The following is a 283592-nucleotide window of genomic DNA, read 5'->3' on the forward strand; positions in this document are numbered from 1 at the left end:
CAATATGGCCTTTTTCCTGAGTCAAATCCACCTACCCGTTAGCTCTTCAGCTCCTTTAGCACGAAAGATGTGGGTGATAATCAAAGATGAGACACTCGTGCGTCCATCCAGTCACTGCAGAACTCCCATTGAGACCTCCGGTGCCGTTTTAAAGCACACTCCGTGGAAATATGCGCCACCCGTTGTGAATATCCCATTGGCTACTTTCTTATCTGATGCTTATCTCCCGCTGGGTTTTTCCAAATCAAACTTTTTATAATCCTTGCCCAATCTCTCAAATCAACTTTGGTCTGAAAGCGACCTCTTCACAAAGGTGGCAGACAAAGGTCAACTCATACGACATCATGTTGTCATACAGCAAAGACAAGCGTGTCTTGATCCAGCAACCAATGGCTGTGGCTTTTATGCCTTTTTTTATTTTTTTATAAACGATTGGTCTTTACAGGCAAAGCTTTGGTGAACAAATATATTCTCAAATGTTCATCTTTAGTAACGTTTTGCCAGAAGCATGGACAAGTCAGACATCAAGATGTCAGTAATCTGCCAGAGCTGACAGGTTCAATTTTTTTTAGAAAAAAAAGTTCATTTCCCTCTTTACCTGCCGATCTTGGCACTCAGTATTTTGAACACAAACATGAATAGTCAACCAAAATGTAACAGAGCATCCTATCTTCAAGCCAAGGCCGCCGAGTTGCAACATATGACCTCACATACACGGTGGTAACCCCTCAGAAATAAATCTTGCCTCTTCTACTGTACCCTCGTGATGTTATGACCTCTGGTGAACTGGAATGAATAGGATGACATGATTAAATCATTGTGAAACATGTGCTTTTTAGGTCAGCGCTGTCTTCAACAGACTGGGCGTGGCAAAATAGCGGTGGCACCACCTACTGTACAAATTCGGGTACTGCAGGGACACTTTTAACAGCAGACTTTTTGTCACGTCAAAGCAGGAAAAGGACAGATGTGAAATAACGTTACTGGGTGCTGAATTGCATTTAAGTGAGCAGTACCGGTTTTTGCTTCGTAGAACCTCACTGTAAAGGTTTATTGGACAATAAGGAGTCAGAAAGTCTGCTGTGCTAAAGGTCACTGAATTAATAAATCTAATCAAATTCATGACATAAAAATTTGAGGCTAATTTTATTTTTGGGATGCTTAAAACTGATTACAACCGATGCATCAATTCTAAGGACATTCGAAACAAAGGGTTTTCATGATATTGCATTCAGTTGTATGTGTTGTTTAGTTGCACCTGGATATATTTATGGTCTCCTAGATAATCCTCAAATCCAAGTGATCTTTGTTTTTTTATCTTGATTTTTTTCTTCGTTTGTCTGTTTGTTTTCTGTGGTTTTGACCGCAAACCTTGATTTAATCTTTTTTTTTTTTTTTCTTTCTATTCCCTCTCATTCCCTTGATTAGTTGTGAATAATTTGCATTAAAGTAACTGTTGCCGAATGTTTACTCGAATGAAGAATGTGGACAAAAAATGATATATCTCTCCTCTTTGCTTTCCGGAGTTTGCCACCTAATTCTTAAACTGTGTGGTGTAAAAAAAAAAAAAAAAAAAGTCACTACGCATCTACAAGTTATATGGTTCTGCGTGAAAAAGGAAACAAAGATGACCACAGATCCTGAGTAATCTAGTCTTGTAGCTTAAAACTAATTTTTAACAGTTATTTGATTGTGTGTTTTTCCAACAAGGATTACAGTAAAATCAGTCCTCTGCCAGTGCCAACAGGAGGTTTAAAAAAAAAAGTTCCTTTCTGCTGATCCTGGCACTCGATATTTTGAAGTGTCAGTCCAAAGGTAGCAACATCCCTCCTTCAAGCCAAGGACACCAGCTTGCAAAAAAATGACTCAGATAAACTATGATAACCTCTCTGAAATTAATCTAGCCTCTTCTAGTGTAAATCTGCGATGTTATGAACTTTAGTAAACTGGAATGACATAATAAAACCATTTTGAAGCAGATGGTTCAGGTCAGGGATGTCTCCAAAGGAACGGTGCTGTTAAAAGAAAGCAGTGGCACCACCTATTGTAGAAATCCGGGTACTGCCGGGACAAGTTTCACAGTTCAAAGTTTCACTTTTTGTCAAGTCAAAGCAGGAAAAAGCACCTGTGGAAATACCAATCTAAACAATTTTAGGAAATAAAAATCAAACTTCATGAACATAATGACTAAGAATGATATATCCTAATGAATAGGAGAGGGAAATCTCTGTCCCCAGAACATAGAGTGAGTAGTTGGACACTGGTTTCAATAAGGTGATTTGCCCCATAAAAGTGTGACATATTCCAGAAAGGTCTTATCCCTGAGATAATCTTTTTTTTTTAAATGTGGGTGTAAGCATACTTTATGTAATCACAAAGATTTTAATCAGATTTTATCAGCAACGATACAGTACACTATTTTTCAATTGCATTATAGCTGTCAGAAGAAAACAATGTTGTTCGCTGGTTAAAACCCACCTTAAGATAAATCCAAACAACCTGCCGTATATGCTACCGCTCAAAAAGCAGCACCAGTTCACAATGAGGAGTATGTGGGAACATGTCCACGGGCGCAGCCAAAGTGGGAGAAAAGGCCTCTCCTGTGAGTTTCTTCTGTGGGTCGGGAGCACAGCAAAACTCCCTGAAGTTCCTCATCGCTTCTCCATCCGGTTTACAGGAAACATAGACCAGCCTACGGATGGCGGGTTGATTCCGTAAAGCTCGGACCACTCTGTGGTGGAGGCCAGCTCGAGCTGGGTTTACCACAGCTGTAAGGCCTCCACCTGCGGAGCTCAACTGAGACATAAGACCAGGAAGCACCACCTCTGCCTTTCCAGGGATAAACTCACAGTTCAGTACATTGTTCAAAGCTGCATTGCACATGGCATCTTCTACTGCCTGTTCTATGAGCTCTATGCCGATAATTCTGTCCACTCTGGGAGAAGTAGTGATGCCAATGGCTCCTGTGCCACAGCAAACGTCCAGAAGAGTACCACCAGTTTTTCTTTGCCCTCCTGCGTCTTCAGTTTTAGGGACACACAGGTCTCTCACTGTGCCATACAGCACCTCAGCAGCCGCCTGGTTCACCTGGAAAAACGCATCAGCGGAGATGCGGAACTTGAAGCCCAGCACCTGCGAATTACACAACAGTACAAGTAAAGCAATCATATAGCAACATAATGCAGACATAAGCGATATTAGAGCTCCTCTTATTTTCCTAAATTGAACACTTATAAGGACATTGGACTGAATTTGGATGACAAAAGTCAACAAAGAACTTCTCTACTGCAGATGAAGGATCTAACAGAAATGTGCCATCCCACTGCATTGCTCTACGATCCACAACCAAGTCAGGATGTATTTCAGTTTTGTGTCATTTGCTTCTTTGGTCAATGAGTGACAAAAGTTGCAAGACACTTTTTTTCAGCTTTTAAAGTGAAGCCTGAAAGACGCAACACTATCTTAAAGGGACACTATGTAATAAATTAAGTCATTTATTAGCTCAAATCAACATATTCTTTCATAAATTAGTCCTCATTGGTGTAAAATTATCTCTGTCAAAAATATCAATTATCCTCCTGAGTGAAGAATAACTTGTCTGTATCTACATAGAGCGGGCAAGCTCTATGGAGGCTGCCATGTCCGTCCGGTCTATGAAAAACGACAAAGTGCCGAGAGGGACATAAAGCACTTCGAATCGCGTTTTCCCCACCAGGCCTACAAGCGGAAATGACGTCATTTTGACATCACGTCCGCCGAATGGCTTATAACTGCCACTAATGGTAAATAGATTTTATCTCGTAAATTATCCCACTAATAATGCATTGATTGTTACCAAACTTCTGCCGTAGTACACATAGGCTCTTAACTCACAAAACGAGGCATTAGAAAGTTTGTAAGTTTACCGGGAGTTTATTCAAAAGAACACTTTCCAGATAGCAACTACACACTGCTGCTAACGCTACCGCTGCGTCACTTCCGGTAACTCCCGGAATATGACTAATTGCATTGTTTGCACACCAAAGGCTATGTCAACTTATGTTATCTGACATGTTATCTGTCATCTGTATTTATAGTGTTGTTGTATGTGTGTTATGTAATCCTTTGTACTGTGTGTCTTGATGTATTTTTGTTTGTATGGACCTTGAGTCTGAAGCCATAGCTTCTTGAATCTTGACACATACCGCCTGCCGTAGTTCAAGAAGTTGCAACGCACATTTGAAAACGGGAGGCGCCAGACAGCAAATTCATTCGACTTTGCAAAATAAAATTGCACCACTAGATGGGGGAAGAAATGACAAAGTGTCCCTTTAAGGTATTATAGCAGTATTTCTGATATTGTTTCATCTGAACTATTCATTTAATGATTTGCCATGTACATAATTCCACATCTAAAACCTTTACAGGAGCATTAAAAGTGCTTTTTATACATCTTCCGATTTCTCTAATATTAACTCCCCTAATGCAGCTGATAACTACTAGCAACACAATATGCACATCACTTATCAAACATACTTAATATGCGTGGGAATGGCAAGCATTCAAAGGTACTCTTAGATGGCACCTACGTTTGTGTGTAAACTAAAACTGGAAATGATTTTTATGAACCAAGCCTGGTGTAGCTGGACAAGAGAATATAAACACACAGCTCGGGAGATGTTATCCCAGAAAGATTTTCTGCACTTTTAGCATTTTTTTACCTCCTCGTATATGTGTGGCCGACCATGCAGAAGCTGGTAGGGGGATTCCTCGTGGGTGCAGCGAGTCATGGAGCTTTCCTGGAAGAGCAGGGAGTCCAGCTGACAGACGGACCCAGGACCCCGTGTGAAATAATCAGCCAGCTCAGCCTTGTGAACAGCCAACTCCTCCTGGGTGAGAGCCTGTGGGTGAAAGTAGACTATGGCCATTGTGTGGCCCGCTGCATTGGTACGTATTGTGACTTCTCTCCAGTGACCCCCAGTGTGGAAAAGCAGGCAGGGCTCCAGCGGGGAAAGGCGGATGAAGTCCTGATAGCATCTGGCCACCAGTTTGTGCTTCTCTGGCATGTTAACTAGGTGGTCTGCATTGACACAGACAATGTTTCCCTTCCTGCCTGTGCCCACATAAAAACCAACTGTTTTGGGGTTTCCATCCACTCCTCTGTTGACAGAAAATGTAGACTTGTTGCGGTAGCCATCTCTGACTGGGGATGGGAGAATGGAAAGGACAGGGAAGGTGGGTCTTCCTGCCGCAGGTGATGACAAATGTGATTGGAAGTCACCTGAAAGTTGCCCTGTGAGCTGAGTTAATATCCTTTCCTGATTAATTTGCTTCAGCTCAAGCTGCTCATCATAGCTAAGCCTCCACAGAGGAGTGACCACATCAGCCAGCCTCTCCTCCCAGGACAGATTATCAGTCCAGGGACGTTTCTTCTGACTTTTTCTCCACCGTTTCTTTGACAGTTCCCCCTGGCTAGCTAAAACGCTGTTATTTGTTGAAAAAAATCGGCAGGATTTCCTCACAATAGACATACTGTTGCGTTTGACTGACACAATTGACCTGCTGCTGCATGCCGCTGTCAAAGGCATTCTGACTTTCAAACGAGATCAATTCTGTCTGAGGGAACTACAGATGTTGGCTAGGACCACGGAAACAGATGAGAGCAGCCAAAACATACGGTAAACACCAGTCTTTTTTAAACAACGGCTTAAAGTCAATGTTCTACCTTCATGCCGGAGGTTCAAGCCGACTGTCAATGACGTCTTATTCACTAGACAGACAGCGAACTAACGTCATCCCCGTGCGTCCCGGGGCAAGTAAACATTTCCGCTGTATCGCCATGGACTCAAACAAGGACGAGGCAGAGCGGTGCATCAAAATTGCTATAAATGCAATCAGTAACAACCAGCCAGACAAATCCAGGAAGTTTCTAGAGAAGGCACAGCGCTTGTTTCCGACAGACCGGGCCAAAGGTACGTCGAATAAATGTCTATTTGAGCTGCAATTTTATCTCAGGTGGAAGGCCAGGGCTGTGAAATCGAGAATGCTAACGTTAGCATAATTGTCTTAACGTTACAACATCTGCTCCTAGCTGTAACTGGTAGTTGTAGTTTTTTTTTAGTCACCACTTGCAATCCTTCTAACATATTTGCTTACTTATTGTCTTAAATTCGGGCTCACATACTTGGTGTAGATGTTAATGTTCTTTCTAGTTGCTGCAATGCTAACCGTTTGCTAACTATGTCAACGGATTAACTGATCAGGAGCCAAACTCATGTGGCAGCCTGTAATAATATGGCACCTGTCTCTTTACAGACCTGTTGGAGTCGTTAGGGCAGAATGGAAAGCCTCCAGCAGAGAATGATCACCCTGCTAACGGAGATGGACCTAGTATGAGGCACAGAGGCGGCGACAGGGAAGGGGCTAATGTGTCACAGAGGCCCTCAGACTCGGCTAAACCTTATACAACAGAGCAGCTAGAGGCGGTCAGAAAGTCAGTGCACTTAAACGTTTTCTTTTGTTTTTGATGTAACGTTATTACGGTAACCACAAACACGCTGGTGATCTTTTTTCTGATGTTCAGAGACTTGACTAGTGTGGTTCAGTTTGTTAATGGGTGCAGGATGTGTTATAAGCAATCATTATTACCACTGAACAATGTTTGTTCACGTTCACTTGGAGCAGGCAGATGTTTAAAGTTAAATGCAAAGAAATGTCAGGCAAACATAATAACAAATCTAGTTTTTATCAAATGGGTCCAGAGCAGTGTTATTAATTCAACTTTGTGTACACATGCCTTCGTGAATTTTAATAATAATGATCAATGAAGCCAGATTTCTTTTTAGATTATTTCCATCTGTCCACTGTGTAACCCCTAGTTTTTCAGTGTGATAGAAAAGAAACATGATTCTCCGAAAACTGAAAATAATGCACCATGCATGTAAGAATCAGAGCTTCATAACGTGATTGTGTCCGAGAATTTCAGATATTGAGCTGTCAGACCACATGACAGATTTCCACATCGTTCCTTTGCATCTTCAATGAGCTCAGGCCCACAGGAGGTTGCTGTGTTTCTGGAGCTTGTGCTCTTTCTTTTTCTCTTTGCCTTGTCGCATCTTAATTTGCATTTGTGGATACAGGATAAACTCCCTTTGTCGTGATTTTAATCGCTCCAGCTTGTGATGCAGGTGGAGTAGGTGAGGAAAAGAAAAGTCTAGGGAAATGTGTTTTACCAAATGAGGCATCCTTCCTCTAATCTGCCATTTTAGAATAACAATTATATAAATAGTGACAGTGTTTTGCTATATTATGCTGCTGTATTTCATGATCTGATGTCAGATTAACATCAACAGTGTTGGTGACAAAATACGTGTTTTCATTAAGTTCAATTTACTAATGCGTATCACACTGTTTTTAAGTACCACACACGCGAAACATCATTATTCAAAGCTCGTCTGGCAAGCCTTGACTCTCTGCTGTCAGTTTGTGAATCTACCTACGGTTTGTTTTCCATTCACAAAAGTGGTCTGACGTATCAAAATTCGAATGCAACTTTAGAAGTCATGTATCAGGCTAAAGGGGAGAGCAACCATCTAATTAGCTATTAGTGCAGAGTTCCAGACAACGTCAGAGGAAATCTTTTACGTCTTTTATGTGGTCTTATCAGTTCCCGAAGGCATGATGCGGCATAAAGGCTTCAACACAGTTTTGCATGACATCAATAGAAGTAATATGATATCTCAGTTTCAATATTTGAAAGGTTGACTTTTTGCTATCTTTCTATCTTCAGTTGTAATATAGGGGATAAAATAATTTGTACATATCGCATTCTTGTTTTAACTGTATTCTACAAATCAACTGTGCTTAGCCTTGTAGTTTAATTAGCATATTAGATGTTCAATGTCAGATTAATATTGTTGGGGGAATGGTAATCTGTGGGTTTGCCCACACAATATGCTCACCATATCTGGTTGGGGTTTTTTTTTTCTATTTTACCACAGGATTAAGAGCTGTAAAGATTATTACCAAATTCTGGGAGTGGAAAAGACAGCCTCAGAGGAGGATCTTAAAAAGGCTTACAGAAAGCTGGCTCTGAAATTCCATCCAGATAAAAATCATGCACCTGGAGCCACAGAGGCATTTAAAGGTAGGGGCTCCCCTTTTGCATGTGAAGAACATGGAACTTTATGGTTGCTAAGTGCATATTTGTTTGTCTTTCAGCTATCGGTAATGCCTACGCTGTTCTGAGTAACACTGAAAAACGAAGGCAGTATGACCAGTATGGAGAGGAGAGAACACACCCGAGCAGACACAGAGAACATCGCGATTTTGAAGCAGATATCTCACCCGAAGACCTCTTTAACATGTTCTTTGGTGGAGGCTTCCCAACAAGTGAGTGGAGGCCAGATGAATGTTGTGATGGCTGCTGTTAAAATTTGATACAGTGTTATTGAGGCTCAGGAGTTTTTTTTTTTTTTTTTTTTTTTTTTTATTCTGGCATAAAAACAAGCCAGATGTGTTGTTCTATCTGAGCTCACTTAACTTTTCTTCTCACAGTTTAAACATTTCCAAAGCATACCAGATGTTTTCAGATTTACAGTCTGCTCATCATGCTGGGATGAGAGCCATCCTGTTTAGCTATTTTGATATTCAAATTAGTAACCACCCTATGAATTTACAAAGAGGGACAGATTAGAAGCTTCAATAAAGCGCAAACATTTGTAGACTTTCTGGTTTGTTTGTTTGTTGTCCACTGCTTGATGTGTGCGACGTCACCTTTATGTTAACTATCCACTTGTGATATAATCGCCCATGAGACATGTTAATGCAGAGTGTAAACAACCTCAAGCTACAGCAGTCATTCATGTCATCACTGCCATTGGCCTGAGTGAGGTATAACCATCTGACTAGCTGTTCAACCTTTTGAATTTACTTGCTTTTTTACTCTACATTTTAATCGTTAGTTTTGCTTGTGACTCGTATATGTTCATCAGATGCACGCAAAATTTTGCGTGGGTTGGCTGAAACCAAAGTATGATCTAACTGGTCGAACCAATCTTGCATGTTCGCTTGATTCCTGTATGCACCCTTCAGTCTGGTTGAACGTGTGGTAATCAGTGAAATCCTCATTTTGTAAGTGAACGGACTGAAAACCTGCGTACTCTGAGCTTTAATGCAACACGGCTCAGAGACACGTAACTGCTGAGTCCCTCATTATGTTTTCTTCTCTTCAGGTAATGTTCATGTTTACAGAAATGGAAGAATGCACTTTGCACACCATAATAGGCATGAAAGACGAGAACAACAGAGAGAAGTAAGTCCAGGCTCTAATACTTAAATTGCTATTGATTTTATCACAAGCTGATGTATGATCTGTGATCAAGTGTTTTGGTTTTTTTAATCGTCCCAACAGGGAGGTCTGGCTCTGTTTGTCCAGCTGTTGCCCATCTTAATCCTCATCATAGTTTCTGCTCTCAGCCAGTTGATGGTCACGCAGCCTCCATACAGCCTTAGCTATCGGCCGTAAGTGTTTCATTGATAAGAGAGCTTTCTGGGGCTGTGCGGAAGCGTCTCAACACGTCTTATCTCACTTTTTCTGTTTTCTGTTTACCAGGTCAGCTGGACATATTCACAAAAGGCATACGTCACACCTGAAGGTGTCTTTCTTTGTGGGGGAGCGTTTCAATGAAGAATTTTCTGGGAACAACCTGAAGAATGTTGAGAGAAGTGTAGAGGAAGACTACATCTCTAACCTAAGAAACAACTGTTGGAAGGAGAAGCAGCAGAGTGAGTTGGCAGTAGCGTCAACAGCTGAGTTAATGCAGATTACTTTTACATCACTCGGGTTACACATATTGCCAATCCTGTTTCCTAAAGAAATTGAGATGTTGTGTAAAACGTGAATAAAGAAACTAATCAGATGTGTGACAAACCCTATATTTAAATGAAGACTTCAAACATTTCATTTTTATCTACATTTGAGATAGAATCTATAGTGTTTTGGAACTAGGGTTGTAAATTCTTCTTGTCCAACTAAAACCACACAGTTTACTGTTAGAATTGTTCACACTGTAATAGCTAATTATTCACATTTTGTTCAAAAACTGGTTCACATGACAAATTACTACCATTTCGATTCAATGTTCCTTTATTTTATTAATGCAATCACAGTAGCTCAAGATGCCATCTGGACCTCAGTTGATTTTCTTTAATGAGTCCTTCACACCCATAACTGGACGTTTTCCATGTTTGAAAAGTGCTTAAAAATACAGTGCTTGAACCTGCTCTGGAACTGTGGAACTGTGTCACGCGGAGAGGCTTCAGCCGAACCCAAAACCCCATCCACACCATACAAACTGAAGTACTCTGACTTTATTTTAGGTTTATAAGATGGCTGAATGAAGTTTACATCTCTGACACGCTGTTTTTGTTCTTTCAGAGGAAGGCTTGCTGTATCGTGCTCGTTACTTTGGGGATTCTGAGTTGTACAAAAGAGCACAGAGAATGGGGACTCCCAGCTGCTCCAGACTATCTGAGATCCAGGTTATACTGGATGGCTAGAGACCACCTGCACAAACAGGGGTATGTTTCCACAAACATGAGTGGCATTACTGTTTAATTGTTTACTTTATCTTTGAAAGACTACTTTTTGCATGTTTTATAGAAACACACACACACACACTCTCCATGACTTGAATGAGCTTTCCTTGCTGCTGTATACAGAGAGCATTTAGCCAGCTTTATTTTTTGTTTGTTAGCTTTCAGCAGCATATTAATGCAGTTGCAAGAAGGGACTTACACCAACTACAAACGTCAGCTGTTTTTTGGTGTTTTTTTTCAGATGATCTATAAAGACAACTGATTGGTCACTGTCATGGATTACCTCTCACGAGCAAGGCTTTGGTTTCAGAAAGTAATGGGAGAAACAACTATAAGGCTATCTTAGAAGTAGAAAATAAGCTCACAAACACGTTGCATGATTTTAGAAATAACAAACGTGTATGTGAAATGTAAAATAACTGTTGTTATCCATATGACCAAAGTCTTCCTGTCGCTGTCTCACAGATAGTGAGCATTGCACAAGTGGCTGTGATAATAAATTGTTTGAAAAGGTGTAGCTACTTCTTAGGAGCTTTAAAAAGTCACATCTGTAACTGTCTTTCATCCTATCTTTCAAAATAACTGATTCATTGATCTATTTTTCTTGTGATAGGTTCATCAGTACTTGAATCTAATGAGAAGAAATTGGCCGGAGCCCACTCAAATTGGAGCACATTTCTGCAGCAACTGAGAGAATGGGGAAAAAAAATAAAAATGCCTTACGTGCAGTGGGCGGCAGGCCTCATCAGGGAACCTCTCTGCAGCTCGATGTAGATTGACTTCCTGTAGAATTGTGAGAAGCTTTGAGTCGCTATTATCTTGCTCTAGTGTCTTGACGAAGGTGAGAGACCACTGGAAATTAGGATACGTTGTGGTCTGTTTGAACGGTAAACAAAGCTGCTGAGATTAGCGTCCTCTTTCCTGATCGTTCTGTTTTTTTCTTAGATAAACCTCAAGGCCTTCTCATAGACAGACAGTCTGAGCCACTCACAGGGAAAGTGTGTAATTTTTATAGTTCTTCCCAATGTAAATACCCATTTTACTTTTAACAGTGCGGGGGTTATTAGTCATTTATTATGTTTTGTGGATTTGCTTGTAGCCTGTTGGATCATAATTATTGACAATTGTTGCACAAATTAAAGTAAACCATATTTATTAAATTAACAAGCTAAAATTGTATAAAAGTTTCTTTGAATTAAAATTGTCTTATGATTGATCGGTGCTTTGTTGCTCTTTGAAAACACACCCCTGCCCTCATGTGTTCCAAATCGAAGTATCGTACTTTTTCACTAGGTTCTGTATATTCACGCTAGCAATGGACATGAAGTGTAGATTTTTGTGTGCATAAATGGCATGAACTGCGTTAGTATAGATTATGATAAAAAAATTCTAATTATTATTATATAGCAGTGTATAGAAAAGGATGCAATGGGGAAATAGAGGAAAACACACAGCAAATAAATAGAAAATTATTTATTCTTACAGTAAAAAATAATATAAAACATATCATTCTCTGTGGTAATATTTGACCGTCAAATACATTCCCTCACATTCCTGGGAAAGAAATGGATTCATGTTGAAAACATGAGTCTTCACTTTTGAGTCACCTGTAACCAGGTGAGTAGCTGCCGTGGGACATAAGCTGATCCCTAGAATAAAATCATAATGGACATAGACTGGTAATTCAGGATCACAGCGTCAGTGCATTGTGTTTGTATCAATGGTATCCTAAAAACTACAAACAACCCCTCGTCTTTTTCACAATTCATAAAAATTCTGTTACTCTTATCAGGCACTTGGGCACTTCTCGGTTAGCAGCACTCCTCAATCAGTAGCTCTCCAGAACAGTACAGTTTCCTCTTGATGGCCCTGAAGCTGGAGCTCAGTCTCAGAGTCTTGTGGTGCCTCGGACACCTCGCAGGCAGATGTTTGCCCCTTTTGAACAGCTTCTGAACCTTTGGCCACAGTCCACTGGACTCCAGCCTCAGCACCAGAGTCACATGGAAGGTTGGGACCAGAGTTGGATCAACTGCTATTTGATCCACGGTACATAGTGAGCCCTGGTCCTCCCTGTCCACACACAGGTCAATGAGCGCCCCCCTGAGGCCACAAGGCTCGTTGACAGCCAAATGGAGCAACTCCTCACTGATACTGCGTATTAGACAGTCAGGTAAGATGAGTTTGGAGCAGCACAGGATATGCGTTGCATTGTTGAGGCTTTGTGTGATGGTGGCCACCACCTCTGCAGCCAGAGTCTCCTCCAGGGGGTAACAGAAGATACTGCTGTCTGAGTCAGACAGGGACAAGTCTGCCACAGATCCTGAAACAAAGAAGGACGGGTTAAAACATTGTCTAGTAGAGCAGGGTTCACTGTGTAAGTAAGCCACGCAGAAATTCCCTCTCCCTAAATTATAAACAACATATCTTCCTAAGACACATACCTGTTTCACTCCTGCAGTAGTGCTCTGCTGTGGCCGTCTGATGGATTCCCTTCAGCTCAGCCAGACTCTGCAGCAGACTGCCCCAGGACAGCCGCTGTGAGCCCCTGTCTTCCGCTGGAGACGGAGGGAAACTCTCATCCAGAGATTCGTTGCAAGACATTTAAAAAAATAAAAATACTTGGATTGCAAAGCAAAGAAAAAGTGCAGTGGTATCCTCTCGCAGGTGGCTGCGCTCCTGTCCCTGAGTCAGACCAGCTGAAAGACACACTGGGCAACAATGGAACAAAGCTTTAAATACCCACACAAAAGCGCTCCGCCCACAGGGTTTCTTAGCCAATGAGGTTTCAGCTCACGTCTTAAGCGCACAGCCCTGCCTGGTTTGTTTTTGCTTCTGATGGTGAGGCAATGGTCAGATCCCCCCACCGGTGCAGATATCCAACGACCCCCATTCATACACAGGCTGCATGAATGTAAAGGAAACTTCGACACTCAAGCAAATGTTTTACCTTCAGTAATGTGACAGTTTGATGTGGGGAAAAAAGACCAAATGAAACACAAAGACAAACACGCTACAGAATTGGGCAAGAAAGGCGTGATGAAAGACCCGATGAGACACCAGTTTTCGTGAATTCTCAGCAGCTCCCAAGTCTGACACGTCTCACACGTAGACCTCATCTTTTTGTTAATGACGAGAAGGACCGCTGAACGTGCTTTTTGGCACAATTTGACCTGTACGTGCAAAGAAGCCTGAGATTTATTTAAACGTTTACAAAGCACCCTTTTACGACCCTCAAATCAACATACATGTTTCAGTAGTTACTATAATTACAGTTTCCTTGTGTGATTATAGCAGATTCAAAACTGGTTATTCTATAAATGCTAACCAACGTCTTGAAGTCTAGGTAATAAGGTCAGTCAAAATGGGTCTGTCTAATTGTTTCAGTCCGATTCAAAGTTAGTTATTGATAAAGGCTTAAATATTTGCTTTGAAAGAACATAATAATTTCAATCTAATTTCAGAACCAAACTTTATAGCTCTCCAGACTCCTGATTTCCAACACGTACGCACGCGCAAACCATCCCCCCATCCAAAGCAAAGTGAGGAAACTCCACTTGTTTGGATAGTTGTTCGCCCCACCTTTCTACAGTTTTGTTTAGTCTTTTCAAGAATATTTAGACCTGCATGGATTTTATTTCTTGTGGGGGCATATTTGTCGCAATCCACACATTTTCGACTAAACATGAGACTTTAAGGAAGCTTTAGGATACTTCACTTCAATAAAAGTTGAGGTAAAGATATGTTTGGATTTCTAATTATCAGTAAATGTCCTGTGAGGAAAATGCTTCAGTGGAGAAAGCACACGAGACAGCGGAAACTTTTTGTCAAACAAAGATTGCTTGTTTATTCCTTCAAATTTTGACATCCGATGATTCTCAAGTAGCATGCAAGCATATTTTCTCATTTTCTTACACACATTGTTATAATAAATTGAGCTACTTTTAACCAACTTATTGTCTCAGATTTTCTAGACATGGATCCTTAGATATTTGATAGGAGTGGAGAGAAGGAAAAAACGAAAAATCATATGGATCATATCATCAACCGAGGGAGCAAAGTGACAGATCGGTGTTCGCTTTTAACAAATCTGAAATGTGGTGCTGTTGTTCAGACGTCAGAACCTTGGAAAGCACTGGTTAAATCTTTAACAGTGTGTTAAAAAAGTTGCTACATTGTTTGTTGATTGTCTAATATTTTATTCTTATGCCTAACTTGCAACTAAAGCTGTCAAATGAGTGTTGCGAAAATTGGTAATTCCCTCTAAAATGTAGGAGTGACGGTGTCGAGTGGCATGAAATGCAAGTTCTTCTTCTTCAGCCAGTGTACACATACCTGAAAAGTGCACTTAAACAAATTTGTGAAAAAAAATTAAGTGAGTATATTTAGTTACTTTTCACCACTCTCCTTATTTTCTATTCATTCCAGTATGAGTGTAGATTTTAATCTCTTCTACGTGTTGTTATACTCTTTATCCACGCGATGGCGCTACCGTCAAAGCTTTGCAATACAGACAAGGAGGACGCTTTAACCTCTGTGGTGTGAATGCATATGCTTATTGTTTTGAGTTTTTTGTGCCCTTGAACACTCAGTGTTTGACTACATGTGCAATGGTCAGTGTCGCGTTCTGCCCTCTGCACATGTAGCTGAGTCTACGCTTCGTCATCTACCCTTTTTATGGGAAAGCATTATTTCCACTATGTCGTGAGACAAAGAAAAAAAAACTGAATGGAAAAGGGAAACAAAGCGTGACAGGCACTGTGTTTTACAATTCAAACAGGCCTGAGAGAGCTGTTAGGCCGCTCAGCCTCGGGCTATGTAATTAATTTACAACAGATCTACCATCAAATGGATTGTCAAAGACTTTTTTTTTTCTGGAACAATTTACTTTCATCAAATGAGCATCCTATGATACATTTAACTCACTATTTGTTTCTGTAATTGGTGCTGAAATGACTGGAGCAATTTTAATGCAGAGAAGTGGAGAATGAAATAGATTTACACCAGGATTAGCTCAAATACTACCCACTTTCTCTGCATGCTTTGCTTTTTTTTGGAATATGCTTATGTTAATTAAGAGGTAAAAGGGTCTTTGGATTGGGATTTTTGCAGGCTGTGGCTATGGCAACAACAACCTATTGTGACAGAGAAGATTGTTTTAACAAAAGGAGACAGAAAGAACCTTTCCACCTGAGCGTTTGACGTCTCATCTTGTAGCCTATCACTCCTCTGTGATATGAGCTCCTTGTTTATCAGGAGACCCTTCAGCACTGAATGTAGGACTCTCCATTGGTTTTGTGAGTTTGGGTCACGTGAAGCATGAGTTGGGACTGCATTTCACATAGGTTTTGATTTATTGCTGGAAGAAGCAGAAATAGACCCACACTCTCAGGGGAGGAGAAAGTGTGACGTTTGGTAAGTTTTGCTGAGACACGCTCTTCTTTATCAAAGCTTTAACACGGTGCACAACATTTACAAATAGCTGGTACCTAAATTTTTAGCTTAACGAAGAGTCGACCTTTGTTTTGCTTGATTTTGTTTTAAAAGCTCTTGGGGTTTCTTTAAGTGTTTTTTAGGATGTTTGGTACATTGGACAATAAGTTGAACACTGTTTCCCAGAGAATCCAACACAAATAAAACACAGTTTACAAATGTAATATAATTACTAGCACGTCTACTGTTCTTTAGACATTAGTGTTGATAGCCTGACAACTGTAGAGTGCAACAGTGTGCAGTTTTTCTTCTCAGATCATATCTCAATGAGTGCAATGAATACAAAGACGGAACTTTTGTTTGCAATAGAAGCACAAACATATACAAACACAAGCAAAAAAATCTGGACATGACATCTTTATTAGTCTATATGGACTGTGTGGATTAATTATGAATTTAGGTTCCTAAGCACAAAACAGAACAGCCTTCATTTAAGAAAAAAAAAGGAGGATTTTGATTTGCCAGATATATAGCTGGCATATATCTGTTGTTATTTGCTAATGAGCATCATTTGATCCTTTCGTGCCTCCATCCTACAGTCATTGCAGCCATCACAATTACACCCCCGTCTGAGTCACAGATCATCAGACCCTGGGAAACCTTAGTCACAGTGTGTTCATATTTCTTTCATAATAAGATTACCTGAAACCCCCTGTGGCTATCTGACTCTAGGATTGCTCAGTCATTTTTTCTTAAACTGTGTCCCACAAATGAGATGAAGATTGTCCAATGATCCTACCTCCTCTCTCTGCACCCCTGCTCTGTGAATGTCACAGCTTTCTGGATCAGGGCTCAGCTTGACTCAAAGCGGAGCGGCTTCAAGGTTTTCACCTCGTATTTGCCTTGAAATGCATTAGTTAATCACACGGCCATTTTTTGCTCTATTCGATTCACTATTCTTAGTTTGATTAATGTCTGGGTGTGAAGCAGGCAAATTGCAGCAGCTGCAGAGGTACAGTCTTAAAATGGGTCAGTGTGACCACACTTAGCAGTAGTTTATAGAAAGGAAACAGCACAGCACCAAGCAGTTGCACATTTGCTCTTTGCACACATGAATATTTCATTTTCAAACTGACTCTAGCATTGAAAATTAGCACATGTGTATCATGCTCATGCGTGGCTCACTACATTAAGACATGCTCAATTGCTTTCTGACAGTGATTTAATCCTAATTTCTCATGTTGGACAAATGCATGTTCAGTTTGAGCAACTTCCTGCCTCATTATCTTTCCCCATGAATTTGATTGCGTTCAAACTGAGAGATTAGATGAGGCCTTGTCTTGTGCTTGCCATTATTAAGAAAGGCTCAAAGACATTGCTCTAAGGATCAAACAAAGGTGGCATCAGTTAATCCAGCATTTCAATTACAAGCTGTCATTCAGTGTGGATCTCTAGGGCTGAGAGTGCAGCAGGGTGAGATACTGCAGCGGTGCAGTATGCTCAGTTTCAAAGGAATACATCAGAAAACAAGCACGTCATCTGAACATTGAACAAAGATCTAAAGTGAACTTAATCAGACCCACAAACATCCTTGTGTTGTTTCCAGCCCCACTCCTCGACCTTTTACAAGGAATAGGTAAAGCATGAGCAAAAGGGAAAGTTTTCCAGGTTATTCTTTCTGGGGGTGAAGCTATTTTAATCAAATTAAAACTTGTGCAGTTGATTGCATTGAATTGTTTTTCTTCTGCACAGGCAAACACAGCAGCACTGCAGTGCTTTTTTTTAATCATTAAAGGCTGTTTTTATTAAAGACCATGCCACAGAGGACTTTATTCAGCTCCATTATAATAGGCCTCTGGCTCCAGAAATAGCGCACATGCAATTAATACCTTTAATTGTGGCTGCTGATGTCACTAGAGATTTAAGCAAAAATGGGTGAAGGCCAACAAGGAGTAACCTGACACGGAGTCACCATCACTAATTCAACCTGAGCTTCTAGGTCATATGCAAAGTTCAACTACATTAGCGGTCAAGTTACCCAGAATCCCTTTTTTTGTTTGAAGTTACATTTTTTACAGTTTAACAGCAAGTAGGCTGCAACGTTATACAGAATGATGACCCCCATCAGAATAACGCACTGTATCATTTGGGACTATAACCGACACTTCAGTTTAATGTTGGTAAAGGTGGGGCTATCTTATACAATTCTAGAAAGTTTTATTTATCTCAAAAGACACAAATCAGCCTCTGAAATGTAGTGGAGTGTAGCGCTACAAGTGAAACTTCAGGTGGATTAAGTCCCTGCACCTTAAAATTGTGCTTAAGTTTATTATTTGCTTACCATCTGTCACTCTTTGTTTAGTCTGCCTGATTGATTTATGAATGAGAACAAGAAGGTAAAGTAGAAAAATGTAATCTTACTTTACCAGTCCTTAACCTCACGGTAAAGAAACTGAAATCCACAAATAACCTCAATAGAAAGCTTAAATATGATTTCTTTATTTGCGTCGTTATATTTTGATCAACGCTTAGGAACTCTTACTACTGATTCATCTCCATGACAACTGTGACATCTCCATCCACTAACGATGTGAGAACACCACTTGTGTTAAATCAAGTGGGTGTTCAGTTGGCTTTGCATAAGAAAACATTGTGAAAATGAGCAAATTCAATTTATTGATGAAATAAACTTATTGCAAAACTGATTTTAAATCCTGTGGTGATGCTGTAGAATTGATTATTTTAGTCCTGCAAGATTTATTGGTGCCTCTACATTTTGATAACAGAATCTAGAATATCAGTAGAAATAAATGGAAATGAACCAATTTTGTATAATGAGAATATTTTACTTAAATGTCAATGGTTACAGGGCAAAATCAAAACAAAAACAGCACATGTTGTGCCCTGGATACAATCATTGCCACACTTTACAATCTTTCGTTTGCTGAACCTTTGTCAACAATCACATTCTCTGGGGCGGTCTGTGGCGTAGTGGGTACAGCAGACGCTCCATGTACAGAGGCTATAGTCCTCGTGCAGCTGGCCCCGGTTCGAGTCCCACATCAGATGGCCCTTTGCTGTGTGTTATTTCCCTCTCTCTGCCCCTTGCTTCCTGTCTCTCTTCACTGTCCTATAATAAAGGCATAAAAAAAACAATCACATCCTCTTTCTTGTAGGCATATAGAGGCTTCTTTGACCTGTTGGCCAGTTGTCTGGCAGAATTTAGTTTCATACACTGAAGCTTTTTCAAGTTTGTAGCCCATACCCCGCGATTGCAGATTTCAGCTTTCAGCTTTCTCTAATGTTTTCTGTGGGATTGGGGTCAAGATGACCTGTTGGACAGTTTAAACAACCCATCTTTTCCTCATTTTTTTAAAAAAAACATTATGTGTTGTTGAATGTGTACTTTGTCCTGCTGAGAAACCTTCCAATTCAATTATAGTGAAACATTAAATATCTCCTGTGCCAAAACAGCCTCAAAGTGTGACAAACCTCCACCACATTTAGGATGTTCTATTCCTTATGGTACTTTCCCCCCTATAATTTTCCCAAAGAGCTCAACTACTGGCATAGAAAGACAATGACTTGTCTAATTAATTCAATTCAATTCAATTCAATTCAATTCAATTTAATTCAATTCATTTTTATTTATATAGCGCCAAATACAACAAATGTCATCTCAAGGCACTTAGATAATAAAGTCCAATTCAAGCCAATTGGAATTCAATTAATTGTAATCATAATTATTTATAAAATAATCCAATATAGCTAATTAACATATAGTGTTAATTAAAGCTTTGTTTTTAATGCCTTCTTTTCAAATGTTGTGTCTCTTTGGTCTTCACCCATGGAGCCCTTCTTGATGCAACATATAGCTTGAGCGTCCACTGATCCAGATTGCTGCAGGTATGCTGATGCTTATTGTAATGTTGGGGGGTTTTTTTCTTGTTTTTTCACGAACTGCTCCCACCTTGACCTTTCTCGTGGAATTTCATTCTAATGATTATTTGTTGCAGTCTTTCTTCAGCCCGCTCCACATACAAACTGTCCCACCTGAACAAGCCAGGAGTGGGATTGATGAAGTGAGTGAATCACGTGAGTTTGGATTTTGCAGCTTTTAAACAACCACAGCACTCTGGAAAAATGCGGATAAATCAGAGGCTTACTCGCAGGAACATACCAAAAGGTGTCCCACAGCAGCGTCAGCGGGACTCACTCTCAATACCTCCATCAAACCTCTCCCTCCCTCTCCCTCCCAGCAGAAAGAGCATCCTATAGGCTAAGCAGGTGGTAGTTTCAATCCAGCCTCAGCATCCGCCGCCTCCCAGAAGTGGAAAGCCTACACACGGTGTACGTACGAGGTGATTTCGTCCGCTGCCATGGTGGAAATTTCGGATATCGTGTGCCTTCTCGTCCCGCTGGTGATGCTTGCGGGGTCTACCCTCCAGACGGACGTGAAGAGCGTCAAAGAGGCGGAAAAAACGGGGAATTTCATGGAAGACGAGCAGTGGCTGTCCACCATTTCACAGTACAGCCGCAAGATCAAGCACTGGAATCGCTTCAGAGATGTAAGTGTTGACTGAGAGAATGCGGTACATGTCAGATGCGCTGGTGGAGAACAAGCTCTGCCATCTTTGCACAATAATTCACACAAACTTGGTGCTGTGGTTCGAATATATAACAGACTGTAGAAACACACTTAAATGAAATGTTTCAACATTAGAGGATATCCAACAAGAGTATACGTAAGGTCCTTATTTGGCTGGTAAATATACTTAAGACATTTACAATTTATTGGAATTGGAAAATATGAGCGGTCATTGAGGGAGTGTTATCGTCACGTTTTACCTATACAACCTGTTTTTATGTTTGTTTGAATTGTTTTTGTTGTTGTTCTTTAAATATATAAAATCAAGACTAAGATCAATAGTTTCAGGGGATTTTTTACAATTTATTCCTAAAAATTCAGCGTTACCACAATTTGACAAAAACTTCAATGAGATGAAACTAGTGCACAAATGTTAGGCTAAAGTAAAGCTACAATTACAAACACAAACCATATATCACAGACAACTAATCCAACCACTTTTATAAAGATCCATTACTAATTACAAGCAAATAATATTTGAGCCCCACTTGCACAGCGGTGTGGGTCTAATCCATCATTCCGCCATTAATCTGATTTACCTAGGAAGTGTCTCAAGAGATTTTACAAACAATAGAATTTAGCAATTAGGACAGAGGGGTATTGATTGATTGATGTACATATGCACCTATTGAGCAGACTGAGCTGGGTTGCTTGGATTTATTAAAACCTGCAGGGTATGCCTTGTGATATATTGCTTTGTCTGTGAATATATATGGACCCAGTTCTGCCTCCAGCTCTGTGAAATGATTACTAATGATTCCAACAGGGTTTGGACTGTATAGTGCACTTGGGTTGAGTTCCATATGACTGCTGTTAATTTGATTTTAATTGATCCTGTGAGGTTACCACACTGATATATCATTATTAGATCAGAAAATTGAGCAGCTGGCTTCAGCTTGAGCATCTGTAGAGGAATAGTAGCATATCTCGTTAGGAGGAGAGGATGAGCCTTTCTGAATAGCAGCCTTACCAGAGAGACAGGTGTTTTGATCTGCGTTCCTAGACTTCCTTAAAGCGTGGGTTGTTGACATCCCTGAAGACAAGCCGAACGTGCGTGAAAATTGGCAGCCACTGCTCCTGGAGACGGATTAGTTTGGCTGTGATTACTTAAAGAGTACAGTATGTCCTCTGGAACTGTACTTAGGGAAGTAATGAAATTGTAGGCATGAAAAGATTGAGTCAGAATTATTGTGGGATTATAACTCACTTGGTGCCGCTCTATATCTACACAGCTTTGTTCTAAAATGTTCGTTTTAGCAGCAATGACCTTCTGCGGTCAGCACATCATGGTTGGCTGTGCAAAAAAAAAAAAAGAAGAAGAAGAAAAAAAACTTTCAAGAGAAGATAAAAACACAAACTCTACTGGGATATTTCGCACATCCTAAGATACTCTCTCCCTAAGGGTTTGCCTTTTTAGTTTTAAGATGTCACCTGCATTGCTTTGCCAGTTTCCTCAATTTCACAGCAAACCTGCTGTGCAATAAAAACCCTACAGTTACTGCTTTCATCATCATTACTCCTTCGGGTGATTGTCTCTGTGTGTATGCGTATGTCGATGCATAGAGAAATTAGCATGTCTATAATTTTCCAAGTGCACACAAGTGATTTCATCACGGCTGTTGCTGAGTGCATTAAAGAGTGGCGTCTCTGGTGATGATGAAGATGATAGGGAAAACATCAGAGATGTGAACCTCTAAACCTCCCGAGGGAATCGCCAATAGGAACCGCTTTGATTTCAGCTTGCTGCCGTAGCAACAACAGTCTCTGTGTTATGGTGTTGAGCCAAAGCCTGTATCACTGGGAGTTTGATGACTCTATCCCCTCACAAGTCCTGCTCCAGGGTAGAAAGTGGAAGCATCCTTTACTGAGGTCTCTCAACATCATTAAAACTGTGAACTTCCACAGCTGCATTACCACTACTAGTATTTTTCTCATTATTCTTAATGAGAGTTGCCTCACATTAATTGGTTGTGCTTCATTTTGGCCTTTGAGCGAAAAACAACAGGAGCTGCAAACATCATAGGTATTCAGAGTACATAAACTGATGTTGACTCGCACAGTCCTCTGAGAGTTTAATGCTGAATATCATTAATGCTACTCTGAAAAACAGTAATCAAAGCCCCACAACGTGCAATCCTTCACATGCACAAACACTCACCACAAACTGTAAGCTGCAGCCAGTGCACTGTAAATATCTCATATCTATTCTTCAACAGAATGTAAAAAGCAGACATTGGATTAGAGGTTCTTTCCCTTATGATAAAAACAGCTCCCACACTTCAATTCAATCTATTTCACAGGAAGACAAGGCGATTAGATTTAACAGAAACAGTCAACAAATAATAGAATGGAATACCTCCAATCCTTTAATCTGACAGGTGCACTCAACATTTCATTCCACTAATGCACCAAATCCTCAGGGGAAAAAAAAGATAAACTCAGGAACAGGAAAAACTGCCATGGGAACTGAACGCAGATTTATTACTTTTAACAAAAGAGTAACACCCTCGGTGGCCGTAGTTATACAGTTCTAACAATAAGCATGCATTTATTTATTTTTTTTCCCTGCATGATAGGCCGAGAAACAAAAATCGTTTTAGAAAAAGATTTTTTTAAAATCCATGAAATGACCACACCACTAAACTGGTCTGATGGTTCATTCTGTTTATTTAAGATAAGCTACAGTATGTGTTGCTACACATGGATACTCATTAGGACATCCCAGTGCAAGCTGCCTTTACTGTTTGCCTGCATCACACATGCCAGCAACGACAAAGGGTTCGGCGTTTATCAGGTCATTTCCCCTCCTATCCTGCACTGTGCTTGGTAAATCCTTATCTTAAAAATGCACGCATCGACAGTCAGGCGGCTCTCCACCATTCAGTGCCAATCCTGCCTGCACCTGTTCTCCATTCACTTTATTTTTAATGAACAGAAAACACTCTGCGCCTGCACAAAAAAAACATCAGATCCCTTGTCGATGTCAGTGGATTAAATATGCAGATGGCGGAAATAGGTTCTGACAGTCTTTATCCATGAAGTGATGTGGTGTTTTTTGTTCTCTCTTTTTCCTCTCCGCCTTAGCCAGCTTTAGATAAGATTTTGACATGAGATTTACAGTTGTTTATTTTTGATAATATTGCCTCTGATGCGCTTTTACTCGCTTCAGCCCGGCACAATTTGAAATTTTTCTGCTTTTAGTCCAGCCTTGTCTTTTATCATTATACCATGGCATGCACAGAATAATTGTGGATAATGGCATATGTAACTGGAGCCAAATACTCCATTAAAAACTATCCAGGCAAGCAGTAAATTATCACCACCAGCCCTGTGCCCAGTCTGGCTCAGCCACTCCATGCTCCCTGATGTTCAAATAGACTTCTACAGATGCATTAAAAGCTAAGAATGATGATAACAGCTTATCATATATTCATTAGCCTAGTCTATCTAGTCATGCTTTGCACAGCTATGAGTCATTCCTTATCATTCTCCAGATTCTTTTTGTGGCTGCAAACATCCAGAGCTCTGTGGCAAGGCAGATGGACTGCATCTTAATCACCTCCAACTGTTCTGGGATGGGTGTTCTGGTTGCTCAGGTTTTGGATGGACTACCATTGTTCCATGGGGTGTCTTGGCTGGCTTTCAGAGACGTAGGTGGGCTGTAATTGCGTAAAAGACGAAAAGAAGAAGACTTTCATCTTGCTCGGCTACAGTTGCTTCCCGCAACTGTGCAGCAGCCACGGCTGAAGGGCACAGGTGTCGTAGAGAAGAATGATGAGTTTCACATTTATTAGAGATTTACTAAACTGAATCTTCATCCAGAATTGTTCATACAGGTAAAATGATATGTCATCTCCTCACGATGGAGACCTGTGATTGACTTGATGGCGTGAAGAGATGGCGACAAGCAGAAAGATTTAAATGTGCTGACGTTTGTGAAATGTTCCTAAAAAGCAGAAGTTTGAATGCAGTCCCAACACGTTGCATGAAAGGAAAAACATGTTTCTATGCAACTGTTTTCCATACAGATGCCAGAAATCCCTGCCTACAAGCATTTCACATTCATGACTTCTATTTTGGCTACACCTTGGACTCTCTTTATATCAAATACATGGTGGTTGTTTGCTGCATAGAGCCCCTGACATTGTTTGTATGCATATGCAAAGCCTATTTATCATTCAAATAAAAACCCTGGAGTTGTCTGAATGGCATATCAGTGTGATGTGAGTTTATGTGAAATATGCGCAAAACTGGACTTATAGGCAGGTTCAATAAAACTAAGTGGCAGTAGCTGTTTCTACTGTGAATGCTGTTGGGCTTGAGCCAGAATGCATCACAGCCGGTGGGAGATCAGGTCCTGTCAGTGCAGAAGAATTTGATAAGCGCCAGGAAGAAAAAGGTAGAGGCTGAAAATAACAGGGCAAATCCAGTTGTTAAAGCCTTTGAGAGAGGGCTTGCTGGGAAGATGTTAGTTGTGATCAAACTCAGAAAAACACAGGCTGCACACATAGGAATATGTTCATTTAGTGCTAGGAACATAGATGCTTGTTTTTTTTTTCAGGATTTAGCTGAGAGGTTGTCTTGGTAAGAATCAAGCCCAGACACACTGAAGAATTTGATTTATCATTCTATCATAATATCATATCATATCTATAAGCACAGCACCTTTGTCAAGTTAACCATTTAATGTTTGAGGAGCTGTATTAGCAATACTCCATTAAAGAGTTTAGAGGCTGATTTCTCATCTTATTCCCTCCAAAACCAGAAAATACAAGTGTAAAAGAGTAAGAAATTATTTAACAGTGTTTGTCTGCTCAAACATAAAGCTGCAGCATGTCACGGGCTAACACGCTTATCAAAAACAATTTATTTTGTGATTTATTGGATTTTGTATAATCCATGGCGTGAAAAGAAAAGTAGTACAAGAAAAAATGAATGCAGAATCTGATCAGGAGTCATTGCCGATTGTCCAGAATTAAGGCAGGAAACAGAGCCGGAGGGCCCCAGAGTCTGGAAGCTGAATGTGGTGGAGCAGTTATCAGATGAGTGATGACACTGAGACAGGCTGAGACACTCTTGACTAACAGAATAAGGTGGAGGAAGATGGGGGTTACTCCAAAGATAATTCGAATGACAGAAGGGGAATGTAATAGAAAAAAAAAATGGAGCTGGAAGTGACTGGATCAGAAAATGTGGGCAAGAAGATCATAAGATCACGGTAGTGATGGCAAAACTTAGAATACTGTAAGAAACAGGAAGTAATAAAGAAAGTACAGCAGCAATCCATACATCTAGGAAATAAAGCAAATTGTTTGTGTGAGCTTATTTATTTTTCTAATCGATATTCAAGGAATTTTTTCAGTATAATTTGTCAAACCCCACTGTATCACTAAACTTGTAAGGCACCAGGAATGGCAGGAAGTCTGCCTTTTACTCAGAGGGTTTCAGTCCCATTGCTGCTGCTCTGCTTGTGACTCTTATTTGATTAGGTTGTTTTAGACTCTCCTGCCTCAAATCACTGGCTGATTCTCATCCTTCTTGTAGCCCTCACCTAGGCAACTTCATTGATTTTCCATTGTTGTACAAGTCTGTTTTTCAGTTGAGCTTGGTGTCTCCAGTGAAGTGTGAAGGTTCTCACTGTTTGTACCAGATTCTCCTGTGAGTTGCTGACTGTTTTTTTATCCCCTACGGGGCTCAGTATGACACAAGGGTCGGTTTTATTTATAGTCAGCGAGTGCAGGGCTGGCATGAGAGCACAGATATGTTGTGGACTAAGTGTGATTTTTAAAGCTCTGTGTGTGCGTGCGTGGTGGTTGTTTTGCAAAAAGGTTTAAGCATGAAAGTTTAAGAAAACTCAAAACGATATCCATTTTTGGCCCATACATTTGTTTCAAGAAAATAAGTGCAATTTCTAGTCAGTATTTGACCTTGCTGTGAAATGCTAAAAGAAAGCAGTTAGTCTGCTGGACTGTTTGTTGTTAACCTGGAGATTTAAAGACCTGACAGTCAACACCTTCTCCCTTCTAACTCATCACATATTTACACTTGGTCTGAGGATCCTGGTGGCACATTGTAACACACTAGTTACCCTTTTGCTTCATTTTAAAAAGAAATCTTCATCAGAACTGGAGGGATTGTGGACCATGTTGGATGGTTTGATGGAGTTGAAATATGTGTGAGATATTGACTGCAGTCAGACACATCAATTGATGGTAGTGGCTGATAGTCATCTGGGGTCCGTTTCACAAAGCAGGTTCAACCAACTCTGAGTCTATTCCTGATCTCTGAGTTGATCTACTCTGAGATAGAAAACTCTAAGTTTTCGGTTCCAGAAACGCTGATTTGAGTGAGTTTAATCAACTCTGAGTAGGTTCACCTTGAGTTTAGCGCGTGCGCCACAACTTTAAAAAGCCAGCATCATGGAGCCCCGATTCGACGAGTCACCATGGCAACGGGGAAGAGGAGGGGCTACGTTTTTCACCAACCTCGAATTGGAAATCTTAATGCGCTCATACGGTGAGTTTCAATACGTTTTTAGAAATAAGTGCAACACCGCTGCTGCTGCAAAAGTGTAAGTTTAAATGTAGTCCTTTGCAATCACAATAATATTACAGGGAAACTGCTTGAATGGTAGCCCATTCATTTATTTCATTTAGGTGCAATCTCGCGGGGGAGAAGCGCACTTGGCAGCAGTTTAAGATGAAATATAAAAACATTGTTCAAACAGGTGAGACCTCGGCATGGAGGCTCATTTTGATCATGTTTTACACTGTAAAATAAATATTAAGTGGCTATTTGACTGTGCAGTTATTTTATTCCCAACATAATGCTGTTTTCACACACATAAACTATGCCTTCTCATCTATATCATGTTCTGTTGAATACTTATGCCTATTTAAACTAACACAGACTTCTACTGAGCCAACAGAAAGAAGGCAGATGCCCGTAAAACGGTTGGTGCCCAGCAGTGCACCGCCACCTCTAACGGAAGGCCAGCGGCTGAGGGAATCCATCCCCAAGACACAAGTGCCTTTATAAAATATAATAGGCCTATATATATATATCTTTTTTAAGCCTATTCATACAAATATTTATTTGTCTTTTATGTCTTTTTTTTCTTTTGTCCCAACAAAATTCTGATGGTGCCGCTCAAAAAGATAATTGTCTGTAAATGCAAAAATCTATGCGCGGTCTGATAACCATCTCCGACGAATATTTATTTCTCTGCGCAGTAATGCTGCACCTTCATCCACGGGATCGTTGTCAAAAGGCCATGTTGGTGAAAAAAGTCGCCTCCTACTGTGCCTAATGGACTTCTAGAAGTAGAAGAACTCGCTCTGCTGACTGAATGAATGAGGAAATCAAATGTTGTGTGTGGCTGAAAGAGGGCGGAGACGGAGATAAACTCGAGGTTTCTTGAATAAAACCTGGTCCCGACCAGGTTAGGTTAAAGGATAAGATCGGTTTTTTGACATTGGGCCCTTGATTTCACATTATAACATGATGTTCTACTCACCCCTGCTTGTTGTTGAACATTTGGAGCTGTTCCGAAGATATTCGCGAGGCGTCTGGCTGCTCTCTTGAGATATTCGGCCATGAAACGGTTTCCTATGGGCAAGCTTATACAGGCACAAACTATGCTGTTTATAATTTATTAATTACTGTACATTAGCACTGATAACATGGAGGTGCGTCGCTTACTTAAAAAAATCCGGGTTACGGTAATTTTGATTTTTTTTGTCGTAAAGTGGGTGTTACTGACGTCCTCGTGGTGCTACTGCCACAGACAGCCCACAGACCTGCTGCCTATTTATTCATTCGGCTAAAATTCAAAATTAGTAACCCGGATTTTTTTAAGTAAGCGACGCACCTCCACGTTATCAGTGCTAGTGTAGAGTAATTAATAAATTATAAACAGCATAGTTTGTGCCTGTATAAGCTTGCCCATAGGAAACCGTTTCATGGCCGAATATCTCAAGAGAGCAGCCAGACGCCTCGCGAATATCTTCGGAACAGCTCCAAATGACCAACAACAAGCAGGGGTGAGTAGAACATCATGTTATAATGTGAAATCAAGGGCCCAATGTCAAAAAACCGGTCTTATCCTTTAAGAGAGTCTGTTACTACGGTAACTGACCGAGAGGTTAAGTTACCTCTCTTTGTGAAACAGGCTAGAGTTACCCCTCTTTCTCGGGGTTGAGTTACCTCCCTTTGTGAAACGGAAAACTCAGGGTTTCCCTCATTTCAGGGTTAATCAACTCAGAGTTTTCACTAAACCTGTTTCGTGAAACGGACCTCTGGTGTGTCCAGGCTGTGTCACACTGACTTTGCCCTGAACGTGACGAGTTTTATTTCCATTTCATTTGTTGGGTACAAAAATGTTGTTAAGCCATTTAAGCACTGAAAAGTAATTTAAAACCTTTTCTTTTCATCCTTTACAGAAAGGATCTTTTTATCTAAAAAGTTAAAAGGCTTTTCGTACGTTCTTAACACCAAGGATTTCACACCGTGTGCATGTGAAAAGTGAGAAAAATTGCTCGAGCTTTAGAACACAGAAAATTGAAAACATTGAAGCTATATTGAAATGATCTTAGTAGAGATTTAAGATATGTAATTATCCAGTATTTCCCTTTGGATCAAACCAAAAAAAAGAAGAAAAATATGAAGAATTATGGGAAGAGGGAATATACTATTTTCTCTCTTTTAAGTAATTTAATTGCATCTCAGATTTAACAGAAACAGCTGTTCCTTGTCCTTGCTCTTATTTGAACACATTGATCATGTTCCTAAAAACCTCTCACCTCAGATTCCTCTTTCACTTACCCAGTGCGCAAAGCTCCATTGCATAAGCCTTTCTCCGTGCCATAAGCAGACGAGCCCCGCTGCATTTGATGCTCTGCCTTTGCAATCCTCGGGCATCAGCTCAGCGACCCGCTGCGTGCATGCAGAAATACGAATAAGAAGGCTTGCGTCTTGCAGCAGCCTGCTGTGGATTAAAGACAGGAGAAAGTATAGAATGAGAACATTGTTTGGCAGGGGGGTGGGGTGTTGTTTCTTTCCAGGCATGTTGCATGTGGCACCAAAGCTGAAAAGCTGTGAACAGAAAGAGAGCCCTTATGTGAGATTTTTGGTGGGAGGAAGTGATACGATTCTGTATGTAGCATCTTATATTAAAGTGCAGACAACCTCAAGGCGGATTAATTTTTTTAATCTTTAGCTGTATTTTATGAGGCTTGAAGGTCCTATTATGCGCTACAGGATCCAACCATACAGATCCATATTTTTTTTTACTGATGTAGAATAAAATATCACAGCATGAATGTATCTTGTAAAGATGGCACATGTCTCCCTTTTCACTGTTTTAAGCTGTTTTGCTGCTGACTGATCAGCTAATTGATGTTTCCATATCTGAAAGAAATTGATACTGCACACAGTTATCCTCTTTGTGCCCTCATCTCTCAGTTACTCATCTCTGAAGAGGTTCTTGTTTTTGCTCAAGAACCTCTCTTTGTTGTCAGAGATGACTGCTAAGGGGATGAAATTGGAGGCTTTAGCAATAAAAACAGTGAGTCTTATGACTATTATTACTATGACTATTATATCATGATGCATTAGCAACACTCCACACTGAAGGTCCAGGAGGGCAGTGTAACTGTCTGCCTAAACCCTTACTACCCTCCTCCTTTTCTAGATGAAAATAATATTTTAAGTGCTAAAACCCTACATGTGCTTACATCAATAAAAAACCCTGACTTTACTTTCTGTTTTGCCCTTTGCACCATTATCTGTCCCAGCGAAGGACAAAATATATATAGACAATTTAGAGGTTGTTATTTTCAGGAAAACTATTCCAAACTGTTTTTGTCTTGAACTGCACCTGGACGAATGTACTAACATAACGTTCAATGAAAATCTTTTTTGAAATTCAAATTTTAGCAGTGTGGGTGCAAAACAGATAGGAGCTTCAATGCTTTAATGCATAAATATGTGTAAGTAACTAGCTTGACTCTGAAAGCTGCTTCATGCAAATTTGATATCACTATTTGTTCACTTTATGCCAATATAATTTAAATACGGAAGCGTATTGCTGCCTCTCTTCGAAAAAAAAGAGGCTCAGTATCACGTAATAACGTGAAAAGTTTATTATTATAACAATATCTTTTTCACGTTTTAACAATATATTTATCACATTATTTCAAGATACAACATTTTCACTTTATATTGTGATATTATTACGTTTTTCAAGACATGATCTTTTCACGTTATAACGTGAAAATGTCGTATCTTGAAATAACGTGATAATATCACGTTATAACATGAACATTTTGTATGTTGAAATAATGTGATAGTTTCACGTTAAACGTGATAAATATATTGTTAAAATGTGAAGAAGATATTGTTATAACAATAAACGTTTCACGTAATTACGTGATACTGAGCCTCTTTCTTTTTCGTAGAGTGACAGCAATACGCTTCCGTAAATGGAAACCTTTCTATGTGAAAGAAACTTTAACTCATGCACAAACAAGCTAGATACTTGCTTAAGGTGTTTTTGACACACATTCCTGGGAATGGAAACAACTTTACGAACTGTGTCTGACCAGGCAAAGATTAAAATGACATGACTCACCAGCTGTTTTTTCCAATCTGAGTGGGGAAAAACAATGACCTGAAGTGACTTATGAAGCTCTGTCTCCCCTCATAGTTTAATATCTCGGATAAATCCAGAGATTAAAACCATTTCTGGGGAGGAGCTCTCTTTATTTTCCTCTTGTGAAAGTCCATTGCAATTCACATTTCTCTCCACAAGGTAAGAGTTCTAGGGTCCGGTCGAATAGTCAAAAAAAGATTACTCCCATCATCATTTTCCCATCAACCTTTTTTCAATCAAATCTAAACTAAGTCTTTTTTTTATAAATGCTGGTGCCATCCTGTCAAGATGAACAGTTGATTGTGTCAGTTTAGTGGGGCATGGATTAACGATGTGGTTTATTTTTTCGATGGAGGATTTGTTGTTTTGATTGCTTCTATTCTTCAGTTATTTTTTGCACCACTTAGAATAGTGTATTTGGAATTAGCTCATGTTCACAGACTGGAAACTCCTTATATGGTTGTGTTTTCACCCCGCTGTCATACCTTTAACGAAAAAATAACAGCGAATTAGAAATGATATGATTGCTTGATTGTGTAAATTGCACCACCTTTGGTGCTTCTCTGATACACTGTGTACACCTTGCAGCTCTGTGAGGTTATGCATGTGTTTGATTAATCCACAGAAGAACCAAATTAGCAGCAATTTCGGAAAAAAAAAGGTTGACTAATAGCCTCCATTCGGCCCCTTGAGATCTCCACAGGAGAGTGTTATGACTGTGTCCTTTGTTAGTGATGAGGCCGTGATGCACTCTGCAGTCACCATGAACAAACCCTTCTGGATAACCACAGAGAGCACAGGGTGCAGCTGACAGCTGACATTTGCTCAAAAAATGACTGTCAGTGTCGTGGAAGTTTTTCTTACCTTCCTATTACCTCTAATGAGAAATGAAATATAGACCTTTCTATTTCTGCCGGTCAAGTGTTTATTTTCTTCTGCAGGAGAGGTCAATCTTACACCGCTCAGCAGTTATGGTGCAGAAAGACCCAGGACACAGGGAAGCTACAACATTTATACCTGAGGAAGGGGCTTTGCTCTTTGAGGGGGGGGGGGGTCTCACACTCGGAAACACAATTATTGTTTCTCGGTGAGGCAAATGATTGGAAAGCCTGTTGTGGGGGTTTCTAAAGCAGCTCTAAGAGACATAGAATTTACCATTACATCTGTCACACGTATGATTTGCCAGGTAGACACACACAGACACATACGCATTTCAGCCACTTTCCTGTTTGTTCATGCACAAGCACACTTTCTTTCTGCCACACTTTTTTTTTACGCCACAGTGCAGTTCCTCCTGAGTTGAACCCAATTTTTCAGTGGACAGGCAATGATTTTCCTCCAGATAGAAGGAACTGGGATCTGTCAGTCAGTATTGTGGAGCATGGGTCAACACCCTGCCATCTTTGTTGCTGAGGCTAAGCTTCCCTGCTCAGTTTAAAGAGATGAGATCCTTCTGATTTTATCAGTGTGATCACAGAGTTCCTGGATTCAGCTGAGTGTTTTCATCTCTCAGCCTGCTTCCCTTAATCACTCCTGTGTAAAAAAAAAAAATTAGAGAAAAAAGAAAAAAAACAACCTTCTTGTCACCAGAATTTTGATTTGTGAACATATTTGAGTGAAGTAAGCTCTCTGTGGTATGCCAACCTTTTCGCCTTGCTTCACGTTTCGTGCTCACTTTCATTGTACGCTCAGGAGAAATTTATTTTCCCGGAATACATTTTCTGCAGCCTCTCTTTTATAAAATCATTGATTTCCAGTCTTGTCAGCGCAGCAGGACAGTTCCCTTATCGGCACAGGCAGGAGCACAAATACAGAAAAGCTGCTAAATAATGCAGGAGCCTCAACATCAATACAGGAGACACGGGAGGCATCAGATTAACGGCCAGGTCGTAAACTCTTTGAGGTCTCACTCAGCTAATGCGTGACTCCATCAGGCCCAACAAGATTGAGCTACATAACCGACAATCATTCATTATGCTCAACTAGCAAGGCAGCTTACTAAAGGTGTATTCTTTCATCACTGAGGTGCTGCAGTGAGCAAAGGACAAGCAAACCAACAGTGGAGTCCTTACCTGAGATGAAAATATTTATCTCTGTGAAATAAAGCCATGAGGGTCAAAGACGAAGGTCCCAGCTTTCACGAGGGCTGCTTATTTAATTTTATCACCTTCTGGGGAACCATTTGGCACTCACTTCCAGTACAGTAAATGTTTACAATGATGAGTAAGTCATAAGGAGGAATGGAGGCCAATTGTAAATATCTTGAAATAACTCATGTTTATTATATCAGGCATAGCGATATGCTCCAAAAGCTTTACATCTGCATTATCTTTTGTGTGATAAACTCACATCTGAAGCCTTATCATATCCTATCATAAACGTTTCTGCTTTAATGCATTCAGCCTGAATTTGCTTTTCAGGCCCAAGCTGTCAGTGTATAATTGTTCTCCAGTTTTTCTACTTTTTTCCCCCCTGATTAAAGGAAATTCTGATATAAATTCTTAATTAGCTTCTTACTTTCAGCAATAGAGCACAATTAAAACATGACATGTTCTGACAGAGTAAGTGCAATGTATTTGTTTGGCTGGATAAATGCCCTCTCCTTTCCTCTCTTAAAGCCTTGAATTAAGCAGAAAACTTAAATTGCGTGTTTCCATATCAAAGATGACAAAAATGCATATTTTACCTTCGATATTCAGTGCTACAAAGGAAAACTCGTTCCTTTCTCGTGGCACTATAATATCACTGAATACAGCTTTAAATCTGCATCTAAAATTGCACTTTTTCTTTTCACTAATATTGACTCTTTTTCTCTCTTTGGGCTGTCATTTCATCAGGAGGTAGAGGTCAGTTCTCTTCACTTTCTCTATAACTCTCCCTCAGCTGCTTTTGTACGATGCCTTTTCCATTTGTGACTCATTTCCTTGTCTTTTTGTGAGTTTTTATCTTTGCTTCTCCATCCATCTCCTCCTACGGAATGATTTTAATTAGAACGATTAATGCTCTAATTAAAATGGGGAAAAAAGCAGAGCACTTAAAAGGCACCTCACCACCGACGCCATACGTCTCATGTATACACAGAGGCTGCATATTTGTTGAGCTCATTTCCATTAAAAAATGTACAGGTCCCTCTGTACTTGTCTGTCCCTGCTGTAACTCACTTATCAAGCCAGCGTTCATATTCTTGTCAGCATGCAGTGAAAATAAAACTGATATCACTTCTCCTCTTTGATTATGCTCCTATGTTATGCTGTCTGTAATACCACCACCAACACTGGGTTCTCTTTATTCTCTGCAGCTGCTAATAAAAGATTTTCTTCATGTCTGCAGGATGATTATGTGCGTACCTGGGACGAAAATCAGGGCTCTAATGACAGTAAGTCTCACACCGTCTTACGTATTGCTCCCCGTGGTGTTATTTAGGTCTGTGAAAGGTCTGTTTAATATAAATGGTCGTGTCAAAAAAGGAAGTAGACCTTCTTTTATTTCTAATGTTTTTTTTATATGAACTAAAAATAATCAGGTCCTTACCAGGTGTTAAATTAAATCAATACAAACTCAGATGAACGACAGCACACGACAAATTAAACGACAACTAAGCCAAAATGCAGAGGCAGTGTGAAAAACTTCATTTTCATTTTCTGTATGACATTATCGGTCTCTCTCATCATTATGGAGAAATTTTGGCCCACTCTCCTTTACAGCGTAGCTTCAGTTCATTGAGGTTTGCCCCGATTATTTTATTTACAGCTCTCTTAAGGTTTCACCCCAATGTTTTAATCAGGTTAAGGTCTGGACTTTGACTGGACCATAACAACACCTTGATTCTTTTCTCACTCAGTCATTCTGTTGTAGATTTGCAGCTGTGTTTAGGATCATTTTCCTGTATTCCATGACCAAATTTCTGCCGAGCTTGAGCTGTCAGACTCCACACTTGACTCTAGAATACTTTGGGATGCAGAGAATGCTGGTTAGTTGTAGAAGATGTTGCGTTTAGTTTTTTTTATCAAATGAGGTGCTGTGCATTATGACCAAATTATCTCTATTTTGGTTTTGCATGTCCAAAGGATATTGTTCCAGAAGTCATGGGGGATTAGATGGATAGATAAGATAGATAAGTACTTTATTCATCCCAATTTGGGAAATTGTTGAGATGTAGTTCTTGAGTTTTTTTGCGGCTTCTTTGAGCATTGCACTGTCTGACCTTGGGGAGATCTTGCCAAGATGTTCACTCCTGGGAAGATTCACAGCTGTCTTGATTATTTTCCACTTGTAAATAATCTTTCTCAATGTAGAATGATAGACTCTAAATTGTTTAGAAATGCATTATAACCCTTCCCAGATTGATGGCAGCAACAATTTCTTTTAGCTTTTAGGTGGTATGTTAGAAAATTAGTGCTTCTATTTTCAATTTATAAAGTTTTATGGGCTTTAATGCATCTGTTTCCCTTCCTCTCCTTTCAACACAAATGTTCCATCTCCTGTCATTGTTAACTGATTCTTTTATTTATTTATTTATTTATCTATCTATCCATCCCTCCATCCATCCCTTGTATGATGATACAATATTGATCAGCCAAAATCCAAGGTACTGCAATATGCATAGAATTCAAAAGACAGATGCATGCATTAGAATTTGCAATCACATACAAGACAAGGTCAAGTTGTAGTGAACCCGGAGCAGGATTTCCTAATTTGAGAACACAAATTACTCAGTTGTGAGCAAGAAATTTGTAAATGACACCGTCTGTGCTCGGTGTAGAATGGTAACTTTTGCATTTGCAAAAAGTCTCCTCTAAAAAGTACTGGAGTCATGCGATGACCCTGAATGTCTGAGGTCTCTTCCTCGACTTGTGCAGCAACTGCAGACGTAATTGAGCCAGTGTAAGATGAAGTCATGACAGAGCCGTGTCCTCAACCATTGTCTCTTGATTTGCAGCTTAAATTAACTCAGCTGAGTGGCAGAGTACATTAGCGCAATTTCCAAGGGGCTTAGTGATGGACTAATTGTGATTTCCAATGAAAGGCCAGAGAGAGTTAAAAGCCTGAGAAGAGAGGCTGGAAGCCAATATGCCTTGATTTAGTGTTACACGGCTGGTATTAACATTATTCCTGCCAAGTTTAAGTCAGCTTGGACATTAGAAAAACTGTTGATTGGTGAGGGAGTCAGAATCAAGATAGAATGCAGATAAAATTTAAGATATGTCTTATTCTTAGTCCATCCATAAAGAGGCAGCTGAGGGCATTTAGGCTGCAAAATTAACCAAAACAAAAACACACAAAACTGTAATCATGTATGCTGAGAAATAAGGTGAGCAGTTCCATGCTAATCTTTAGTGTTAGCTCTATTTCTTGACAGATTGATAAAAACATACAGTACCTATCCCAATTATCTAATTAGTCCAAAATATCTAAAAGTGCTCAAAGGGTCTTTTGACTTGACTGTCAAGGCCATAGTACGAATCAACTTCTTTTATACTCATCCTATCATTCAGTGATCCTTTGTGCAGCATCATTTGAGATTTTCTTCTCATCCAGTGTTTTGTCAATTCTTGAGAGGATTGCGTAACATGAATCTATAATGCATGATGTCACAAACATAATGTAACAACACAAATTTTAAGTTTTGCAGATTTTATAACCAAGTAACTTAAAGTCGTCCATACAGTGAATTTGGCTACACTTCCACAGAGAAAGTTAGAAGCAGCAGAATGTGTTCAACATTTTTTTCATGCTTCATTTAACAACTCGATTCCACTCAACTGTGTGTAAACCGTTTCATGCACGGTTAAATAGCCCAGTCAAGCTGTATCCGTAGATCGGGCCAAAAATGCACGAAACCGTGTTGAGTGAAACGTATCACCATTCAAATCCTTCAAACAGCTCACAGATCTCTCTGCCTCCAAAAGAAAAGAAAAAGAACAGAAACAGATTATATGCACTCTGATCTTATCCCTCTCTTTGTTGGAAAGAAAAACCTACAACTTTGTTTGAGCCGACAAACACTCACATGCCCAAACATCGGTTTGGGCTTTCAGTAGAACGAGTTTTGGAAAACCCACTCTCAGCATATTCTCCAGGAAAATACGTTGCCACTTTATGTATCTGAAAAACACGAACGATGTGCAATTTATCTATTCCATAGATTCCGTAGGTACTATGCATTTTTTAAACTCATGTGGACAGTGTTAACATAGCAGTCAGATAGAGCACATTTAATAGAAGATGCTGGTAATGACCCCAAAGTTAGTTGTGACCACGTCAAACTTAAAACACGCATAAAGCATTCAAGTATCTAAACACTGCACAGACTCAGTTGCTAACTTTGGTCTTACAATTGTGGAATTGTTACTTAAATTTTATTCAATTAAATTTAATTGTTACTGACTGAATTTTATTACTTCTTTGACGCAAAGGTTTCAAAATGTAGTCTAGGGACCATGGCTGTCTCTTCATGAAAAGAATATGATGGTGTGAAATGACTTGTGAAAAGCTTTAAATGTGTTTACATGACACACAATGTGTAAGTGCGAGGTGTGATTTAAAAGGCTTGTTTGGTCTTGGTTTAATTATTCAGAAACAAAATCTCAGGCCGAACAAAGGCGCACAGGTCTAAAATGCATGTTTTCTGTTGTGTTGTAATTATTTTCATTTGACTTGTTGCCATGTCAGAAAATGGCAAAATTTGGGTGATAAACACTTTTGTCATTAAGCCTAATCCTGGCTTTGCTGAGTCAGACATTATGTGTGCTGATGTGCTTGTCTGGCATTGGAGATTGAATTATTAAACTAGTCGCAGTCTGGTTTCACAGGCAATCGTTGTCATTAATCAGAATTCATCTTGCAAAGCTTTTAGGTGGTATGTTAGAAAATTAGTGCTTCTATTTTCAATTTATAAAGTTTTAAGGGCTTTAATGCATCTGTTTCCCTTCCTCTCCTTTCAACACGAATGTTCCATCTCCTGTCATTGATCTGCTCTCCTTTATGAGTAGCCTAATGAAGCGAAGGAGTGAAAAGAGGAGATTTGTCCCTCTGAGACGTCACTAAATCAGTGTGATGTCTTTACTCTGGAGCTGTGAGCCTGCAGGCATCATTTCTCAGCCAGGCAGCTCTCACCGTTGCACTCCCATGCAGAGGAAGACAGAGCTTTGGAACTGTCAGCACTGCCAACACACAGCGTTAGACAGTGAACACCGACAACAGACCGACATGTAAATTTGCATTCAGGGACTGCAGAGGCTGACTCCACTTAAGTCAGCTCCGTGTTGAGTGAGGGAGAGGTCAAGGTAATTTGCAGTCGATTTCTGCAGTCGATTCATCAAACTAGTTACTGATTGAATCGCCCTGCTCTTAAGACAGTAAACACTGCAGGCGGACACTTGTAATTTGGTTTTGTAAGAGCAAACAAGTGTAGTCACTCTTGCACATACACACGCCGCCACTCAAATGCTTGCGTATAGCAACAGAAAGCATCTTAAAAGACAGCCTCCTTTTACACTTTTTTTCCAAGTGAACATTGGATTCTCAGAAGCCAATATCAGCCTGAAAGGCCAGGTGAATGGTTAATAGACACTCTTTGGCAAGTCACTGCTTTCAGATCAATGTCAGATAGTAGGAGATAAGAGAGCATGCTGAGTCCACACTCTGCAAGGTTTAGAATTGAACACCTCTAGAGGTTATTGATAGATAACCTTAATATATGCTGACCAGCTCAAGATGATCCAGCACCATGAGTATTTTTATTGGAAAAATTCAGTGACAAAACTAAAAAATTCAAGTGTAAGATATCTCCAACATAATTAACATGTTTTAGCGTAAGAATAGTCAGGAAATCATACACATCCTCTGTCAGGGGAATTGTCAGCTCTTTATGTACAATGTGTATCTGCCCTGTTAAAAAATTTCAGCTTCCAGAAACAGAAACTACAATCCTTGATGGACTGCACCTGCAATTCTCACTCTACACTCTACATAAATTTGACCAGCATTGCCCCAAAGTTGCTACAAAGTTGTATCATCATGTTAGTCCAGATCTCCTTTGCATCAAAGTCAATCCTCACTTTAACTTGAATTTTTAGTAATTTGGCTCATTTTGGGAGACTAGCTTATTCTCTCACTTTTACTTGAAGTGTATAAACGGAGACAAGCCATGCTTCATTGGTACCTAGAAGAACACACCGCACTGATGACATTAGAGCTTGAGTGTGTAAATAGTAGATAAGAAGGCTGATGATGACGATGTGGCCTGAGCTCTGCTTCCGTTATCCTCGATCTGCAGGGATAAACCTCATGCAAATCTGGATTGGATTAGACTGAAGCACTGGCGGGCCTAATTAGAAGAGGTTTCCTGCCACAGGCATTAGTTAAATACCAAAGGGGAGATTCTCAAAAAGTAAAAATGGAAGTAGTGCTTTGGGAATTGAATGGAGAAAGGGTGGATGCAAGGGTGCAATAGGGGGGGTAATAGCGCAAGTTAAGACTGAGAGCTCACAGTGAGAATATCTAAGAATATCTAATATGTGGAGAAGATGAAGGAATGTGAAAATATGGACGAAATGTTGACTTGTAAATGTTATTGGACAGCAGGGTTTTCACATACAGTGAGGGAGAGAGTTCTCAGAAACAGCAGATTGAGCTGCAAATCACAGTCAACCCAGAAATGATTCCCAGACCACGGAGAGCCTGTTGCTATGGAAACGTCATCATTGCAGGCACTGCTTTAATCCGTGGAAGCTTGTTAAGTTAACATGAGGCTCAGGCAGCCACCTTATGCTTCTGTACTCACAACACAACGCTGTGCCAGCATTGTAGCTGCTTGCTGCAGAAAAAAATTTATCCACAAATATTTTGCTGTTAGAAGGCAGAATTATCCTCTCAATATCTGTGTGCTGTGCTGCTTCTTTTCATTTATTTGGCATAGCTCCTGGTTAAATTGATTTCAGACTGTGTAGTTTTGTGTCTGTGCCACGTAAACCTCTGTGCTGTATGTCTATCACTACCTTAATCGCCGTGTTCAGAAATTGTCTTCATTTCTAACATTTAGTGGTAGTTAATTCTGATTCTTACTTCGATGCAGTTTTGTAAAGAAGACGAGAGTGAGACACCAAACCTTTAAGGAAAAAAAAGGCAGGCAGAGTCAAAAGAGTAGGGAGCAGGGAGATGTGTGCAATACTATACACTATACACAGTCAGTGCCATCTGAGATAAGGGAAGACCAGAGAATAAGGCTCCACTGTTGACAGTCTAAATGGATGAGAAGTCTGCTTCTGGGCATTCATGCCTCCAAGCTTTACTGTTTCTGCCCAGCAGCAGAGCAGTCAGTCTGTCAGTTACACAACCAGCTCCATCCTGACAGTGGCATGTATTGTTTTGGATTTGCTTCTCAAATCAGATATCTGTTTGCCTAAATAATCCTGTGAAATCGGCAGCATTAATGTACTCAGCCTCTAGGAAAGGACAAGAGAGGAGATAATAAGCTTGCCTGATTACTGCTAATAGCACCATAAAACAGGATAGAGTAAGAGCAGGAGATGAATGCAAGCAGCTCTGTCATACAGATGAAACCTGCTGTCAAGCTGTATTTCTGCATACTGTACTGATGGATAGTGTAGATTAATACAGAGCCAGGGAAATTAAAGAGAATAGAGGGTGACATCCAGGTCAGGCTCCAGTAAGCCTGCTTGGACCAGACATTTGTGACATATGAGTGTGTGTGTGTGAGGCGTTGACACATAGTCCGGTATTTGCGGCTAGAAGACATTGTGATGGATGGGGCAGAGTAAGCAAGCCATCCAGGTTTTAGCCTGCATTGTTCGGAGCATTTGTCTCACCAACTTAGCTAAAGTGTTGTATTGAATTTATATACAAAAAAGTCTTCCTGTGAGGTGAAATGAGGACCCAAATCAGCTGTTTGGTATATGGAATATACCAAACAGCTACGAAGTAGCTCTACGAAGTAGCACTACGAAGTTAACACTACGAAGTACATTTCACTAATAAATTCAACAATCTCTGTAGAGGTGTGCATGTGTTTGTTCTTTGCTTTTCTCAACTTGATCTAATCTATTTCAAAACTCCCATTTGCAAACAGTGAGGAAATGGCTAAAACGTGCACGCTTCGTATCAGTTGGTGCTAGATGGGATCAGATAGAGGGAGGATCGTCTCTGTCGTGATTGGCCGATTTGCTGGAAGCTTTATCATAAAGTTTCACAACTGTTTTTTCAACGCTTAACTCTGAAACAGTAACATATGTATTTGTGTGCAAATGCGTTTGCTCTGGACCTCAGACTTCACTTTAGACTTTCTTTTTTCTTTTTTTTTTCTTTTACCGTTGCATTACACACACACAGCATTGTGAAACTGCTCCACCTCCTCGTGTTCAAATTGCTGCATGTCAGAGCTTAGCCCCATTCCTCAGTGTCAAAGCCTGACTGAATCACATACAAATCTGAAAATCTGCTTTCTGCATGCCCCACTCTGAACATACAGCACATCAGACAGGCCATATATCACCCACAGTAGACGTATTGCTGGGGAAAACAGTCCAGCGAACTGTTCAAATGCCGCATTGACGACAACAGCATGAAAATTCAACAAACAGAAAGAAATTAAAAACACAATGATAATGAGCTGCTGGGTCGCAGCAGCTATGAATCTATAAATTCCACTCTCTGATTTGTTTCCCCCGTGCCATGTCCTAAAAAAGTTCTGATCAAAAGCCTATACATCTCCTTCATAGATGAATGTGTGAGGTGAAGAGTTTAACAAAATCTGAAGGAGAAAGTAGGCAATAATGAAAATTAAAGAGGTGCTCTAATGGCTTTGGACACATTTGTGATTAAATGATTGGCAAGAAGGTTTTCAGGTGTGGACTGATAAGAGGTTTGCAGGTCCCTGTAGTCCACAATAGCTTTTACTAAAAGCTATTGCTTGGTGTTTTGAGTATGTCTGTCAGATAAGTTATACCAAAGTGGATCATCAGAGCATGATGTTATTGCTAGTGAGCATACTAGTAATAGAATGCTTCAACAGGAATTAGCTCAGCTGGAGAGAGACATGTGCGGGTAGGAAACTATCATTATCACAGCTTACTGATGCATCTTGAGTGTCCGGTCAGAAGCTGAATGGACAGAGAATTGCTTTGTTTTTCATGTCTGTTTTACACTGAGTTCTGTCGCAAGTGTCACTTATTTTCCCTATAAAAGGATTCCCAGATGTGCCACTTCTTCTTTTTTTTTTCAATAAACAGCTGTAGCATCACACAAAAACCAATGTTCTCCACGATATATGGCCAAAGAGAATCGTTGTGGGAAAAGGAGTCATACTGACTCCAGTAGTTTTTTACTTTCAGGAAAGTCCAGATACTGCCTTCCTCTGGAAAATCACAATCATTTTTATTGGGTGTGTCGAGCTGATTATTGCCGAGTTATCAGTTTTGCTGCAGTAGTTGCATTACTGTATTCATGCTTATCTAATCAATAGAGTAAAAGCAAAGGAAGGAAACAGACATTCAGCATATCAATAAAAACAGAGTTTATTATGCAGAGCCACTTAGTTACTGCAGAACCTGTTCTGAATTAGTCTGTGACACTGTTCATGTTACAACAAGCACAACATTTAGACAGTGTTGCAGTTTGATACTATGGATAATCCACATCTGCCGAACACAAAAGTTCCCAAAATAGTTCCGAATTCTACTGTTTTATGTGTGTGTTTGTCTCACCTCTGCTCCTTGTGCTCACTTCAGGCAATACATAGCGGTAAAGTCACAGTCGCTCGACTCTGATAAGCACGTGCACATGAACGGGCAGTGCACTAATCACCAGAAGGATTGTTGTAGAAAAAGCAAAACAGATTAGAAACAAATTCATCTGCTTCACTCTGTTAGAAGATCATTTCTATGTTCAATATTAAGATTTTGTTGTCCCTCAGTTCATCACAACATGCTTACTTTTCTTTAGAGAAGACCAACAGCTCTGCGCTGCTCTAATGTTTTCAAATGACTCTCAGCTAATGCTGAGCAAGTCAAGAGGAGATATGTGGGGTTTTACAACAGGAGTGAAATGTGCAGTGATTAGCAGAGGAACATGGAGAGAAGGGCAAAAAGTGAAGCAGTCTATGTCTATTGTTTCCCAGATGTAGACACCACCAAGGACCCTTGTCAAAAGGTTAAATGCAGCCGACACAAAGTGTGTATCGCCCAGGGCTACCAGAGAGCTGTGTGCGTCAATCGCAAGAAGCTTGAACACAGGTGAGTGTGTGTGGCCTGTGAGCAAGAACTGACTAATTCCCCCAACCCACAAATAGTCATAAATCCTACTAACACACACTGACATGAGGTCAACACAACTACTTTACTCAGAGTGAAAGTTGAATGGATTTTGCTTCTGGCCAGAGTTGGAATAATGAAGCTTGTTTGTGCATCACTGCGGTACAACTTCCTGCTGTTTAATGATAAGCTAATACATTCAGACAACTTGGAGGAGGCTGTTTGCGTCATGCTCTCATGCTCAGACTGGAGCTGCACCATCTACTCTGAATTAACACAGCGGTGGCTGTCTCAGCTGGACATAGTGAGGCTGAAGTGTTTATGTGTCCCCTGTCCTGCAGACTGAAGCAGCCTGCTCTCCGGTCTCCTAATGGAAACTGTCAGCCCTGTCCCATCTCTTCCACCGGACCTGTGTGTGGTTCAGATGGACACAACTATGCCTCGAAGGTACACTGAAACAAGTAGATACCAGTGTTGTTGTGATAGAATGTAGTATTATTGCATTTTGATTGAGTCTGTACTGTGGCTCTGGGGATACAAAACACAATAACACAATCAAAAACGCTCCAACATTTCAACAAACACAACAACCTAATTAAAAACACATTTCAGAAAACAAAAAAGCCCACACATTTAGCAGATATCATATAAATCACAACACTGCAGAATACACAGCAGCATTGTAGATAGCATAACATAACTATGGACACAAAGACAAAGTTTTTTTTAAATCTGACATGGTGCCTGGGTCCTGATGATCCACTTGGATATGATCATTTTCCAAAACTTGCGGTCCAAATTGAATGACTTCAAGTAAACTGTATATGACCGCAAAACAGCAAGACAAAGCTCATTGCACTACACATCAGTTCATTTTTTTTCTCCATGAATTCATGTACATTTATGCTATTACTTTGCATTGTTATAAAAAAATCTCCAAAATTCAAATGTCCCATTTTTGTAGAGATTATTTGATGGGTTATGGTCCTGCAGGCTGTAGTTTGTGCTCCTGTTATACTGAATCATATGATGTTCCTCTACACTCTTCTAGATGTGAAACTGTTTACTATCAATTCTATGAGGTAATAATGTATCCGTGTTATATTCACAGCTTGTTTCTGTCCCTTCCAGATGGCCAAAACACTCAGTGCAGGTTTTTTTATTTTCTCAGTATTAAACTGTGAATTGAACAGAAGTTATCACTGGATGTACAGTAGTTGAAGGGGGAAATTCAGCTTCACGTATGATATAATGATTACATAATATATGTCGTGTTGAAAATTGAAAAGCAGAACAGAAATACGTTTGCTAACAGCTTTAGTTGTATATTTACTTATGTGTTGTCCTCTTTTTGGGGTGAAGCTAACATACACCTTGCACACTCAAAGCTAAGCAGCGTAAGGAGACTCTTAAGGGAAAACCTGAGACAAAAAGCCATGATATGTGGCCTCAGAGGGACCAATTGGTGGCTTGTGGTGACAAAGTCCTATGTGTTTATTGATTAATGCTTTGTCTTTTGGATCTCTATTCCTGACCTTGTGTGCTAACTGAGGTTGAAAGGTACATTTAGGAGCAAGTTATAGATTTGAATCAAGACTTACAGTCACTCACCTCATGAATATTTGATCTGAGGTGCGGCAATAACTCATCTTACTTCACCTTTGTGTCCCCTTGTCGATGTTCCCTTGTGCTTGAATGTGTTTGTGTGTGTTCCAGTGCAAGCTGGAGCAGCAGGCATGTCTTATAGGGAAGGATCTCACCCTGAAGTGTTCAGGTCTGTGTCCTTGTCCTACTTCAGCTCCTACACTCAAGGAGAGTAAACATGGTAAGATCAACAACTACTGTATGACAAAAGAAATGTGCAACTAGATAGCTGCTATATCAGTTTCCAAATTCACATGTGCTCTCCTACACAACATTTGTAATGGCAAAAATTGCTGAAGAGAATTATCACATGCATCTTTCCCTTTGGCCTACACAGAAACCTGTACTGGGCAGGATCTGTCTGATCTCGGCGAGCGTCTGAGGGATTGGTTCCAGCTACTGCAGACCAATGCCAAGCAGAACAACAACAGCAAGCCAGGGGACAGAGCCACTGCAGCCAGCAGCACATCAGGTTGCAGCTTCTACTAAATGTATCCCAACTATACTCAAAGGGCATGTTACTACTTGAGTTTCTTGTAGTAAACTTTAAACATATTAAAAAAGTAACTGAATCTAACTGTATATCTCAATTAACAGAGGGATTGTTGCTAAGCAAGTGCCACTGCAAAGATAACAGTGGAGCGGTTTGTTGTCACATTTTTTTAATTCAAGGGCGTTTGTAGTCACAATCTTTAATCAGAAAAGAAGGCAATCAGGAAATTAATTCTGCCATCTGTGAAAGATTACTTTAATGTCCAATTTGTGACATTTAGTGGGATTTATTGGTAGATAAGCAGTATTTGTAAGTATGTTTTTAGCAGTGTTTTGTGAATCACAAGAAAATGAGAATCGTTGTCTTTTCATTACATTAAAATGAGCAATTTATGTGGAAACAACATAACTGGTCATCTTCCTCCATGTCACACCAACATGATGCACCTGTGTAAGGTGCAGCATCAGTATGTTTCCACTGTACCACACAATGGATCCAGAGAGGTTTCTTTTTTTTTCAAATCTTTTTATATTTCTGTGCTGTTAGCAGCCACTGTTTTTTTCACCTCCGTATGCTTGGTTTGCAGTCTGCTACTTCAGTGGTCCAGTTAGACCAAAAAAAAGTCACACCGGAACAGTACAATCTCAGTCTAAAGTAAAAAGATCCTAAACCAAAAGCTAACCTTAATCTGAAACCTCCTCAACCAACTTTTAGAGCTTATATCTCAGGAAAAGCAGATCAGTGTAGACTCTGGTCTTAGTTTTCTTTTTTTGAGAGGTTTATTAGCTGATGAAAATGGTTTATTCATTGTAGTAAAACATCACTGACACTGGACTGTACAGCAGGGACTCTCAAGCACTATATTTGGACCCTGACCAACTACCACAACATGTAATTTATCAGCAGGGATTATGTGATGATCAGAATGACAATATTACACTGGTTTATCTTCACACAGCAAATAGTTTACAGGCCCTGCATTAAGTAATAAGGAATTGAATATTGAAGTATAATACGAACAGAATGTGAAAGCCTTGAAAATGTGGGGAAATATTTTAAAGAAACCTTTCAAACAAGACTCAAGGGTCTTTTGTGCAACTTGAGACAGGATCAATGTATGAAGTTAAAATTCTAGGTCTGTGGTGATAATGATGAGATTAGATTTTCAAAATTTTATGATTGAAAAACAAAGTAAAATTTGCAGATATTTTTCAGTGGGCTGGCATGGATTTGATTTCCATTTGTGCAGCTGTATCCTGGTATAAATGAATGTGTCTCTGTGTTGGCAGTGCTGGACAGGAGTCTGGTGGCCAGCTGTAAAGATTCCATAGGCTGGATGTTCTCCAAGCTCGACACCAATAACGACCTGTACTTGGATCAGGCTGAGCTGGCTGCCATCAACCTGGACAAGTACGAGGTCTGCATTCGGCCCTTTTTCAACTCCTGTGACTCCTACAGGGACGGCAAAGTCTCCACTGCCGAATGGTGCCTCTGTTTCTGGAGAGAGAGTAAGTGGTTTAGGGATGATGTGAGGGTTTCGTTTTGTGTCAGGTCAGTTTTTTATTCTTGCGAAAAGTACTTGAAAATTATTTTGAAATTGCAGGGAAGCATTGATAACATTTACAGGAGATTCTCATTTTGTCTTTTTCTTTTTCTCTGTCCTGGGACGACCTGCGGCTTTACGTTCTCATGTTAAAATATTCCTTTTCTTTCAAGAGCCTCCCTGCCTGGCCGAACTAGAGAGGATCCAAGTACTAGACGGCGGGAGGAGAAGGTTTGGTAGGTATTTGACTTTCAATAAGATCATTTGAACCCAGTGGGATGTGTTCCTCTTGTTTGAGCATTTTATCAAGCAGGTGACAAGCGGGAGGTGGGGATTAATCCCTGATCAGCCTTATGGATTATAGCTTGATACTGACAGACGGCAAAGAAAGGAGGCACAGGTCTGTCCCTCCATGTATGTGTCAGAAGGTGAATATGTTAGCGTGTGTGCAGATTTGGACATGAGTGTGTGCGCACTGCAGATTTTGCCTGGCTGACTGGGCTCTGAGTCAGGACTCTCCAAGGACACAGAGCGGCGGGAGGCGGAGAAGCCTGCCAGCGAGACACTTAGATCTCCCACTGAAAGACTGGATGGCCGTTATCTTTTGGCCTTTTAAACTGTTTTAATGTTACTATATTATGAAAATAGAAGCTTCTGGGATATCTAACGTCATGACAAATTCATCCATCTCTAAAGAGCATGATGGGAAAAGTTCAATTTGGCCTAACAGATAAGCACAGCTATGTTTTGAGTTATTTCAGTGGCTTACATGTGAACATTGTAGTTCAATAAATACAAGAATAAGAAGTACAAATTTAAAACTTTGTGTCCTTTCCACAATTTGCAAGCCACCTCCACACTAACCCAATGTCCTGCAGTGTGCTGACCTTATTCCAAAGAATCTATCTAATAGATAGATATAGCCACCATCAAATCACCCATTGATTTTTAAGCTTATCCTCAGCCTATTTACCTTTTGTGTCTTGACCTACTGAAACCAAAATTTAGGAGCATGAGTGAACAGCGGAAACAACGTACTCCCATTTGGAAGCAGCCCTTTCAATCATACGTTTGCCCCACCGTAATGCATTTTACTCTCATTAAGACTTAACAAAATGAACATCATTCTCTATTGAATAAGACTTGAAACTGACGATTGAGACTATAAGAGAAAATTTTACAAATACACAGTCACAGTAAACACACCCTGCTGGTTAATATATAAACTGCGAGTTAAAGTCACAGAAAATTGGCTTCAATTTGTGGAGAATGGAGGCTTCTTTTATCTTTTTCATACAATGTATGTGCTACACCTGTGTATCATTCTCCATGCACACATTTCTGCTCATGGAAAAGTACATGGAATTGGCCGCCACATTCTTTACATATACACTCAGTGCTATGGGTGATGACACAAACATGAAAATCTGTGAGATGTCTGTTGTTTCCCAAATGGATTTTGGAGAAACGATGTGGTATCCAAAGTAAGGTCCCTTTACCCCTCCTGAATTTTAAATATTTACATGTATTTATGTGTGATTTCCAGGTCGATTCATTCCCAGCTGCAATGAAGACGGCTACTACAGGAAGCAGCAGTGTGACAGGGGCGAGTGCTGGTGTGTTGACCAAAATGGAGGAGAAGTAGCCGGATCTAGGATTCGTGGCAAGCCGGATTGTGGTAAGTCCCGCAAATCTCAGCAGCTGCCTTTGAGAATTTGAACTTAAAGGGTGAATGCTGTTTGAAAAACCAACACAAAATATCCAATGCTTATCGTCCCCTTTCTTCGCTGCTGCCCCACATGCATTCTGCACAAGGCTCCTTTATGTTAAATGACTGAGGCCCACTGCCATATAGCTCACTTCAGGGACCAGTGCCACATTCATGTGTCCAGAGTCATTTGCATTCTAAAGCGGTGCTTGTCGCTGTGAGAAAAGTCTTTCAAGATAAATGGGGGCTGGTTGGAGTGAACCTGCGCCTGATAAGAATGGTTCCCCTGGCAAGGTTTAGAAATAGCTATTAAAATCCAGACAAAGTCAAACACATGCCCCCTTTTCTTGCCGTTGCAGTCAATGTTTTTAAATAGATCTCAGTATTTCTCATTGGAATAGAAAGGACTCAATAGAACAGAGTTTAGAGCAAGATGGCCACAGTGGATAATTCAATTTCCCTGCCCACCCCTGCCCCTGCATGTTTTATTTCCCTTTTTCTTTCAGATTCTGATATGTCTTATTCAGGAGATTTTGGCAGCGGGGTTGGATGGGAGGATGAGGAAGAGAAAGAAGCTGAGGAGACTGCAGAAGAGGCTGAAGAGGAAGAGGGAGAGGTGGGAGAGGTGGATGATGGTGGATATATCTGGTAAAGGGCAGTCGTGTAATCCAGCCTCTCAACAGAAGCATCTCAATGGTCCCAAATGCACACCAACATAGACACACACACACAGGTCCTGCAGGCAGATGGACGGTGAAGAAGCTCTTACACTCAGAACAACACTGGTTTAGGAAATGTTGAGGGATACATTTGAATGGGAGGGTGAAAACCATTACTGGAGTATTAAATGTAACGGGATGTTCTTAAATTGGACGGGGGTGGGGGGATATCACTTATAAGAAATTATGGATCTCGAGTTGAGATTTTTGTCCTTCATATTTGTGAATCTTTGTTCTCATTTGTTGTGTGTTCTTTCAACTATCTTTGAGCAGTTTTTATCTGCATAATGGAGACTTGAAGAAGCTGCAGGTAAATGTCATGTGCATTGCGTAAAAAACTGAGCTAGTTTGGGTGCATCTCAATACTGACATGTTTATCTTTAATGTTTGCAGAACAGCAAAATTTCAGTATCCAGTTTTGGTTTAAGGCAGGAAACTGACAATAAAGAGAGGAAGCCCCCATAGTATGTTGAAATGCACCCTTTGACTTTATTGTTTCATGTCATATGCTTCGGCTCATATGTGACAGTAGTGCTCTGTCTCATTCATGGCGTATTAGGAAGACGTTTCTCACGCATCACTCTTTAGCTTGTATATAATGTGTGTATCAGAAGACAGAATGTCACCAACTAGTCAATGCCTTGAAGAGTAGCAGATTATACTGCTTAGCTGGCAAGTGTACATCAAATCATAATGTGGATCAATTATTGTGTTTAATAAAAAAATAAGCAAAATAAACTTATCTTTGTGGCCCAGTTGGCCACTCTTCATCTGCATCTGTGCTCTTTTTCTTTGAATTGCATGTCAGGTTTCAGCGCCGTCATGGTCATCAAGCAGTGGTGTTAGCTGAGTGTGGCCAACTATATCCCTTATTTCCGTTGCATTGTACACCAAATAAATAAAAGGGAAATGAAGGTTTACACATGAGTGTGCACCTTTGAAGCCCCACAGATTTGAACTCAAACTTGAGGCTGATCCATGCTGGCTGCTTTGTTAGGCTCTAACTGTGAAATTGGCTGACCTAACTGCCGGCTGCCATTTATTAAAGAGTGATGAAACATGACAGAAAAAAGAAAAAAAAACATTATTATGATTGAAAAATCATCCCCAAATTCAATTTTGAACAACATTCATTCTTCTTACCCTTGCTGACGAACCAGACTGAGATTGAAACTTTCTGGAACAAAGGTTTGCTAAACTTTGTCAAAAATTCACAACTCCAACAAAAATACATCATAACAAATACTGCGTCTATTTCAGTCATAGCAGGACCAGTCAGCCTCTTCAGTGAATCCTCCTGATTGTCTGAATTGGCTGCAACCGTAAAGGTGTGATTAGAAGGCCAGTGTGGTGTCCCTTGCGTTTATTACTTTAGTTCCCTCTTTAAAGAATAATTCAGATACAATGGGTTGCAACCCATGAGCCAGGTGGCTTTTTGATTTTGGCTTTTTGCTCAGATGACATTAATTTGGTAACAAAGTAACCTCCCATTTTTAGCTAACAACCTGAAAATCGAGGACAAACATTCTGTGCTACAGTGTACGTTTTTGCAGCTCTATTTAAGAAGCTATTATTTCCAACACATGTCCTCACTGTGACTTGTTCTCAGAGGAGCAGATTTTTTTGTCACAGATCATATTGTCAGCTCCCTTCTCCTCTTGCCTTACCTCATTCTGTAGTGAAGTGTATCTTATAGCTATGGAAAACTGGCAGAAATAAGATACAGACACTGGTCTGTATGTTAACACGTCCAGAAGCACAATACATATAGAACTCAATCTCCTCAGGACAATGCTCAAACCTCTCCACTGTGAATTACTCAAGTCTGGGAACAGTGAAATAGAAACTTTCAACCATATTTCAGCTTATGGGACATCTCCAGGCGTTAAGGCCAAGAGAGCTTGTCTTTGCATTGTTTAAACTGACAGTAAGCCAATCCTCCAAAATGTAATTTCTCAGTTTCACATTTCTGTGATAATGGAAATCAGAACCACTAATGTCCCATTGGGTGAAACCTCAAAATCTGTTTGCTGTGAGTAGGTATGCCTGCCAGATGTCTGAATACCTGATATAGACAGCAGACCTCTCTTGCTACCCAGAGGGACCAATCATTTTCAGCATCATGTCAGCTTGTTATGATGAATATTCGTCCTGCTTGGTAAAACAAACCCTATGCACCAGAACCAGGTGTAGCTCCTCACACATGCTTCCAGAAATAGTGTCTTTGATCCTGTGACTGTAAAATAAGCAAGAATCAGATCCAATTAATTCTACCTAATTTCCACTAATGCTAAATGACTTTTTATAGTTGGAGATGTAAGTAATTAATGTCTTTAGTCAGTCCTTTCTCTATTTATACTTCTTGTGTGTTTTACTTGTCATAATCATAGCCAGGCTACAGTCATAATAACTGTTATTTGTGAAAATGTGAGCAGAAATACACCCAGCATAAGGAATGTTACAAGGATAAACATTTATTCCAATTAAATTAAAGTGCATTAAAACAATTAAAACCGGTATACATGTAATTTTTTGCCTACCAGTGAGAGTAAAAATCTACCACGTGATTCTGGCGGTATTTAGTTACATTAAGCCCGTAAGACGTGGCTTTGTGCTCGTCTGTCACAAATTTTGTGTCTCTCAAAAAGCAGTTTAAAGCAGTGTTACAGTTTACTTTGTGAACCCTGTAGCCTCCACACACGTCTAACTTCTTTTTCGGTGGTGTTCAGCGCCCTGAACACATTGACATCCCCTATCTGGTGAAATTTCTGTAGCAGTCTCTGGAAAACAGTCACTGGGATGCTAAAGTTGAGGTGCGGGTAAGTCACTCTTGCAGCCAAGTCCCTTGTGTTGCTGGACACAATTCCTGCAACACAGCAAATACATAACGCTTCCTCAAAACCGCATATACAGCAGTAAATACTGAGCAATCTGATGCGTGTAAGAGCTTTTTTTCCCTCTACACATGCTGTGTAGACTTCCTGTGGTCATCATGTGCCCCCTCCTGTTCAAGAGGAGTATATGGTTTTGTAGGCGCAGCGCTCCTTACCCATCAGCTCTCCTGAATTTCTCTGCACCACAGCGCCCCCACTGGTCCCTGCTTGTACTGCACATGTGGTCTGAAGCATGACAGGCTGATAATTCAAGCTAATGGCTTTGGAAAGGATGCCGCAGGTCAGGGATGGACCACAGGTCCGACCCAAACCACCATATCCCACTACAACCACAGGTTCACCTGGAGGCATAGAAACCACGCTGAAAATGAATCTCACTATACTTTCATTAGTATGAAGAGACAGAGTTCTCCTCTGAAACTGAATCTGGATTCAAACCTGGATGGAAACTCTGCGACATTCGAGGGACCACAACTTCTGGGACAGGTACTCTAAGCTCTACCAAAGCCAGATCGTAAGATGAAGATGCTTTCGTGGAGAACAGCACATCTCCCACGATGTCATGGACTCTGTGAGACGAAGAGCAGACATCAGGCCAATTTGTTCTGCATTCCTTCAACACACATTACAATGTGAGATATTACAACTAGCTTAATAGGCTCTCTGATTAGTCTTTAAGACAAGACCTCTGCTCAGGTCGGCGTAGTTTCTGGTAATAACATTGCAGTGACACATTTATGATTTCACACGGTGTGGCCGCACACAGATAACACTTTATGGTCGGTCTGGGTCTGACGACTGCATCCTAGGTGTGCCACACTTAGAAGAGACTTAGGATGGAGATGCCTAATTTCATGCATTCTAGTATGTTTCACCATTTGGTTAATCTTGGTCATTTTCACCCTTAATTTGGCAGAATTTCATGTATTTTGGTAATTAATTTCTTTATTCATCAAAACGTTTTATTCTGTTTCATGATGTGCTCTGTCAATTATTTTGCGTAGCATTGTATTAAATCTCATCTGTTGTATTCTGTTTTTTTCCTGTGTTTGATTTTTTTATTTTAGTCCAATTTTTACTATTTGAAAATAACTTTTATCTGGTCTATGATATACTCATATATCAAAAAAAAAATGTAGCAAACACTTCAATGGAATCTTAAATAATAAGTGTGCTGTCACCTGTCCCCGTGATGGAACTTCAGGGTGACTGTAGACTTCCCACTGATGACGTGCCGGCAAGTCACAACCAGCTTTGTTGTGATGACAACCCCTGAGCCCCAGACCTGTCCACTGTCCACAAAGCACACAGTGGGGTATTTAACAGCTTCTGACCCATGAGCTGTGGTGGACATGTGGAGGTCTGCCTCTCCCGGGTGGAGCCGAGCATCACTGAGAGGATCTTGAATGCTTGTATAACGGATGACATTCCTGAAGATCGAGTGAAAAGAGCACACTAGAGTGAGGCCTATCCACTCATTGGCCTTCCAGCCAAATGGAGACACAATCATCCCAATGAGACGCATGCTCTCTGCGCCGCTCATCACGAACAATCCTCCACCTTCTGTCCCTGGCAAGCAGCGAGCATCAGTGAGTATGACTGCATTGTCCTCTCCAGCAAGGTTACTGATGATCCCTTTGCTGAGGGTGCTGATAAAGAGATCTAAGCAGAGGGAGCCAAAAGGAGAACCACATGCGACAACTGGGCAGCCTTTCTGGAGAGATGAGCTGCTCTGCCAGGGTATGGCCCCTGAATCCGCACTGCTGTCGACCAACACGCCCGCTTTGAGTACTGCAAACCAGCTGAGGAACTGGGTGTCTCTGACCAGCTCCTCATCCTCTTCATTACCATGGAAACGCCATTGGTCTGCCTCTTGGAAAAGTGCCAGGAAAGCCTGTCTGAACTCCACACAGTTCACCAGCATTAGCAGCTCAGCTGAAACCTCCTGTTGCCGTGTTGTTTTGCTCCTGGGGCCGGTGAACGCCTCTCTCCGTGCTTTCTGGTTGAAGTCCAGCTCTCTCCGAGTAGATAAACAAACACGGATTTTAAGTTTGTCACTGAAGCTGTGCGGAAAAAGTAATCCAAGGTCCGATGAGAGATGCTCTCTGTCGGTAATAAACCGTGAAAACGGAAGCCCAATGCATATGATTGTTCCAGTTTGAGGATTGACGACAACTCCGCTGCAACTAAAGGGCTTCTTTACTGTTAAGGCCCCAGAAACTTTGACTACACAGCAGCATTTCTCCACATCCTTTAACTCCATACCGCTATAGCAGTGCAACTCTACCAAAGTCCACTAAAGTCAAGCCAGGCGAAAACAGTCGAAAAAGCAGCGCAATAAACCCGGTGGTGAAATAAGAAGACAAACCGCCACACTGTTGAGATCTAACCAAGTGACTTCAAGTTCAAACTGTTATCTAAACGCAAATATTCTCCAAAGGAACCGCTTGATAACTTTAAGTTATTACTCTGACTTCCGGGTTTCGTCTCGTTGTTCCACGTTATTGGTCAGAATGCATGCATGTCTAGCCAATAGGAGACAAGAAGGAGAGAACGTCGGCGCCTGTTTTGCTGCACAGTGCTCCCAAAAAAATGCCACCTCTATAATGTTTGGTACACTAATAATAATGTGTACGCATGCATTTAATTCAGTGTACATTAGAAAACGTGGAATTGTGTGTCTGTTAACAGTTTTCATTTAGTTTAGTTATTTAGTTTGAGCAATACAATGCAAAAGTACCACCATGTAGTTTGACTTGTTTACACAGTTTATGTATAATAGCTTACATTTCAAATGATTTAATTACAGATGTAATAACGTGATACAATTGTGATCAAATCCTTTGACATTTAAAAAAAAATGGAGCGGTCTCTGTAAAATGAGTGAGACGTGGACTGCCAGATTCAGTGGCAAACTATTATTATTATGTGGTTCAAATTTTGTAAAATAAACTAAAAAAAGAAAAAGGACAGAAAGGATGGATCAACTAGTTGGTTTGATTTGTATTAGCCCTCAGCTGAAGCAGCACATAATTACTCATTTGAATTGTAAGAACCAATACCAGGTCTATAATGTGAATCCTTTTTATATACTGTTGTTGCGCTGTGAGATAAAGGCTATCCAGCTCACCTCCCAACAGGTGTCGAGAACCACTGTCCCTTTACGAGTCAGTGTTCAAAATATCACAGTCCCCTGGTGATGAACTCAAGAGATAGATCCCTCATGGCAGATCTGCTGGTTGCATGTAGAAAATAAGCCATAACTTGTCAGTGTCTCAACCCCTTCGCTTCTGTGACTAAAGTTAATTTCTTTAATCAAATATATACGCTGGGGAAAATTAAATTAGTGTGGGAGAAATGTACTAAATTGTGGTAAAAGTAGTTTAACTTTATTAGCCCCAAACACAAGAGTTTATTTTTCTCTTTCTTCTTCTAGAAAAGTGACTGTTACTTGTGTTTGCTTTGCCCGAATCCCTCCAGACAAGTAAAACCTCTTATACTTTGTTTCATTTCATCAAATCCTTTTCTTCTTTGTGACGAAGCTGATCAAAATGTGTCTCTAAAGCAGCGACAGAAACATACAAAATGATTCACTCACACTGTTGGGTTCACTGTACTGACGGATGGGGATTTAAATCCGATTGCTAAAAATAATTACAAAATGACTCAAAAAAAAAAAGGTTAAAGGATTGTCAAAAATATTTATTCTAAAGTGTCACACATGTCAAATAAGAATGATCTACCTTTCGGAACAGATCGTTTACTTCATATCTCAATCCTTTACATAACATAAGGCAAGCTTATTCTCATTGAAAAATATAAATAATATCTTATACACAAAATAATGTATAATATAGTATTGCACTGTAATTTTCTGCTAATGTTTTGCATACCCTACTTTTAAGCACCCCCCAAAGTACTCTCATAATATCACCGCATGTTGTAAGCAGCAACTAGTCACAAAGTACTCAGGTTATGTCACAGTAGTTACCCGTCGGGATAACGGGTATTTTGGTATCCTCTCCACAATAAAAGAGTTTGTTTTCTTCAATTTTTCTAACATGGTTTAGCGTGAAATACAGCTCCTCGTGGGAAAAGCCAGTAACTGCGTTTGTGGTCACATTCATACAATCGGCTGCAGTCATAAACCTTACAGTACAACACAATCAATAGAACTGTCAGTATCCAAGAAAGGTAGCAGGCTACTGTTTTAACTTTTTTTAAAATGGCACAGAATTTTTGTGGCATTTTCCAGATTGAAACTACTTTGTTGTTGGCAACATTTAATGGTACATTAAGGTTCCCATTAGTGTGAAAGAAAAGTAATAACAAAAGAAAAGCTACACTGTGCCTCTGTGCCAGCAACAATCTTTTATCTTCAAGCCAGTGGGAGTAGATGCAAGCCTCAAATGTTAACTTGTTAAACTGTAAGTCAACACCAGCAGCCAAATATAAACCCAACTTGGAAACTGCCTCATAGCAACAACATGCTCTACTGTATATGGCAGACAGGATTCCCTACAGGCGTTACTGTAAGTAAAATATGGAACCAAGGCACAGAAATTTGTCTCCGCTCTCAGTCTGAATTACACAAACTCATAATTAGTAACTTATCTTGACCTATTGTGGTATGATGCACAGATTTCTGTGAACATGCAAAAAATACAGGGTATATCAAAACAAAACACTATTCAAGATCTAAGGCTTCTAAGTACAACAAATAGTATATTCAATGAAATGTATCTCTACTGCAGGTAGTTTTGTGTGGAACATGTCTTTGTATGGACAGGCAGCAAGGTAAGTCTGATTATGAGAACGTCAGTCAGTCAATATACTGGGACAGCCAGCGGAAACCTTCTCCATATCCCTGTCTTTTCAGCACGCTACACATGAAAACCTCCATTGGCCTCAAATTCATCTCCTTCAGTGATACTGTGCCCTGAAAAAAAAGCAAAATAGACATCTAAAACAACTGATTTCAATTCACAACCCACACTTTTTAACATAATTCTCCACAGACTCTTAACATGAACAACTAATATCTTAAACCTGGAATTTTCTGCATATATAACAGCAAAAAGGCTCAATGTGATATCTGTAGCTGTGGTCATTCGAATTGATATGGATGACAAAAACACAACCTTCAGTTGCACCCTGCACTCCTTTTTTGTTTTTTTTCTCAAGACACATGCTAATGATGAAAAATTTGCATTAGCCAGGTGATGAGCCAAAATATCTTTGCCCCCAATTAACACCATATTCAACAACACCAGAGACAATTAGTGCACAGTTATTCCTGCCTTTGGCAATAACACTTTTCCTCTTTCACTACCTCATACATGGATGCAACAACGGCATACTAAGACACAAACATATCCCCTGATAAACCTCTGGCCTATAAAGAAAAAATAAATAAATCCCAAGTGTGTCCTCTACCTTTCCAGTTGTTTGTCCATGAAGACCAAATATTCCTCTGAGTGCGTCCTCGCTGATGGCCTCTGGGCGGTCTATCTTATTCCCCAGGATGAGAAGCGGGATGTTGGCGATGGTTTCATCTGTTAGCATGGCCTAAACACAAAAAGTGTGGATCAAACAGATCAGTCCTGACAGAGACAGGTATAAGCAACTGTGTTGATTTAACAGTCGACTTGATTAACTCACATCTAGTTCCGTTTTCGCTTCTGCTAGTCTCTCATGATCAGCACAATCCACCAAGTATACTATACCGTTTATTGCTGGGAAGTAATTCTTCCAGATCCTTCGTGCTGTTGGAGCATTTCACATTTTTGTGACACGCTGAAAATGCATCAGTTCAACTCTACACGGTATGCAAGAAAGAGTCAGCAGCACCATCTTTACTCACACCTTGTGTATGACCTCCAAGGTCAAATGTGGTGAATGTCATTCCAGCTATGGTCAGCTCCTCAGATGCTGGGGGCAGAGAGGAAACACTGACTTTAGATGAGCGACAAAGCCAAGAAACATGAGGCTGACTGCTGACTGTGTTGAACTCCTGAGCGTACTTGGGTATAGTGTTGGCATGTGCTGTCCTAGCCTGTCATCTCTGAGCATCTGCAAGAGTGTCGTTTTTCCAGCATTGTCTAATCCGAGGAAAACCAGCTTCCCAGTCTTCCTGTATAACCCTGAAGACAAGAGGGAAAAAAGAAAAAACAAAGGACGTTCACTGAACACACAGCAAAGGCAACAGACGAGGTAGGGGAGAGTTTCCACTGCTACTTTTATGTCTGTCTGTCTGCTTATTAGCAAGACTATGCAAAAACCACAAGGAGGAATTTCAGTAAACTTAACGTAGAGGCGAGACTTGAAATTAGACTGAAATCTTTTTTTCAAAACTTTCTGGGCAAGTGGTTTAGTTTTAGTAAATTTTTGATAAAAGATTTCAATCTTCAGTCATTTAAAACTAGAAATGAAGAGGATAACAAGACAATTTAATGTGTTGATTTAAGGAGCATAAATGCTACAAAAGATTCAAGAGAAATATGTGCAGTTGGTAAGAAATTCTTAACGACATCTAAGGAAATATAGCTGAAGCTAAATATAACTTGGTTACCCAATCAATTAATTTGCTATCCTTTTTGGGGGGGGGTTCTGTCTAATTTTAAGCAACATTGTATAAATGTCCCAAATAGTGCCATTTGCTTTTAGTCTGGTTTGGGTATTCATTTGTATTTTCTATACGAAGTAACTGAGCCACAGACATTTATTAAGACTGGGGAAAAAAAGGCAGACAGAATATTTCACAGTTTGAAATTTTCCTCACAGGTGTGCTTGTTCTGTTTGTGTCGCACAAACAAGTGTCGAGATGCAGGGCAAACGGTGATCCAAAGTGTGTGACAAAAACATTTCAAAAGGGTTTTCAAAGTCTGAGACATGCCGAGAAATATTATTTAGTTACAGAGTTGATGAAAAACCATCAAATTCCCCCAGAACTAATATGTCCGATCTCTTTAACCACATCACAAACATTTAAGATGTTCTTTTGATAATCGATGTAATATTTCCTCACCTCACACTTTAAGGACCTGTGTGCTATACTTTACCTAATAGTTGCAGGACGTTGCTGAAGCTCTTGTAGATCCAGTTGAATATAAAAGACATTTCTCTTAACTACCTGAAATACGACATAAGAAAACAGTTACATCCAGTGAAGTATAGGGCATTGTCAAGTAAACACGTCATAAACAACAATAAATAGGACCAGAACTCTAAAACATCATTGCTAAATGATGCTGTTGTTACTTACAGAGTCCAGGACTGAGGCTCATTGTGAACCATTCTTCCTGACCCTGGTTTAATCTGCTGGTATGTAAAAGCTCTGTGTAATCACACAAGTTTTAACGCGTCAAAGGAAAGGAGCTAAGCAAGGCAACAAACGGGCCTCAGTGGGTTTTGGATGCTTGTTTGTTCTGAGAGCCGTCTCACGCAAGTCACACTGATCTTCCTCTGACTATTTTTATGACAAGTTGTGCGTAGGACACCTGATCTGGGTTGTCACCCCTGCCTCTCCCTCATGGACACACAAACACCTGTCCCTCTCTGTGAACTTCATGTTCTGTCTATAGTGAATAGTGACGCTTCTACTGATTTCAGGCTTCGAGAAATTACTCAGTTGTTGATTACTACAAAACATGTGAGTGGGCTGAGTCCTAAACTCCACAAATTATACAAGACATTCAAGTGCAACATCAGTGGATTGAAACTGGGACAAATTGGGCACCGCTGCTCACTAAAACCCTTAAAAAAAAACTTCGGTAGCCATGTCAGAAATAGCTAAATATTCATCAAAACTCTTGAACAAATGTACACGAATAAAACTAAAAAGCACAACAAGCCACTAAAATTGAAACTAAGCTCTGCTCAAAAAAAGTTTGTTCCAGTTAATTCACGATCAGTGCCACAGTTCGACTCGTCACACATCGCTAGTGGCAACAACATCATGTGTCACAGAGAGATAAACAACGAGAAATTTCGTAAGACGAGCGCAAAAAAGGCTGTCCAGAAAGGCCAAAATAAAGTAACAATTCAGTCATGTCAGGAGAGGGCTTCAACAGGCACACTTGAATGGAAATGTGGGAACTTCACGAAAGTAAAGTTATTACATAATTTGGGTATTACCTTGGTCTGCCGAGTTCGTGAACTCCTTGTCCGTTAGTTTTTGGTCCAAGCCTGTCCCGTCGACTTACGTGAAGGCAGCGAGTTTGACAGTTAACCGGAAGTGCGTCACTAGGAAGGCTAATTAGGTGAGTGTGACAGCGTCAAAAAGTTGTAAATATCAAAAGGTTTATAGTATTTGATACGTGACTGTAGCTCTTCCTCTACGAATAGACATGATGAGACGTCTGTTTGTTCCTTCTGAGATTAAAGTTTAAAGTGGCGTTTTTTGCTTTGTAATGCTTTCACATATTTACTTTGCTCTCTCGATGATGTAGGCTGGGTTTTCATTCTTCATCCCCACTTGAGACTCAAGTCGAACCACTTAAGTTTTTGGCCTCTGATATTCTCGTTTATATAAAAAAGCATCAAGTTAATAAAAATACATTTGATGAAACACTTTAAAATTATGAATTTTGATGATTCTTTAACTTACTTGCCAATATATTTAATTTTTCAAACATTGGTCTCCAATTTTGACTGCTTACAGTATTATTCTCAGCCAGTCTGTATTGTGTTGTAAGCTCAAGTCATTACTCTCTAATACGCCAAATTTTGAGAGCAATTTTATATATTCAATATCAGATTTTTACACAATCCCAAAAATACAACTAAGAATAAATTAAACACACAATAAAATAATTAACATCTAATAAAAATGTATAACATGCTTTAAACCTAGACATAACACATTATCCCCAATACGAATATCCTTAGATTTTGTAAACAAAGATTTTTAACATTAAATATTTTTTGCTGAAACAGTCATGTGTCAGAAAGATCTTCACGATGTTGCATTTCAGTTCTCTTAAAAGACGAGTATCGATCAAACCGATTTATAAGACCCAACATAGATCAGAAACACTACACCACAGCACAATATTCTTAATTTAAAAAGAAAAATGACCAGCAGCGAGCACTAGGTGGCAGCATTATAAAAACGAGAGTTCAGTTTTGAAAAAAAGAAGAGAAAACTTTTTCTTTTTTTAACCCACATACTAATGGCTGCACTAACTGAACACACACTTGGATGTTAATTTACCCAGAGAAGCTTTATTAAAGCAATTCAATGTCACAGTGCAGAAATATCTACTAGGCACAGTACTTGTACTTCAAAGACAGCACATCTCTTAAGAGATCCTTGTTAAATAAGTAATAATACAATTGGACAAGGATATTGAGACTCCGCTATCTAACCGCTATCCTTCCATCTACATGAGGTCCATCTTCAAGTGTCCAAGTCACTGATAAGCTGTTCTTTTTTCCTCCAACTCTTTCAGCTACTGGATCACTTCTTCTCACCGTAGAACCATTTATCAACTGCAAATAAAATAAAATAAAAAACACATTAATCAGTGGAACTCAGCAGGAATTCAAAATTTTACAGACAGTAATATTTATAAAACGCTACCTGATGAGGGGATAGGCTCTTCTTTTCCACAAGGACATGTCTGGAAGGAGAGGGAAAGGTCAGTCGCAGAGGCCTTAGTGTTGAAATGTCTGATGTTATGTTGCAAAATGGTAGAAAATCCAAAATCTTACCCCACCAACCGCAGCCTTGGCCTCATCTGCTGAGCAGCAGTAAGGGCTGTCACCAGCTGAGAAACATGTGTTTTTGCTGTTTTGTAGAAATGCACAGTTATAATCAAGACATTACTAAGTGTGAGAGTAGATCTGTTTTTAAAGCAAATGTGCTTCAGCTAAAGTCAAGACAGCTGCTGTGTTTACCAGTTGAGTTCACCAGCTTTGGTTTGTTGGGAAATGAGGGCTTTCCAGAAGTTGTGAGTGTTCTTGATTACCTCGATGGCAAAGTCCTGAAAAATAAAACCACGATTGCTCAACTAGGAATAAGGGTTATGCTTTCAAATGAACTTGAATAGTTTGACGAATCTCCTTAAAACCCTATTTTCCTTCAGTATAACAGCTTAACTGGTTGAAAGAAATAACACAAACTGAATACAGAGGGTTAATCTCAATCCATTCACAACAAACAAAGTAAAGGAGTTGCATTAGAAGCAGACCTTGTCTTTGAACTCCTCATTGAAAGCAAAGCGGTTCTCTGGTTTCCCATCTGGTACTTTGTACCTCCTGAACCAGTCGACCGTTGCCTCCAGATACCCAGGCTTCAGGCGCTGGACATCACCGATGTCTGAAATCCACAAGGACGACCAAACAGATAATGATGTCGCTGATGCTGCACTCAGATACGCTCTAAGAGAGTTAACCGAGATGCTTACTGTTATAGTCACTAGCTTCAGGGTCCTCTACGTTGATTGCAATCACTTTCCAATCAGTCTCTCCCTCATCAATCATGGCCAGGACCCCAAGTATCTTCACTTTGATTACCTCACCACGAGAGCACACCTAGAGGGGTCATTTCAGTGGTTGGCTATGATAATTTATCAGTCACATAGGGAGTTCATAGGCTCAGAGAGCATCAACAGTACTACAGACTGAACTGAATGGTAAGAATGTGTATAAACGTGTGAAACAGGGCTTCTGTACCTTACTGCCAATTTCACAGACATCAATGGGATCGTTGTCGCCGCAGCAGCCAGTGTCTCCATCTTTATGTGCTGGATCTTCCCACGTCTAAAAAACCGAGAGCAGACTCAAAACCTCTGAATGTTTGCCGTTGTTAATCTCGAACGCACTCAATGGCACAGATTTTAGGAGAGCACATAGGCATCCCGCTTACGCAAAACCATACACACAAAACACTGACCTGAGGAATGGCTCCATAGTTCCAGATGTAGCCTTTGTGTGGGAAAACATTGGCAACGTATCGCAACTTGCCCTTCTTCACATCTTGCTTTATTGGGTTTAGCACGTCTTTTGTAGCAATCTGAAATAACAAATTGCACTGCTGTCACTATTGAAGATAAAAATCACTGAAAAATAAATAAATCTTTCATTTTGAACGACGTGTATGATCAAGTATACTTTACGTTCACAGTATTTAAATCACACTAAAGTTAGAAATATTCATTGTCAACATATATTTCACTATTCCAGGTGATTTTGCAGCATGAAGACGTAAGAGGCATGTTATTGGGAAAAAGCACCCAGACCTTTGACTGAGATAAAGTAGCAGCACCAGAGCGTAGACATACAGTGGTCCTGGTAGTCATTTTTTAAAATGTTTTACTGAGTGAAAGTCAGAAATATTAGCATAAAATGTACATTTAAAGTATCAAAAATAATCATTTATTTTCCCCAGCCCTTGGGGGTACAGCGTTTGGGGACTGGCATAGAGCTGGGGTAGAATGTGTTAAAAATCTTTTCAAAGATGGGGTATTCATGTCTGCTGCTCAATTGGAGAAGGAGTATGGAATCCCCCTAAAAACGAACTACCTCAGATACTTCCAAATTCGAGAATTTGTGAGGAAAACATTCTCTTCACCCCTCATGCTATTGCAGAATGTATGGATAGATGAGCTACTGGATACATGAGCTACTGGATACAAATCCAACTGCTAAAGGGGTGGTCTCCAGGATTTATGTGGATATTCAGAAGGTGGCGTCCCCGTCTCTTGAATACATGAAGAGGAAATGGGAGGAAGAGTTAGGGTTGACATATCAGAGGCTGACTGGGGACGGGCAGTCGAACTAATACACTCGTCTTCTGTATGTGTTAGACACGGTTTGATACAGTTCAAGGTGTTACACAGACTTCATTTTTCAAGGGAGAAACTGGCGAGAATTTATCAGGGGGCTGATCCGACTTGCCCTAGATGTAAACAGGTGCCAGCTAACATATGCCATATGTTCTGGACCTGTCCCAGACTGAAAGACTTCTGGACTGAAATTTTCAGAACTTACTCATCCATTTATAAGAAAAATGTAGAGCCTGACCCTCTGGCAGCCATCTTTGGTGTGGCACCAGGAGAAGCACAACTAACGATCACTCAAGGGAAAGCAGTTGCATTCTCTTCATTGTTGGCCAGGAGATTGATCTTATTTAATTGGATAAAGGCAACACCACCATCCCACAAACGCTGGATGGAGGAGGTGATGGCACACCTTAAATTAGAACACCTTAGATCAGGGATGTCCAAATTCGGTCCTCGAGGGCCGCTGTCCTGCAGGTTTTCGGTGTCTCCCTGCTTCAACGTACCTGATTCAGATGAAATGGATCTCTTCAAAAGATTGTTAAGTTCTGCAGCAGCCTACTAATGATGCACTGATCTGAATCAGGTGTGTTGAAGCAGGGAAACATCTAAAACCTGCAGGACAGCGGCCCTCGCGGACCGGATGTGGACATCCCTGCCTTAGATATACGCTGCAGGGCAATACAAACTGATTCTCTAAGATCTGGCAGCCTTTTATTTCTCATTTTGAACAGGAGCTCTCCTCTGCTCCAACATACCTTCCCCCCCTTTTTTTTATTATTCTTTTTTTGCTTTAAAATCCATGTTTTTATTTTTATTATTATTGTATTATTGTTGTTATTTTCTATTTGTTTATTTATTTTAGAGTGTCTGGGCCACATGGGTGGTGGTATGTTTGATGTTTTGTATGAGGTGATTTGTCTTATTGTTCTCTGTCTGTAGTTGCGACAGATATTTGTGTGTGTATCTTGGGTCCTGTTGTTTGTATGGAAAAATCAATAAAAACACTTTGATTATTATTATTAAAGTATCAAAAATAAAAGCAGTCCTTATGCAGAATGGGATATTTAAGAATTATTTGTATCACATTGTTAAATTATAATTATCCACGCATTAATGTGTTCATTACTTAAAACCAATAAGGGTGAAGGAGCAACTTTCCATAGAACCAAATCTCCAAAGGAACTTGTAGCAACTTTTGTCAAGTAGAGTTAAAAAGTACAAGATGGGCGACACAATTTTAAAGTAGGAGAAAATAGAAAAATAATGTACATAATGCACCTCATAATGTTCATTTTTAAGTGGAGTACTTGAGTAAATGTACAAGGTGCTTTTTTTTTTTTACCTATAGTTTTGCACCTGGGTAGGTTTGGGTGGGGCACGAGCGTCATGTCTTAATAGTCCCCACCTGATAAGGTACTGATAGAGGTTTGCACTGGGTCACCACATGAACTCTCATGACTGCTTATTGTTTTGCACTTTATCCTATTAAAAAAAAAAAAACTTAATACACTTTGGTCAAACAGAAGTCAAACCTGCTAAAGTCCGATCCAAAACCAAACAGTAAATGGAGGAGGAGAGCCTCACCTCCATCTTTGCATTTGTCCAGCGCGGTACTTCAACCACCACGTGAAAGATGTTCTATAAGAGAGAGAAATCAGTCAAAGCAAACTTCTAACAGTCCTTTATTCTGTACCTAATGCATTTCTAAACACTTCCTGACATTTTCCAAATGGAAGCAGGATTAACCGTTTAAAAAAAAAATAAGAAAAAAGAAGATATTCCACTGCAATCATGACACATATTGACAGAGCACTGAGAGAGTAAAGTGCAAAGGTCACTGCCTCTCAAACGGACTGTGACCTTGCGTTTCTGCAGAGTATCAACTGGAAAAAAAAAAATTACAAATCTAAATGGTAACTGAGATAGCGAAGCTACAAAACTGCCTCTGGCTGTACAGCAGGTGGAACTTAATCAGAGAACAGATTTAAAAGGATACACACATATTCACTTAACCATTGGGGTATAGAAAAAATGCTTTCTTACTTGACTCTCATCGGCATATACTGGTATGTCATGGAATGGTGAGATGTACTTTCCCTCAGCATTCTCTGGAAAACAATCACATGAGAAACTATATGAGTACGAGAGGCAGATAAGAGCTGCAGTTGACCTCTCTTGTGTCATCCACACAGGGGATATCCCACTAGGAACATCTTTCACTTTTGACCAAATTAACCCCACAGATTACAGTTGATGTAGTTTGATCTCATTGCTCAATGACCAAGAACAATAACATAAAAGGCAATGAGAGTTTAGATTAAAAGCCAACACTTCACAAAGGCTACTGTTGCACTTATTACTAATGGAATGAGCTAAAATTGTATTCATTTTCATTTTGATGGTGATGCAACGACCTATTCTGACAGACCTGACACTTAAATACCTCATAGTTTAAAGCTACTGACTGGAGCAATAGATACTGAGAGAGCAACAACGTTAAACACTGAAAAATGGTACATGATTATAGAAAAACAAGTGTACCAAGTTAGTAAGAGCACTTTGTCCCGGGGCAATGTATCAATAGTTTTATTATGCAGAAGGCGTTGACTCACCGCTCTAGGCGTCTGGGTGACGTGTTTTAGCACCGTGAGATACTTTCAGAATAAAAAAGATTAACTTTCTTTGGCCAAGTTCAATCAAAGACGAGGATGAGACACGTTTAAAACAAAACCGACACCACCCGACTTGGTGTAACACGACAATAACCGAAGATCTATTCCCTACAACTTAAAAGAACGAAGGAAAACCCCAGTGAAAAATCCAACCAATGTGGGGACCCGGGTTTTTATTTCAAATTCAAAGTATGCACGTCCACGTTGTAATTCACATAACGAAACGCACCAGCTGGAATTAATTCATTGATAAGAATAAATGAATTAGTGACACGTGGGAGGCTACGTCTGGCCTGTTGTGTATAGCAGTCACGGCAGCAGGTAAATACAAAACTTTATTTCTACTCATTCTCTACTTACTGAAGAACAAGCGGTAGCTCAGGGAGTTCGGGTTTCCCCTCTCTTCAACGGTGAAACTCATGTTTCAAGTGCAGGTTTCTGTCACCGCTCAGTTCGGAAAGGAGGATGGCGACGGAAGCACAGGTCGAAGCCGGGGTGGTAGTCACAGAAGCCAGTGCGCATGCGCACATTCTAAATGTTACCTTCATGAACTATCGGAAATATAGCTGTTGGAGAGATTAAAACTGTGACGCCATCGCAAATACGCCAAAATTGGAGTTGAGTATGTGTGAACGTCCGCCCATCCAGTATTTATTATTTAAATAAAATGACGTAGTAATGTACATAGAGTTCAAAAGCTGTGATATGTCTGGTCAAGCACACTATCTTGCCATATACTAACCTGTTTTTTTCTTTTCTTTTTACACAAGTAATTAATGTCTTAAAAGACCATTTTAATACAATGTGAGGAAAGTAATATTTTCTGGTAGAGTAATAAATAGCATGGGTCTATACACAACCTGAACAATAGCTACATTGACTAAATCACATGTTCCATTTCCCCCAAAATTAAGTGCTGATTGTGGCTCATTATTCATTAGAACAGATGTAAATTATACTGATAATAACAACCCTCAGAGGGCTCAGGAATATTTGCTTAAAGACCTTTTGCAAGATGTCTTACCAGGATACACACCAACCCCAGTCACACCTCAACACTTTGTCAAATGCTGCCATTGCAGGACTGAGTCGTGGCTTGTGCTGTTGCACCAAGTAAGATAAGCAAGATAAAAGCAGGTTGCAAGGTGTTGGAGCATGTCAGAGACATTGGAGAATGGTAGTGTGAGCCTCAGTCAAATAAAAAAAATGACCTCATAAATATGACAAGACAAAGACTACAGATTTCTGTCAAGTATTTTCTGTTTTACTGCGGCAGATTTCATGAACTTAATTGAGTTCGGTCTATATTCTACCGCGCTGCCATTATGTGAACTTTACCTGGTGGTAACTTACAAACTTTGTAACGTTGTTATTTCTAATAATTGCTGTTGTAAGGTGCTGCCATCTATTGCACGGAAGGGATGTGCCAAAGGGAGCAGAGTCCTAATGGGCTCATAAAAGCTGAGTAATCCAGAGATTAATTTCGGCTTTTATTAATGTGTAGGGTATTTTACGAGGGGTATTAGAATGCACCACTTCAGTGAAGTTAGTTTTAAGTTGGATATTCGACAGACATTCGCAAAACACTCCAACATTTCAAGTGCACTCGTATTGCAGACTTTACAGTAAACACACGGAGAGGACGACTGCAGCGTTATATGCAGATATAAAACGTAAAAATAAAAGGTGTATCTCATGCAGCCAGTGTAGTTACATTATCCCACATTGATTTGGAGTCAATTGATCACGTTATCGAGAAGCTATTGAGCAAAAATGCTAATATTTACATTTAAATATTAATAAAAAATATGAACAGAACTAAAATGTAAAAACAAGAGGTGTATCTCATGCAGCCAGTGTAGTTACATGATCCCAAACTGATTTGGAGTCAATTGATCACATGACCTGGAAGTTATTGAGCAAAAAGGCTAATATTTACATATAATAAAAATTATGAACAGAACTAAATTGTAAAAATAAAAGGTGTATCTCATGCAGCCAGTGTAGTTACATGATCCCACACTGATTTAGAGTGAATTGATCGCATGACCTGGAAGCTATTGAGCAAAAATGCTAATATTTACATATAAATATTAATAAAAAATATGAACAGATCAAAAATATAAAAATAAAAGGTTTACCTCATGCATCCAGTGTAGTTACATGGTCCCAAACTGATTTGGAGTCAATTGATCACATGACCTGGAAGTTATTGAGCAAAAAAGCTAAAATTTACATATAATAAAAATTATGAACAGAACTAAATTGTAAAAATAAAAGGTGTATCTCATGCAGCCAGTGAAGTTACATGATCCCACACTGATTTGGAGTCAATTGATCACGTTATCTTGAAGCTATTGAGCTAAAATGCTAATATTTACATATAAATATTAATAAAAATTATGAACAGAACTAAATTGTAAAAATAAAAGGTGTATCTCATGCAGCCAGTGTAGTTACATGATCCCACACTGATTTAGAGTGAATTGATCGCATGACCTGGAAGCTATTGAGCAAAAATGCTAATATTTACATATAAATATTAATAAAAAATATGAACAGATCAAAAATATAAAAATAAAAGGTTTACCTCATGCATCCAGTGTAGTTACATGGTCCCAAACTGATTTGGAGTCAATTGATCACATGACCTGGAAGCTATTGAGCAAAAATGCTAATATTTACATATACATATTAATAAAAATATGAACAGATCTAAAATATAAAAATAAAAGGTTTACCTCATGCAGCCAGTGTAGTTACATGATCCCAAACTGATTTGGAGTCAATTGATCACATGACCTGGAAGTTATTGAGCAAAAAGGCTAAAATTTACATATAATAAAAATTATGAACAGAACTAAATTGTAAAAATAAAAGGTGTATCTCATGCAGCCAGTGAAGTTACATGATCCCACACTGATTTGGAGTCAATTGATCACGTTATCTTGAAGCTATTGAGCTAAAATGCTAATATTTACATATAAATATTAATAAAAATTATGAACAGAACTAAATTGTAAAAATAAAAGGCGTATCTCATGCAGCCAGTGTAGTTACATGATCCCACACTGATTTAGAGTGAATTGATCGCATGACCTGGAAGCTATTGAGCAAAAATGCTAATATTTACATATACATATTAATAAAAATATGAACAGATCTAAAATATAAAAATAAAAGGTTTACCTCATGCAGCCAGTGTAGTTACATGATCCCAAACTGATTTGGAGTCAATTGATCACATGACCTGGAAGCTATTGAGCAAAAATGCTAATATTTACATATAAATATGAATGAAAATTATGAACAGATGTAAAATGTAAAAACGTAGAAATAAAATAAATAAAATAAAAGGGGAAACCCTCGGTAAACCCCCAAAATAACATAGCAAAGGACACACGGACAAAACATGATAAAAAAACACAAAAACTTCGGCTTTCTCGGAGCTGCTTTAAAGGGATAGTTCGCCTCTTTTGACATGAAGCTGTATGACATCCCATACTAGCAATATCGTGCATGAACTATAGGTTAAGAAATTAACCCCGGTTCTCTGAAACACGAGTGAGGTATCTCACTATGGGACATGCCCCCTGCGCTTCTCTCTCTCTATTTGTAACTTGGCTGCGCCGAGAACGACAAACCGGATGGATCAATCTGAGACCAGGCTCAGTCAAGAGGTGCGTTTGTACAGGCACCTGTACGAAACTGCAGTGAAAGAGCACAGTCCCAAAACTGGTGCACAGAGATTGGCAGAACTTTGGGGAAAGAAGGAGAGTTCTGTAAGAATGTGTGGAAGAAGCTATGGGACAGATACGTGAAGGCAAAGAAGAGGGCAGCGACTCCAAGTGGTGATGCCGGGGGCTTCAGACCTTCACTCTATTGACTGAATTGTCTTGGCTCACGAACTTCGTGAAACACAGAAATACACGAAGCATTTCATCTTCCAGATACTGCAGCAGCATCATTGATGACAGTGTTCCTGATCTTGACAGTGGCGTTGTTTTCTTTTTGACTTTCTTCATTGTAGAACACTGTAAAATAATCATTTTAATCATCAATACGAACTGAAGGCTTCAAATTGCGGAGACCGCGACCCGAGTCATTGAATTAGAACTAGAGAAAAATAAAAATGATTATGAAAAAAAAATACAGTAGGACAAATAGTGACTCACGTGTATTTCACTGCTCTTCTGACTGAGGTGCTGTTTACACATACCCGGGTATTTTGATAAACGAAGACCTTTCCCTTCGTTTGTGCCTTTCGTTTATACACAAATGGAGTTTTTTCCTCCGAAAATGAAGCTGAAAAAAAACTCCGGCAAAAGTGGAGATTTTTTAAAAACTCCGTTTAGCGTTTGTGTGTAAACTGGTTGAAAGAGACAAAAACGGAGTTTTGGAATGGAATGAGGAGTTGTCGTCATAGTACAGAGCCCCGCCCCTATCCGCCATGTTGCCAGGATGCTAGCGTGAAAACGCCATTCTCTCCGTCCATTGTTTATCTGGCAAGCATGGAGGTACTAGCAGCATTTCTGTTGTTGAGAGCTATACTCGCCTGTGTAATTTTGAAAATTACAGTCATACAATGTATTGAACAACAAAGACATTTTTCACGGCTTTAGCAGTTTTATTGTCCAGCGCAACGTGTAAAAGTAGCTCAGTCTCGCTATCAGTCTACACACATGAGCCTGGCGCCATATTTTCTTCTTGAAAAGGATCCGGAAGTTCTTCCTGTCAGCGGTTCTCTATTAGGCTTCTGATTGGCTTGTGTGGAATTCTCATTGTTCTAACACTGCCACCATCAGGCTTGGCGTAATTTAACAGCTCTTGATAGCGTATTTATGCGGATCAATGTAGACGTGTTTTTTTTTTAAACGGGGCTGTGTGCACCTAATTTTTTTTGCAAACGAAGGTTAGAAAATATGCGTTTATCAAAATACCCGGGTTTGTGTAAACAGCACCTGAGCCGCTGCATCCTGACTCCGCTCTATAAAGTTTTTTTCTTCTAAAGCCTATGGTGCAGGTTTGTTTTTTCGAGAAAGAAACTTGAAATTGCAAACATAAATTTGGCAAGCTGTTTTACGTACGTGTACATATTAAACCGCAACGTTATTGACACACAGGTAGAGAACAAGCGGAGAGACTGTTTAGCCAATCAGAATGCAAATCCGTGAAGCAGCGAGACCGTGAAAGGTGAACTGCGTTATAGCGAGGGTTCACTTTAATTCCTATTTACCAGTTCACTTTCCTACCATTGGCTGTGTTTCCCTCTTGACAAACACCCACAATTCATAGTAGTCTTTGCCAAAACCCCAGATTGAACCAGGGACCTTCAGATCTTCAGTCTGACGCTCTCCCAACTGAGCTATTTCGGCTAAAAATGGCTAAAATGGCCGTTTTCATTTGGAAAATATAACCAGGAATTCGCTGCGTGGAGCATAGACGACAAAGCTGAGGAGCCAGATAAAGGCCACAAAAATGCAATAATTGATTGTTGTAGCTGAGGAAGAAGCCTGCGGTGTTTTCATTAATCTAGGTTTTTTTGAGATAATTCCTTTTTACCCATTCATTTTCCTACCAAAGGCTGTGTTTCTCTCTCGACAATCTAGGTTTTTTGAGATAATTCCTTTTTACCAGTTCACTTTCCTACCAAGGGCTGTGTTTCTCTCTCAACAAACATCCACAGTTCATAGTATTCTTTGCCGAAACCCGGGATTGAACCAGGGACCTTCATATCTTCAGTCTGACGCTCTCCCAACTGAGCTATTTTGGCTACGGAGGCCTAAAATGGCCGTTTTCATTTGGAAAGGAAAACCAGGAACTCGCTCCGTGGAGCGTAGACGACAAAGCTGTGGAGCCAGATAAAGGCCACAAAAGCGCAATAATTGACTGTTGTAGCTGAGGAAGAAGCCTCCTGTGCTTTCATTAATCTAGTTTTTTTGAGATAATTCCTTTTTACCTATTCACTTTCCTACCATGGGCTGTGTTTCTCTCTTGACAATCTAGCTTTTTTGAGATAATTCCTTTTTACCAGTTCACTTTCCTACCAAGGACTGTGTTTCTCTCTCGACAAACATCCACAATTCATAGTAGTCTTTGCCGAAACCCGGGATTGAACCAGGGACCTTCAGATCTTCAGTCTGACGCTCTCCCAACTGAGCTATTTCGGCTACGAAGGCCTACAATGGCCGTTTTCATTAGGAAAGTAAAACCAGGAACTCGCTCCGTGGAGCGTAGATGACAAAGCTGTGGAGCCAGATAAAGGCCACAAAAGCGCAATAATTGACTGTTGTAGCTGAGGAAGAAGCCTCCTGTGCTTTCATTAATCTAGGTTTTTTGAGATAATTCCTTTTTACCAGTTCACTTTCCTACCATGGGCTGTGTTTCTCTCTTGATATTCTAGGTTTTTTTAGATAATTCCTTTTTACCCGTTCACTTTGCTACCAAGGGCTGTGTTTCTCTCTTGACAATCTAGGTTTTTTGAGATAATTCCTTTTTACCCGTTCATTTTCCTACCAAGGGCTGTGTTTCTCTCTCGACAATCTAGATTTTTTGAGATAATTCCTTTTTACCAGTTCACTTTCCTACCAAGGACTGTGTTTCTCTCTCGACAAACATCCACAATTCATAGTAGTCTTTGCCGGAACCCGGGATTGTCCTTCTGATCTTCAGTCTGACGCTCTCCCAACTGAGCTATTTCGGCTACAAAGGGCCAAAATGGCCGTTTTCATTTGGAAAGTAAAACCAGGAACTCGCTACGTGGAACGTAGACGACAAAGCTGTGGAGCCAGATAAAGGCCACCAAAAAAATGCAATAATTGATTGTTGTAGCCTCCTGTATTTTCTTTAATCTAGGTTTTTTGAGATAATTCCTTTTTACCCGTTCACTTTGCTACCATGGGCTGTGTTTCTCTCTTGACAATCTAGGTTTTTTGAGATAATTCCTTTTTACCAGTTCACTTTCCTACCAAGGACTGTGTTTCTCTCTCGACAAACATCCACAATTCATAGTATTCTTTGCCGAAACCCGGGATTGAAACAGGGACCTTCAGATCTTCAGTCTGACGCTTTCCCAACTGAGCTATTTCGGCTACAAAGGGCTAAAATGGCCTTTTTCATTTGGAAAGTAAAACCAGGAACTCGCTCCGTGGAAAAAAAAGATGACAAAGCTGTGGAGCCAGATAAAGGCCACAAAAGTGCAATATTTGACTGTTGTAACTGAGGAAGAAGTCTCCTGTGCTTTCATTAATCTAGGATTTTTGAGATAATTCCTTTTTAACAGTTCACTTTCCTACAAAGGACTGTGTTTCTCTCTCGACAAACATCCACAATTCATAGTAGTCTTTGCCGAAACCCGGGATTTAACCAGGGACCTTCAGATCTTCAGTCTGACGCTCTCCCAACTGAGCTATTTCGGCTACAAAGGCCTAAAATGGCCGTTTTCATTAGGAAAGTAAAACCAGGAACTCGCTCCGTGGAGCATAGACGACAAAGCTGTGGAGCCAGATAAAGGCCACAAAAGCGCAATAATTGACTGTTGTAGCTGAGGAAGAAGCCTCCTGTGCTTTCATTAATCTAGGTTTTTTGAGATAATTCCTTTTTACCAGTTCACTTTCCTACCATGGGCTGTGTTTCTCTCTTGACAATCTAGGTTTTTTGAGATAATTCCTTTTTACCCGTTCACTTTGCTATCATGGGCTGTGTTTCTCTCTTGACAATCTAGGTTTTTTTAGATAATTCCTTTTTACCCGTTCACTTTGCTACCAAGGGCTGTGTTTCTCTCTTGACAATCTAGGTTTTATTAGATAATTCCTTTTTACCCGTTCCTTTTCCTACCAAGGGCTGTGTTTCTCTCTCGACAATCTAGATTTTTTGAGATAATTCCTTTTTACCCGTTCACTTTCCTACCATGGGCTGTGTTTCTCTCTTGACAATCTAGGTTTTTTGAGATAATTCCTTTTTACCCGTTCACTTTCCTACAAAGGGCTGTGTTTCTCTCTCGACAAACATCCACAATTCATAGTAGTCTTTGCCGGAACCCGGGATTGTCCTTCTGATCTTCAGTCTGACGCTCTCCCAACTGAGCTATTTCGGCTACAAAGGGCCAAAATGGCCGTTTTCATTTGGAAAGTAAAACCAGGAACTCGCTACGTGGAACGTAGACGACAAAGCTGTGGAGCCAGATAAAGGCCACCAAAAAAATGCAATAATTGATTGTTGTAGCCTCCTGTATTTTCTTTAATCTAGGTTTTTTGAGATAATTCCTTTTTACCCGTTCACTTTGCTACCATGGGCTGTGTTTCTCTCTTGACAATCTAGGTTTTTTGAGATAATTCCTTTTTACCAGTTCACTTTCCTACCAAGGACTGTGTTTCTCTCTCGACAAACATCCACAATTCATAGTATTCTTTGCCGAAACCCGGGATTGAAACAGGGACCTTCAGATCTTCAGTCTGACGCTTTCCCAACTGAGCTATTTCGGCTACAAAGGGCTAAAATGGCCTTTTTCATTTGGAAAGTAAAACCAGGAACTCGCTCCGTGGAAAAAAAAGATGACAAAGCTGTGGAGCCAGATAAAGGCCACAAAAGTGCAATATTTGACTGTTGTAACTGAGGAAGAAGTCTCCTGTGCTTTCATTAATCTAGGATTTTTGAGATAATTCCTTTTTAACAGTTCACTTTCCTACAAAGGACTGTGTTTCTCTCTCGACAAACATCCACAATTCATAGTAGTCTTTGCCGAAACCCGGGATTTAACCAGGGACCTTCAGATCTTCAGTCTGACGCTCTCCCAACTGAGCTATTTCGGCTACAAAGGCCTAAAATGGCCGTTTTCATTAGGAAAGTAAAACCAGGAACTCGCTCCGTGGAGCATAGACGACAAAGCTGTGGAGCCAGATAAAGGCCACAAAAGCGCAATAATTGACTGTTGTAGCTGAGGAAGAAGCCTCCTGTGCTTTCATTAATCTAGGTTTTTTGAGATAATTCCTTTTTACCAGTTCACTTTCCTACCATGGGCTGTGTTTCTCTCTTGACAATCTAGGTTTTTTGAGATAATTCCTTTTTACCCGTTCACTTTGCTATCATGGGCTGTGTTTCTCTCTTGACAATCTAGGTTTTTTTAGATAATTCCTTTTTACCCGTTCACTTTGCTACCAAGGGCTGTGTTTCTCTCTTGACAATCTAGGTTTTATTAGATAATTCCTTTTTACCCGTTCCTTTTCCTACCAAGGGCTGTGTTTCTCTCTCGACAATCTAGATTTTTTGAGATAATTCCTTTTTACCCGTTCACTTTCCTACCATGGGCTGTGTTTCTCTCTTGACAATCTAGGTTTTTTGAGATAATTCCTTTTTACCCGTTCACTTTCCTACAAAGGGCTGTGTTTCTCTCTCGACAAACATCCACAATTCATAGTAGTCTTTGCCGAAACCCGGGATTGAACCAGGGACCTTCAGATCTTCAGTCTGACGCTCTCCCAACTGAGCTATTTCGGCTACAAAAGGCTAAAATGGCCGTTTTCATTTGGAAAGTAAAACCAGGAACTCGCTCCGTGGAACGTAGACGACAAAGTTGTGGAGCCAGATAAAGGCAACAAAAGCGCAATAATTGACTGTTGTAGCTGAGGAAGAAGCCTCCTGTGCTTTCATTGATCTAGGTTTTTTGAGATAATTCCTTTTTACCAGTTCACTTTCCTACCATGGGCTGTGTTTCTCTCTTGATATTCTAGGTTTTTTGAGATAATTCCTTTTTACCAGTTCACTTTCCTACAAAGGGCTGTGTTTCTCTCTCGACAAACATCCACAATTCATAGTAGTCTTTGCCGAAACTCGGGATTGAACCAGGGACCTTCATATCTTCAGTCTGACGCTCTCCCAACTGAGCTACTTCGGCTACAAAGGGCTAAAATGGCCGTTTTCATTTGGAAAGTAAAACCAGGAACTCGCTACGTAGAACGTAGACGACAAAGCTTTGGAGCCAGATAAAGGCCACAAAAAAATGCAATAATTGACTGTTGTAGCCTCCTGTATTTTCATTAATCTAGGTTTTTTGAGATAATTCCTTTTTACCCGTTCACTTTCCTACCATGGGCTGTGTTTCTCTCTTGACAATCTAGCTTTTTTGAGATAATTCTGTTTTACCAGTTCACTTTCCTACCATGGGCTGTGTTTCTCTCTTGACAATCTAGCTTTTTTGAGATAATTCCTTTTTACCAGTTCACTTTCCTACCAAGGACTGTGTTTCTCTCTCGACAAACATCCACAATTCATAGTATTCTTTGCCGAAACCCGGGATTGAACCAGGGACCTTCATATCTTCAGTCTGACGCTCTCCCAACTGAGCTATTTTGGATACGGAGGCCTAAAATGGCCGTTTTCATTTGGAAAGTAAAACCAGGAACTCGCTCCGTGGAGCGTAGACGACAAAGCTGTGGAGCCAGATAAAGGCCACAAAAGCGCAATAATTGACTGTTGTAGCTGAGGAAGAAGCCTCCTGTGTTTTCATTAATCTAGGTTTTTTGAGATAATTCCTTTTTACCCATTCACTTTCCTACCATGGGCTGTGTTTCTCTCTTGACAATCTAGGTTTTTTGAGATAATTTCTTTTTACCAGTTTGCTTTCCTACCAAGGGCTGTGTTTCTCTCTCGACAAACATCCACAATTCATAGTATTCTTTGCCGAAACCTGGGATTGAACCAGGAACCTTCAGATCTTCAGTCTGACGCTCTCCCAACTGAGCTATTTCGGCTACAAAGGCCTACAATGGCCGTTTTCATTAGGAAAGTAAAACCAGGAACTCGCTCCGTGGAGCGTAGACGAAAAAGCTGTGGAGCCAGATAAAGGCCACAAAAGCGCAATAATTGACTGTTGTAGCTGAGGAAGAAGCCTCCTGTGCTTTCATTAATCTAGGTTTTTTGAGATAATTCCTTTTTACCAGTTCACTTTCCTACCATGGGCTGTGTTTCTCTCTTGATATTCTAGGTTTTTTTAGATAATTCCTTTTTACCCGTTCACTTTGCTACCAAGGGCTGTGTTTCTCTCTTGACAATCTAGGTTTTTTGAGATAATTCCTTTTTACCCGTTCATTTTCCTACCAAGGGCTGTGTTTCTCTCTCGACAATCTAGATTTTTTGAGATAATTCCTTTTTACCCGTTCACTTTCCTACCATGGGCTGTGTTTCTCTCTTGACAATCTAGCTTTTTTGAGATAACTCCTTTTTACCAGTTCACTTTCCTACCATGGGCTGTGTTTCTCTCTTGACAATCTAGGTTTTTTGAGATAATTCCTTTTTACCAGTTCACTTTCCTACCAAGGGCTGTGTTTCTCTCTCGACAAACATCCACAATTCATAGTAGTCTTTGCCGAAACCCGGGATTCAACCAGGGACCTTCAGATCTTCAGTCTGACGCTCTCCCAACTGAGCTATTTCGGCTACAAAGGGCTAAAATGGCCATTTTCATTAGGAAAGTAAAACCAGGAACTCGCTACGTAGAACGTAGACGACAAAGCTTTGGAGCCAGATAAAGGCCACCAAAAAAATGCAATAATTGACTGTTGTAGCCTCCTGTATTTTCATTAATCTAGGTTTTTTGAGATAATTCCTTTTTACCCGTTCACTTTCCTACCATGGGCTGTGTTTCTCTCTTGACAATCTAGGTTTTTTGAGATAATTCTGTTTTACCAGTTCACTTTCCTACCATGGGCTGTGTTTCTCTCTTGACAATCTAGCTTTTTTGAGATAATTCCTTTTTACCAGTTCACTTTCCTACCATGGGCTGTGTTTCTCTCTTGATATTCTAGGTTTTTTGAGATAATTCTGTTTTACCAGTTCACTTTCCTACCATGGGCTGTGTTTCTCTCTTGACAATCTAGCTTTTTTGAGATAATTCCTTTTTACCAGTTCACTTTCCTACAAAGGGCTGTGTTTCTCTCTCGACAAACATCCCCAATTCATAGTAGTCTTTGCCGAAACCCGGGATTGAGCCAGGGACCTTCAGATCTTCAGTCTGACGCTCTCCCAACTGAGCTATTTTGGCTACGGAGGCCTAAAATGGCCGTTTTCATTTGGAAAGTAAAACCAGGAACTCGCTCCGTGGAGCGTAGACGACAAAGCTGTGGAGCCAGATAAAGGCCACAAAAGCGCAATAATTGACTGTTGTAGCTGAGGAAAAGCCTCCTGTGCTTTCATTAATCTAGTTTTTTTGAGATAATTCCTTTTTACCAGTTCACTTTCCTACCATGGGCTGTGTTTCTCTCTTGACAATCTAGCTTTTTTGAGATAATTCCTTTTTACCAGTTCACTTTCCTACCAAGGACTGTGTTTCTCTCTCGACAAACATCCACAATTCATAGTAGTCTTTGCCGAAACCCGGGATTGAACCAGGGACCTTCAGATCTTCAGTCTGACGCTCTCCCAACTGAGCTATTTCGGCTACAAAGGCCTACAATGGCCGTTTTCATTAGGAAAGTAAAACCAGGAACTCGCTCCGTGGAGCGTAGACGACAAAGCTGTGGAGCCAGATAAAGGCCACAAAAGCGCAATAATTGACTGTTGTAGCTGAGGAAGAAGCCTCCTGTGCTTTCATTAATCTAGGTTTTTTGAGATAATTCCTTTTTACCAGTTTACTTTCCTACCATGGGCTGTGTTTCTCTCTTGATATTCTAGGTTTTTTGAGATAATTCCTTTTTACCAGTTCACTTTCCTACAAAGGGCTGTGTTTCTCTCTCGACAAACATCCACAATTCATAGTAGTCTTTGCCGAAACCCGGGATTGAACCAGGGACCTTCATATCTTCAGTCTGACGCTCTCCCAACTGAGCTACTTCGGCTACAAAGGGCTAAAATGGCCGTTTTCATTTGGAAAGTAAAACCAGGAACTCGCTCCGTAGAACGTAGACGACAAAGCTTTGGAGCCAGATAAAGGCCACCAAAAAAATGCAATAATTGACTGTTGTAGCCTCCTGTATTTTCATTAATCTAGGTTTTTTGAGATAATTCCTTTTTACCCGTTCACTTTCCTACCATGGGCTGTGTTTCTCTCTTGACAATCTAGGTTTTTTGAGATAATTCTGTTTTACCAGTTCACTTTCCTACCAAGGACTGTGTTTCTCTCTCGACAAACATCCACAATTCATAGTATTCTTTGCCGAAACCCGGGATTGAACCAGGGACCTTCATATCTTCAGTCTGACGCTCTCGCTGGGGAACAATAGTCTGTTTGGGGGGGGGAAGAAGAAGGAAAGAGGGGGAAGAAGGGGGAAGAAGGGAGAAGGAAAAAAATGAAGGAAAAGAGAGGAAATTTTGAGAAAATGAGAAAAAATGAAAGGAACTTGTAGTTATTTGTGTCTCTGCTGTCCATCACAAGTAAAAGAACACATATTCTGGTCTATTCATTTGAGAAAACTAACCAAACATGACACTTTACTGTACAATAGCATAGGAGGCTCTTGATCCAAAGGTCGCTGGTTCGATTCCACCATTGGAACATGACGCCTGTAACACAAACTACTACCAAGTGTGATCAAATGTAACTAAATGTACTTTTAAAGTGATTTCTGAATTAAGTACTGCAACAATCGTCTTCTATGAATGAGTTTGCATGTTTGCAGAAAAAACTGAAGACACTCACTGAAATGTAACAAATTTATTACTAATTTCACACACACAAACACTCACAAACAAGTGTGTGAAATTAAACCAGAAAACCTGAAGCAATAAAAACAGGAATAAATTAAACAATTAAAAGTAGAAAAAAAAGATAAATAACCTAAATAAAATAAAAGCAATATATAAAATGTTTAAATTTAGGAAATATTAGAACAATAGTAACAACTTGAAATAGAATAAATAAATGATAAATACCAAAATAAAATAAATACAATAAATAAACAAAAATGGAAAATATTTAAACTTAGAAAATTTAGAACAAGAAACAATTTAAAATAGAATAAAAAAAGATAAATAACCAAAACAAAATAAGTAAAATAAATACAATAAATTAACAGAAGAAGAAAATAAATTTTAAAAAAATTAGAACAGATTTTTTAGATACACCGATCAGCCTGGCCACTGACAGGTGAAGTAATTAACAGATTGCCTCATAAAAGGTGCATATATTAGGCCGCCAGTGAACCTCAAAGTTGACGTGTTTGACGCAGAAAAAATATAGGCAAGCACCAGGATGCACCCCCAGCAGAGGCAGTGGGATGCAGCAGGATAATACGCCCTGCCATGAATGATTCAAGAACAGTTTGAGGAACACAACAAGTTAAAGGTGTTGACATGGCCTCCAAATTACATCCAACCAGCCATTTTGGAGCTGGAGCCTGTCCCAGCTGACTTAAGGCGAGTGGCTGGTTACACTCTGGACAAGACAGCTCATCACAGGGTACACTGAGACAAACAACTATTCACATGAACATTTTAGTCATCTATTAAGTGCATGTCTTTAGACTGTGGGAGGAAGCCCCTGCAGACATGCAAAGAATAAACAGCCCCCACATAGAAAGGCCCCAAATTTCCTAGATCTCAATCCAATCGTGGGATGTGTTGGACAAACAAGTCCGATCCAAAGAGTAAGTATAAGTAAAATAAATACAATATATTAACAAAAGAAGAAAATAAAAGAAGTTAGAAAAATTAGAACAGGAGTAAATGAAGACATTTCTTTTCTTTTGAAACTATTTACATTATATTATATACATATTGACAAAGAATGTCACACCATTTTTTTTTCTTCCCTCTTTCTCCTCATCTCCTCCATCCATTCTTCCAGTGGCATTCTGTTATTTTTGGGACAGTATATACTCCCATAATACTGCCCATGACCATTTTCCTTTATGCGCGGCAGGTGGCACTGACGGCATTTGTTTTTTTCAACCGTTCGGGTGTAAGCTCTCCGGGTCGGCGGTGGTGAGGGCAGGGGGCCAGACGGCACAATCTGTTTGTTTCCAGCAACAAACGCAACTGGCACAAAGAATGGGCTGGCGTTTGAAAGAACAGGAGCTGGAGGTGGTGGCTGAATGAATAACTGCCTTTGAGCTGCTGACCTCCGCTTATCCACTGCCTGTCCAACTGTACTGCGGGGCAAGTGGTACTGATGGTGGGGACCAGGCCGTGGAGGTACAGCAGGAGGGCGCACTTGCGCAAGTGGCAGAGGCCTCGCAGCAATGGGGACAGAGTCAGGCAGGTTGACCCCTTGCAGCAGAATGCCACTGTCCTGCCTCTTCAGTCTCTTATTGTGCCACTGAGTCAGTGTTGTTTGATTAATATCAAACAACTGCAGAGTAGTGCTCTGCATCACTGTGGCATTCCCCAGAACCAGCTGCCTGATCTTGCTGTAGTCAGTCAAAATCAAAGTCCATCTTGTCAGGCTGGAAGTGCCCTGTTTTTTGGGGCTCTTGTGAATGTTACACAGCTTGACACATATGGACTCTACAAGGCGACTACAGTCTGGCCACTGGGCAGGAGATCCTGAGGATGCTAAAACGCAGCGTGTTGTGCTCTCCACACCAGGTGTAAATTCAGGTCTCTTTTTAGAGCACCTGAAACGTCCTGTGGTAAGGCGCACCTGATGACGTGCAGCATATGCCACCCGTTGCTGGTCGTACGGCAGAAGGTTCTGCCACAGTGCTACTATTGTACTGGCCTGCTGATTGCTCATTGTTTGACCAGTTTCTGTCCTCAGACCCACCAAATATTCTGCCAGGCTATCCACTCTGTCCATCCCTGGGATGCCACGCTCATCAACAGCCTGGAAAAGAGGTAGGAGTATACATCAAAATTAAAACACAATAACACAACTAGAAAAGTACAGCTGTCACAGTCCAACAGTCACAAAACACTTACCAACTACTGTAGGATGTTCTTCTAATCAGACATATGGATATGGATCAGTGTTTTTGTGTTACCTTGACATGTTTTGACTGCATCTGATGTCTTCCTCAGAAGAGTCACCTGATGTTGCTGTGATGTGTCTTCTCAGCTGATTTTCTGTGTAACATCAGCTGGTGTGACACATCACAGCAACATCAGGTGACTCTTCTGAGGAAGACATCAGATGCAGTCAAAACATGTCAAGGTAACACAAAAACACTGATCCATATCCATATGTCTGATTAGAAGAACATTGGTGATTATTAAATTAAGTCTTAATGAACTTCACTGAACTAAGACTTACCGCCTGTTCCACAGGTGCTGCTGGAGCCAAGGTATGTGCCCCAGAGGGACCAACAGTTGCTGTGGGGAGAGTGGCTGGTTGGATGTTAAGGGGGGGGGCAGAGGCTGTTCTGGAGGTGACAGCTGTTGGTCCAGAGGACAGGATGTGCTCAATCTGTTAAATGTAATAAGACAATTATTAATATCAGTGATATATAATACATTGACAAGCAGGACATTAAGACCACTGACACCTTTTTGATGCAAAAAGACTAACCAGTTGTTTCTCAGGGGCTGCTGGGGTGGCGGTGGCCATTTTTGACCCAGCTGTAGCTGCAGCTGCAGCAGCAGAGGTAGTCATTCTGAAGGCGGTGGAGAGAGGAAGGGCAGAGGCTGCACTGGTGATAGTGGCTGACTGGCCAGAGGACAGCTGAAAAAAAAAATAGAAATAAAAAATAAGAAAAAACATATTACATCATATTACAAGTGCAACAAATGATATGTCACATAATAAGAACACTTACCAGCTGTGACAGTTCGGCAGGCGTACTTGCTGGGAGGCTGGTGGAAGTGTGGAGAGCAGGAGCAGAGCAGGTAGCTGATGGATCAGAGAGTGTGGACTCATGCACAGGCTGTAAAATGTAATACAAAAAGGTGATTATAAAAATGCATTCAATTGGACTTCATCTTTTTGCATAATTACTTTATTAGTATGTATTTATTTACTATAATTATAATTCTATAATTATTACCAGTTGTTGCTCAGGTGCTGTCAAGGTGGAAACAGCCGGACTAGGGGAGGGCTGGAGAGAGGTGGGAGTTGGAGTCGAGCTGGTGGTGACAGGGGCTGGATCAGACAGGTCCAGCAGCTCTACGGTGGGGTCTAACCCACTTTCTTCAAACCCCTCATCTTCCAGCTCCTCCTCAGTGCCTACATCTTCCAGCAGGGCCTCAGTTTCCTCTGAGTCAGGATGTACATCCTGCAAGGCCTTTCCGGTCTGGCTGTACAGGTAGTCCATGCCAAGAAGCTCACCTGGGACAGGTGAGAGAACAATAGAGGGTGGAAAATTCACTTTCAGAAAATGCATTAAAAAGATGAATATATAGTAAATATAGCAAATAGCTTCATCAGGATGAAAAGCTTAAACTTACCAGTGTAAACAGCAGGTGGCTGAAAGGACGGGACAAGGTGCCTTCCAAAGACCTTGACACTGAGGGTGTTGACGCAGTGAACAAGGTCTCCAGAATAACTCAGCAGGGGGGCAGGCTTGACTGCTAGAGATGCAGCTTCTCGGTCCTGGTTCCACCTGTTCAGTCCTTCCAGGAGGTACAGCTGGAAATTTAAACTGTTGGCACTCGTTCCTTAAGATAGTAGAAAGGTAAACACGATGATACATTTATTTGTTGTGTTTGGTCATCTGAAAATTATTAATTGTGCCACTGTTTCCAGGGTAATGGTAATGACAAACAACAGAATTGCGATGTTAAAGAATCTTACTGATGAATAATGATTCATACTGACCTGGAATGAACCTGTTCACATGGAGGTGAAAGGATTCCAACGATGTGGACCCTCTGGCACACCTGTAGTTTGGCAGGACAATGCCTGCCTTGGTGGTGGTACCAGTCTTGGTGTAAAGCAGCACACCTGGTTCGTCCTGTATGCACTTCACGTGCCTCTGTTGGACTTGCCAGATGTGCTGCATCCTTTCGTGGTCCAAAAGAGGGACACCAAGAAAATCCCTGCCCTTTGCCCCCATCAGTTCATTGAGGAGCTGCTCAATCATCCCCAATGTCTGCCGCTCTCCTCTTGTCTGCCTCCTGCAGTGCAGTGCCAGCTCGTCTTTGCTGATGCGCTGATCGACGAGAGTGTCAGTGATGCCAGGGATGCCTTCCTGTCTCAGCTGCTCCCGCTTGGCCTGACGCAGCAAGGCAACATCTCCTCTGTCCCACTCGAAGATGCAGCTCGACAGCTTCGCCATGAAGACAGGGTACAAAGGATGAGCATCCTTTGTACACCCTGATGCCAGTCGGCGCATAAAATGGTAAATGTCCAGCTTGATTATGAGGTCTGGCCACCCACCAAATCTCTCCTTCAGTTTGGTCTGTCCTCTGCCCTCCCGACAACAGTCACAATCGACGTACAGCAGCTGAGGTGGAGCCACTCCGGCATTACTGTACCTGGAGATGAGGCCAGTTGCCATTCTGTCCAGGGCAGGACCCTCCTGAGCAGACAGGACACTGATCAGGATTTGCCCTCTCTCATTGCTTACAGAAGTAAGCCACAAGGCTGTCCCCTTAGCAGTGCCTGAGAGCTTCTTGGTGATCTGCAATAGCACAGAAAACACAGTGAATGCCTAAATAAATTGTTGAATTTGTATCTGAACATCAGGGTTATAATTATGTATTTATTTTACATGTATTTACTGAATTTCACAGCATTAGCAGTTAAAATACTTACCTTCTTTGTGGAGTCCATTTTTAGGATACTGCCAAAGGTGGACGTTATGCTGGCTTTGATGTGGTCCAGCCTGCACAAAATGTCCCGCCCATACACAGCCAGCATCCATCGGTGCGATGGAACATCCACAGGCTCAGGGGGATCCTGGAATGTTACGGGAAAAAGGCTTGGCCTGGCAGCAAAGTCAGAGCAAGCTCCAAGGTAACGGCAGAGGCGCTTAAGCCATTCCTCGCTGTGGTTCTCCCTCAGCTGTCTGACCAAGCGGGTGGGACTGTTTCCAAGGGCCCTCTCCCTCAGGAAACGGATCACCCGCACATCACAAGCGAATCTGTATAAAACAAAGGAAACGAGAGACCGAATGAGACAAACATCAAAACCTTCTAATTTCTTGATAACAAACTAAGGCAAAATTATCTACGTATACTTACTTTCGAGTCAGAATCAATCTGAACTCCAGCCTGTGAGCCAAGTCCAGCTGGTCCAAGACTGTCTTGCTGGAGGAAAGATATGTTGTCTTGCAACCAGCTGAACTGCACCAGAGAGTCTCGGTGATCATCAGGTAATACCTGTCCACATCCAGAATGTGTCGGGCTCTCTTGTGAGCTCCATAGCTTGTGAGCTGTGTGCCACAAGCAGGACAGGACAGCCTGACCTTCCACAGATGGTATGGCATCCACAAGAGAAGCCGGTGATGGAAAAAGCGCTCTGGAGTGGGGACTTGATGATAAATAAGGGACGGCTCTGGTGGATCATACCACAGTTTTAGGTCTGTGCGCAGACGCTGGTTCTTCCACAGGGCTGCTGAAATCCACTTCTGGTCTTGCGGTGGTATTGTCTTCAGCAGCTTTGTGGGCAGCCAGGCAGCATCTGAAACGTGTGGAATCTCCATATTTTCAGGAAATGGCGAGGTGAGAGGAGCAGAGGGGGTTCCAGAGGATACACAGGAGGAGGTGGCAGATGACACTTCCTATTTTATGAAAAATAAAATAAAATAAAATAAGGTAAATACATAGATATGATAACAATCTACTTAAGAGCAGTTCCTGTTTCAAGTGTAGTAGAATATCTTCTTACAACTGTAGCAGTGGAGGGCAGAATGGAAGGAGCTGGTGATACAGGAACAGGAGAGGGAGGAAGAGACAGAGGAGAGACAGTTTGCAGGAACAACTTGGAACTGCGGCCAGGCGGTGACAATGTTCTTTTGGGTGGGCTGATGATGAGGCTGGATATGTCAGAGGTCTGAGGGAATAAAGGCACAGTTCACAATATAGGATAACCTTAGATGATAACGAATGAATGAATGAATCTATCCATTATTGGTATAGCAGTCAATAAAACCAGATCATTTCAACATGAAACGGATGCATGAAAGTCCCACTATAGTTACTGCTACATGAAAACAATAACAGTGTATGTTTTTTAAAATCAAAGTCAGTCTATGTATCATTCTCTTTACATTACCTTAGATGAACGCTTCCCAGCCGAACTTAGGTTTGGCTTCAACATGGCACCATGAGAGCCACCAAACCGTGGCTTTGTAAACTGACAAAAAGAAAAAAATGACCTTCACTGGGGCTTTGTACATTTTTTATAGTTGAGTATATTAATAACATCAAGATAAATATCAGCATAAGTAAATCCTCATTACTTACTGATGCCAAAGTCAAAAGGGGCCTTCTAGGTTCACCAGCAAGTGAGGGTCCTGACTGTACGGTCCCAGCAGATGACAGCCCTGGCTGCTGTGCCACCGTACATGAAGGTCCAGCAGATGAAGGCCCTGGCTGCTGTGCCACCGTACATGAAGGTCCAGCAGATGAAGGCCCTGGCTGCTGTGCCACCGTGCATGAAGGTCCAGCAGATGAAGGCCCTGGCTGCTGTGCCACTGTACATGAGGGTCCTGAGTCAGGGAGCGAACTGGAAGGCTACAGGTTCACAGAGAAGATGAAAAAATTGTAATACTACAGAATTCAACACCAGCACGTCATAATTATATGAGAAACTTCTGATACCTTCTTTGCATGGAAACCACAGTTACAGCTCTGTGCACCTCCAAACAGTGACATTTGTCCCCTCGTCTGCATTGGGCATTTCTCAATCTGTATTAATGTTTGACAGCGAATAAGAAGGTGTTCCGTTTAAATATGTCATAGCTTTACATTTAATATGATACACATATCACTCTGTCCAGGTTTACCTTCAGATACAGATCATGCCACTTTTTCTGCCGAGGTGCTGGTCTGTTTCCTGCCTCAGAGGGCCAAACGCCTGAGGCAGCAAATCTACGAAGGCGGCGTATCCACTCCTCCTCTCCCATGGCCCTGTGCTTTTTTTGTTTGCAAGCCATCTGCCATTAACAGGGAAAGAATATTTATACCAAAACGGCTAATATTTATTCATAAATATGAACAATGTGCAATATTTTTAACTTACTAATATACATATATTTATGCACACACACAAGTTCTTACAGTCACACAAGCACACAGCTAATTATTAACAAAGAGCAGTAGTCTACATATTATATATTTATTACAACAGAAGTGAATACTACACAGATTTCATTCATCATACCGTAGCTTATTATCAACTAGTACTAATAGAAGCAGTGCATATTGAAGACTTTGGTGAAGTGAATACTACCAGTAGACAGATTTAATTCGTACTGTAGCTTATTATCAACTGGTAGCAGTGCATAGTCAAGACTTTTGTGACAATAGAAATGAATACTATACAGGTTTAACATACTGCTATACGTTACGAATACGTTCGTTATACGTTATACCGATGCCGGTAACCGGGGAGGGGGCCAGCATTACCGTTAGTCGTTGCTCTTGGAGGAAACTCGCACATAGAAAAAGTCCAAAAGTGGTCAAAATAAGTTTCACAACGGTGACTGCAACAGTATGTGACGATGATGGAGACGATACTGAAAAGCCAAAACAAAATGGCTCTAAAAGTCACGTTTGGACACGTCGACGGCGATGCGACGTCAACGTCGTTTCTTTTTAACCGTAATTTCTCTTTTTAATATATCATTAATATTTGCCTAGCTACCTAGCTAACTTAATACAATATTATAACGAGTGTCTGAGTATTATAACGAGTGTGTTTCCTTTTGGCGGCGAATGAAAAATCAATTTAATGTTAACGTCTGGGGAGGCAACGGCAGTCGTTTCTGTTATCGTATTTTTTTATTTATTTTTTTCTCTCTATAATACATATTTCACACCGACCAAGTTAGATAGTTGACAGAATACAATGATATTAGCGATATATTTACCTTTTTCCACAGCTTTCGGTAAAGACATTTGAAGTTCGGCGGGATGAATTTTTGGAGAAGCGGCATCGTGATTGGCTGTCAGAAAGATGGAACTTCTGGGCTGCGATTGGTCCGTCCCAGCAATGTTGGAGAAGGACTACTGTGATTGGCTGACAGCAAAGATGGAGAAAGATGGAAATGGGCCAACGTGATTGGAGGAGATTATACAGACGCTCGGTCCCCCGCTACCGCTATTTTGGCTACGGAGGCCTAAAATGGCCGTTTTCATTTGGAAAGTAAAACCAGGAACTCGCTCCGTGGAGCGTAGACGACAAAGCTGTGGAGCCAGATAAAGGCCACAAAAGCGCAATAATTGACTGTTGTAGCTGAGGAAGAAGCCTCCTGTGTTTTCATTAATCTAGGTTTTTTGAGATAATTCCTTTTTACCCATTCACTTTCCTACCATGGGCTGTGTTTCTCTCTTGACAATCTAGGTTTTTTGAGATAATTTCTTTTTACCAGTTTGCTTTCCTACCAAGGGCTGTGTTTCTCTCTCGACAAACATCCACAATTCATAGTATTCTTTGCCGAAACCTGGGATTGAACCAGGGACCTTCAGATCTTCAGTCTGACGCTCTCCCAACTGAGCTATTTCGGCTACAAAGGCCTACAATGGCCGTTTTCATTAGGAAAGTAAAACCAGGAACTCGCTCCGTGGAGCGTAGACGAAAAAGCTGTGGAGCCAGATAAAGGCCACAAAAGCGCAATAATTGACTGTTGTAGCTGAGGAAGAAGCCTCCTGTGCTTTCATTAATCTAGGTTTTTTGAGATAATTCCTTTTTACCAGTTCACTTTCCTACCATGGGCTGTGTTTCTCTCTTGATATTCTAGGTTTTTTTAGATAATTCCTTTTTACCCGTTCATTTTCCTACCAAGGGCTGTGTTTCTCTCTCGACAATCTAGATTTTTTGAGATAATTCCTTTTTACCCGTTCACTTTCCTACCATGGGCTGTGTTTCTCTCTTGACAATCTAGGTTTTTTGAGATAATTCCTTTTTACCAGTTCACTTTCCTACCAAGGGCTGTGTTTCTCTCTCGACAAACATCCACAATTCATAGTAGTCTTTGCCGAAACCCGGGATTCAACCAGGGACCTTCAGATCTTCAGTCTGACGCTCTCCCAACTGAGCTATTTCGGCTACAAAGGGCTAAAATGGCCATTTTCATTAGGAAAGTAAAACCAGGAACTCGCTACGTAGAACGTAGACGACAAAGCTTTGGAGCCAGATAAAGGCCACCAAAAAAATGCAATAATTGACTGTTGTAGCCTCCTGTATTTTCATTAATCTAGGTTTTTTGAGATAATTCCTTTTTACCCGTTCACTTTCCTACCATGGGCTGTGTTTCTCTCTTGACAATCTAGGTTTTTTGAGATAATTCTGTTTTACCAGTTCACTTTCCTACCATGGGCTGTGTTTCTCTCTTGACAATCTAGCTTTTTTGAGATAATTCCTTTTTACCAGTTCACTTTCCTACCATGGGCTGTGTTTCTCTCTTGATATTCTAGGTTTTTTGAGATAATTCTGTTTTACCAGTTCACTTTCCTACCATGGGCTGTGTTTCTCTCTTGACAATCTAGCTTTTTTGAGATAATTTCTTTTTACCAGTTCACTTTCCTACAAAGGGCTGTGTTTCTCTCTCGACAAACATCCACAATTCATAGTAGTCTTTGCCGAAACCCGGGATTGAACCAGGGACCTTCAGATCTTCAGTCTGACGCTCTCCCAACTGAGCTATTTTGGCTACGGAGGCCTAAAATGGCCGTTTTCATTTGGAAAGTAAAACCAGGAACTCGCTCCGTGGAGCGTAGACGACAAAGCTGTGGAGCCAGATAAAGGCCACAAAAGCGCAATAATTGACTGTTGTAGCTGAGGAAAAAGCCTCCTGTGCTTTCATTAATCTAGTTTTTTTGAGATAATTCCTTTTTACCTATTCACTTTCCTACCATGGGCTGTGTTGCTCTCTTGACAATCTAGGTTTTTTGAGATAATTACTTTTTACCAGTTCACTTTCCTACCAAGGACTGTGTTTCTCTCTCGACAAACATCCACAATTCATAGTAGTCTTTGCCGAAACCCGGGATTGAACCAAGGACCTTCAGATCTTCAGTCTGACGCTCTCCCAACTGAGCTATTTCGGCTACAAAGGCCTACAATGGCCGTTTTCATTAGGAAAGTAAAACCAGGAACTCGCTCCGTGGAGCGTAGACGACAAAGCTGTGGAGCCAGATAAAGTCCACAAAAGCGCAATAATTGACTGTTGAAGCTGAGGAAGAAGCCTCCTGTGCTTTCATTAATCTAGGTTTTTTGAGATAATTACTTTTTACCAGTTCACTTTCCTACCAAGGACTGTGTTTCTCTCTCGACAAACATCCACAATTCATAGTAGCCTTTGCTGAAACCCGGGATTGAACCAGGGACCTTCAGATCTTCAGTCTGACGCTCTCCCAACTGAGCTATTTTGGCTACAGAGGCCTAAAATGGCCGTTTTCATTTGGAAAGTAAAACCAGGAACTCGCTCCGTGGAGCGTAGACGACAAAGCTGTGGAGCCAGATAAAGGCCACAAAAGCGCAATAATTGACTGTTGTAGCTGAGGAAGAAGCCTCCTGTGTTTTCATTAATCTAGGTTTTTTGAGATAATTCCTTTTTACCCATTCACTTTCCTACCATGGGCTGTGTTTCTCTCTTGACAATCTAGGTTTTTTGAGATAATTTCTTTTTACCAGTTTGCTTTCCTACCAAGGGCTGTGTTTCTCTCTCGACAAACATCCACAATTCATAGTATTCTTTGCCGAAACCTGGGATTGAACCAGGGACCTTCAGATCTTCAGTCTGACGCTCTCCCAACTGAGCTATTTTGGCTGCAAAGGCCTAAAACGGCCGTTTTCATTAGGAAAGTAAAACCAGGAACTCGCTCCGTGGAGCGTAGACGACAAAGCTGTGGAGCCAGATAAAGGCCACAAAAGCCCAATAATTGACTGTTGTAGCTGAGGAAGAAGCCTCCTGTGCTTTCATTAATCTAGGTTTTTTGAGATAATTCCTTTTTACCAGTTCACTTTCCTACCATGGGCTGTGTTTCTCTCTTGACAATCTAGGTTTTTTGAGATAATTCCTTTTTACCCGTTCACTTTGCTATCATGGGCTGTGTTTCTCTCTTGACAATCTAGGTTTTTTTAGATAATTCCTTTTTACCCGTTCACTTTGCTACCAAGGGCTGTGTTTCTCTCTTGACAATCTAGGTTTTTTGAGATAATTCCTTTTTACCCGTTCATTTTCCTACCAAGGGCTGTGTTTCTCTCTTGACAATCTAGGTTTTTTGAGATAATTCCTTTTTACCAGTTCACTTTCCTACCATGGGCTGTGTTTCTCTCTTGACAATCTAGGTTTTTTGAGATAATTCCTTTTTACCAGTTCACTTTCCTACCAAGGGCTGTGTTTCTCTCTCGACAAACATCCACAATTCATAGTAGTCTTTGCCGAAACCCGGGATTCAACCAGGGACCTTCAGATCTTCAGTCTGACGCTTTCCCAACTGAGCTATTTCGGCTACAAAGGGCTAAAATGGCCGTTTTCATTTGGAAAGTAAAACCAGGAGCTCACTACGTGGAACGTAGACGACAAAGTTGTGGAGCCAGATAAAGGCCACAAAAGCGCAATAATTGACTGTTGTAGCTGAGGAAAAAACCTCCTGTGTTTTCATTAATCTAGGTTTTTTGAGATAATTCCTTTTTACCAGTTCACTTTCCTACCAAGGGCTGTGTTTCTCTCTCAAAAAACATCCACAATTCATAGTAGTCTTTGTGGAGGGATTGAACCAGGGACCTTCAGATCTTCAGTCTGACGCTCTCCCAACTGAGCTATTTCGGCTACAAAGGGCTAAAATGGCCTTTTTCATTTGGAAAGTAAAACCAGGAACTCGCTCCGTGGAAAAAAAAGATGACAAAGCTGTGGAGCCAGATAAAGGCCACAAAAGTGCAATATTTGACTTTTGTAGCTGAGGAAGAAGTCTCCTGTGCTTTCATTAATCTAGGATTTTTTAAATAATTCCTTTTTACCAGTTCACTTTCCTACCAAGGACTGTGTTTCTCTCTCGACAAACATCCACAATTCATAGTAGTCTTTGCCGGAACCCGGGATTGTCCTTCTGATCTTAAGTCTGACGCTCTCCCAACTGAGCTATTTCGGCTACAAAGGGCCAAAATGGCCGTTTTCATTTGGAAAGTAAAACCAGGAACTCGCTACGTGGAACGTAGACGACAAAGCTGTGGAGCCAGATAAAGGCCACCAAAAAAATGCAATAATTGATTGTTGTAGCCTCCTGTATTTTCATTAATCTAGGTTTTTTGAGATAATTCCTTTATACCCGTTCACTTTCCTACCAAGGACTGTGTTTCTCTCTCGACAAACATCCACAATTCATAGTATTCTTTGCCGAAACCCGGGATTGAACCAGGGACCTTCAGATCTTCAGTCTGACGCTTTCCCAACTGAGCTATTTTGGCTACAAAGGCCTAAAATGGCCGTTTTCATTTGGAAAGTAAAACCAGGAACTCGCTACGTGGAACGTAGACGACAAAGTTGTGGAGCCAGATAAAGGCCACAAAAGCGCAATAATTGACTGTTGTAGCTGAGGAAAAAGCCTCCTGTGTTTTCATTAATCTAGGTTTTTTGAGATAATTCCTTTTTACCCGTTCACTTTGCTACCAAGGGCTGTGTTCCTCTCTTGACAATCTAGGTTTTTTGAGATAATTCCTTTTTACCGGTTCACTTTGCTACCAAGGGCTGTGTTTCTCTCTTGACAATCTAGGTTTTTTGAGATAATTCCTTTTTACCAGTTCACTTTCCTACCAAGGGCTGTGTTTCTCTCTCTCAACAAACATCCACAATTCATAGTAGTCTTTGTGGAGGGATTGAACCAGGGACCTTCAGATCTTCAGTCTGACGCTCTCCTAACTGAGCTATTTCGGCTACAAAGGGCTAAAGTGGCCTTTTTCATTTGGAAAGTAAAACCAGGAACTCGCTCCGTGGAAAAAAAAGATGACAAAGCTGTGGAGCAAGATGAAGGCCACAAAAGTGCAATATTTGACTGTTGTAGCTGAGGAAGAAGCCTCCTGTGCTTTCATTAATCTAGGTTTTTTGAGATAATTCCTTTTTACCCGTTCACTTTCCTACCATGGGCTGTGTTTCTCTCTTGACAATCTAGGTTTTTTGAGATAATTCCTTTTTACCCGTTCACTTTCCTACAAAGGGCTGTGTTTCTCTCTCGACAAACATCCACAATTCATAGTAGTCTTTGCCGAAACCCGGGATTCAACCAGGGACCTTCAGATCTTCAGTCTGACGCTCTCCCAACTGAGCTATTTCGGCTACAAAAGGCTAAAATGGCCGTTTTCATTTGGAAAGTAAAACCAGGAACTCGCTCCGTGGAACGTAGACGACAAAGTTGTGGAGCCAGATAAAGGCAACAAAAGCGCAATAATTGACTGTTGTAGCTGAGGAAGAAGCCTCCTGTGCTTTCATTGATCTAGGTTTTTTGAGATAATTCCTTTTTACCAGTTCACTTTCCTACCAAGGGCTGTGTTTCTCTCTCAAAAAACATCCACAATTCATAGTAGTCTTTGTGGAGGGATTGAACCAGGGACCTTCAGATCTTCAGTCTGACGCTCTCCCAAATGAGCTATTTCGGCTACAAAGGGCTAAAATGGCCTTTTTCATTTGGAAAGTAAAACCAGGAACTCGCTACGTAGAACGTAGACGACAAAGCTTTGGAGCCAGATAAAGGCCACCAAAAAAATGCAATAATTGACTGTTGTAGCCTCCTGTATTTTCATTAATCTAGGTTTTTTGAGATAATTCCTTTTTACCCGTTCACTTTCCTACCATGGGCTGTGTTTCTCTCTTGACAATCTAGCTTTTTTGAGATAATTCCTTTTTACCAGTTCACTTTCCTACCAAGGACTGTGTTTCTCTCTCGACAAACATCCACAATTCATAGTATTCTTTGCCGAAACCCGGGATTGAACCAGGGACCTTCATATCTTCAGTCTGACGCTCTCCCAACTGAGCTATTTTGGCTACGGAGGCCTAAAATGGCCGTTTTCATTTGGAAAGTAAAACCAGGAATTCGCTCCGTGGAGCGTAGACGACAAAGCTGTGGAGCCAGATAAAGGCCACAAAAGCGCAATAATTGACTGTTGTAGCTGAGGAAGAAGCCTCCTGTGTTTTCATTAATCTAGGTTTTTTGAGATAATTCCTTTTTACCCATTCACTTTCCTACCATGGGCTGTGTTTCTCTCTTGACAATCTAGGTTTTTTGAGATAATTTCTTTTTACCAGTTTGCTTTCCTACCAAGGGCTGTGTTTCTCTCTCGACAAACATCCACAATTCATAGTATTCTTTGCCGAAACCTGGGATTGAACCAGGAACCTTCAGATCTTCAGTCTGACGCTCTCCCAACTGAGCTATTTCGGCTACAAAGGCCTACAATGGCCGTTTTCATTAGGAAAGTAAAACCAGGAACTCGCTCCGTGGAGCGTAGACGAAAAAGCTGTGGAGCCAGATAAAGGCCACAAAAGCGCAATAATTGACTGTTGTAGCTGAGGAAGAAGCCTCCTGTGCTTTCATTAATCTAGGTTTTTTGAGATAATTCCTTTTTACCAGTTCACTTTCCTACCATGGGCTGTGTTTCTCTCTTGATATTCTAGGTTTTTTTAGATAATTCCTTTTTACCCGTTCACTTTGCTACCAAGGGCTGTGTTTCTCTCTTGACAATCTAGGTTTTTTGAGATAATTCCTTTTTACCCGTTCATTTTCCTACCAAGGGCTGTGTTTCTCTCTCGACAATCTAGATTTTTTGAGATAATTCCTTTTTACCCGTTCACTTTCCTACCATGGGCTGTGTTTCTCTCTTGACAATCTAGCTTTTTTGAGATAACTCCTTTTTACCAGTTCACTTTCCTACCATGGGCTGTGTTTCTCTCTTGACAATCTAGGTTTTTTGAGATAATTCCTTTTTACCAGTTCACTTTCCTACCAAGGGCTGTGTTTCTCTCTCGACAAACATCCACAATTCATAGTAGTCTTTGCCGAAACCCGGGATTCAACCAGGGACCTTCAGATCTTCAGTCTGACGCTCTCCCAACTGAGCTATTTCGGCTACAAAGGGCTAAAATGGCCATTTTCATTAGGAAAGTAAAACCAGGAACTCGCTACGTAGAACGTAGACGACAAAGCTTTGGAGCCAGATAAAGGCCACCAAAAAAATGCAATAATTGACTGTTGTAGCCTCCTGTATTTTCATTAATCTAGGTTTTTTGAGATAATTCCTTTTTACCCGTTCACTTTCCTACCATGGGCTGTGTTTCTCTCTTGACAATCTAGGTTTTTTGAGATAATTCTGTTTTACCAGTTCACTTTCCTACCATGGGCTGTGTTTCTCTCTTGACAATCTAGCTTTTTTGAGATAATTCCTTTTTACCAGTTCACTTTCCTACCATGGGCTGTGTTTCTCTCTTGATATTCTAGGTTTTTTGAGATAATTCTGTTTTACCAGTTCACTTTCCTACCATGGGCTGTGTTTCTCTCTTGACAATCTAGCTTTTTTGAGATAATTCCTTTTTACCAGTTCACTTTCCTACAAAGGGCTGTGTTTCTCTCTCGACAAACATCCACAATTCATAGTAGTCTTTGCCGAAACCCGGGATTGAACCAGGGACCTTCAGATCTTCAGTCTGACGCTCTCCCAACTGAGCTATTTTGGCTACGGAGGCCTAAAATGGCCGTTTTCATTTGGAAAGTAAAACCAGGAACTCGCTCCGTGGAGCGTAGACGACAAAGCTGTGGAGCCAGATAAAGGCCACAAAAGCGCAATAATTGACTGTTGTAGCTGAGGAAAAGACTCCTGTGCTTTCATTAATCTAGTTTTTTTGAGATAATTCCTTTTTACCAGTTCACTTTCCTACCATGGGCTGTGTTTCTCTCTTGACAATCTAGCTTTTTTGAGATAATTCCTTTTTACCAGTTCACTTTCCTACCAAGGACTGTGTTTCTCTCTCGACAAACATCCACAATTCATAGTAGTCTTTGCCGAAACCCGGGATTGAACCAGGGACCTTCAGATCTTCAGTCTGACGCTCTCCCAACTGAGCTATTTCGGCTACAAAGGCCTACAATGGCCGTTTTCATTAGGAAAGTAAAACCAGGAACTCGCTCCGTGGAGCGTAGAAGACAAAGCTGTGGAGCCAGATAAAGGCCACAAAAGCGCAATAATTGACTGTTGTAGCTGAGGAAGAAGCCTCCTGTGCTTTCATTAATCTAGGTTTTTTGAGATAATTCCTTTTTACCAGTTTACTTTCCTACCATGGGCTGTGTTTCTCTCTTGATATTCTAGGTTTTTTGAGATAATTCCTTTTTACCAGTTCACTTTCCTACAAAGGGCTGTGTTTCTCTCTCGACAAACATCCACAATTCATAGTAGTCTTTGCCGAAACCCGGGATTGAACCAGGGACCTTCATATCTTCAGTCTGACGCTCTCCCAACTGAGCTACTTCGGCTACAAAGGGCTAAAATGGCCGTTTTCATTTGGAAAGTAAAACCAGGAACTCGCTACGTAGAACGTAGACGACAAAGCTTTGGAGCCAGATAAAGGCCACCAAAAAAATGCAATAATTGACTGTTGTAGCCTCCTGTATTTTCATTAATCTAGGTTTTTTGAGATAATTCCTTTTTACCCGTTCACTTTCCTACCATGGGCTGTGTTTCTCTCTTGACAATCTAGGTTTTTTGAGATAATTCTGTTTTACCAGTTCACTTTCCTACCAAGGACTGTGTTTCTCTCTCGACAAACATCCACAATTCATAGTATTCTTTGCCGAAACCCGGGATTGAACCAGGGACCTTCATATCTTCAGTCTGACGCTCTCCCAACTGAGCTATTTTGGCTACGGAGGCCTAAAATGGCCGTTTTCATTTGGAAAGTAAAACCAGGAACTCGCTCCGTGGAGCGTAGACGACAAAGCTGTGGAGCCAGATAAAGGCCACAAAAGCGCAATAATTGACTGTTGTAGCTGAGGAAGAAGCCTCCTGTGTTTTCATTAATCTAGGTTTTTTGAGATAATTCCTTTTTACCCATTCACTTTCCTACCATGGGCTGTGTTTCTCTCTTGACAATCTAGGTTTTTTGAGATAATTTCTTTTTACCAGTTTGCTTTCCTACCAAGGGCTGTGTTTCTCTCTCGACAAACATCCACAATTCATAGTATTCTTTGCCGAAACCTGGGATTGAACCAGGGACCTTCAGATCTTCAGTCTGACGCTCTCCCAACTGAGCTATTTCGGCTACAAAGGCCTACAATGGCCGTTTTCATTAGGAAAGTAAAACCAGGAACTCGCTCCGTGGAGCGTAGACGAAAAAGCTGTGGAGCCAGATAAAGGCCACAAAAGCGCAATAATTGACTGTTGTAGCTGAGGAAGAAGCCTCCTGTGCTTTCATTAATCTAGGTTTTTTGAGATAATTCCTTTTTACCAGTTCACTTTCCTACCATGGGCTGTGTTTCTCTCTTGATATTCTAGGTTTTTTTAGATAATTCCTTTTTACCCGTTCACTTTGCTACCAAGGGCTGTGTTTCTCTCTTGACAATCTAGGTTTTTTGAGATAATTCCTTTTTACCCGTTCATTTTCCTACCAAGGGCTGTGTTTCTCTCTCGACAATCTAGATTTTTTGAGATAATTCCTTTTTACCCGTTCACTTTCCTACCATGGGCTGTGTTTCTCTCTTGACAATCTAGGTTTTTTGAGATAATTCCTTTTTACCAGTTCACTTTCCTACCAAGGGCTGTGTTTCTCTCTCGACAAACATCCACAATTCATAGTAGTCTTTGCCGAAACCCGGGATTCAACCAGGGACCTTCAGATCTTCAGTCTGACGCTCTCCCAACTGAGCTATTTCGGCTACAAAGGGCTAAAATGGCCATTTTCATTAGGAAAGTAAAACCAGGAACTCGCTACGTAGAACGTAGACGACAAAGCTTTGGAGCCAGATAAAGGCCACCAAAAAAATGCAATAATTGACTGTTGTAGCCTCCTGTATTTTCATTAATCTAGGTTTTTTGAGATAATTCCTTTTTACCCGTTCACTTTCCTACCATGGGCTGTGTTTCTCTCTTGACAATCTAGGTTTTTTGAGATAATTCTGTTTTACCAGTTCACTTTCCTACCATGGGCTGTGTTTCTCTCTTGACAATCTAGCTTTTTTGAGATAATTCCTTTTTACCAGTTCACTTTCCTACCATGGGCTGTGTTTCTCTCTTGATATTCTAGGTTTTTTGAGATAATTCTGTTTTACCAGTTCACTTTCCTACCATGGGCTGTGTTTCTCTCTTGACAATCTAGCTTTTTTGAGATAATTTCTTTTTACCAGTTCACTTTCCTACAAAGGGCTGTGTTTCTCTCTCGACAAACATCCACAATTCATAGTAGTCTTTGCCGAAACCCTGGATTGAACCAGGGACCTTCAGATCTTCAGTCTGACGCTCTCCCAACTGAGCTATTTTGGCTACGGAGGCCTAAAATGGCCGTTTTCATTTGGAAAGTAAAACCAGGAACTCGCTCCGTGGAGCGTAGACGACAAAGCTGTGGAGCCAGATAAAGGCCACAAAAGCGCAATAATTGACTGTTGTAGCTGAGGAAAAAGCCTCCTGTGCTTTCATTAATCTAGTTTTTTTGAGATAATTCCTTTTTACCTATTCACTTTCCTACCATGGGCTGTGTTGCTCTCTTGACAATCTAGGTTTTTTGAGATAATTCCTTTTTACCCGTTCACTTTGCTACCAAGGGCTGTGTTTCTCTCTTGACAATCTAGGTTTTTTGAGATAATTCCTTTTTACCCGTTCATTTTCCTACCAAGGGCTGTGTTTCTCTCTCGACAATCTAGATTTTTTGAGATAATTCCTTTTTACCCGTTCACTTTCCTACCATGGGCTGTGTTTCTCTCTTGACAATCTAGCTTTTTTGAGATAACTCCTTTTTACCAGTTCACTTTCCTACCATGGGCTGTGTTTCTCTCTTGACAATCTAGGTTTTTTGAGATAATTCCTTTTTACCAGTTCACTTTCCTACCAAGGGCTGTGTTTCTCTCTCGACAAACATCCACAATTCATAGTAGTCTTTGCCGAAACCCGGGATTCAACCAGGGACCTTCAGATCTTCAGTCTGACGCTCTCCCAACTGAGCTATTTCGGCTACAAAGGGCTAAAATGGCCATTTTCATTAGGAAAGTAAAACCAGGAACTCGCTACGTAGAACGTAGACGACAAAGCTTTGGAGCCAGATAAAGGCCACCAAAAAAATGCAATAATTGACTGTTGTAGCCTCCTGTATTTTCATTAATCTAGGTTTTTTGAGATAATTCCTTTTTACCCGTTCACTTTCCTACCATGGGCTGTGTTTCTCTCTTGACAATCTAGGTTTTTTGAGATAATTCTGTTTTACCAGTTCACTTTCCTACCATGGGCTGTGTTTCTCTCTTGACAATCTAGCTTTTTTGAGATAATTCCTTTTTACCAGTTCACTTTCCTACCATGGGCTGTGTTTCTCTCTTGATATTCTAGGTTTTTTGAGATAATTCTGTTTTACCAGTTCACTTTCCTACCATGGGCTGTGTTTCTCTCTTGACAATCTAGCTTTTTTGAGATAATTCCTTTTTACCAGTTCACTTTCCTACAAAGGGCTGTGTTTCTCTCTCGACAAACATCCACAATTCATAGTAGTCTTTGCCGAAACCCGGGATTGAACCAGGGACCTTCAGATCTTCAGTCTGACGCTCTCCCAACTGAGCTATTTTGGCTACGGAGGCCTAAAATGGCCGTTTTCATTTGGAAAGTAAAACCAGGAACTCGCTCCGTGGAGCGTAGACGACAAAGCTGTGGAGCCAGATAAAGGCCACAAAAGCGCAATAATTGACTGTTGTAGCTGAGGAAAAGACTCCTGTGCTTTCATTAATCTAGTTTTTTTGAGATAATTCCTTTTTACCAGTTCACTTTCCTACCATGGGCTGTGTTTCTCTCTTGACAATCTAGCTTTTTTGAGATAATTCCTTTTTACCAGTTCACTTTCCTACCAAGGACTGTGTTTCTCTCTCGACAAACATCCACAATTCATAGTAGTCTTTGCCGAAACCCGGGATTGAACCAGGGACCTTCAGATCTTCAGTCTGACGCTCTCCCAACTGAGCTATTTCGGCTACAAAGGCCTACAATGGCCGTTTTCATTAGGAAAGTAAAACCAGGAACTCGCTCCGTGGAGCGTAGAAGACAAAGCTGTGGAGCCAGATAAAGGCCACAAAAGCGCAATAATTGACTGTTGTAGCTGAGGAAGAAGCCTCCTGTGCTTTCATTAATCTAGGTTTTTTGAGATAATTCCTTTTTACCAGTTTACTTTCCTACCATGGGCTGTGTTTCTCTCTTGATATTCTAGGTTTTTTGAGATAATTCCTTTTTACCAGTTCACTTTCCTACAAAGGGCTGTGTTTCTCTCTCGACAAACATCCACAATTCATAGTAGTCTTTGCCGAAACCCGGGATTGAACCAGGGACCTTCATATCTTCAGTCTGACGCTCTCCCAACTGAGCTACTTCGGCTACAAAGGGCTAAAATGGCCGTTTTCATTTGGAAAGTAAAACCAGGAACTCGCTACGTAGAACGTAGACGACAAAGCTTTGGAGCCAGATAAAGGCCACCAAAAAAATGCAATAATTGACTGTTGTAGCCTCCTGTATTTTCATTAATCTAGGTTTTTTGAGATAATTCCTTTTTACCCGTTCACTTTCCTACCATGGGCTGTGTTTCTCTCTTGACAATCTAGGTTTTTTGAGATAATTCTGTTTTACCAGTTCACTTTCCTACCAAGGACTGTGTTTCTCTCTCGACAAACATCCACAATTCATAGTATTCTTTGCCGAAACCCGGGATTGAACCAGGGACCTTCATATCTTCAGTCTGACGCTCTCCCAACTGAGCTATTTTGGCTACGGAGGCCTAAAATGGCCGTTTTCATTTGGAAAGGAAAACCAGGAACTCGCTCCGTGGAGCGTAGACGACAAAGCTGTGGAGCCAGATAAAGGCCACAAAAGCGCAATAATTGACTGTTGTAGCTGAGGAAGAAGCCTCCTGTGTTTTCATTAATCTAGGTTTTTTGAGATAATTCCTTTTTACCCATTCACTTTCCTACCATGGGCTGTGTTTCTCTCTTGACAATCTAGGTTTTTTGAGATAATTTCTTTTTACCAGTTTGCTTTCCTACCAAGGGCTGTGTTTCTCTCTCGACAAACATCCACAATTCATAGTATTCTTTGCCGAAACCTGGGATTGAACCAGGGACCTTCAGATCTTCAGTCTGACGCTCTCCCAACTGAGCTATTTCGGCTACAAAGGCCTACAATGGCCGTTTTCATTAGGAAAGTAAAACCAGGAACTCGCTCCGTGGAGCGTAGACGAAAAAGCTGTGGAGCCAGATAAAGGCCACAAAAGCGCAATAATTGACTGTTGTAGCTGAGGAAGAAGCCTCCTGTGCTTTCATTAATCTAGGTTTTTTGAGATAATTCCTTTTTACCAGTTCACTTTCCTACCATGGGCTGTGTTTCTCTCTTGATATTCTAGGTTTTTTTAGATAATTCCTTTTTACCCGTTCACTTTGCTACCAAGGGCTGTGTTTCTCTCTTGACAATCTAGGTTTTTTGAGATAATTCCTTTTTACCCGTTCATTTTCCTACCAAGGGCTGTGTTTCTCTCTCGACAATCTAGATTTTTTGAGATAATTCCTTTTTACCCGTTCACTTTCCTACCATGGGCTGTGTTTCTCTCTTGACAATCTAGGTTTTTTGAGATAATTCCTTTTTACCAGTTCACTTTCCTACCAAGGGCTGTGTTTCTCTCTCGACAAACATCCACAATTCATAGTAGTCTTTGCCGAAACCCGGGATTCAACCAGGGACCTTCAGATCTTCAGTCTGACGCTCTCCCAACTGAGCTATTTCGGCTACAAAGGGCTAAAATGGCCATTTTCATTAGGAAAGTAAAACCAGGAACTCGCTACGTAGAACGTAGACGACAAAGCTTTGGAGCCAGATAAAGGCCACCAAAAAAATGCAATAATTGACTGTTGTAGCCTCCTGTATTTTCATTAATCTAGGTTTTTTGAGATAATTCCTTTTTACCCGTTCACTTTCCTACCATGGGCTGTGTTTCTCTCTTGACAATCTAGGTTTTTTGAGATAATTCTGTTTTACCAGTTCACTTTCCTACCATGGGCTGTGTTTCTCTCTTGACAATCTAGCTTTTTTGAGATAATTCCTTTTTACCAGTTCACTTTCCTACCATGGGCTGTGTTTCTCTCTTGATATTCTAGGTTTTTTGAGATAATTCTGTTTTACCAGTTCACTTTCCTACCAAGGACTGTGTTTCTCTCTCGACAAACATCCACAATTCATAGTATTCTTTGCCGAAACCCGGGATTGAACCAGGGACCTTCATATCTTCAGTCTGACGCTCTCCCAACTGAGCTATTTTGGCTACGGAGGCCTAAAATGGCCGTTTTCATTTGGAAAGTAAAACCAGGAACTCGCTCCGTGGAGCGTAGACGACAAAGCTGTGGAGCCAGATAAAGGCCACAAAAGCGCAATAATTGACTGTTGTAGCTGAGGAAGAAGCCTCCTGTGTTTTCATTAATCTAGGTTTTTTGAGATAATTCCTTTTTACCCATTCACTTTCCTACCATGGGCTGTGTTTCTCTCTTGACAATCTAGGTTTTTTGAGATAATTTCTTTTTACCAGTTTGCTTTCCTACCAAGGGCTGTGTTTCTCTCTCGACAAACATCCACAATTCATAGTATTCTTTGCCGAAACCTGGGATTGAACCAGGGACCTTCAGATCTTCAGTCTGACGCTCTCCCAACTGAGCTATTTCGGCTACAAAGGCCTACAATGGCCGTTTTCATTAGGAAAGTAAAACCAGGAACTCGCTCCGTGGAGCGTAGACGAAAAAGCTGTGGAGCCAGATAAAGGCCACAAAAGCGCAATAATTGACTGTTGTAGCTGAGGAAGAAGCCTCCTGTGCTTTCATTAATCTAGGTTTTTTGAGATAATTCCTTTTTACCAGTTCACTTTCCTACCATGGGCTGTGTTTCTCTCTTGATATTCTAGGTTTTTTTAGATAATTCCTTTTTACCCGTTCACTTTGCTACCAAGGGCTGTGTTTCTCTCTTGACAATCTAGGTTTTTTGAGATAATTCCTTTTTACCCGTTCATTTTCCTACCAAGGGCTGTGTTTCTCTCTCGACAATCTAGATTTTTTGAGATAATTCCTTTTTACCCGTTCACTTTCCTACCATGGGCTGTGTTTCTCTCTTGACAATCTAGGTTTTTTGAGATAATTCCTTTTTACCAGTTCACTTTCCTACCAAGGGCTGTGTTTCTCTCTCGACAAACATCCACAATTCATAGTAGTCTTTGCCGAAACCCGGGATTCAACCAGGGACCTTCAGATCTTCAGTCTGACGCTCTCCCAACTGAGCTATTTCGGCTACAAAGGGCTAAAATGGCCATTTTCATTAGGAAAGTAAAACCAGGAACTCGCTACGTAGAACGTAGACGACAAAGCTTTGGAGCCAGATAAAGGCCACCAAAAAAATGCAATAATTGACTGTTGTAGCCTCCTGTATTTTCATTAATCTAGGTTTTTTGAGATAATTCCTTTTTACCCGTTCACTTTCCTACCATGGGCTGTGTTTCTCTCTTGACAATCTAGGTTTTTTGAGATAATTCTGTTTTACCAGTTCACTTTCCTACCATGGGCTGTGTTTCTCTCTTGACAATCTAGCTTTTTTGAGATAATTCCTTTTTACCAGTTCACTTTCCTACCATGGGCTGTGTTTCTCTCTTGATATTCTAGGTTTTTTGAGATAATTCTGTTTTACCAGTTCACTTTCCTACCATGGGCTGTGTTTCTCTCTTGACAATCTAGCTTTTTTGAGATAATTTCTTTTTACCAGTTCACTTTCCTACAAAGGGCTGTGTTTCTCTCTCGACAAACATCCACAATTCATAGTAGTCTTTGCCGAAACCCGGGATTGAACCAGGGACCTTCAGATCTTCAGTCTGACGCTCTCCCAACTGAGCTATTTTGGCTACGGAGGCCTAAAATGGCCGTTTTCATTTGGAAAGTAAAACCAGGAACTCGCTCCGTGGAGCGTAGACGACAAAGCTGTGGAGCCAGATAAAGGCCACAAAAGCGCAATAATTGACTGTTGTAGCTGAGGAAAAAGCCTCCTGTGCTTTCATTAATCTAGTTTTTTTGAGATAATTCCTTTTTACCTATTCACTTTCCTACCATGGGCTGTGTTGCTCTCTTGACAATCTAGGTTTTTTGAGATAATTCCTTTTTACCCGTTCACTTTGCTACCAAGGGCTGTGTTTCTCTCTTGACAATCTAGGTTTTTTGAGATAATTCCTTTTTACCCGTTCATTTTCCTACCAAGGGCTGTGTTTCTCTCTCGACAATCTAGATTTTTTGAGATAATTCCTTTTTACCCGTTCACTTTCCTACCATGGGCTGTGTTTCTCTCTTGACAATCTAGCTTTTTTGAGATAACTCCTTTTTACCAGTTCACTTTCCTACCATGGGCTGTGTTTCTCTCTTGACAATCTAGGTTTTTTGAGATAATTCCTTTTTACCAGTTCACTTTCCTACCAAGGGCTGTGTTTCTCTCTCGACAAACATCCACAATTCATAGTAGTCTTTGCCGAAACCCGGGATTCAACCAGGGACCTTCAGATCTTCAGTCTGACGCTCTCCCAACTGAGCTATTTCGGCTACAAAGGGCTAAAATGGCCATTTTCATTAGGAAAGTAAAACCAGGAACTCGCTACGTAGAACGTAGACGACAAAGCTTTGGAGCCAGATAAAGGCCACCAAAAAAATGCAATAATTGACTGTTGTAGCCTCCTGTATTTTCATTAATCTAGGTTTTTTGAGATAATTCCTTTTTACCCGTTCACTTTCCTACCATGGGCTGTGTTTCTCTCTTGACAATCTAGGTTTTTTGAGATAATTCTGTTTTACCAGTTCACTTTCCTACCATGGGCTGTGTTTCTCTCTTGACAATCTAGCTTTTTTGAGATAATTCCTTTTTACCAGTTCACTTTCCTACCATGGGCTGTGTTTCTCTCTTGATATTCTAGGTTTTTTGAGATAATTCTGTTTTACCAGTTCACTTTCCTACCATGGGCTGTGTTTCTCTCTTGACAATCTAGCTTTTTTGAGATAATTCCTTTTTACCAGTTCACTTTCCTACAAAGGGCTGTGTTTCTCTCTCGACAAACATCCACAATTCATAGTAGTCTTTGCCGAAACCCGGGATTGAACCAGGGACCTTCAGATCTTCAGTCTGACGCTCTCCCAACTGAGCTATTTCGGCTACAAAGGCCTAAAATGGCCGTTTTCATTTGGAAAGTAAAACCAGGAACTCGCTCCGTGGAGCGTAGACGACAAAGCTGTGGAGCCAGATAAAGGCCACAAAAGCGCAATAATTGACTGTTGTAGCTGAGGAAAAGACTCCTGTGCTTTCATTAATCTAGTTTTTTTGAGATAATTCCTTTTTACCAGTTCACTTTCCTACCATGGGCTGTGTTTCTCTCTTGACAATCTAGCTTTTTTGAGATAATTCCTTTTTACCAGTTCACTTTCCTACCAAGGACTGTGTTTCTCTCTCGACAAACATCCACAATTCATAGTAGTCTTTGCCGAAACCCGGGATTGAACCAGGGACCTTCAGATCTTCAGTCTGACGCTCTCCCAACTGAGCTATTTCGGCTACAAAGGCCTACAATGGCCGTTTTCATTAGGAAAGTAAAACCAGGAACTCGCTCCGTGGAGCGTAGAAGACAAAGCTGTGGAGCCAGATAAAGGCCACAAAAGCGCAATAATTGACTGTTGTAGCTGAGGAAGAAGCCTCCTGTGCTTTCATTAATCTAGGTTTTTTGAGATAATTCCTTTTTACCAGTTTACTTTCCTACCATGGGCTGTGTTTCTCTCTTGATATTCTAGGTTTTTTGAGATAATTCCTTTTTACCAGTTCACTTTCCTACAAAGGGCTGTGTTTCTCTCTCGACAAACATCCACAATTCATAGTAGTCTTTGCCGAAACCCGGGATTGAACCAGGGACCTTCATATCTTCAGTCTGACGCTCTCCCAACTGAGCTACTTCGGCTACAAAGGGCTAAAATGGCCGTTTTCATTTGGAAAGTAAAACCAGGAACTCGCTACGTAGAACGTAGACGACAAAGCTTTGGAGCCAGATAAAGGCCACCAAAAAAATGCAATAATTGACTGTTGTAGCCTCCTGTATTTTCATTAATCTAGGTTTTTTGAGATAATTCCTTTTTACCCGTTCACTTTCCTACCATGGGCTGTGTTTCTCTCTTGACAATCTAGGTTTTTTGAGATAATTCTGTTTTACCAGTTCACTTTCCTACCAAGGACTGTGTTTCTCTCTCGACAAACATCCACAATTCATAGTATTCTTTGCCGAAACCCGGGATTGAACCAGGGACCTTCATATCTTCAGTCTGACGCTCTCCCAACTGAGCTATTTTGGCTACGGAGGCCTAAAATGGCCGTTTTCATTTGGAAAGTAAAACCAGGAACTCGCTCCGTGGAGCGTAGACGACAAAGCTGTGGAGCCAGATAAAGGCCACAAAAGCGCAATAATTGACTGTTGTAGCTGAGGAAGAAGCCTCCTGTGTTTTCATTAATCTAGGTTTTTTGAGATAATTCCTTTTTACCCATTCACTTTCCTACCATGGGCTGTGTTTCTCTCTTGACAATCTAGGTTTTTTGAGATAATTTCTTTTTACCAGTTTGCTTTCCTACCAAGGGCTGTGTTTCTCTCTCGACAAACATCCACAATTCATAGTATTCTTTGCCGAAACCTGGGATTGAACCAGGGACCTTCAGATCTTCAGTCTGACGCTCTCCCAACTGAGCTATTTCGGCTACAAAGGCCTACAATGGCCGTTTTCATTAGGAAAGTAAAACCAGGAACTCGCTCCGTGGAGCGTAGACGAAAAAGCTGTGGAGCCAGATAAAGGCCACAAAAGCGCAATAATTGACTGTTGTAGCTGAGGAAGAAGCCTCCTGTGCTTTCATTAATCTAGGTTTTTTGAGATAATTCCTTTTTACCAGTTCACTTTCCTACCATGGGCTGTGTTTCTCTCTTGATATTCTAGGTTTTTTTAGATAATTCCTTTTTACCCGTTCACTTTGCTACCAAGGGCTGTGTTTCTCTCTTGACAATCTAGGTTTTTTGAGATAATTCCTTTTTACCCGTTCATTTTCCTACCAAGGGCTGTGTTTCTCTCTCGACAATCTAGATTTTTTGAGATAATTCCTTTTTACCCGTTCACTTTCCTACCATGGGCTGTGTTTCTCTCTTGACAATCTAGGTTTTTTGAGATAATTCCTTTTTACCAGTTCACTTTCCTACCAAGGGCTGTGTTTCTCTCTCGACAAACATCCACAATTCATAGTAGTCTTTGCCGAAACCCGGGATTCAACCAGGGACCTTCAGATCTTCAGTCTGACGCTCTCCCAACTGAGCTATTTCGGCTACAAAGGGCTAAAATGGCCATTTTCATTAGGAAAGTAAAACCAGGAACTCGCTACGTAGAACGTAGACGACAAAGCTTTGGAGCCAGATAAAGGCCACCAAAAAAATGCAATAATTGACTGTTGTAGCCTCCTGTATTTTCATTAATCTAGGTTTTTTGAGATAATTCCTTTTTACCCGTTCACTTTCCTACCATGGGCTGTGTTTCTCTCTTGACAATCTAGGTTTTTTGAGATAATTCTGTTTTACCAGTTCACTTTCCTACCATGGGCTGTGTTTCTCTCTTGACAATCTAGCTTTTTTGAGATAATTCCTTTTTACCAGTTCACTTTCCTACCATGGGCTGTGTTTCTCTCTTGATATTCTAGGTTTTTTGAGATAATTCTGTTTTACCAGTTCACTTTCCTACCATGGGCTGTGTTTCTCTCTTGACAATCTAGCTTTTTTGAGATAATTTCTTTTTACCAGTTCACTTTCCTACAAAGGGCTGTGTTTCTCTCTCGACAAACATCCACAATTCATAGTAGTCTTTGCCGAAACCCGGGATTGAACCAGGGACCTTCAGATCTTCAGTCTGACGCTCTCCCAACTGAGCTATTTTGGCTACGGAGGCCTAAAATGGCCGTTTTCATTTGGAAAGTAAAACCAGGAACTCGCTCCGTGGAGCGTAGACGACAAAGCTGTGGAGCCAGATAAAGGCCACAAAAGCGCAATAATTGACTGTTGTAGCTGAGGAAAAAGCCTCCTGTGCTTTCATTAATCTAGTTTTTTTGAGATAATTCCTTTTTACCTATTCACTTTCCTACCATGGGCTGTGTTGCTCTCTTGACAATCTAGGTTTTTTGAGATAATTACTTTTTACCAGTTCACTTTCCTACCAAGGACTGTGTTTCTCTCTCGACAAACATCCACAATTCATAGTAGTCTTTGCCGAAACCCGGGATTGAACCAAGGACCTTCAGATCTTCAGTCTGACGCTCTCCCAACTGAGCTATTTCGGCTACAAAGGCCTACAATGGCCGTTTTCATTAGGAAAGTAAAACCAGGAACTCGCTCCGTGGAGCGTAGACGACAAAGCTGTGGAGCCAGATAAAGTCCACAAAAGCGCAATAATTGACTGTTGAAGCTGAGGAAGAAGCCTCCTGTGCTTTCATTAATCTAGGTTTTTTGAGATAATTACTTTTTACCAGTTCACTTTCCTACCAAGGACTGTGTTTCTCTCTCGACAAACATCCACAATTCATAGTAGCCTTTGCTGAAACCCGGGATTGAACCAGGGACCTTCAGATCTTCAGTCTGACGCTCTCCCAACTGAGCTATTTTGGCTACAGAGGCCTAAAATGGCCGTTTTCATTTGGAAAGTAAAACCAGGAACTCGCTCCGTGGAGCGTAGACGACAAAGCTGTGGAGCCAGATAAAGGCCACAAAAGCGCAATAATTGACTGTTGTAGCTGAGGAAGAAGCCTCCTGTGTTTTCATTAATCTAGGTTTTTTGAGATAATTCCTTTTTACCCATTCACTTTCCTACCATGGGCTGTGTTTCTCTCTTGACAATCTAGGTTTTTTGAGATAATTTCTTTTTACCAGTTTGCTTTCCTACCAAGGGCTGTGTTTCTCTCTCGACAAACATCCACAATTCATAGTATTCTTTGCCGAAACCTGGGATTGAACCAGGGACCTTCAGATCTTCAGTCTGACGCTCTCCCAACTGAGCTATTTTGGCTGCAAAGGCCTAAAACGGCCGTTTTCATTAGGAAAGTAAAACCAGGAACTCGCTCCGTGGAGCGTAGACGACAAAGCTGTGGAGCCAGATAAAGGCCACAAAAGCCCAATAATTGACTGTTGTAGCTGAGGAAGAAGCCTCCTGTGCTTTCATTAATCTAGGTTTTTTGAGATAATTCCTTTTTACCAGTTCACTTTCCTACCATGGGCTGTGTTTCTCTCTTGACAATCTAGGTTTTTTGAGATAATTCCTTTTTACCCGTTCACTTTGCTATCATGGGCTGTGTTTCTCTCTTGACAATCTAGGTTTTTTTAGATAATTCCTTTTTACCCGTTCACTTTGCTACCAAGGGCTGTGTTTCTCTCTTGACAATCTAGGTTTTTTGAGATAATTCCTTTTTACCCGTTCATTTTCCTACCAAGGGCTGTGTTTCTCTCTCGACAATCTAGATTTTTTGAGATAATTCCTTTTTACCCGTTCACTTTCCTACCATGGGCTGTGTTTCTCTCTTGACAATCTAGGTTTTTTGAGATAATTCCTTTTTACCAGTTCACTTTCCTACCATGGGCTGTGTTTCTCTCTTGACAATCTAGGTTTTTTGAGATAATTCCTTTTTACCAGTTCACTTTCCTACCAAGGGCTGTGTTTCTCTCTCGACAAACATCCACAATTCATAGTAGTCTTTGCCGAAACCCGGGATTCAACCAGGGACCTTCAGATCTTCAGTCTGACGCTTTCCCAACTGAGCTATTTCGGCTACAAAGGGCTAAAATGGCCGTTTTCATTTGGAAAGTAAAACCAGGAGCTCACTACGTGGAACGTAGACGACAAAGTTGTGGAGCCAGATAAAGGCCACAAAAGCGCAATAATTGACTGTTGTAGCTGAGGAAAAAACCTCCTGTGTTTTCATTAATCTAGGTTTTTTGAGATAATTCCTTTTTACCAGTTCACTTTCCTACCAAGGGCTGTGTTTCTCTCTCAAAAAACATCCACAATTCATAGTAGTCTTTGTGGAGGGATTGAACCAGGGACCTTCAGATCTTCAGTCTGACGCTCTCCCAACTGAGCTATTTCGGCTACAAAGGGCTAAAATGGCCTTTTTCATTTGGAAAGTAAAACCAGGAACTCGCTCCGTGGAAAAAAAAGATGACAAAGCTGTGGAGCCAGATAAAGGCCACAAAAGTGCAATATTTGACTTTTGTAGCTGAGGAAGAAGCCTCCTGTGCTTTCATTAATCTAGGATTTTTTAAATAATTCCTTTTTACCAGTTCACTTTCCTACCAAGGACTGTGTTTCTCTCTCGACAAACATCCACAATTCATAGTAGACTTTGCCGGAACCCGGGATTGTCCTTCTGATCTTAAGTCTGACGCTCTCCCAACTGAGCTATTTCGGCTACAAAGGGCCAAAATGGCCGTTTTCATTTGGAAAGTAAAACCAGGAACTCGCTACGTGGAACGTAGACGACAAAGCTGTGGAGCCAGATAAAGGCCACCAAAAAAATGCAATAATTGATTGTTGTAGCCTCCTGTATTTTCATTAATCTAGGTTTTTTGAGATAATTCCTTTATACCCGTTCACTTTCCTACCAAGGACTGTGTTTCTCTCTCGACAAACATCCACAATTCATAGTATTCTTTGCCGAAACCCGGGATTGAACCAGGGACCTTCAGATCTTCAGTCTGACGCTTTCCCAACTGAGCTATTTTGGCTACAAAGGACTAAAATGGCCGTTTTCATTTGGAAAGTAAAACCAGGAACTCGCTACGTGGAACGTAGACGACAAAGTTGTGGAGCCAGATAAAGGCCACAAAAGCGCAATAATTGACTGTTGTAGCTGAGGAAAAAGCCTCCTGTGTTTTCATTAATCTAGGTTTTTTGAGATAATTCCTTTTTACCCGTTCACTTTGCTACCAAGGGCTGTGTTCCTCTCTTGACAATCTAGGTTTTTTGAGATAATTCCTTTTTACCCGTTCACTTTGCTACCAAGGGCTGTGTTTCTCTCTTGACAATCTAGGTTTTTTGAGATAATTCCTTTTTACCAGTTCACTTTCCTACCAAGGGCTGTGTTTCTCTCTCTCAACAAACATCCACAATTCATAGTAGTCTTTGTGGAGGGATTGAACCAGGGACCTTCAGATCTTCAGTCTGACGCTCTCCTAACTGAGCTATTTCGGCTACAAAGGGCTAAAGTGGCCTTTTTCATTTGGAAAGTAAAACCAGGAACTCGCTCCGTGGAAAAAAAAGATGACAAAGCTGTGGAGCAAGATGAAGGCCACAAAAGTGCAATATTTGACTGTTGTAGCTGAGGAAGAAGCCTCCTGTGCTTTCATTAATCTAGGTTTTTTGAGATAATTCCTTTTTAACAGTTCACTTTCCTACCAAGGGGATGTGTTTCTCTCTCAAAAAACATCCACAATTCATAGTAGTCGTTGTGGAGGGATTGAACCAGGGACCTTCATATCTTCAGTCTGACGCTCTCCCAACTGAGCTATTTTGGCTACGGAGGCCTAAAATGGCCGTTTTCATTTGGAAAGGAAAACCAGGAACTCGCTCCGTGGAGCGTAGACGACAAAGCTGTGGAGCCAGATAAAGGCCACAAAAGCGCAATAATTGACTGTTGTAGCTGAGGAAAAAGCCTCCTGTGCTTTCATTAATCTAGTTTTTTTGAGATAATTCCTTTTTACCTATTCACTTTCCTACCATGGGCTGTGTTTCTCTCTTGACAATCTAGCTTTTTTGAGATAATTCCTTTTTACCAGTTCACTTTCCTACCAAGGACTGTGTTTCTCTCTCGACAAACATCCACAATTCATAGTAGTCTTTGCCGAAACCCGGGATTGAACCAGGGACCTTCAGATCTTCAGTCTGACGCTCTCCCAACTGAGCTATTTCGGCTACAAAGGCCTACAATGGCCGTTTTCATTAGGAAAGTAAAACCAGGAACTCGCTCCGTGGAGCGTAGACGAAAAAGCTGTGGAGCCAGATAAAGGCCACAAAAGCGCAATAATTGACTGTTGTAGCTGAGGAAAAAGCCTCCTGTGCTTTCATTAATCTAGTTTTTTTGAGATAATTCCTTTTTACCTATTCACTTTCCTACCATGGGCTGTGTTTCTCTCTTGACAATCTAGGTTTTTTGAGATAATTCCTTTTTACCAGTTCACTTTCCTACCATGGGCTGTGTTTCTCTCTTGACAATCTAGGTTTTTTGAGATAATTCCTTTTTACCAGTTCACTTTCCTACCAAGGACTGTGTTTCTCTCTCGACAAACATCCACAATTCATAGTAGTCTTTGCCGAAACCCGGGATTCAACCAGGGACCTTCAGATCTTCAGTCTGACGCTCTCCCAACTGAGCTATTTCGGCTACAAAGGGCCAAAATGGCCGTTTTCATTTGGAAAGTAAAACCAGGAACTCGCTACGTGGAACGTAGACGACAAAGCTGTGGAGCCAGATAAAGGCCACCAAAAAAATGCAATGATTGATTGTTGTAGCCTCCTGTATTTTCATTAATCTAGGTTTTTTGAGATAATTCCTTTTTACCCGTTCACTTTCCTACCATGGGCTGTGTTTCTCTCTTGACAATCTAGGTTTTTTGAGATAATTCCTTTTTACCCGTTCACTTTCCTACCATGGGCTGTGTTTCTCTCTTGACAATCTAGGTTTTTTGAGATAATTCCTTTTTACCAGTTCACTTTCCTACCAAGGGCTGTGTTTCTCTCTTGACAATCTAGCTTTTTTGAGATAATTCCTTTTTACCAGTTCACTTTCCTACCAAGGACTGTGTTTCTCTCTCGACAAACATCCACAATTCATAGTAGTCTTTGCCGAAACCCGGGATTGAACCAGGGACCTTCAGATCTTCAGTCTGACGCTCTCCCAACTGAGCTATTTCGGCTACAAAGGCCTACAATGGCCGTTTTCATTAGGAAAGTAAAACCAGGAACTCGCTCCGTGGAGCGTAGACGACAAAGCTGTGGAGCCAGATAAAGGCCACAAAAGCGCAATAATTGACTGTTGTAGCTGAGGAAGAAGCCTCCTGTGCTTTCATTAATCTAGGTTTTTTGAGATAATTCCTTTTTACCAGATCACTTTCCTACCATGGGCTGTGTTTCTCTCTTGATATTCTAGGTTTTTTTAGATAATTCCTTTTTACCCGTTCACTTTGCTACCAAGGGCTGTGTTTCTCTCTTGACAATCTAGGTTTTTTGAGATAATTCCTTTTTACCCGTTCATTTTCCTACCAAGGGCTGTGTTTCTCTCTCGACAATCTAGATTTTTTGAGATAATTCCTTTTTACCCGTTCACTTTCCTACCATGGGCTGTGTTTCTCTCTTGACAATCTAGGTTTTTTGAGATAATTCCTTTTTACCAGTTCACTTTCCTACCATGGGCTGTGTTTCTCTCTTGACAATCTAGGTTTTTTGAGATAATTCCTTTTTACCAGTTCACTTTCCTACCAAGGGCTGTGTTTCTCTCTCGACAAACATCCACAATTCATAGTAGTCTTTGCCGAAACCCGGGATTCAACCAGGGACCTTCAGATCTTCAGTCTGACGCTCTCCCAACTGAGCTATTTCGGCTACAAAGGGCTAAAATGGCCATTTTCATTAGGAAAGTAAAACCAGGAACTCGCTACGTAGAACGTAGACGACAAAGCTTTGGAGCCAGATAAAGGCCACCAAAAAAAATGCAATAATTGACTGTTGTAGCCTCCTGTATTTTCATTAATCTAGGTTTTTTGAGATAATTCCTTTTTACCCGTTCACTTTCCTACCATGGGCTGTGTTTCTCTCTTGACAATCTAGGTTTATTGAGATAATTTTGTTTTACCAGTTCACTTTCCTACCAAGGGCTGTGTTTCTCTCTTGACAATCTAGCTTTTTTGAGATAATTCCTTTTTACCAGTTCACTTTCCTACCAAGGACTGTGTTTCTCTCTCGACAAACATCCACAATTCATAGTATTCTTTGCCGAAACCTGGGATTGAACCAGGGACCTTCAGGTCTTCAGTCTGACGCTCTCCCAACTGAGCTATTTCGGCTACAAAGGCCTACAATGGCCGTTTTCATTAGGAAAGTAAAACCAGGAACTCGCTCCGTGGAGCGTAGACGACAAAGCTGTGGAGCCAGATAAAGGCCACAAAAGCGCAATAATTGACTGTTGTAGCTGAGGAAGAAGCCTCCTGTGCTTTCATTAATCTAGGTTTTTTGAGATAATTCCTTTTTACCAGTTCACTTTCCTACCATGGGCTGTGTTTCTCTCTTGATATTCTAGGTTTTTTGAGATAATTCCTTTTTACCAGTTCACTTTCCTACAAAGGGCTGTGTTTCTCTCTCGACAAACATCCACAATTCATAGTAGTCTTTGCCTAAACCCGGGATTGAACCAGGGACCTTCATATCTTCAGTCTGACGCTCTCCCAACTGAGCTATTTTGGCTACGGAGGCCTAAAATGGCCGTTTTCATTTGGAAAGTAAAACCAGGAACTCGCTCCGTGGAGCGTAGACGACAAAGCTGTGGAGCCAGATAAAGGCCACAAAAGCGCAATAATTGACTGTTGTAGCTGAGGAAAAAGCCTCCTGTGCTTTCATTAATCTAGTTTTTTTGAGATAATTCCTTTTTACCCGTTCACTTTGCTACCAAGGGCTGTGTTTCTCTCTTGACAATCTAGGTTTTTTGAGATAATTCCTTTTTACCAGTTCACTTTCCTACCAAGGGCTGTGTTTCTCTCTCTCAACAAACATCCACAATTCATAGTAGTCTTTGTGGAGGGATTGAACCAGGGACCTTCAGATCTTCAGTCTGACGCTCTCCTAACTGAGCTATTTCGGCTACAAAGGGCTAAAGTGGCCTTTTTCATTTGGAAAGTAAAACCAGGAACTCGCTCCGTGGAAAAAAAAGATGACAAAGCTGTGGAGCAAGATGAAGGCCACAAAAGTGCAATATTTGACTGTTGTAGCTGAGGAAGAAGCCTCCTGTGCTTTCATTAATCTAGGTTTTTTGAGATAATTCCTTTTTAACAGTTCACTTTCCTACCAAGGGGATGTGTTTCTCTCTCAAAAAACATCCACAATTCATAGTAGTCGTTGTGGAGGGATTGAACCAGGGACCTTCATATCTTCAGTCTGACGCTCTCCCAACTGAGCTATTTTGGCTACGGAGGCCTAAAATGGCCGTTTTCATTTGGAAAGGAAAACCAGGAACTCGCTCCGTGGAGCGTAGACGACAAAGCTGTGGAGCCAGATAAAGGCCACAAAAGCGCAATAATTGACTGTTGTAGCTGAGGAAAAAGCCTCCTGTGCTTTCATTAATCTAGTTTTTTTGAGATAATTCCTTTTTACCTATTCACTTTCCTACCATGGGCTGTGTTTCTCTCTTGACAATCTAGCTTTTTTGAGATAATTCCTTTTTACCAGTTCACTTTCCTACCAAGGACTGTGTTTCTCTCTCGACAAACATCCACAATTCATAGTAGTCTTTGCCGAAACCCGGGATTGAACCAGGGACCTTCAGATCTTCAGTCTGACGCTCTCCCAACTGAGCTATTTCGGCTACAAAGGCCTACAATGGCCGTTTTCATTAGGAAAGTAAAACCAGGAACTCGCTCCGTGGAGCGTAGACGAAAAAGCTGTGGAGCCAGATAAAGGCCACAAAAGCGCAATAATTGACTGTTGTAGCTGAGGAAAAAGCCTCCTGTGCTTTCATTAATCTAGTTTTTTTGAGATAATTCCTTTTTACCTATTCACTTTCCTACCATGGGCTGTGTTTCTCTCTTGACAATCTAGGTTTTTTGAGATAATTCCTTTTTACCAGTTCACTTTCCTACCATGGGCTGTGTTTCTCTCTTGACAATCTAGGTTTTTTGAGATAATTCCTTTTTACCAGTTCACTTTCCTACCAAGGACTGTGTTTCTCTCTCGACAAACATCCACAATTCATAGTAGTCTTTGCCGAAACCCGGGATTCAACCAGGGACCTTCAGATCTTCAGTCTGACGCTCTCCCAACTGAGCTATTTCGGCTACAAAGGGCCAAAATGGCCGTTTTCATTTGGAAAGTAAAACCAGGAACTCGCTACGTGGAACGTAGACGACAAAGCTGTGGAGCCAGATAAAGGCCACCAAAAAAATGCAATGATTGATTGTTGTAGCCTCCTGTATTTTCATTAATCTAGGTTTTTTGAGATAATTCCTTTTTACCCGTTCACTTTCCTACCATGGGCTGTGTTTCTCTCTTGACAATCTAGGTTTTTTGAGATAATTCCTTTTTACCCGTTCACTTTCCTACCATGGGCTGTGTTTCTCTCTTGACAATCTAGGTTTTTTGAGATAATTCCTTTTTACCAGTTCACTTTCCTACCAAGGGCTGTGTTTCTCTCTTGACAATCTAGCTTTTTTGAGATAATTCCTTTTTACCAGTTCACTTTCCTACCAAGGACTGTGTTTCTCTCTCGACAAACATCCACAATTCATAGTAGTCTTTGCCGAAACCCGGGATTGAACCAGGGACCTTCAGATCTTCAGTCTGACGCTCTCCCAACTGAGCTATTTCGGCTACAAAGGCCTACAATGGCCGTTTTCATTAGGAAAGTAAAACCAGGAACTCGCTCCGTGGAGCGTAGACGACAAAGCTGTGGAGCCAGATAAAGGCCACAAAAGCGCAATAATTGACTGTTGTAGCTGAGGAAGAAGCCTCCTGTGCTTTCATTAATCTAGGTTTTTTGAGATAATTCCTTTTTACCAGATCACTTTCCTACCATGGGCTGTGTTTCTCTCTTGATATTCTAGGTTTTTTTAGATAATTCCTTTTTACCCGTTCACTTTGCTACCAAGGGCTGTGTTTCTCTCTTGACAATCTAGGTTTTTTGAGATAATTCCTTTTTACCCGTTCATTTTCCTACCAAGGGCTGTGTTTCTCTCTCGACAAACATCCACAATTCATAGTAGTCTTTGCCGAAACCCGGGATTCAACCAGGGACCTTCAGATCTTCAGTCTGACGCTCTCCCAACTGAGCTATTTCGGCTACAAAGGGCCAAAATGGCCGTTTTCATTTGGAAAGTAAAACCAGGAACTCGCTACGTGGAGCGTAGACGACAAAGCTGTGGAGCCAGATAAAGGCCACAAAAGCGCAATAATTGACTGTTGTAGCTGAGGAAAAAGCCTCCTGTGCTTTCATTAATCTAGTTTTTTTGAGATAATTCCTTTTTACCTATTCACTTTCCTACCATGGGCTGTGTTTCTCTCTTGACAATCTAGCTTTTTTGAGATAATTCCTTTTTACCAGTTCACTTTCCTACCATGGGCTGTGTTTCTCTCTTGACAATCTAGGTTTTTTGAGATAATTCCTTTTTACCAGTTCACTTTCCTACCAAGGACTGTGTTTCTCTCTCGACAAACATCCACAATTCATAGTAGTCTTTGCCGAAACCCGGGATTCAACCAGGGACCTTCAGATCTTCAGTCTGACGCTCTCCCAACTGAGCTATTTTGGCTACGGAGGCCTAAAATGGCCGTTTTCATTTGGAAAGGAAAACCAGGAACTCGCTCCGTGGAGCGTAGACGACAAAGCTGTGGAGCCAGATAAAGGCCACAAAAGCGCAATAATTGACTGTTGTAGCTGAGGAAAAAGCCTCCTGTGCTTTCATTAATCTAGTTTTTTTGAGATAATTCCTTTTTACCTATTCACTTTCCTACCATGGGCTGTGTTTCTCTCTTGACAATCTAGCTTTTTTGAGATAATTCCTTTTTACCAGTTCACTTTCCTACCATGGGCTGTGTTTCTCTCTTGACAATCTAGGTTTTTTGAGATAATTCCTTTTTACCAGTTCACTTTCCTACCAAGGACTGTGTTTCTCTCTCGACAAACATCCACAATTCATAGTAGTCTTTGCCGAAACCCGGGATTCAACCAGGGACCTTCAGATCTTCAGTCTGACGCTCTCCCAACTGAGCTATTTCGGCTACAAAGGGCCAAAATGGCCGTTTTCATTTGGAAAGTAAAACCAGGAACTCGCTACGTGGAACGTAGACGACAAAGCTGTGGAGCCAGATAAAGGCCACCAAAAAAATGCAATAATTGATTGTTGTAGCCTCCTGTATTTTCATTAATCTAGGTTTTTTGAGATAATTCCTTTTTACCCGTTCACTTTCCTACCATGGGCTGTGTTTCTCTCTTGACAATCTAGGTTTTTTGAGATAATTCCTTTTTACCCGTTCACTTTCCTACCATGGGCTGTGTTTCTCTCTTGACAATCTAGCTTTTTTGAGATAATTCCTTTTTACCAGTTCACTTTCCTACCAAGGACTGTGTTTCTCTCTCGACAAACATCCACAATTCATAGTAGTCTTTGCCGAAACCCGGGATTGAACCAGGGACCTTCAGATCTTCAGTCTGACGCTCTCCCAACTGAGCTATTTCGGCTACAAAGGCCTACAATGGCCGTTTTCATTAGGAAAGTAAAACCAGGAACTCGCTCCGTGGAGCGTAGACGACAAAGCTGTGGAGCCAGATAAAGGCCACAAAAGCGCAATAATTGACTGTTGTAGCTGAGGAAGAAGCCTCCTGTGCTTTCATTAATCTAGGTTTTTTGAGATAATTCCTTTTTACCAGATCACTTTCCTACCATGGGCTGTGTTTCTCTCTTGATATTCTAGGTTTTTTTAGATAATTCCTTTTTACCCGTTCACTTTGCTACCAAGGGCTGTGTTTCTCTCTTGACAATCTAGGTTTTTTGAGATAATTCCTTTTTACCCGTTCATTTTCCTACCAAGGGCTGTGTTTCTCTCTCGACAATCTAGATTTTTTGAGATAATTCCTTTTTACCCGTTCACTTTCCTACCATGGGCTGTGTTTCTCTCTTGACAATCTAGGTTTTTTGAGATAATTCCTTTTTACCAGTTCACTTTCCTACCATGGGCTGTGTTTCTCTCTTGACAATCTAGGTTTTTTGAGATAATTCTGTTTTACCAGTTCACTTTCCTACCAAGGACTGTGTTTCTCTCTCGACAAACATCCACAATTCATAGTAGTCTTTGCCGAAACCCGGGATTCAACCAGGGACCTTCAGATCTTCAGTCTGACGCTCTCCCAACTGAGCTATTTCGGCTACAAAGGGCTAAAATGGCCATTTTCATTAGGAAAGTAAAACCAGGAACTCGCTACGTAGAACGTAGACGACAAAGCTTTGGAGCCAGATAAAGGCCACCAAAAAAAATGCAATAATTGACTGTTGTAGCCTCCTGTATTTTCATTAATCTAGGTTTTTTGAGATAATTCCTTTTTACCCGTTCACTTTCCTACCATGGGCTGTGTTTCTCTCTTGACAATCTAGCTTTTTTGAGATAATTCCTTTTTACCAGTTCACTTTCCTACCAAGGACTGTGTTTCTCTCTCGACAAACATCCACAATTCATAGTATTCTTTGCCGAAACCTGGGATTGAACCAGGGACCTTCAGGTCTTCAGTCTGACGCTCTCCCAACTGAGCTATTTCGGCTACAAAGGCCTACAATGGCCGTTTTCATTAGGAAAGTAAAACCAGGAACTCGCTCCGTGGAGCGTAGACGACAAAGCTGTGGAGCCAGATAAAGGCCACAAAAGCGCAATAATTGACTGTTGTAGCTGAGGAAGAAGCCTCCTGTGCTTTCATTAATCTAGGTTTTTTGAGATAATTCCTTTTTACCAGTTCACTTTCCTACCATGGGCTGTGTTTCTCTCTTGATATTCTAGGTTTTTTGAGATAATTCCTTTTTACCAGTTCACTTTCCTACAAAGGGCTGTGTTTCTCTCTCGACAAACATCCACAATTCATAGTAGTCTTTGCCTAAACCCGGGATTGAACCAGGGACCTTCATATCTTCAGTCTGACGCTCTCCCAACTGAGCTATTTTGGCTACGGAGGCCTAAAATGGCCGTTTTCATTTGGAAAGTAAAACCAGGAACTCGCTCCGTGGAGCGTAGACGACAAAGCTGTGGAGCCAGATAAAGGCCACAAAAGCGCAATAATTGACTGTTGTAGCTGAGGAAGAAGCCTCCTGTGCTTTCATTAATCTAGGTTTTTTGAGATAATTCCTTTTTACCAGTTCACTTTCCTACCATGGGCTGTGTTTCTCTCTTGATATTCTAGGTTTTTTGAGATAATTCCTTTTTACCAGTTCACTTTCCTACAAAGGGCTGTGTTTCTCTCTCGACAAACATCCACAATTCATAGTAGTCTTTGCCGAAACCCGGGATTCAACCAGGGACCTTCATATCTTCAGTCTGACGCTCTCCCAACTGAGCTATTTTGGCTACGGAGGCCTAAAATGGCCGTTTTCATTTGGAAAGTAAAACCAGGAACTCGCTCCGTGGAGCGTAGACGACAAAGCTGTGGAGCCAGATAAAGGCCACAAAAGCGCAATAATTGACTGTTGTAGCTGAGGAAAAAGCCTCATGTGCTTTCATTAATCTAGTTTTTTTGAGATAATTCCTTTTTACCCGTTCACTTTCCTACCATGGGCTGTGTTTCTCTCTTGACAATCTAGGTTTTTTGAGATAATTTTGTTTTACCAGTTCACTTTCCTACCAAGGGCTGTGTTTCTCTCTTGACAATCTAGCTTTTTTGAGATAATTCCTTTTTACCAGTTCACTTTCCTACCAAGGACTGTGTTTCTCTCTCGACAAACATCCACAATTCATAGTATTCTTTGCCGAAACCCGGGATTGAACCAGGGACCTTCAGATCTTCAGTCTGACGCTTTCCCAACTGAGCTATTTTGGCTACAAAGGCCTAAAATGGCCGTTTTCATTTGGAAAGTAAAACCAGGAACTCGCTACGTGGAACGTAGACGACAAAGTTGTGGAGCCAGATAAAGGCCACAAAAGCGCAATAATTGACTGTTGTAGCTGAGGAAAAAGCCTCCTGTGCTTTCATTAATCTAGTTTTTTTGAGATAATTCCTTTTTACCTATTCACTTTCCTACCATGGGCTGTGTTTCTCTCTTGACAATCTAGGTTTTTTGAGATAATTACTTTTTACCAGTTCACTTTCCTACCAAGGACTGTGTTTCTCTCTCGACAAACATCCACAATTCATAGTATTCTTTGCCGAAACCCGGGATTGAACCAGGGACCTTCAGATCTTCAGTCTGACGCTTTCCCAACTGAGCTATTTTGGCTACAAAGGCCTAAAATGGCCGTTTTCATTTGGAAAGTAAAACCAGGAACTCGCTACGTGGAACGTAGACGACAAAGTTGTGGAGCCAGATAAAGGCCACAAAAGCGCAATAATTGACTGTTGTAGCTGAGGAAAAAGCCTCCTGTGTTTTCATTAATCTAGGTTTTTTGAGATAATTCCTTTTTACCCGTTCACTTTGCTACCAAGGGCTGTGTTCCTCTCTTGACAATCTAGGTTTTTTGAGATAATTCCTTTTTACCCGTTCACTTTGCTACCAAGGGCTGTGTTTCTCTCTTGACAATCTAGGTTTTTTGAGATAATTCCTTTTTACCAGTTCACTTTCCTACCAAGGGCTGTGTTTCTCTCTCTCAACAAACATCCACAATTCATAGTAGTCTTTGTGGAGGGATTGAACCAGGGACCTTCAGATCTTCAGTCTGACGCTCTCCTAACTGAGCTATTTCGGCTACAAAGGGCTAAAGTGGCCTTTTTCATTTGGAAAGTAAAACCAGGAACTCGCTCCGTGGAAAAAAAAGATGACAAAGCTGTGGAGCAAGATGAAGGCCACAAAAGTGCAATATTTGACTGTTGTAGCTGAGGAAGAAGCCTCCTGTGCTTTCATTAATCTAGGTTTTTTGAGATAATTCCTTTTTAACAGTTCACTTTCCTACCAAGGGGATGTGTTTCTCTCTCAAAAAACATCCACAATTCATAGTAGTCGTTGTGGAGGGATTGAACCAGGGACCTTCATATCTTCAGTCTGACGCTCTCCCAACTGAGCTATTTTGGCTACGGAGGCCTAAAATGGCCGTTTTCATTTGGAAAGGAAAACCAGGAACTCGCTCCGTGGAGCGTAGACGACAAAGCTGTGGAGCCAGATAAAGGCCACAAAAGCGCAATAATTGACTGTTGTAGCTGAGGAAAAAGCCTCCTGTGCTTTCATTAATCTAGTTTTTTTGAGATAATTCCTTTTTACCTATTCACTTTCCTACCATGGGCTGTGTTTCTCTCTTGACAATCTAGCTTTTTTGAGATAATTCCTTTTTACCAGTTCACTTTCCTACCATGGGCTGTGTTTCTCTCTTGACAATCTAGGTTTTTTGAGATAATTCCTTTTTACCAGTTCACTTTCCTACCAAGGACTGTGTTTCTCTCTCGACAAACATCCACAATTCATAGTAGTCTTTGCCGAAACCCGGGATTCAACCAGGGACCTTCAGATCTTCAGTCTGACGCTCTCCCAACTGAGCTATTTCGGCTACAAAGGGCCAAAATGGCCGTTTTCATTTGGAAAGTAAAACCAGGAACTCGCTACGTGGAACGTAGACGACAAAGCTGTGGAGCCAGATAAAGGCCACCAAAAAAATGCAATAATTGATTGTTGTAGCCTCCTGTATTTTCATTAATCTAGGTTTTTTGAGATAATTCCTTTTTACCCGTTCACTTTCCTACCATGGGCTGTGTTTCTCTCTTGACAATCTAGGTTTTTTGAGATAATTCCTTTTTACCCGTTCACTTTCCTACCATGGGCTGTGTTTCTCTCTTGACAATCTAGCTTTTTTGAGATAATTCCTTTTTACCAGTTCACTTTCCTACCAAGGACTGTGTTTCTCTCTCGACAAACATCCACAATTCATAGTAGTCTTTGCCGAAACCCGGGATTGAACCAGGGACCTTCAGATCTTCAGTCTGACGCTCTCCCAACTGAGCTATTTCGGCTACAAAGGCCTACAATGGCCGTTTTCATTAGGAAAGTAAAACCAGGAACTCGCTCCGTGGAGCGTAGACGACAAAGCTGTGGAGCCAGATAAAGGCCACAAAAGCGCAATAATTGACTGTTGTAGCTGAGGAAGAAGCCTCCTGTGCTTTCATTAATCTAGGTTTTTTGAGATAATTCCTTTTTACCAGATCACTTTCCTACCATGGGCTGTGTTTCTCTCTTGATATTCTAGGTTTTTTTAGATAATTCCTTTTTACCCGTTCACTTTGCTACCAAGGGCTGTGTTTCTCTCTTGACAATCTAGGTTTTTTGAGATAATTCCTTTTTACCCGTTCATTTTCCTACCAAGGGCTGTGTTTCTCTCTCGACAATCTAGATTTTTTGAGATAATTCCTTTTTACCCGTTCACTTTCCTACCATGGGCTGTGTTTCTCTCTTGACAATCTAGGTTTTTTGAGATAATTCCTTTTTACCAGTTCACTTTCCTACCATGGGCTGTGTTTCTCTCTTGACAATCTAGGTTTTTTGAGATAATTCTGTTTTACCAGTTCACTTTCCTACCAAGGACTGTGTTTCTCTCTCGACAAACATCCACAATTCATAGTAGTCTTTGCCGAAACCCGGGATTCAACCAGGGACCTTCAGATCTTCAGTCTGACGCTCTCCCAACTGAGCTATTTCGGCTACAAAGGGCTAAAATGGCCATTTTCATTAGGAAAGTAAAACCAGGAACTCGCTACGTAGAACGTAGACGACAAAGCTTTGGAGCCAGATAAAGGCCACCAAAAAAATGCAATAATTGACTGTTGTAGCCTCCTGTATTTTCATTAATCTAGGTTTTTTGAGATAATTCCTTTTTACCCGTTCACTTTCCTACCATGGGCTGTGTTTCTCTCTTGACAATCTAGGTTTTTTGAGATAATTTTGTTTTACCAGTTCACTTTCCTACCAAGGGCTGTGTTTCTCTCTTGACAATCTAGCTTTTTTGAGATAATTCCTTTTTACCAGTTCACTTTCCTACCAAGGACTGTGTTTCTCTCTCGACAAACATCCACAATTCATAGTATTCTTTGCCGAAACCTGGGATTGAACCAGGGACCTTCAGGTCTTCAGTCTGACGCTCTCCCAACTGAGCTATTTCGGCTACAAAGGCCTACAATGGCCGTTTTCATTAGGAAAGTAAAACCAGGAACTCGCTCCGTGGAGCGTAGACGACAAAGCTGTGGAGCCAGATAAAGGCCACAAAAGCGCAATAATTGACTGTTGTAGCTGAGGAAGAAGCCTCCTGTGCTTTCATTAATCTAGGTTTTTTGAGATAATTCCTTTTTACCAGTTCACTTTCCTACCATGGGCTGTGTTTCTCTCTTGATATTCTAGGTTTTTTGAGATAATTCCTTTTTACCAGTTCACTTTCCTACAAAGGGCTGTGTTTCTCTCTCGACAAACATCCACAATTCATAGTAGTCTTTGCCTAAACCCGGGATTGAACCAGGGACCTTCATATCTTCAGTCTGACGCTCTCCCAACTGAGCTATTTTAGCTACGGAGGCCTAAAATGGCCGTTTTCATTTGGAAAGTAAAACCAGGAACTCGCTCCGTGGAGCGTAGACGACAAAGCTGTGGAGCCAGATAAAGGCCACAAAAGCGCAATAATTGACTGTTGTAGCTGAGGAAGAAGCCTCCTGTGCTTTCATTAATCTAGGTTTTTTGAGATAATTCCTTTTTACCAGTTCACTTTCCTACCATGGGCTGTGTTTCTCTCTTGATATTCTAGGTTTTTTGAGATAATTCCTTTTTACCAGTTCACTTTCCTACAAAGGGCTGTGTTTCTCTCTCGACAAACATCCACAATTCATAGTAGTCTTTGCCGAAACCCGGGATTCAACCAGGGACCTTCATATCTTCAGTCTGACGCTCTCCCAACTGAGCTATTTTGGCTACGGAGGCCTAAAATGGCCGTTTTCATTTGGAAAGTAAAACCAGGAACTCGCTCCGTGGAGCGTAGACGACAAAGCTGTGGAGCCAGATAAAGGCCACAAAAGCGCAATAATTGACTGTTGTAGCTGAGGAAAAAGCCTCCTGTGCTTTCATTAATCTAGTTTTTTTGAGATAATTCCTTTTTACCTATTCACTTTCCTACCATGGGCTGTGTTTCTCTCTTGACAATCTAGGTTTTTTGAGATAATTACTTTTTACCAGTTCACTTTCCTACCAAGGACTGTGTTTCTCTCTCGACAAACATCCACAATTCATAGTAGTCTTTGCCGAAACCCGGGATTGAACCAGGGACCTTCAGATCTTCAGTCTGACGCTCTCCCAACTGAGCTATTTTGGCTATGGAGGCCTAAAATAGCCGTTTTCATTTGGAAAGTAAAACCAGGAACTCGCTCCGTGGAGCGTAGACGACAAAGCTGTGGAGCCAGATAAAGGCCACAAAAGCGCAATAATTGACTGTTGTAGCTGAGGAAGAAGCCTCCTGTGTTTTCATTAATCTAGGTATTTTGAGATAATTCCTTTTTACCCATTCACTTTCCTACCATGGGCTGTGTTTCTCTCTTGACAATCTAGGTTTTTTGAGATAATTTCTTTTTACCAGTTTGCTTTCCTACCAAGGGCTGTGTTTCACTCTCGACAAACATCCACAATTCATAGTATTCTTTGCCGAAACCTGGGATTGAACCAGGGACCTTCAGATCTTCAGTCTGACGCTCTCCCAACTGAGCTATTTCGGCTACAAAGGCCTACAATGGCCGTTTTTATTAGGAAAGTAAAACCAGGAACTCGCTCCGTGGAGCGTAGACGACAAAGCTGTGGAGCCAGATAAAGGCCACAAAAGCGCAATAATTGACTGTTGTAGCTGAGGAAGAAGCCTCCTGTGCTTTCATTAATCTAGGTTTTTTGAGATAATTCCTTTTTACCAGTTCACTTTCCTACCATGGGCTGTGTTTCTCTCTTGACAATCTAGCTTTTTTGAGATAATTCCTTTTTACCAGTTCACTTTCCTACCAAGGGCTGTGTTTCTCTCTCGACAAACATCCAAAATTCATAGTAGTCTTTGCCGAAACCCGGGATTCAACCAGGGACCTTCAGATCTTCAGTCTGACGCTCTCCCAACTGAGCTATTTCGGCTACAAAGGGCTAAAATGGCCATTTTCATTAGGAAAGTAAAACCAGGAACTCGCTACGTAGAACGTAGACGACAAAGCTTTGGAGCCAGATAAAGGCCACCAAAAAAATGCAATAATTGACTGTTGTAGCCTCCTGTATTTTCATTAATCTAGGTTTTTTGAGATAATTCCTTTTTACCCGTTCACTTTCCTACCATGGGCTGTGTTTCTCTCTTGACAATCTAGGTTTTTTGAGATAATTTTGTTTTACCAGTTCACTTTCCTACCAAGGACTGTGTTTCTCTCTCGACAAACATCCACAATTCATAGTAGTCTTTGCCGAAACCCGGGATTGAACCAGGGACCTTCAGATCTTCAGTCTGACGCTCTCCCAACTGAGCTATTTCGGCTACAAAGGCCTACAATGGCCGTTTTCATTAGGAAAGTAAAACCAGGAACTCGCTCCGTGGAGCGTAGACGACAAAGCTGTGGAGCCAGATAAAGGCCACAAAAGCGCAATAATTGACTGTTGTAGCTGAGGAAGAAGCCTCCTGTGCTTTCATTAATCTAGGTTTTTTGAGATAATTCCTTTTTACCAGTTCACTTTCCTACCATGGGCTGTGTTTCTCTCTTGATATTCTAGGTTTTTTGAGATAATTCCTTTTTACCCGTTCATTTTCCTACCAAGGGCTGTGTTTCTCTCTCGACAATCTAGATTTTTTGAGATAATTCCTTTTTACCCGTTCACTTTCCTACCATGGGCTGTGTTTCTCTCTTGACATTCTAGGTTTTTTGAGATAATTCCTTTTTACCAGTTCACTTTCCTACCATGGGCTGTGTTTCTCTCTTGACAATCTAGCTTTTTTGAGATAATTCCTTTTTACCAGTTCACTTTCCTACCAAGGGCTGTGTTTCTCTCTCGACAAACATCCACAATTCATAGTAGTCTTTGCCGAAACCCGGGATTCAACCAGGGACCTTCAGATCTTCAGTCTGACGCTCTCCCAACTGAGCTATTTCGGCTACAAAGGGCTAAAATGGCCATTTTCATTAGGAAAGTAAAACCAGGAACTCGCTACGTAGAACGTAGACGACAAAGCTTTGGAGCCAGATAAAGGCCACCAAAAAAAATGCAATAATTGACTGTTGTAGCCTCCTGTATTTTCATTAATCTAGGTTTTTTGAGATAATTCCTTTTTACCCGTTCACTTTCCTACCATGGGCTGTGTTTCTCTCTTGACAATCTAGCTTTTTTGAGATAATTCCTTTTTACCAGTTCACTTTCCTACCAAGGACTGTGTTTCTCTCTCGACAAACATCCACAATTCATAGTATTCTTTGCCGAAACCTGGGATTGAACCAGGGACCTTCAGGTCTTCAGTCTGACGCTCTCCCAACTGAGCTATTTCGGCTACAAAGGCCTACAATGGCCGTTTTCATTAGGAAAGTAAAACCAGGAACTCGCTCCGTGGAGCGTAGACGACAAAGCTGTGGAGCCAGATAAAGGCCACAAAAGCGCAATAATTGACTGTTGTAGCTGAGGAAGAAGCCTCCTGTGCTTTCATTAATCTAGGTTTTTTGAGATAATTCCTTTTTACCAGTTCACTTTCCTACCATGGGCTGTGTTTCTCTCTTGATATTCTAGGTTTTTTGAGATAATTACTTTTTACCAGTTCACTTTCCTACAAAGGGCTGTGTTTCTCTCTCGACAAACATCCACAATTCATAGTAGTCTTTGCCTAAACCCGGGATTGAACCAGGGACCTTCAAATCTTCAGTCTGACGCTCTCCCAACTGAGCTATTTCGGCTACAAAGGCCTACAATGGCCGTTTTCATTAGGAAAGTAAAACCAGGAACTCGCTCCGTGGAGCGTAGACGAAAAAGCTGTGGAGCCAGATAAAGGCCACAAAAGCGCAATAATTGACTGTTGTAGCTGAGGAAAAAGCCTCCTGTGCTTTCATTAATCTAGTTTTTTTGAGATAATTCCTTTTTACCTATTCACTTTCCTACCATGGGCTGTGTTTCTCTCTTGACAATCTAGGTTTTTTGAGATAATTCCTTTTTACCAGTTCACTTTCCTACCATGGGCTGTGTTTCTCTCTTGACAATCTAGGTTTTTTGAGATAATTCCTTTTTACCAGTTCACTTTCCTACCAAGGACTGTGTTTCTCTCTCGACAAACATCCACAATTCATAGTAGTCTTTGCCGAAACCCGGGATTCAACCAGGGACCTTCAGATCTTCAGTCTGACGCTCTCCCAACTGAGCTATTTCGGCTACAAAGGGCCAAAATGGCCGTTTTCATTTGGAAAGTAAAACCAGGAACTCGCTACGTGGAACGTAGACGACAAAGCTGTGGAGCCAGATAAAGGCCACCAAAAAAATGCAATAATTGATTGTTGTAGCCTCCTGTATTTTCATTAATCTAGGTTTTTTGAGATAATTCCTTTTTACCCGTTCACTTTCCTACCATGGGCTGTGTTTCTCTCTTGACAATCTAGCTTTTTTGAGATAATTCCTTTTTACCAGTTCACTTTCCTACCAAGGACTGTGTTTCTCTCTCGACAAACATCCACAATTCATAGTAGTCTTTGCCGAAACCCGGGATTGAACCAGGGACCTTCAGATCTTCAGTCTGACGCTCTCCCAACTGAGCTATTTCGGCTACAAAGGCCTACAATGGCCGTTTTCATTAGGAAAGTAAAACCAGGAACTCGCTCCGTGGAGCGTAGACGACAAAGCTGTGGAGCCAGATAAAGGCCACAAAAGCGCAATAATTGACTGTTGTAGCTGAGGAAGAAGCCTCCTGTGCTTTCATTAATCTAGGTTTTTTGAGATAATTCCTTTTTACCAGATCACTTTCCTACCATGGGCTGTGTTTCTCTCTTGATATTCTAGGTTTTTTTAGATAATTCCTTTTTACCCGTTCACTTTGCTACCAAGGGCTGTGTTTCTCTCTTGACAATCTAGGTTTTTTGAGATAATTCCTTTTTACCCGTTCATTTTCCTACCAAGGGCTGTGTTTCTCTCTCGACAATCTAGATTTTTTGAGATAATTCCTTTTTACCCGTTCACTTTCCTACCATGGGCTGTGTTTCTCTCTTGACAATCTAGGTTTTTTGAGATAATTCCTTTTTACCAGTTCACTTTCCTACCATGGGCTGTGTTTCTCTCTTGACAATCTAGGTTTTTTGAGATAATTCTGTTTTACCAGTTCACTTTCCTACCAAGGACTGTGTTTCTCTCTCGACAAACATCCACAATTCATAGTAGTCTTTGCCGAAACCCGGGATTCAACCAGGGACCTTCAGATCTTCAGTCTGACGCTCTCCCAACTGAGCTATTTCGGCTACAAAGGGCTAAAATGGCCATTTTCATTAGGAAAGTAAAACCAGGAACTCGCTACGTAGAACGTAGACGACAAAGCTTTGGAGCCAGATAAAGGCCACCAAAAAAAATGCAATAATTGACTGTTGTAGCCTCCTGTATTTTCATTAATCTAGGTTTTTTGAGATAATTCCTTTTTACCCGTTCACTTTCCTACCATGGGCTGTGTTTCTCTCTTGACAATCTAGGTTTTTTGAGATAATTTTGTTTTACCAGTTCACTTTCCTACCAAGGGCTGTGTTTCTCTCTTGACAATCTAGCTTTTTTGAGATAATTCCTTTTTACCAGTTCACTTTCCTACCAAGGACTGTGTTTCTCTCTCGACAAACATCCACAATTCATAGTATTCTTTGCCGAAACCTGGGATTGAACCAGGGACCTTCAGGTCTTCAGTCTGACGCTCTCCCAACTGAGCTATTTCGGCTACAAAGGCCTACAATGGCCGTTTTCATTAGGAAAGTAAAACCAGGAACTCGCTCCGTGGAGCGTAGACGACAAAGCTGTGGAGCCAGATAAAGGCCACAAAAGCGCAATAATTGACTGTTGTAGCTGAGGAAGAAGCCTCCTGTGCTTTCATTAATCTAGGTTTTTTGAGATAATTCCTTTTTACCAGTTCACTTTCCTACCATGGGCTGTGTTTCTCTCTTGATATTCTAGGTTTTTTGAGATAATTCCTTTTTACCAGTTCACTTTCCTACAAAGGGCTGTGTTTCTCTCTCGACAAACATCCACAATTCATAGTAGTCTTTGCCGAAACCCGGGATTCAACCAGGGACCTTCATATCTTCAGTCTGACGCTCTCCCAACTGAGCTATTTTGGCTACGGAGGCCTAAAATGGCCGTTTTCATTTGGAAAGTAAAACCAGGAACTCGCTCCGTGGAGCGTAGACGACAAAGCTGTGGAGCCAGATAAAGGCCACAAAAGCGCAATAATTGACTGTTGTAGCTGAGGAAAAAGCCTCCTGTGCTTTCATTAATCTAGTTTTTTTGAGATAATTCCTTTTTACCTATTCACTTTCCTACCATGGGCTGTGTTTCTCTCTTGACAATCTAGGTTTTTTGAGATAATTACTTTTTACCAGTTCACTTTCCTACCAAGGACTGTGTTTCTCTCTCGACAAACATCCACAATTCATAGTAGTCTTTGCCGAAACCCGGGATTGAACCAGGGACCTTCAGATCTTCAGTCTGACGCTCTCCCAACTGAGCTATTTTGGCTATGGAGGCCTAAAATAGCCGTTTTCATTTGGAAAGTAAAACCAGGAACTCGCTCCGTGGAGCGTAGACGACAAAGCTGTGGAGCCAGATAAAGGCCACAAAAGCGCAATAATTGACTGTTGTAGCTGAGGAAGAAGCCTCCTGTGTTTTCATTAATCTAGGTATTTTGAGATAATTCCTTTTTACCCATTCACTTTCCTACCATGGGCTGTGTTTCTCTCTTGACAATCTAGGTTTTTTGAGATAATTTCTTTTTACCAGTTTGCTTTCCTACCAAGGGCTGTGTTTCTCTCTCGACAAACATCCACAATTCATAGTATTCTTTGCCGAAACCTGGGATTGAACCAGGGACCTTCAGATCTTCAGTCTGACGCTCTCCCAACTGAGCTATTTCGGCTACAAAGGCCTACAATGGCCGTTTTTATTAGGAAAGTAAAACCAGGAACTCGCTCCGTGGAGCGTAGACGACAAAGCTGTGGAGCCAGATAAAGGCCACAAAAGCGCAATAATTGACTGTTGTAGCTGAGGAAGAAGCCTCCTGTGCTTTCATTAATCTAGGTTTTTTGAGATAATTCCTTTTTACCAGTTCACTTTCCTACCATGGGCTGTGTTTCTCTCAGGACAATCTAGCTTTTTTGAGATAATTCCTTTTTACCAGTTCACTTTCCTACCAAGGGCTGTGTTTCTCTCTCGACAAACATCCAAAATTCATAGTAGTCTTTGCCGAAACCCGGGATTCAACCAGGGACCTTCAGATCTTCAGTCTGACGCTCTCCCAACTGAGCTATTTCGGCTACAAAGGGCTAAAATGGCCATTTTCATTAGGAAAGTAAAACCAGGAACTCGCTACGTAGAACGTAGACGACAAAGCTTTGGAGCCAGATAAAGGCCACCAAAAAAATGCAATAATTGACTGTTGTAGCCTCCTGTATTTTCATTAATCTAGGTTTTTTGAGATAATTCCTTTTTACCCGTTCACTTTCCTACCATGGGCTGTGTTTCTCTCTTGACAATCTAGGTTTTTTGAGATAATTTTGTTTTACCAGTTCACTTTCCTACCAAGGGCTGTGTTTCTCTCTTGACAATCTAGCTTTTTTGAGATAATTCCTTTTTACCAGTTCACTTTCCTACCAAGGACTGTGTTTCTCTCTCGACAAACATCCACAATTCATAGTATTCTTTGCCGAAACCTGGGATTGAACCAGGGACCTTCAGGTCTTCAGTCTGACGCTCTCCCAACTGAGCTATTTCGGCTACAAAGGCCTACAATGGCCGTTTTCATTAGGAAAGTAAAACCAGGAACTCGCTCCGTGGAGCGTAGACGACAAAGCTGTGGAGCCAGATAAAGGCCACAAAAGCGCAATAATTGACTGTTGTAGCTGAGGAAAAAGCCTCCTGTGCTTTCATTAATCTAGTTTTTTTTGAGATAATTCCTTTTTACCTATTCACTTTCCTACCATGGGCTGTGTTTCTCTCTTGACAATCTAGGTTTTTTGAGATAATTCCTTTTTACCAGTTCACTTTCCTACCATGGGCTGTGTTTCTCTCTTGACAATCTAGGTTTTTTGAGATAATTCCTTTTTACCAGTTCACTTTCCTACCAAGGACTGTGTTACTCTCTCGACAAACATCCACAATTCATAGTAGTCTTTGCCGAAACCCGGGATTCAACCAGGGACCTTCAGATCTTCAGTCTGACGCTCTCCCAACTGAACTATTTCGGCTACAAAGGGCCAAAATGGCCGTTTTCATTTGGAAAGTAAAACCAGGAACTCGCTACGTGGAACGTAGACGACAAAGCTGTGGAGCCAGATAAAGGCCACCAAAAAAATGCAATAATTGATTGTTGTAGCCTCCTGTATTTTCATTAATCTAGGTTTTTTGAGATAATTCCTTTTTACCCGTTCACTTTCCTACCATGGGCTGTGTTTCTCTCTTGACAAACTAGGTTTTTTGAGATAATTCCTTTTTACCAGTTCACTTTCCTACCAAGGACTGTGTTTCTCTCTCGACAAACATCCACAATTCATAGTAGTCTTTGCCGAAACCCGGGATTGAACCAGGGACCTTCAGATCTTCAGTCTGACGCTCTCCCAACTGAGCTATTTCGGCTACAAAGGCCTACAATGGCCGTTTTCATTAGGAAAGTAAAACCAGGAACTCGCTCCGTGGAGCGTAGACGACAAAGCTGTGGAGCCAGATAAAGGCCACAAAAGCGCAATAATTGACTGTTGTAGCTGAGGAAGAAGCCTCCTGTGCTTTCATTAATCTAGGTTTTTTGAGATAATTCCTTTTTACCAGTTCACTTTCCTACCATGGGCTGTGTTTCTCTCTTGATATTCTAGGTTTTTTGAGATAATTCCTTTTTACCCGTTCATTTTCCTACCAAGGGCTGTGTTTCTCTCTCGACAATCTAGATTTTTTGAGATAATTCCTTTTTACCCGTTCACTTTCCTACCATGGGCTGTGTTTCTCTCTTGACATTCTAGGTTTTTTGAGATAATTCCTTTTTACCAGTTCACTTTCCTACCAAGGGCTGTGTTTCTCTCTCGACAAACATCCACAATTCATAGTAGTCTTTGCCGAAACCCGGGATTCAACCAGGGACCTTCAGATCTTCAGTCTGACGCTCTCCCAACTGAGCTATTTCGGCTACAAAGGGCTAAAATGGCCATTTTCATTAGGAAAGTAAAACCAGGAACTCGCTACGTAGAACGTAGACGACAAAGCTTTGGAGCCAGATAAAGGCCACCAAAAAAAATGCAATAATTGACTGTTGTAGCCTCCTGTATTTTCATTAATCTAGGTTTTTTGAGATAATTCCTTTTTACCCGTTCACTTTCCTACCATGGGCTGTGTTTCTCTCTTGACAATCTAGCTTTTTTGAGATAATTCCTTTTTACCAGTTCACTTTCCTACCAAGGACTGTGTTTCTCTCTCGACAAACATCCACAATTCATAGTATTCTTTGCCGAAACCTGGGATTGAACCAGGGACCTTCAGGTCTTCAGTCTGACGCTCTCCCAACTGAGCTATTTCGGCTACAAAGGCCTACAATGGCCGTTTTCATTAGGAAAGTAAAACCAGGAACTCGCTCCGTGGAGCGTAGACGACAAAGCTGTGGAGCCAGATAAAGGCCACAAAAGCGCAATAATTGACTGTTGTAGCTGAGGAAGAAGCCTCCTGTGCTTTCATTAATCTAGGTTTTTTGAGATAATTCCTTTTTACCAGTTCACTTTCCTACCATGGGCTGTGTTTCTCTCTTGATATTCTAGGTTTTTTGAGATAATTACTTTTTACCAGTTCACTTTCCTACAAAGGGCTGTGTTTCTCTCTCGACAAACATCCACAATTCATAGTAGTCTTTGCCTAAACCCGGGATTGAACCAGGGACCTTCAAATCTTCAGTCTGACGCTCTCCCAACTGAGCTATTTCGGCTACAAAGGCCTACAATGGCCGTTTTCATTAGGAAAGTAAAACAAGGAACTCGCTCCGTGGAGCGTAGACGAAAAAGCTGTGGAGCCAGATAAAGGCCACAAAAGCGCAATAATTGACTGTTGTAGCTGAGGAAAAAGCCTCCTGTGCTTTCATTAATCTAGTTTTTTTGAGATAATTCCTTTTTACCTATTCACTTTCCTACCATGGGCTGTGTTTCTCTCTTGACAATCTAGGTTTTTTGAGATAATTCCTTTTTACCAGTTCACTTTCCTACCATGGGCTGTGTTTCTCTCTTGACAATCTAGGTTTTTTGAGATAATTCCTTTTTACCAGTTCACTTTCCTACCAAGGACTGTGTTTCTCTCTCGACAAACATCCACAATTCATAGTAGTCTTTGCCGAAACCCGGGATTCAACCAGGGACCTTCAGATCTTCAGTCTGACGCTCTCCCAACTGAGCTATTTCGGCTACAAAGGGCCAAAATGGCCGTTTTCATTTGGAAAGTAAAACCAGGAACTCGCTACGTGGAACGTAGACGACAAAGCTGTGGAGCCAGATAAAGGCCACCAAAAAAATGCAATAATTGATTGTTGTAGCCTCCTGTATTTTCATTAATCTAGGTTTTTTGAGATAATTCCTTTTTACCCGTTCACTTTCCTACCATGGGCTGTGTTTCTCTCTTGACAATCTAGGTTTTTTGAGATAATTCCTTTTTACCAGTTCACTTTCCTACCAAGGGCTGTGTTTCTCTCTTGACAATCTAGCTTTTTTGAGATAATTCCTTTTTACCAGTTCACTTTCCTACCAAGGACTGTGTTTCTCTCTCGACAAACATCCACAATTCATAGTAGTCTTTGCCGAAACCCGGGATTGAACCAGGGACCTTCAGATCTTCAGTCTGACGCTCTCCCAACTGAGCTATTTCGGCTACAAAGGCCTACAATGGCCGTTTTCATTAGGAAAGTAAAACCAGGAACTCGCTCCGTGGAGCGTAGACGACAAAGCTGTGGAGCCAGATAAAGGCCACAAAAGCGCAATAATTGACTGTTGTAGCTGAGGAAGAAGCCTCCTGTGCTTTCATTAATCTAGGTTTTTTGAGATAATTCCTTTTTACCAGATCACTTTCCTACCATGGGCTGTGTTTCTCTCTTGATATTCTAGGTTTTTTTAGATAATTCCTTTTTACCCGTTCACTTTGCTACCAAGGGCTGTGTTTCTCTCTTGACAATCTAGGTTTTTTGAGATAATTCCTTTTTACCCGTTCATTTTCCTACCAAGGGCTGTGTTTCTCTCTCGACAATCTAGATTTTTTGAGATAATTCCTTTTTACCCGTTCACTTTCCTACCATGGGCTGTGTTTCTCTCTTGACAATCTAGGTTTTTTGAGATAATTCCTTTTTACCAGTTCACTTTCCTACCATGGGCTGTGTTTCTCTCTTGACAATCTAGGTTTTTTGAGATAATTCTGTTTTACCAGTTCACTTTCCTACCAAGGACTGTGTTTCTCTCTCGACAAACATCCACAATTCATAGTAGTCTTTGCCGAAACCCGGGATTCAACCAGGGACCTTCAGATCTTCAGTCTGACGCTCTCCCAACTGAGCTATTTCGGCTACAAAGGGCTAAAATGGCCATTTTCATTAGGAAAGTAAAACCAGGAACTCGCTACGTAGAACGTAGACGACAAAGCTTTGGAGCCAGATAAAGGCCACCAAAAAAATGCAATAATTGACTGTTGTAGCCTCCTGTATTTTCATTAATCTAGGTTTTTTGAGATAATTCCTTTTTACCCGTTCACTTTCCTACCATGGGCTGTGTTTCTCTCTTGACAATCTAGGTTTTTTGAGATAATTTTGTTTTACCAGTTCACTTTCCTACCAAGGGCTGTGTTTCTCTCTTGACAATCTAGCTTTTTTGAGATAATTCCTTTTTACCAGTTCACTTTCCTACCAAGGACTGTGTTTCTCTCTCGACAAACATCCACAATTCATAGTATTCTTTGCCGAAACCTGGGATTGAACCAGGGACCTTCAGGTCTTCAGTCTGACGCTCTCCCAACTGAGCTATTTCGGCTACAAAGGCCTACAATGGCCGTTTTCATTAGGAAAGTAAAACCAGGAACTCGCTCCGTGGAGCGTAGACGACAAAGCTGTGGAGCCAGATAAAGGCCACAAAAGCGCAATAATTGACTGTTGTAGCTGAGGAAGAAGCCTCCTGTGCTTTCATTAATCTAGGTTTTTTGAGATAATTCCTTTTTACCAGTTCACTTTCCTACCATGGGCTGTGTTTCTCTCTTGATATTCTAGGTTTTTTGAGATAATTCCTTTTTACCAGTTCACTTTCCTACAAAGGGCTGTGTTTCTCTCTCGACAAACATCCACAATTCATAGTAGTCTTTGCCTAAACCCGGGATTGAACCAGGGACCTTCATATCTTCAGTCTGACGCTCTCCCAACTGAGCTATTTTAGCTACGGAGGCCTAAAATGGCCGTTTTCATTTGGAAAGTAAAACCAGGAACTCGCTCCGTGGAGCGTAGACGACAAAGCTGTGGAGCCAGATAAAGGCCACAAAAGCGCAATAATTGACTGTTGTAGCTGAGGAAGAAGCCTCCTGTGCTTTCATTAATCTAGGTTTTTTGAGATAATTCCTTTTTACCAGTTCACTTTCCTACCATGGGCTGTGTTTCTCTCTTGATATTCTAGGTTTTTTGAGATAATTCCTTTTTACCAGTTCACTTTCCTACAAAGGGCTGTGTTTCTCTCTCGACAAACATCCACAATTCATAGTAGTCTTTGCCAAAACCCGGGATTCAACCAGGGACCTTCATATCTTCAGTCTGACGCTCTCCCAACTGAGCTATTTTGGCTACGGAGGCCTAAAATGGCCGTTTTCATTTGGAAAGTAAAACCAGGAACTCGCTCCGTGGAGCGTAGACGACAAAGCTGTGGAGCCAGATAAAGGCCACAAAAGCGCAATAATTGACTGTTGTAGCTGAGGAAAAAGCCTCCTGTGCTTTCATTAATCTAGTTTTTTTGAGATAATTCCTTTTTACCTATTCACTTTCCTACCATGGGCTGTGTTTCTCTCTTGACAATCTAGGTTTTTTGAGATAATTACTTTTTACCAGTTCACTTTCCTACCAAGGACTGTGTTTCTCTCTCGACAAACATCCACAATTCATAGTAGTCTTTGCCGAAACCCGGGATTGAACCAGGGACCTTCAGATCTTCAGTCTGACGCTCTCCCAACTGAGCTATTTTGGCTATGGAGGCCTAAAATAGCCGTTTTCATTTGGAAAGTAAAACCAGGAACTCGCTCCGTGGAGCGTAGACGACAAAGCTGTGGAGCCAGATAAAGGCCACAAAAGCGCAATAATTGACTGTTGTAGCTGAGGAAGAAGCCTCCTGTGTTTTCATTAATCTAGGTATTTTGAGATAATTCCTTTTTACCCATTCACTTTCCTACCATGGGCTGTGTTTCTCTCTTGACAATCTAGGTTTTTTGAGATAATTTCTTTTTACCAGTTTGCTTTCCTACCAAGGGCTGTGTTTCTCTCTCGACAAACATCCACAATTCATAGTATTCTTTGCCGAAACCTGGGATTGAACCAGGGACCTTCAGATCTTCAGTCTGACGCTCTCCCAACTGAGCTATTTCGGCTACAAAGGCCTACAATGGCCGTTTTTATTAGGAAAGTAAAACCAGGAACTCGCTCCGTGGAGCGTAGACGACAAAGCTGTGGAGCCAGATAAAGGCCACAAAAGCGCAATAATTGACTGTTGTAGCTGAGGAAGAAGCCTCCTGTGCTTTCATTAATCTAGGTTTTTTGAGATAATTCCTTTTTACCAGTTCACTTTCCTACCATGGGCTGTGTTTCTCTCTTGACAATCTAGCTTTTTTGAGATAATTCCTTTTTACCAGTTCACTTTCCTACCAAGGGCTGTGTTTCTCTCTCGACAAACATCCAAAATTCATAGTAGTCTTTGCCGAAACCCGGGATTCAACCAGGGACCTTCAGATCTTCAGTCTGACGCTCTCCCAACTGAGCTATTTCGGCTACAAAGGGCTAAAATGGCCATTTTCATTAGGAAAGTAAAACCAGGAACTCGCTACGTAGAACGTAGACGACAAAGCTTTGGAGCCAGATAAAGGCCACCAAAAAAATGCAATAATTGACTGTTGTAGCCTCCTGTATTTTCATTAATCTAGGTTTTTTGAGATAATTCCTTTTTACCCGTTCACTTTCCTACCATGGGCTGTGTTTCTCTCTTGACAATCTAGGTTTTTTGAGATAATTTTGTTTTACCAGTTCACTTTCCTACCAAGGGCTGTGTTTCTCTCTTGACAATCTAGCTTTTTTGAGATAATTCCTTTTTACCAGTTCACTTTCCTACCAAGGACTGTGTTTCTCTCTCGACAAACATCCACAATTCATAGTATTCTTTGCCGAAACCTGGGATTGAACCAGGGACCTTCAGGTCTTCAGTCTGACGCTCTCCCAACTGAGCTATTTCGGCTACAAAGGCCTACAATGGCCGTTTTCATTAGGAAAGTAAAACCAGGAACTCGCTCCGTGGAGCGTAGACGACAAAGCTGTGGAGCCAGATAAAGGCCACAAAAGCGCAATAATTGACTGTTGTAGCTGAGGAAAAAGCCTCCTGTGCTTTCATTAATCTAGTTTTTTTTGAGATAATTCCTTTTTACCTATTCACTTTCCTACCATGGGCTGTGTTTCTCTCTTGACAATCTAGGTTTTTTGAGATAATTCCTTTTTACCAGTTCACTTTCCTACCATGGGCTGTGTTTCTCTCTTGACAATCTAGGTTTTTTGAGATAATTCCTTTTTACCAGTTCACTTTCCTACCAAGGACTGTGTTACTCTCTCGACAAACATCCACAATTCATAGTAGTCTTTGCCGAAACCCGGGATTCAACCAGGGACCTTCAGATCTTCAGTCTGACGCTCTCCCAACTGAACTATTTCGGCTACAAAGGGCCAAAATGGCCGTTTTCATTTGGAAAGTAAAACCAGGAACTCGCTACGTGGAACGTAGACGACAAAGCTGTGGAGCCAGATAAAGGCCACCAAAAAAATGCAATAATTGATTGTTGTAGCCTCCTGTATTTTCATTAATCTAGGTTTTTTGAGATAATTCCTTTTTACCCGTTCACTTTCCTACCATGGGCTGTGTTTCTCTCTTGACAAACTAGGTTTTTTGAGATAATTCCTTTTTACCAGTTCACTTTCCTACCAAGGACTGTGTTTCTCTCTCGACAAACATCCACAATTCATAGTAGTCTTTGCCGAAACCCGGGATTGAACCAGGGACCTTCAGATCTTCAGTCTGACGCTCTCCCAACTGAGCTATTTCGGCTACAAAGGCCTACAATGGCCGTTTTCATTAGGAAAGTAAAACCAGGAACTCGCTCCGTGGAGCGTAGACGACAAAGCTGTGGAGCCAGATAAAGGCCACAAAAGCGCAATAATTGACTGTTGTAGCTGAGGAAGAAGCCTCCTGTGCTTTCATTAATCTAGGTTTTTTGAGATAATTCCTTTTTACCAGTTCACTTTCCTACCATGGGCTGTGTTTCTCTCTTGATATTCTAGGTTTTTTGAGATAATTCCTTTTTACCCGTTCATTTTCCTACCAAGGGCTGTGTTTCTCTCTCGACAATCTAGATTTTTTGAGATAATTCCTTTTTACCCGTTCACTTTCCTACCATGGGCTGTGTTTCTCTCTTGACATTCTAGGTTTTTTGAGATAATTCCTTTTTACCAGTTCACTTTCCTACCATGGGCTGTGTTTCTCTCTTGACAATCTAGCTTTTTTGAGATAATTCCTTTTTACCAGTTCACTTTCCTACCAAGGGCTGTGTTTCTCTCTCGACAAACATCCACAATTCATAGTAGTCTTTGCCGAAACCCGGGATTCAACCAGGGACCTTCAGATCTTCAGTCTGACGCTCTCCCAACTGAGCTATTTCGGCTACAAAGGGCTAAAATGGCCATTTTCATTAGGAAAGTAAAACCAGGAACTCGCTACGTAGAACGTAGACGACAAAGCTTTGGAGCCAGATAAAGGCCACCAAAAAAAATGCAATAATTGACTGTTGTAGCCTCCTGTATTTTCATTAATCTAGGTTTTTTGAGATAATTCCTTTTTACCCGTTCACTTTCCTACCATGGGCTGTGTTTCTCTCTTGACAATCTAGCTTTTTTGAGATAATTCCTTTTTACCAGTTCACTTTCCTACCAAGGACTGTGTTTCTCTCTCGACAAACATCCACAATTCATAGTATTCTTTGCCGAAACCTGGGATTGAACCAGGGACCTTCAGGTCTTCAGTCTGACGCTCTCCCAACTGAGCTATTTCGGCTACAAAGGCCTACAATGGCCGTTTTCATTAGGAAAGTAAAACCAGGAACTCGCTCCGTGGAGCGTAGACGACAAAGCTGTGGAGCCAGATAAAGGCCACAAAAGCGCAATAATTGACTGTTGTAGCTGAGGAAGAAGCCTCCTGTGCTTTCATTAATCTAGGTTTTTTGAGATAATTCCTTTTTACCAGTTCACTTTCCTACCATGGGCTGTGTTTCTCTCTTGATATTCTAGGTTTTTTGAGATAATTACTTTTTACCAGTTCACTTTCCTACAAAGGGCTGTGTTTCTCTCTCGACAAACATCCACAATTCATAGTAGTCTTTGCCTAAACCCGGGATTGAACCAGGGACCTTCAAATCTTCAGTCTGACGCTCTCCCAACTGAGCTATTTTGGCTACGGAGGCCTAAAATGGCCGTTTTCATTTGGAAAGTAAAACCAGGAACTCGCTCCGTGGAGCGTAGACGACAAAGCTGTGGAGCCAGATAAAGGCCACAAAAGCGCAATAATTGACTGTTGTAGCTGAGGAAGAAGCCTCCTGTGTTTTCATTAATCTAGGTTTTTTGAGATAATTCCTTTTTACCCATTCACTTTCCTACCATGGGCTGTGTTTCTCTCTTGACAATCTAGGTTTTTTGAGATAATTTCTTTTTACCAGTTTGCTTTCCTACCAAGGGCTGTGTTTCTCTCTCGACAAACATCCACAATTCATAGTATTCTTTGCCGAAACCTGGGATTGAACCAGGGACCTTCAGATCTTCAGTCTGACGCTCTCCCAACTGAGCTATTTTGGCTACGGAGGCCTAAAATGGCCGTTTTCATTTGGAAAGTAAAACCAGGAACTCGCTCCGTGGAGCGTAGACGACAAAGCTTTGGAGCCAGATAAAGGCCACCAAAAAAATGCAATAATTGACTGTTGTAGCCTCCTGTATTTTCATTAATCTAGGTTTTTTGAGATAATTCCTTTTTACCCGTTCACTTTCCTACCATGGGCTGTGTTTCTCTCTTGACAATCTAGGTTTTTTGAGATAATTCTGTTTTACCAGTTCACTTTCCTACCAAGGGCTGTGTTTCTCTCTTGACAATCTAGGTTTTTTGAGATAATTCCTTTTTACCAGTTCACTTTCCTACCAAGGACTGTGTTTCTCTCTTGACAAACATCCACAATTCATAGTAGTCTTTGCCGAAACCCGGGATTGAACCAGGGACCTTCAGATCTTCAGTCTGACGCTCTCCCAACTGAGCTATTTCGGCTACAAAGGCCTACAATGGCCGTTTTCATTAGAAAAGTAAAACCAGGAACTCGCTCCGTGGAGCGTAGACGACAAAGCTGTGGAGCCAGATAAAGGCCACAAAAGCGCAATAATTGACTTTTGTAGCTGAGGAAGAAGCCTCCTGTGCTTTCATTAATCTAGGTTTTTTGAGATAATTCCTTTTTACCAGTTCACTTTCCTACCATGGGCTGTGTTTCTCTCTTGATATTCTAGGTTTTTTGAGATAATTCCTTTTTACCAGTTCACTTTCCTACAAAGGGCTGTGTTTCTTTCTCGACAAACATCCACAATTCATAGTAGTCTTTGCCGAAACCCGGGATTGAACCAGGGACCTTCAGATCTTCAGTCTGACGCTCTCCCAACTGAGCTATTTTGGCTACGGAGGCCTAAAATGGCCATTTTCATTTGGAAAGTAAAACCAGGAACTCGCTCCGTGGAGCGTAGACGACAAAGCTGTGGAGCCAGATAAAGGCCACAAAAGCGCAATAATTGACTGTTGTAGCTGAGGAAAAAGCCTCCTGTGCTTTCATTAATCTAGTTTTTTTGAGATAATTCCTTTTTACCTATTCACTTTCCTACCATGGGCTGTGTTTCTCTCTTGACAATCTAGGTTTTTTGAGATAATTCCTTTTTACCAGTTCACTTTCCTACCATGGGCTGTGTTTCTCTCTTGACAATCTAGGTTTTTTGAGATAATTCCTTTTTACCAGTTCACTTTCCTACCAAGGACTGTGTTTCTCTCTCGACAAACATCCACAATTCATAGTAGTCTTTGCCGAAACCCGGGATTCAACCAGGGACCTTCAGATCTTCAGTCTGACGCTCTCCCAACTGAGCTATTTCGGCTACAAAGGGCCAAAATGGCCGTTTTCATTTGGAAAGTAAAACCAGGAACTCGCTACGTGGAACGTAGACGACAAAGCTGTGGAGCCAGATAAAGGCCACCAAAAAAATGCAATAATTGATTGTTGTAGCCTCCTGTATTTTCATTAATCTAGGTTTTTTGAGATAATTCCTTTTTACCCGTTCACTTTCCTACCATGGGCTGTGTTTCTCTCTTGACAATCTAGGTTTTTTGAGATAATTCCTTTTTACCAGTTCACTTTCCTACCAAGGGCTGTGTTTCTCTCTTGACAATCTAGCTTTTTTGAGATAATTCCTTTTTACCAGTTCACTTTCCTACCAAGGACTGTGTTTCTCTCTCGACAAACATCCACAATTCATAGTAGTCTTTGCCGAAACCCGGGATTGAACCAGGGACCTTCAGATCTTCAGTCTGACGCTCTCCCAACTGAGCTATTTCGGCTACAAAGGCCTACAATGGCCGTTTTCATTAGGAAAGTAAAACCAGGAACTCGCTCCGTGGAGCGTAGACGACAAAGCTGTGGAGCCAGATAAAGGCCACAAAAGCGCAATAATTGACTGTTGTAGCTGAGGAAGAAGCCTCCTGTGCTTTCATTAATCTAGGTTTTTTGAGATAATTCCTTTTTACCAGATCACTTTCCTACCATGGGCTGTGTTTCTCTCTTGATATTCTAGGTTTTTTTAGATAATTCCTTTTTACCCGTTCACTTTGCTACCAAGGGCTGTGTTTCTCTCTTGACAATCTAGGTTTTTTGAGATAATTCCTTTTTACCCGTTCATTTTCCTACCAAGGGCTGTGTTTCTCTCTCGACAATCTAGATTTTTTGAGATAATTCCTTTTTACCCGTTCACTTTCCTACCATGGGCTGTGTTTCTCTCTTGACAATCTAGGTTTTTTGAGATAATTCCTTTTTACCAGTTCACTTTCCTACCATGGGCTGTGTTTCTCTCTTGACAATCTAGGTTTTTTGAGATAATTCTGTTTTACCAGTTCACTTTCCTACCAAGGACTGTGTTTCTCTCTCGACAAACATCCACAATTCATAGTAGTCTTTGCCGAAACCCGGGATTCAACCAGGGACCTTCAGATCTTCAGTCTGACGCTCTCCCAACTGAGCTATTTCGGCTACAAAGGGCTAAAATGGCCATTTTCATTAGGAAAGTAAAACCAGGAACTCGCTACGTAGAACGTAGACGACAAAGCTTTGGAGCCAGATAAAGGCCACCAAAAAAATGCAATAATTGACTGTTGTAGCCTCCTGTATTTTCATTAATCTAGGTTTTTTGAGATAATTCCTTTTTACCCGTTCACTTTCCTACCATGGGCTGTGTTTCTCTCTTGACAATCTAGGTTTTTTGAGATAATTTTGTTTTACCAGTTCACTTTCCTACCAAGGGCTGTGTTTCTCTCTTGACAATCTAGCTTTTTTGAGATAATTCCTTTTTACCAGTTCACTTTCCTACCAAGGACTGTGTTTCTCTCTCGACAAACATCCACAATTCATAGTATTCTTTGCCGAAACCTGGGATTGAACCAGGGACCTTCAGGTCTTCAGTCTGACGCTCTCCCAACTGAGCTATTTCGGCTACAAAGGCCTACAATGGCCGTTTTCATTAGGAAAGTAAAACCAGGAACTCGCTCCGTGGAGCGTAGACGACAAAGCTGTGGAGCCAGATAAAGGCCACAAAAGCGCAATAATTGACTGTTGTAGCTGAGGAAGAAGCCTCCTGTGCTTTCATTAATCTAGGTTTTTTGAGATAATTCCTTTTTACCAGTTCACTTTCCTACCATGGGCTGTGTTTCTCTCTTGATATTCTAGGTTTTTTGAGATAATTCCTTTTTACCAGTTCACTTTCCTACCAAGGGCTGTGTTTCTCTCTCGACAAACATCCAAAATTCATAGTAGTCTTTGCCGAAACCCGGGATTCAACCAGGGACCTTCAGATCTTCAGTCTGACGCTCTCCCAACTGAGCTATTTCGGCTACAAAGGGCTAAAATGGCCATTTTCATTAGGAAAGTAAAACCAGGAACTCGCTACGTAGAACGTAGACGACAAAGCTTTGGAGCCAGATAAAGGCCACCAAAAAAATGCAATAATTGACTGTTGTAGCCTCCTGTATTTTCATTAATCTAGGTTTTTTGAGATAATTCCTTTTTACCCGTTCACTTTCCTACCATGGGCTGTGTTTCTCTCTTGACAATCTAGGTTTTTTGAGATAATTTTGTTTTACCAGTTCACTTTCCTACCAAGGGCTGTGTTTCTCTCTTGACAATCTAGCTTTTTTGAGATAATTCCTTTTTACCCGTTCACTTTCCTACCATGGGCTGTGTTTCTCTCTTGACAAACTAGGTTTTTTGAGATAATTCCTTTTTACCAGTTCACTTTCCTACCAAGGACTGTGTTTCTCTCTCGACAAACATCCACAATTCATAGTAGTCTTTGCCGAAACCCGGGATTCAACCAGGGACCTTCAGATCTTCAGTCTGACGCTCTCCCAACTGAGCTATTTCGGCTACAAAGGGCCAAAATGGCCGTTTTCATTTGGAAAGTAAAACCAGGAACTCGCTACGTGGAACGTAGACGACAAAGCTGTGGAGCCAGATAAAGGCCACCAAAAAAATGCAATAATTGATTGTTGTAGCCTCCTGTATTTTCATTAATCTAGGTTTTTTGAGATAATTCCTTTTTACCCGTTCACTTTCCTACCATGGGCTGTGTTTCTCTCTTGACAATCTAGGTTTTTTGAGATAATTCCTTTTTACCAGTTCACTTTCCTACCAAGGGCTGTGTTTCTCTCTTGACAATCTAGCTTTTTTGAGATAATTCCTTTTTACCAGTTCACTTTCCTACCAAGGACTGTGTTTCTCTCTCGACAAACATCCACAATTCATAGTAGTCTTTGCCGAAACCCGGGATTGAACCAGGGACCTTCAGATCTTCAGTCTGACGCTCTCCCAACTGAGCTATTTCGGCTACAAAGGCCTACAATGGCCGTTTTCATTAGGAAAGTAAAACCAGGAACTCGCTCCGTGGAGCGTAGACGACAAAGCTGTGGAGCCAGATAAAGGCCACAAAAGCGCAATAATTGACTGTTGTAGCTGAGGAAGAAGCCTCCTGTGCTTTCATTAATCTAGGTTTTTTGAGATAATTCCTTTTTACCAGATCACTTTCCTACCATGGGCTGTGTTTCTCTCTTGATATTCTAGGTTTTTTTAGATAATTCCTTTTTACCCGTTCACTTTGCTACCAAGGGCTGTGTTTCTCTCTTGACAATCTAGGTTTTTTGAGATAATTCCTTTTTACCCGTTCATTTTCCTACCAAGGGCTGTGTTTCTCTCTCGACAATCTAGATTTTTTGAGATAATTCCTTTTTACCCGTTCACTTTCCTACCATGGGCTGTGTTTCTCTCTTGACAATCTAGGTTTTTTGAGATAATTCCTTTTTACCAGTTCACTTTCCTACCATGGGCTGTGTTTCTCTCTTGACAATCTAGGTTTTTTGAGATAATTCTGTTTTACCAGTTCACTTTCCTACCAAGGACTGTGTTTCTCTCTCGACAAACATCCACAATTCATAGTAGTCTTTGCCGAAACCCGGGATTCAACCAGGGACCTTCAGATCTTCAGTCTGACGCTCTCCCAACTGAGCTATTTCGGCTACAAAGGGCTAAAATGGCCATTTTCATTAGGAAAGTAAAACCAGGAACTCGCTACGTAGAACGTAGACGACAAAGCTTTGGAGCCAGATAAAGGCCACCAAAAAAATGCAATAATTGACTGTTGTAGCCTCCTGTATTTTCATTAATCTAGGTTTTTTGAGATAATTCCTTTTTACCCGTTCACTTTCCTACCATGGGCTGTGTTTCTCTCTTGACAATCTAGGTTTTTTGAGATAATTTTGTTTTACCAGTTCACTTTCCTACCAAGGGCTGTGTTTCTCTCTTGACAATCTAGCTTTTTTGAGATAATTCCTTTTTACCAGTTCACTTTCCTACCAAGGACTGTGTTTCTCTCTCGACAAACATCCACAATTCATAGTATTCTTTGCCGAAACCTGGGATTGAACCAGGGACCTTCAGGTCTTCAGTCTGACGCTCTCCCAACTGAGCTATTTCGGCTACAAAGGCCTACAATGGCCGTTTTCATTAGGAAAGTAAAACCAGGAACTCGCTCCGTGGAGCGTAGACGACAAAGCTGTGGAGCCAGATAAAGGCCACAAAAGCGCAATAATTGACTGTTGTAGCTGAGGAAGAAGCCTCCTGTGCTTTCATTAATCTAGGTTTTTTGAGATAATTCCTTTTTACCAGTTCACTTTCCTACCATGGGCTGTGTTTCTCTCTTGATATTCTAGGTTTTTTGAGATAATTCCTTTTTACCAGTTCACTTTCCTACCAAGGGCTGTGTTTCTCTCTCGACAAACATCCAAAATTCATAGTAGTCTTTGCCGAAACCCGGGATTCAACCAGGGACCTTCAGATCTTCAGTCTGACGCTCTCCCAACTGAGCTATTTCGGCTACAAAGGGCTAAAATGGCCATTTTCATTAGGAAAGTAAAACCAGGAACTCGCTACGTAGAACGTAGACGACAAAGCTTTGGAGCCAGATAAAGGCCACCAAAAAAATGCAATAATTGACTGTTGTAGCCTCCTGTATTTTCATTAATCTAGGTTTTTTGAGATAATTCCTTTTTACCCGTTCACTTTCCTACCATGGGCTGTGTTTCTCTCTTGACAATCTAGGTTTTTTGAGATAATTTTGTTTTACCAGTTCACTTTCCTACCAAGGGCTGTGTTTCTCTCTTGACAATCTAGCTTTTTTGAGATAATTCCTTTTTACCCGTTCACTTTCCTACCATGGGCTGTGTTTCTCTCTTGACAAACTAGGTTTTTTGAGATAATTCCTTTTTACCAGTTCACTTTCCTACCAAGGACTGTGTTTCTCTCTCGACAAACATCCACAATTCATAGTAGTCTTTGCCGAAACCCGGGATTCAACCAGGGACCTTCAGATCTTCAGTCTGACGCTCTCCCAACTGAGCTATTTCGGCTACAAAGGGCCAAAATGGCCGTTTTCATTTGGAAAGTAAAACCAGGAACTCGCTACGTGGAACGTAGACGACAAAGCTGTGGAGCCAGATAAAGGCCACCAAAAAAATGCAATAATTGATTGTTGTAGCCTCCTGTATTTTCATTAATCTAGGTTTTTTGAGATAATTCCTTTTTACCCGTTCACTTTCCTACCATGGGCTGTGTTTCTCTCTTGACAATCTAGGTTTTTTGAGATAATTCCTTTTTACCAGTTCACTTTCCTACCAAGGGCTGTGTTTCTCTCTTGACAATCTAGCTTTTTTGAGATAATTCCTTTTTACCAGTTCACTTTCCTACCAAGGACTGTGTTTCTCTCTCGACAAACATCCACAATTCATAGTAGTCTTTGCCGAAACCCGGGATTGAACCAGGGACCTTCAGATCTTCAGTCTGACGCTCTCCCAACTGAGCTATTTCGGCTACAAAGGCCTACAATGGCCGTTTTCATTAGGAAAGTAAAACCAGGAACTCGCTCCGTGGAGCGTAGACGACAAAGCTGTGGAGCCAGATAAAGGCCACAAAAGCGCAATAATTGACTGTTGTAGCTGAGGAAGAAGCCTCCTGTGCTTTCATTAATCTAGGTTTTTTGAGATAATTCCTTTTTACCAGATCACTTTCCTACCATGGGCTGTGTTTCTCTCTTGATATTCTAGGTTTTTTTAGATAATTCCTTTTTACCCGTTCACTTTGCTACCAAGGGCTGTGTTTCTCTCTTGACAATCTAGGTGTTTTGAGATAATTCCTTTTTACCCGTTCATTTTCCTACCAAGGGCTGTGTTTCTCTCTCGACAATCTAGATTTTTTGAGATAATTCCTTTTTACCCGTTCACTTTCCTACCATGGGCTGTGTTTCTCTCTTGACAATCTAGGTTTTTTGAGATAATTCCTTTTTACCAGTTCACTTTCCTACCATGGGCTGTGTTTCTCTCTTGACAATCTAGGTTTTTTGAGATAATTCTGTTTTACCAGTTCACTTTCCTACCAAGGACTGTGTTTCTCTCTCGACAAACATCCACAATTCATAGTAGTCTTTGCCGAAACCCGGGATTCAACCAGGGACCTTCAGATCTTCAGTCTGACGCTCTCCCAACTGAGCTATTTCGGCTACAAAGGGCTAAAATGGCCATTTTCATTAGGAAAGTAAAACCAGGAACTCGCTACGTAGAACGTAGACGACAAAGCTTTGGAGCCAGATAAAGGCCACCAAAAAAATGCAATAATTGACTGTTGTAGCCTCCTGTATTTTCATTAATCTAGGTTTTTTGAGATAATTCCTTTTTACCCGTTCACTTTCCTACCATGGGCTGTGTTTCTCTCTTGACAATCTAGGTTTTTTGAGATAATTTTGTTTTACCAGTTCACTTTCCTACCAAGGGCTGTGTTTCTCTCTTGACAATCTAGCTTTTTTGAGATAATTCCTTTTTACCAGTTCACTTTCCTACCAAGGACTGTGTTTCTCTCTCGACAAACATCCACAATTCATAGTATTCTTTGCCGAAACCTGGGATTGAACCAGGGACCTTCAGGTCTTCAGTCTGACGCTCTCCCAACTGAGCTATTTCGGCTACAAAGGCCTACAATGGCCGTTTTCATTAGGAAAGTAAAACCAGGAACTCGCTCCGTGGAGCGTAGACGACAAAGCTGTGGAGCCAGATAAAGGCCACAAAAGCGCAATAATTGACTGTTGTAGCTGAGGAAGAAGCCTCCTGTGCTTTCATTAATCTAGGTTTTTTGAGATAATTCCTTTTTACCAGTTCACTTTCCTACCATGGGCTGTGTTTCTCTCTTGATATTCTAGGTTTTTTGAGATAATTCCTTTTTACCAGTTCACTTTCCTACCAAGGGCTGTGTTTCTCTCTCGACAAACATCCAAAATTCATAGTAGTCTTTGCCGAAACCCGGGATTCAACCAGGGACCTTCAGATCTTCAGTCTGACGCTCTCCCAACTGAGCTATTTCGGCTACAAAGGGCTAAAATGGCCATTTTCATTAGGAAAGTAAAACCAGGAACTCGCTACGTAGAACGTAGACGACAAAGCTTTGGAGCCAGATAAAGGCCACCAAAAAAATGCAATAATTGACTGTTGTAGCCTCCTGTATTTTCATTAATCTAGGTTTTTTGAGATAATTCCTTTTTACCCGTTCACTTTCCTACCATGGGCTGTGTTTCTCTCTTGACAATCTAGGTTTTTTGAGATAATTTTGTTTTACCAGTTCACTTTCCTACCAAGGGCTGTGTTTCTCTCTTGACAATCTAGCTTTTTTGAGATAATTCCTTTTTACCAGTTCACTTTCCTACCAAGGACTGTGTTTCTCTCTCGACAAACATCCACAATTCATAGTATTCTTTGCCGAAACCTGGGATTGAACCAGGGACCTTCAGGTCTTCAGTCTGACGCTCTCCCAACTGAGCTATTTCGGCTACAAAGGCCTACAATGGCCGTTTTCATTAGGAAAGTAAAACCAGGAACTCGCTCCGTGGAGCGTAGACGACAAAGCTGTGGAGCCAGATAAAGGCCACAAAAGCGCAATAATTGACTGTTGTAGCTGAGGAAAAAGCCTCCTGTGCTTTCATTAATCTAGTTTTTTTTTAGATAATTCCTTTTTACCTATTCACTTTCCTACCATGGGCTGTGTTTCTCTCTTGACAATCTAGGTTTTTTGAGATAATTCCTTTTTACCAGTTCACTTTCCTACCATGGGCTGTGTTTCTCTCTTGACAATCTAGGTTTTTTGAGATAATTCCTTTTTACCAGTTCACTTTCCTACCAAGGACTGTGTTACTCTCTCGACAAACATCCACAATTCATAGTAGTCTTTGCCGAAACCCGGGATTCAACCAGGGACCTTCAGATCTTCAGTCTGACGCTCTCCCAACTGAACTATTTCGGCTACAAAGGGCCAAAATGGCCGTTTTCATTTGGAAAGTAAAACCAGGAACTCGCTACGTGGAACGTAGACGACAAAGCTGTGGAGCCAGATAAAGGCCACCAAAAAAATGCAATAATTGATTGTTGTAGCCTCCTGTATTTTCATTAATCTAGGTTTTTTGAGATAATTCCTTTTTACCCGTTCACTTTCCTACCATGGGCTGTGTTTCTCTCTTGACAAACTAGGTTTTTTGAGATAATTCCTTTTTACCAGTTCACTTTCCTACCAAGGACTGTGTTTCTCTCTCGACAAACATCCACAATTCATAGTAGTCTTTGCCGAAACCCGGGATTGAACCAGGGACCTTCAGATCTTCAGTCTGACGCTCTCCCAACTGAGCTATTTCGGCTACAAAGGCCTACAATGGCCGTTTTCATTAGGAAAGTAAAACCAGGAACTCGCTCCGTGGAGCGTAGACGACAAAGCTGTGGAGCCAGATAAAGGCCACAAAAGCGCAATAATTGACTGTTGTAGCTGAGGAAGAAGCCTCCTGTGCTTTCATTAATCTAGGTTTTTTGAGATAATTCCTTTTTACCAGTTCACTTTCCTACCATGGGCTGTGTTTCTCTCTTGATATTCTAGGTTTTTTGAGATAATTCCTTTTTACCCGTTCATTTTCCTACCAAGGGCTGTGTTTCTCTCTCGACAATCTAGATTTTTTGAGATAATTCCTTTTTACCCGTTCACTTTCCTACCATGGGCTGTGTTTCTCTCTTGACATTCTAGGTTTTTTGAGATAATTCCTTTTTACCAGTTCACTTTCCTACCATGGGCTGTGTTTCTCTCTTGACAATCTAGCTTTTTTGAGATAATTCCTTTTTACCAGTTCACTTTCCTACCAAGGGCTGTGTTTCTCTCTCGACAAACATCCACAATTCATAGTAGTCTTTGCCGAAACCCGGGATTCAACCAGGGACCTTCAGATCTTCAGTCTGACGCTCTCCCAACTGAGCTATTTCGGCTACAAAGGGCTAAAATGGCCATTTTCATTAGGAAAGTAAAACCAGGAACTCGCTACGTAGAACGTAGACGACAAAGCTTTGGAGCCAGATAAAGGCCACCAAAAAAAATGCAATAATTGACTGTTGTAGCCTCCTGTATTTTCATTAATCTAGGTTTTTTGAGATAATTCCTTTTTACCCGTTCACTTTCCTACCATGGGCTGTGTTTCTCTCTTGACAATCTAGCTTTTTTGAGATAATTCCTTTTTACCAGTTCACTTTCCTACCAAGGACTGTGTTTCTCTCTCGACAAACATCCACAATTCATAGTATTCTTTGCCGAAACCTGGGATTGAACCAGGGACCTTCAGGTCTTCAGTCTGACGCTCTCCCAACTGAGCTATTTCGGCTACAAAGGCCTACAATGGCCGTTTTCATTAGGAAAGTAAAACCAGGAACTCGCTCCGTGGAGCGTAGACGACAAAGCTGTGGAGCCAGATAAAGGCCACAAAAGCGCAATAATTGACTGTTGTAGCTGAGGAAGAAGCCTCCTGTGCTTTCATTAATCTAGGTTTTTTGAGATAATTCCTTTTTACCAGTTCACTTTCCTACCATGGGCTGTGTTTCTCTCTTGATATTCTAGGTTTTTTGAGATAATTACTTTTTACCAGTTCACTTTCCTACAAAGGGCTGTGTTTCTCTCTCGACAAACATCCACAATTCATAGTAGTCTTTGCCTAAACCCGGGATTGAACCAGGGACCTTCAAATCTTCAGTCTGACGCTCTCCCAACTGAGCTATTTTGGCTACGGAGGCCTAAAATGGCCGTTTTCATTTGGAAAGTAAAACCAGGAACTCGCTCCGTGGAGCGTAGACGACAAAGCTGTGGAGCCAGATAAAGGCCACAAAAGCGCAATAATTGACTGTTGTAGCTGAGGAAGAAGCCTCCTGTGTTTTCATTAATCTAGGTTTTTTGAGATAATTCCTTTTTACCCATTCACTTTCCTACCATGGGCTGTGTTTCTCTCTTGACAATCTAGGTTTTTTGAGATAATTTCTTTTTACCAGTTTGCTTTCCTACCAAGGGCTGTGTTTCTCTCTCGACAAACATCCACAATTCATAGTATTCTTTGCCGAAACCTGGGATTGAACCAGGGACCTTCAGATCTTCAGTCTGACGCTCTCCCAACTGAGCTATTTTGGCTACGGAGGCCTAAAATGGCCGTTTTCATTTGGAAAGTAAAACCAGGAACTCGCTCCGTGGAGCGTAGACGACAAAGCTTTGGAGCCAGATAAAGGCCACCAAAAAAATGCAATAATTGACTGTTGTAGCCTCCTGTATTTTCATTAATCTAGGTTTTTTGAGATAATTCCTTTTTACCCGTTCACTTTCCTACCATGGGCTGTGTTTCTCTCTTGACAATCTAGGTTTTTTGAGATAATTCTGTTTTACCAGTTCACTTTCCTACCAAGGGCTGTGTTTCTCTCTTGACAATCTAGGTTTTTTGAGATAATTCCTTTTTACCAGTTCACTTTCCTACCAAGGACTGTGTTTCTCTCTTGACAAACATCCACAATTCATAGTAGTCTTTGCCGAAACCCGGGATTGAACCAGGGACCTTCAGATCTTCAGTCTGACGCTCTCCCAACTGAGCTATTTCGGCTACAAAGGCCTACAATGGCCGTTTTCATTAGAAAAGTAAAACCAGGAACTCGCTCCGTGGAGCGTAGACGACAAAGCTGTGGAGCCAGATAAAGGCCACAAAAGCGCAATAATTGACTTTTGTAGCTGAGGAAGAAGCCTCCTGTGCTTTCATTAATCTAGGTTTTTTGAGATAATTCCTTTTTACCAGTTCACTTTCCTACCATGGGCTGTGTTTCTCTCTTGATATTCTAGGTTTTTTGAGATAATTCCTTTTTACCAGTTCACTTTCCTACAAAGGGCTGTGTTTCTTTCTCGACAAACATCCACAATTCATAGTAGTCTTTGCCGAAACCCGGGATTGAACCAGGGACCTTCAGATCTTCAGTCTGACGCTCTCCCAACTGAGCTATTTTGGCTACGGAGGCCTAAAATGGCCATTTTCATTTGGAAAGTAAAACCAGGAACTCGCTCCGTGGAGCGTAGACGACAAAGCTGTGGAGCCAGATAAAGGCCACAAAAGCGCAATAATTGACTGTTGTAGCTGAGGAAAAAGCCTCCTGTGCTTTCATTAATCTAGTTTTTTTGAGATAATTCCTTTTTACCTATTCACTTTCCTACCATGGGCTGTGTTGCTCTCTTGACAATCTAGGTTTTTTGAGATAATTACTTTCTACCAGTTCACTTTCCTACCAAGGGCTGTGTTTCTCTCTCGACAAACATCCACAATTCATAGTAGTCTTTGCCGAAACCCGGGATTGAACCAAGGACCTTCAGATCTTCAGTCTGACGCTCTCCCAACTGAGCTATTTCGGCTACAAAGGCCTACAATGGCCGTTTTCATTAGGAAAGTAAAACCAGGAACTCGCTCCGTGGAGCGTAGACGACAAAGCTGTGGAGCCAGATAAAGACCACAAAAGCGCAATAATTGACTGTTGTAGCTGAGGAAGAAGCCTCCTGTGCTTTCATTAATCTAGGTTTTTTGAGATAATTCCTTTTTACCCATTCACTTTCCTACCATGGGCTGTGTTTCTCTCTTGACAATCTAGGTTTTTTGAGATAATTTCTTTTTACCAGTTTGCTTTCCTACCAAGGGCTGTGTTTCTCTCTCGACAAACATCCACAATTCATAGTATTCTTTGCCGAAACCTGGGATTGAACCAGGGACCTTCAGATCTTCAGTCTGATGCTCTCCCAACTGAGCTATTTTGGCTGCAAAGGCCTAAAACGGCCGTTTTCATTAGGAAAGTAAAACCAGGAACTCGCTCCGTGGAGCGTAGACGACAAAGCTGTGGAGCCAGATAAAGGCCACAAAAGCGCAATAATTGACTGTTGTAGCTGAGGAAAAAGCCTCCTGTGTTTTCATTAATCTAGGTTTTTTGAGATAATTCCTTTTTACCCGTTCACTTTGCTACCAAGGGCTGTGTTTCTCTCTTGACAATCTAGGTTTTTTGAGATAATTCCTTTTTACCCGTTCACTTTGCTACCAAGGGCTGTGTTTCTCTCTTGACAATCTAGGTTTTTTGAGATAATTCCTTTTTACCCGTTCACTTTGCTACCAAGGGCTGTGTTCCTCTCTTGACAATCTAGGTTTTTTGAGATAATTACTTTTTACCCGTTCACTTTGCTACCAAGGGCTGTGTTTCTCTCTTGACAATCTAGGTTTTTTGAGATAATTCCTTTTTACCAGTTCACTTTCCTACCAAGGGCTGTGTTTCTCTCTCTCAACAAACATCCACAATTCATAGTAGTCTTTGTGGAGGAATTGAACCAGGGACCTTCAGATCTTCAGTCTGACGCTCTCCTAACTGAGCTATTTCGGCTACAAAGGGCTAAAATGGCCTTTTTCATTTGGAAAGTAAAACCAGGAACTCGCTCCGTGGAAAAAAAAGATGACAAAGCTGTGGAGCCAGATGAAGGCCACAAAAGTGCAATATTTGACTGTTGTAGCTGAGGAAGAAGTCTCCTGTGCTTTCATTAATCTAGGATTTTTAAGATAATTCCTTTTTACCAGTTCACTTTCCTACCAAGGTCTGTGTTTCTCTCTCGACAAACAATTCATAGTAGTCATTGCCGGAACCTGGAATTGAACCAGGGACCTCCAGATCTTCAGTCTGACGCTCTCCCAACTGAGCTATTTTGGCTGCAAAGGCCTAAAATGGCCGTTTTCATTTGGAAAGTAAAACCAGGAACTCGCTACGTAGAACGTAGACGACAAAGCTGTGGAGCCAGATAAAGGCCACCAAAAAAATGCAATAATTGATTGTTGTAGCCTCCTGTATTTTCATTAATCTAGGTTTTTTTTAGATGATTCCTTTTTACTCGTTCACTTTCCTACCATGGGCTGTGTTTCTCTCTTGACAATCTAGTTTTTTTTAGATAATTCCTTTTTACCAGTTCACTTTCCTACCATGGGCTGTGTTTCTCTCTTGACAAACATCCACAATTCATAGTAGTCTTTGCCGAAACCGGGATTATTAGCTCATCTCTGATATCAAATTTTTTTAATTTAATTTTATTTTGAAAACAGGAAGGTGGTACACGCTGCAGTCGTCCTCTCCGTGTGTTTACTGTAAAGTCTGCAATACGAGTGCACTTGAAATGTTGGAGTGTTTTGCGAATATCTGTCGATTATCCAACTTAAAACTAACTTCACTGAAGTGAATGCACCATCGAATTAGTGGATGAATCATTGAGAGTGTTTCACTCATAGCCATTTCAATAATCTATGATAATGTGAAAAATTTATTATGATTATATAATCTTTTATCAGATTTTTATTATCATTGATTGCCTATTTTGAATGAATGTTCTTTTTATACTTGTGTTTGCTCTGCTTTGTTTGTTTCTTAGCAAATGCCAGTTCCGTCTCTATTCTACCACCGTGCCGAATTTTTCAACCCAAAGTAGGAACAGAATGCATTATATGTTTTTCTAAAATAAAGTAGGCCGGCCGCACTGTTCGTGACGCTCCGCTCCGACTTCATATCCGCCCGCAGCTTTTCTCGCTTCCTGCCTTTGCTGAGGGAGTGGACGGTGCTGACGGCTGGGAGGACGAAAGGAGAGACAAGAAAGCTTTCGGGAAGCGACAAAAAGAGTGGGGAACGGCCCGGGTTTCCACCGTCCGTCGGGAAATACATACCGAAGTTTTCTCCAGCTGCAGGATTTGTCACCAATCGCCGAAAATGTCGACCAGTCGTCAGCTTAGCGAGAGCAGGGCCATCCCGACCAGGACGGTGTTGATCAACGACACAACGCAGCTACCTCATGACTACTGTACCACCCCCGGAGGCACTTTATTCTCTACCACTCCTGGAGGTGAGAGGAGATCCCATCTCCTTTGTCCTCCTATCTGTCAAAACTGGGCGCACTGAGCTCTCTGTGCTGTTGGAGCCCATAGCTAACATTTTTCTCTTCTGCCAGTGTGGCCGCGGTTGCCTTGTCATCTGGATCAAAACAATAACAAACATTAACACCGCCCTTTTGCTCTCCAGCTGCAGTCTGATTGGTTGATTCGCAGCGCAGATATTCTTATAATTGCTTCGCTACCTGCTGTTGTATTTATATGACATAAAGCTGTTTGTTTGCCATTAGCGTAATGTAATAGAAAGTACTATTCATCAGTTTTGTATCATGTTGGTGGGGCAACGCCAGAGCAATGATTCATCGCACGGAAACAATGGCCCCTGTAAAGGAAGAGCAATAAACTCAACAAAGGTATTTCCACATATTGCCGCAGGAGTGTCTGACATTCTTTAAATCTCCATAAGAAGGTAATAGAGCTACTGCAAAGGCGTTTTTTACTGTACATATCCCTCAATGAAACTGTTTGCCATTTACAATGTCAGTAAAAATGTCCCCCACCGTTTCCCACAGCCCAAGATGGCAGGTGTGTTCTGGTATAACAGTCTTATTCCCACAGCTGTTGTTTTTATTAGTCACATCCATGCGACTAATAAAATGTATGACTCCGTTGCAATAACTGAAAAGAAGCCAGAACAGAGCCAAGTTCTGTGTGTGTGTGTGTGTGTGTGTGTGTGTGTGTGTGTGTGTGTGTGTTTGGGGGGGGGTTCAGAAGTACAGATGTTTTGGAGAAGTAAACGAGTGTGTTCTGTTATCAACAAGGTCAAGGTTTGAGGTTTTGATTCTGAAAGATCTTTTGGAAGAACCCGACATGTCTCTTTCAGAACAGCACTGTGTGTATAAACTCGGGAAGTTTGACTCATATACTTGTTGTGTGTTTTTCTGATCTACATTTTCACTCTTTTGGTTTTATTATCAAACTCTTCATCTCCCATTTAGCTGTTGGAGCTGTTAGGGCTGAATGTGTCTCGAAAATGGCAACTCCTGTATGACGAGTGGATGAATCCGGACACACCTGAATCTGTGCCCTCTGGATGAGAGCCAGCCGATTGACTCATATGACTGCACCTACACAAAAGATTTCTTATGTGGGTTTGATGTTTTTAATGTTGGTTGAAGGCACATGAGTAACATAAGCGTGATCTGTCTTGTGCATAGGAACCCGCATCATCTACGATCGCAAATTTCTACTGGACAGGCGTAATTCTCCCATTGCCCAAACTCCTCCTGCACGCCTGCCTGTCATCCCTGGAGTCACCAGCCAAAATGTCCTGAGTGAGAACCAGAAGAATGAAGCCAACAACCACATCAACAACCACGCTGGCAAGCCCGCAACAGGTAAGGCTTATGACATGGAATGCGTTAGCAATCGATGTTTCCAGTGTTTTTTTTTATTTCATGTAATAACCTGTATCGTGAAAAGTAGCAAATCTGTTACAATGATGCAATGAATGCAATGATTTGCAAATAATTTCAACTTTAAAGAACTCAAAAGCAACAAAACAACAATGAAACTGGGAAATTTCATCACTCCGAAACACACGATAGACTCTCATTTTGTTTGTAATGCCAGCAAGACCTGGAACTAGTAGTTTAACCAGAAAAAAACAAATTAACCGTAACCAACGATTAGTACCGATGCTGTGAAGACTGGATAGAAATTGGGGGCGCACATGCTCAATGCACGTCACGGGGAATAATATTCAGACAAAATTTACACGAATAAAGTTACTTACCAAGAAGCCACCCATCTCGCACAGTGCCAGCTTGTAGTCTATCCCCAACAATGCTGTTACTCAAAATGTATGAGTCGTGCGTTGAACCAGGCCTCCTCGCCACAATGTTAGTTAATTGCATTTGCGCATCACATATGATCTGTACATTTATAGAATGAAATTGCTTCCTGTTGACTTAGACAAATTCATCATGTGATGGCGCTTTTATAGCAACACGTGTGCATTCGATAGCTCCGATTACATTTGTAAAACCGTGTCTCTCTGCAAATTGCGCTTTAATGTTGGCCTGTTCAACTGCATTGTATGAGAATTGAATATACCTGGCTGAGATGCGGATAATTCCGTCCCACACGGCTGGCATGGCTCGGCTCAGGGTCGACTGGCACAGTCCTGATCGGTCGGCCAGCTCCCTCTGGAATGCCAGAAACCCCAACGTGGTCATCACCTGAATGGGCACAGGCAGCGCATGGCTCCTCTTTGTGTTGCGCTCCAACTCCGGTCGCAGCTCTGCGCACTGTTCCAGGATGATTGCCCTCGGGAACCTGAAACGGCTGATGAGCCAGTTGTCCTCATTTGCCAGCAGGTCCTCTCTGTCTTTAAAGACACGCTCTCTTCTTATTGCACCATTTGCAAGGTCTTCGAGTAGTGCCAAAGCAGCCATTGTTTTTTATGGTATGCATTGCAGCACTTTGCGCATGCTTTTATATCCACTCGTGTAATTGCAGACACATGGGTGTGTTAATTGTTAATCAGTGTTAATTGTTCATGTTTCTCAGATTTGCACATCACTCAGTCTGAGGACTAATTGTGTTCACATTTATTTATTATAACAGTTTCCCAACATCACCTTAGGTGTCGCCAAATAATCAACAGCTGCAGAAACGTGCGTACGCCAGCCCTGAAGCTGCCGTGAGGCACCGTACATTTCCACGGTCTTTTTGTTCTTGATACATCTGATCGTTAACGTGAAAAGGTGCGTACGCCACTATTTTGTGCGTACGCACGTTTTGGACATGAGGCCCTAGAAGTGGAATGAAAGATGAGGTTGTTATAGTTAAAGAAAAAAAAACACAAAGACATCCAAACTGCATACATACGTACATAAATACCAGTATACTTCTGAAGTCTGAATATAGATATGAGCAGTGAGGCCTCACAGCAAGAAGGTTCATAGTTTGAATCCCACCTGGGGCCTTTCTGCTTGGAATTTGCATGTTCTCTCTGTGCACATGCAGGTTTTCTCCGGTTACTCAGGCTCTCCCAAAGTCCAAAAACATGCATGTTATGTTCATAAGTGATTCTAGATCGACTCGAGGGGTGAATGCGAGTGTGCGGGGTTCTTTGTCTTTGATGGACTGGCGAGCTATCCATGGTGTACCCCACCTCTCGCCCAATGGCGGCCGGAATAAGCTCCAGCCGCCCTGCAGCATGGACATGGGCCTTTTTCAGTCAGAGTTGGAGTTCTCCAATCGTAAGACGTGACTGGTTATACTCCATCTTTGTTACAACTCCACTGCGGGGGAAACTGTTTCTTCAATAATTAGAAGGTTACAAAGAAGGAGTAGCTTTTTCTAATCGCAGATAGTCTTCTCAAAATAATTTAGAGAATAAAGTCGTCATTTTTGTGGCGATTAAGGCAGACTTGTACAAATTCTGAATAGTTGTACTGTCACGGATTTGCACAATAGAGAATTACATTGCTCTTTTCTGCCACAAACCTGTTTTTGCTGCGGAGGGGCAGCTTGTTGGCATCTTAAGTAAACAAGCTGTAGCACAGCATCAGCGTATCGTCTCTTCTCCTAGTATGCTGCTTCTTAAATGTTCCCAATAAAGCACAAATTTTGAAGCTGTCAGACAGTGAAACAACTCTAAGATTTAGAATGATTTGTGGCGCGTTAGGACTCTGTGTTCGGTAGCAGTCTCTCGCATGGCTTCTTCTCTGCTCTAATAAGATCCTGACACCACTCACTTAAGTCACAGAAAACATCTGTGCTATATTTACATGTACGATGATTACTCAGAGAAAAAAGTGGGAAACTGCAACAGAAAGTCTCTGCTGTTCCACTTCCTCCTCTCCAAGTTGCCCTGGTCGCACTGCCTGTCTCTAGTCAGAGACTTTCTTGTCAACGAAGTGGCAAAGATTTGTCCTAAAGGTCTCTAAAGTTCATGTAATCTGATTGAAGGATGCCGAGACCGCCACTTGCCCCTGTAACCCTGAATATGATAAAGTGGGCATGGAAAATGAATAAATGAATGAGCAGCGAAGAAGGAAAATCACTGTGAACACATTGTGGAGCAACAAAGACGCATATTTTATCAATAAAGGCTTTGCTCATTTCAACAAGACAATGACAAAACACATTTTTTTCTCACTGCTTTGTAGTAAAAGAGGCAGGTTGTTAAACTGGCCCACTTGCAATCCAGACATTATGCTACAGTAAATGCATAAAAGGAGCAGCTGCATTCATTAAGTTTGAAGGGGGAAACATTTTGCTGTCAAAACTACAGCGAGAATCCCAGTTGTGGATAAATCAAACAACAGTGTCTCCAGTCAGAAGCTCTTTTAGCTGAGCTGCTTTGAGGGAAAGTACAGTACATCATTCCTGCTCTCTAATGGAAGTCTGTTGTTATTTGTGTTTTATATTGCACGCTGTTGTAAAAATGTGGTTGTGTTAAGTCAGCCCAGTCTGTTCCACACATTTCAACACCTCTCTTGTTCTTTTTTTTTTCTTTCTTTTTGTTTTGCTGTCAAGGTGACGACTCTCAGTTTGAAATGGACATCTAACTGACTGGAACCACACCAGCATAAGAAAACGACCTGGCATCGCGTGTACCAGTGGCTTGGCTTGTAGAAACCAATGTTGTGAGCCCTCATGGCAGCCATCTTCTTTAGCTCTTTGTCTCACTGCTGGATGTAATGTGTGTAAACCATGGGGATCTAATATATCGCGCATACACATGCCGAGTGGCCAACTCTCAAACCTAGGTTTATTTGAGTAAATTTTCATGGCTACCAGCCTCAGTGCAAATCAGTTGCACAACAAGGGAGTGGGCCTGATTTGGTTTTACCCAGACAAATTGTCCAATTAGTTAGCTGCAAGGCTCATCTTCCAGCTATCTGTGAGTCGGGAACCTCAAACGGAGCTTTCCGAAAACTTATAATATGTATATATATAAGTTAATTGGAAGGGGAAGTGGTCATCTTTAATACTGACCTTTTTTTTTTTCTTTTTTTTTTTTTTCTTTTTTTTCCAGTTTGGTTTTTGGAACTACTTGAAAAGCTCCACAATCCATTTCCAGTCAGACTGCTTAGTTTCCAGAGATGATATGCGAGGGGATGCTGATTTGTTTTGTTTTCCAACATTCCAAGATTTAAATATATCCGTTTCCAACACAAGCCTGCACGACTTTCTTCGTTCGAGGAGAAAGTGGTTTTTAAAATGAATTTTAAGCAACAGTTTTATAATCATCCACTGATTGTATATTAAGCAAATTAATTTTTCTCAATTGAAATCAGCCTTTTCCTGTGGAATTACCTTCAGTGTAGTATAATGATGTCAAGGCACTCACACACATTGATCAAACTTCGGGTTCAGGTTTTGATTGAATCAGGCAGGTAGGAAACAGCACAATCTGCCGGATGTTCTTAAATTTTCAGACCAGAGAAACATTTAGCTCAACATGGAAATGGTTAACAGTCCAATATTAATTTTTAGGTGCGATATAGTAAGATTAAAATAAAAAAAACAAACTGAAAACTTGAAATAATACAGATGTTTTATATGATTTTTATTTTTTTTTAATACTGTTTCTTAGTATTGAGGGTATCTGTGAAGATACAAGGTCTATCAAGCCTTTGGATTTGGTAAAGAAAACAGGCGACATTGTTTGGATCGGGCTTGATCGCGCTTGTCCCTTAATCTACAAACCGGTCCCCAGTGTCCTTAAAACCATTTGACATTCTTTAATGCTTTTCATGCGTCATACCCGCCCCATGCCTTACAACGCATGAAATGCAGTAACTAGTTTTCTTGTCATCAGTTTGTACTTTCCAACAGATGTTTATTTTTTCATGGTAACATTGTACTTGGCAACAGAGCGAAACAGGTCATTCCCTTCCTCAAAAAGCTGTGAAGTTTGGAAGTGTGATGGTCCGTGCGACATCGCGGGACTCGGAATTTCAGATGGCATTGTGGTAAAAGCGCCACCAGACTCATTTTATCCCTATAATTAGTTGGAAGTTTGGTAAATGAATCACGATGCAGTCCTGAGTTTCCAAATTTATTTATTTTTCCTCAGTGTGACTGGAACTGGATGGTCTGTCATTTTTTTTTCTTTTCTTTTTGAGTTGTACTTACCTCCTATTGAAGTTTTTGTGACAAATTCATCAATAGGTTGCTTGAACCCTGTTAGCGTTGCACATTTTTGGTGATAAAAGTCGTCATGTTACAGCATCATATGACAGATTTTTCCAGGTCTGTTTGGTTTGACATTGAGGGCCTAACATTATGTTTTGAACAAACTTTACTGTAACCTTCTGTTCTGATTTCAAATAACTTTATTTCAAATAAAACTCCAATGCCAGTGGACTTTGTTGCTGCAAGATCAATAAAATTCTGTAACAGAAAAAAAAAACTATGATTCTGCATTTGATTGTCTTAGTTTTGTGTTGTTGCGCAACTACTTAGTTGGAAAGCAGGTGAATTTGGAAAGACTGACAATGATGATAATAATAATAAAAAGAAAGGGCATCACTGTACCACAGTGTTTCTGCCACTATTTAATGCTGTGAAAGAGAACTATTTCCTCAGTTTACATGCATTTAAAATAAAAAAATACTCACAGTTGTTTATTATACCATAACAAAATCGGTGAATAGATAATACTGTATAAGTAATGTTATTCGCACATTTTTGTACATATATTTTGTCATATAATAATTTAGGTGGCAGAAGGTTGGTAATAGGGGAAGATATGAGTTCCAGCAGAGTTGCATATGCCCAAGGCAAAAAATATTCCATACATTTTCTAACAGTGTGAGCCATCACTTATTTTTCTATATTTATTGCCTTTTTTTGTTTTGTAGTGGCTCATTAAAACTCATGTTTGTGGACAATTAGACCAATTTTTTCTCTTTTCTGTTGTTTCCTAACTATTGATTATTTTAAGGAACTTAAATCATTCAATATCGGGATTACCCTCATGAATGCAGAACTAAAAAAAAATCTTTAAGGCTGAAAATAGATTTAGGCTTTGGTAAAATTGCAGTTTACAATTTTTGTAACGGAACAGCGATGCCCCATTATGAACTCGATATGTAACATGTTAACTAAAACTAAAAGCAAAACGATTTTGCGTCAGGCAATTCAAGTAAGTCCTCAGTGAATTTTCTGCAGGCATTAATCCGGTCGCCTGCTGGTCCTTCCTCCTTTTTTACGTCCCTGAGTGAGGCCGGCGTCAAGATGGTGAGTCTTGTGGAGAAAATTACAAATAAAATCCGTCGATCATCGAGGCCATCCGATCATCAACACATATTTCTCACAGCTGAAATGTTGATGAATGTTCGGCTTATTGTAAAATGGCAGTATTGATGAATAAAGAGACACTTAAAGGAAGTACAACGTTACCTTTCCAAAGCTAGCCTGACTGGTTTTGACCCGGGCTAGCACACGCTGTGTGTACTTCTTTTACGCTGACTTGGTTTATTTTCACTCTTTTGTTTCCCTCGTTGCTTTCTCAATTACATAATATTTTTAAACGAGAATTGCTCAACGAGTCAGTGTTATTTTATATGATCAGTATGAGGTGTTAGCTTATATGGGCTAACGTTAGCCTACACTACAGAGTGCTGTAGCGGGGCCCCATCAATTTGGGACGTTAATAACAATGTACCTGTGTTGGCTGGCACACGAGCATACTAAAGCATGGTACGTTGAATCTGGTAAAAAGCCTTTACTCTTTCATGTTAGAAATGCTAAGCAGCTGGAAAGCTCTGTCGGATAATGGTGTGAGACATGCTGTATACAGGAAGCAAACAGCTGAATTGTTGCTGGAGTTCTTGTCCTTAATATTCTAGTAATAACAGTATCATCTTCTCCCCCTTCCCTCAGAATGACACAGTAACGGTCAGGACCCGCAAGTTCATGACGAACCGACTGCTTCAGAGGAAGCAAATGGTAAAGTTTCATACTTATGTTACCTTTGGATGTTGATTGTATCAGTCAAATAACCACTGCTTTTTCTTTGTATAGGTCGTTGATGTCCTCCATCCCGGCAAGGCCACAGTCCCCAAAACTGAAATCAGAGAGAAGCTTGCCAAGATGTACAAGACCACCCCTGATGTTGTGTTCGTCTTTGGCTTCAGGACTCAGTTTGGTGGTGGCAAGACAACAGGCTTTGCCATGGTCTATGACTCGTTAGACTATGCCAAGAAGAACGAGCCCAAACACAGACTTGCCAGGGTGAGCTTGGAGCCATTTTCCATGTGTATGCATGAATAGGTAGATTGGCGGCTCTTTGTAGATGTTTATTTACATATTAATGCAGCAGTACGACAGATTGTCATGTTGAGGTTGCTGCGTGCAGTTTCACAGAAAGATGGGCTAGGCTGTAAAACCTTAGTGTCGACAACAGTCCTCAGAGCTGTCAGATACTGAACGTGTCCAGTTTTGTATGGACACTAAGGCCCTAAATGTTGGAGCTGAAAAGTATGATGGTAAAGAAAAAAAAGCTTGAGGAAAATCAGTGTTTTACATATTAGTTTGGAAATGTTGACATGCATAAGATTGATTTATTTCTGTTGATTTAAAAGCTAATCTTTAATCTGAAGCAACGTACAAGTGAGCTACACTTTGTTAGAGTTCAGGATTTTGCCCTAGGATACTTGTATACTTGGGAATCTTAGACAACTACTGTATCTCCCAAGCTACAGCTCCACATTGTGAAGCCCAAACACATTAAAAATGTGTTGTCTTTTTCTGTTTTCAAAGCCAAAACGGGGCCGATACATATATCTGTAACATGCTCATTTGGGGAAAAGATGGAAACTCGATTTTATTGCCCTCAAAGTGATGGTTCTTCTTCGAGTTTGTTGGTTGAGTTCAGGATCACTGTGCCTCAGTTGTGCTACATGAGTGTTTTCTCCATCTGTTGATGAAAAGATACCCAATGAGCAACGTTTCAAAAGATGATTACAGATGCACTTGACGGTTGTACAGAAATTGGCCTGAAGTCTTACAACCGTCTGACAAAAGTGTGATATGGTAACACTTTATTTTTGTTCCACAGCATGGTCTGTATGAGAAAAAGAAGACCTCAAGGAAACAGCGAAAGGAACGCAAGAACAGAATGAAGAAAGTACGAGGCATCAAGAAGGCCAGTGTTGGAGCTGCTGGCAAAAAGGTATTGTGATACTTTTTAATATAATTGGTGACCATAATTTTGGCATAAAATTAATGATTTTTTTTGGGGGGGGGGTCTTCCTTGTTAAAGTATACCACCTGTATATTTTATGTCTTCCATAACCTACACAAATACGATTGCTGAACGTCAAGAAGGCATTACATCTAAGTCACCCGATTGTTTCTTGACTTTTCATTGCACACCTGTTCTTTTGCTACCCTGTCATTCTTTATTTTTACTACTGTCCTACTTTTTTTAACTTCCTTTTTCATCTTTCCTACCGTATCAAATTTTCTACGGAAACTGTAGAAGGTAAATGTTGCCTAAGTAGACTAACTGCATTGTGCAGATAATCCAGGAACTGTAGATGGTAGCTAACTCCTCCCTTTAGACCCTCACATCTTTATCTTAGCCTTATTGGTTTTCCTTTTGGATGTACAAGCTGCATCCATGATGAAAGGATTTCACCCACTAGTTAATACTTACTAGGCCATCCCATCTCCTAGTACTAATGAGAATTAAAGTGTACTAATGGTGTTATAGACCCTGTTTTGAGAACCTGACAGTATGAAGAAATCATTTTAGTAATAGATGGAAATGCTACATGTCCCGTTTTAGTTGATTTGAGTGAAATCCTGTATAATCCTGTACCCGTGTGGAACCCGTTACTGACTTCCCATCACATAGATTAGATCCCCAGCTGAACTGTGTTCAATATCTTCCATTTTCAGCTGTAATAGCTTCAGTGCAGGCGACTGCTAAAATATTATTTTTCTACTAATTATTGTGTTAGGAGATCTTTTCTACTCCATGTTTCAAATTTCAACATGTTAACATTATTTTGTTCCATTCTTTTGTGTGTTTTGTTCCTGATTTTGCTTCCCATGGATTTCTTTTGCAGAAATGAAGTCTCAGTTTGCAGGTATAGAAGCAGCAATGGTTGTAATAATAAGCAATGGTGTGCCATTGTGTTGCACATCCTAAGCTGATAGACTTCAGCTGTTCTATGCATGTCGTACACTACTTACCCCTGCAGTTTTCCCTCCGTGTTTTTCTCCCATGTCGTTTCAAACCCCATGGCTTGTATATTTTCCCACTACCCCAGCTCTTTTTACTACTGTCTCTGCTGTGATGAGTATATCTACTAGGTTTTACCCATCCTGACTTGTATTTGAACAAGTTCAAGACCTTTGACACGGCAAATTTCTAGTAAATAGAAGCCGAGTGCAGCATGCAGAAGTTTTTTGTGTTCCTTTGTGGGTTGAGGAGCAGCTGAACTAAAACACTGCCAGTGTGTGAATTTCCTTGTGTTTTTATCAGATTATAATTTTGAGCTTGAAAATAAAATACTACTACATTACACTTCTCTCACTTTGGACTCCAAGCTAAATTACTCACGTCCATGTCAGTGTTGTTGTAGCATTTGAATGTGCTCTGAAGCTAACGTTGCTGTTATCTTGTTGCAGTGAGCCCGGACAGCCAGGGAGAGTCTGCGTGCTCAAGATGTTCTTGTATATTGTCATCCAATAAAGTTTTGGGAAAAAAAATATCCTTGTGAATATTCATTTGATTGTCCATTTTCTGATGTAAATGCATGTGTGCAGTTGCATGTATGCTAAGGCATGTAGATGCATTTCCTGAAACGCCTCGAAGATGCAAATACAAGACTTGACTAACTTGCTTATGTGCACAGCACACATGAATGCCAGCATTATGCAACACATAAAACAAAAATAATAATAATTCTGCCGTGGTGTGATTAACCGTTGCACAGCAAAGGTTAAACCTATTTAAAAAAGATATATAAGTAGTATATTTCACAGAAGTATAGTTACATATTATTGTCTATAGACTATAGTATTTCAGTTGAATTCAGTGGTGAAACTTGTCATAGACTTTAAAAAAAAAAAATGGTTTAGCATCTAAAATTCCACTTCCATTTAGCAACTGTAGTTTACCGCATTTCTAAAGATTTTGGGGTCGTTTTCAGTCGTAAGTACTAAAGGATTTCTGTACATCTTTTTGACATTTAATGAATACTTGACTGAAACTGATCATAATTGAGCTTTTGTTGATTGTGACATCCAGTGGTTTTATGGTGTAATTGCTGCAAAACAGCAAAAAAGACTCCCTGACACAAAAGGTTTTGAAAATGTTATAAATGGTGAATTATGGACCTTAAGATGCGACACTTTTCATGCTTTTCACTTAAAATGTTGTTCTTTATAAACCCCCCCCCATAAAGTAGTAAAATATTTGTAAATCTTGTTCCAGCAGTTTAATATTTGGTAGCCGTAGTAACAGAAGTGGCCACATGAGGGCGCCCCTTCACTAAAGAAAATATTAAAGATTCATTGAAGCTTTCAGTGGAAGTGTTTACCTGTGGGAATGGATTAACAGACTCATTTTTCTAACAGGCTTGTGATTGCTAAATAACACTAACACACAGGCCATTCTGTGTATTCTTACCTTTTCCTGTTTATAAACAGGATTTGGAGCACAATAGATCTCCCTGTTTGTCGAGTGACCTTTGCAGAAAATTTGCATCGGAATATCCTCAGAGACCGTTTAAATCAAGTGATTAAAATGCCAGGAAATAGTATGTGCTCAGGGTAACCCCCATTCCACGCCTGTCTCTCAATGTCCCTCAATCTTACGCGAACTATTTCATTTCAGAGCAAGAGAAATGTTTATAAGGCTAGAGTTAGAGCAAAGACGTCGGTGGCAGATTGAGAGCACGCTTGATTTACACGGAATGACAGTATGAAACAAAATGGAAAACACAATCTACCACCGACAAATGCTCTGCAAAAAAAACAGCTTTTCACCTCCAGTGACCTTCACTTTCTCACAATAACAGCCTCCCCAAGAATATTAACCAAAGTGCTGCAGCTACTTTGTCTGAGGTCTTGATGGCACCTGTGTGGTAGGGGCTGCACTCAAGCTGCTTCTAGTTAAGGCACATGATTCTCCTCCACCTTGCATTCTGAAGCATTTTAATGTCTTTAAAGTATCTTAAATGTGTCTAAAATATAGGCCAGACATTTCTCCTTAGTGCTTTCATCACCAGTAAAAAAAAAAAAAAAGGTAGCAGTAGCTTGGAGGCACTTCCATTGACACATTTTGAGCTGTGGGCTCGTCTTTCCTAGTTGGAAGACCTATATATACACAGCATCCCCTTTGGGCTTTTCTTCCATCGATGCTTGTCAGCAAAGATTAAACACTTAAAAGTTTCTCAGGATAATTTGAACTCCCACACGGCAGAAATTACGCCAACTTCTATGAAGACCCTCTTGACTGAGGTGGGCAATGAAACGCGTGAATAGAAATGTCCCTTGTTGTGAAGTGAAATTGAGCATGTCGGCTGGTGAATTCCTAAACCTCGTCTGAACCAGAGAGTAACAATCACACGAGAGGTCTCAGATAAAGAGAGTGTTACAGTGTCCTTGCAGTGCACGAGAACCGGCGGGTGACTGTCACAGTGGTGTGGAGCTCACAATGTTGCAGGGAAAAGATGAGAAAAGGGCTGTAGGTACTTCGGAAGCCCTGTGATTCTCTGCTGCTATGTGGTTGTGGGAGGTTTGACATAAGTGGAGCTTTCAACCCAGGGACTGGTAACAGATGGTGTTGGGAAATTAAGCTCCTCTCTCCACAGCCCCGTCGGTCCGTCCCAGGAGTCTCTGCCGCTTTGTCTTTGTCTCTTTCTTGTCAGAGCCCTGTTCCCAGCACCCCACTCTGTTTTTTCTCGATTCTGTTTCTTATCTTCTGTCTGCCTCCTTTGTTTCAGTGTAGGAGTGTTGAAATCAGTTTCATTCCACACTAATTATGCACTTTTTTTTATGCACCAAGAAATCGGGATGTCATGGTTGGAAAGATGGCAGCCTGATGTAATAAAAATGACACGTTCTCTGAGATCGTTGCTGAAGAAATAAATTGAGCAGAAGGGAAAGTGGCAGACTAATGACGGGTGATAAGCGAAAGGGTTAAGAATGGAAAAGGTGATCTATGACATTGAGCTGTAGAGCTTCTGTGATGTGAGCGTCCATGGACCTCTAAACGCACCATATCAAACCAGATAAAGAACAACACCGACCATGGCTTTCCTTCAGAACAAGAGCAGGCTTGTAATGAGAAAATTCCTTCGCCTGCTTGTACAACAGAGGGGTTTTTGCAGTCAGATTTATGATAAATGGTTATTTATGAGGAGCGCATGTTTATGCCCTCACAACAGGTGCCGTTTTAATGGCCTCCCTCTCTCCATGCAGAGCCGAGTTGTTGCATTTGAGGAAAATCGCTCAGTGTTTTTGTCCGTGCAGATATCAAAACCAACAATATTTGTGAAAGACAATGGTCTCGTTGCATCCTTTCTGGTTTTATGTTATAAAACAGTTCATGTGCAAGGTCATCGTAAAACATCTCCCCCTGTTTTTAATTTTGTTTGATACTGTATGTTTTCAGCGAGCATATTTTGCAGAGGGGCAACTTGCTGCTGTAAAGTGTGGCCAGGCATTTGAGAATGTGCTGCATCTTAATGAGGTATGTCTCCCTTGTTGGCCTCAGCAGGGGAATCATCACAGCTCATTTTGCAGTCCTGCAGTGTCCTATCAGCTTTGGCAGCCGGCTCTAAGTTCACTCCATCTGCCAGTTGCTAGGTGCTGATATATAAAATGATCTGTGCCTCGGTAGCCCCTGAGCACCAGGGAAGTGATTTGCTTTTGAGAACAAACTGTTTCGTGAATCCTAATTATCCTCTTTGCATCACCAGTCTGACATGTTTTTGTCATTTATCCCTTTCTGGAAGCGGTGTAGGGTGAGAGAAAAAAAATAAATATCGTGCAGAGACTGCAGCAAACTACATGCCCCCGAACAGACTGAGCTTCAATAGATATACTATATGGGAGCAGAAATGCAACACTGGTATTTTTCCATCAAACCATTTTCACAGGTTCAGGCAGAGATGAAAAAAAGATACCTGCTGTCTAGCTCTGGCACTCTAACCAGTGCTTGGCTGTGAAAAAAAAATCACTTCTCAGATTCAATCATTTGAGGTGTATTGAAACTGCTCTGTGGCCTTTTTCTTGGGCTGTTAACATGCTGTCTGAGGCTCGAAGGACATCAGACCAGTATTAAAGCAAGTCAGCTAACCTGCCTCCTCACCACCTGCCAACATCCTCAGCATCCCTGTTCATTTTTGTTGGCATTGAGGGATAGTCTGTGGGGCAGTGAGAACGGGAAGCAGGGAATAATGTGGATGTTGTGGAGGAGGAGAAAAAAGAGGTTTGACAGAAGGGGAGGTAAAGGAAAGAAGGAGAATCAGGAGAGTGTAGTAATGAGAAAGGGCAGCAGATGTGAGTGACAGTATGATGGAATGCTCCGTGTGATAGTTGTGCTCTCGAGGCTGCGAGGTGTGTGTCTGGTGTGTGTATACGTGAGTGCACTTATTGAGGAATCGTATGTGCATGTGTGTCATTGGGTCTCAGGAAAAGGATAACGGATACAGGCTTTTCATGTTTGTGTGAAACTATACTGTAAGCATTGGCCCTGCAATCTATTCATCGTGATGTATCAGTGAGCTAATTAACCGAATATGCCAGGATGCTATGGGATGCTGCATTATACCCTAATGTTGTTAACTGTAATGTTATTGGCATTGATTGGCTGCTCAGGCCACTTCCACGCTTGTATGCTAAATATAAAGCAACTGTCGGCAATCAGATAACTTTGCTTAGCACAAAAGACATGGTGAAGCAGCTTGGTTTATCCAAAGATAACAAAACCCACCTAAGAGTACTGCTAGAGTACTTTAAAGAGCAATACCACTGAGAGTGACAAGGTGCCGGCAGGAAAAAAGAAAAGTCTTAATTTTTATTGTGACGTATTGTGACAGCAATCTGAGTGGGTTGAAACTTGGTTACATATCCATATTGCTTTCAACGCAGCAGAAGTGTGAAGCGCTGTCGTCACGTTAACAGACGGACGCATACAGCAACGGTGGATTAAGTTGATATCATCTGTCAGGGGAATCCGACACGACGTGTTATTAGATGAATAAATGACAGCGCTTTTTAAGCAATCCTCTGCCGTGGTTTTATCTACAAGAATTAGCTGCAGCACCTCGTCATTATTTCTCAGCATCTGAGAAAAAAAATGAACCAGAAAAAAGGGAACTGTAGCTGAAGCGTCTGCTCTTTATTAGTATTTTCAACTGCTCCCATCCACAGTCATTTTGTTTAACAAAATATACGGTGTCTGTTAGCTTAATAAGCTTATGATTAGCCTCTGGCAAAAGGACATGTCATGAGAAAATTGAAGCTCTTTTCTGACAACCCGCTGTGATGGTGCAGAGATGGTGTCCTCAGGTGAAATAAACGTTTTCCTTGAGCTAGTAACTGCTATTCTGTTACTGTAATGAAATTATTTAGGACATGGCCCCACTTCAAACAGGCTCATGCATTCTTTGCTATCAAGTAAAGTCTAAATTAATCCCCCTTATTGTAGTAATTTAAACCATTGAAGTGGACATTTTCTCTCTATGTTGAGAAGTTTTTTACACAACTTCCCACATCAGAATCACAACCTCCATCTTATAGCAGCTATTAGTGCTATTCCCACATCCAGATATGGTCCCTTCTTGTTTGAAAGCATCAAGATATTATTCCACCAAATGTGAATTTCAAGACTTCAAAATGGAGATTTTGAAGATAAAACATTGAAAACCGATGAGTTTTTGAATATTTTTGGAAGAAGAGAAGCCAGTTTAGAATTGTAATCAGTCTTTGTGGTGAGCTCATCTCTCACAACAGTTCATGCATTTATCATAAAACTATTGATTTGCGTTCTTGCACACGATTTTCTTCTTTTGCATGTTATTGGTTGTGAACACTAAAATGTTTTTGTATGAGTAGGGAAGGAGTACATTCTCAAAGTGTTTTGTGAAAACTGCCAAAAAATAGCGTTAACTGGTTTTAACAGGAAAAATAACTCAGTATTTTGTGGCTGGATGCTGTGCTGGTACAAGTTCAGACATGACTGTCTTGACATTAGGGGTGGGCGGATCGATTTAAAATATCGATAGTATCGATACTAACGTTGGTATTGGGTATTGATCGATACTTGTGTGATGAGATCAATTTTTTTTTGGGGGGGGGGGGGCTTTTTATGCCTTTAATGGACAGACAGTTGGAGAGAGAGAGACAGGAAGCAGGGGACAGAGAGATGGGGAAGACATGCAGCAGATTGCCACCCCAAAAGGGAAATTTCAGATTGAAGTTTTCTATAAACATTTCTGAGTTCCTTAATAAAAGTATTTTTATTTGCCTGTAAACTTTGTCCTGTTTTAATTATCATCATAAACATGATTAATTAAAGGAAAACTTACATATTTAATTAAATAATCATAAAAATTCATTCAAATTTGCATATTGATGATGCATTCACTTAATAAAGTATGATACATTGATCTCCCCTACACAAAAGTAGATGGTAGTAGTAAAAAGTATCGGTATTGGGATCAGTATCGGCCATACTGGCCCTGTATTTACTTAGTATTGGATCGATACCAAATTTTGCAGTATCGCACAGCCCTACTTGACATTTCCAGAAAGACCTGTTGGTCTTCTTTATGCCAGCACGAACCAAACCTCTTGCTTTTTACACTTTAATAACTTTTTAAAATTCACTTACATACTGACTTGCTGTTTGGCCGAGGCACCTAAATCACTTGCTTAGATTTAGATCTTAAACTGGATCCTCTGATTTACTGAAATTTAAAAATCTCCACTTTCTTTTTAGCGTATCACACATGTATACATTTCATAACTAAACAGTTATTGCCCATCTGCATGAATACATTTATTTCCATTTCAAGCCTGAGACTGCATTATATTTACCTTATTCAATAATTAACAGACCGTATAAATGGGACAAGCTGTGGTTTTACAAGGTTTTACATAAAGGACTTATTTGGTGGTTTCCACTCTTTATAATAAATTGTGCGAATAGACTAATATCTGGGGCTGATTTATAGCCGGTTAAAAAAAATCTGATGTTGATATAATGATTAGGTTATTGTTTTTTTGATTCTCAAGCACTATGATTAATAAACTAGTTAGCAAGTTACTGTAAAGACCCAACCTGATACCCAACCAGGGTGTGGTTTCGTCAGCAGATGTCTTGGTCTTTCAGGAGCCACAGGTGACCATATTTCTACAAGAAGGTGGAGCTAAACAGAACTTGAACGCAGATTGGACAAAATACATATATTCAAGCACGACTGTCTGTGAAATAAAGGAGCTATTTACAGGAGGACCACCAGCACACATATCAGAGGGAGTGTATCTAGCTAATGACACCATAATTACTTGTAGGAAAAATATATTGACTCAACATTGCATGACAGAAATTGATATATTCTTTTAATTGGATTGTACTGGAGCCAGATATGTTTTGGAGCCGGTGCCTAGCATCTGTCAGTGGTATTTCACATCCACAGAGGCTTCATGTCTCACATAAGGACAGTTAAGAGTATTATAGACAACGAGGTTAGAGCTGCTCTGAGCAATCAGTGTAATTAAACCACTTCTAAATGACCCAAAACATCTTTTTTTCTGCATTTTGCACCACAAAATAAGTAGGTAAAAGAAAACAAATCGGCATCAATGTCTACGTTATGCCAGTACCAGCCATAAAAATGAGCCCACCAATATATTGGTTGGCCAGTCAGGCTCTAATATTGATCAGTTCAAAACATTTTCCAAAAAACAAACCTAAATGTTTTGTAGCCTATCCTCATTCTCGTGACAGTGAGATGCATGTGGACAAATTTATAGATTGAATTTAAGAGCGCAAAGCTCCCTCAAGCCCAAGCTTGGTTTGCTTTGTTGTTTGTTTTCTTCAATCAATGAAGCAAATTTGTGCTTTCAACATTGCATCATGCTGCTTCCAAAGTACCAATATTTCTGTGTTACATGGTTTTCCAATAGCAGTCAAAAACCAAATTGTTTCAGTCTCTACGGGTGCACAGCACTTTGATATATGCAGTCAAACTTTAATAGACTTTATTCCTTGTAAGGATGAAACAAGGTTGTGTTAGGGTTGCACACAGCACTTGGCTGTCTATATTGCTGAGTTATTCAGCCATTTTTCAGCTCATGCACATTTGCACATTCCTACACTCATTGGTATTCCTGTTCATAATACTCTCCTCAATCAGTAGCAGAGAAGCTCTGATTAATGGCAACAGTGAGAGCAATCTCCCTGTGATTCATTAAACGGGGCTGGCATGTATAAAAAGGAAGATTTGCTCATTTTGCAATTTAGATCCTGTAATATGTTCTGTCTCTGGAAAAAATGTAAAATTCATAATGTTGTTAGTGGCTCTCAGCATATCCACTCACATAGTACATATAACTGGATGAAATTAATGAAAAAGTCAAATTACCCATCATCATTATGTCAGGTCATAGTTGGAATTATGAATGTTCCTTGTTAAATTTTGGGTATGGATTTTTTTTTTCTCAGGATATTTAACACTTCCCCAAATAATTAAAATGTACTAGATCGTATTAGTGCTGTTTGACTGATCACATCATAAGTGGTACATTTGGAGGTAATCTGTAGCTTTTATGTTTCTACATACATCTTTATCTATCTATTCATTCATTTGCTATCTCTGTATTTTCATACATGACACTGATGCAGACTGAAAGCGCAGCAGTCGGTCAGTGTAGTTAGTAGAATTACTTTAGTATATTTGTTTAATATAACTCCACCTACAACAATACAGGGGGGATTTTGTTTATAAATCTGCATTCAATATGAGATACCTAAACAATATAAACTTCATAGTTTTATTTAAGAGGTCTTGACTCCAAACAAAGTTGGAAAGCAACTTAAAGTTTTCATTTAACAGACCACAGGACAGATTCTTACTCTACTTCAGAGCATATTCAGTTAGCATGGGCCCAGAGAAGGTGGGGGACTTTTCTGGAGCTTGCCTTTATATTTTCTTTTCTTTGGCTGGTAGAGATTTAATCTATATCAATGGATACGAAAATGGACTGTGTTCACTCACAGTTGTTGTTGTCAGAGGACACACCTGCAGTGATTACATATGTCTTACACAGAGTGGTTAACCCCCTTTTACTTCTTAAACACTCTGCTATGCTCTATTTCTATCCTTTGTGTTATTTACCAGCCCGTTAACCTCATTAGTGGGTCATGAGTCCCATCATTAGGTGTTTGTTTCGGCATTGTACAACATTTCCTGTCTTTTGGTGCCCTATGTTGCTGGTATTAAACGTAAAATAAGCATATATTTTGAACATTTAAAAAAAAAATTTTTTATCACTTTCTCTTATCGCAGCATTCTGTTTCTCTTTATATTTGACTATGTCCCACATTTGTGGAAAATTGGATTTTGCCAAGTTTTGCCAATATTAAGCACAGCTAAACACTGTGAGACAAAAGCAGCATTGTGTGTTATTTTTTAATTCAGTTTAAATTGTCATATGTTAAGTGTGCTTGAAAACATTGCAACATTTGAAAGCTGATTTGAGCCAAGGGGACATCCACACAGGCTGACCCATTCACACCAGACAAAACCCATCTCTGGATAATCACCTCTGTGCTCCCATCCACCATATCATCTCAGATTGATTTCTATCAAACATTATCCCTGTAAATGTGCATGAACATTGGCCATCAGGCGAGCGTCATTACTGCTGTTCATTTGCGAGGTAAGAGACGATCTGATGTGACAGGGGCGGAATTAGCTTTGTGTTTGCTCTCTGTCACTCGCCTCCTAAACTGCTGCTGGGTGGAGGAGTATGATTAAAAGGATACATAATTCCACCCTGCACATTAAAGACCTCATGCCCCAATTTCTCTTCCACCCTCCGCACAGAGCACGCAGAGGCCGCACTTGTGTAGAGCACGATGCTGCAGTGAAAGGCTCCCCATTTCTGCTGCCTTTTCCTCCAAGGCGATTGCTGATCTGAGCGATAAAATGGATGAAAGCATCCAGGTGGAAAGCCAATCATACAGAGATCCCTTGTATTGCTTTTTCATTATAGCACACCTACGTGAAGCGGTTGTAGCAGACAGTGTAACTGAGCTGAAGCCATGTTTCTTTGCAGTGCTATCTTCTGGACTGAGCTGCCTGTGCCCTTATTGAGCAGTATTAAAATCAATAGGCTCTGACCCTACCTCTGTCAAAGGCTGTGTTGGAGACCCCAACACACAGAGCACGACAAAGGGTATCTCCCACTGTCTCAGTGCAAGCTCTAGTTGACTACTAAAGTAAGCTACTGGGTGCCATGTGAGTACTTGAGGGCATTGAGCTCTCATCTAACATTGTCATTGGGGAAAGTTTTGGGCCATATACTTACTAAACATTGCCAACAACCGCAGCTATACATATATATATATATATATATATATGTATATATATATATATATATATATATATATATATATATATATATATATATATATATATATATATATATATATATATATATTGTGTCTTTTTTATATGTTGTCTCTGCAAGAGAGTTTTCCCATGTTATTGAGGATGTGGGTATCTTTATAATTCTGTATGTTACTATTCTTTCCTTTTCTGGTAACAACACCGTTGTTATTGTTGACACAGACACACAGAAGAAGGCATTTACATAAAGACTTTCTAGTTATCAGCGTTGCACACTGCCAACTGTAACTGGTGATTCTGATAGGTGTGCAGAAAAGTGTCACCTTGCTTTATCACAGATTATTTAATGTTTGTCAGATTCTGTTTTCTGACTTCACAGACGCTGTGCAACCGCTGCGACCATGAAACAGCGGCGCCTCTCCTCACAACAAATCCTGATTTAACTCCTGACTTTAAGTCTTGAGGTACCTGAGTATTGTTTGAGCATTTGCACGTTATTTTACTCTACTTCAACTTATTCTACTCCTTCTTCTTCTTATGCAACCTCTTCAATGGTACTTCAAAAAACAAATAAAGGAAGTTCCTTTTGTTTTTTTTTTGTTTTTTTTACAATTCTACAAGTTTAATTGCTCAAGTCACCTTGAAAACTCAAATAAATCATGCATAATATATTCAGCAATTGTATCAAGTATACATTGTTCTTTATAAACTGATATCTCTTAAAGAATTTTCAGAATTTGTTGGCAGGGGACAAGATTTTTGGGATTGGAGGCTCTCTAGTTTCTGTTCATTTGTTGTCCAAGGGGTGTTACATGTATGTAAAAGAAACTCAAACCAGCAGTCTTTCATCTGGATATCTGCTGGACCATTGCCATTACTGTCACAGATTGTTTTGATTCCCAAAATCTTTGTATGTCAGCATGTTATTGACATTAATTCAACTGTAAAATGTACATGATATTTAATATTTTTGATGCACCACCAACATTGTCATATGGTATTTCATCCATACATTTTCTAAACCCGCTTAATCCAATTCAGGGTCGCGGGCTGGAGCCTATCCCAGCTGTAATTGGGCGAGAGGGCATCTATCAACATTTCAAGTAAATGTTAGATTTTTTTTCCACATTTAAAGTTTATGTCCGTGCAAGGTCCAAGAAATGTTTTATGTTTCCTCATGTTTATTATGTATATTAAGTACTGAAGTACAGTGTATTTTAACACACTGTGAAGACAATGCAGTTTTCTATCTTGAATAGATTGTTCGTCAGTCACCAGAGGTTCTGTACCTTCTATAACTGGGTAGAATTGGATCAGCTTTTAGTATTATAAAGAAGGTTGCACTTCAATTTATGTAGAAACCCCGTGCGAGCATTTTAAGTTGGTTAGATGGATTTGCCCACGTGTTGAGAAACCCATTAATCATTAAGAGGGACCCAGAATATAAGCTGCTCCCTGTTGTGTAGTCAAATGCACAGGACTTAAAAAAAAAGCATGGAATGTCATAAGAGGATAGGATTAATGGTGGGAAGTGTTTATGAAAAATGGATATCAGCAAGCGAGATGTCCAGTGAAGTTGACAGGGAAATGCTTGTTCATCGCTTTAAACATTCAGATGAAAAACTGACTTTAACAATCCCAAGGCTTTTCTTCAGAAACCACAAATGCTTCTTAATCAGAGGTCGTAAATGGTTTTATTTGACATGAAACAACCACATGCTTATATGCTCCCACTCTGACATCATGTCAAGAAACTACAATAGTAATTGTCCCCTTAGGCCTTTGTCTGCATTATATATCATACAACCCTAATTATAATTTATTACAGGAGTGCATTTACTTTAAGCACATCACTTTGTGTTCTTGATGGAGAGGTGCCATTAAAATAGAACACCATGGTAATCCCTAATGGCAGCTGTAACGTATGCATGATTTCATGCCTTCTGGTGCAGCTATTCAAAGAGCAACAGCTTATGATTAGCATCCCAGCGGTGATGTTTATTTCCAGCGAGGTTCAACCCAGAATCTCAGACAAGAAGCAAAGACCTGACATGAAACCCGATCCAATAAAATGAAAATTAACTGTGTTGTGATTGTGGCATTGCCACAGTGGGGTTTATGTTTACAGCCAGGACAAAACTGGCTGCAAACTGAACAGTGCATTGCTTTGGGCCTCTTCGGATGTATCTGCTTTCTTGTGTGTTTTAGTGCACTTAAGAAAAAAAAGTGAGAGAAGAGCAAGCATGTGGAATGTGAACTCGTGCCATCATGAATATTTTGTTAATGCTTCACAGAACTTAAAGCACATGGATAGTCTTTGACAGTGGTTATATTAACTTAAAATGAGTGCATTGTGAGCTACTTGAGTTGCTTTATGCCAAATGTTACATGCTCTGTTAAGCAAATGACTGTAGGATTTGTACTGACCTCTGTTGGGGCCTAGGCTGCGATATTAAGATTTACCATTGCTGCTGACAAGGGTTAGAGGAAGAATCTGTTTTGTATTCCCTTTAGCTGGGCTAAAAACCAGCATCATACAAACTAGCGAGGAGAGTAGCACGCTATCAATGGGCTGACTGGCCGACTGGCTCTGGCGTTCAGCTTCAAAGAACCGCCTGCAGGCATCGTTTCTAATATTGTCTCGCAGTCTGTTTTTCACAAAAGTACTGATGCATGAGTGGCCTGAAAAAACAGAGGGGAAACATCAAAAGTGCTTTTGAAGTGTGGGGGTTTTGTCAGACCACAAACTAAATGTTTCCACCTGAATTCTGATTGGTATACAAGCATCCTCTGAAGGAGATGAACAACCTCTCTGGGATTGTGCCTGCATACAGATAAGATCTAGATCAATTGAAATGGCAGATAAATGTAAAGAATGTGCCACTCATCCTCAGACAAAATGAGATCATACACTTTCCCTGCTCGTCCCGACAGAGTTGTATAATAAAGGGGAGGGGGCAGGATGAACGGCTGTGTTTGCATATGCACTCTTCGTGTCTGGCATTTTAATCTACAAACCAAAACCACAGTAGCAAAGTGGAGGATACCTAGATTTATCCTTTCCACATATCATCCTCATAGACATTATGCAATCCATGGACTTTATCATCGCAGCATAGCACAAGACCACAGGCATCTTATGCAGCCGAGACAGTGTCAGAGGGCTTGCATGCAGTCACAGATGATTCAAAGTTCTTAAGACCTTTTCTGAAGAAATTCCGTTTTATTTTGTTCTACGGATTATTTTGTGTCTCCATCGGTGTATAATCCATAGAATTTTTGTATAGAAATGATTTTTATTGTGATATGTTTTTCACATGTCTATGTTCACATAGACATTGTGTCAAGGCTGCACTCTGAGAAATGACTGGTCGGTCTGTCACGCTCCGGTTGACTTCCATCTTTCATCCCCTAAATCCCCGCCATGTTGTTTTCTGACTGTCACTTTAGATTGGCATCATAGTACAGTAAGCTTCCGCTCATATCTAATTGGAGAGACTAGAGAGACCCATCTCAGGCCCCGTGGTGTCTCCGAATGCAGCCTCTCAAGCACTCAGAAACTCATTAAACTTGCAAACATGGCCCTTCCTCGTCACCTGACTCTTTTGTATCAAGTATCACAGATAAGTATCATCAACATAGCTGATCAGAGGAGAGTCATTTGTCTCCATTGTTTGCAGGATGATTCTTTATTTAAATGACATCACAGACATCACTCTCAAAACAGAACATATTTTGTATGCACAATCCATGCTTATGATTCACTCAGGAATCATTTTAGCAGTTTTCATCATATTTAACTTGCCGCCCCCACCAACATAGCTCAGTGTAACTTCTAGAGCTGGCCGATGCTTTCTGACTTGTCTATGGAACCAAACCATAAATATTTCAGTCAAGTGTATTTCCAACTTTGTGGCTCTAGTTTTCAATTGCGCAGTGCTGCAGTGTCCAATGTCAGGTCCACAGATAAATCGTGCTTGGAGCATGGAGCATGGAGCCTTGCCCACAACTTTATTCTATGACTTCGTTTTTAATGAACTGGACACCAGTTGTGAGCCTGTTGTTGAGGAAAGACTGTATATAGGTGTGTGCACATAGTGGAATTGATTGCAATTCTGATATTAAAAGAAAGAAGTGTTTATATTGTGTTGATCATACTCATGATAATATTGTGATTTATTATTATTGCTGAACTCAAATTTGTTTGAGGTTAAGTGCAATATCGGGAGACAAAAAACACCCCAAAAAACTGAGCTAATGTAGTCTGATGGCAATGTAGCAATTGTAATATTATTATCGTGAATGCTTTGGGCCACATTAATCATATGTTGAAAATCAGATATCGTGATGCTCCATCTTTAATAGATGAAAAATTTGTAAACTGAAGCAAAACTATCATATCAAAGTCATGTTTTCCACATATTTTGACTGGTCATACTCAGTCACTCTTGACTAAGTCGGGACTCTGTATGGATGGAGTCTTTTGCAGGCAGTTTCATGAAGATACGGTGGCTTCTTTGGATCACCACCTATCCTGAGAGGGTTCATTGGGTGTACTCCCCTTCCTCACCTGCTGCTATGGTTCACAGCACTTGCTGGTTCACACTGCTATGGTCTACCATCCCAGTTCACTTGTTTTAGTTCTGTTTATGATTACCTGCCACTGCTGCATGATATGCAATCACTGAATCGTGATAAAATTGCAGATATTTGTCCATTTATTCAGAGCCCTTGAGTACCTTAGCATTACTATTCAAGTCATAAAGGGATGTGCACATACGTGTATGCAAAGACGCACATACACAACATTCAAACAGGAAGAGGTAGTTAGTGTAAGCACTGGACACATTTGTCACTCTGGCAGGAAAGCCTCCCATTCTCTGGGTTGGTGGCCTGGTTTCTGCATGGGGGTTGTGCATCTCCCCGCCTGTGCTGCCTAGTAACTGTCAGATCTAGACTGTGATTTATGCAAATTGGCAGGCAAGGGCTTGTGGGTCAACCACAATATGTGGTAAGACCATCATTGGGATAGTGTTCAAAGGCAAGTCAACAGAGGCAGTCATGCTGCATATCCAACACTGTATCACAACCAACTGAGAGATAAAACAGTGAGACTGAAATACTGTGTGGAACATTTGTGGAAGTGATACAACAGTTTTATTAAATAAAGGTCGCAGAGTGACCTTTAAAGTGAAAAAATACAAAGTTGCATAAACCCATTGTGTTGATTTGTTCATTACATATAATTAGCGTATAAATAATTGTTTTCCAATTTTTTATGTCACAAATATGTGTTCATGGAACATCCGGAGAGCTCTTAGATTTAAAAAAAAAAAGTCACAAAGTTAACAGGACAAGCATAAATAAGAACAGATACATCTACAACTTCAGTCCACATATTATAAAATGCATTCAGTCATTACTTTACGTATATTATATATATACACATAAGATATATATCCTAACACAGGAATAGCCTTCTTTTGCGGAATTAAGACGAAATTCGGATTTTTGCTTATAAACACCAATTCCTTCAGTCAAAACAAGTTCAAACTCCTTTGTCCTTCACATATATCCATTCTAAGAAGGTTCCATGTAGAAATATCTTTAAATGACCTTGTTTGAGAAAGAAAAACAGGAATAGCCTCACTTTTGCGAGTTAAGTCCAAATTGGTATTTTTGCTATAAAGTGAATTCCTTCAGTCAAAACAAGTTCAAACTCCTTTGTCCTTCATATATATCCATTCTAAGAAGGTTCCATGCATAAACCTCTTTAAATGACCTTGTATGAGAAAGAAACACATGAATAGCCTTCTTTTGCGGAATTATATATATATATATATATATATACATAAAGAATCGGTTCTGAACAATATAAGCTAAATCCTTTCAACAGCACTGACAGACTCTGTCAGACTCTTCCAGCTTTCCATTGAACAAAAAAATTGAGAGATAACTATCAATCATGCCTCCTGCCAACTTCTGGACTCAAATCTGTCTCAAATCTGTCTCTCGCAATCAAACACCGACTCACTTTGTTCCCTAAACACTTTACATGATTACTGGTGTGTGATCTGGCACTGTCAACCCATACAACTCTCCTGGAAGGAATTCCCTAACAAGCAATCTAATGTATTGAACTACTGCATTAAGCTCTCCTTGTCCTTCTCTTTACCTGGCAACCACACAGCCGCTGCTCTCAATCAGCTCTTCACATGGATCATTTAAACATATACCATGAGGTTAAGCATCCTTGAAAGAACTGTTACAATATCAGGTGTCATATAGAAAGTTTTTATGACATAATTCATCAAAGTGGGTCAAAATACTTTTAACCATCATTGTCAAACGATGTAAATGGGAATTTTTTGCATGCAGTCTGGTCCTTACCAGGTCTTACAGTTTGGTATAACTTCAACATCAGATGATAACAACATAGTTCATATCACACCACATCCCTATTTGTTTTACAAAAACTAAGTCAAAATGATGAAGTGCACACCTTTAGCAGCAGTAATTTGATGTTATTGTTTTCTGTGTGAGATTATCAGTCTCACTTTAGTGTGGGGATGTTTTGGCCCACTTTTCTTTACAACATTGCATCAGTTCATTGATGTTTGTGGACTATTGTTTATGCACAGCTCTTTTAAGGTCTCATCTCAGCATTTCAATGAGGTTCAGGTCTGGACTTTGACTGGACCATTGCACTTTGATTCTTTTCTTTTTCAGCCATTCTGTCTTAGATTTTCTACTGTGGAATCATTGTCTTGTTGCTTCACCCAGTTTCAGTCAAGTTGTTGGACATATTAGGCATTTGACTCCAGAATACTTTGGCATACAGAGGAGTTAATGGTAACTGCAAGGTGCCGAGGTCCTGTGGCTGCAAAACAAGCCCAAACAATCAGCCCTCTGCCACTGTGCAAACAGTTAGCATTAGATGTTTGTGCTGAACTTCTGTGTTTGGTTTTCACCATACGTGGTGCCGTGCATTATGACCAAACGTCTCCGTGTTGGTCTCGTCTGTTCAAAGGGCATTGTTTCAGAAGTCTGACCTGGCAAACCTAAGCAGTGCTGCCATGTGATGCCTTCTCAGAGAGAAGAGGCTTTCTCCTGCAACCCTTTCAAACAAGCCATACTTGTTCAGTCTTTTTCTAATTGTGCTGACATGAACTTTAACATTTAACATCATAACTGAGATGTAGCTCTTGAGGCATTTTGCAGTTTCCCTGAACATTGCACGGTCTGACCTTGAGGTGAAAATGTTGGGAGGTCCACTCCTGGGAAGATAGGTAACTATCTTAAATATTTTCCACTTGTGAATTATCTTTCTCAATGTAAAATGATGGACTCCAGATTGTTTGGAAATGTCTTTGTGACCCTTCGTAGATTAATGGGCACCAACAGCTGCTTCACTGAGTTGATTGCAGATGTGTTTCCTCCTTCCCATTGTGTTAACACACATGAATGCTCCAGACCACCAAAGTGTGTTAAGTGTTTATGAAATGTAATAAAGGTGCTCACACTTGCTGATGATGAGTTAATCATGTGCATTCGGCTGCTACTTACCCTCTGTATACCTATGAAAGCAGTAAGAGAGCGCTTAGTTTCTCACACACTGATTTTGCATTTTCTTAGTTTTGTTAAATAAATAACACGGTGTAAGATGTCGAGTGTTGCTGTTCATCTAAGTTTGTATTTATTTAATTCTAAGACCTAGTAAGGACCAGATAAAATTCTTTATTACATTCCGATGTGTTCAGCCTTAGAACTGAAAGATGGTGTACTTTCTTGTTCTTGTTGTATGCAACTGTTAAACTTTTAAAATGACATGTGTTTGCATAGGTTTGCATTTTTCCGAAAAATTAATTTTAGATTCAAACACTTTATGTTGACTGGTTTGGAACCAATAAACTCAGATTTGCAGTGTCAGCAGAAGCTAGTTGTATATGCTATGTTATGCATGGCTGTAATGCATATTGTAATGGCTGATTTGTAAAGATTTTATCATGTAAGCAGCTGTTAAACCTTGTAACAACTTTTTGCAAAAAGAAACAAAAAGTAAACAGATTTCAATTTTGTGGGGTAGAAAATTCTCAAAGGGCATATTTTGTCCTGGTTAGACTTAAACTAGGGATTTCCCTCATTCCTCATCTCTCTCACCACATTTTGCATTAGATGCATTCCGTCTCTGATATCTCACTGAAGTCCCAACATTTGTAGATATTCAAAAGGATGTCATGAATCCAGGTGATTGCCATCCTCTGATACAAACAGTTGGTCCTTCTGTTTCTCTAACAGCTGGGAGCTTGTGGTGCCTGGCACAGTTTAATTAGTGTGAATACATTAGGTCTGTGTGAGATCTTGCTACCTGGCAGGGGTTAGAGCTGGGCAGGGACTGCAGAGGAGCAGGCTGCATCAGCGGCACTCTCAGGCCCCGCTAAAATGACCCTGCCAGGCTGACACAATGTTCCCACCTGGGGGACCACTGCGGCTTTCCAATGACAGATGGAGGGCTGCAAAGACAGGGGAGCTGCGCTGGATTACTGCAGGCAAACAGAGCAACCATTAGACCAGCCAGTCTCCCATCAAGCCAGCATGTCTTTGTATTGGCTCCACCTTTGCCTGATAAGTAATACGATGGTGTGAATAGACAGATTGCCAAAATACTAAGTACATTTTTACACCATGATCATAATGCATCTGGTTGCATGGTGGGATCTCGGCTTCAGTTTCTGCTTAAGTGGGTTTAAAGCTGTGGGAAAATACGTAAATTCAATATAATCATGCAGTCATTTGTTCATGTTTGAGGGTTTATTTATTCATTTACAAATGTTTTGAATGGTTCAAATAATTTTTGCACAAATAGATCAAAAAGATATGACTTTGGATTTTAGGATGAAATCAAGTTGGGCAAAAATTGTTGGAAATATTCAACTGTTTCTTTAAAACATTACTGTTTATGGTCCTCTAAGGTTGGCTACTTTTTCAAACTGAGAACTTGATTTTCCCTTAAAGCTTCACAAATTATCTTTGAACCAACACACAACCAGCCCCTTTGCGTAGATTTGTCACATCATAATCTATGTGTGAGCTATGATATCATGGTTTATACTCTTAGTTTTACAGGCATATAACAGAGTAATGAAGACAAACCTCCTGCGACAAGAAAGTTGCGGACTTGCTGGCTTTACCATGCTAAACAATCTTTGCAAAAAGCTTAATTTTCAGACAAGAAAGTATTTGAAATTTGTAGAAACAACAAAACACAAGGAAAGTCTGAGTGCTGAATTTAACTCCAGATATAAGCCTGGAGATGTGCTCATATACATACCTCTTTATTTCTAGTCTTCTGTGATTCAAAACTTAATTACTATTTTCAATATCTTTAAAAAAAAGTAATTTTACATGAATAAGATCATACCTAAACACGATTCCAATGTATAAAAAAGTGATCAGTCTTCTTAAAGCTAACTATAAAAAGTATTTTTGGCACATACAGCATTACAAGAGATCAGTCTGCATGAAATGAAATTGGTTTCACATTCCAATATAATGGTATTATTATTCAGATAATTATTCATACAAATGCTGTGTGAACCTCTGCCATAAGAATGCATTAACTCTGCTTTAATTACATTTAGTTACCTTGAGAGATGTTTTGAATGTGTCTGCGTGTCCTATACAAAGAAATCTGTCCTTTTTACTGCATTTATGTCCTTGAATGCCAGGGCATAGAGAGAAAAAAAACCTTCTCTGCTGCTCATTAATGTTTTTGCTCTGAGAGCAAAGTAATAATTGAAAGTGACTCAGATGAACATATCAATGCATTTATCAGTGCCACTTTTCTCTGTTTTACCTCATAGTGCCAGACCAGATTCAACCTGAAAATACACTAAATAATACTTTCAGGTGCAAAATACGATAACAATCCAATAACCCCAATAAATAAGATTTAAAAAAACAAAACATGTTGTACTTTTTATTTCCTTGTATTTTCATGTCATGTTGTGAAAAGACTATGTAGTTTTAATTTCTGATCATGACCAAGTTACTGTCTAAAACCACGTTTGTGCCAAAGCCATGTTTCTTTGCTCCTTGTTGGGTTACCATTTAGTTGCGCAAACACAGGATTTTGAAGAGTGAGAAAAAATGTTCATGCATGTGAGAAACTATAACCTTGCCTTCATACACCTGCCTAATGATAGCAGCTGGTTGTTTTTACAATCGTGCAGGGCTGAATTTGAGGCAGATAGAAATGGAATTTACAGTGTAATTTATCATTTGCAAAATGTGTGTATATTTAGGATGGAGCAATATTGCACAATGGGACACAATTAAAGATAAGAGGAGCAAACATTCTTTCCACAACATTTAAGATTTTACATTAGAGACATTTACATCTACGTAACCATAAACATCTGACACATTTTTTAACTTAGTGCACCAATTAAACAAGCTCACTTTTCTTTTGATACAAGCATCCAGGCCTTAATACAGCATTTTTTGCAAGCATTGCTCCTAACCTACAGTGGGGACTTTGACTATTGCATCTCATGACCACTGCTGCTTCTGTGTGTTTCAGTCATTAGAGAGTGGAAACTTTTAGTCCGGTTTTGTTAGCAGTTGTTAATAAATGGGAGCTCCTCTATCACACATCCCAAGGCAAAGACTGGCGGCTGGCTGGGACTTTGCATGCAGCAGGAGAGTGAGGGGAATGAATGTAACAGTTTCCATAAAAGTAGAGAAGGGTGGAGAAAAATTTAAAGGAGGAACAGAAGAGAAAAAAGGGAACAGACACCATCCTCAACATGCACAGTCAATGTGCTGTCCAGAAAGGCTTGGGTCTAATAGAGGACAAGCATGTGCAGCCTCCAGAGGGTTGTACAAGCAATTACGCCACTTAGGAGTCTTTGACAGGCAAGGTCGTATCGGCAAAATAGACACGAGGCGCATTATAATATAATGTTCTGTATTCTATGTGAAACAGATCCTTTTATCTAAGGGAATATCAATCTTCTAAGTGTCACTCACCACCATGAGCTCACAGGCACCTAAAATCCGCCATAATCCTACCTGTGCTGGAAGAGATGTCATACAAAAGAAAAAATCATTATAGATACTTAACCATTTTCAATTTCAACACTTTTAAGTACACATTATATGTCAGGGGCACCTCAATTTGTCTTCATCATAATGAGTCCTGTAAATTAAATTTTCCCCCAATGGAGAGAAGCAAAAAAAGGAGATGAGAGAACTCCAGCAGAAGGCAGCTCCTATGAGCTGATAACAAAAGCAGATGTGATGGGAGGACTTTGCCAAAGAGGGTTGATGTAACAGTTTGCTGGGTGTTTCTGGTGTTCATTTCATTCACTCCATACAAGCTGTGCTCTGTTGTCAGGGGAGCCGTTAGCTCGAGCGTGCATGTTTGTGGGCGTGTGAGAGAGAACATGTGGAAGAGCAGCACGCACCAGAGTTACATACTGCTGCAAGAAACATGGTAACTATAGTAACAAATGACTATAGGAGACAGTGAGTATCTTGTAATGGACAAAATTGACATAAATGAAAACTAAAACTGTTAAAGTTTGGGCACCCCTTGTCAAAAAATTTGTGCCACTGTGAGTAAGACATTCTGACTTTGAAAAGGCATAAATGGGCATTAAGCAAAATATTGGGCACAAATCACCAGTAACACCCTTTTGACAAGCAACTTGTTTTTGCAGCCAGCAAATAATCTCCCTGTTGTTGTTTTAGGGATTTTTCATCTGTCCTTCCTAGAAAAGGCCTCCAGTTCTCTGAGATTATTTTGTTGGCTTGCATGAATGCTCTGTTATGGTCTATCCACACGTTACAATTATGTTTTGCTTTAAAAAAAACTGTGAGAGCACTGAGCAGGATCAGTTCATCCCCTGGCTTGGAGAGGTGTCCTTATCACAGACTTGCTTCCCAAATACATCTGACTTTTCTTCTCATGGCTCTTCCATTTAGGCCATATTTGTGCTGAAGTCTGCTAAGGTACTGCACCCTCTAAGTAGAACCCTACACATCGAATGATGATTATTTCAGCAACGATTGGATGATGAGTATTTACAGATTTACAGATAACCTGACTTTTTACCCAAGACCCCAAATCTCTTTTGGTATCCAAACTTCTGTATGGTGCTCTTTACTTGTTTGAGAAAAATAAGCAAATCCACCTCAAAATTCATGTTTAATTTTTACCTTGAAGAGCCACCATTTTCTATTCACGTAACTATTCACAGTAACAGTAATATTGAGCAGTGACAAAATATTTTCAGTTTACTTTATACTTAGGTTGCAGCTTTTTAAATTACCCTTACCAGCATGTACCACATTAGCCAGCAAACATGCATTTGCACATTTTCTATGCTAAGGCATTTTTCTCAGATGCATTTTTGCCTATATATATTTGTTTTCCAATATAAAATCAGTTCTGCAAGAGGAGTTGAGATGTTTAATGCTAATGAATTAGAAGAACAAGCTATAATAAGCCTGTGCAATGAGTTTTCTTTGTTATTTTAGTAAGTTATGAAACAGTAAGTGACACATTAGAGTGGGAACAGGTCCACAAATGACAGAAGGGAGATTAAAAGCCTCAAATCACAGTCGAATCACTTGTCTGCTCTAATAAAGCCTCTTTCTGGCATGTGGTTGGTTTTTCTCTGAGAAAACAGTTTTTCTTCTTGTGTTGCAGGCTTTTGTAGCTTGATGCTATTGTGTTACACTTGAAGCACACGACCTGCTCCTCCCTCACAGTCAGAGTCAGCTTTAAATGCTCAGAGAGGTGACAAACTATCCTGGTTGGCGCCAGAGTATAGAGTGTGTTCAGACACTTTTCACCAAGGGACAGATATATTAAAGCTAATGGTGTCAAAACTGGAGCCTTTCCCCTTTCCATATCGCCCATTTCCTACTAGTAAACACTTAGCTCCAAGAGGCTATTCCAACCAAAAGGGGGAGCTATGTGATTGTTTGGAGTATGTAGCTCTGGGGTCTGGAGTTTGAAGATTCAGGGGGACATAATTAAATCAAGTTAAGCTTGATGTTAACTTCTGCCACAGCCTCCTTCATGTCAGTGGGGATGACTACATAACGTGGCTGTTTGGGAGGGAACAGCAGCATTAAAGCACCACATGTTTACATTCCATGGAGATTCTCTAAAACCCATTTTGCTCTATCACTCTGTAGACGGGAGGCATTTATGTATCGACTCACTATAAACCCTCTGCGTCTTTTTTGTGGTTTTGCCTCTTTCCTATTATCAACTTCTAGTCTCTAACAGCCTTCCTCTTTCGCTCTGTCCTTCCGTCCATCTCCTCCTTTTTTCCTCTTCACCCTTCACACCCTTCCCTTTTTATACATCTTCCTCTTGCCTTTCATTTTTCTATCCTTGGACCTTCTCTCTGCTGCCAGACACTGAGTTAGCATGGGATAAGATTAGCTGGGTGTGTCAGGCTCAAGAAGAAAACGTCTGAATATATTTTGCACACTTTCTCTTTCTTTCTTGCTTTCTTTCTTTCTTCCAATTTATGAATTATTACCTGATGGCATAAATAGCCACAGCACGGCAGTTTCTGTACCCCTCGTATATTGCCAGACCCATATCTTTATTCTAAGTGTGTCTACAATGGAGTCTGCTAATGGACTCATTAATGCACCGTCTCATCCCTACAGAGTAATTACACTCATAATGTCTGAACTTACCTAAGCCCACCTCATACAACCAGTGCTACAGTCCTACAACAAACTTGCTGTATCTGAAGATGAAGGACAACAAGCTGTTGCTTATATCCTTCTGGGATTTATCCAGCTGCAGTAGCTTGTCTGTATTATATTGGTTGTCCCAGGCATATGCACATTAATTGCCTGCTTTTTGTAAGTCTGCTGGTCCCTCTGCCTGCGTGCTTGTCCTCTTGCCTCTCTGCCCTCGAGACGTCCTTGGTTGAAACAGTCAGCTCCATGTGAATGTAATTCTGGTGATACATGGTAAACTCCTGACCTGTCTGCGCTGGGGCCTCTCTGTTAGATGCTATTAGGTGGGTCTCTAATTGCTGCTGACATTCATTTGCCCACCAAAGCTATCACCTTCCCCATTACAGGACTGACTTCAGTCTCTGGGTTTTTGCCTGTGCTGCGTTTGTGTCCATTTAATACAGTCCAGGGTGAGGTAACTGTAACTGTTCCTACACAATAATCAAAACAGGCTTTTAATTCCCTCTCCTAAGCTGCACAAAATGCACTGCAGCTCTGTCCCCTGTGTGCTGTAAAGTAGGCACCTTCTTATCAGCAGTCTCTCAGAATGACAGTAGGGAAAGTGCAGCAGTACCACAGTTTAAATACACATCCATTTATAATCCCAGGATATAGACACCTGACTTCAGCTGCCCTGCATATTTTTTTAAGCTTCTGTATGTGATTTATGAGTGCATTCTTAGGCCTCACAGCTCAAAGAAACACAGCCATCACCGTGATTGCTGGTTGATCATTTTTTTGATACTGATGACCATGCTTATCCCTGTGAGTAATATTTGTTTGAAATATAATCAGATAAATATGTGACACAGAAATATTATGGTTGCAGCAACTCCCACGTCACACTCCAGTTTGGGGGGAAGATTGCCGATGTTTGTGGGATGTTAGAAAAATGATTGAGATGCATTAAAAAACAGAAGAATCCAAAAATGAAGTAACAACTTTTTTATTAATCATTAGAGAGACACAAGTCGCCCTTTATAGCGGCTTACAAGTTATAAGTCATTACTTTGATAATGATTTTGATATATCTATCGATTCTCTTTTTAATTAGCTTTAAGTCATTCATTTATGATATTGTAGTTTAGATAGCAAAGCTCTGAAACATATCTGACCAGTAGTTATTCTTCTCCAGCATGATACTTGCTCTGTAGCTTTGTCTGCATCATTTGACCTTAGAACCCTTTAGAAATGGCTGCAATCCCTTCCAGGAGTGTTCGGATCAATATTTCTGTATTAGCAGCAGATGAAATGATTAACCCTTTAATGCTCTTCAGCTCTTTGCTTTGCAGTGTTGCAGTTTTGTTCACTTCCATCGCTCCTGTGGCTGGTATTGTTATCCACAGTGACCATGAACTCCAAAAGCGTGAGAGTGAAAAAACATTCAACGATAATTCAGAAAAGAGCGCAGCGAAGCCCTGAACACAACATGTTAGAAAACACAACAGTTCATGAGAAAAGAAAATAATATTTAAAAAGGACCAAAAAACAGATTTAAATTTCACAGTGTTTCAGTTTTCTTTCTATAATGGAACTGTGTTGTCTCTGATTGTCTCTTTGGTTTAATTGTTGTATTATCTGTTGTGTTTTCTGAAATGTCATTGTGTGCTTTGTCTCTTCCAGTTGTTTTATAAAATGGAAGAGGCTGTTGTGTTTTTTTCTTTCTTTGGGATGTTCTCTGAAAAAGCGCATTTCGTTTGATTGTGTTTTTTTTCTGTCTCGGTCTTGAGTTTTCTGAAACGTTGTCGGTGTATCGTGTCGATGTTGGTGTTTTGCGCCTTAGGGAAACCACAATATAGTGCCGAACAGATGGACACAATCAAGCTGCTCCAAGTTCAGTGAAATTATAAACTGGCAACTGTTGCTGCCAAGTTAAAGTTGTGTTGGTGCCGAAAAACAGTAGTTAAACTGGATTACTGTAAAACTTTTGATGAGTGATATGTTAGTAATGCATGTATTAGTAATTAGCAATGCAAGAAAATGAATAGTGCATGGCATGATTAAATCAACACATTTTTGCTCTTGGCTGTATTAGAATAAACAAATAAGTTATGATAATAATCAAATAACAATGAAACCCTATTTATGAATCGACTATCATCCTTATTTAGTCGTGTTTTTAAACCACCTGCCAAGATCAACTGTTTTATAAATGGTTTGTTAAAATTGCATGAAAACTTTATGTAGAGCATATAAACCATTCACAGCCTTATCAAAAAAAATATGATAGCGCTCAAATGTACAGGCTGCAGTCTCATTGCAGCCCCTCTCACAACACCACTTTGTGTCACAATGTGATTCAACAATTCAAACCTTGCATATCTGCATATCCCTGAGAGGGCCATTTGAAGAGCAGCAGGTCAATACACATTCATAGAGAGTGCATTTCCCTGAACGCTTCAACAGTCTGTAAAGCCTCAGTTCCACTTTCCACCGCATTTCTGTTTACCGCATTAATCTATCCCACAAAAGCGTCAGTCTGTGCTTGGAGAGAGGACTCTCACATACACACACAATGCAGGCCCACATAGACACACGTTTTCACAGCTTCAATGGCAGAAAATCCATAGCCCTTTTCTGGGAGGAGGAATTCCATTAGATAATAGATATGGAATCCATCTCGATTCCCCACCTTATCTTCTCCCAGGGTGAGGGATCAATATTGGGGCTTCAGCTCAACTGCCAACAATAACAGGAAATTGATGGGACAGAGTAAGCAGCATGGAGGTCCAGTAATGGCACTTTCTTGGCCGCCTCTGTAATGCAAATTAGAGGGGGAGTTAATTGGTGAAGGCCTGCTTATAGTGATGAGGAAGAATGGGAGTCGACGCTGGGCGTTTGTGAACAAACACACAGAGATAAGGCTGACGGTTTGGAAAAATCACAGCCCTTTTAGAAAATATACAAGTACAGTTAGACACTAGAAGTAAAAGAGCAGAAATTGACACAATTTGACTCATGCGCAGATATCCAGTTATCTGAGTAAATGGGTGTGTGCGCAGTAATGGCATCTAATTTTCCACAGAGCTCAAAGAGGTTTCCTGTCAGAGTTGCCAGGTGCTGTGTTTATGGAGACCATTGCCTGGCAACAAATTCCAAACAGCATTATCATACGAAGACGCAAGAGCAGTGGGGAGGTGAGTGCTGGGTCACATGCTGTAGGTTATAGACGTTGTCATACTGATACTGCTCACAGAGGAATCAGGGTGGTTCCTTACTTACACAAGGATGAGTCACTTTGTGTTTGTGTACAGTAGGTCCCGAATGTGGCAACATGTGGGTGGGTGGGGGTTTACAGCCGGCTGGTAATGGAGGTCCAGAGTCCATTCTCAGCTGAGATGTTTGCACAGCCAAGACATGATGTGCTGCGTCATATCACAGAGGGATGTCAACAACAGAGTAAGAACATGGAGAGAAAGAATGATTGCATCAGAACAGAAAATATTTTCAACCTGTGTGTGCTCAGGAAAGTTTGACTTAATAGGAACAACTTGTTCTTTTTGACTTGACTATTAAAGGTCTTGATGTTGTTACCACAAGGTAATGGGATTTAAAGTCTTTCTTTTTTCACTTCGATGTATCCATGGCCCTCCGTCACCACAGACAACAGCTACAACAGCATTTTGCCTAAATGGCTGCACCAATTCATTGACTCGTAGTATACTTTTATTAACAGTGAAATAATTAGTAGAAATCTCATCAATGTCCCTCCATATCTATCTCAGTGACCTCTGTGTGCATGCCTCAACCCTCCTACCCCTGCACAATTTCCCAGACACAACCAGCAGGTGGTGCTGTCTTCTGTGGTATCGCCTTGTTTTTCTATGAATATTTTGGCTTTTTGCATCCCTCACCTCCATCCGTTAATAGCAGACTCCTCACTGCACTGTTCATCCATGATTTAAAACTGAATACTCACTCCGTGCTGCTCTCTGCAAACCTCTATAAATGTTTTATTTTTTAACTGCACCAGAAACAACTGAAGATGAAACCGATTAAAAGAGGAGTCTGTTTTAGATTATTAAGATGCCAGTGATTACAAGTTGTGAGCAACACACGTTTCCCTCTGATCTCTATGGTTCTCTACCAGAGCATTATCAGCAGTAATAGAGTCAGATCTTCACGGACAAATCCCTTTAATGTCATCCACAGCGCCCAGGGGAGACCACCCTCATTGGGAGCAGGGTGGCGAGAGCTAATTTCAACCCACACAATAGACTCATGTCTAAGGCTGCCTTGTTAGATCACACTATTTCTTTGTGTAAGAGGCTGTGTGTCTCCACATATTAAATGGAGAACTGTACTGTCTGAGCGTTGCCACTCTAAGGAATTAAGGTCATGTTTTCATGCCTCTTGAATACTAATAATTGAAAAGTGTGGCTTTCCTCTTCGTGGATAAATAGCATTCTAACTAGGGTCCTGATCAGTCGGCAATACAACCAAACCCTTTGACAGAAGACACAATGTTCTCACAGATAACGTCATGCCCTAAACGTGTTTGGAGACAAAAAAAAAAATAAAAAATCGGGACATTGTTTTATGTTTTGATCGAGCATTTAGCCTTTGTGGTGCAGCCATCCTGCACAATGATGTCATCTGTGGGAAGGTATTTCTCTCAGACACAACCTGTCTGCTCCTCTCAGGGGCCACAGTAATTCGAACCGCCTTGAAAGTCTGGGAGTGAGCACCGGTCACTTGCAGACAAGGGCGTTATTTATTTTTTCTGGAGGAGATTCAATCCCTCCTCCTGCTTCTCTGTCCTGAACTCTCTAGCACAAAGAACTTTTTCAATCCAGAGACACGCAAGAGGTTGTGAGCTCAGTCGCACAGCTCTTTGGAGAGCTGGAGAGTGGCGGGTTGTTCAACATGATCAGTCATTTTTAATGTATAGAATGACAAAGATTTGGGGTGGTGAGGCTCTTAAGTAGGCTGCAGGCTGTATTTCTGTTGTAAAGATGCTCAGTAAGCATTGCTAGTGTTTCCTTGCAGTCCAAATGTTGGGAATGCCATCTTTCACTCTGGTACACTTGAATCATAATATATCCATATGAAAAAGTGCATTAAAGTCACGTACTGTGTCCATTAAAATTAATATCCATAAAAGCTTTGGCTTACATGATTCTGATTATTTCAGCCAAAATACACAAGCATTTTATGTTTACAACATGCAGTATGTGATAGTGACTTATGTTTCTCACCTGCATTAGAAGATCTTAAATGTGGAATGTAGATAAATTAACCTAAAACCACTTTCAAAACGTCATGTGCCACTGTGTAGTAAGTGACTCTGTTTTCTTTTTTGTTTGAGCTCCAGTTCAGGTACAATAACAATTCTTAAGTGTTGGTTCTTACCGTTTCATGATCAGAACAGTAACTGTTTCAGAGTATGCCCCAATTGTTTTCTGTGAAGCTACATGAACCCCTGTTAACTACAGAGAACACGCAGTTGCCTTGACATCTGCAACAACACTCAAATGGAAATTGCAATGAGATTGCTTTACAATCACAAACAAGCCCAGTCTCTTAGGCCATTCAACTTTTTTAAATTTTTTTGTGAACTCTCTACAAAATCAGTAAATAATAAATGGATCCACGGGTTCTATGTTCACGGATCAGTCACTGTGACCAGTATGTTGGTAAGCAATAGCACCACTGAATAGCAGAGGAGCATGACTCAGCATGGCAGGACATGAATGCACATTACAACAAAGTATTTATAGCTTAAAAGACTATGTGAGCATTCAGGATTCAGATGTTAAGAGAGACAAGACAAAAGGTACTTTCAACATATATTTTTTATATACTGTATACTGTATTGTATATATCTGTATATGAATGAGAAAGTTCACTTCAAGATACCACAAGACACAATATTTAACACAGCAACAAATTCTTGCTTGAAAACATAGCCATGCCAAAGCATTCTGACTTAGAGTGCAGCAATCGACTGGCTTAAAAGGTTATGTGAATCAATACAAAGTTGTTTTGGGCACCAGCGCTATTATATTAATGTCATCCTGAGAAATAGGCACTAGCTTAGGTGGCTTGTCTGGCAGCCTGTTTTCCTTTTTAACTTCAGTCACGAGCTCCTTGGTGCAAAGCAAAGATCGGCACTGACAGCTGTTTTAAAGGCAGGTTATGAGGGTGTTTTAAATGGGACTTTGTTTGAACAGGCAAAAGAAAAGTATTAGCCTGATCAAAACAATTTAAAAAGTCATCCATTTCTTTATTCCAGCATTGCACCAAGATTTTGTATTAATTTAACACCTAAAGCAGGCAACTTGTGGAAGTGAATAAGCTGAGGCTCTCTGAGCCTCACGAGAGCTGCTCTGTGAGTAGTAAGGTAGCTAGTTGAGCAGCAAAGGATGACACAGAGGTTGAAGTAGTCACACATTTACTCAGCTCTCTCCCTATCCCTCTGGCACATGGTCTTCCCAAGGTCATATACTGCATTGCATAATAATGAAAAAAAAACAAAACAAAATGGATAACACATACACACATACACATGCATGCAAACACACAGATGTGTGACAATAGGGGGAAGAAGAAGCTGACTAAAAATAGTACAATCACTGCTGCCATCACCCCCGAGCCTCAGACCACCACTCTTCACTTCACATCTCATAACTTGAGAGTCTTACTGCAGATATGGTTACGAATTTGCTTCCTGAACTGTGTGTGAACCCTGAAGATACACAAGCTTTGGTGAAAGCAAACAACCATGAACAAATACCGTGCCATAGCAGTTAAAACGGATGCTTTTTTCAACTATCCGTGGCTGGGAAACAACCTCTGACACCCTTGTGTTACAGTGCAAAACCTTTACATCCACCTTCAACTGCCTGTTCTTTTCTTTCTTCCCTCCACTTGCATCATCCCCCTCTTCACCACCTCTTTCCCATGGCCTCAGGGAGCTGTTAGCTATCTGGATGCTGGCTCTCTATTGTGAGCACTCATTGATTGCCCCTCTGCTCCCCACAGCCAGTCAGGCCAGTCAGCATGGGGCCTGGGTTGTCTGCCTTATCTGCCACACATACACATAAAAAAAAGAGGAGAAATGGACAGTAGGATTGCACCAGGAAACTGACAGAGTGAGTATAAAAGGCTGTGAAAGCTTCTAGAGGCCAGCAGTCATATCATCTGTTTTCTGTCCCCCTCCCTCTCTGTGGTTCAGCTCCTTGTTCTTCTCACAGTCGGACACAATCAATGGTGTACTGAACCAGACTTCACTTGTCTTATTTTAAAATAGCGCTTTTCTGCCTTTTCTCTGCAGGAGATGATCCATTTAGCTTGTCCAATTGTCCTGAAGATTAACCCTTGCTTCACCTCTTGATTCAGTCACCCAGTCAGTCAGTTTAGGAAAAAAATCATCACATGACAACATATTTTTATGTCACATATACAACAGACCCAAAAGTAACACAACAACAAAACCAGAACAACATCTTAGAAAAGGAACAGAACAAAAGCCCCAGCACTTCACAAAACTTAACAAAATATCAAGATAAATAACAAAACCAAAGCCCAACATTTCAGACAACACAGCACAATCAAGACTGCAACATCTTGCAAAAGAAGAGACAATCAAAGTATGTTTCAGCAAAGACAAAAAAACCCACAATATTTCTCAAAACACACAGCATAAGCACAGTAGCATCTCAGAATACCAGAGGAAACCATAAAAACACAACAGCATTCCAAAAATCCTTTTGAAATGGTGCTTTTTCTGCTTTGTTGTTGCGTTCGTATCTTCACTTTATGATGATCATAAAATGAATTTGATTATTTCTTAGCAAAAAATGCCAGTGGGTGTCAGACTGAGCAAACAAATTTGAGGACTGATTTTTGGGCTCTGGGAAATTGTGCTAAGTGTGGCTTTCGTGTTGACAGGCTGAGCATGGTCGACCGACTTCATGCAATTATTTTCTTCTGTGTCATTAGGAAAAGTTAATCTAATCACGAACATGACACAATCATGTCTAAGAGTCACTGTGGTCTGGAGTAACATTTTATTGGTATTCGTAACCGCGTGAGTTGTGGGTGGAAATAATTTGGTTACGAAGACAGCAGTGTTGGACTTCTGTCGAAGGCTCGCCAGGAGCAGTTTTGTTAACTAGTAGATGTTTATGTTTTTCATCAGTCAGTCTCCCTGTTCTCTTGATGATAGGACTTGTTTCATTTGAGTGCAGTGTGTTCAGCAGCAGGAGCCCGTTGGTGGCGACAGCAGGGTGGCACTGTAAACCACCCTCACACCTCTGTGTGAATGGGAGAGCTGATGTCAGCACAACTGAAATTCTCCCTCCATCATGTAGCTACACGAAGCATCCATCACTCCCCCCACTGTTTCTAGACAGAGAAGCCTTGGTAGCCAGCAGAAAGGTGGCAAAGAGAAATGAACAGCATTTCATGTTTGAACATGAGTCGGAAGCCGAGTCTGGCCTCGACTGTCACAAATGCTTTAAGGTCTTAACAGTTTTTATATTTTATCTTGATACACTCCAGCACAACGCGATATGTATTAGCCATGCTGGAGCTTGCTGCACTGAGAGCTCTCTTTGTTCTCGTTCGATGCATTCACCAAGCCTTTGAAATTCTGCACATATGAAATTATACACAGAGCCAAGTCAAGCTGAAGTAACCCCACCTATAATTCATCCATCTTATTGGCAGCCATCTGGCTATGTTATTTTGGAAAATGCCGAGGCACATGCAATGCTATGAAAGCAAAGACCTCTGACAGCAAGCCGTATTTTGAACTGCAGAGTGACCTGACCAGCTGCAGGCCCCTGACACCCATAACAGGCCTTATTGTCTTGAGTTGGTATTAAACAAAAACTTGATGGATGAACCAGAACATATAATATTATGATCAGACTGAAGGATAAAGAGCAAAAGCCATCAATAGACCTGTCACTTGCTGATCCCAAGCCCTGAGCAAATGGTAATAAGGACCATTTTTGTCTCCATTTAAATTGGAGATGGCTCAAATTGTCAGAAGACAAGAAGCCCTGGGGATTTTATGTAAAAGCCTGGCATTTGTTTAGGATTTGTCTGATGTGAATCATGGCGTCAATATCAATTCAACAGTTGCAACATAACAGGTGAAAAAAGTCAATAGCAGACACAGCGTCGGGACACAGACATGGGTCATCTCAGCAAGCCATTTCCAGGGGAGAACAGCGCAGATCATGAGCTCACGGCGACAACACTGTGACATTGACTGTTAACCCAATATCTACCGAAGAAACACCCCCACTGAAATAAAAATGAGTGACTGCCAGAGTCGGTGATGTCACTGGTTGCATTTGTCCCCATCAGTGTGGATAGCTGCTTCAACCAGAGAGCTGGGGTGTCCTTGAGACACGCTGATAGAAAGCCCTCAAGCCTTCCCTTTTACTGCCGATAGCCTGTTCGGGCCCATACTGCATCAGTGTCAGGAACCCTGCAGGCAGGAAACTCAAAGGATGGAACCCCCTTCCTTCCCCTCAAGGAGGAGAGGAGCCTGAGCCAGGAGCTGCTGACAGGAATCTGACCCTTGGACTAGGGACTATTTACGATTCCAAATAGTGAATTATCTTTCAACAAACCAAATTTTGACATTGTTATCACTTTTTTTTGTTTGTTTTGGTTGATGATCTTTTGACTTCCTCAGCAACAGTAATCAGGGTTGTTTGTGAGGTGCACTGCGAGTGCCTACTTTTGCTGTATGTTTCAAATGTTTTCAGGCAGTAAAACAGCTTATTTACTTGCGACTCATCCGCAGACTCATCGTTCTGTTTTATTTTCCCCCTAAATCAAAAAAAAAAAAGACCAGAAAAAAAAAGAGAAGTAGAAAGACCGAAGATATCCTGCGTGCAGGCACCGCATGAGGAGTGAATGATTCTATCTGATGCACTGCGAGCCGAGCGGCCCTCCCTCTGGGCAGCTCAGCCTTGCCTGACTAAGAGAGGGAAGAGCTTGCGTGCAGGCGTGCGTGTGTGCGCCGTGCACGCGCGTGCGTGTCGGGAGGAGAGACATTGTTCCTTGACGTCACCGCTCAGCCCAGCCTGCTGCTGCTCTCAAACGCGTCTTTGTTATTCCGAGGCTTCCACCGGAGGCTGACCGTCAGCAAAACACGGAAACCCGCCTGCATAGCTGCTGGAGCGGGGCGTCCAATGCAAGGATGCATGCCACAGTCTGACTCTGCACAGCCTGTTGTCCTCACACATGTTGACGTAACATGTGAAATATGAAACATGAATAAATAAGCAAATAATGGGAAGTTGGTTTCAATGCTAAAACAAAAAAACAAGCAAACAAACAAAAAAATTGGTTAGCTGGTGACACTGGTAGCCTATATCCTATATGCACGGTCTCATTTGTAGTAATGCCACTAGTACATAAATAAAAAAGTTAGTAATAATAAGTTGTTGTGGTTAAACATTTTCACAAAGACTTGTATCATACGAATAAACTCAGATAACAGCTTATTTTGGGTTCGATCTTACTGATTAGCCGAGAAACGATCTTTATGATCAACTTTGACAATCAAATAATTTTGTTGAACTGATTTCAGATTTAAAATAGAAGATTGTGCGATTTCCTCGGTTTTAAAACACTGAATATACAGTATTTGTCCTTTGGAAAGTAAATTTGGGGCTGTGGAAATTGTGATGGGTATTTATATATTTCCATGTATTATTTAGTTAATCGTGCCAAGGAAATAACAACAACAACAACAACAATACTACTACTACTATTACTACTACTAATACTACTACTACTACTACTACTACTAATAATAATAATGATAATAATAATAATAATGATAATGATAATACTAACAATAATTTACGCCTATAATAATATCTTGTTGTTAATTCAGTTATTTTGCTCTTGATAAATTAAAATATTTTTGCAAATACGCTGGTGTTGCCCTACTGGATTAAGATGTATTTACAGTGTTTACAATTGCATTGACAGGATTACATTGATAATGATCAACGTGTATGTATATTCCAAAGCCACTTTACTGACAGCCCATGGAAACTGCTGTCAATTCAGGGTGAACGTGCTGTTAGCGTGTAGTTACAACTTCACTCACGGCGTGTCCTTCCGCGGAAATCTAGGTCACATTTTCGTTCCCACCGCCGTGCACGGCTCCTCTGGTAACTGAATAGCCAGTGTAATCTGACACTTCAACTTGCCGTGCTCTACGGTAGTTGATTCAGTCAGTCAGTCACAGCGTCTTCTGGGCTCTCGCGTCCTCTTTGTGAAGTGAAGGGAGAGAACGAGAGGAGCACCGTAAACACGCGGTTTGGAGAAACAATACGCGGCTTTGCCACTGCGCTCCGACCTGAAAGTAAGTTTGGCGGCTGCTTTATTCCTTGTTGCAAAGCGAGATTTGAACGTGCTTGCGGGTTGCTCAAGATGGGGTTTGCCTCCCGCTGGACAGACACTACCTGCTAACAATAGGGTGACCTCTCGGAAACCTTTTAACAGCCGCTGGTGAACTCGTGTCCAGGGTGCAGATTGTGGTTGCTTGAGCCGTGGCGGTGCGCGTTTACGCGGCGTAAGACCCAGACGCTTTGCTGTGTTACATGCAGCACCTTGTGTGGACGAGTTGCGCTGAAGCGAAACAGCCAAAGTGTCTGTGTCTTTTGGGGTTGTTTCAAAGCAAGGTGCATGCGTTTTTGTGAAGACCCCCGAGACACTGGAATGCATTTTCGACTCAGCGATCGCAGGTTTGTGCGCGAGAGTGAATGTCTCGTCTCGGTCGATCAGCTGTTGGCTCGGTTGATGCTAAACTGAGAATGTATGTCACTTAGCTAACAGTCAGCAGTGTGTGGTTGGGCTTGCTGGCTCCCATCAAGGCTATTATCGGCTACCTGTTGTAATGCAATTAGCTGGCATGCCCATGTGTTACTCTGCTGTGTTTTGTTATACAACACCTGTAATGCAGCCGATATTTCGCCACCTTTAGGTGCACTGATAGCCTAACGCTCATTTTGATTACTGGATCCTCTCAGGGATCAGGGAAAGATTATTGACTCTCATTAGGAGTTGAGTTTTTTTTTTTTGCGACTTGTCTTTCTTGTATCCTGGAAAACGGCCTCCCAATACATTTAGTGTGCTTTTAATATTCTAATCAGACGGTGCTCAGGTGGCTATAAATCAGTCGCCACTCTTTCCATTTATTCCAACTGCGCTGAAACCTTGCGGTGCACACCTATGCTTAGTGTTTCATCACAGAGTGTGCTGTGCATCTTTCGTCCTTTATACAAAACTACCAGAATCTGTGATCCAGACACGCGCAGTGGCACATTTCCTAAGTGCGGACGAGCTGTTTTGATTCAGCGCAGCCCCCCTGCCTCACGTCTGGCGAACCCTCCCCGTTAAATTCCTCCCGTCTGGATGTGAGGCCAGCCGGGGCAGAGCAAAGCAGGAGGGAGGGGAAGGGGGGCGCTCAGGATGGGAGGAGGAAGAAGTGGAGGTGGAGAATGCCGCTCTTTCAATACCCTGCCACAGGACAGCTGAAGTTCTAGAAGGGATGAAAAAGAGTGTTTAGAATTATTAGTAATGTGCTCATTTTTTTTAAGCGACCCTGATGGGGGCTGATCATCCTTTCCTTTACTGCTGAGTTTTTGTGACATTCAAACTCTTCAGCAGTGTGATCATTGTGACTTTATCCTTCCCAACTAAATGCAGATTAAAAAAAACAACAACAAAACAGCAAAAAAACCCAAAAAAACAAGCAACGGTGAGCAAGAAATCCTGCCTAAAGCCCGATCTGACACAGTCTCAGGTGAAATGAAACATCACACACTCGAAGCAGGCTTTGTATTCATTGCAGGAGTGTTGCGTTAGATTGCAGGTGCCTGTGTTATTGTGTCCACCCTTTAAGTCTGTCTAAGAAAAGTGTGTAAACACATTTTGGATGGGTGCACCCTCCAGTGTCTCCTTCCTTGGTAATTTAAATTGGTGATGTAATGAAATTGTTTTAGCAGCAACACTTGTCCGCTGCACCACATTAATTAGTTTTGCTGTTTGCCTTTTTCTCCCCCCTTTCTGACAAGCCAAAGGAGTATTGAGTCATCCCGGCAAAGCATGAAAAGAAGGCGCGCTCATTCAGAGTGGGTTACCTGATAAATTGTGAAAGAAAGAGGGCAAGGAATTAAAGCCATCTGCAAGTGTTTGAAATTTGTGTGTGTTTGTGTGTATGTGTGAGTTTTCTTTCCGTCTGTTGTCCCTCTTGGGGCCTCTCTGCAACCAGCCAGCCAGCCAGGCTGCGAGACAAGACAGAAGAGTGTCTGATTCACTAAACATGCTGAAGGCTCCTGTAGACTCACTCAGAAATCAAATTTGGGTGTTTTCAAAAAGCTTTGAGGATGGGTGCAAGCATGCCCTGTCAGAGTGGTTTGTTTGGTTCTCTGCACCAACTGCCAGACTGCAAGGGAGATAACGCTGGAAATGCAAAGTGAAGACAGTGAAGTCTTTAATAAGACAGAAAAGACAACACATGCACTGGCAGCGCTACAAGTTGCAGCTAAATGCGAGGAAGGAGACGTATGTTTGCATCCAACAATATGTTTGTTCCCCACACCAAACAAGGAGACAGAATGCGGAGATCGCTCCTCTCCAGACACAGTTTTGCCCGATGTGGCAGTTTAAAAAGATACTTTATATTTGTTTTTCGGGGAGATGGTCAGCAACAAGTTATGTCACATTTTCAAGTGTCTGTTTCAAACACCTGCAACAACTCTTCATTGTTCGCGCTGCTTCTACACAAAGGGAGAAAAGGCAGCGAGCGTGTCCCACTCCCTAGCAGCGAGGTAATTCTGTTTAGAAGTATGTACAGGGAAAACAACTAATTACTTGTGTCGCAGTAATTAGCTTTTTGTTACTCAGCAATTTACCAAGTTGCACAGCCCTTGCTGCTGTCGGCACAGCTGCAGCCTGCTGAAAGTGCTTAAAACCCGGCGATCGCTAATCAGTGTTTTGACAGCCTGACATTTCATCTCACTGTTGGTGTTGTGTGAGGAGTGTGGTGAAATACTTGCTGCCTGTCCACTTGACACGTATTCTTGCAGTCTGGTGTCTCGCCACCGGCCCGAGCCCACCCACTCGTGTCCGGAGGAGAAGCCAGTCTTTGTTTCGGTCTTGTGTTTTTGTCTCAAACGTGGCTCGAATTTGGCAGTACTCTTCATCTGAACTGAGTTTTTGTTTTCCAGCGTGCCTATTTTGGTCTTTTAATGAAGGAAAAACTTGCGTCGCCTCACAATGTCTTAAAGACCCGTTTAGAGAAAAAGGACTTAGAAAGAGGTTGTGTCCGCATGTCAGACCCTTAACTGCTGCTAAATGTTGTAATTCTACCCGTAAGTCAGCAGTTAAGTTTTCCTCAAGTCAAACTTGGTAACCGTAAAGCAAGTAATACACTGAAAATAAAGCATCCAGCAGATATAAGTCATCCTGCTGACTGACTGTGATGACATCAATGTGGTGTTGGAAGCCAAAAGTGGACCAAGATGAGGCAGCGGGATAAGAAAACCTCCACTCCACATGCCTGTCGCCACTGTCCTTCAAGCTGCAAACCTTGCAAACCTTGCTCGGCTTGTGGCTGAAACATGACTGGTTTAAACTCATGGGTGGCAGTGTGTGTGTGTGTGTGTGTGTGTGTGTGTGTGTGTGGGGGGGGGGGGCTGGGAAGTCACTGTGAGTAATGCTGAGTCCCTTGGCTAGGCATTTAACCTCAAGGAAAGATGAGAACCATTGTTTAGTTGCTTACTGTAGAGGACTGTAGCACCGCTGAGGTGCGGCTTTTTTAAACTGGTATATTTCACTGTTCGCAAACTTTTAGTCAAGCTACTACAATATCACTGTAATGTGGTTCTGCCTTGATGTCGGTGCAATGTGCCTTTTCCGTTGTCTGTCAGTTGTTGCTGTTTAATGGAGACAAAACACCAACTCAACGCCTGTTTCTGAAGCGTCATAGCTTCAACCTTGAGCTGTGCCAACATCAAGGAGACGCAGACCTCTAAGTGCTTTTTTTTTTTTTTTTCCTGCAGACAAGAGTGAGTGAACAGAGTGCGGAGAGTGAAAGTGAAGTTTCTGGCCTTCCCCTGTCACCACCTTATGTATGTTTGATTTAATGTTCTTTAAGAAGTCAACTCAGGGAAAGTCACAATGACCACGTCCTGTTCCCCTCCGTCCAGAGGCCGGGGTCCTTGAATCATGAATGACACCCGGGAACAATATGGGAGTCGGAGAGAACACGCATGAGGAACAAAATGTTCCCTCTATCTACCCATTCGCCCACCGGTGCCGCCTGCACTCAAGACTTCTCACCATCGCAAGCAATTAGCCTCACTTTTTTTTCTGCGCTGCTGATGAAACCCTCACAGAGCCCGGCTGTGTTGGTGAAACGACAGAGAGGAAGGGGTCGCGACAGAGAGGAAGAGTGATATTATGTGTCTTGAGTGATGGCGTTGGCGTGTGTCTGTTTAGCTTGTAAATCCTGTTTAAGCTAAACAAACTCATTGTCCTCATCCCCCAACTGTGTGCTCTGTGTGTGTGTTTTGTTTGTGCCCCCTCCCCCACTCCCTCTTTTCTCCTCGTCTTTCCCCCTCTCTTTTGAGTTGTAAGTACAGTCGCTAATTAGTCCCTTCTCCCTCTTCATGCTGGGTCAGTGGGTTTACGGTTTCAGCGCTGATCTGCAGTGTTTGCCTTGTCTCTCCTGATACTAAAGCATGCCAGCAAACCTGCGCAGACTGCAGCCTCCTCCAAGGGTTCCTCACACCGCTGGGGTCCCGGCTGGGTTTATTTTCAAGACTGAGCTCGGGCTCGCTCTCGTGTAGCTTGCCCTGCTTTACCAACCAGTCTGGCAAAAAAAAAAAAAAAAACCCTGCACCTGCTGGGTTGAGCCATTAACCTGCTATGCTTTTGAATAACACCAGTAATGCATTTTATGGAGGATTTCAGATATTATGAATTAATTTTAGTCACCCCCTTTTACAGCATGCTGCAAATCTTTCTAGCTTATGCTGTAATGAATCATTTTCCAAAGATAAAACATCACATGCTCATTATAATATCATTTGTGCTCGAAACAGCCTCTTGTCTAGTCGGCACTGTTGTCTTTAAGAGTGTGCGCTGATGCTGATTTTCTGGTGGAGGCTGCGTGGGAGATGCAGAGTGATGGCAAATCTTCTGTGAGGGCGGTCGAATTGTCTCCAACGTGGCCTCCGGGGACACACACTTCCTTGTTTTCTGACAAAGTAAATTAACAAGGATTTACTAATGCAAAGGGACAGCATTTATTCTTCGCCTGCGATTTCAGTGTCGGGGGTGGGGGGGGGCTAAGGAGTCAGGCAGTATCTGCTCTCACATAACCCCAGTGCTTACATGCGCAAAGAGGACAAAGCATGAAATGTGGTCAATATGAAGCAGTCTTTAAAGCAGAGAGAAGACTCCACCAGCTGTTGATTTTCCAGTTTTGCGTTTGATCCGTTGACGATGCTTGTCGTGGTTGTTATGGAGAGCCCCTCAAATCGTATTGGCATAAGCCTCGCGACTTCACTAAGACGCTTTTCCTCCCAGTTTTAACTCGGAGACAGAAAGATGTGTTATTTGTGCAGCGTGTTTGCCCGCTTGGTGCCCTCCCCCTCGGTTTTGACACCGGCGATTGAGGCAGGCGCTTTCCCAGGGTTCTAAGGACTGACATCCCTTTCATTTTCCCGCCTGGGCAGCTCAGATAAAGGGGCATATTTTAAACCTCTGTGCGGATACACCAGCTGTAAAAAGAGACGGGCTGGTGGGCCACAGCATTAGCTCTGCAGACTGAGAGGGACGAACAGGCCATGGGGGGCGATGAAGAATAAAACAAATAGAGGCAAAGTATGTGGATTTGAATGTCAGCTTTATTAAACGGTGATCTCAGCAATGAATCACATAGAGCTGAAAGTATTATGCTAGCTGCGGAGCTGCAAATATCACCGACATTATCTTCAATCTAACCGCAGACAACGCCTTTCTCCTGTGTGTCCGTGGTCTGTTACAGGGGCAGCGTTTTCACCCCTTTTCTCTAATCGACCCCAGTCTTGTTTCCTCCCAGCAAACCAAAGCCACGCTGGAAGCTGTTGTTTATCATATCAGTAATGAGACCAAGGTAATCATGTGTATTCCGGAGACAGCAATGATACACTGCTTGGCGTTTGCCAGAGATCAGCCTCTAAACAATGTTTATCATTGTCTCCCAAGGCTCTTTAATTATCTGGCAAACACTATTGACAAACCAGCATGGGTCTCTGTTTTTAAGGATGATGGGTTACTGTTTACAAATTTTTGTGCTGGATTGTGCGAACAAACTGACTGTCAGGCTTTAGCATACATATGCTTTCATGGAAGTACTGTGCATATCCAGCGTTCTTGACAGCAAACATTTTGTGGAAATGAGGAACACAAGGGGAGGCAGATCCACATCAGCGGCTTCATTTATTTTTGGTGTCAAATAAACAAGGGATTGTCAGGGATAGTCAGAAAATATGTCAAACTCAGTCCTCAGATTTTCAATAAATCACGCAGAAGCACTTTATTCCGAACTGAAAATATTTAACCAATTATGAGCTGGATTATTATAAAATTGAGTGCAAACATTCCTGGTTCCAAGATTACAAACTCCATTATTTTTTTGTGATTTGTTGCATTTACGAGTAAGTTAACAATTTGATTGATTGCTACTCACATTCATAACGTCCTTTGAATTCATTATAGTCACTTTGGTGATCATAAATCTTTCACTCGCTCTAAAAAAAAAAAAGTCTTTGTTTGCAAACATATAATAGAAAAAGGAGGAGGTGGCACTTGCTATGAAAGCTTTTCCCTGTATCTTCTTCAGATGACGTACAACAGCAGCTTTAAACACCGTCATTACGCTTCGCTCTCAGTCACCCTGCAACCTTTACTTGTCTGCGCCGGCTGACTGGAATCTGAACGGCATGTGTTGACATTGTTAAAGACACACGTGAGGACATGACACGTTGCATGTCTTGGAGTTGTTGGAGTATGGGAGGGGGTGGGGGTCATCTTGCAACGCGATGGCCTCACCTGCGACATCTTTAAGGTTGTTGCTCAATGACGAGGTTACAGTCTGTGCTGGAGTCAATAACGGCACATTACTCTGAAGTATGAATAAGGACATGATTATACATACCACCACACATTGACAGACACATCCACCTCTCCATGTCACGTCTCCATAACCATGTCTCCCCTGACATCAAATCAACATGATTGTTGAACAAGAGACGGGGGTTGCCTCATTGATGCTTGCATGAAATCACCTCTGTCGTGCTGCATGTTTATGTGTTCAAGTTGCACTCTAATGGGTTTTTGCGTGTGTGTGAGAGAGCGAAAGAAGTGGGGGTACCAGCAGTGGCTTGGGGTGAGGTCCTGCCCTGATTTTCTCTGGAATTCCTTTGTTTTTTGGAAGCCAGAATGGGGGAAACTGAATCTGGGCAGCCCGAGGGTCTCTGCTCCTCACAAAGTCTCTGCACACATCTCTCTGCTGCCATCTCTGATGGTTTTAGTGGTAGCCCTTTTTTTAAATTTAAATTTTTTTTTATTTAGAGCTCGGAAATGCAAAAGGTGTTTTTCACCTTCCCAGAAAAGAAGAGGGGAAGAGAGAGTGACTGCAGCAGGCTTACCATCTCATGCCCGGAGGGGCTGATGCCACTCAAACATAAATTTACCCTTTGTTTCACAGCTGCAGAAATGAAAGTCAAATGTAGATTCAGACCTCTCAAAAGGGCCCAAGAAGATACTTTTTAGACTCTATTTATTGCCTTTACTTAGCCTGGAGGGTACCAATAGCCGCTTTCGGACTGTAGGAACCATTAGCAGTTCTAATAACCTTTTAATCCGCGGGGCCGTTTTCTCCCGTGTTCGGACATACAGGAACTTGGGACCATCTCCCTTAGTTCCTATAACCATTTCAGCTCCTTCTCCGAAGTCGGGTCTTTTCATGGTTCTATAGAACGCATCTGACGTAGGTGTGTGGTGGTCGGTAGCTACGCCCCATGTCATGCTGTCACGGCTGAAATGTTTACTCATACAACACGGACACAACCTGCGAGTGTTTAATAAGTTAAACTTACACTGGTCTCCTTTGTCTGCAGAGCTCTGCTCTCCTTTCTTTCTTCGTTCATGAAATGAAAAAGTATCGTCTCCTGACTCTCTCTGTGAGCTCTTCCAGCCTCGATATTAGACGCCTGATGTGGTCGTCCATGATTAATATCCCCGTTATGCAGACCATGAACACGGTGGCCTCCCCGCTCTCCATATTAGCTTCTTTGTGGTGTTTTTTTCTTCTCTCCTTACTTTTACCGTTTTGTTTTGTTTTGTTGTTGAATGTGGCGCTAAACGGCTAACGTAACACGTCACTGACGCAGACGACTGCGCGCGGCGCATCAGTCCCGACTCATGTGCGAATGCAGACTGAAACAGTTCCGCTGGGGAAGGACAGTTATCAGAACGAAATTCGAGTAGGACAGTTCTGATAACTGCATTCTTAGAACGGCTCTGTCCAAAAGCGGCTATTGAGACACGGTCTCTTTTACCAGGGAATCCTGGTCAAGATGGGAGCAAAAAAACTAATTTAACTCAAAGGTCTCACATAAAAGACAAATTCAAATACTGATGAATATGCATGAAAAACACTCGAGCCCACTCTATTTATGTTGTTATGAGAAAAATCTTCTTTTTGTTTTAAGTGATAGCATAATGTTTTCTATTTCTACTCATTCACCTATGCAAGTGTATTACGTATTTTAATTGTGTTACTGTGGCTACTCAAAGGGCCAAACATGTTGAAAAGTTGTCCGCTGCCTCCTGGAAGCTGAAAATTTACCCTCATATTCAAGGCTCATTAAAGCTGATTAACCATGGATAATGGTGTTAAAATTTTACAAAGGTATCTCCATTTACTCTGTGCCACAAGTTTTCCATGACCAGATTCTTATCTGGCGGGCTGTCGCTTTGAGTAACCAACTTCCACAAAGCGGAGCTTTTCCCTCTTGTTTGAAGGGGGCTCGTGTTGAGTGAGGGGGGTAATTGAATAGGCTTGTTGCCTGCCTCTTTTGAGTCAGTCATTCTTTCCCGTTCCCTGTGATTGGGGGGGTGGGGGTAAGAGAGGGGAGAAGGCAGAGGAAAGGGGAATAGGATAAGAGCTAGCAGATCTGGTCACGTGAGCAGTAATAGTGTTCGTGCTGGTCCCTTTCAGGCTGTCACCGTAAATCTGTTTGACTTGTCACTTTTAAAATCATTACGGAGGCTAAAAGCCTCTCTATTGGATTGTGGTGGACGGGGGGAGGCAGCAGGTTTCCTTTGTGCCTTCTTGACGATGATCATAATCAAGTTTGGTCCTGATCATCCTGCTGTGAGGCTATAATTAGCTGCCTTCGTCTCTATTCTCATCATCCTTTTTGCATGTTGCTCCTCAAAGCAAAATGAAAGTGCGTTCCAGTGGTTATAAAGAGGTCATGTGTTGCGTTTTTGTTCAGTTGTGCCTGAATGATTTCTGCTTCAGGTTTATCAGCCTTTCTACAGCGGATTCAGAGACTGTTTGGCTCCTTCAGAGGTTTATTTTCCTTTCTGTGTATCTAACAGATTTATTCTTTTAAAAGCTCCGATGGTGAATTAGTCCACGTGAGGTCTCCTTTTGCTCCCCCAGGTCAGCTAGAGAGACAGCAGCTGCTTGAGATGTGTCTAAACTCATAGTGTCACTTTCTGACCCAACTGGTTGCTGACTGACAGAAACATGACAGAGCAGATCTCGTCCCACCGATAAAGACTGCAGGATGTGATGCCTGAATTTGAACTCAGACATCACAACCCCCCTCCCTCATAATCTGCTTCTTTCTCTCTTGTTTCTCTTTCCCTCCTTTTCTTTTTCATCCATCTTTTCTGTGTACACCCCCCCCACAATCCCCCCTCCCTTTGGATTGTGTGCGAGCAGCACTCATGCCTGGAACAGAGCACCAGGGCAGACATCTGTCGCGTCCCTGTCCCTGATCTGATCTGTGGCTCTAAGCATCGGGGTCACGAAGAGTAGCAGGAGAAAAATCTGAGAGCCCTTATCTGCATGTTTTGGTCTTGCGATGTTTAGGTATCTCTGTCTCTCTCATTAAAATTCACATTGTGTTCAAAGTGCTGAGATGTTTGTTGTCTTGATGTTGAGCGTCTGTCCTTTGGACTGTGTGGCGTTTTGTGACAGCGGGGCTGGCGCTGTCACATGTCTTCCTGATAAAGCTCCTCCTTAGATTCGCAGGTGCAGAGAAGGAAGGGAAGTGTCGGCCTTATCAGGCTACCCATCAGCTGCAGTGATGTGCAGCTGATCTGAAAGAGGAAATTCTGACAGTTAAACCGGATCTTTGCGCCAGGGGCAATGCCATTAACGACTAACCCAGTGGCAGAGTGAATAAAAGAGTGTTAATTCCAGCTCTTCAGTTTTGTTAGAGTGTGAAACTGTAGACTGACATACACAATGCTTGCCAAGTTTGAATACCTTCTTGAGAGGTTAATGATGGCATAATCGTGTTGTGGTTGTAAATATTTCCTCAAAACAGGTGACTTCATGCCAAGCGACAAGACTGGTAAGATGTTAATGAGAAAATGTGAAATGATAAAGGGAATCCTGTAGGCAAAGAACAGTAGCGCTGTTTTGGCACGTTGTGGTTCAGTACAAATCGCTCACATTGTGTTTATATGGACATATTTTCACGTCACTTTTCGGTCCTTTTAGGGGGTGTCATTGGTCGTATTCATTTCATTAAATCTGAGATTTAGTCTGCAGACTTGGCTGACACAGCTAGTCCATTTCAGTAGTACTTAGTTTGAGTTGTGTTTGAATGTAGGTTTTCAGATGACAAGATAACAAAATACTTTAGGTTGATAAATTTAAGATTTGAGAGCAAACTTAATAAAGAAAAAATTAATATCCCCCTTTTCACGTCCATGTTTACTCACTTGCCATTTTGTTTGATTTTCTGACAGCTCAGCTCAGCTCACCCCTGAACCCTTAGGCATTCCTGTCAGTAAGCTGAACACTTTTTCACTGCTGTTTGCAGCAGTTCAGAGGTCTGCAAAACCACAGGAATGGCACTTTAAGACAAAGCAGTCGACCCACTCGAGCAGCTCGAAGCCTGTGGATCATTCCTCCTGAACCTTCGGAGTTACTGAATCTGAAGCTGCTTTAATTGAGCTCATCTCATGTGAGTCAGCAGAATCACAAAGCAAATGCTGAGCATGTGTGACAAATAGATTAGACCCCTTTATTACACCTGTTCCCTCTAAAAATAAATATCTTAGATCTTGTTTACGTTGTATGAATCCCTGAGATGGAAATCAGGCCCAGATAAGCCGCATGGCAGACGTGGCTGTTATCTTTTGAAAGATAATTGACCTGTGACACACTATTGGCAGAAGACCAAGCCCACGACGTGCTCCGTGGTTTGAATGTAAATGCTTTTACACGTAATGCTGAAAACAAACGTGCAGATAATGTCATTGCAGAGTGATTGATTTAAGGGCACTCTACATAGCCTAATGTGTCGTCCATCACTTCGGTCGTAACACTGGCAGAGTGGCTCGCATGACCTGACAAAATGTGGCCACTATACACATTAAAGATATTAAAAAATCCTAACTACGCTGCAGATTTCAGCTCGCGTTTCACTGGGAAAATATTCACTGCCTGTCTCTCCGCGTTAATTCAGTTCACCCCTGTCCCCAACGCAAAGCACACAATATGCTTCCTCTATAAATCAGTCCATTATAGGTTCGTGTTGCTACCAGCGTTATGTATGTTATCACAACAGTAATAAGATAAGATCCTTTCGAAGTTTGTGATAGAAACTACAGCTGCCAGCCACTGTACAGTGACACTAAAGGCACACTGTAAAGTCAGAGCTTGGTATGTTTTGCCTGGGTAACATAAAAAAACATTGTGCTAAAACATGGCAAATTGGCAAAATTGGACCCATGTCCACTGTTGGTGTAACTGGCCTGCTTAATTTGCCTCTTCTTTCCTTTGAAAAATGCTTTGAAAACTGTTCATTCCGGTAGCTTATTAAGCTAAACTAAAATGGTAAACATAACACTTGCATTGAAAGTTTGAGAATGCTGATGTTTGAACTGTAGCTAACTCAAAGCCCTGCTGCTCTATAGTTTATCTTCACAAAGCCATAAGGGTGACTGCAGTTTGCAGACTTCCAGCTGCTTGAAAAATAACTCGATCATTCAGATGATGCCGATAGATTTTCTGTCAGACGTTTGATCTTTTAAACAGCTAATCATTTTGCTTCTCTGCATTAGCATGTGTCTTACCAAGTTTAAATAAAAGAAGAGCCTGCTCGCTTTTGCACGGGAACTTTCCGAGCTGAGATCCTCCAGCCGAGCTCTCGGCGTGTCCTCTGTGTTTCTGTTGTGCAGCAGCCTCGGAAAGCTGCTGTATCCTGATGACAGGCAAGGTCGGCCCAGTGAAACAGGACGGTGCGAAAGAGGGAGGCTGTGAGAGAAAAGGAGGATGAAGGGTGGTAGACGGAGATGGGGAGGGAGAGGGAAAGTGCGTGGCACTGCAGCTCTGATGGTGTGCCACCTGCTACTCAACTGCAGCTACAAATCAAACGGAACCGAGTCGCTGCTGGCTCTGCGCCATGACACTGATCACTGGCACACAGAACACTGTCAAAACCATCTTGATGGGTAATTAGGGATACTCTATCATTTCTGCTGCAGCTATTACTGTGGTGCCTCTGTACTCTTGTGTGTGTGTGATGTGAATGTGACATCTGAGGCTTTGAGATTGTTGGAAGATGCTGTAAATACATTTTATGCCATGTAACTCCTGTAAGGAGGTGTCAGTCCAACGCACTAAGCTCTGCCATACCCTGTAGCGTGTCTGTGCATCTTTACATCTTCAAGCAAGGCTCTACATAACCATGTGGTTGTTTTAAACGTTAGCTGCGTTTAGGTTCTTTTTGAGTGTCGCAGATGTATGTTGTGTCCTGTGTGACTTTGGCCAGACGGCCCCCGCCGTCAGCTTTGAACAGTTCTGCTAAGTCTAGTCAGCGAGCGAAAGGAAGTAAAAACACTGGCTGTGATTTAAATATTTAGTATTTTCCAATTAACCCTTATCACCCGCAAGAAGGCCTCTGCTAAAATGCCTACTTTTACCCATGCACTGTGAACAATTTTGCAATTTGTGCTGTTATTATCCTAATTTGCACAAGTGAAAATGAGAGAGAGGGAGAGCACATTGTGTGCCCTTTGATTAAGTGGGATGTTTGAATGTGGGTCCTCCACCTTCAAGAGAGATTTGATACTTGAGGGGCTGAAGTGTTTTTGATGGAAACTCCATTAATGATTGATAACAGGAGGAGAGCGGTTATCTCTCTGCTCCAGCCCCATCAATTATTAAAAGCTCTTTCCTTGCATTTTGGTGGCACATAAAATATCAGTCACCATCTTGAAATCTTGAGTTGATAGTATCTGTCAAAGGAATTAGGGCTGTGCATTGATTTTTTTTTTTAAAACTCTCTTCATCCGGTTATTGCACGTTGTGCGTTTTAAAGTAGACTGATGTTTGCGGGGGTGGCATCGGTTTGTTTGCCCCATCAAAGTAGAGCGTCCAGACTCTGAGAATGTGACTCCTAAAAGTTTCTCACTGACATTACCGTATGTCTATATCTGATCCGACTGGATTTTTTACTAAAACAGGCCTCTCTTGCATATATGAGCTAATTTTTAGATGTTTGTCTGCCGCATGATATCTCATTTTTAATAGTCCGAATGACTCAGTCTGTGTTTATGATGTGGAAGTACTAAGCGGATGAGGTGATGCTGGAGATTGGCGTCAGCCTGTGTCAGTTCAGCACTAGAAGTTCTCCCGAGCTCAGTGCTGTTTGGAGCTGCATCCAGACGAGCTGACAGGCCTGAAGGCCTCTCCATGTCATCGCCAAGGCTCCCATCAGTCCTTGCAGAGGGAATTCTCTCAGAAAGTGCCGTCTCCCTTCCACACAGGAGACCTGGTTGAGTCTTCATACTGCATGTGGCAGCCATGAAGCAGAGCGGCCAGCCACTCAAGGCAAGGCAAGTGTAGATGTTTTCACAAGACTTCAAGTGGCTGCGGAGGCTTTCTTAAGTCAAGGTAATGGTTATTGGCTTGCATACATGCAGAGAATGCCTGGAAGCGCTTCTGTTGAACGCTGCTCCGTTCTTTTGCATCATTTGAGTGACACCCTCATTTACTGGTGTCAATACTGGAGTTATTTATTGGCAACGAATGGAGCCCTGCAGCACCGCGTCTGCCTTTTTCTTTTTTTCTTTTCTTTTCTTTTCAGTAACTACATCCTTATTCTCTTTAAACGAGCTGAGAAAGATAATCCTGCAGTTATGAAATGACAATGAAGATGGAGGGCTGAGAGGATGGCAAAGAAGGGTGACAGTAAATGAAAAGAAACAGCAATAAAGTGATAGTTGCTCTTATCTGTACACTAGTGGGTGTGTAGCAGCGACCTGATACGTGCTGCCCATCTTATGTCAACAGTGGTGTATTTACATAAGCTGCTTCCCATTGGCCGCGGCTTCTGTCCGGAGAGCTCCAGGCGCTGCAATGGTGAGGCAGTGTGATTAGATTTACAGATGGAGATTAATGTGAACAGAGTTTATAGCACAAAGGCATAAATCACAAAGAAGAGGCTGGAAGCTTTTGTGCTTGACCTTTTGAATGGTGATAATGATGCTGGAGACAGATACACTCCTATCGGGGCTGCGAGGATTGAACGCCTGAGTTTAGACAACGCCGTCACAAATGCAAAATGTGCACGTGTGGGGTTATCAGGTGGGTCGGTCAGATGGAAGTGACAGCCTGTGTGAAGCTGTCGGAGCATAACATGCTAGAAAGTGAGGGACATGAGTAAATGCACTTAGCTTCCGCACAGACACACTGTGACAGGCTGCTACCTGGTGCCCAGGCTCATCTTTAAGTGGGAAGTGAAACCTTTCTGTCTGTCAGTCTGTGCGTCCGTCTCCTTGTCTGTCCTTGCGCTGCCGAGCATCGGCAGGGTTATTAGAATAGCCCTATGGCTGTCACTGATAAGGCCTGTATGGGTGCTGCCACTGACAGCGCTGCCTGCCTGCGTGGCAAACACAAGTGGCCCTGGCCAGGGGATTACTGCCTGCTGCCATTTCTGCTGATGCCTTCTTTTATGTTATCCTCTCCAGTCAGATGTGCTGCATTTGAATAACTTGGCTGATGTTGTAGAAATGGAACTCCTTGAAATCCCCACCTGCATGCAAATGAAGGTGCACAGACGAAACGCTTGCACATTCAGACAACACATTTGGTCTCCTTTTCTCTCTATTAGTCTCGCTTTCTCCATCTTCTCTTTCCTACTGCTAGTGGCCATAACTGTTTATTTACATGCTCTGTCACTTACTGGGCGGAGTGATGCTGATAGGTTAGGAGGCTTGCTAATCCACTCGGCTGCTGTCATTAGAGAGGAGCAAACAGGCTATTACCACCTCCTCCTCCTCTTCTTTCTGCTCATCATAAGCTTGCCTGAACCTCACACACACACACACACACACACACACACACACACACACACACACACACACAGCTGTGATGGAGAGTGCCTCTTGTTTCTTTAGCGCTGCTGAGTGGAGCCCTGCTTTGGTAATTGATCCTGTTTGGTACATGGGGAGGAGGCAGGCGGAGAGAGAGGGAGGCCCTAAGTGTTGTCAGTTTGCTGCATTAATTTTTCAACCACGGCCAGTGAGGCTGAAGGGACGAGGAGGGGCCCATTGCAGAGGAGACATAAAGTACTGTACCTAATGCTTCCAACACTCGGATTGCTGCTCTTGGTGCTCATTTTAAAACAAGTTATTCACCGTGAGACTAAATTATGATTCAGCTGATTCTTCCTCTCTCTAACAGCCTCCTGCCGATGACAAATTTGTTTTCCCGTGTCTCCTTTTCTTCTGTGGCTCATAAATAGCCTTCTGGTGGTTGTGTGACTTATGCCTCTTTGTCTGGGTGTTTGTGCCTTCTCATGGTGGACAGTATGTACAGCTGATAATAGACAGGCCTCACTCTGTGCTTTTTGATCCCGATTCTGGGCTCTGGTCCCTGACTCAGTAATGATGTCAGCAAGGCAGCTGACAAGGGACTGAGCTGAAAAGAAGCATAAACACTCAGCTTCACCCTGCTGTTCTCTGTAGTAGAAATTGCTATTATTACTTCTGCGTTCCTCACAGCTCTGCCTCGTGGACTACGTCAAAATACTCATCACCTATAATTAGTAGCGAGGCTATCGCAGCGCCGGTCAGCGGGGAGGGAGTGATTTTCATGTCCGTCAGAGCCACGTTAGCGAACACTTCCATGAGTCATTAAGAGGTGCTCACAGCCACAGAAGACGTCACTGATGACATTTGAGCAGATATGAGTCACAATTCTTGAATTTATTTAATACTTCTCAAGCAATTTGAGCATGACACATTTCTTGTAGCGTCCCTAACGCGTGTCCTCAGCCAAGATGCAGCACCTAAGAGCCCGTCACGGATGTCATAGAAAGTATGTAGAAATGCTTTGTGACAATGCAGTATGGATAACACGCTGTGGGAGAGAGCTGCCTGGAGGCTACACAGAAGTTAAGTCATGATCACTGGAGTTCAAGCACTCAAGTCCTACACTGTCAGATTGGGTTGTATGCAGAGGACAAATATTCCCTCTCGACTTTACATGACAAACCCGAGGCTTTGTCACACCGCTGTTCCAAAAGACCCCTTCAGATGGACATTGATATGAATGTACCTGAAAATAGTGACACTGCCACAGAAAAGCGCTCACGCTGGAATATATTTCTAAAAGTGGCTGCACATAAAGTTGAAAATAACAGACGGAAACATGTTCAAAGGGGTATGAAATGACTGCGGGATTGAGATTCACCAATTTGTGTTCCATTGTATAGCTCAGGCTTGCCTCCCATTTTCTCCTGACCCCCTTGTCGTTGTCTAAGCACCAGCTCTTAAGAGACGTTTCTGTTATCAGTCCGTAATGTGGACAGTTGAAGCATCGGTGAGCGTCTGTCTTATGTGGCTCTCTGGTGTGTGTGATGCACGCACTGTTGTTTGATTCAGCGCGTAGAAACTGCATCGGGTCTGTCGGTGAGAGAGATCATTCTGATTGGCTGTGTGGCGTTTCTTTCCTTTATTTTTCATCTCTGCTTCTTCCCGTCTACTTTCACAACTAACCGGCCAAGTGCTGCCAGTGCCAGTCTCCCAACAAACTTCTTACTACACATATCCTCAAGCAACACTCAATCGTCTATGGAAGCAAGCCATAGTGATGTGATAATAAGCAAACGCTGCTCTGTTTAAATCTTTATGTACACAATCTTCCAGTGTTCTAGTGAGTATAGTAGATAGCACACTAGAGAGTAAGGTCCTCTAATGGTTTGTAATGGTTTGTCCTAGCTGTGATCATAGGCCAGTTTTTTTTCCAAAAACATGCCACATAAAACAATGTTGTGTTTTACTATCCACAATGAAGCATTTTGGAAATAATCTGTCTCTCCGGGGCAGACGGTGCTGGCTTGGTGTTCAATTTCAACATCGCAAGACACCGAACGCTGTAAAAAGGCAGGGCATGTGTCAGAGATTGTAGTTGTGATTTGCAGCCTCAGTCGGGTCACACAGGTGAGAGTCCTCTCTGCTTTGTCCCCTTGAAAAGGTGTGTTTTCTCTCCCAGGTTTGATTCCTCTCCGCCCCCTCATATCCTCTCACCCTCCTGCCAGTTTAGCTAGCCAGGACAGGCCTTATTCCTCTCCAAAACCATGATTGCATTCTTGAGCTATTCCACCCCCTCCTTCAGAACAAGAGCCCTCTGCATCTCTCTCCCTTTCAAGTAGAGGCTGCCGGGTGCATTTCCCCTTTGAAGATGTAATCTTGGAAAACACAGAGACATCTCCTGGATTATCTTAAATGTCTTCAGTATGTCAACAGCCTAGTCCTGTTACAATGCAGCTCCGGCCGTTTAAAGGGTCCGCTGTGATGACAGCAGAGGAAAATGCAACACCGCAGAGGTAATCACAGGGTCAACTCTGCTGACTCCATTCAGCACCAATCTCCCACTGTTAAAAGTGGATGTTAAAAGACACAATGAAATGAGGTATTTCCCCATGTGGCAAGGATGTGTTTACTATCAAACTTAATAGCAGGCAGTGGAGCGCTCAGTAACAGATGGCGTCGGTAGGTGAGGTTCATTTGTGTCATGGTATTTTTCCAAAATGTTTTGACAATCCGAACGGTGCGACATCTTAACTAAGCACACAAAATAAGATGAGAAGCCCCACTGAGTAGTCACAAGAGGGAAAGTTAGTGTACACCAAATTAGAGGCGCATAAGTGGGCGCTCCTTGAAAAGGATCTTGACTTTGTAATCATATCAGATGTTATTGAGGGGAGGTTTTAGGAAGGGTAAGTGCTTGGAAACTAAATCAGAGAGAGGCTGCCTAGGGAACACGTTGTTATCATAATTACCTGCCGAGCGATCACTGCAGAACTGGTGTTGATGTTGATGCCGAGCTTCGCTCCTCTCTCTCCGACAAGGCTGCCTTGTGCGTGCTGCTCCTTGCCTCGACATCTCTTTGTGCTCTGTTCCCTGTGTGTTTTCTTTCAGTTTTTTTTTTTTTCTCCCCCTCGCTCGTTTCAGCCAGGAACACAGACTGCTGGTCAAAAACTCAAATATTGTTTTGGTGAGATCAGGCTCGCAGATTGAGGACGGACTTGCGTCAGTGTGTACGTGCGGGCGCTGGCAGGCTTTAGGGGTCGCTCCCTGGAGACGAGGCGAAGCGGAGACCTCATCCTCTCTGACCGCTCTCGCTGGTGCTCAGAGCGCAGCTCGATTTCTCTCTCCTTGAATAGATATTGCAAACGATCAGCTTGGATGAAAAGCATCCGGGGCCTCGTCACTGATGGCATTTGCACAGCAGGAAATAACATGTGATGATATCAGAGTGGGAGAGACTGAAAAAGGAGAAAAGACGACTCACGGGGGAGAAACACTTGACCTGTTTGTTTTGGGAAAATGGTATTCCTCTGCTAATTTCCTCCTGATAAGTATCTGACAGCTCATAGTAAAGTGTTTTATCTTGGCTGGGGGAAAATGGCTTCTCTCGACTCAAATCGATTTCAGAGACCTTGCTGCGGCTTTAAAATGCATTCTCCATCTTTTAAAGTTTTTCTGTTTTCATAGAGGTGATCAATTACATACAGTACATTCGCCCGCTGCTTTTAGCTTAACGTGGACTTTAGCCTTTTGTCCCTCCTTCCTTCTTCTTGCTCCTTAACTCTCCAGACGCTGCTGCAAATTTTCGCTCTTTCCTCCTCCACCTAACGTCATTGACTGCCGTATGCTGAGCTGGGGGCATTGATTTTTACTGCGCTGCCTCTCTCTGGTTTAACAGTTGATGAGTTGTGTTAAGACACCCAGGGACAGCACTGCCTGTTTTAAGGAGATGAGGTTAGCTTTTATAGCCCTCCTGTTTCCTCAGCCTCGGATGATAAGGTGTGTGTGTGTGTGTGTGTGTGTGTCTGTGCTGCACATATATACAGGTGCGCATATTTGTGAGTCTATCTATGAGTTAAGCAGCCACTTGAGACTATGATTCCCCCCGGGAAGCTAAAGTAAACATTGTGGTGTTTGAGGGCTTTTAACAGACAAACTTGGGCTTTGTCGTCTCCAGCGTTTGAGTCCCTTTAAAGACGTACAGAAAATTGGTTTCTCTCAGTCAATGAACAGCCACATTGAGCATTACCACGATTGAAGTGTTAGGAGAGTAATGCAAATCTTGATTATGAGACAGAAGACTGGTTTCGAGTAGAAAGTTGACACAGAGCGTGGATTCAAAGGTGACAAGAAAGTTTAGTCTCTCACAGGCACCTACAACAGCCGACATCCCACACACATGCTCAGAAGTCGCGGATACAGACACAAACCTCATTTAACATGATTAGTCTCTTTGAGGATTTTTACTGAAACCTCCTATATCTTGGATGAAAGAGTCTGCACTCCTGACAGGGGAATGAAAAAGCCGGAGTGTGCAGAAGCTACCACGAATCGCTCAGCTTTCCACTGCAATATTCACCACATTATCAAGGAACACATTGCTTTGTGCTGTGTTGCTCTCAACACCATCTGTAGAGTGCGGCTCAAGTGGTAGCAATTTTCTTGTAGTCTGGTGTCTCTCGTGCAGTATTACGAGTGAAATTCGATTGCAGATCTTGATGTTCTAGTGCATTTAGTTTCTCATAAATGTTTAGATTCCTCGGTGATTGCCTCCCAGCAGTTTCCAATATGCAAAAAAATAAATAAATAAATCGCTGCCTTCCCATTATTTAGTTCTCTCCTGCACTCTTTGGGTATGAGGGTTAATGTCATTTCAGACGATGAGAAAAAGACACATGTGCCCATTGTTGCTTTTAACCTGGAATTCAATCTAACCTCTGCTCTGTACTAAATCCAGATTGCTTTCAATGTTTCTTAACGACATTACCTCGACAAAAATATAAGTGGAATGGTTTAAGACAATTAAAAATCCCCACAATAAAGAACTTAATGTATGGCAAGCTTAACCTGAAACAATCACCCTCGCACACTGACTACACACAAGTTTTGAAAAGGGTCCATTGGTGCGTGTTATAGCTGGGTAATATCAACCTAATAGGCTTACCTGTCATCACTGTATAGCCTGTAAATCACATTTGTCCGCGACACCTGCTCGCCTCCCTGCATATTTATGGTTTTCTCCTCCACCCTTTCCTCTTCTTTTTGGCCTCTGTCCAAAATCAACCCCCTCTTTTCACATTATGTTCCCTTCTTCTCATGGATTAAATGAGGGTAGCAGGTGTTGTGTAGTATGAAGGGCCCTATACCTTCCATACACCACTCACTTTCAAACCTTTTTTTATTCTAAATATCTGTTCATTAGGAGAATAACCATTTTCATAGATCAATTCCACCCTGACTTTATTTTTTCTGTTTTCTCCCGTAAGGCGAGAAAGTTTAAAACGGCAAATGTCTTAACTTTCTCTCACACAGTCCACAGCGTTGCAGATATTTCACGAGCATTAGCATGAGCCTGTGGTAGCTAACTAAACCGCACAACCACCAGAAAGTAACAGCTATGTTAAGATAAAGCTAGTGGTTATGTGAGGCTATGCGCAGACAAGGTAAAGCTTTGAACTGAATGTTGACGTCGCCATAGCGATGATAATTACTTTTTTACAGGTATATAATTATAAACCAAAGTAATGGATGCATTTGGAATTTGGATTGAACGATAACACTAACATTGCTAGTGTGTGTAAAAGAAAAAATAGTCCTCCTTGTGTAATAAACAGGCCCTAAACGTTATTTCATGACAGATTTTGCAACGATCCGTACACCAACCGAATAGATCGTACTTGTTAGATTGTTCTTCCAAGACAGGCAAGAAATGTGCCAGCTGGATAATCCCTAAACCCATGTGTTTGTTCTAGACCTAATTTGTATTTTTTTTAAAGGGGGCAGCGAAGCAGTGAGAGGAGCCTAAGAAGGGTGTATTAAGGCAGTGAATCTTGCTGCTCTGTGTGTAATGGACTCAGGATGAGGGCTGACCATCCACCAGGCTGCTGATAACCTTTGGGAAGGACATTGTTCCTGTTCGGGGGGGGGGGGTTTCACAGGCCCGTTGCAGTATACGCATTGAAGTGTGATTGGTGGTGCTGTTATTCATTGGTTCATTGGCTCTCCAGCAGGGTTAGCAGGTAGAGTAAATGGGGCAGTATAGCAAAGTCCCTCATGGCTTCCTCCATACATTTTTCAACGGTGGGGTGTATTTCTCTGTGATACATTTGTCCTCTGCCTGAACCAGGTTCTGCCTGGCATTCCATTAAAAGAAATTTAACAGCCTTTTCTTCTGTCTTCCTTTCCCTCAGATCACCACTTAAGGAGAGGTCAGCGAGAGACCGTGCGTGAGGAATACATGAAGGGTGGGGAGGGGGAAGGGGTTGCAACCACAGCAGCAGCACCACTGAGGTCACACAGGTAAACAGAGCCTTCTTTTAATCCAAAGCTTGTTGATTGCGCACAGACTTGGGCTGCGGCTACACGAAAACGTTTTTCACTGTAAACGATACTTTTTCTTATCGTTTCGCTGTCGCGGCCACACGGAGCCGGCGTTCCCACTACCCCAAAACGATAGTTTTTGAGAACGGGTTCCAGAGTGGGAAAGTTTGAAAACGGCCTCGTTTCGTTTCCATTGTTACAGCTAAAACGTTTTTGCGTCAGTCAAACGTTGACGCTGTGAGCCAATTTTAACACTTCTTTATTGTCTCACAGCGTGGCGTGACACAGTGGCGTGTGTACTGCATCGTTTCATCGTTTTCATCCGTTTTCGTCTGGACCTGAGTCTTTACAGCAGCGCGTTGCCGTGTGGTCGCAAGAATTTTCGTACCCGTTTTAAAAAAAAACCTCGTTTCGTTTTCGTGTAGCCGTAGCCTTGGTTGGAGTCTTCAACTTTTTTTTCTCCCTGACTTGGAGCAGACTTGGCATGCAAAGGCAAAGTGAGGGAGTAATGGGGGTTGGTTTTGATTGGACCGTCCTGGGCTGGCGGCCGGGGAGGAACTGGGAACTGAGTAGTCTGCAGCTGCTGTTTATGAGGAGCCGTGCAGGATTCTGTTTGGCTCCGTCTAAAAAATCCACCCAGGCCCTACCGAGAAGCCTGTGGCCAGTGTCAATACTTGGATAAATGATCATAGCCATGATGATATGATTCAAAAGCCTTTTGTTTCCAAAGAATTCACTGTCCCCCCCCCCCTTTTTTTTTTTCAGCGGGCAGACACGGCATTGGGGAAGAGGGAATATACAGTTTTACACAAAAATGTAGATTTGATAGACTTGTATAACAACCGTTAATTTAATTAAGCGGCGTGCTTCATCTTTGTGTTCTAAAATAACTTTTTATTTTTGTGAATCTGAATTTAATAGATTTTAATGTAGGCCTATAAAGGTGCAAACTGTTGCCACCCAGCTCAAATTTCACACTCTTTATTTGCCTTTCCTTGTGCATTATTTGCTACCAGGGATTAAAATGGATGACTGGGGGGCTTTAGAGGGAGGGATGGGGGGATCAGGAAGGCAAATAAATAAATAAAGTGCAAGGTAATCTTCCTTAATACGGTGGGTGTGGGTATGCATGTGTGTGGATGCTGAGCAATGGCACTGCTTTGGGAGCATCTGCTCTGCGCACTCATGTACGGCGCGCACGCATGTGCAGACAAACAAACACTGACACTGTGCGCACACGCACGACTAGCAGGGATGAGCCGAAGCGATTAGGACGCGTACTTCAGAGCACAGAAAGTGACAGGTTTAACACGCATCTCACACACACACAGACACATGCGCAAACCATTAGAAGAGCGACAAGTAATGCACAGTGAAAGGAAGGAAAGAGCTGCAGAATGTGAAGGCACGACTGCAGACGTATAAAAGTTTAAGAAGACAAGTTTTGCTGCTTTCCTCTGCTGCTGCCGGCCTGTATTAATCTCTCTGATGCTCAGGAACTCTGTGCCCCTGTGACATATACATACACTACACACCAGCAGTTGATCAAACAACTATGCTGTTGGGGCAAAATTTGGCCAGATAACCAGGCTGGTAGAGTGACTCCTTTGGATTAATTTGTTTTAGAAATCCTATCAGTGCTGCAATCATGTTAAAGACTGTCGCTGTTTACAAAAGAGTATTTTCCCCTGTAGCTAACTGGATGCATTTTTAATGTTAGCAACGCATAATGCAGTCACTGTTGACACAGGACAATGTGGTTGTTGTGATCGATGAAGTTGGGATTGAGGAGAGGATATTGGTGAGTAATGGTGAGCTGGAATTCTCTTTGTTTCTGCCTTTTCGCCCGAAGCAGATCTGTTCACAGAAGAGCCGTAGAGCGCATCATGACTAGTCTATACATATGCTTCACTGTATTTTTATCACGCTGAAACCGTGAGCGTCATAAATGAAGACAGAGTAATAGAACGTGAGTCTGATCAAAAATATTATTCTCTAAGGAGTGTTACCTCCAACTTGGGAGACAGAGATGATGTTCAAAGGACAGGAATGTGTATTTTTATCCCTGCTGGTGAAATTCATTCCGGTTAACATCTCGCAGCACATTTGTTTTTCCACTTACACAAGCTGGACCTTTTTGGATTGTGTGTGCTGCAAGAGGCATCTCACAAACAAGCAGAGGTATAAAATGGTGAGAGTGGGAGGATGAGAGAGAACATTGTCTTTTCCTTTTCAGCTTAGGGACAGAGCAGAACAGGTTGTGTGAGGATACTTGCTTTCCTTAACAATGTCTAACTCTGCCTCAGGGCCGCCCCTCCTTCTCTGATGCAGCTGGGAGTTGTGCTTGGTTAGAATCTGGACATTCCTCTGAGTCAGATTGTTTTCCCAGTGCAATTTAATTCCAAAAGTAAAGCTTTAACGTTGTCACCTGTTGAAAAACCCCCCACCGCTTTACCTTACATTTGAACAGGCTTCAGCGTTTTTCTTGAACTGATTTAGCTGACATTGTCCCTGTCACGTACATGTGGCTGAGAGTAACTCCCGTATTCAGCGCAGTTTACAAACATAATCTCTGTTTCAGCGACTATCACAATAAGAAGCATGTGTCAAACAATGGTAGGATGTTGTGTTTGAGGTGCAGAGGTCCACTGTTGTGTGTGGCAAAATTCATGTGTCAGCTGTTTGATGATTTCCTCCAGAAGATAGAAAAATATAGGCTTCCTTCATCCGAATATTGTTTACTTGTGATGAAACCACCCAATATGTAACATTTTCATCACTTTGATTGACTACAAGAGTAATGTCTTCTTTGTTTGACGTCACTGTGTCCAGATAACATTATATTAATCCCATCCAACCCCAGAGCTGACTATCAAAGCTTTTGAGCACTGGAGATTTTGCCAGGGTTTGGAAGCTCTTGCGTGCCTGTCTCTGAGGAGTCTTTCTTGGTCAGCATTTATGGAGATCAGTTATATCTGGAGCATTTGTTTTGTTACGCTCGTACCAGAATTGCACAGGAAGGTGTCGATAGTGATGCTTCAGCTTTGGGCAGTCTTTAAAAAAAAAAGAGGAATAAACTGAAATTTTCAGATTTTGGAGGGGGAAAAAAAAGAACTGAACAAGAATCTGGCCTTGAGCAAAACTGGACAGAGAAGCGGACATTTTGTTCCGGCTTAGCCAGAATCCAGACCCGAATCCCACAGAGAATCTTCTGAAGGAAGTAAAGACCAGAGTGATTGCAAGGAGGGCCTCTAACCTCAAAGACACTGAGTTCACTGCTGAAGAGCAGCGGTCCAAAAATCCCAGTGGAGACACGCAAAGGACTTTTCGATTTATGACCGAGGAAGGGGAAAACAAATGTTGAACATGGCAGTTTTGGGACAGATGTATATTCTACAAAAAGGCAAACACGGAAAGCCATTTCCATCTCGAGGAAAATTATAGATTGATATACAAATGATACAAATGTTGCCCCAAATCAAGAAAATTAAGCAACAATTTGTACTAAGTCCTAATTTTCCTTTAAAAACCTTCAAATGTATGTACAATCATAAATGACATCACTCCAGTGGGTCGCCATCTTTATACGTCGATCGGTCCATTATGTTATCCATCACCGGGTCTCTCTGTCTGGCATTGTCAATTACCCAGAGGAAAACAACATTAGAGGCCTGAATGGGACACGGAGCCGTGGCAGGCCTGACATGGCTGTGTTATATGATTACACAACCTGTTGGCTGTCCGCCTGTCAAGTGTCTCCTGACTCTGATGAATGGCTGTAATATGCCGCGCATCACAACACGCAACGCCACACACTCATTAATGGCTTCTCATAATGCCGAGGACGTTCCTCCAATGCCGAAACAGGACTCCCAGAGAAAGAGAAGAGGAGAGATAGGGGTACTAGTCGCAGTGGTAGAGTGACAAATGGTGCTCATGAATGCTCCAACCTTGTAGCAGTAAACAAAAGAAACACGGTGTCCCCATCTGCATAATTTCACAAATTTTGTGGCGAGATGCCAGTGTCAGTCACACGTATCTCTTTGTGAATTAACGACGGATGACAGAACAAAAACTAAAAACACAGAGAGAGAGACGTTGAAATTATTATCTCTAAGGGTGGCGCGTATGTTTCTCAATTAGACACGTTGTTGTCCATCTGTGGTAAATTTGCATAGATTATCAGAAATACGAGCGACGTCACAATAGCGATGCCTGAGGAAAGGAGATTGAATCTGTTGGAAACCATCTGAAGCTAGGTTGATTGCTCTTTCTTTCAATGAATTAGGAAACATGCTACGCAAGATCCGCCAAACTACTCGACTCTCATCTGTAACAAACAGATTTGATTCTCATACAGTCATACAGTCACTGCTCTGAGAGCTTTCAAATTAAAACAGTGGAAATTGCTCTGAACGAGCTATTTTCTGAAGAGTCTGTGGGTGAGATGCTATGCACCAGTGGCTGCGTGGCAACTAAATATAATATTTGCACCAAGGATGCTAGCCATGGAAAGGTAATCTAAAACCTACATAACCCTAAGCCACATGGGTGGCTTTAGATCTGTCAGGCTTTCAGCATGCGGTGCTCACTGGGAAGCGTCATCCACTATGCCGGAGCTCCATTGATGAGCACATTCTTTCTCTCAATTTGACAGGTCTGTGCTCAATATACTGCGCCTCGGCTTTGTCTTGTCATATATTTTGCAGCTTCTCACTCTGAAGTCAGTATTTTTATAGAAAGAGACACAGATGTTAAAAGAAATTTCAATTTCACCATGCACACAAGTGCCAGTGTTTTTAAGCTCGATGCCATGGAGGAAAGAGCTGAACAGTGCTGCATCTGCAGTGTGTGTCTATGAGAGACACAGACAGAGGGATACAATCTGTCTGAATATTTCTCTCTCTGTGTTTTCTGTGTGAGTATGTGTGCTTTTTCTCACAGCGTGAGTTTCTTAGTTTGAAATGCAACACCTGCAGATGTGTCTTGTAAACTGCAGCCGCCAGCTTCTCTCCCATTCAGATGGGACCATTGAAACAAAGCCATTAAAGTAGCTCTGTCCATAGGGCGTAGATTTGATGCATGGGTGTGACGGAGTGAATTTTCCATAGTTTTAATGCTAGAGTTTTTTAACTGAACAACATAAATGAGCGGCCTTACACTGCATTTGCAGGTATGTGCTAAAATATGGACGTCAGAGGTCACTGACAACCTGTTGACACAGTGAAGATTTATGCAACATGTCCACAGATACTCGTCCAAAGTGACAGACACAGCACGGTGCGGCAGTGGTTTCTTGTTGCTGCTGATCTTTGGGTCCCTCCAGCTCCAGATACCAGAGCCTGAGTTATTCTCCACTCCGCTCCCTGACCCTCCTAATTGAGAACGGCTGTTACAGAGACAAAAAAAAACAACTAACCCAGCTAAACGGACAGAGAGATTGAGAACAGATTCTCGTGTGAAAGAAAGTAAGAACAACAGAATGAAAAAATGAAAGGAGCAAAGAGTCGAACCTGTGCAGGCTGATCGAGTGGAGGCTGCCTGTGTGCTCAACCAGAACCGAACCTCCCTTTACCTCCTCTCTGACCATGGAAAGCTGAGCGCAGCCTCATAGATACAGGAGTGGCAAATCAATATAGTATGTGATAAGAAAGGAAAAATGAGGGAAACACTGCTCAGAGTGGAGAAAGAATTGCGTAAGGGATATCAAACCAGAGGGTTGGGAAGAGGTGCGGTAAGCTCAGTGACAGCTGCATGCATGTTGTACTGGGTGACGGTCTGTCCGTCTGTCAGAACAGATATTTCTGTCTGTTTAGTGCTGCCTTACAGGCTGCCAGAAACAGCCCTCGTGTCATCGCTGGGTGCCTGCTGTCACTGGCTAAAAAGGAGAGAGGGAGTGGAGCGTGTGTGTGCACGGGTGTGTGTGTGAGCGAGAGTGACAGAGGGAGAAACTCGAGCAGCTGTCTTGAAAGCTCTTCCACTCTGTCAGTACATCTAGAATCTGCTTTCCCCTGAGATATCCACAGTTATACTGTTTTAGTCAGCTGTTTGGTCAGAGGTCCCAGTACCTCTGCTTTTAAAGGGTTGCTTTTGGGATATCAGAGGTTGTTGCAGAGGTTACAAGTTAAGATAATGAGATTGCAAACACTGTAAAAACATGCATCTCGATTGCACCATGCTCACATTTAAAGGTCAATCTGAAAATTTTAAATTTCTAAAATTTAGGCATGCGTTTTAGCGGTTGTAAATGTACATGATGAACTGAAGCTTTTTGATTGTAGCACTACATCTGTGTATCTGCTTCCATCATACAGACTGCTGTAAATTTACAAAGGATTTACAACCTATCTCACTGTATTTCATGATAATTGTGGATTACAATTAAACATGCATCCCTCGTCTAAATTAGCAGTTAATGCAGTTGGTTAACCAATAACGCTGGACAACTCTGTAATTCATCAGCATATACCAATAATTTCTGTCAAGCAAAGTGCCCCCACCCCCACCACCACCTCCACCACACCCACCCACTCACTTACTCAATAATTACATGGTGAGTGCAGTGGGTTGCTGGACTGATGATGGTCCCTGTTTTAACACAGTAAGTAAGTAAGTATGTAAGGTGGAGATGACATGTTGAGAAGCAGAAAGCAACCTGCCGAGCAAACTCCAATCCGAGGAGGGGGTGCTTATCCAAAACACTGTCCTGAAGTGATTGACTGATAATGAGTCACGCTGAAAAGTACAGCTATTTTAATGACGTCGCTTGCATTAAACCACAATCGATTACATTCCTCATTACCACAAAATACAGTTGAGTTACAGTACATCGTTTGAGCGTGCTGCTCTCAGAACTGGCCTCTGTGTTTGACTTTGAGATGTATTACCCTCTGCAAACTACCCTTTGTGAAATAAGTTATGTAAAACTTTCTGTTATCTTGCCGTCGTATGAGCTAATCAAATATATTGAGTACAAAAAAAAAGGTTAAAGTCCAACCAGAACCAGACTTTTAAAATGTTAAAGCAATACAATGTAACTTCTCAAAAAGCCCACTCTGGAGCTCCCCCTACAGGCTTGGAGGTAATGTACGGTTACACTGTCGTAAATACAACACCCTTTCGCTTTCACTTTCACGTTTGTTGACGAACTGGCGAGGAGTCAGAAGGTGCGAGCTATGTCGACCGAGAAGGTAAGAGTAATCAAATGTACCTGGGAGCGTGAGAGGGGTCTATTTGTTTTTGCGGTAGGTGTGCCAGAAAGCAAGTCGAAGTACTTCCGCTCAGCTCCCGGGCCGGTCCAGCAAAGTTACATAGCGCAGTTTTTCCAACTCAGACCCCCGAAGGGCATAGGAGACAGGCCAATCGTAATATTAAAACTCATTCTAGCCGCACAATTTTTTTTCAAGCTGTTATTTTAAGGTAGAAATGTTACATAGTATTGCTTTAATCCAGCGTAGTCTCAAAATCAGACTAACACACCCGGTTAATGCGTCTGCGGATTGAATCACGCTCAGCCAGACTCAAAAGGGCCCAATCACCATTATTTTACAAGGGACGTGTAACATTAAGTAAGAGGTTTTTTTTATAGCAGCAAGCTGTGACTGAATGAATATGTTTTCATTGCCAAGCTTGCTTAACAGGGTTTTACATCAGCACTGATACCAATATTTGCATTTGACGTTGGAGACAAAGGATGATGCAGAAACACAAAGTGCTCCAAAGTTTGTGCCTTTCACAGCAGTCAATGGCGGCGTGTTTGCGCTCTGTTGGATTGGTGACTTTGCAAAGTGCTTTGTCTTGTTCAGGCTGAAACCTGCTATTTGAATGCAGCCTGGACACTGAAAAAGAGAAGTCCAAAATTGTGCAAAATAAAGCATTCAAAGTCTTTTTGTTGTTGTTGTTGTTGTTGAACCAATTTGGCCTTTGCATGCCCTTGCCCTGAAATCAGCCACAACTGTAAGCACTTTTAAATCCAGGTTAAAAACATTTCTCTTTCGGTGTGCGTATGGTTGAGTTTATATCTTTCTTTTTCCCCTCTTCTTTGATTGCTTTTAACTGTGTTTTTAATTTTTATTCTATTTTTATTTTTTTTTCTCTTTAAATTGCTGCTTTATGCTGTTCTTTTAAATGCCTTGTATTTATGTAAAGCACATTGAGTTGCCTGTGGTATGAAATGCGCTATATAAATAAAGATGCCTTGCCTTGCCTTGGCGATGGAAAGCGGTTATCAATGACAGTGGCGAGAACAATGTTCGGCTGCTTTTTAGTAGATCTTCCTGTTAAGTTCAAACAAAGACAATGAGATGCCGGTTTGGAAGTGCCAACATTACCCCTGCACACATTCACATCCACATCCACACACATTAGCATAGGCTTAGAAAATGGGTAGCAGTTGCACTGAAACAACATGGTAGACTCTCCTTTTTGTGTAGGAGATACAATTTACAATTAGATTTTACATAAAGATAGCATGCGGTTGTCAAATTTCATGGGTCAGCTGAATATAAATGATGGTAGCCCTGTAAGATGGTGAAAAAACCCACATATGTGTTGAAATATCAAAAATGAACTTGGCTGTTCCGGTCAGTGTCTATTAGAAATATTTATAAGACAGTAAGTCCGACTGATAGCTGTTTATTAAAAGACTTGATCTCATTTGTTGGATCACACTAATCACGACGGCTGAAGCTGTTTAATTCACTCATGAGAAGGGATTACCACAAAGTACACGCCAGGTTTCATTACCAGCGATGCCGTTACTTTAACAATGGGCCAATCTCTCGTATTCCTTTTTAATCATGGGTCTGTATTTCTTACTAAATATGGTGTATTTTTTCCTGAAGTGCTGACTATTAACTGTCTGATTGCAGTCATCTGTTTTTGGTGCTGTCGTCTGATTACAAACATGTGTTTTTCACCAAGCAAGATGGCCGGGGAGTGAGGTAATGGAATATTAAAAAAAGTCAAATTTAAGAGCCTTGGTGTAGCATTTGGCTGCATGGTGGCTAAGTTCTTACCATGAAGGTCGAGGGTTTGCACTCAGTCAATGACTGAAGTCGTTCTCTGTGGCTGTTCATTTTTTGATGAGGCTTAGTGAACTCTGAATTCCCCGAAGGTGTGAATATGTGCAATCTTGAAGCGGACAGAGTACTTTTACAGTTTTAGACGCTAGTCAGGATTTAAAGTTCCAGAGATATCTCAACTTCTCTTGACCTTTTCTTGGACCATTTCCCAAATTCTAGCAAGAAGACCGTAAATCTAGGAAGAAGCGTCACTCAATTCTCCCAGGCTGAGTTTAGCAGCAGTATGAGCTTTCACAGTGACGTTGCCTATAATTTTGTGGCAGGCTTGACAGCATAAGTCCAACTTAAGTTCCTGTACTGTCAGTGTTAGTTCCCTCTGACTCCTCTGGTGCCCTGACAGCCCTGTAACAACACACCAGTGTTTATGTTCTTTAGGTTAACACGGTTATCTGTGTGCGTAACCAGAGCTCCTAGCCTACATGGGCACTTGGCTTACATGTGTGGTTGCGTGAGTGAGTGATCTTGCAGCTGCATGGCCTGTCTCTTTCCCCGTGTCTCTCTCCAGAAAGAGCTGCAGGGACTTGCCAGTATTTTCATTCCCTCTGGAGGTATTTCCGCACACCAACAAAGCCCGGCCTGCGTGATGAAACAGAGAGGAAGCAGCTTTTGTGAGACGAGCAGCCAGTTTCTCTCTATGTGTGTGTGGGTGTGTGTGTGAGTGTGTATGTGCGCACTACTGACCCCAGCTAACAGTTTGTTACATGCAAATTTACTTTTGAGCTTGTAATTCAGGTTGCTCCAGGGTCTTGTTTGTTCACAAGCCTACTGTAGCAAGAGAACAAGTCTACTCTGTACACCATTCAGAAAACAAAGTTGCCTTCTGTTTGCCTCTAATTAACTGGTATAGTACCTACTTTGTTGGATTAGTTAGTGTTTTTTTTTACATGGCTTGTTAACCATTGGTCTTTCCCACTCTTGACTTTCTCTGTTGCCATTGCCAAAAGGAAATGTGTGTGTACTAGCCTGGGTTACAATTCTACAGGGTGTCGCTACAGGGAATGGATTGAATGTTTTTTAAAGTTGATAAAAAAAAAAAAAAATCTAAGAAAAATCTCATCTTTACAGCTCAGTCAAACGAACGCAAAACATGCTCCTTTGCCCTCGTGCCTCCACTAAATAAGCTTGACATACATGAAATATGTCTTTTAAAGTTCTGCTGTGTTTTGGGTTCTGTGTATGAGTATTAAGTTTTCTTCAGCGGTGCGCGTGCCTTTCATGTTTTTGGAGGTTTTCAGGAATAACGAAGTTTGAGGCTTGCGCAAAACCTCGTTTTTGCCGTCTCACTTGAGGTCATGACACAGCTTCTGAAAATCGCAAATATTTTTTTTCAAAAAGGCAAAAGCAACTGCAGTGTCTGGCAACTGCAGCGTCTGTGAAGCAGAGCATTTTCTCTGGGGCTGTCTACAAGAGTCAGCATCCTGTGGGGTTGACAGCCAAGGTCTGGTGACACACGCTCATGCCCATAAACAGGGATTTGGCCCTCCGGAGAAAATAACCTTGATAATTACTGGGTGCATATAGACCTGCCCACAGTGAGAGGGGGAGGAGGAGACCAGGGCTGACTGAGAAGACGGAGAGAGCCACATCCGCTGGTGCATTCCTGCATGCTGTGTCATACTGGTGCCGAGTTTCCCCTCAGTTTGCACGGTGATTTCCACAAGGTGGAGAGTGCACAGAGCCACTGATGCAATGCTCGGGGCCGCGGACACTGACGTTTAAAGTTTAACAAGGCAACAAGCCACGCATTCATAGACTCCCTGCAGCAGCAAAAAGACAGCAAAACAGTTTAAAGACTAAACAGAAGAGGACCGGCAGACAATGGTGAAAAAGTGGAGCCACATGGAGGGTGGGATGCATGGAAAGAGAGGAAAAATACAGCCTGGTGACCTAACTATGGAAGCGCTCATATACTTAAACTCTCCTCTCCCAGTCTTTCTCCGGTATCATGGGGCCTCTCTGGTCTAGCTGAATTGGCACCATTACAGCAGCCAGAGCTGAATGTCTGCGCCTGGCTCGCCGCCCGTCTGCTTGCCTGTCATTCAGCTGGTTAAAGAGGCCTTGTTGAACCACTGCACTGTGCCTGGCTACTACAGGGCCATTCATGCCTGCAACGGCAAAAACAGCCAAGTCCTGTCATCAGTGCAAGCTAGCACATACCAATTTACTCCTGGAAATGACAAGGGCATATTGCTTGCTAAGCACGGTTTCCCCCAAGCAACCCAATAACCCACTTTTCTCAAGTTAGAATTTCATTTCAGGGAATGCTCCTCTCTAACAGAGCAAGTGTCTGCAGACAAACACATTCCCGTCTCAGATATACTCTCAGTCTCTGTTGCAAGTACGCCTCCTACTTTGGGTGTACAGCGGAATAGACTGATCCTTTCCCAGAGGAATCATACAACAACAGCACGACACAATAAAACCGGTCCTTTGTGCTGCCTTCAAAAGTTGGAAATTTCCAACAAAAGATTTTAAAATACACTTTGTCACTTTCAGAGAGTTCCCCGCGCTTTTCAGTTGGCCTGCATGGCCAATGGCAGCTCGTTCCGTCACAGCTGACCTTCGTCTGGGTGAACTGTGCTTTTCTCAGTCCCATTGTGACACACACCATGAGGACATGCACGAGAGTCGAGGCTTCCTTCTGCGCTCGCCCTCTTTACTTCCTCCTTCATGCTCTCACTCTCGACTCCCCCAGCTCACTCTCATCCTTCTCATGTCCTTTTTGTCTCCCTCCCCTACCCCTTGCACAGTGTCTGCAGTCCTAACATCCTCCTGCTACGATTAGCTGTAGGGTTTTTCTTTTTTCTCAGCCAGTGTAATGTCTAGATCCTCCTGTGTCCTTGGAATCCAGTCTAATAAGCTCAGACACACACTCATGTCTCTGCGCTCCATGGGCCTACTCTCCAGCGTCACCCAGCACACACTGAGGTAAACAAAGACTGCCACAAACACATGCACACACTCTATCCGAGTGTGCTAATAGACCGACATACCAACCCACTGAGGACAGCGTTGACGCCAGCTCGCTAACGTTGACCTTCCGTGTGCCAATCACAACAAATCTGCTCCCTGATTTGAATGTTGGGAGGAAAACAGTGTAAATTGAAAGCAGAAATCCCCCTGGTGTGAGACAAGATGAGCCTCAGAATAAATTATTCAGATGGCAGCCTCTTTCCTGCACGATTCTCGCCTTCCGCTACGTTTAATGGCATCTGTGATGACGCCCATTGGAGATTAATCCAGATGCAAGATGTTTGTACGTGTGTGCTTACATTTGAGTGTGTGATTCTGTGTGTGTGCGGCCTGCTCACCCCTCTTCTCATGCATCCCAGCGTGTCGTGTGATGGTGAAACAAAGCCTCAAGAGAGGAATTTATTTCTTCTCCAGAGAGGCCTGTAAATAAACAACGAGAGAATCAATGCCTCCATTTATTTTTTTGTCTGATAATTCTGCCCGTGTTGTTAGGCTGTGTGACAGCATTTTCCAAGTCAGTATAGCTCTAAGCAGCCATATTTCCTCTCGATGGGAGTGAGAAAACATGCCTCACTTTCCTCATGTTTCATTATCAAGGATCAGTAAATTACCACATTTTTTTTCTTAGATTTTTTTTCCTTTCCTTTTTTTAATTTTTTTTTATCGCCCACTGCAGCTCATTTAGCACTATGATGGAGTCTTTGTATGAATGGGAAATAATACCAGCAGTGGAAATTGTGCTTTAGAACTCCTCAGTCAAATAAAGACACACAGACAGAAATTACCAGGCACAGTTGAATAGAAAAACCCACAGCAGTTCCTGTGGTTAATGCATTTCGGGCTTTGTGAGTATCATTGATTCGCCACAGAAGAATGACCCTTCCTCACACAAGCGCTTCCAATATTTTACTGTGTTTGGAATATTTTTCTCAAGCATGTTTTCATTATATTTACAGAGAAAAGAAGTGTGATTCTGAGCTTTTTTTCCTTCCCTTTTAGAAGCTCACTTTGCTTTTAGCCATGTACATTTCGGGGGATGATTTTGCTTCTGATACGTTTTTTTCTGATATTTAAGCCTCCAAAGATTTTTTTTTTTTTCCAAAAGTGGCGAAAAAGATTCCCAGTTGACCCTTTTTCCTTTGACAGTTTTTCTGCTACTCCCATCTTTATTGATGGAGGCAGATATCTTAAGAAAAAAATTCTCGGAGATCCAAGCTTCACCTTTGAAATGGACGAGAAACAGATTGTTTTCCTGAACTGCAGCTGTATTGTGTTCCGTGACTGTAATTAGCAGAGTTCAGGTCCCAGAAAATATGAGGGGTGTTACTGCTATTAGTGAAGGTTCAATGACTGATAAAAACAGTGAATAATGGTGTAAGCAGAGTGTTCCTGGTTCCTCAGGAATAAAGGTAACCTCCCAGTGTGTAAACCCTGATTAGGAGGAATCATTCAGCTATTACTGCTGTTGGTGAAACATACTCCATGTTAGACCCTCTAATGAGCTCCGGTTTACTGTGGGTTTTTTGTACTCGAGTATCCATCTCTGTATCCCATAACCAAGTGTGAAATTACAATATCAGATCATATTTAGTTAATTAAACTCATGTGACTAATTTAATTTCACTCAAATATAGAGAGAAAATGAATAAATCATGGGGGCGTATTTAGCTTGCTAGTGCTGGTGTTAACAGTAATTAAATGTGGGGCAATCTGTAGCTTGTGGAGATAGCTCAAGTATTTTCTTCCTGCCAAATACACAAGTACACAAGTGGAAAAACACAATGAATTTTGGAGGCCGTCTAGCAGAATATTAATGAAGTGATGGGGGATTTTCAAACACATGAATAAGTGAGCCGAAGATGCAGTCCTGTAAAGTAGTGCAGTGCATTAACAGTCAGCAAGTGGTTGTCCCATTAGGAGATCTGCACATCTCAGTTAGAGAAGAGCCAGAAGCAGAGAAGAAATATTCCTCCATGATTAGAGCCTGGAGAGTTCAAAGACAGCTGTTTTCTGAAACTAGATGGGCACAAAGAACTCACAAGGAAGACAAGAAATCATTTTGTATTTGTCATTTAAGTATTTTATGTTTCCCTTTTGGCAGGATTAGAGATGCATATTCTCTCTCTAGCTCTGTCAGTCTTTGTTTTGCGCTTCCAATTTGTCACATGCGCAACAGGGAGCTTTCTTACATCTCAATAAATGACGACACCTAAGTCTAGTCTTCCTATCACTAAAAAAGCACATTGTGTTTTGTCACACTCCCTGATATGCATTGCATTCTGTTTTGTTTCATTTTAGACTCTCTTCGTGATTGATGAAGATTAAGAAACAGATTTGGCCTAATATCAAACAAAGAAACGTCCTCATCCAAACTGGTAAGGATCCTGATTTATCACCTCTGTCTTTGTCCGAGCAGTTTGGGATAAGCTAGCATGGTGATGCTGATGCGCCTCAGTGAGGGTTTGCAAACACGATAAGATGATGGCAGTTTGGTTTTTGCCTTTTGTTGTGTCACACCAGCCACTATACTGAAGAACTGTGTGTTTTCAGTTGTGATTCAGAGGAGCAAGAAAAGGTTTCAGTTTTAGGGCACACAATCTCAAATCATCTTTGGAGGAAAGCTTTTTCCTGTGATTCAGAAATTGATACTGCTCTCTATTTAATGGTCCAGGTACTTTCAGAGAAATTTATTGGACCACATACACACAAGAACATCCGGAAGTAATTGCTACGAGAGGCTGACCACCATTGTTTTTGAATGAAAGCATATGTTTATTTGACGATTTGCATGATACTTGGTGATTGCATTTCCCCTTTGGTCAGGCGGCCGGTACTTGTCAGGTAAAGGGGTTCAGTCAGTCAAGAGTAGCAGAACAAGTTGCAAAATCTTTTTGTGCTCCACTAGGTCACTGGTCTTCCCTCTGATGTGGTCCATTTAGAGAACGCCTATATGGAGGATGTTTACCAGACCACATTCTTGCACTTATACCTTTCTGGTTTTGCTTCCAGCTGACCCCAGAGCTTGAAGTCTGAACAGCATTCGTAGCAGTGTTGAACTTATGTTAAGTTACCATGTATGGTCAGTGATCTGCTTCTATCAGTGGTACTATCAATCTCTAGGATCAGAACAATGGCTAATCTCCATTTCCCCATCCTTTAACCATGTGCTCCCTACTGCAAAACCTGGAGAACAAGGCTCTATCTCATGCAAAAACATGCATGGATATTGTGTTCAATTAGCCTTTGAACAGCACGAGTATTATGTATCCAGCTATCCCTCAGACTCCATGAATTTTAAGTGTCTATTTAAACCCATGGCAGTCATCATCGTAGTGTCAAAAACCTTTGACCACCATGATGGATGATGTAATTGCATTGAATGAGGATGTGAGGAGACAACAGACCAAAGGATGTCACATTATGCCTCCCAACACATTCAAGTAAAAGACCTTATCCTTCTTCTTTTGTTTGGGATGCTGTGCAAAATGTCGACAGTGTAGTTTGTGTACATGTGAAACAGCATCAAAGAGCTGGAAGGTGAATAATTTTTGGTGGCATCTGCACATTTTGCAATATGCTAATGAGCAAAGCTGCAAAAGCCAGATTGCCAGGAGAGAGAAGGGGAGAAGAAGAGGAGGAAAAAGAGGGAGGGAACAGAGTGGAAAAGAGAGAAACAGACGGAGGCTGGTGTAAATTATGGATGCAACCTGCGATTTCCAAGAGGAAAAGAAAAGCAGAGAGAAACCTCAAGTCATGCATATCAGATTACGCATTTACCACATTTTCTTATCATGGTCCGTGAGCAAACTCGTATACAATCTGGTCTCTTTGTGTGTGTGTGTGTCTATATGGGTGAGGGAGACGAGCAGTGAGAGTGCTTAACATATTCATCCATGTCAAGTCGTGTGGAGTTGTGTTGTGCTGTCAGGCAAAGCTCAAAAGTTGAGTTGATACGATGTGTGTGTCTAAAGCTGTGTTGACTTTCATTTCTCTTGTGCTGCGTTGCTTTGGTCCGTGTGTCCGCGATCACATGGACACAGTGTTAGGAGCCGTTTCACTTACTTTACATAGTGGAATCGCGCTGGGTATGTTTGTGGGATAGTGTATCTACACTGAAAGCTGAGTAAGGCTGCTTTGTTGAAAACACTTGAATCTCATTATGTTTCTCACCTGCTTGAGCAGTCCTAAGAGAAGTTAAGTAAAAGTGAGCATTCGTGTGCCACTACCACATCCCAGCCTTGTATGCCAGTCCCCTGTGAGCGTGTGTCTGTGTGAATAATGGATCCATTCTTGAGTCGTGTCTGTGACTAGAGCCCGTGCAGCGGCGTGGTTGCCTAAGCAGAGGTGGAGGTGCAGGTGAGGGGAGGGGCTGGTGGTCTGGAAATAGCTCTGCCTGAGCTGGAAGTACCTTGGGTGGGCCTCTGTGTCAGCTTCACCGTTCTTTAACACACATGCACGACAAAAGTACAATCCTGCTTGTGAACCCGGCATACATTATGCACACATTTTCCTGCTAGTTTCAAAGGAAATATGGTTTAACGTGTCTCTTGTCAGCTTTGCTGTCTACATGATCTCCTCAAACATGACAGCAGAATTCTAAAAGCACTGCAGTTTCTAAGAACTGAACAAGAGGCACTTAAAGAGAGAAGTGTCGGGCCTGGCAACAAAAACTATAAAGCTGCCCTGGATCTTGCTCATGTAAATGTGTGTTAATGTGCAAAGTAGGTCATTTATCTGGAGCAGGGACAGCAGCAGTGTGCCTCTTTAGAGAGATGTCAGAGTGTGGAATCAGTTTGCAAGTAAACACACTGCTGGATTTGGTGAACTGCGCTGGGGATTTTACATACGCTCATATTTTGATTATATGCCATGTCCAAACACTAATATAGGAGAAGAGTAGGAGGGTTGTGATGAAGGTTAAACTGGGCGCTGTCAATCCAGAGACAGCATCAGTAACCACAAACAGAGATACAGTAGCAGCCGAAAAATCTGACCAAATCAGATTACCAAACAAACAGCTAAGAGGATTAATTCTGATCTCTCTCTCATTTTTTCCCATCAGACGGACATTAAATCTGCAATCTATAAAATCCCTTCAGATGATTTTCTGTTTTACTTTGTGGCCCTTATTTTCTGGCAGTGTGTTTGGAGTGAAGCTCTTTCAGCTTCCCAGTGAACTCTGCCCTTTTGTTCTCCCTTGAGGCATCTAGAAATTGCTCTACTAAACGGGGTATCATATCAGTCTTTAAAAATATCTTCACAGCGTACAAGACAAATCTGACCCGCGATCAGGTGCTGCGCTGTTGAGCCCTGTAATGTTATAATTGCGTTTTTCGCCAGGAACACTTGCTGTCGGTGTGTTGAGGGGAGGAGGGGGAGCTGTAGTTCTATGGCTGTCACTTAAACAAGCGCGACAACTTTTAGCGGCATACGTCTAATTAATGGAAAGTGCTGTACATGAAAAGGAATAATTACACCTTGTCCTTGGCTTTCAGATATCAAAGATGTAGCTGCATTTCCTTGAATTAATCTCAGGAAAGATTGCTGGTTTACAGGGAATCAGTGGCGGTACAGTGTGTTCTCAGGGAAAAAGAGGGTAGATTAATTTGGTTAATATTTTATAAAGCTTACAAAGGCAAAGGGCACTGAAGCTTTTCAGATTATTTGTTCTCAGCCAATATTACACACCACGGCTGAGCTGCTGTTGCACCTTGCTGCTTGTCTACAGCTCTCCAGCGCGATGCCAACAAAGGGCACTTGCCGTTAAAAATGTTCGTGATAGCTTTGTTTGTAAAACGGAAGCTGTTGTAGATGTGCTGCTCATTCTCCATTGCTGTGATTGGATTCAAAGGAGCTTGCAATGTATCGCTCTCCCGAGTGCTGATAGAAGCTGAAAGATTTGTATTAATATCCTCACTGGTACTCTTTGATATAAACTGATTAATTCTGAGCGCTCGCCTACGCACGAACACCTCGGAAGCACAATATAGCATTGCTCCTGACAGCTTGACAAACTGACATTCCCACTCTCAATCACTCCCTCTCCTGCCCTCCTGCTCTCCCTGATAGAACTGTATATTGTTAGCAACAAGACTGTAATCAGTGCAAACGTAATCAAATCATTGCTCCAACAAGCAGCCCTGGCTGCCGGGTTTCCAAGAAACACATCTCAGATCAAGAGGCGGCCTGCTTGTACAGCAGTGTGTACTGTAGGCAGCCGCTGCCGTAAATGTCAGGAGAAGTAGGATTATTTTAGAAAATGTCACCGACAGCATAATAGCCTAGTCGAGGAGTGTCTCCTGCTATGTTTGTATCTCATGTCAGCAGGTGGGATATGTAACTGTGCTTGAGGGTTTCAAAGTGTGGTAATAAAAGTGACTGTACACAGAAAGCAAACAGCCCGCTGAATCTGTTGACTGAAACTGATGCGTGATTGGCAGCGAGTGCAGCCCATCGAGTTAGCTGTTAAAGTGAGTCTTTTAGATTTGCACAAACAAATGCACATCTCCAAACCTCCTCATTATTGGCAGCAGAAAGTCTGCCCGGGCACAGGGACAACTTCTGTGTGCGCCTCTGCGTTCATCTGTGCTTTGTGTGTGTTTGTGCGGCGTGCGCCCGGTTCAGTAGTTCATTCCAAGATTTGGTTAACCGAGTTGGCTCGCTCCATCACATCGCCACAGAGTGTGCAGTTGCCTGAGCCTCTGTTTCATTTAGTGGCACCCACGCTCTTATCCTCCTGCCATGAAAACACTCAGAGACTCGCGCTTTCTCTCCACTGTAACAGACACAAACGTGTGTGTGCACACACAGCTGAATGAGAGAGTGACAGAGTTGGAGGGTGAGAAAGAGGAAAAAATAAGAAAGTACCAATTAAGCTCCTCAGACAGATCTGCCAACAGACATCAGGGGGTTGGAGGCGGGGAGTGTTTGTGTGTGTGTGTGTGTGTGTGTGTGTGTTGGATAAGGGAGTAGGGGGCGTTTGACTAGAGCCGCAGTGTCTAACTTTGTGTTATTCCTACAGTTTTGCACTTCCATAACCTGCTGAGGAGGTTAGCAAGAGCCTGTAGCTTTTATATTTACTTGTTGACAGTAGTTTTGCTCAAAAAGTTCGTGCGAGATTTTGCTGTGTTTGTTCCCTCTGTTCATGTTTACAATGGAGTCCATGACTCAGAACACACTGCTTAAAACCATAACTGACTTCTATGTTGTTCTAGGTTACTGCTTGTGACTGGATCTCTTTTGGAAAGCTGGAGCTTACATTGCTGTGTAGCTCACCTGTTATCCCCTCAGCTTGGTAATATACCTGGAAAGCATCATGACCTCACATTGATCAGACAGCTGGGCTACGCACTCACTTGCCTTTGTTTTCACAACCTGACCCTGTGCTGAATTCTGCCCTATGTGTTGACCACCGTTAGGATAGAGATCAGTTGACCCTGCGACCAAGGACACTTGGTGCTTGCATTTGAACACAAAAGTAGGAACTTATGAGTTCCCAGTATGAAAAAGCTCCCGGAAAGCCCCAGAAGTTGGATTACCAATTCGGAAATTCAGAAAGTCCCAGCTACCTGACCGGTACTGGCATTTTTTTGTCTTATAAAATAATTCCCTCACACTTTTTGCGCAGTGTTTATATGTGAAATACAGCATTATCCATTGTAGTTAACTTGTTTTTCTTATTTCTTATTTCTTATAATTGCTCACCTGGACAGAGTATCCTTCCCAGTTTCGACTTCTGACTCCCGAGGCAAATGAAATGCAGATACATTTGCATACACCTTGCTTAAAGAATGCAGCCATATATTTATCTAACCCCCTCTGAATGTGGTCTGAGCGTTTTGGTCTCAAACAGACAGCAACCTTCTGTAGGGTTGGGAATTGTTTTTGATATCATTCATTTATATTCTGAATCTGATTCTTCTGACTAATGGCTAGTTTCTGTTTGTTTCAAAAATAGATAGAAGATATTTTTATTTGGACTGTTCAAACTCAAAATTCCTTTCAAAATTTCTGTTACTAGGAAACCTCTTCACATAAATTAAATCATTCGCCATGTAAGTTGGTGCACGGTGTCATCGCACAGGCAGGTACGATGTAATCACATAAACGCGTTCTTTATAATGAACAATGTTAGCCTATCGAATGGTAGATTGTAGAACCTGCACCTGTAGAACCTCTCTTTTCTAAGATCTTGTGATGTCTTCTTTCACAAATTGATAAGACGAATCTAAATCCTTGTTTCCCTGTGGGTACCTGCTGTTGCCGATTCCTATCCAAAACTGAGTTTCCATTCACAACCTTGGGAGTCAACTGAGCCTATGATAATTTCATCCTATCATGTGGCCACAAGCTCCACCTATAAATTACAGCGACTGGCAAATTTACGGTTGAAAACCCAAACTTATTTTTAATCATATACAAACAAGCAAAAAAAAAAAAAGAAAGAAAGAAAGCGGGAACTAAGAATATGTGTCTTTGTAAATGACTTGAATAATTACCTGATTTTCAAAGTTGTTTTTACTGTCAACTTTTTACTCTTTGTTCAACTACAAAAAAAGAGAGAAAAAAGTATTTGTTTTGCTTTGAGACTGCCATGTCAGTACCCGGAGCTAAGCCTTAATCCAAACAGTCTTAACAGACAGTAAAACTCTTGCTGCACTGCCAAATGAAGCCTCCTCCTCTGCGCTGCGTTCACGCTGTGAAACAAAAGGCTAGTTTGGCCAAATCAGGACTGACATCATTGGCAACAGCTGCGGGCTGCATGCACTGTGTGTCTATGCATGTGTGTGCCTGTCGCTGTGTGTTTATGTCTTTGTGTGCGTGTGTTTTTGTGTCTGTCAAGACGAGGTGACCTGATTGCTCAGCTGAGCAGTGAAGGAAGAGCCAGCCTTGTGTTGTCAGAGAAACACCAATGAAAAACACAAGAAATGGTCCACAGTGCACCCGGCTGGCAGCCCCACCCTCTCACTGTCTGTGTGTTTTGTGGATGCCTCCCCTTACCCCCCTGCCATGCGCGCACACACTCTGTGGCACGCCTAACAATGCCAAAGCAGATTTGGAAATGAAAAATGATCCACCACTGGCCATGCACTGCAGTATCAGCTCTCTGCTCCAAAGTGGTCGGGCCAAATTCTGTTCAGAGGTCCTTTACTCTTATTGCCGTAGATAGAACTAGTTGCATCTAGGCTCTCCTCTTACATCAGACCAGTTGAGACTCCATCAACTATTTGTCTGAGCAGAATATTCTGGGGGGAGAGGGCGGTTAAGAGTTTTGTTATTACATGTTTTAACAGATTCAAAGAATGTAGGACCTGCTGAATATTCATGAATCTCAACCATTTAAAGATATCAGCCAGCAGCACAAATCATGGTAGGTCAGCAGCCTCAGTTGTTAGTGCCAGTAAAAGGTGCGTGGCCTCATCTCTCCCCCCTTCAAGCATGAACACATAAAATGCCGTCTCAACACACACACAAACAGAAATGGCCTCCAACCCCCTGGGGCTTTACCTCAGTGGCCCTGTGGCGCACAGTGTGTTTGTGTGTGAGGCCTAATAACCTTACCGGGCCCATCCCACCCCTGCTGCTCTGTCTTATTACTCCCTATACCCTCTCTGTTTTGTCCTGAGGATGGTAAAGAGATAGGATGGATTTCAAGCAGCACCTAGGAGGGCTGGAGGAGGGAACGAGGCTGGAATGAGAGCTGCGTGGCATGAATGGTCGAGAAGGAAGGATGGAGAGAAGCCATAGAATACAGCAGAAGGTGGGGGGCCAGTAGGAGTATTGACGTAGCTCAGATAAGTGAAGGATTAGTGGATCTACAATGAGCTTGGAGCTGCTGCTCCCCCATTCAGCCGCTGGTGAAGTGGCTCCTCCTAATGAGCTGCTAAAAGGAAAGGAGACGTGCTTACATGCACACACAAGGACAGGCCATTTATGCTGCATTCAACTTTATTCATACAAATGTAGTACAGGTTCTAGTTTTTTACACTTTACTTTTTCTTACTGGGAAAGAATCCAATAAAAACACAAAAACTAAACTGAGTTGATCCTGCAAGTATTTCTGAGTCTTCGTACTACATATGTAGCTGATACTCCACATGTCTTTACCACAAAGAACACGAGATCTGTACTTTATTTGTATCCCACAGCCTACTGGCTGCCATGAATACTCGGACAAGTACCGAATGTTTATTTATCTGCTGCCTAAAATAATCCGACACACAAATGTACTGTTTACTGTTCCTTAAATCCTAGTTCATTCTACAACATTTTCAGCCTGATTTTCACATCGCAGAGACTTGCGAAGACATCCATGTCTCCGAGTGGAAACCAAGCGTGGTTGTTATTTTCAAGGAGTCTTTAGGGTAGGAGTTGTTGATTAAGCCATCAGCAAAGAGCTCCAGCCAACAAGAGCTCAAGCGACGGGGTCAGGGGACACGACGGGGAGAAAGAGGAAAATAGCAAACATACATTCAACATAACAGAGAGCACGTGAAGGTCTGCACAGGAAACAGAGCTTTATTTGGTTAAATGTTGGCGAGACCACCCATGCCTCTAATGTTTCCAGCGTGCAATGTTGTGACAGACTCATTTATAGAGAAGCTGTGGACAGAAACTGCCACTTACTCTTCAACAACCAGACGAGCTGAACAGGCTGAATCACGAGGAGCAACTTGAATCGCGGTGTAATGTTAAAGACGACGACTTTTCTGCAAGACAGCTGAAGCTGCTGGACTAGGATCAGGCAGAGTCTGACGTTAAGTCAACTGAAAACTCTTGCAGCGTGAACACACGCCAATACTCTCGAATACAGAAAAAAAACACGTCTTGCAGTGTGAATAGTACAATGATGGGACAACTGAAAATCTCGTCATGATCCTGGCTGTAGTAACGTTTTTGAATAGATTAAGATTATAATAACAGCCTCAAACGTGTCACGTTATGTTCATGTTAACGCGTAAATCTGTCTGAACTTTAAAGTTGTGATTAAGCTCAGCAAACATTCAATGAAAGCAATCGACACACATTTTTGACTCTTGAACTAAAGTTATACCGTTTCACTGAAGTTTTACAGAGAGCCTTCTTCTGACCAAGAGCTCTGTCTTTTAACAGATTACTGCCGGGGAAACACGAGCGCTGCACACTTACTGTGTATCTATCTTTTGTTATTTCCCTCTGACACACATTTCACTCTGTGCAGCAGATATTAAAGACAGTCTCTCGCCTGTTTTAGGTGATAACTCCTCCTTTGCACACGGGTAATACTACACAGAACTCTGCTGAGTGTGGATTTTGTGCATCACTGAGAACTCAGTGACTCTGCCTGTTTAATTGTCTGTGTGTGGCGTGTACTTCGCTGCATGCATACGAAGACTGAGCAGGTGTTTCTGATTGTGTGTGACACTGTATCTGAGTCTACATGCCTCAGTGAGGGTCACGTCTCTGTCCAAAAGGAAAGCCAGAGGCTCAGATTTCAGCTGTGGGTCAACTATCCCACTCCATGTGCCTCTGAGGTTAAAGTTTACTCTGCTGAGACAGGCTGAGGGAGGGACTCGCTTGTCTAGACTACCTCAGATACACACATATGGGTTGTTCCTTTCCAGCTTTACAAATGCTGTAAAGATGACACAGCAAGACACCCTTACTGAAGTTATTCCAGTTGTGCAACTATAAGTTTGTTTGTCACAGAGGACACCTCAGAGACTCAAAGGGTATGCCTTCAAATCCCCAAATTTTATCCAACCAAAAGTCCAAAACCTGAATAAAAGCAGCACATTCTCACATGGGAGAACTTGCAGATGTTTGCTATATTTGTTTTGAAGAGACTCAGATGGCTGCTGATTAACTTTCAGTTGATTGATTTCAAATGAGGATGGTTTCTCTTGCCTTAAGGGCCATATGTGTGTGTATTTTCTCAAAATGTAGCATATTTGTAATACACAAGGCTGGTATATGTGAAAGTGTAGAAAGCGTTTGACGTAATGTTTACACCACTGCATCCTGACAGCCTTTAGAAAAAAACCCCGAAAAAAAACCCCCTCTTTCTGTTGTTCCTCTGAAGACGAGGTGACTTAAACCGTAACTGGAGACTTGTGGCGCCTTTGATGCTAAAGTTTCATCACATCTATCAGTCTTTCTCTCGCTCTTGTTTTCTTCCCTTCAACACTTCTCCTCTTTCCGGAGCCCGTTTTTTTTCCATTTTGCTTCCCTGTGTGTGTATCCTCGACATGCATATGATTCAATGTTCCTCTGTGTGCGCCTTTTCGCCGCCCCTTGTCTCGAACGGACTCTCGGCTAATAGCTTGAAATGTCACAACAGTTCAATTTCATTTGAGCAAGCTGATTTGGAGAATGACCCAGTAAGCTCTTTACAGTTTAAGTCAGCTCAAGGCTTTTTTTTTAGCTAGATGTTCTCATTTATAAGTATTGTTTTGACATTGTGTGCATACTTTATTGATAGGAAACGACTGTTAGATACAATAAGATTTAGGAAGATTTATTTTCTTGCATACTTAAGTAAAAAAGAAAAGAAAAGAAAAAGCCCCGCATGGAATTGAGGTTCTGTGTGTTGTGTGGTGGTTTTCCAATTTATTGAAGGGTTTTCACTTATTTTTACCTCACAGAATTTATTTTCTACGTCTTTCTATACTCCCCGTCCTCCTGACCACCTCCCATCTATAGATCACTTTGCTGTAGCAAGTCATTTTTCACATTTAACTTCATATCCAACCATTCTATCCTTATTTCTGTCATTGTGCTTTTTCTGCGCTGGCTGGTTGACAGCAAGGTTTAAAAAAAACTGAACATCTGGCTTTTGTGTGCAATGGGAAAATTTCGGCATTCCAGTCCCGCATCACGACTATGCAGTCGTTGCTTGGCTGGTCATTGATGGGAACACAACACCGGGTGAACACACTTATGGTGCCTTTCCATTTTGTGGTGCGACCCGACTCCGACACTGCAGCGAGTTGATTGGTCAGAGTGAGCGTAAACAACACATCGACGCACTTGCTTGTTTATATTTCATAACATACATTACGGTTATTGCTTTTGAGCACGGATTAATGAATACACGAGCATGTTTAACGTTCTTTGTTTTTTCGCTAAACTGGAGCTGAACTCTTTTTCTGAGTTTCTCCTTTCCTAATGAAAAACAAAGCAGGGAGGAGCTGTGCAGAGGTGAACTGTACTGTACGGTAGCATTTAATAGGGAAATACAATAACTTTTCAATGAATTGCTTTGGTTGGTAATTTGGGGCACAGCTCGCTTTTTTTCTTCTTTTTTTTTAAATAGAAAAACACATGTTTGCCAACATTGATGTCTCACGCGGAGGCTCTAACATTGACGGCAACAACTCACAGAGAAAAAGGACAAGACTGATTGATTTATACCTGTCGTCATCACAGCTGGCAGCTCATTCTCTGCCCTGCTGTGTCGATCAGTTCAGTCAAAAAATAGTAAATAGTCAACTATCTTAATCATTTCAGCCCTCCGACACCAGCAGAACATGCCTTTGGAAAAAAAAAAAAAAAAAAAAAAAAGCCAAACAGAAGAGCCTCACAAATGTTTATTTCCAGTTCAGATTTGCAGCTATTACTATTTAACTTATAGCTCATTTAATGCCTACTGTCGGCGTGTTTGTGCACTTTTTCATTTGTGTGTGTGTGTGTGTGTGTGTGTGTGGTGCCTTGGTTAATGAGGGAGGTCCGTACTTCCCCCGGCACAGTGGCTCATGGAAATCAGTGTTTGATTTGCTGGCGACTTGATAAAGGATTTAAGCCTCAACATGCCCCCACCCTCTCATGTCGTGCTCACAGTAAAGAAATCGCATTATTGAATCCGTTTGTTCGCTCTGCTTCCATTCAGGCTTGTGTTTGCAAAGCGGTGGTATTTTGCCTCTGTTCATGCATGTACTGTATCTGTTTGGGAAGGTGTTGGCAGGTAATAAGGTGGCTGTGATTACTCGATGGGCCTTATGTCCACTTGCTGCTGACCGGCAATCTGTGTGTATGTATGCAGTGTCCAGAGTGGTGTATAAGCACTCTAGTTCTCCCTGCTCTCGGTGTATGTATCGACCAGACTCTGGAATGGAGAAATGCCTGCCCAGCACACAAAATCAATGGCTGCTGTTTTCTCCCCTACAACGGCCTCCTGTTATCTGCAATGAATACAAAGCGCATATTGTAGAACGCAAGACACTCACTCGCATTCACCTCATTTTTACATCTTCTCTCTTTTTCACCACAGTGGCAGGGGTCCCACCCAAACCCCGAGGATATTGGGCTAAATTACAAGTCAGTTACTCTTAATTGGAAGAAATATGGCTCTTGTGGTGTGTGTTCTCATTCGGAGCGCGTTTGCCGTTGAGTCTTCTGTCACCTAACAAGCCCTGAGCGAGACTGCTGCACCTTTCGCTGAACTGCGAAGTTTATTATTTCTTCTGCAATATAAACTCTGCTCTGTGAGCACATCAAACAAGGCGGCCAAGAGCGTGATTCAAACATCATCTGTCTTCCACTGCGTTGAGTAGCATTAGCAAAGTGGCCAGCAAGTGTTTATTTAGCCGGTGGGCAATCCATTTCATTTCAGGCACGGGGATAAGATCAAGCCTATTTTCACCCCTGTGCAAATGTTCCTCCCTCTATCTTCTTCTTTTCTCTGTCTGTCCCAAACTGTTCTTTCTCGTTGTCTGCCTCCCCGTCAGGGATTATAGGTGGCGGCGGGAGGTGGAGGGGAGGTGGCAGATTAGCGCCGTCTGTCCAGTGGGTCCGTCTGTCTGCTGTCAGAAAATAGAATTCATCGGTGTGATCCAGATGCTTATGCTCAGCTCTCTGTTTGTGTGTGTGCGTGTCTGTGTGTGGTTGTTGCTCAGTCAAAGGAGAGGATTGGCCGTTAGATTGAGGGCGGGGGTGTTTGCTGGTGGAGGGTGGAGGTGCAGGCAAGCACACATCCGCTATGCAGCTTTTGTGCTCACATCAAAGGGAACGTCCATGAACTGATGAGAGAATACACTGTTTAACCACCAAGACTTGGTACAGTATAAACACAAATGTGTACACACATACACGGCGCACACAGGTCTTCTCCAACCCATATATAGTAAGAGGAAATGATCCATTTTATGATATGTAAGCTGATTTGTAGATGTGCCATTTGTTCATATTTTTTAAGAATTTCTCAAATCGGCTTTCCTGGAAATATTCCAAAGTAAAACTTGAGAATGAATGTGTGGTATCTGAAAGAGTAACTGCTCCATTTAATCACTTTGATTGACAGAAAACCATTTGATCAGCAGTTTATGCTGAAAGCTAGCAAACAAAAGGTTTTAGTTGAACTCAATGAAGTGATTTGAGTGCTGGCTCCTCTCGACTTATTCAGTTTCTGATGTAAGTTTCAGACTGTGTTTAATGTGCAATCAGTGTTACTTGTGCCTCTTGTTGAGAGAAGACGGGGGGAGCGGGTGGGGGCCGTGCAAGCAGTACTAGGGTTACTACACAGGAGAGTTGGGTGCACTAATGTGGCTGGCTACTTCATTGATGAATGAACCCAGACTGGAGTTGTTGTGGAGGGCTTCAGAACAGGATAGTGGGGGCGGTCTGTGGGGTCCCAGAAGGAAGTGTTGGAGGGGTGAGGGTGGGGGGTGGCTGTCATTAATCAAACTCTTTCCACCTACCACCTCTTCTCTTTGTCTTCTGCCCTTTCTTTATCCTTCCTGCTTTTGACTTTCTCCCTTTCTGCCTAACATTGTTCTCTACTGTAAGCCGCATTCGAACTCGGTCTTTGGAATGCATGCTACTCTCTCCAAACCATCACTTTGGGATGTGTTTAATGCTATTACGAGGTGGCAGCTCAGGCAGTGTGCCCTCTAACGAGGCGAGATGGACTCATGCCGGGGTTAAACGCGACTTAGTTTTCTTAATTCACTTAAACTCTTGTGCTTCTGCTCCCTGAACACCAGCCTCTTAACTTTCTGGTCGGCACAGCCCTCTAATGCCCGCCTTAGACCGCTGTAATGCGAGGCACTGCTCGTTCTGTCGCTTTGAGGTCAGTAAGAACATTATGAGGTGCTTTGCCAGGTCAGAAGTCTTGGCTGGTGCTGGTGTGAGTTTTATTTGCTAACTGTACTTTCATACGGACAGTGGATGTTCTCAGGAGTTGCCAGCTTAATAACTGTCTAGAATTTAGATGGCAGTTGTCCTCACGCTGTCGGGTGGAAAACGAACTAGTTGCTGATGAGATTAAAACACCCTCTTAAGCCTTTCCTTCTTTTTTTGGTCTCATATTAACAAAAAAATATGTTTGTTTCGAAGTTTATTTGAAATATCTGTCTACTTTTAAGAGCAGGAGTAAAGGATTGTTTCCCATGGTTGAAATGATTTCAAACTGATTTGTGTCATAGATTGATTGATAATCACCGAAATATTCACTGGCAGCTTTTTTTTAAACTTTAAACAATCATTACTAAACTCGGGGCATAGCTTTTTGTCATTTTCCGATATTTCATTGACCAGATTAATCAATAACAGACTGTATGAAATGAAGTTTGTCTGTTTGATTGTTGTTGTTCATGATTTAAGTGAGCACATTTATGGAAAACAGAAATTTAAAGCTCTCAGAAGTAACAGATTTTATTGATCTGTCTATGAAGTGTATTTTCCTCATAATCAATGATTTACACACACACACACACACACACATATACTTTTTTGTTTTTGTTGTTGCCTAATTGTACAAAAGGCAAGCATGACACGAAAGTAGACATGCATCAATAGAGCGTGACCAGGTGACCAGACTCAGATATAACTAATTCCGTACCGTTCAAATTTACATCAATGAGCCAGCATGATGGTTCATGTCATGTGCAAAGCAGCACAGGCCTCAACTTCACAGCCTTACTTGGAAGCTATACACTGCGAGTTACAATAAGGAATTTTTTATTCGGTGAATAGACTAAACTTTGTAAAACGCAACCTTCACTGTCTGGTAGCTGTACGGTAGAAAACAAGCTCTAACATAAGTCTGTCTCCTTGGTGGACAAGAGGTATTCATCTGTCTGCCTAACCAGTTTTCAGATGAGTGTGTGGGGAATGTCTACATACAACAAGCATCACTGGTAAGTCATAATACAAGATTTGTCATTGACAACGAATGAGGAACAATCACAAGAACACTGAAGAAGCCAACAGACCAATTGGCTAAAACGTCAAGAAAAGAGAGCCAGCAACAAGCCGTCAGCCTCTGTCATCTCTTCTGTTAAACAGAGATTTGAATAAAGATGGATACACTGCAGTTCATTTCTTTTTTTAGTTAGACTCTGCCCAGTGACACAAAGCACTTATTCTTCAAATTTGTTTGAGTAAGAGTGAGTGAAGCTGAGGTTACCTAGCGCAGTTAAGAAAAGTCACCAAAATGTATATGGGCGTCTGCACAAAAACATTACTGAAGATCGCCGTGTGTATCGTGAAACACTTTTTTCCTGTGCGGCATGCTTAATTTACACTTTAGCTTGAGTCTTTCTTACAAGATAAGATATTTGCATTAGTTATGTGAGAAACTGCTTTTAACAGACGGAAATCAGATCAGTAATTAAATATCTGGATCAGCCCACACTTCTCCATCGACATCAGTAGTTTACAGCGTCTCTACATTAACTGCTGTCTCTTACCTACACATCACATGAGCAACTGTGTGGGTTTATTAAAAATGCATGTTCCACATGAGCTTAAGAGACCAATTATCCCACCTATATCCTTTACAATGGCTGATAATAAAGGCCCTTGCAGTGAGCCGCTCCCCAAAAGCTTCGCTGTCTCAACCTCTTCCACTCCACACCTCTGTTTCTATTCCCCACTCAAGCTGCCTGTTGTCTTCTCACCGGATCACCGGTAAACAGGCTTTTCACCGGATTTGATGGAGTGCAGTGTTTTGATCTGTTGGGATTTGTGTGCGTTGGGGCGGGGTGTGGGCGTCTTCAAATGCTGCTGTGTGCTCTGCAGGTGTCGGTGGACAATGGCGTTACAGAGGGAGGCAGACGTTTTGAGTGCACACACATAAACGTGCACAGTAGATGAGACTCTTGCAGCACATTTCGTGCCATCGTGCTTTTTGACAGGAGTGTCTTGAGAAGATCAGAGCGCCAGGAGCATAGAGGCTGTTCCCCGCCACACGCTGTACATCAAAAATGGATGCATGTGGGAAGCAAGTGCATCGCTGGAGCACTTTAGAGCCCACATACAGGCAACCTGCTCATCAAAAGGCTGCCATGATTGTATACATATGGAACTACATAATGTAACACCCGCAACTTGTTTTGTTTTTATGCGCATCACAGGCAGCGTACCCTTTGATGATCAAACCCAAGTAGTTACACATCACAGCGGGAAGGGGGAACGGTGTGAAAGAAAAAAAGGGATATGATGATGTTTCTGTAGCTGATGATTAGTTATGTTTAAATGTATACAACTGCACACATGGCGAGTTGTCACAACCTCCCCGTACTTCAAGCAGCGGAAAGCTGACGAATGATACACAACCTAAGGAAGTATGCTGGTTCTGCAGAGTGCTGAAATCAGCTGAAGTGCTGAAATGGTGAGTCTATAAATCACTGCGAAAGACAGGACATTAATCAACAACAGTTTTCATAATCAATTAATCATTTAACTGATTTGTCATATCCACAATTCCTGGATGGTAAGAATTTGCTGCTTTTCTCTGTTTTGTAGTAAATTGAATATTACGGAGCAATGAAGATGTTGCTGTTACAAAACTCTGAGTGAAAAATTAAAGGATTAAATGCCATTTAGACGGGAAACTTCAAACGCTTTGTTTGCTCATTTTGTTATACATGTGGTATGTATTTACAGTACCCCAAAAAGATCCAAACTGCTCTGGATAAGAAATTTGCAATCCAACAGTGTTCAACAAGTGAATACTTATGGTAAAATAAAAACATTTGAGTGTTGTAAAGAACAGCCCAGCCTGACGCCTCTCTCATTTACCGACTCGTAATAGTTGCATAGCAGTCGTGGAAAGAAACCTGCACAAATGTTACATGTTTTGCCCTTATGGGCAAATTTTCCTACGTCAAATGATGCAAGTAAATCCATAATTTACATGTTGAACAGAGCTTTTTCTTTCCTTTCAGCATTATAAGTCGTCCATTCAAGAGAGTCCCAAAAGCTACCGAATTGATTTGCTTATTTGCTAAGATGTATACCTTTTGTGGGGTGATTCCAAATTCTGCATTTGTTGCAGGAGGTTCTATGGAAACTTCCAAAACATTACGAAAGTTTTTTGAAGACTGGCTGCCAAAATCTATCCAGTTTTGGACGGAACAAAAACATGTGTGGATCGCTGGCTAAAGTTTGCCTGCATCAGGCGCATGTAGGGGTGATGTTTGGCCCGAACTCCAGCTTTACTCTAGAAAACTGTAGGCAACATAATTGTAACCAAACTGAGGGGGAGAGTGCCATATCTGAAGTTTTCTTCCACATTTCATCGGGAAATTGTATCGCCAAATCTTCCATTTCCAAACCAATTCTGGGTTTTCATTTTACACAAGAAAAAAAAAGAAGAAGAAAAGGCAGACATTCATTAGCCATTCTTGGCATTAGCGTGTCATTTTAATTGGCCACAAAACTTGTCGAGGCCAGGGGCCCGATTTGATTTGATGTGCTCCATAGCTGAGGAAACCCCTCCTTCCCTCCCTGAAGGTGTTGTTAAAATCGGAATGACTTCATTAATAGTCTGATCTGGATGTAATTAAGAGTGAACAGAGGGCGGCTGGCAGGGAGAGAGAAAGTGAGAGGCAGAGAGGAGTAGGTAGAGGTCAGGGGAGTGGGATTTTGTGGAAGCTTCACCCTCCCTATTTCATGCTCCTGTAACAGCTTCCTCACGAGAAAGGACTGTTAAACACTGTGCAATAAGTTTTGGTTTATTTGTCTGTGATTAGTCTGCTTGTCTGCCTTTGTTTTGTGTCTGTGGATTATCTGAAACACCCCCATGCAGCAGTTTTTCTGTCCACATGTTTACGCGGCTCTGGGTGGAAAGCATAAATTGGAGACAGAGCGTTCCCCGTCTGTGCAGCTTGGAATAGGGCTTGGACTCGGAAAGCTGGCTTTCCTCTCAGGAAGTGTTGTTCCTCACCGCTCTCCATAAACACTGGAAAAGAGACCCAAAGAAAATGTCCCACACTCACTATTTCCACTGTAAACACACTGACATACACATATTATACTGCTCCCCCTCTCTGTTTCTCCCATGTGTTTCTCTTCTCTGTCTTGGGTAGAAGGCTTTGTATTTATATACAGTATGCCAGATGGTGTGCACCAGAAAACCCAAGTCCTGACTTATGCACATCACCTGACTCAACTTTGAAGTTAATTTTTTGTTATTTTTAAAGTTATTTGCCATTTCCCTAAAACTGCTCATCAGCATAAACAAGCAGGAACTCGAGACCAGAAGTCTGCTCCGAGTAAACAAGGCTCACGCAAAGCTGACTTTTACCTTCATGTCCAAAGCTCTTTGTTGCACTACAGCTGTCATTAAAAGAGAAAGTAGAAAGAATCTACATTTGCTTGTTGACATTGAACCCTTGGGTTTAAATGCCAGTGTGTTTTAACTGAATTACATCTGCAGCAAAAATGTTACTCCTAAGTCCTTACAAGTGGTTGGATTGCAGCTCCCTTGTGTGTTGTTCAAGTTAATAAATCCACATCGACGAGAGGGGGAAAGCTCCTTCCATCAATTTTAGTTGTCATGGCATTTATTCCCGCAGTGGAGCATTATGCTGTGAAAATATCATCACTATGTCCCAAAAACCCGAAAAAAAGACTTGAATTGTTCACAGTTTATCATTGTCACGGCTTGGATTTTATATCAGTGTGTCGGGATCTGTGAAATATCTCAAGATGTGTTGGCTTCTGTAATGCCACTGCGGTTTCTCTCATCAGCAAAGTTCCATAACTACCTGCAACTACTTACAGACTTAGAGATGACCAAAATTCTGCCATTGGTGATGTGCTTTATTGCAAAAACATCCAGATGCTGCGTTTTGCTGTTATTCTATCCTCAGTGGTAAAAAGAACTGAGCTCTCGTTACCACCCAGGAGGCTTAACAGCACCCTTACCTGTGTGTGCACCCGGCTGTAGAGAAGACTAGAGGCAGAGTGAAAGGAGTGTCAGGGAGACAGAGGTTAGAAACCCCTTTTTTTTTTTTATTACATTTCCTCTGCAGTGAAATAGGAGGCAAGATGGACACTCCGTATCTCCCCGCTGCACTAGAAAACTCATCTAAATGGAAAACACATTGTCTTCATTATTTTGCGAGAGCTGAAAGAACAGGGTTGTCATGGTAACAGCCATCTGAGTGAGCGCAAGCGGGCGGCCGAGGGGCTGGTTTTAGGGCCAGAGGAATGGAGAGAAAAGAGGAGGAGGGAGGGAGGGAACAAGGAGTCAGGAGAGGAGGGGTAGGTTGGTGGGAAGAGAGGAGAGGGGACTAAGATGAAGAGGATGGAGATGGAGGGAGGACAATAGAAATGGACGGAATTAGAATATGAAATTGTGGGGTGAAGGAGACAGAAGAAAGGGTGTGAGGGAGAAAAGACATGAATTGCTGAAAAGCGGAATTATTTTACCAAAGGAGCCAGCCAGTGAAAATGGCCAGTTAGTGGCTCTAAGAGAGCAGTTATGGGGCCCTTATTATTTTCAAAAGGCAACAAGATGGCAGAATTAACATCTCAGAAAAAAACCCTTCCAACAGTGTCTTGCTGCTGCCTCACTGGTGCATGCCTCTGTGTTTGTGTCCACAGACGCATCAGAGTGCACACTGATGTACAGTAAAGGGAAGAGCTATCTTTGCCCGCCGTTAGCCCGCTGAGCTAACATTAGACGAGCGGGTACTTTCGGTAAACACAACGAGGGGCGACAGACTCCACCGCGCTCTCCAGCCACCTCTGCGCAGCCACAGTGGTGATCGACACCCAGTTTGCTGCTGTCTTTATTACGGGCTCTCTAAGAACTGTCACTGGCAGCAAAAGGCCCAACACCAACGCCCTTCATCAAATATTTACCCCATCTGAAACTACAACAAGCACCAACGACACATCAAATAAAACCAAGTGCCAAGGCGGTATCTAATCCAGTCAAATCCCTCTCCTCGTCAACTTCTTTCTCTTCCATTTCCGAATGCTGAGTGGATTTTCATGGCGCTCTTGTCAGTTTAGCCTCAACTCAAGGATTAGGGTTGTTGCCACAGAGAAAGAGAACCACATGATTGTTTATTTAAGTTGCTTCCTTCGTTTCTGTTATACCGCCACTGGCGTTGATGTGACTGAAGCCTGACACAACATCATTATGGCAGCCATCAGGCGATTAAGGAAATTAAAGTAATTGCTTAAGTCTTTGTCGTGTAAATGCTTTCCCCCTGGAGTGTTTGGCTTGTCTTTAACATCCATTAGGATTTGATATCCAACCTTGTGTCTCTCAAGAGGAGCCGTATCGTTCTCATTATTATTTGTGGCTTGGAGATGAGATGGAAGTGAGAAACTAAAATGCTGTCAGATTATATTTACATTGCATTGATGAAACCACCAAAGACTTATTTTTAAAACTACTGCTCCACTCTTATCTGTACTGGTCTTCTTTTTTATGTATGTTTCCTTATAGCCAGCAAGTGTTAGGTGCCCTCTTCAGACGAACATCCAGATCAGCTGAAGATAATGATAAAAAGCTATCAGAGTTTCATAGGGTCTCTCACTGCGTGGCGAAATGATCTTTGTTTTTTTTCTCCCTCCAGATGTGCAGTCATGGTCAAGGGAGGGACGAAAGCTGTGGCTTGTGATTGACCAGCACTTAGAGAAAGAGACAGCCTGCTGCTATGTTCTGCCTGTCTGACTGACTGGCCAGCAGGCTGTGTGGCTGCCTGTAGGTCTTAGTGATTCATGTCACACTGTAATTGGTTTACCTGCTCTCTGTGTGTCTGCGCTCTGAGAGGACCAAAACAAATTACCCAAGGATGACCTCTCACTATCTCCCTCCTGCTCTGCAACCAGCCCCCCCCCCTCCTCTCCCCATCTCTCTCTCTCTGCTTGTCTCACCCCACCTCCTGCTACATGTAATATGTTTTGAGTGTCTGTCTGTCTCCCGTCTTTTCCCCACCTATTCGTCTTTCTTGTCTTCCTGCACTCCTTCTACACACCTTGAACCTCCCGAGCAGAGCCACATTAAAACAACATTAAATTCTGAAAGCATTTCAAAGCACAGTTGTACACATGAAAGCCTCCTGAGGCGTCAGAATGTATGTTTCTGTGTTTGCCCGCTATGTCAAACATCACGGTGACACGTTACACAGACATACATGCGTGAGGCGAAGCTGATAAAATGGACTTGAGAGCCCAAATAAACAGTTACGCACTTGTGGAGGGCTTTTAGAGTGTTTTGTAAAAGCTGCAGTGAAGCACATTAGCCTTTCAGTGCTGTTTTTTGAGCTTGCTGTGCCAGATCATACCTGTGTGGATCCTTCCTTTGGTGAATGAAAGTGCTGCTCTGTGTACACCATTAGTCTGTTTCCTTTTCACAGCAAGCACATGCTTTGTCCTCTTTGCAACTCATGCTCTTACTCTCCCACGGTGGTGAACAAAAACTTAACAGAGCAAGAGAAACGGGTGCCACATTCTTCCGTCTACCTGCGTTTAGCCGTTTCTGTAAAATCCACCATCAATAGATTTCACTCTTAATTGTGAAATCGGGATTTGTTCGTGTTTGTTGCACGGCTGGTTGTACAGGCTGTTCTTGTATCAGAGGACCTGGAGCGTGCGTTTTCACAATGAAACTCGTTCTGGTGTCCTTGAACAAGTGCTTTATTCATGTGCTTTACTTTATCTTCTTTAGTTAAACATTTAAACAGCTTGGGTCGTTTTCTCACTTGTACTTTTGCTAATCTCGGCGCAGTCAGTTCTGAAAATTGTTTGCAATTGATTGTTGGCATATGTACAAGACAACAGGAGATCGTCTGTGTTGGATGTGTTCTCTCGGTGCTGGACATACGTTATAGCAGCTGCAGAATAAAGGTTACAGGTGGCGGGGCACAATGCAGACGATGGTTGTTTTTATTACAGCACACCAAGGATGTTGGATGTTATCAATTTCTCTAAAATCCAACTTTATTTTGCAGCGAAACCAGTACCACGTGTTTTTGGACATGTTCACACTGTTCGTAAATGTGTAGACTGATCATACAGCTTGTTGGTTGCAGCTTTTTCCTTCTGCAGAAAAGACGAAAGTCACAGCGGACAGATAACATCTTGGTGGTGGAGTGAAACTAACAAAATGATCAAGATTGTCCAGTGTCCTGTCTGCACTTCTCGACTGCTTTTTCCCTTCCTTTTTGTGTTGAAATACGGAATCCCAAGCCAGCTTTCACCAAAGCAGCCTACCCATAGCGACATTGCCGAGGAAGAAACCATGTTCTGTGTTATGGTCGCATACTCACGAGAGCCTTGCACACAAATATATGTACAAGCTGGGCTCATTCTGACATTTTCTGGGTACTGGGCTGCCCACGTGAGGAAGTCGCTCTCATTTGATGCAGACGTTTGTGTTTTCACATGCAGCCTGCAAATTTCAGAGTGCCAGTGCAAGTATGAAACCAGCTTTACTTACTTTTTTCTAATTGGGTTGTAGTAAAATTTGACAGATTACGAATTTTTAAGCTGCCAGCCAGCAGTGAGAATGTAAGTGTTATTTTCATACGTCAGCGCGGTACAAAGTGCCACATTTCTTCAGTTTTGATTCTGTATTCTGTCAACTGAGGAATCTATCATGTTGACAGCTGACCAACGATGGCAACTCAAGAATGGTCACTGGCAACTCAGTGTTTTTATGTAGTTGCCAAAAGCGTCTTTTTTTAGGAAAGATGATGATTGACTGAGACTGAACGCAGGCCCTTTTTTCAGCTCAATCTCCAAACAAGAAAACATATCAATCTGTATTCTTATGAAGACATTTGAAGTAGTTTTTTTTTTTGTCTAACAACAGTTAATTGACAGAGTTTTTGTTGATTTGTCTGCTTTAGTTATTCTTTTTTTTTTTATCCTTTAGACACTCTCTGCTGTTGTCAATTAATCATCCAATGACTAATGGATAATAAATCAGTGCACCGCTGATCCTGAGTTTTGTGATGATTGTATTCATCCCTTATGAAACTGAAAAAGTTGTCTTTTAGAAAACAGTCCCTGCACACCCTTCTGATAATCCTCTGGCTGCGAGATGTGGCATGTTTTGCCCTTTGTGTGTTATTTCACATTGTTTTAAGAGTTATTTCTAATTGGAAATGAGGAAGAACCATTTATTTTTTTTTTTCAATGGTTAATTGGATTGGTCCAATAAAAGATCACAGGGAGAAATAGAAGAGTGGCTGCACTGCAGGACGTTTGTTCACCCAAGTGTGCAAAGGCTGGGCTGGTTGCTTTTTTTTTTTTTTTTTTTTTTTTTAAGGATTGTGCTTTTAGTGTCAAAGACAAGGGGAGCGGAGGGCAGGCTGGCACAGATATATTTTTGCTCTCCCTAATGACACCAATACCATTTCATGGATTAGTGAGCAGATTGAATCACACTCAGTCTTTGTAAGTTTCGCTTCCTGCTCCTGTCTTTCTGTTTCTCTTTGCTGCACACACTTCATCACTCTCTCCTCTCACAGAGTACCACGTGCACCTTCATACGTTACCATACATTGATGTTTAACTCTCACCCCTGGTGGATGTTGTTTAATTGCATGTGGGTCAGCAGTTTGTCAGTGCTGTAACCGAAGGACATGGAATTTGTCAGTTTACCCGTTCGGCAGCCACAGGGGGGAGGAGTGTGAGCTAACAGCTCCACTGGAGTCAGGCCCATAAGGTTAGCTTTACACAAGCCTGTCAGACTGCACTGTCAATCACACTCTTCGTCTTACATAAACAGTCATCTCTTTTCACATATTCTCAAAAATGCCTAAAAATGCCGTGATTCCACTTGGTAAATCTTATGAGGTTTATGCACTCTTTCACTGAGTATTTTCGGCCTGTCCCTCCGAAAACCTTGTTCAGCGATAAAGGGTGCACAAACCGCATGTTGTGCATCACGAGTGGGAGAATCTTGCCTTTCGTGACAGCGGAAAATCGTATGTGGCAGCCAGGACATACAATCTTCCCCAGCTGGTATTTATAGTCCTCAGCAACTGGAACGTTGTATGGAATAAGGAGTTCATTCATTCATCATGTGATGCTCGAGCTCTGTCGTGCTCATGGATGACCTGATTTCGTATCTCATGGTTAGATAGATGGCCCTCCCCTATTACTTTTCTCGAGACAATAAAGAAAAACATGATCACCTACAGGGGAACACAAACTGGAGCTGGATAGTGGTGATTAAATGTTTAACAGTTTAAAGGTTAATCCTTAACCTGTAAGCACGAGGTGTAAACACAAAACTCACACAAACTGATATGGCAACCATTTGGCAAAACAGTTTTATTTATACATCCAACAGGTATGAAGCAACTCCACCATCATATGTATGTATGTATGTAGGTGCATGTAGGTCCAGAATTAAAATGCCATATCTCCACTCACTCTTAATGATTCAAGTCTTTGGCTACTTATTGCTCCTCTGTGTTCACCAGTGTATTGCTAACTTTATATGCCCTTTAGTAACTGTTCATCAATGGGGGATTTATCCAAACTCGTTGACTAAAATCAGATGTCGGCTGTGGGAGAAAATGTCTCTGAGAGCAGCGAAACGGTAATGAGCTCATGAGATCCATGTAGCTGAGGCCAGCTGCAGAGTCAGGTGATAGTTATCTGTGGATTTCCATCTGCAGGCAGCACCTTTCATATTCTAGTAGTTATCTAACCCACTGTTAACACACAACTATGAAATGGTTGCTTCTAAGAGCTGTAAAGTAGCTGCCGTGCAGGCATATTTCAGTACGTGTTCTGAAACCATCAGTTTTTGCAGCTGTGTGACAAAAGTGTCGTCATCTTAGACTTCTCACTGATAGAGCTGATATCTGCCATCATTTTTCTTAGCCATTTACCTGTAAGTGTTGGGGTGTGGGGGAAAGTGTTCTCGTTTTTACGACGGCATTGATTTTTCTACAATTTACCTCTTGAGATCAACATATTGGTTCTTGAAACATCCCGCAGCTGCACACGTGATGAAGTCTCTCATTTATTCATTTAAAACAAGCTGCTGTACGAGAAAAGCCTCAGCAAACCAGCTGATCTTCTGTTGTAGCCATATTTTCCAAAGGTGTTGGCAACTAGCTCATCTTCACGTGGCAACTCTAAAATCTCAGGCAATTTTTCTCTGTTGAACATTGTCACAGCTTGCGTTATTGTGTCATGTTTTCCGTGAATACACACATCAGCATCGTCTCTTTGGTCAAATGAAAAATGTCAAGTTTTTTTCTCCTTATTTCAGTTTAGTATCTCCTTGAATTTAATACTCACTGGATTTTCCCTGTTACTCGCATTACGTTTACAAATGTGAGAGCATCGTCCTTGATTGTAGAACCTTCTTACAAGCTTTTTTTAAAGGTCAAGTCTGTGGTGACAGTTTCTAACAAAGTTGCCAACTCAAACCAGCTGAATGCCACCAGCCTGTAGGAGAAACGAAAAGGGTGGCCACAAAAACCTCAAATGGCCTTCTCTGAAGCCAGTGCTGGGTTTGTGCATTCTGCTGTAGAAAAGAGGTGGGCTGCAAAGAGGAAGACCCGCACCGTTTGTAAATAGAATTTTCTCGTTCTAACGCAACAGAACAAAACACTCATTCTTACTTTTAATGTAACTCTACACTCATGAAAACTCAATATTACATTAAGCTGTCGCATTTCTGCCCACAGATCTCCCGAAATGTTGCACCTTGGTGCTTTCAACTACTTTTTCTTGCCTCACAGAATAAATGCGTTAGCTGTTAATCAAGACGATTCAGAAACCAGTTAGGGTCCTAATATCTTATGTGTAAATACATCGCGGTGACTCTCACCTTCCCCAAAACACCGGCATGATAAAGTTCGAAATGTAATCATTTTGAACTCTTGTGTAATTTCCATCCAAATGAACACGATACAGCTGACACAGAGAGCACCTCTCTGTTCACTTTTTTGATCTCACACAGCGAGTGTTGAAGTAATCTGCTGTTCCCGGGGGTGTCTGGTGGCACATACCTGCAATACTCCATAACTGAAGCTCTCAGTATTTATAGACAGCAACAGAGCAGCTCACGTATCCCCACATCACAGCTGCTTGCATTGCAGTGTTGGGTGTCACATAGCTGCCCGGTGCTCCTGTGGTTGTCACATTAAAACAGAAGATAAACAAACAGCAATAGTTAGTTTATTTTTTCCCTCACCCCTGGGACAAGTCATTTCACATTTTTATAGAAGCTGGTGGTTGTGATGGTGTGCTGAGGGTTGAGTTTTATAAAGCCCCGAGGGAGCGATATGACTAATAGTTGGCTTTGCTGAGAGGGAAAAGAAGAGTGGGAGAGATTAGTGAAGGAGAGGATTAGCAGAGACTACAAAATAAGCAGAAACAACGCAGGAAGACAAAGATATGATGGTGATAGTAGTAGGTTTGAAGCGAATGAAGAAATGGCTGCTGAGGACAGAGTGGAGTGGTCTGGGGGAAATAAAGGCAGAAAAGAAACTGCCTGGCTATGGGAGTTTGCCATTATAGATAATAGTGTGTGTGAGGGATAGCTGGTGGCTTTTTACAGACATAGTGAGCACAGTGAATGTGGGAGGGAGAGGGAGACAGAGGCCAGCACAGCTGAGTGGTCTTGATTGGCCTGTTTGAAAACACATGAACTGCAGACAGTGAGGGAGAGAAGCTCTGTGCGCCGGGATAAAGTGTCGCTCTGCGCCGTGCCACGCTGCAGCCCAAACCACATTAGAGCAAATGAATCCATTCCACCTCCTGTTATGGCAGCTCCCACACGGGGCCCCAGGAAGGAGGAGGAGGGGAGGAGGAGAGGAGAAAGGGAGGGAGGAAGAGTGGCAGGAGGGTTGAGATATGAGAAGAAAATGATAGAACAGAAAATGGAAGGTGTTGTTACATGCTGGGTGGCTCTAATGATGTCTGAGGGCTATAGGAAAAGGAGAGCAAAAAGCACATACAGCAGAGGTTGTGAGGAAAGAAAATGTGTGGCCATATAACTGAAGATGATGAGGAGGAGAGAGGATCTCCCACAGTGTCCAGAGAGTCAGAGTGGTGGTTGTTCTCTCTCTCATAATGAAGTTGATCTCAGGCCAAACTCCACAGCAATGGCTTTTTTATACTGTTCGGCAATGTCCTCTGCACCTCATGTACAATCAAGTCAGCTCTTTTGAAGATGGGGCATTAAAACACCACCTAATATGCCTGTTTTTCCCTTTGTATGATAACCCATTATTGCCAGCTGCAAATCTCTCATGAGTGAATATGCTTCCACCCTCAAGGCCTTTAGAAACCCATTCAAACCACATCTCTAAAAAAAATGTAAATTGAATTACTGAAGAAAACATGCCCAGTATGCCCCAATAATCAACATTTCTTTGAAAAGTCTTGTAAGTTACTGATAGTAACACAACACAAAGTCATTTTAGGCCTTTTAGGGTTTCCCCCTTGCATTCGTTCCGCTTCATACTGTATCATTTTGTGCGTGTCGATGTGTTACCAAGCCCAAAGTTTACCCCAAAGGAAATCTTTATCTACCTGAATGCCTTTTTGAAGGGCAGGTTTGTTTTCTTTTACTTATCTACATCGCTGTACCAAAAATTGACACGATATCCGGCAATTTATTAGTTTTGGCACATGTCAAACAAAAAATGACCCGTGGCTTTGTAATCTGTCATGTTTGACCGATTAGCAGACCAGTTGGAATATGGGTGGGGAAAGGGGACCCTGAAAGAAACTAGAACAAGCGGTTCAGCATCAATGTACTGTATGAGAAAAATATAAAGAAAGTTATAGAAATTTTCACATGGTTAGTTTTTATGGGGGAGAAAAAAAAATTAAGGAACAGCCTCAAGACATTGGGACATCTGACTTCAGAGCATGCAAACTTGTTCTTTTAGATGGCGTCAGTCACGTGCTTCAGTAAAACCAAGAGAAAGTTTGGTCTGGTTTGAGCCCGGCAGTGCCGTTAAACTTGTGATACGTGCAGTCGCACTTTGGCACTCAGTGCCATTTGTTCATTTTTTGCATAGCTTACCCTGATAGTGTTGGTTAATGTTTACTAGGTGTGCATTCACCATACCAGTAATCACTTCTGTATTTCAAGTGGTATTTTTGTGTGTTGACATATTGTTTTTTTTTTTGTTGCCTTTGCAAAACTGGTAAAAGGTAACGTAGCACACTTTTACAGTAGTTTGCCATTAGAATATGAATTGACATCTGATAATAACCCAGTAGGCCTGTCATGGTAATGGGGGGGAAAAAGAAAGCAAGCGAGCAGCCCTGCTCCTAATGTTTGCCTGTACATAGTACCGGAGTCTGTAACACACACTGACTGATCACATTCACAAAGACGCTACACTTGACAAAGATAGTAGTCGTTTGTCTGAAATGAGAAATCACTCATGCTATGAGTGATCGCACTCTGAGTGCAGGCGTGTGTGTTTTGCTGATAATGATGAGATAATTTCAACCCTCTCTCTTCTGCCTTCCCTCCGTCTCTTCTCTTCTCCTCACCGAGCCCGGCCCTTCTTGCCCCCTTTCCTGCCATACGCCGCTGCCTTTCATATTACTGTGCTTTTGTTTCAGAGCACTTATTTCTTGCCCCGCTTCACCCAGCTTGTTTTGCTCTGCAACGAGAGAGGGAGGGGAAACACACACAAAAAAGATCATGTTTGGGAGAGAAAAAGAAAAAGACAGACGCTTCCGTGGATGTTGGTGTTACTTGTGGTTTGTTGCAGTGCTCTGATTCATAACAGCATCCTCCCCGTGTTTTTAAAAGGGAGGTTGTGATGTGTACATCATAATTGGATGTCTAATCCTTTTCCTTTGCATCTCTGGTAAGTGGAGCTGAGTGTAGCTGATTTAAAATGTTGGGAAGACAATAAAGATCAAGCAGGCACGCTTAAAACAACGATGGAGGAAGGCCAAAAAGCATGAAGGGAAATCAAAAATCTGTAAAAATGCTGCACTTAAGGGTTTTTTTCGGTTGTAGGTATTTTGGAGGTATTTTTGCAGGATAAAATGTTCGACTTCCCATCCTGTGGTCAGATGGCAGATTGCTTTGTTTCATTTTGAAAAGGGTGAGGATGTGGGGCAACAGAAAAGGCTATGCTCTGTTTCCACTGAAGCATCATCCGTTATGCAACAAATTTTTCCCCTGAAGAGGGGTGTTATGCTGTAGCATCTGTCAGTCAGCACAGTCAGTCTGTCAGGTGGATTGACTTCTTATCTCAGTTACAGTGCCCAGCCAACCACCTAACTCATTTCCTTTTCCAACCCGAGGGCCCGTCCTTTGATTGACTAACAAAAGCACTGCATGTCTAAGAGAGGAGAGGTGTCTGCCCGTGTTGGAATGTGTGAAACTACAGAGGCAAGGAGGAAGATGCAGCTCTCCACCCTCCTGCTTGCTTCTGAGTGCTGGCCTCAATGTGTTGGGCCAGCAGAAAGGGGAGCCGGAGGAGAAGCAGTTAATCAATGACCACAAGGTCAGACGGCCAGCGCTGGGCTGGAGCGTGCCCTGTTAGCGGTCTGCGGAGCTGCCTGGATGCTGAATGGGATTTGTAGCACTTGTCAGGGCTTAAAGGAGCCCTCTCTGGAACACTTGCTCTGAGTTGAGTGTGTGAAAGAGACACGCTGGTAAGCAGCAGGAGAGGGAGACATCTGCTGGATGCTGGGAGACATCACATCACAGCAGAATGAGGCCACCCAAAGTTCTGGCCATGTCATGCACAGTTACACTGGCTCTGTGCCCTGCAGTGTGCACATTTAGCGGTTTTGTAGGGACCTCGTAGAAAAAGACCAATGAAGTAGCTGTCTACTGTTTGGCAACATTTACTTTAGAATTCCACTTCACTTGTGCGAGCAGCGTGTTCACTGATGTTTAAGACTGCACAAGAGCACTCCAGGTAATTCTACTTTGGTAATGCTTAAAGCTGAGAGGATTAGTAATACAGTCTTATTTCAAAGTGGTCCTTTGAAGCTTTACCTTTTTCGCTTTATCAAAGCTGAGAATTCCAGTTTTTGTGTTTACATGCACTTAAGTGTGTGTGCGCGCGTTAGAAAAAAAAGAAAGATTGTGCATATATGCCGTACTCCTTCGAAGATAAGCACACCATGGCTGAGCTTCACACATGAAAACTCCTTGGCTGAGCTCTGAGCCTCCTGCGCCTCGGATTCGTTCTTTAGCTCCGTTTCTCTCAGCGGGGAATCTTGGGGGACCCTTTATCAGTACTGAGCAGCTTTCCAGAGCCCTGCCCCCACCCCCACCTGTGGTTCCTCAGTTGGCCTTTTGTGTGGAGGAATGTGGGGCGGACCAACGCTGATGCAGATAAACACGGAGGGATGGTGAGGGATGGAGGGCTTGCTGGCAAACCAGCACGATACCTATTAATCCAGACTCAATCCGTCTCTCTGCGATGGTCAGAGTAGTGAGCATGGGGCTGAGATTGTTGTTGTGGTTGCTGCTCACTGCTGGAACTGAACAATGAATACACAGAAAGAAAGAGGTGCTGTGAAGCTGAACCTTATCTTTTCTCTTAGATGCTGGCGTAAAGTAATTGTTTATGTCACACTGATAACTTTAAATAGGAGGCTTGCTTCTTAATAGTTGTCCTTTCTCTACTGCAGAGGAATGAGATTTTCCTCCCCATCGGCAGCAAAGCAGAAAATCTTTTTTATTTTATTTTCATCATGTTTCCGTTTGCCGTTAACAGTGCTGCTGTGGTGCATCTCGGTTTCACGCATTTGCCAAAAATATGTGCTTGAGGCACATCAAGCACTTCAATGAGTCAGTGTGTAAACAAGCTGCCTTCTCTACTTGAACATTTGTCAAGCTGCTAAAATGCAGTTTGAACTTTACAGGCTATAAAGTCTGTACATGAGGGACCTGACAGTTCTAACAGATGTACCTCTTCTACTTTTACAGAGTAAAAAAAAACCTTTAATGGAGTCCCGGTAGAGACATCAAGATGAACACGTTACCATCGATGGACCGGCACATCCAGCAGACCAATGACAGGCTGCTGTGCATCAAACAGGTGTGTATAAGGACCCATCTGTAGGAGCCTCGGAATGCTGCTTTCACTTATTTTACTGCAATGCAAACATGGATTCGAAGAAGCAAAGGCAGAAGCATTTTCCTATGTTACATTTCTCCTCTCATCACCTTATAAGGGCATCAGATTGTCTGGCTATTAGCTGCAGTCGCACAGATCATGTTGCTCTGGGTCACAGAGGGAGGCAAGTCTGGCAGTGAGCACAAGAATAGACTTCAAAGCAGCATAACAGACTCTACTTCTGTCTCCTTTCCCCCTTTTTCTCCTCGTCCTGTGTTCCCTTACATCACTTTCTTGCCTCTTGACGTATGCCAGCCCTTGTTGTGGCTGTACTTTAGATGCTTCCTTGACTGTCAGCTTTCAGTAGACCCCTCACAGACAGAAACAGACAGACAGACAGATAGATATAACCCTGGGCTACCGCCTCTGCTTGTGATTAATAGTCTGTAGAACTCATAGACTGCTTGGCAAGCTGGCAGGCTGTTGGCATATTTGTTTATGATATGTAGGTGTGATCCTTTTTATCTTCCAACATTCATATGACACCATGCCTTAGAATAAATCAGCGAATGATGAAGCTTTTAGAGCGTGATTATGAGGTGACACATCCCTCTTGTTCCTTTCCTACTGTTGCCCTTATATTCTAATACAGTAACCCCCTTTTGGAATAACTGATGGCCTCTTTTTTATTGCATGTCATCATGTGTTGATATCGGTCTTACAAAAACCTTATTTTAAGAAACGTTCTTTTCAAATTGGTAATATTTGTTGTAATTGAAGCAACTCACTTTGAAAAGCTTTCTCACTTGCCTTCTTCTTTGTCACTGATAAGCCCTAAATAACAGGATTCAAAACGTCCACCTTAATAAATGCTCTCATTTTGGCTTGGTTTATATACTCCTCAGCTCTTGCTGTAAAAGAGCTTGTAGTAAAGCAGACTTCAAAGGGACTCAGTTAGTCAGTGAGCTCTGAGCTTGTGGCGGCTCTGCCAGCAGGGTGTTGTTATAGTTTGGGGAAAGCCGCTGGCAGAGAGCCAGGTGTTCTGCTTTATTTTCATGGAGCCAGGTAGGCACTGAACAGCCTGATCTGACGCTGGCTTGAAAAGGAGGGAAATCAGCCCGTCATCTCACAGAGGAGAATCTGTCAATTGTCTGGCTCTTTGTGTGCTGAATACCCCACCAGCGCGGCTGTTGAGCCTTCACCTTCCCATCCTCGTCCCCATCCAACCCGTAACAGCAACAACAGTCGCAGCACAGGCCCCGTCCTCCCTCCTAAACTCAGTGCAGCCAGAGTGCAGGTTGTCAGGCAGAGTTTGTGGCAAGTGCTGCAGCAGGAGGAGCTGTGAGCTCGGATCTAGAGAGACAGCCCCTGCTGTGCCAGGTCTGATTCCTCTCGTGCTGGAGGCTGATGCGCCTCCCATCAAACAGCAATAACGCCAGATCCTATCACTCATCTAGAACAGGCTCCTCTCCTCCCTCTTACTCAACAAGAGCATTTCTCACTTTTTCTCGGTGCTTTTCTTCATTATCAGTCAAACCCCTTCAGAGAGAGAGAGTTCACAACTAACTCTATAATGGCTAATCTTCTCATCACAAAAGATGAGTTACTCAAGGCCTCTCTTGAAACCCATGATATCACTGGAGGCTCTCAGAGATTTTCTCAGTGGGCGGATACCGGGCCTGACACATGGCGTTCGCAACCAAGAGCTCCTTTTGTTACACGGCACTAAAAAGCCGTGCTTAAAGAAAAAAATGCTCACCTCTGCTGCCCCCTAAAGACAATAGTTCTACCCGCTCTGCAAGAACACACAACACAAGATGCTTCAGCTCTAGATGAGAATAATAAATGCTTTCAAGTGGGCTCAATCTCGCCGACTGAGCAAGCTGCAGCTCTGCGCCATTTCAGAGCTATTAACCTCCTGAGCCGTGAAGAAAGAGAGCCCAATTTTAAAAGCGCTTATTGTGTCCTGCCAGCTTCAGTAGCCCTCAGACACTGGAAAGAAAAGACTCAACTGTTTCAGGCCTCGGTGAACAAGCGAGAGAGACAGACAGAGACTGAAAGAGATTAGACAACACACCAACGGCTCGTATTGAGTCTGCACAGAAAGCTGCCAGGACCAAGGTTGTTCTCTTTATGCACGGCCAAGTCAGCCAGTGGACTGCTGGTGCCGAGGCTCTGTTACTCTGAAAACCGGCAGTGAATGAGGGGAAGAGAGAGAAGGAAGATTGGAGGGAACGAGCTGGTTGCTGTGTGGGTGATGGGGGAGAGGGATGGGTGTTGCCAAGAGAGATTAAGAAGAAACACTGGCATCATTGTGGATATGGGTGTGATCTTCCCACAATGCAGCAGAGTCCGGAGTGGGCGTATGTTAGAGGGAGTCAAGGCCCTTACAGGGTTGTGCAGAAACACAAAACAGTAAATCAAGGCAGTTTAGAGGGAGAGCGTAAGGCTGCAAAACTATTTGGTTACAGTGTTTTTCCAATTTGTACTCAATGTGAGAAAAAAAACAACACTCATTATTTCTCATTGTTTGCAATGACGGTCTCCTCAATGTCTGTTTGCACAGCACTTACAGAACCCGGCCAACTTCCACTCGGCTGCCACGGAGCTGCTCGACTGGTGTGGAGATCCCCGGGCCTTCCAGCGACCTTTCGAGCAAAGTCTCATGGGATGTCTGACGGTACGCAAACACTAATTATGGTTTTCGTTGAGTTTTTCAGGTACTTTTTAGGAGACACGAGCAAAACAGTAATTAGACTGTGCATACTTGGGGGAGAAAAAAAAAAGATGGGCTGAAGTGTCCACGTCTTTTGAAACACTGCAAGTTAAACATTGTATGTTTGGGTTATGTCTTTATTTTCCCTACAAATCACATTAAAAACATTTCAGAGCAAGGTTATAGGCTCACCAGTTTTTTCTTTTTTAACCGCAGGTTGTCTAAGTCAGCAGCTTTGGCTGTCGACAGAGGCCACTGCTTCATTTCAAATCTAAACTTTACACACACACACAGAGACGTACACGTATGAAGAGAAGAGCAGGGAACAGGTTTTCAGTAGCGAGCCATTTCTGGCTCTCAAATTCCCCACTTTCACACACACTCGCGTTTGTGTAAGGGTCCTGAACGCAAAGACTTGAATGTTTCAGATGTGTAGCACTAATTTCAGTCTTTAAACCTCTGAAAGGGCATTGTTCCCAGCTGAAGTGCTCACGTGAGCAAACAGATAAATGCTCATTAATGTGTAAATCACAATAAAAGCCTCTTAAAGGCTGATAAAGAGCTACACAATGGGGCCCACCGCAGAGTTCCCTCACAGCATGGGGCTCTTTCCATCAGCTAAATAGTTTCATCAGACTCAGAAAGCTAACTGCTGCTTATCTGGAGAGTTACGGCATGCAACAAGTCTATGCATTCTTTCAAGGATTTTGCCTCGAACTGAAATTTGAAAATGACTCTGTAAATCAAATGTGTGCCTCGTGTGGAGCCCTTTGTTCTATTTGCCATATTGTGCATGTAGAGGTCGTCTTGTGATCCAGCTGCATAACCAACAGAAGATGATACCGCTGCTGTCATTGCTGTACTATTAGCATTGTCTGAGTGCTAATTGTAGCTTTTGTCTTACTTTTTGCATGCCATGTCTCGTATGTGTGGGTGGAGTCAGTGCATGCAGACATACTGCACGAATATTTCTGTCTGTAGGCGCACACTTTTTTAAAAACACCCACATAGTTCACTGGGAGCTGTCTCTCAAATATGAGCGTTTAAGCAACGAGCAGAATTAAACCAAAGAACTGTCAAGAGATAAATACGAGTTAGCGTGGCCCACTAACCCTCTAGCACCTCCACTTGCCCTCTAGTCATATTGACAGAAATACAGGCCTGGATGTATGTCCTAAGAGGGAGATTAAGCTGAAAAAAAAAGGCTTATGAGGTGAAACATTGTTAAATCCATGTTGAATCTATGCTAGCTTCTGTAGCTGGCTGCCTGCCTTGTACAAACTGTAGGGCAGACTCACTCACGCAGGAAATTAAACAACTGACAACAACATGGTTTGACCGTTTGTCAGGATTGTTTGCATAATATGGTTTGGTCAAATAAATGATGTTGACATGCCGATGCCTTCTAAACGGCTCCGCATAAATGTAATACGGCTGCACTGGAAGTGTATGCTTGTATGTTATCGTCTCTTGTTTAAAGCAATTCAGTAAGCCCAGTTATTGACATGATTTCCACCTTTTTTCATGCAGTGCTCAAGCAGCCATACTCTCCGTGACACGGGGTCTTTGCTGGCTCTCTTAAAAGCACATCAGCTGAACTTGTTTATGTTAATGTGTGTTTTGAGGTCAAAGTGAGCACATGGAAGCAAAAATTATGCCTTTCTAATAATGATTTACCTATCCCGAGTCTCCTGTTTAGCATCATTCAGCATCCCTTCTAATATGAAAGTAGAGTCTATAGGGGTTTTGCTTCGTGTTCGTTATTTTAAATATATACATTATATACTTACCATTAAACTGATCCGGTTAGCTTGACGTAAATTCTTAACAGCAATTTTATGACGCATCCCAATACCTGTTATTTTACCCTTTAACTTATTTGAACTTCCAACATTTTTACCATGTGGCACTGTCTACCTCGTGGAGCCAGAGTGGACTTATTTCCGGATAACCTTTAAGAAACTCTGCAGTGAAATTCTGCAGGGCGACTGTGGTTTGGCTCTCTCACCTCTCCTGGAGGAGGATGTAGTCATGAGACTCATCCCGACTGTGGATCACTGGAGCAATCCAGACTGCAGACTCCACATAAATCTCACTGGTTCTGTGAGTGTGTTCACAGAATGTGGGACTCTCAAGGGAGAAATTAAGTATAATCATAGCAAGGGCTCAAAAATACAAGCACAGTTTAAAGAGAAAAAAAAAGAAAAAAGTGAAAGGATTGAGATGCCTCAACCAGGGCTTTCTGCTGTTTATTTACCATCATCACTCTTAGGTCAGAATCTTAAGAAATGAAGCAATGTATCCAGTTTAAGATGATGGATAAACAGCCGCTGTACTCATGATCTACTGCTCTTTGTGCAGGTGGTGAGTCGTGTCGCTGCTCAGCAGGGGTTTGACTTGGACTTGGGCTACAGGTTGCTTGCTGTGTGTGCTGCCAACCGGGACAAATTCACTCCTAAGTCCGCCGGTAAGACTCTTTACTTTCACAAAATGCAAGCAGATGCATGCTCATCCTTCATGCCATTTACTGCTGTTGACTTGTAAGGCAGTAACACAAAATCTCACTCATGAAGTCACGGCCTAAAGTCTCAATTTACCTGAGTATACGAGAGTTTAGTTTCCTAATTATTGTGTTCCTTTCAACACTTAAAAACAAATAAACATTTGTTTTAAAGTCGGCCATAAATCCATGCTTTGGAAATGTTTGATTTCTACCAACTACTGCAGCCACAGACATAAAAAAAGAGCCCATAGAGCCTCATAATGTCAAGATATTTTTAGTTCCCATTAAACATTAATGTGCTATTGAGATGAGCTGTCTGAGTGGTAGCTTCAGAAAAACAGTCTACTCAACAGTCTTCCTGCACATACCCACACTTGTATGTGCAGCCTGCGTGCACACACACGATGCAGGGGGAGAGAAAGCAGTAATGCTATCCTCAGACATTTATCTATCAAATCCAATTTCCCCCCCGATCCATACTTCCCCTTCCCGCCTCCCACAGTCCTGCAGGAGCGGCCTGTTCTTGTGCATTTGTCAAAGTAAAACGTGCAGAGGCGGGAGAGAGGAGTGATGGAGAGAAAGAGATGGATGGCTGGAGAGGTGTCGCTGATGTGTGCCGGACTGCCTGACGGAGACCTGACAAAGCCGTTGCCATCCGTTCAGACCACAGATAAAATCTTTGTTTAGCAGCTACGTGTGGTGGAGAGTTAAGAGGCAAATATTTTGTGTAAACGCTCTGATTTCTATGTGCTGGTTTTTTTGACAAGGTGAACATGCCATGTGCCCAAATCAGAAACTGAAAGGAAGGCCCTGCAATCTTACCCCCTTATTCTTTATACAAGCAGCAGTTTGTTGCAACAAAATATTCAAAAGCCTGAAATGTATCGGTTTCTGCCTTTTTTTGTTCAAATGCCCCACGATAACAGCATTCACTAAAGCTGAATATCCTTTTTCAGTTGTGGCGGGAAGCATCTTGTTGGGAGGAACCTAAGTGGTCAGACAGACGTCAGTGTACAATATTGATTGCTGTATTTCTCTCTCTGTCTGTGTTCCTGTGTCAGGATAATGTGATTGTTGTGCAGGCATGGCTCTGACTGGCTCGCTGAGCCCGACCGACAGGCAGAATCATCCTCAGGCCTGCTGATGGTTCTGGGATCTAATATAAAGCAACACTGAGTTTCAGGAAGAGCTGCTTATGCACAGCAGACAAATGGGGAACTATAGTGTAATTATGCGCGGTCTGAGGAAGGAGAGGAGATATGATGCAGCCAGTCATCAGATGAGGCAGGCAGGCTGTCGGGTTGGGAGGCAAATGTGACTCAGGGCAGATCTTACTCACCAAGCATCCGTCTCAGCTCCCTTACAAGGACGTCTGTCTGAGAAAACAGACAAGAAGGGGGTGACAGAAGAGACATGATGCACATCCATGCGCCCATAAATATGCATGAGCAAAGAAGCAGAGAAACATTTTGCCTTCGCTGCTCTTTAACCAACCTGTTTGTGTCTCTGCATGTGTAGATGTGTGTCTAATTATGCAGCTCTGGCACGATGCTCTGACAGTCTGCATGGCGACAGAAGTCTGGAGATCTGACACCTGAGAGCTCAGCCCAGGGTCAAGGATTCTGGGATGCTGTCTATGGGCTTCTTGGGGAAAGAGGCAGACTCGCAAGAGTGCATATCAATCACATTGACGCTCTCTTTAAAAGCTTCGATCAAATAAGATATTGTTAAAGCAGTGGACGTGACAGAACTTTTTAACTGAATGTGCATTTCTCACCTCAGCATGCAAATGAAAAGAACTTGTTTGTAAATGAGTCACGAAACACAAATCGGTTTCAGATCTCCAAAGAAGATCTGTTTGGATGCGTTTGCCTGCCTGTACCGTCCAGCTAAGATAATTCGTGAACTCGCTACAAAAGCATGGTAGCACTCGTCCCAATAAAGAATGTCAAATGAAGTGGAGAGATTTTCAGCAACAGCAGGCTGCTACTGAGGAGCTGTCTGGAGATTGTGACCCTGCAGTGAAGCCTGGGGGGATTATTGTGTTGCTCTAATCTGGAATCAGCCAGTGAAGAGATTTATCTGCTGTTAGGCAATGTAGCATTAGCACTGTTAACTCTTATAGCAAAGAAGACACACGGCTTTATTGTTGTTGACGTACTGGTACCGATCTAAGTTTAGGTTTTTAAAAGTATTTTCTGTGTTCAGTGTAGTAACACTGTAGTCCTACTGCAAGGTTGTGTCTTTATATGGTAAATAGATGAGACATTGTACGTTTGGCTCCTAATAATCTGTAGACTGCTACAGGCAGATTTCTGAGGTTCATCAGATGCTAGGTGTGCAGCTGCCCTACATATAGACACAACCCCAACAGGCTGAGCTGTTGGGCTACTGTGAAGTTCAGCAGACAACAAATCAGATTATCCACATAATCTGTCCAGGGTTTTGCTGTTTCCAGCCTCAGTGAATCTGTCAGTCTGCCATCAAGCTCATAACAGCTCTCCTTATGGAGCTGAAACCACAGTAGTACACTTTTAATGTAAACATCTTCTGTTTGACAGTTTAACTGTTAAATGTAATTGAGAAGTTTGGTGTCATGGCATGTGATTTTAGTGTGGTAATTTTGGAGATACTGCCAGGATCCATTAACCCTTGTACGAAGCTATTCGGGATAACTCAGTAACTCAGCTGATGTTCAGCCTATATCGAAAAAACTGCGGGTGGGCTACTTGGCTGGATATCACGGTTCAAATGACCCCAGGTTGAATCTACTCCGGATTATCACTTTAACCATGGCCTGAACAGGCTAACGTTATGGTTCCTTAGCTAGCTAAGTTTAGCTCGCCAACGCTAAGAGTCGTAGCAGTAATTAAAAGATATTAAGAAAGATACTTGGATGATAAAGTATGTTTTCTTGTTATTTGTTAATAAATAAGAATAAGAAAAAGGCTAAAAAAAGACGTGAGCATTTTCCAGTGAATAAAATGAAAATAGTGATCATAGCTGCTGTGGCTGGTTGACTGTTAGCTCTTCCGGCAGCAGCTAACACCTCGTCAAGCACCGCTGTCCCTCACAAGATAGGCATCTGAGTTTGCACTGACTGGGGTGGATTTAAAGCTATTTTTTTTGTTGAGTGGCACATGCCTGCCACCCTGGATTTCACGGGCCGAACATACTGAAAGTAGCGGGGGAAATGCCACGTCAGATCCACAAAGATGTCTATCGGTGTGGTGCTCCAGACAACTAGCTCCAATTACCTGTATAATCAATGGCGACGAGAGGTATTTATAGTCCTCTCACCCTCTCTCGTTCACAGTGACGGTACCGCGGTCAACACCGCTCTATCGATACACAGCAGGGAAAAGGGAGGTGAGTAAGGTGCACAGGTGTTATCACAACGTCATTACAACTGCATTAAAAAGGTCTGTAGCCCATTTTGGGGGTAAATTTTCTCTCCCATGAGTCCTTGTAGCATTCCCGCTATGCTGATTGGTTCTGGGCTGGTCACGTGTTTCGTGGACGCCATGTTTGCTAGAGATGCTTAAAGCTGCGGTCAGCAACTTTTTTTTAGTCATATTAGCTTGAACTGTCATGGGATTCTGGAAGTAGAATATTAAATAGGCTGTTTAGGAAAAATAACGAAATCTGTAGCTCCCTCTGAAGCCTGTGATCATGCTTGCAAAAACCGAGCGCTCCCGGCTGTTTTTAACCAATCAAGTTAGGGTGGAGGAAACCTACCTGTCAATCACAGCTTGTGCACACGCTGCTGAGCGTGAGTGCCCGCAGCTTGTGTGCGCTCAGACTGGTGTGAACTCACGTGCACAACCTCGTCCACAGAGGGGGAGGGGTTTGGGGGGCGATTCGGAGCTTGTTAGAGGTTGGGGGAGGGACCTGAAAGTTGTATCAGTTCGAATTTTCCGACTTTAGACTCGCAATTTTGAAAACCTGCCGACTGCAGCTTTAACTCGAAACTTTTGGGCAATCCGGGCTGATTGGATCATTTCGAGGAGGGGATTCGAGTTATACGGATCACTTGAATCACTTGAGTCACAAAAAAACCTTTCTGCCGTTTAGTGGCTATGCGCCTCGCCTTTTTTTTGTCCCATTTATCAATTCATTTTGATAAATCAAAGAGCAGCCTACGGCTACAAGTTCAATCATTTATTTTTGTCAAGTAATAATTCAATGCCATTTTATCTGAAAGCCAGACACAACAGCTAGTGTGTGCATTTACACAGCGACAAATGTGGTAGCATTAGGTGAGGCAATGCTGAGTTTAGACCTACAAGTAAACAACATGGAATGATCTTGCCCTCCCTATATCACTAAATGACTATTTTTCAACGACTGTACAAGATGCATGAAGCCACGCTAACCGAGCCTGTAGCGAGGTACAGAGGCTTCAGCAGTCAGATGGGTTGACGACAATCCTTGCTGCCGATTGAGCGCTCGCTCGTCAAGTCACGAGACAGAATCGAAACTTAAAAAGCTCCGAGTTCCCGTCTGACCGCTGAATCACTGGCTTTATGGCAAGCCTAAAGTGCCATATTGCGCATCTAAGTATCACGTTAAGATTGAAAATCACCCGCTAAAAGCGACCGTTTCCCCGAAATTTCGCCGTTTTTTTCGCCGTCTTTCACCAACAAGCGCCGCTTTTTACGTCCGCAATGATGGTTCCGCAAGACGCTCGTCGTGGACATCTCAGTGTGACCTGTTATGAATGTTTTTTTAGGTTTTAAACAAGACACAACTCTGGATTGCAGTTACAGTGGCTCTTTGGAATGAAAATCATTTTTTAAGATCATGTTTATTGTTAAGGCAGACACAGGTTTATGCTTGTCATTCAAGGAAATTATTATTCTGTCATTTTTGTTGGCCCGAGACAAACGTCTCAACGTATTTAGCTGATATTTAGCTTTAGATGATTACTGTTGATGTCTTTATGTCTACACAACTGACCATTGACATTGATGTTGTCTGTTTTCAGTGTAGTTTTTCTTCCTCAGCTGATTAAGAGGGAGTGGAGGAATAGAGAAAGACTCAAAGAGCAAATCTTTGTTCTGGGTGGTTAGTTGTGCCCTTCCCACTCGCGCTCATCACATGTGATTTTCTGGCAGAACTGTCAGCACTCGGTCAGTCGACAGAGCGCACTCTTAAGGTGATCTCCTGCTTCACATCAGGAAAACAGCCGTTCTGTCAACAGTGACCGAAAACTTCCAGGGTGGGGCTGTAACTCACCCTGTGCCCTTTTGATCAACACACACATGCAAAACACACACTTTCACAAGCCCATAACTCCCATAATTCAGCAAGCAAAGCGGGCGAATGAAGAAGTCAGACTAAGCACTCCCGCTAGACTTTGTGTAGTCCCATTGTGCAGCATGTGAGTGCTTCTCTTCTTTTAGCTGACAACAATCTAAAACTTATCTGTTTCAATTTACTTTCACTCGATTGATTTTATAGCCTTCTTTCCATCTTCAAGCAGTGTGTGTACAGCAAGAGGAAGGTGTAGGCATCCTTTGTTACTGACCTAATCAACCTTACAGACTTTTATATTTAATTACTGCTGAGTAAGAGCAGTGCACTGAATTATTAACAGGAAACGGGGTTTATTTTTAGCAGGCGGGCCTCTCCTCTGACACTCCAGTGGTGCGTTTCAGATGATGAAACCCCCTTGCAACCCCACATCTACCTTCAGAACTTTACTATGAAGTTTATAGAAGTAAATCCCATGGGGGGGAGCACTCAGAAGGGTAGCTGCAACTGCTGCCTCTAGCAGATTGGGTCCTCTGTCACTCTTTTAATTAGTTTAGCATGGTTTACACAACTGTGAGCAAATTCATTTCGGATATGTCGTAGTGCAAACACAGAGGACTTTGTTCTTGTCAAAAACCGGATGAGCAGATGATTTAAATCCTCCTTTTGTTTGGGGTTGATTGATCTGGCACCCACACCTCAGGACACAGCCTGCACCCCCACACCAGCCATCATCCCCTGAGGGACGTTTGACACGCCCTGTTAAAGTTATATTTCTGGCCAACAAAGCCTCTGTTGTGTGAGTGCGTGTTTCAATGCTGTGTGGGATATTTGTGAAACTCTTGGTGACTGAGTGTGCTACACAAAAGCCACACAAAAGAAAACTTCCCTCTGCTGTCACGAGGCCTGTGGGCTTGCCCTCCCTCAGACTGCACAGCACAACTCAGCATTTAGGTGACAGCTGAGTTGTGTTGTCGTTTTGGGTTGTGTTAAGCGGTAGGCTACGAGAAGATGAACTCAGATTCACCCTCAGCCTCCCTATTCTTTGATTCATTGTTTCTGCTCGTCTCTGACATGTCTTGCAAGTTAGATTTGCAAAATGGCCTCTGATGAAGACAAGGGGGATGTTGTCAGATTATATTGTCCTGCTGGCAGGGATTCCCTCTCTCTGATAAGCCCAGTAATTTACTGCTTGTCTGTCTTTGAATAGATTGATCTTTCTTCCTCTCCCACTTCCTTTCTCATGCACTGGCTGCATAGCATATTAAGCTCCTCCCACTTATGCAAGTTTGCAAACTGAGCTTGCAGGTTTTTTTTTTTTCCCTTCTGGTTTTCTTTGCCCTTCTTGACAAATGCCAGTCGCAGTGCTGGAGTACACGCGTGGGCTTCCTTGCACACTATAACAGCTTAGAGAAAAGGGAAATGGAGTGCTAGACTGAACACTTCAATCACAACAAAGGTGAGAAGCACTAGAATATCTTGCCTTCTCAATCTCTTCTCCTGTTTGCCTGCGTCGGCTAGCTGTCTTTATCTCTTCCTCCTATGCTCCCTCCTGCTCGTCTGTCTCCACTGCTCCCCCTGTCTATTCCTCTCCATCCATCCCTCCCTCCCACCCACTGTCTCGAGAGTGTGTTGGAGCCGGTAGCAGGTACAGCAGGAGCCCATTAGTGCAGAGCCCCGCTCTGATTGGATAAGCTGAAGAAACTGGGAGACTGCCTCTGAATAATTGATGCGCATTGTGCAGACGCTGGACAAGGGAAGAGACGGATCAGAGAGCAAAGGAGGAGAAGGAAGGAGAGAGGAAGTAAGGAAGACGGAAAGAAAGCAGAGTAAGGGATATGTACAGTGAGTGAGAGTGATAAGGCGCTGGCAGGAGCCTTGGAAGCAGCAAAAGCTCTGAGAGTTGCCACTGGCCTCTGCGGGAACAGGAGCATTTGTGACACATGAGTCTTTTCTCTGCGTTATGAAGGGAATGAGATGAGATGTGCAGGGACTTTACTTGGCTCTGGGTAAGTGTTAGGGAGTGTGTTTGTGTGTGACTGATGTCCATGTGAGTATTTTTTGCAGAAAATGGTGTCATTTGAGTGTGTTTTCAGGAAAGGAGCAGGATGAGGGCTAACAAAAGAGTAACTGGGCAACTGATTTAGATCTAAGAGGTTGCAGTTAGCAGAACTATAGAAGTTTGGCTTTCTGTGAAACCAGCTGAAACGCAGAGGTATTCATTTGGAACTGTGCTTTGTCATTGTTTTGTTTGTTGCAGGTCTATTTCAGGTGTATCAGAATCAGCCTGGTGTGCTGGTGTGACTGTGGTCTAAAGCACTGGTCACTCACACAAGAGAGGATCAGTGCAGATCAGCTGACCACAGGTTGACCTACATGCTGCTCTGTCATAAGGTTATTCTGACCGGGTTTTTGTCTTTGTGCAAGCTTACAGTCATAGTGCAGCTTGTTGGTTGGTGA

At 41.7% G+C, this 283592-nt stretch overlaps 10 protein-coding genes, 32 non-coding genes and 1 pseudogene across 49 annotated transcripts in view; 5 read left to right on the top strand and 38 right to left on the bottom strand.

Moving 5' to 3' along the window:
* Positions 1–2444: 2444 nt before the first annotated feature.
* Positions 2445–5788, bottom strand: trmt2b (tRNA methyltransferase 2B). Its single transcript, XM_075478342.1, has 2 exons — positions 4701–5788; positions 2445–3132 (listed from the first exon to the last, which is right to left on the bottom strand). The coding sequence occupies exons 1-2, from the start codon at positions 5565–5567 to the stop codon at positions 2512–2514; spliced, it is 1488 nt and encodes a 495-aa protein (XP_075334457.1). The 5' UTR covers positions 5568–5788; the 3' UTR covers positions 2445–2511.
* Positions 5771–11794, top strand: dnajb12a (DnaJ heat shock protein family (Hsp40) member B12a). Its single transcript, XM_075478343.1, has 9 exons — positions 5771–5951; positions 6295–6472; positions 7980–8125; positions 8200–8370; positions 9213–9292; positions 9392–9501; positions 9593–9765; positions 10418–10560; positions 11192–11794. The coding sequence occupies exons 1-8, from the start codon at positions 5819–5821 to the stop codon at positions 10537–10539; spliced, it is 1113 nt and encodes a 370-aa protein (XP_075334458.1). The 5' UTR covers positions 5771–5818; the 3' UTR covers positions 10540–10560; positions 11192–11794.
* Positions 11795–12111: 317 nt separating this feature from the next.
* Positions 12112–13179, bottom strand: LOC142398889 (DNA damage-inducible transcript 4 protein pseudogene; annotated as a pseudogene).
* A 6972-nt stretch (positions 13180–20151) lies between these two features.
* spock2 (SPARC (osteonectin), cwcv and kazal like domains proteoglycan 2) lies at positions 20152–50459 on the top strand. The gene is made up of 10 exons (XM_075478346.1): positions 20152–20576; positions 34638–34683; positions 43444–43558; positions 43918–44023; positions 45293–45401; positions 45558–45692; positions 47003–47221; positions 47430–47492; positions 48803–48934; positions 49471–50459. Exons 1-10 carry the CDS (start codon positions 20388–20390, stop codon positions 49614–49616), a joined length of 1260 nt encoding a protein of 419 aa, XP_075334461.1. The 5' UTR covers positions 20152–20387; the 3' UTR covers positions 49617–50459.
* A 1484-nt stretch (positions 50460–51943) lies between these two features.
* tysnd1 (trypsin like peroxisomal matrix peptidase 1) lies at positions 51944–55137 on the bottom strand. The gene is made up of 4 exons (XM_075478344.1): positions 53759–55137; positions 53016–53146; positions 52733–52918; positions 51944–52549 (listed from the first exon to the last, which is right to left on the bottom strand). The coding sequence occupies exons 1-4, from the start codon at positions 54838–54840 to the stop codon at positions 52347–52349; spliced, it is 1602 nt and encodes a 533-aa protein (XP_075334459.1). The 5' UTR covers positions 54841–55137; the 3' UTR covers positions 51944–52346.
* Positions 55138–56260: 1123 nt separating this feature from the next.
* sar1ab (secretion associated, Ras related GTPase 1Ab) lies at positions 56261–60820 on the bottom strand. Of its 2 annotated transcripts, none has more exons than XM_075478348.1 (7): positions 60714–60820; positions 59639–59709; positions 58601–58720; positions 58443–58508; positions 58239–58342; positions 58014–58145; positions 56261–57516 (listed from the first exon to the last, which is right to left on the bottom strand). In XM_075478348.1, the coding sequence occupies exons 2-7, from the start codon at positions 59694–59696 to the stop codon at positions 57400–57402; spliced, it is 597 nt and encodes a 198-aa protein (XP_075334463.1). In that variant the 5' UTR covers positions 59697–59709; positions 60714–60820; the 3' UTR covers positions 56261–57399. The 2 variants fall into 2 exon arrangements, with proteins under 2 accessions (XP_075334463.1, XP_075334464.1); XM_075478349.1 differs by lacking the exon at positions 60714–60820 and adding an exon at positions 59842–60338.
* A 962-nt stretch (positions 60821–61782) lies between these two features.
* On the bottom strand, positions 61783–67542 carry ppa1b (inorganic pyrophosphatase 1b). Its single transcript, XM_075478347.1, has 11 exons — positions 67396–67542; positions 66407–66471; positions 65948–66001; positions 63475–63594; positions 63255–63341; positions 62987–63113; positions 62771–62898; positions 62478–62563; positions 62292–62367; positions 62161–62200; positions 61783–62069 (listed from the first exon to the last, which is right to left on the bottom strand). The coding sequence occupies exons 1-11, from the start codon at positions 67454–67456 to the stop codon at positions 62038–62040; spliced, it is 876 nt and encodes a 291-aa protein (XP_075334462.1). The 5' UTR covers positions 67457–67542; the 3' UTR covers positions 61783–62037.
* Positions 67543–73132: 5590 nt separating this feature from the next.
* trnaf-gaa (transfer RNA phenylalanine (anticodon GAA)) lies at positions 73133–73205 on the bottom strand. The gene has a single exon. It is a non-coding gene; the product is annotated as a tRNA-Phe (tRNA).
* A 3252-nt stretch (positions 73206–76457) lies between these two features.
* trnaf-gaa (transfer RNA phenylalanine (anticodon GAA)) lies at positions 76458–76530 on the bottom strand. Its single transcript has one exon. It is a non-coding gene; the product is annotated as a tRNA-Phe (tRNA).
* Positions 76531–79395: 2865 nt separating this feature from the next.
* On the bottom strand, positions 79396–79468 carry trnaf-gaa (transfer RNA phenylalanine (anticodon GAA)). Its single transcript has one exon. It is a non-coding gene; the product is annotated as a tRNA-Phe (tRNA).
* Positions 79469–80834: 1366 nt separating this feature from the next.
* Positions 80835–86795, bottom strand: LOC142394288 (uncharacterized). The gene is made up of 10 exons (XM_075478350.1): positions 86729–86795; positions 86083–86621; positions 85655–85982; positions 84716–85520; positions 84346–84555; positions 83946–84226; positions 83718–83825; positions 83471–83623; positions 83216–83368; positions 80835–82789 (listed from the first exon to the last, which is right to left on the bottom strand). Exons 2-10 carry the CDS (start codon positions 86541–86543, stop codon positions 81755–81757), a joined length of 3534 nt encoding a protein of 1177 aa, XP_075334465.1. The 5' UTR covers positions 86544–86621; positions 86729–86795; the 3' UTR covers positions 80835–81754.
* Positions 86796–89498: 2703 nt separating this feature from the next.
* On the bottom strand, positions 89499–89571 carry trnaf-gaa (transfer RNA phenylalanine (anticodon GAA)). The gene has a single exon. It is a non-coding gene; the product is annotated as a tRNA-Phe (tRNA).
* A 7486-nt stretch (positions 89572–97057) lies between these two features.
* Positions 97058–97130, bottom strand: trnaf-gaa (transfer RNA phenylalanine (anticodon GAA)). Its single transcript has one exon. It is a non-coding gene; the product is annotated as a tRNA-Phe (tRNA).
* A 1109-nt stretch (positions 97131–98239) lies between these two features.
* Positions 98240–98312, bottom strand: trnaf-gaa (transfer RNA phenylalanine (anticodon GAA)). Its single transcript has one exon. It is a non-coding gene; the product is annotated as a tRNA-Phe (tRNA).
* Positions 98313–101141: 2829 nt separating this feature from the next.
* On the bottom strand, positions 101142–101214 carry trnaf-gaa (transfer RNA phenylalanine (anticodon GAA)). Its single transcript has one exon. It is a non-coding gene; the product is annotated as a tRNA-Phe (tRNA).
* Positions 101215–102323: 1109 nt separating this feature from the next.
* Positions 102324–102396, bottom strand: trnaf-gaa (transfer RNA phenylalanine (anticodon GAA)). The gene has a single exon. It is a non-coding gene; the product is annotated as a tRNA-Phe (tRNA).
* Positions 102397–103865: 1469 nt separating this feature from the next.
* On the bottom strand, positions 103866–103938 carry trnaf-gaa (transfer RNA phenylalanine (anticodon GAA)). The gene has a single exon. It is a non-coding gene; the product is annotated as a tRNA-Phe (tRNA).
* A 2433-nt stretch (positions 103939–106371) lies between these two features.
* On the bottom strand, positions 106372–106444 carry trnaf-gaa (transfer RNA phenylalanine (anticodon GAA)). Its single transcript has one exon. It is a non-coding gene; the product is annotated as a tRNA-Phe (tRNA).
* A 323-nt stretch (positions 106445–106767) lies between these two features.
* On the bottom strand, positions 106768–106840 carry trnaf-gaa (transfer RNA phenylalanine (anticodon GAA)). The gene has a single exon. It is a non-coding gene; the product is annotated as a tRNA-Phe (tRNA).
* Positions 106841–107949: 1109 nt separating this feature from the next.
* Positions 107950–108022, bottom strand: trnaf-gaa (transfer RNA phenylalanine (anticodon GAA)). The gene has a single exon. It is a non-coding gene; the product is annotated as a tRNA-Phe (tRNA).
* A 5161-nt stretch (positions 108023–113183) lies between these two features.
* Positions 113184–113256, bottom strand: trnaf-gaa (transfer RNA phenylalanine (anticodon GAA)). The gene has a single exon. It is a non-coding gene; the product is annotated as a tRNA-Phe (tRNA).
* Positions 113257–114184: 928 nt separating this feature from the next.
* Positions 114185–114257, bottom strand: trnaf-gaa (transfer RNA phenylalanine (anticodon GAA)). The gene has a single exon. It is a non-coding gene; the product is annotated as a tRNA-Phe (tRNA).
* Positions 114258–116841: 2584 nt separating this feature from the next.
* On the bottom strand, positions 116842–116914 carry trnaf-gaa (transfer RNA phenylalanine (anticodon GAA)). The gene has a single exon. It is a non-coding gene; the product is annotated as a tRNA-Phe (tRNA).
* A 928-nt stretch (positions 116915–117842) lies between these two features.
* Positions 117843–117915, bottom strand: trnaf-gaa (transfer RNA phenylalanine (anticodon GAA)). Its single transcript has one exon. It is a non-coding gene; the product is annotated as a tRNA-Phe (tRNA).
* A 1794-nt stretch (positions 117916–119709) lies between these two features.
* trnaf-gaa (transfer RNA phenylalanine (anticodon GAA)) lies at positions 119710–119782 on the bottom strand. The gene has a single exon. It is a non-coding gene; the product is annotated as a tRNA-Phe (tRNA).
* Positions 119783–124161: 4379 nt separating this feature from the next.
* Positions 124162–124234, bottom strand: trnaf-gaa (transfer RNA phenylalanine (anticodon GAA)). Its single transcript has one exon. It is a non-coding gene; the product is annotated as a tRNA-Phe (tRNA).
* Positions 124235–126894: 2660 nt separating this feature from the next.
* On the bottom strand, positions 126895–126967 carry trnaf-gaa (transfer RNA phenylalanine (anticodon GAA)). The gene has a single exon. It is a non-coding gene; the product is annotated as a tRNA-Phe (tRNA).
* A 712-nt stretch (positions 126968–127679) lies between these two features.
* trnaf-gaa (transfer RNA phenylalanine (anticodon GAA)) lies at positions 127680–127752 on the bottom strand. Its single transcript has one exon. It is a non-coding gene; the product is annotated as a tRNA-Phe (tRNA).
* A 2183-nt stretch (positions 127753–129935) lies between these two features.
* trnaf-gaa (transfer RNA phenylalanine (anticodon GAA)) lies at positions 129936–130008 on the bottom strand. The gene has a single exon. It is a non-coding gene; the product is annotated as a tRNA-Phe (tRNA).
* Positions 130009–132272: 2264 nt separating this feature from the next.
* trnaf-gaa (transfer RNA phenylalanine (anticodon GAA)) lies at positions 132273–132345 on the bottom strand. The gene has a single exon. It is a non-coding gene; the product is annotated as a tRNA-Phe (tRNA).
* A 1642-nt stretch (positions 132346–133987) lies between these two features.
* trnaf-gaa (transfer RNA phenylalanine (anticodon GAA)) lies at positions 133988–134060 on the bottom strand. The gene has a single exon. It is a non-coding gene; the product is annotated as a tRNA-Phe (tRNA).
* A 2183-nt stretch (positions 134061–136243) lies between these two features.
* Positions 136244–136316, bottom strand: trnaf-gaa (transfer RNA phenylalanine (anticodon GAA)). Its single transcript has one exon. It is a non-coding gene; the product is annotated as a tRNA-Phe (tRNA).
* A 2660-nt stretch (positions 136317–138976) lies between these two features.
* Positions 138977–139049, bottom strand: trnaf-gaa (transfer RNA phenylalanine (anticodon GAA)). The gene has a single exon. It is a non-coding gene; the product is annotated as a tRNA-Phe (tRNA).
* A 1642-nt stretch (positions 139050–140691) lies between these two features.
* On the bottom strand, positions 140692–140764 carry trnaf-gaa (transfer RNA phenylalanine (anticodon GAA)). Its single transcript has one exon. It is a non-coding gene; the product is annotated as a tRNA-Phe (tRNA).
* Positions 140765–142947: 2183 nt separating this feature from the next.
* trnaf-gaa (transfer RNA phenylalanine (anticodon GAA)) lies at positions 142948–143020 on the bottom strand. The gene has a single exon. It is a non-coding gene; the product is annotated as a tRNA-Phe (tRNA).
* Positions 143021–144273: 1253 nt separating this feature from the next.
* trnaf-gaa (transfer RNA phenylalanine (anticodon GAA)) lies at positions 144274–144346 on the bottom strand. The gene has a single exon. It is a non-coding gene; the product is annotated as a tRNA-Phe (tRNA).
* Positions 144347–146807: 2461 nt separating this feature from the next.
* On the bottom strand, positions 146808–146880 carry trnaf-gaa (transfer RNA phenylalanine (anticodon GAA)). Its single transcript has one exon. It is a non-coding gene; the product is annotated as a tRNA-Phe (tRNA).
* Positions 146881–149341: 2461 nt separating this feature from the next.
* trnaf-gaa (transfer RNA phenylalanine (anticodon GAA)) lies at positions 149342–149414 on the bottom strand. Its single transcript has one exon. It is a non-coding gene; the product is annotated as a tRNA-Phe (tRNA).
* A 2787-nt stretch (positions 149415–152201) lies between these two features.
* trnaf-gaa (transfer RNA phenylalanine (anticodon GAA)) lies at positions 152202–152274 on the bottom strand. Its single transcript has one exon. It is a non-coding gene; the product is annotated as a tRNA-Phe (tRNA).
* A 2183-nt stretch (positions 152275–154457) lies between these two features.
* Positions 154458–154530, bottom strand: trnaf-gaa (transfer RNA phenylalanine (anticodon GAA)). Its single transcript has one exon. It is a non-coding gene; the product is annotated as a tRNA-Phe (tRNA).
* Positions 154531–157510: 2980 nt separating this feature from the next.
* Positions 157511–164247, top strand: eif4ebp2 (eukaryotic translation initiation factor 4E binding protein 2). Its single transcript, XM_075478351.1, has 3 exons — positions 157511–157826; positions 159030–159209; positions 162361–164247. The coding sequence occupies exons 1-3, from the start codon at positions 157694–157696 to the stop codon at positions 162390–162392; spliced, it is 345 nt and encodes a 114-aa protein (XP_075334466.1). The 5' UTR covers positions 157511–157693; the 3' UTR covers positions 162393–164247.
* A 760-nt stretch (positions 164248–165007) lies between these two features.
* Positions 165008–168557, top strand: rps24 (ribosomal protein S24). Of its 2 annotated transcripts, XM_075478352.1 has the most exons (6): positions 165008–165072; positions 165718–165783; positions 165859–166068; positions 166895–167008; positions 167910–167930; positions 168475–168557. In XM_075478352.1, the coding sequence occupies exons 1-5, from the start codon at positions 165070–165072 to the stop codon at positions 167913–167915; spliced, it is 399 nt and encodes a 132-aa protein (XP_075334467.1). In that variant the 5' UTR covers positions 165008–165069; the 3' UTR covers positions 167916–167930; positions 168475–168557. The 2 variants fall into 2 exon arrangements, with proteins under 2 accessions (XP_075334467.1, XP_075334469.1); XM_075478354.1 differs by lacking the exon at positions 167910–167930.
* Positions 168558–203412: 34855 nt separating this feature from the next.
* zmiz1a (zinc finger, MIZ-type containing 1a) overlaps positions 203413–283592 on the top strand; it is a 98467-nt gene continuing 18287 nt past the window's right edge. For 3 of the 6 annotated variants that reach the window (XM_075478355.1, XM_075478358.1, XM_075478357.1), the window contains exons 1-6: positions 203413–203553; positions 225224–225332; positions 239708–239784; positions 270528–270639; positions 273224–273337; positions 275735–275840. In XM_075478355.1, the coding sequence (XP_075334470.1) occupies positions 270571–270639; positions 273224–273337; positions 275735–275840 (289 nt within the window). In that variant the 5' untranslated portion in view covers positions 203413–203553; positions 225224–225332; positions 239708–239784; positions 270528–270570. Of the gene's footprint in view, positions 203554–225223; positions 225333–239707; positions 239785–270527; positions 270640–273223; positions 273338–275734; positions 275841–282496; positions 283142–283592 lie in introns of those variants that run through there. The other 3 variants (XM_075478356.1, XM_075478359.1, XM_075478360.1) reach the window with 3 other exon arrangements.

Source organism: Odontesthes bonariensis, chromosome 2, assembly GCF_027942865.1.
Source record: "Odontesthes bonariensis isolate fOdoBon6 chromosome 2, fOdoBon6.hap1, whole genome shotgun sequence".
Classification (NCBI taxonomy): Eukaryota; Metazoa; Chordata; class Actinopteri; order Atheriniformes; family Atherinopsidae; genus Odontesthes; species Odontesthes bonariensis.

Excerpts from the sequence above, each read along its gene's own strand:
- trmt2b (XM_075478342.1), bottom strand. The coding sequence starts at position 5,567 with ATGCCTTTGACAGCGGCATGCAGCAGCAGGTCAATTGTGTCAGTCAAA. Across the intron at positions 3,133-4,700 it reads GGCCACACATATACGAGGAG|GTGCTGGGCTTCAAGTTCCG; the intron begins GTAAAAAAATGC and ends TGTAATTCGCAG.
- dnajb12a (XM_075478343.1), top strand. The coding sequence starts at position 5,819 with ATGGACTCAAACAAGGACGAGGCAGAGCGGTGCATCAAAATTGCTATA. Across the intron at positions 8,371-9,212 it reads TGGTGGAGGCTTCCCAACAA|GTAATGTTCATGTTTACAGA; the intron begins GTGAGTGGAGGC and ends TCTTCTCTTCAG. Across the intron at positions 9,502-9,592 it reads TACAGCCTTAGCTATCGGCC|GTCAGCTGGACATATTCACA; the intron begins GTAAGTGTTTCA and ends TCTGTTTACCAG.
- spock2 (XM_075478346.1), top strand. The coding sequence starts at position 20,388 with ATGGTGGAAATTTCGGATATCGTGTGCCTTCTCGTCCCGCTGGTGATG. Across the intron at positions 43,559-43,917 it reads CGCAAGAAGCTTGAACACAG|ACTGAAGCAGCCTGCTCTCC; the intron begins GTGAGTGTGTGT and ends CCTGTCCTGCAG. Across the intron at positions 47,222-47,429 it reads CCTCTGTTTCTGGAGAGAGA|AGCCTCCCTGCCTGGCCGAA; the intron begins GTAAGTGGTTTA and ends TTTTCTTTCAAG.
- tysnd1 (XM_075478344.1), bottom strand. The coding sequence starts at position 54,840 with ATGGAGTTAAAGGATGTGGAGAAATGCTGCTGTGTAGTCAAAGTTTCT. Across the intron at positions 52,919-53,015 it reads GTCGCAGAGTTTCCATCCAG|GTGAACCTGTGGTTGTAGTG; the intron begins GTTTGAATCCAG and ends CTATGCCTCCAG. Across the intron at positions 52,550-52,732 it reads AAATTCAGGAGAGCTGATGG|GAATTGTGTCCAGCAACACA; the intron begins GTAAGGAGCGCT and ends GCTGTGTTGCAG.
- sar1ab (XM_075478348.1), bottom strand. The coding sequence starts at position 59,696 with ATGTCTTTTATATTCAACTGGATCTACAAGAGCTTCAGCAACGTCCTG. Across the intron at positions 58,343-58,442 it reads CCTTGGAGGTCATACACAAG|CACGAAGGATCTGGAAGAAT; the intron begins GTGTGAGTAAAG and ends ATGCTCCAACAG. Across the intron at positions 57,517-58,013 it reads ATGGACAAACAACTGGAAAG|GGCACAGTATCACTGAAGGA; the intron begins GTAGAGGACACA and ends CTTTTTTTTCAG.
- ppa1b (XM_075478347.1), bottom strand. The coding sequence starts at position 67,456 with ATGAGTTTCACCGTTGAAGAGAGGGGAAACCCGAACTCCCTGAGCTAC. Across the intron at positions 62,201-62,291 it reads CCAAGGCTGCGGTTGGTGGG|ACATGTCCTTGTGGAAAAGA; the intron begins GTAAGATTTTGG and ends CTCTCCTTCCAG. Across the intron at positions 62,070-62,160 it reads AGAGCCTATCCCCTCATCAG|TTGATAAATGGTTCTACGGT; the intron begins GTAGCGTTTTAT and ends TTTTATTTGCAG.
- LOC142394288 (XM_075478350.1), bottom strand. The coding sequence starts at position 86,543 with ATGGAGATTCCACACGTTTCAGATGCTGCCTGGCTGCCCACAAAGCTG. Across the intron at positions 83,624-83,717 it reads CTGCCGAACTGTCACAGCTG|CTGTCCTCTGGCCAGTCAGC; the intron begins GTAAGTGTTCTT and ends TTTTTTTTTCAG. Across the intron at positions 83,369-83,470 it reads CAGCCCCTGAGAAACAACTG|ATTGAGCACATCCTGTCCTC; the intron begins GTTAGTCTTTTT and ends TACATTTAACAG.
- eif4ebp2 (XM_075478351.1), top strand. The coding sequence starts at position 157,694 with ATGTCGACCAGTCGTCAGCTTAGCGAGAGCAGGGCCATCCCGACCAGG. Across the intron at positions 157,827-159,029 it reads ATTCTCTACCACTCCTGGAG|GAACCCGCATCATCTACGAT; the intron begins GTGAGAGGAGAT and ends TCTTGTGCATAG. Across the intron at positions 159,210-162,360 it reads CGCTGGCAAGCCCGCAACAG|GTGACGACTCTCAGTTTGAA; the intron begins GTAAGGCTTATG and ends TTTGCTGTCAAG.
- rps24 (XM_075478352.1), top strand. Across the intron at positions 165,784-165,858 it reads TGCTTCAGAGGAAGCAAATG|GTCGTTGATGTCCTCCATCC; the intron begins GTAAAGTTTCAT and ends TTCTTTGTATAG. Across the intron at positions 166,069-166,894 it reads CCAAACACAGACTTGCCAGG|CATGGTCTGTATGAGAAAAA; the intron begins GTGAGCTTGGAG and ends TTTGTTCCACAG.